The 204,550-nt window shown below is 44.6% G+C and overlaps 1 protein-coding gene across 1 annotated transcript; it reads right to left on the bottom strand.

Annotated features, from left to right (window-relative positions):
• Positions 1–24,061: 24,061 nt before the first annotated feature.
• On the bottom strand, positions 24,062–185,305 carry LOC309556068 (prostatic acid phosphatase-like). The gene is made up of 11 exons (XM_082258380.1): positions 185,160–185,305; positions 146,113–146,208; positions 137,950–138,036; positions 134,414–134,566; positions 121,859–121,954; positions 118,123–118,230; positions 97,045–97,177; positions 74,752–74,834; positions 56,529–56,635; positions 41,827–41,999; positions 24,062–24,301 (listed from the first exon to the last, which is right to left on the bottom strand). Exons 1-11 carry the CDS (start codon positions 185,286–185,288, stop codon positions 24,183–24,185), a joined length of 1,284 nt encoding a protein of 427 aa, XP_082114506.1. The 5' UTR covers positions 185,289–185,305; the 3' UTR covers positions 24,062–24,182.
• Positions 185,306–204,550: the final 19,245 nt, after the last annotated feature.

Raw genomic sequence — 204,550 nt, 5'->3', positions numbered from 1 at the left:
CCACTTAAGCCCCGGAAGATTTTACCCCCTTCCTGACCAGGGGGTATTTTGTGATTCGGCACTGCGTGACTTTAACGGACAATTGCGCGGTCGTGCGACGCTGTATCTAAACAAATTTGGCGTCCTTTTTTTCCCACAAACAGAGCTTTCTTTTGGTGGTATTTGATCACCTGTGCGATTTTTTGATCATGCGTTATAAATAAAAAAAGAGCGTAAATTTTGCAAAAATAGTAATATTTTTCACATTATTTTATATGAAATTCCCCCCCAAAAAAATGTAAAAATCTAAATTTTTTAACATTTTCAGCCAATTTGTTTTATGCTACCTATGTTTGGTAAAAAAAAATCGCAAAAAGCGTATTTTGATTGGTTTGCGCAAAAGTTATCGCGTTTACTAACAAAGGGAAAGATTTTTGTCATTTTTGTTGTTTTTTATTTTAACGCGTAATGGCGGCGATCTGCGATTTTTTTTGCGGTACTGCGACATTGCGGCTGACAGATCGGACCCTTGACTGACATTTTTGACACTTTTGGGGTTACCAGTGACATTTCTACAGTAATCAGTGCTATACATATGCACTGTTACTGTAAAAATACACTGGCAGTGAAGGGGTTAACTTTTTTTTGAAAGGGAGGGGCTATGTGTGTCCCTAGGGGCGTGCTTTCTACTGTGATTGGCTGTGGCTTCAGATGTATGAAGAGTGATCAACGGTTCTACATAGTAGAACCGTATGATCATCCTTCATACACCGGGGAGAATGACAGGTGGCTTGTTTACACAAGCCGCCTGACTTTCTCCCTCTCCCCCGACGATCGCAGAGTGACCGGCGGACATCGGGTCCGCCGGTCACAGGTGCGGGGGGGTCCGTGACCGCGCGGGAGCAGGAGCGCGCCTCCGGCGGCACGCGCTCGCTCCCTAGACCCTCACAGGCTAGCGACGTAGACCTACGTCGCTTTGCCTGTGAGGGGCTGACTGCCGACGTAGATCTACGTTAGGCAGTCGGCAAGTGGTTAAAGTAGATTTTTTAACCCCTTCGCGCCTAAGGGTAAAACAAATCTAAATGCCTAAATGCCTAAGCACAATTTTGCAACTTTGACATGTGTTAATAAAACTGCCATCACAACTACTTTGTGCATCCAGGTAGATTATATTGCACTTTTTTCAGGACAAATTAGGCTTTCCTTTGGTGGTAAATGGTAATGGAAAGCTCCTGATTTTTTTTTTTTGTTTATGATCAAAAGGAAAACTGAACCAAACTAGTAAAAAAAAAAGATTTTTTTTATTTAGCTGTATATTTTCTGCTACCATAACTTTCCACTAAAGAACAACCTAAATTAAATTCTCCTGCTCCTGACGATCGAAGCGATATAACATATGTGTGTGTTGTTTGTATCCATAGTACAGCTCAAAAACAATAGTGCCCATTTTGCTTTTTTTTATTCTACCTAAAACACACTGAAACTAACTGACAAGCATACTAAAAAACAAATCCTGTAAAAAAAAAAAAATCTGACCCAGACCTTGACCCAAACACTAACCCTGGCAATGACCTAGAATCCTAGATCAAACTTTGATATAGGTATTTTTTTTTATTTATTTTTTTATTATTATTATTTATTAATTTATTTTTTACACACTTTTTTTTTCTCTGCAAGGAGATTGAGATACTAGGTATCTCTCTCCTCCATTCACAGAGAAAGATAACACAGGGGCAGGCTTTATAGTGATCACTGTGATAGCCATCAGGAACCGGATTTTCTGGGTCTACATCATTAGTACGGGGCCCGGGGCTCACCGTGAGACTGCGGTCTCTGTTTTGGGAGTGCTCCGTGCTCCCAGCACAAAGAGAGATACACTCAGTGGTTAATTTGGATAGAGTAAGGGCAGATTAAAGCTTCATGCACACTGAGCATTTGCTCAGTTCCCCTGAAGGCATTTTCTCCTGGCAGTAGAAAAGTTGCTTAAAAAATGCACCTAAAGCCATGTTTCGCAGACAAGTTTAGGCGTGTCAAGTGTTTACGTGTTAATGGATTAAATTTGCTGGAATATTTCCTTATTTTAGCCATTTGAATGAATGCTTTAGGGCTATGCCCATCAAGCGTTTTTTCTACCGAAAAGCTCCTCTCTTGAACATGCATTTTTTTTTTTCATGCCTGTATACGCTTTGCTTCTACTGCCCGTAAACATCTATGTGTGCATGGACACTCAGAGATTTATATAAATATATAAATATATAAATATAAGTTGCGCTAAAATGTGAAAAACATATGTGATAATGTAAAAGTGTCCAAAATAAAGTCCATGTATGAGTGAACAGCACGTCTGGCGAAATTTTCTGTACAGGTACCGCTTACCAAAGGCAAATGATAAATAGGCCCAAAGAATCCAAGGGGTCCACAGGAACCAGATGTCAGACGGACTCCGTATTTTGAGTGGATCTCCTCAGTGTTGGGTGATCATGTGAAATATAAATTGAAAAACGCCATAGCGTAAAACCACAAACAATTGAATAAACACCCCAAGTGATGGGAATATCAGAAAAGTGCTATAGTAGTGATGGTAAAGGACATAGACACCTTCAATCCTGTGAAAATACTCCTTACCAGAGTAATAGAAAGTGTTGCAGAAAAGAGAAGAAGGCCTCCCCCGATAGGACTGCAGCTTACCGAAAGGAAAATAAATTGAGCACATAGATCCCAACCGTGTCACCGAAGAGGGCTGACATACATATGCCCTTACCAGCTCCAAATGATGCAAAGCAGAGAGAATCCAATTCACCTAGGCACTTCCACTGAGGGCAAAGCTCCAGATGCTAGTGTCTAAACACTCCAGACCAGACGCTTCCAATGGGAACGCTGAATACAGGCTCAGCATACAGATGGTAACAGTGTCACACACTTGTTGAGAAACGCCGGAGGGAGGTCACACAGCAAGACATCAGGTGGTCATTCTCGTCTGAATGACCACCTGATGTCTTGCTGTGTGACCTCCCTCATCCAATCCATGAATGCTTTGCCTTAAGAAAATGAATTCCCAAGGCATCAGGCTATCCACCCATCACAGGACCCAGATGCAAGTAGAATGGACTGCAGTAGAATTGTCTACTTCAGTGATTTCAAGCTTTCAGGGATATCAACCAGATATGGTATATGCTGTGCTGGATTTAGACCTTGGGGGCCTGGGGCACTTCAAGTTTGGGGGCCCCTCAACGTAGAAATTCAATTGTATGATCAATAAAAAAAGAGAACTGAAATTAATGATAAACCACATTTATTCTGTAGCACCCTCACTGTTGCTAGAGTAGATACATTTAGTTTGGCCTCCCTGTAGACAGAGGAGCAAGAGATAATATTGTTTAGGAGGCTGTGCAGTACTTCAAAGGCTGTGGCTCTGTTATCTCTCCCTGTCTTCTGTAGCTCTCTTGATATTTTCCGAACATAGTGGGAGGAGGAGTGGGATTTCCACCAATCCCTGGGGAGGCAGGACCCAGAAGGTTGTGAGAAAGCTCATAAATACTCAGAAGTCTGGCAGTCTGGGTGCAGAATCCAGGCCATCTAGAGGCAACCCCTGTGCTGGGGACTTTGCCCCTGGGGTAGAAGGAAGAGGAGCAGGAGCCGAGAGAGAAAGAGAAGGAAAGCTCTAGGACATCACTCAACCATTGTCTCAGCTAGACATACTGTAGCTGAAGGCTCCAAGCCAACCCAGGAACAGTCTGCCCAGCAGAGAGGCCAGTGTAGCAGTTTTCTATATTTAAGAAACTGCTTAAAGGGGACTGAATGAGTACAAACCAGCATCATACCCAAAGCCACAGAGAGGACAGCGCAGTGCAATACCGCACATGTCCGGGAACAGGGGGACAGCTTGAGTGCAGTGCAAGACAGCCAGGAGCATTCCAATATCTCTACATTGACCCTAGAGCAGCCAGATACTGTCCAATACAGCCAGATGCTGTCTCTTTAACACTGACTTTTTGGGACTTTTGCCTTACTGATCCCGCTGCATTATTGCTCCCACTGGTATGCAGCGCAGTCCAGTTGGATTGTAGCAGCCAGAGACTTTAGCAGTTCCTTGTTTGTTTGGAGTTTACATGTTTCTGGGCATCCCATGTATCCCAATCCCTATCCAAGTCCAACGTTCCCTAAATAAACAACCTAAACTAAATCCCCTAGACTGTTTTCTTGAGCCAACTGGAGAGTGTGAAAAATTCCTGTTTCCTGGCTGTGGGTACTGTGTGGGGGAAATAGGCCCGAATTCCAGCAGCTCCTTTGAGGATATCGCTACAGTTCTAAAAAATATTAGGTTCAGAAGAACCTCAATTTTAATGACTGTAAGAATACACATAAGACCTCTTGCACATGGTTCTAATGTTTGAACATCTGCATTTTGGACATAATGTCAGGCATTTATGTTGGGACGTATTTGTGCACATTTGTGTGTATTTGTGTGTATTTAGGTGTAAACACATTCTCGCGCTCTACCTCCAGGAATGCTGTATTCATTATGCCAGCATTTGCACGTACCGATGCAAATTATTGACTAAAAACGCATATATCCTTGGGACTTAAAGTTGGTGTTGCCAGTTTTGCAAAAACAGCCTTTTGAACCTCTGGGGCAGGTTCCCCTGGATCTTATGATCAAGAAACTGGTCTTTTGATTGTGATAACTTCGCTAGAAGGGTATCGGAACTAGCAGCTCTATTTTGTAAAGGGTCATTCTTGATATTTTATCAAGATAGGGTAATTTTACATTCTCACCCAGATTTTTTGCCCAAGTGTCCGCCTTTCATTTGAATCAGGACATTATACTACCTTCTTTTTTTCCAGATCCTCATTAAGAGGAGGAAAGGCTATTGCATTCCCTTGATGTATTGCGTGCGCTTAAATTTTATTTACAGGAAACAGCTCAGATTCATAAGACGGAGAGCTTGTTTGTGCTGCCAGAAGGCCCCAGAAAGGGGTTGGCAGCATCTAAATCTACGATTTCCTGTTGGATACACCAGGTTATTACCCAGGCGTTTTGTTTAGTAGGAAAGGTTCCACCTTTTCCTGTAAAGGCACATTCTACCAGAGGAGGAAGTGCCTCTTGGGCACATCGCCATCAAGCCTCTATGGCCCAGATTTGCAAGGCCGTGACCTGGTAGGCAGTGCATGCGTTCACTTGTTTCTAGAGTGGATATATAGAGTGGATGTTGAGACCCAGGAGGAGTCTGCTTTTGGCCACAGTGTACTGCAGGTGGCGGTGTAATCCTTCTGTTAAGGGTCAGATGGTGGTATTTTTTGGTGTCCCCCTCCCCTCAGATGCATTGCTTTGGGACATCCTATATGTTATGATTTATGGCTCTGTGTCCTGTGATGTACGAAAAGAAAATTTGATTTTTAATTCATACTTACATCCCCTCTTCTATGGGGTCTTTTATTACTTGCTTCAAAACTGAGGTACTTTCTGTATGGGAGGGTTATATAGGGGGTCATCAATCCTGATTGGTTGCCAGTGTCCTTCACCTATAGGTGGCTATATAACCCATATGTTATGATTTATGGCTCTGTGTCCCGTGATATGCTGCACTGAGCTTTTTCAAGCTGCAGTGTGCAAGAGGTACAGGTAATTTGAATTGCTGAGTCATATATATCACAGTTATGTATCACACTGCAATATTTACACAACTTCTTTCTTCCTGCACTTAGCATCTGAAAAATCTTTCACCAACTCATTAAACTGTGTCATCTTGAGCGCACTGCTCTCGACAGCCAGTAGGCACAGAGCACTTAGACTTTTATGGGTCATTGTGGTTCCCAGATCATTTTTTATAAAGAAATAAGTGTCAAGGGGAAATAAGTGTCATTTTTTTTATAAAGAAAGCCTGGGGCCCCCTCTGGCAGGGGTGCTCACACTTGCAGGGGGGCCCATGGCAATTGCCCCTTTTGCCCCCTTATAAATCTGACAAGGGTGGCTTTCTATTTCTTCTTTTTTTCCCCTTTATTTTCACCCAGTGATTCAACCAGTATAACACTTCCTGTCTTTCGGAGCTATGGAGACATTCTTGGACAGCAGTACTGTTAGTGTGAACAAAGAGTTTTTGTTAGCAGATTTAAGATGGAAATAAATACACTATATTGTCAAAAGTATTGGGAAGCCTGCCTTTACACACACATGAAATTTAAAGGCATACCAGTTTTAATCCATAGAGTTCAATATTGAGTTGACCCACTCTTTGCAGCTATACCAGCTTCAACTCTTGTGGGAAGCTGACCACAAGGTTTAAGATGTGTCTATGGCAATATTTGACCATTCTTCCAAAAGCGCATTTGTGAGGTCAGGCACTGATGTGGGTGAGATGGCCAGGCTCACAGTCTCCGCTCTTTTTCATCCCAAGGTGTTCTATAGAGTTGAGGTTAGGACTCTCTTCAGGCTAGTCAAGTTTCTCCACCCCAAACTCGCTCATCCATGTCTTTATGGACCTTGCTTTTTGCACTGGTCCAAATCATTTGGTGGAGGTAGGATTATAGTGTCGGTTTGTATTTTAGGGGTTGGGCTTGGCCCCTTAGAGGGGAACTCTTAAGGGGTCAGCATACCAAGACATTTTGGACAATTTTATGCTCCTAACTTTGTGGGAACAGTTTGGGGATGGCCCCTTCCTGTTCCAACATGACTGCACAACAGTCAGGACTGGACTGGGAATAAAATTCAGCCCTGGAAATAATTTCATACCAGCCCCATAGCATTATTATACCAGCCCAACAGCATAACATCATTAAACCATGAGTTTTAAAGCATATTTGAAGAGTATATTATATATAGGTAAGACAGATATGAAAACACATAGGGCTTTATATATATATATATATATATATATATATATATATGAGCAAACTCCTTTCCAGGCTCCCTCTCAGAGACACGATAAAAGACAAGAGATGGTCAGAGGCTGCGGACATGTTACAGGAGCTGGTCAGAGGCTGCGGACATGTTACAAGAGATGGTCAGAGGCTGCGGACAAGTTACAAGAGATGGTCAGAGGGTGCGGACATGTTACAGGAGATGGTCAGAGGCTGTGGACATGTTACAAGAGATGGTCAGAGGCTGCGGACAAATTACAAGAGATGGTCAGAGGCTGCGAACAAGTTACAGGAGATGGTCAGAGGCTGCGGACAAGTTACAGGAGATGGCCAGAGGCTGCGGACATGTTACAGGAGCTGGTCAAAGGCTGCGGACATGTTACAGGAGCTGGTCAGAGACAGCGGACAGGATACAGGAGATGGTCAGAGGTTGCAGACATGGTACAAGAGATGTCATGGGCTGCGGACATGGTACAGGAGCTGGTCAGAGGCTGTGGACATATTACAGGAGCTGGTCAGAGGCTGTGGACATGTTACAGGAGCTGGTCAGAGGCTGCGAACATGTTACAGGAGCTGGTCAGAGACCACGGACAGGATACAGGAGATGGTCAGAGGTTGCAGACATGGTACAGGAGATGTCATGGGCTGCGGACATGGTACAGGAGCTGGTCAGAGGCTGTGGACATAGTACAGGAGAGGTCATGGGCTGTGGACATGGTAGAGGAGATGGTCAGAGGTTGCGGACATTGTACAGGTGTCTAAAGAGGAGATGTGGCAACTAGAACATGTTACACCCTGAATACTGGTGTAACATGTTCTAAAATGTGAATTTATCGTTTAAGCTGGTACACATGCACAGTTTTTTTGTTCAGATTGCTGGCTGATAGGGTCTTGCATCCACACAAGTGATGTGGATACAGGAATATTCAGGGACATTGTATTCTGACAATGGGGACCCCCCACTGTCAGAATACACGGATTAGTACTGCAGCCAATTGGCTGCAACCCGCTGATTGAACAAGGTTTTCCAGCAGTCCTGTTCAACAGAAGCTGATCTAATGATAGGCTTCTAACAGTTGGAGCTACACTCAGATTGAAATTCAGCTGTTCCCTGCTGAACTAGACAAATCTCAATCTATGTGTAGCCAGCTTTACCTTATTCCTTGCTCCTGTAGGCTTCCTGCAGTGCTGTGACTTGTCCCCTTGAGCTTCTATGTAAAGTACTGGCTGTGGTCACACTCCAGCCTCCCCATCATCCTATACAGGGTTAATGTCCCTGTATGGTATGTGATGATGTCAGGACTTTGTGTGGAGAAAGAGAGGACTGTAGCTGGCTGCAACATGGAATAAGGTAAAAAAGGCCATTTCTCCCCCTCCCCCTCCCCACACCCACACTGCAAGGGTGGACTTTTTTTTTTTTTTTTTTTACTTTACTGGAGTTGGCTCTATTATGTAATTCCCTTTCATTGCTGTTTATACTTAGATTTTATAATAGGTTAGGAATATGCCTAGACTCCTGAGGTGATACATATATATATTCCATATACATACTATATCTTATTATAAAAGATGTGTGTTTGGAATACATCTATGTATCACCTTAGATGTCCCAGTATATCCCTAACCTATTCAAGAAAGTTACTCTCTCTCTCAGTAAACCTGCAATGTAAGGTGCAGGTCAGGTTTACATACAGCATAGTACAGGGTGGAAGGTAGAGAAGGTCAGGACTCACCGGGAGAAGATGAAGGCTGCCAGCTGTCCTCTCAGATCTGAGTGTGCTGGGCGGGAAGCAGTAATCGCGGCTGCTGTGTAACCTCTTCTAGCTCCGCCCACCTGTACTGGAGCTCTTACTGTGGAAGCCCGACTCAGCCAGCTGACAAAAAAGAGGCGTGACTGCACTCCAAAGCATATCACTCCGCCAGGCATCCATTCTAATGGGGTGGGCGGCACCCACCCGCTGCTCTTGTGAAAAAAAAAAAAACATCCCAGAGCAGATCATAGCCGACAGCAGCCCCAGGGCAGCCGGCCTGCCGGGAAATTTCCCGCTATCCTGGCAGGCCAGTACGGCCCTGTTTATAATGGTAAAAAATTGTGTTTTTCTGAAAAAATGGTACTGTTCAGGCCCATTCGCACCTTTATGTTCTGGTGAATTAAACACGTTGTGTCCCATGCTATGTTAAAGCAGACCATTCATTTGAATGGTCTCACCAAACCGTGTGCATGCACGCACACACTCATGAATGATTCCTGCACCACCTTAGTGCGTTGCTATTTGTTGCATATGTGTAGGGATGCCATGGGGTGTGTTACTGCTATGCATTGCAATGAAGGACCCTAACTGTATATTTTACATGTTAGGAATTTATTCAGGCACACTTGCGAAGTTACTAAAAGGTCCAATCATTTTGGTTCTATCTTTACGGTTTTTATGTTGCATACTGCTTATCTATAACAGATGGTCTCAAATCATTGTATTCTTCTATGCTTACTTTGTATTGTGTAATGCAACTTTGGATAAATAAAGAAATTACAAAACAAAAAAGTCCAATAATTAACTTTATATATCAAAGTGTATTAAAAATAAAAGAAATGTACAGGTAGCTATGGTGGCTATGATGTGTGAATATGATGCCTTTTTAAAATGAAAAAAGTTCTGAAACTAAACATTTAAATCAATGCATAGATACATCAATGGAATGATAGACGGAACCAATTCACAATAATATTTTTATTATCACATTTTACAAAAAAAGAAAAAAAAACCCTTAACATAAGAAATACCTTGCTTGCCCATAAGTCCCATATTCTTTTAAAATATACTATACATATTATATAATAAAATGATACATTTGTGTTAGCTTTTTAAAAAATGTTTGTTTTTATAATTCATCACACAGTTTAAAGAAGTAATAAACCCAAAGACAAAAAATTTTATATTGCTGTGTACTGATGTAAGACAATGTGGAGGTTGCATTAGTTTTCTTTTTTAGGCTTTTTTTCTTTATATTCATCTGTTGATCCTGACAGCCTATTATTTTTCAACTTCTTTTAATAGACAAAGCTGGCCAGCAAAAGTGGCAATTAGAGGGATGAGACAAACATTTACAGGGGTGCTAACAATGGTCAGATTTTATTCATTTTCTTAAAAACCTGTATCCTAAAGGGGAAAAGAAAAGTGTTGCTAGCTAGAGTTTGGTTTTAATTTGTTAGTCGAGTTGATCTAAATCTGCCAGTGCATCTAACACTACCCCATCCCCAGACTGAGAATGCTGTTGTCCAAAGGTGTTTCCGTTACTCTTACATCAGGAGTGGAGACATCCTAAGGCCCCTTTCACATGGGGGCCTCTGTTTCTTGTGCCAAGTGTATTTCTGCTTGTATTTACATTGTAGCAGGTTTATGCAAAGTATGTTTAAAGCATATTGTTACACTGTTTCTTACCCTGAGCTGATTATCTGAAAAGTATCAGCTGTGACAAACAAGATTCAGCCTAAACTTCTCTCTCCCCCATTTGTTTGTTGTGTTAGCCCTGGAGCATAATCGTTCGCATGTTCGCCTCTGCTGGATCGCGTGTCTATGGCGTACATGGGAAACTTCGCATTTCGGGTGTTCCCGCATCCTTGGTTTGTGAGGTCAAGTATACCAACAGATCCCCTAAAAGAAAGATCTCTCTTTCAGGCATTGGACCAGCTGAAAGCTCAGAGGGGGATAACCGAGGTTCCAGAAAATGAAAGGTTCAAGAGAAGTTTGTGCCATGCCTGACAGCAGTGTTCATTCCAGGAATAGAGAACTGGCAGGCAGATTTCTTGAGCCGTCAACAGATGTTTCTGGGAGAATGGTCATTACATCCCGAGATTTTTCAATTGATCTGCTTACACTGGAGGGTCCCAGACGTAAATCTGTTGGCATCCAGGTTCACTAACAAATTGGAGAGATTTGTGTCCAGGACCAGGGATCCACTCGCAGTCAGAGTGGATGCTTTGGTGACTCCTTGGGAGGAGTATTCCCTTCCACTGCATCCAGACTTGCTCACTCAAGATTCGATATTCCACCCTGCTATACAGTCTCTAAATTTGATGGCTTGGCTATTGAAGCCTTAAAGCGGAGTTCCGGCCACAAAATCAACCTAATCGATTTTGGGGCCATCCGCTTGCTATTTTTTGCCTGAAAAACAAATGGGTAGTTACGATTTTTTTTTTTTTTTTACTAACCTTATTATTGTAGAAAATATACTCACCTTTCCTTCCACTTCCTCCCTCTGCGGCCGCGGCCCGCGCGGTCACTTCCTGTCCCGCAATGCGTCCTGGGAGCTCTTACTCATCACTCCCAGGATGCAATGGGCAGTGACGTAGGCGGCCGGCCGTTCCTCTAATCGCGTTATTTGCAAACAGGAAATAACGCGATGATAGGCATCCCTATACTATGCCGATCGCATAGTACTGGGCATGCGCTAGATTTCGCGCTGCATTCACCGGCCCCTCTCCATCTCGAACCAGGAAGCAGGGCATTTTAACACACAGCGGCTTCAGGGGAACATGGACAAAGATGGCGGCGGTCAGGACACATTTTATAAAGTAAGATTTTCTAATTGCCAATCGATTATTATACTGTAAAAAACAGGATTAGTTAATCTATGAAGGAGCGGGGGGGGGTGACAGTTTGGGAGGTATTGATAAAAAAAAACGATTCTGTGGCCAGAACTCCGCTTTAATCTTGGAAGAGCAGGGTGTGTCTGGCCCCTCAGTTCATACACTGATAAACGCAGGAAGCCAGTCTCTAGAAATATTTATTACAGGGTCTGGAAATCCTACATTGTCTGGTGTGAAGCCAGGAAATGGCATCCCCGCACATATATTATCAGGAGAATTCTATCCTTCCTGCAAGCAGGGGTAGATATGAAATTAGCCCTGAGCACGATTAAAGGGCAGATTTCAGCTTTATCGTTTTTTTTCCAGGAACTGATCGGTTCCGATTTGTTGGTTCAAACCTTCGTCCGGGGAATATTGCATTTGCTTCCACCAGTGAAGCCACTGTTGTGTCCTTGGGACTTAAAGTTGGTGTTGCCAGTTTTGCAAAAACAGCCTTTTGAACCTCTGGGGCAGGTTCCCCTGGTTCTTATGATCAAGAAACTGGTCTTTTGATTGTGATAACTTCGCTAGAAGGGTATCGGAACTAGCAGCTCTATTTTGTAAAGGGTCATTCTTGATATTTTATCAAGATAGGGTAATTTTACATTCTCACCCAGATTTTTTGCCCAAGTGTCCGCCTTTCATTTGAATCAGGACATTATACTACCTTCTTTTTTTCCAGATCCTCATTAAGAGGAGGAAAGGCTATTGCATTCCCTTGATGTATTGCGTGCGCTTAAATTTTATTTACAGGAAACAGCTCAGATTCATAAGACGGAGAGCTTGTTTGTGCTGCCAGAAGGCCCCAGAAAGGGGTTGGCAGCATCTAAATCTACGATTTCCTGTTGGATACACCAGGTTATTACCCAGGCGTTTTGTTTAGTAGGAAAGGTTCCACCTTTTCCTGTAAAGGCACATTCTACCAGAGGAGGAAGTGCCTCTTGGGCACATCGCCATCAAGCCTCTATGGCCCAGATTTGCAAGGCCGTGACCTGGTAGGCAGTGCATGCGTTCACTTGTTTCTAGAGTGGATATATAGAGTGGATGTTGAGACCCAGGAGGAGTCTGCTTTTGGCCACAGTGTACTGCAGGTGGCGGTGTAATCCTTCTGTTAAGGGTCAGATGGTGGTATTTTTTGGTGTCCCCCTCCCCTCAGATGCATTGCTTTGGGACATCCTATATGTTATGATTTATGGCTCTGTGTCCTGTGATGTACGAAAAGAAAATTTGATTTTTAATTCATACTTACCTCCCCTCTTCTATGGGGTCTTTTATTACTTGCTTCAAAACTGAGGTACTTTCTGTATGGGAGGGTTATATAGGGGGTCATCAATCCTGATTGGTTGCCAGTGTCCTTCACCTATAGGTGGCTATATAACCCATATGTTATGATTTATGGCTCTGTGTCCCGTGATGTACTTCAAGAAATGGATTTTACAGGTAAGTATGAATTAAAAATCCATTTATTATTCATGAACACTCACATTATTTTATGTACCTGTTATCATTAACCACTTAAGCCCCGGAAGATTTTACCCCCTTCCTGACCAGGGCCTATTTTGCGATTCGGCACTGCGTGAGTTTAACGGATAATTGCGCGATCGTGCGACGCTGTACCTAAACAAATTTGACGTCCTTTTTTTCCCACAAACAGAGCTTTCTTTTGGTGGTATTTGATCATCTGTGCGATTTTATAAACAAAAAAAGAGCGTAAATTTTGCCAAAATAACAATATTTTTCACATTTTTTTATATGAAATTTCCCAAAAAAATGTAAAAATCTAAATTTTTTAACATTTTAGGCCAATTTGTTTTATGCTACATATGATTGGTAAAAAAAAAAATTGCAAAAAGCGTATTTTGATTAGTTTGCGCAAAAGGTATTGCGTTTACTAACTAAGGGAAAGATTTTTGTCATTTTTGTTGTTTTTTTTTTTAACGAGTAACGGCGGCGATCTGTAATTTTTCTTGCGGGACTGCAACATTGCGGCGGACAGATCGGACCCTTGACTAACATTTTTGACACTTTTGGGGTTACCAGTGACATTACTACAGTAATCAGTGCTATACATATGCACTGTTACTGTAAAAATGACACTGGCAGGGAAGGGGTTAACTTTATTTGAGAGGGAGGGGTTAAGTGTGTCCCTAGGGGCATGCTTTTAACTGTGATTGGATGTGGCTTGAGGTGTTAGAACAGAGATCAATGGTCCTACATAGCAGAACCATATGATCTCAATTCTTACACAGGGGAGAATGACAGGCGGCTGTGTTTAAATTAGCTGCCTGCCTTTCTCCCGCTGTAACGGACAATCACGAGTGCCCGGCGGACATTGGGTCCGCCGGGCACACGCGCGGGGGGGTCCGAGAGCGAGCGGGAGCGTGCCTCATGCGGCGCGTGCTTGCTCCCTAGAGCCTCACAGGCTAGCGACGTAGACTTACGTCGCTTTGTCTGTGAGGGGCTGACTGCCGACGTAAATCGTCGTTAGGCAGTCGCCAAGTGGTTAATATTATTCTTACAATACTGTTTATCCAGAGCTTTTTTTTTTTTTTTTATAGGATTCCCTTTCGTGAATATTTGGGTCTTTTGCCTTGGAGCAGCACCCAGTCCTGCTCTCTTTGATTTGTATGCTCCTGACTAACTGCCAAGTTCTGTTTATTTTCCATCTCCTTTGTTCTTCTTGTCTTAATATTTATTCTGTGTACACTCTTCCTGTCGATAACAGAAATCCTATGCTCCAGTTTAGCTGCTCTGAGTCACTAATCTAAAGCAAGTAATTAGATATGGACTTCTTAAAAACAGTGGTATGTCAGCACCTTAAAATCTAACTAAAGCAGCATGCAAACAGTGTGAATATACAAACACCAGCAATAATAAATTAAAAGGTTGCAGCGCTGAAAAATAAATAATATATGACACAGCAGTGATGGGATGAATACTAATATCAAAACATAATATGATAAACTGTACATATTATTATAAAGTCCATGTTAAAATAGATTGTGACAATTTCAAGTGTAAAATAATAACTCAAGTGTCAGCACAGTAATGTCCTCCACCAATAGTAGGAATGTCAACGCACCAGAACCATATGCTGTCTATATTATAGGACAGTAATTGCGCTTTGGAATAAATATCTTTCTCTGGACAAGATGTTTAGTAATGAGAATGGATACATTCCTGCACTCTCAGAACCGATGTCCTCTAGCAGAATGTTCCGACCAATCAATGTGATAATCACCAAACATGAGAGAAAGAAATCTCATAGTGTATCATTTATTAAAATAAAAATATTTAGCTTCTTCAGGAGCTTAGAGGCTAAGCTCCTGAGTCCCAAAAAAGCGCGTGACACCAAACGGACGTCGAGCAGAGATACATGCCTGAGGTCCATCCGCCATCCTATTTTTAGTATAGCGGCTTTCAATGTAAGTGCATTTCAAGATTGTTATCTGTTTTATTGCACCATATGGACCTTATTTTTGGATTTTCTACCTAGCTGCCGGTTTTTATTCTAATATATGGCAGTGTGTCAATGTTTTTACATGTACTTTTTTTTTAACCACTTTCCGCCCGCCATATAGCAAAATGACGGCGGGGAAGTGGTTGCTCTATCCTGACTGGCCGCAGAGTGGCGATCGGTGGTGTGCCACTCTGACACACCACATCTCCGATCTTGGTAAAGAGCCTAATGATGTAGGCTCTTTGCCATGTGACCAGCTGTGTCCAATCACAGCTTGTCACATAGTGAATAGGAAGTGCCGTTGATCGGTTTTCCTCAGTTCGTGCCAGACAGGCACGAGTAGAGGAGAGCCGATCGGTGGCTCTCCTGACAGGGATGGGTCTGTGCTGGTAATCAGAGCATTGATTACCAGTGCAGACCCTTGTGGGGGTGCCACTAGAGCCACCAGGGATTGCCCACCCATGGCCACCAGGGATGCCCACCCATGGCCACCAGGGATGCCAATCAGGGCATCTATCAGTGCCGCCCACCAGTGCCCATTATTGCCCATCAGTGCCACCTATCAGTGCCATCAGTGCCGCCTATCAGTGCCTACCAATGCTGCATATGAGTGCTACCTATCAGTGCCACATATCAGTGCCGTCTATCAGTGCCCACCAATGCTGCATATCAGTGCCCATCAGTGCTGCATATCAGTGCCGCCTATCAGTGCTGCATATTAGTGCCACCCCATCAGTGCCTCCTCATCAGTGCCTGTCAGTGCGGCCTCATCAGTGCAAGAAAAAACATATCTATTTACAAAATTTTATAACATAAACAAAAAACTTTTTTTTTTTCTTCAAACTTTTTGGTCTTTTTTTATTTGTGTAGCAAAAAAAAAAAATTTTTGCGGTGATCAAATACCACCAAAAGAAAGCTCTATTTGTGGGGAAAAAATTACATAAATTTGGTTTAGGTACAGTGTTGCATGACCGCGCAATTGTCATTCAAAATGCAACATCGCTAAAAGCTGAAAATTGGCCTGGGCAGGAAGGGGGTGAAAGTGCCCTGTATTGAAGTGGTTAATAAATGATACACTATGAGAATTTTTTCTCTCATGTTTGGAGATTATCACATTGATTGGTCAGAACATCCTATTAGAGGACATTGGTTCTGAGAGTACAGGAACGTATCCATTCTCATTACTAAAGATCTTGTCCAGAGAAAGATATTTATTCCAAAGTGCATTTGCTGTCCTATAATATAGACAGCATATGGTTCTGGTGAATTGGCATTGCTACTTTTGGTGGAGGACATCACCGTGGTGACACTTGAATTTTACATTGGAAATCGTCACAATCTATCTTAACATGGACTTTATAATAATTTGTACAGTTTCTCGTATCATGTTTTGATATTAGTATTAATCACATCACTGCTGTGTCATATATTATTTATTTTTCAGCGCTGCAACCTTTTATTTTATTAGACATGGACTTCTGACTAATGTCTCGTACACACGATCAGATAATCGGACGACTTATCGTTCGCATTTTGTTGCATGATACTAGTATCAAATTCAACAATGCGTACTAAACGTATGATTTTTTTTTTTGGTGCGATTCTGGAAAAGCTTCCTGGTTGCATACCTACGGATGCGTGGTCTTTGTATATCAATTTTTAGCAAATGCATACTGTATGTCCTGATCAGCTGTCGAAAAGCTGTGTACTAACCATCAGATTATCGTGCGATCAATTTGAAAAAAAAAATTTCCGTACGATTATCTGATCGTGTGTATGAGGCATTAGCTCTGACATCCTGTTATGTGTACTTGTTTGGGGTCAACAATTTATATTAGGAAACGTTTTTTTTTTTTTTTTTTTTTAACACACAGATTATGAAGACCTACCCCAGACGGAAATCATATACACAAATGCAAGACTTAAGAAGGCCATAGATGGTTAAAATCTCGGCAGGAATCGGTCGAAATTTGATCCATATATGGGCAGGCTGAATGTACCCAGGCTGATTGATCGATCAACTTGGGTACAACCAGCCTATCGGATTTTACATGCAATTATCGCTACTGGCTGTTAAAGTCGCTAGCAATAATCACTGTGTTCTCCCGGTGGGGATGGCTCCGCCCCTGCCGAGGTATCACAATGGCTTGGCGGGAGGGATTCCCCCATCAAAACTGACTGTGTCAATTTTCTTGCAGGAAAGAAAATGGCTCCATCGGTGGCCTGCCTTAGGCTGGGGCTACAGAAGCTATCAATTTATTTTGTCACTGAGAGATCATTTGTTGACAGTCGCTGCATTTGCAGCACACTGAAAGCAATAGGATTCTTAAACACCTGTCAACCAAAAGTTCAGTCTCGGGGGGGCGTGGCCGCAGCGAGACTGCATGGACGTCTGAGTGTGTAGCTCCGCCGGACCAGGGAGAATATCGGCATCCATCGGCGCCCTAAGGCTTTGTTTCTCAGCCAGACCATCCCCGATCGACTGCTACACACCCCAGCCTTCCTGCCTGATGGCCAAAAAGAAGAAGGAGACTGGCCACCCGAGGCAGCTCCAGCACTTTTTCATGCCCCAGGACAGGCCGCGCGGCCAAGATGGCGGCGGTGGCGGATCTCCGGCCTCGACTAGCGGGACGTCCCATTCCTCGCTCAGTCCTCCACAGATCTCGGCACAGAAAGCGGGCCAACCTCGATCGCCAGCAGCATCGACCCCGATGTCCAGGAGCCCCGTCAAGAGCAAGCCCAGACTGTCGGAGGGAGCTCCGGCGGAGGTAAGCCAGGGGGATCTGTCCTCTATGGACTCCACCAGGGAGCTTCCCCCTAACTTCGACTCCTTTCCTGCTAGTGACAGACCGGTTTCTGAGGCTAGGCTTAAGGACATGATGACATCCCTGCGGGCATCCATGCACGCAGATGTCATGGAATGTGTCAGCGCATTTAAAGTGGAGGCCAGAGCCCTGGGGGGTCGCATGGACAGAGTTGAAACTAAGATGGGGGAATTTGCAGCATCCCACAACGAGCTAATAGATGCCCATTACTCCCATGAGGATGAGATCGAAAAGCTCCAGGCCAAAATTGCGGATATGGAGGACCGCTCCAGGCGGAACAATGTTAAAATCAGGGGGGTCCCGGAGTCTGTGCTTCCCGGTGACCTGGATAGCTATGCACGTGCCTTTATCCTGGCGGTCCTCCCGCAAACCCCTATATCTGAGTTGGTTATTGATAGGATCCACCGCCTGCCTAAGCCATCCTTTCTCCCTGATGAGATTCCCCGGGATGTCATTATGAGGGTGCATTTCTACCATGTGAAAGACAATCTCATGTCAGTGTTCCGGAGGAAGACCCCCATCCCGGAGACATACTCCAGGATCCAATTGTTTGCGGATCTATCGCAATATACATTGCAAAAGAGGAGAGCCCTACACCCGCTGACTAAAGTACTCAGAAATCATTCCATAGTTTACAGGTGGGGGTTCCCTGTCAAACTTGCAGTAACCTACAACAATAAGACCCACAATGTCTCCTCCATGCAGGAGGGCCTGGATCTGCTCCGGACATGGGGTATCCTCCCTGATTAAGACCCCACCCCGCGGGAGCCCTCTGATCGCATATCTCCGCTGTCTGAGGAATGGCAAACGATCACACAAGGCAAGAAAGGGAAGAAAAAGGCCAAGGGCCAGCCCACCCAGGCTGCTTCGCATAATTCCTCTCCCTGAGTCTGGCCACAGGGCTCGCATACCTTTCTCCCCCCCATGATTTTGTGCAGTATACCTGCTCACGAGACTTGTTTCAGTTTCTCAACCGTTAACAGAGCTACTCCAATGAGCTCTTTCGTTTTAATATTCTTTGTTTTCACCTTGTTATTTTGTTTTTCTGGTCAGCCGAAACATGCCTGGTTTTGCACACATCAACGTACCCTACCTGCAGCCGGAGCCCGCAACCTTGAATGGGGATCCCTGTCACCGCTCTTTAGAGGTAATGGCCCAGGCAACACTCTATATTCTTCTACTTTTCTACCATGACTGTAACTGTTACATCCCTGAACGTACATGGCCTGAATCACCCTGCCAAGCGGGCGTCAATGTGGCGCGAGGCCTTAACCCTCAAGAGTGATGTCCTCTGTATACAGGAAACCCACTTTCATCGTTCTGCAACCCCTACACTATCTCATAGGAGTTTCCCGCATATATTCATGGCTTCTGCTGATTGCAAACGCAAAGGAGTCCTCATAGCCGTCAAAGACACAGTGGCCTTTTCACTACGTACTGCAGTTTCTGACCCCAACGGTCGCTACCTTTTGCTACAATGTGATATCAATAATGCCCCCTTTACAATTTTGTCTGCCTATGCCCCCAACTCACACCAGCCGCGGTTCTGGAGGAAAATGTTCCGCTTGCTGGACAGACATAGATATGGATCCGCGGTTGTGTGTGGGGACTTCAATATGACAGCTGACCCGTCCTTGGACATCTCTTCCTCGCCTAAACGTCGCCCTCCTGCCCTTCAATCCATGTTGCACGAGGTGGAGATGTTTGATGTCTGGAGATGTCATCACCCGGGGGAACGTGACTACTCTTTTCACTCCTCCAGATACAATATGTACTCCCGTATTGACATGATCCTGGTTGACAAACACTTGCTGCAAATGACTGGGAAGTCTTCCATCCATGACATTGCCTGGTCGGACCATGCCCCTGTGTCCATAACGATACAGGAGGCTCGTTCTCCAGGCATGGCCTACATTTGGAGAGCAAACACTCAGGTCCTGGACACCCCTCAATATGCCTCTCACCTGGAGAGGCACCTTGTGGAATATTTCTCACACAATGCGGGTTCAGTTTCTGACCCAACGGTAGTATGGTGTGCCCATAAGGCCTTTATCCGTGGTATTTTTATTAAATTGTGTGCACGGCTTAAGAGGCAGAGGACGCGGCAGCTGGACCATATCTTGGCTGAGATTCGCAGATTGGAACCTATAAATAAGACCACCCCAAACCCTACTCTGTCCCTTCAATTGACCAAACTCAGATCTGACCTGCGCAGTATGTTGATAGCGCAACAGGACAAATGTTTTAGGGCCCTTAAACTCGCCCACTATTCAGCGGGTAATAAAGCCGGGAAGCTCCTGGCCTCCAAGCTCAGAGCTAGGCGGGTCAAGGATAGGATAGCCTATCTACTAGATCCTGTGACCAAGGCGAAAATTCTAAACCCTCAAGATATAGCAAACGCGTTTGCTAGCTATTACGAATCCTTGTACAATTTAAAAGATGACGCGTCCACCCCCCAACCGACAGAACAGCTTATCTCCGATTTCTTAGCTTCTATTGACCTGCCTGCGCTTTCCCTTCCCCAACTGCAAACTTTGAACGCCCCGATAACACAGGCTGAAGTAGAACGAGCTATACAAACACTCCCTTCTGGTAAGTCCCCTGGACCAGATGGTCTACCCAATCTGTATTATAAGAGATTCGCGCAAATACTCAGCCCCCATTTAGCCTCGATGTATGCGGCTGCGGTGTCCTCTGCCTCTCTACCTAGGGAAATTCTTCAAGCACATGTAGTAACGCTACCCAAACCAGGGAAAGAGCCAGTATCTCCTCCCAACTTTAGACCGATATCCTTGTTAAATACCGATGCAAAGTTGTATGCCAAGGTCCTGGCTCTTAGACTTCATCCCATATTGCCTGCTCTTATTGATCCGGACCAATCCGGATTTGTACGTGGTCGCCAGACTTCTGACGCGACTAGAAGGGTTATAGGGCTTATAGACAGGGCGGGATCTGGTCGGGTGCCTTCTCTGCTGCTCTCGTTGGATGCGGAGAAGGCATTCGACCGGGTACACTGGACCTACATGACGGCAGTGCTGCGGCGGTTTGGCTTTCATGGTCCCATTTTGAACGCAATTCTAGCGTTGTATTCTAACCCTTCAGCGAAGGTTTACACCCCTAACATGTTATCGACAGCATTTGACATAACCAACGGAACGAGGCAGGGCTGCCCACTATCCCCATCCATCTTTAATTTGCTTATTGAGCCACTGGCGGCGGCAGTTAGATCTTCCCCCCACATAAAAGGCCTTGTGACCGCCTCGGGCTCCCATGTAATTAATCTTTTTGCTGATGATGTAATCATCTTCATGACGGACCCAGAGAGGTCACTGGCCGCCACACACTCACTACTGCAGAGATTTAGTCTGATTTCCTATTACAAGGTGAACTTTACAAAGTCCCTGATCCTGCCTTTGGGCCTTCCCCAGCTGCTTTGTCGTAAATTGCAACAGAAATACCCCTATACCTGGAAAAGGGACTATATACCCTATCTGGGTATCCTATTGACCCCTAAAGTGGATCAGTTGGCTATAACTAACTACCCCCCTTTGATTGCCAAGATCTCACAGGAATGCCAACGAATAGCAAAAACCGAGCTTACATGGACGGGACGCCTTGCCTCGTTCAAGATGGTTCTCCTGCCCCAAATTCTCTACATCTTTCGGTCCTTGGTAGTCCCAGTTTCTCGGGGCATTCTCAACTCCTTGCAAGGGGCACTGAGGGGGTTGGTATGGAGGGGGAAGAGACCTAGGAGCGCACACTCGTTCCTTATCAAACACTGGTCCGCGGGGGGGATGGGTATGACCGACATCAGGGATTATCTCCTTGCCTCTCATCTGACCCAACTGCGCCATTGGGTAGATCCCGGATCCCATGCAATTTGGAGCTCCATGGAGGCTGATGTTTGTCCTTCCCATCCTCTGCGGACGATGCTCTTGGCAGATGTATGGAACCCCGTGCCACTGGAGGGACTGCCTATTTCGGTCAGGGCCTCCTTGTTGGCATGGAGGGCGTTCGTAAAACAGGACATTCCGGCCCCCCTGAAGGCGCGGGTTCCCGTGCCGCTGGGGGTGCTGGAAATGGCCATACCTCACTCGTCCTTTGGGGTGTGGAGAAACAAGGGTATTAACAATGTTGACCATATCCTGTCAGGCGACACTCTCAAATCCTTTGAGGATCTGCAGAGGGAGTTTAAACTTCCGGCCTCTGAACACTATCGATACATACAGGTGGCACATCTTTTCCGATCATTGCCGCCCCCGCATATCCACTTGCCTTCGAGAGGTTGGTTGTTCATGTTGGGCAATCTACGCTCGGTCAAGGGCACATCTCTATTCTACAACCTGTTTCAAGCCAAAATGGATTTTAGCACATCCACTCCCTTCACAAAATGGGAGGCGGATCTAGGGGAAGTGTTTACAGCTGCCCAATGGAAAATAGCCTTCCGTTCCATCAAACAGTCCTCCTCCTGCACCAATCACTGGGAATTGTCCCAGAAGATCAATTTGCGTTGGTACCTTACTCCCTATAGATTGTCCAAATTTATTCCTGACCATTCGCCATTATGCTGGAGGGGATGTGGCGAGGTGGCCCACCTCCTACACGTCTTCTGGTCTTGCCGACACCTTACTAATATATGGAATGCACTCTTCTCCATGATATCGGATATCTCTGGGCTCCCTACCCTGCCCTCTCCAGCATTGGCGATCTTGAATGTGGGGGTCGAGAGGTTCCCTTTCGATAGCAGCACCATAGTTACCCACATTCTATTGGCTGCTCGCGGCCTGGTGGCTCAGAAGTGGAAATCTAATATTGTGCCCCAAGTCTCGGACGTTATTGATAGAGTCAAAACTACCTTTGACTATGAACGCCTACTTGCCTATAAGGCCGGTCGCAGTGCCAGATTCGATAGGGAATGGTCTAAATGGTCCTCCTGGCTCAAGGGTAAAATCTAACATTGAGTAACCCCAATATTGAATACTTTGAAATTGATGTGTTGATAATTCAGCTGACCAGCTGTTATTCTGTTGTTATGTTGTTAAGTTGTTAGTTGTTATACCTTCTATTCCAATTTCCATTACTCCTCCGTTTTGGTAATACTGGAGATGGCTATTGACATGCTTCACATCCCCTCCAACACGTACACTATGCCCTATCCTCCCCCCCCCATTCATGCTACCCTAATCAGGTACTCCTTCCTTCCCCTCTTCCCACCCCCCTTACTCCCCTCCTGTCTCCCTCCCCCCCTCCCCCCTCCCTCCTCCTCCTTCCTTCCCCCCCCCTTCCCCTCCTTCACGTCTTCTTCTTCCCCTTCTCCTTCCCCCCTACCCTCCTCCTGTCTCGTCCCTCTTCTATGAGTCCCCCCCCCCTCTCCCATTTCTACCCCCCCTATCTTCCTCCTCCCTCCCCCCCTCCCTTCCCCTCACCTCTTCCTCTCCCCCCCCCTACCCATCTCCTCCCCCCCCCTTCCCCCCCCCTTACCCCTCTTCCTCTTCCTCTTCCTCTACTTCCGCCCACCTCCCCTATCCCCCCCCTTTCTCCCCCTCCCCCCCCCTTCCTTGTAGACTATGACTGTGTCAATTGGCTCCTCTCCTGCTTGCAGAGTATCAGGTCGTGAATGTACATCTGTGCATAATGATGCAATTATTGTCCGTATTACACTACTCTGAAGTTTTGTATTTCCCTTTTAAAAATGCTGGATGTTATTATGCTTGTATTGCCTCAATATTTAATAAAAATCTTTAATGGAAAAAAAAAAAGTTCAGTCTCTAACAGCAAAGTATAGTAGCCGTTGTATGAAAAGTATGCTTCATATACATGTATGCTTAATTTTGCACATTATATATTTGTAAGCAGACACATGATGTGTCACACTACCCACTATTTTTATTGTATTGAATAAAATTTTATTTTTACACAATTGGATGTGTGGTAGCCTACATAGTCCCACCTATAGGGGGTTCCTTTGCCTTTTGTTCTTACCTCATAGGGACGATGGCAACCCACATCCTGGGTTCCGAATAACTGGGGATTCTTTATGTTATTACTATGTAATACATATGTACTGAACACTTTCTTACCAAGAGATGCCATCAGTGCAAATCTGATTCATTCATCTTGTGAATTTCCTACTTTATATTCCAGTACATGAAGTCATTTATGTAATCTGCACACTTAGCAAAACATGGCGGTCACTTTTGCTCTCCAAAGCACCATCCAAAAACTCAAATACAAGCACATTCTCTGATTCCACGTCATACTGTTTTGTTGCAGATTTGTGTGACCCTCTTGATGAGATGGCAGCAGTGATAGTTCTTTTTTATCCGCCTTGGTGCCAAATGTTTAGTAGTCTGTTCTCTTGTTTTTACGCACGGTCATTTAATATAATATCAGTTTTAATGGCATATGACTGAGTGCTTCTCCAATGATTTCCTCATACTGTCTCATAACTGTCCCTCATCAACAGTTTCCGACAGATAAGAAACACGACCAAAAGACCAACTAATACAATGGCCAGGATGATCACAGCAATGGTCAATCCAGTAACCTTGCCTGGAAAAATAAACACATTTTTAAATTAAACACCATAAAAAAATGACCACCAACATACAATATATTTATTGCAGGGAAATTTTTACAGCTAATTCAGATCCCTGTACTCAATAATATCCCTTATCCTGAGCAGACTATTAGCTGTCATCTAAAATATTTTGCTCACAGCACCACCTGTTGGTGAATTTGAGATCAACCATTCTTTTCTCAATCGTTTTGATTGACTTTATCTAAAAAGCAGAAAGAATCCATGTAATCAGGGGAGAAGTTTAATTTATAGATTGCTTTCCGCCAACTGTACACACATCAATGTAATATTTGAAATAGAAGACTGATGCTGAGTACACATTGTCATTCCTAATCAGTGCAATTATTAGCTGTGATTATTTTAATAAATAACGCTGTTCATCTCTGCTGTCAGCCCAGCTGGTTGTAACTGCAATCTATACTAAAAACATTCAACCATGCTTGTGGTCACGATCAATGTCAGAGTAGATCTTATAGGTTGTTTAATATAGAATGGCTATGGTTGCCACCTTATCCCTTTCAACCAGGACACATATTAATTATACAGGTTCTGGGGCTAATATAATGCAGAAAAGGCACTATTGAGTTTATTTACCACCTTAATCAGCCACAGAATCTGTGTAATTAACCACTTCCGGACCGGAAGGATTTGCCCCCTTAATGACCAGGCCCTATTTTGTGATTCGGCACTGCATTAATTTAACGGACAATTGCGCGGTCGTGCGATGCTGTATCACAAAAAAATGTATGTCCTTTTTTTCCCCACAAATAGAGCTTTCTTTTGGTGGTATTTGATCACCTGTGCGATTTTTATTTTTTGCGCTATAAACAAAAAATAGCGGCAATTTTTAAATAATAAACAATATTTTTCACATTCTGCTATATGACATTCTCAAAAAAAATTTTAAAAATCAAACTTTAAAATTTTTGGCCAATTTGTTTTCTGCTACATATTTTTGGTAAAAAAAATTGAAATAAGCGTATTTTGATTGGTTTGCGCAAAAGTTATCGTGTCTACTAACTATGGAATTTATGTCATTTTTATTGTTTTTTTTACTAGTAATGTCGGCGATCTGCAATTTTTTTGCGGGACTACAACATTGGGGCGGACAGATCAGACTCCTAACTGACATTTTTGACACTTTTGGGGGTACCAGTGACATTACTACAGTAATCAGTGCTAAAAATATGCACTGGTACTGTAATAATGACACTGGCAGGGAAAGGGTTAACAGTATATCAAGGGGTTAAATGTGACCCTAGGGGAGTGATTCCAACTGTATGGGGGTTGGACTTGTGAAATGATCACAGAGACATGCGATCCTATATAGCAGGATCACATGAGCTCTGTGTTCATTTTAGGGAGAAGGACGGTCGGCTGTGTTTACAACATATGCAAAAGCATATAATATAATAAAAAAAATTATTGTATTTATAAATGTATTATTTATTGAAATGTGTCAAATTATAAATATTTTCTTTTGTAACGCTGAATTATGCGGTTCCAATGCCGGTTAACAAATCGCGTTGGAACATTTGTTCTGGAAGGAAGGGCGTGGCTACAAGGTCACACGCACACTACATCACTTCCACTTGTACGTCAACGTCAACTTGTACGTCAACGTCAACTTGTACATCAACACTAAACACTACGTATGAAATTGATTGCTCTTTGAAAGATTTTTTCCGATTTGTTAATGACGGCTATGATTTCAACCAACGAACGCGGTTTCCTTGGTCGAGTGATCAGTCAATTTTCTAACCGTGCATTCCTGCTATAAGGCTGTGTTTCTTCAAGTATTTCTATGGACACAAATACTCATATGTATTCATTCTGCTTCAATAGTTACTCAAAGGCAAAAGCAGATGAAACATAGCTCCTGCTCTTGCACCTTAAGATAGCAGGTTAAACGCTACAGAAATGCATATGCTGAGTTTGGAACAAAGGCTTGTGTATGAGTAGCAATCTGTTCACAGTAAAGCCAAACAATAGGTTTACTTTAAAGCGCCTTTCACACTTGTGTGACTTAACCTGCGATTTGGGACTGTATATTCGCATGACAAGTCGTGCTTCATGATTTCCAATGAGTACCATTCATATCTGTACGACTTCAAGTGGCAACAATTTCAAAGTAGCCCTGCACTACTTTGGGACAATTTTAATGCGTTTTGAGGTCCAAAGACATAGACATTGCTTCAAGTCCAGTCAAAATCGCGGCAAAAAATCGTGGTAAAATCACGCGCCTTTTAGATCACACAAGTGTGAAAGGGGCCTTAAGTATAACTGAAGGCTAAACTTTTTTCTTTCTTTTTTTTTTTTTTATAGCTTTCAATAGAGTGGAGAGGGATTAAAAAACTTGTCAGGTTTTTATTCCTGCCTGTACCTCCTTAAGGGACCTTCACCTTTTCTATTTGTCATAGTGACTGATATCACTGACAGTAAGGCCCCTTTCACACTTGTGTAACTTGTCCTGCAATTTGGGATTGCAAAGTCGCATGACAAGTCGTACTCCATGATTTATTATGAGTACCTTTCATATCTGTACGACTTCAAGTTACAATGACGTCAAAGTAGTCCCAGCACTACTTTGGGCTGATTTTAATGCGTTTTGAGGTACTGTATATATCCCCTGAGTAGTTGTAAATACAGCTAGCATAAGTTCCTAAATCTTATAACAATTTATATTGGGCTTCTGTGATTTCCTGCATATTGGACCTAAGGCTGAGAGAAGGTGGGACAGCACTTTGAACCAATCAAAATCTGCTTCTACTACCCTGGAGTGCACATTGCTGTCTAACACAGGAAACCTGCTGACAGGAGGAGATAGCACAGCAAGCAGACCATTCACCTGATCAGCTTAATGATGTTCCTTTGATTATTATTAATTATTACAGAGTAGGCACAGTCAGGTAGCCCTCCTGTATTACTTAACCATGTATTGTACATGGTGGGGGTGAGTGCACAACTGTAAACAGGAGCATCTTACAGTGGGGGCTGTGGCTGACTGGTAGCATTAATTGAGAAGCCCACTGGAGCAGGGAGTCAGATAAGTAATAAATCTTCTTCCAAAACACCCTAAAGTTAATGAGCATTTAACCCTTGCATTCTTGGGGGGGGGGTTGAGTTGAGTTTTAAAGTGCTCGCCCTTATTATTTTTGGTTTATATTGTATTACATTTTATTATTGTAGCACCAATAATATGTGGATTTGAGGCCTTCCAGAAGCAACCAGAAAGGCAGACCTCATCTCTATGCTAAAATATACCTAATCTGAAGAGAGTGTAGTATGCAAACCTGGTGGATTGAGGGGCTTATTCCAATATCTTATATGATGGTTACCCCTGTAGGGGTGCTGCCCTCTGGTGAGTGCGGGAAGTTATAAGAGGGGAGCACTGGTTTCCTCACCTAGCACCTGTGTTTTTTTAGACCACCTCGTGATTCACCTTTTTTTTCTCTCCGGAATTTATTCACTGGAATATGGACTTTCACAAATTTTAAAAGGATGTAGCTTCACATTTAAATTTTATCATGAACTTTTTAATAATTTTTATGAATTATATATATATCACTTGTGTACATTTATTATATAGCTCAATATATATATTTTTTTCACTATTCACTTTTCACCAAGAAATTATCTCCTCCCTTGGGGTCACATTAATATATAATTTATTAGTATTTCAATTGCTATACCTAGCTAACTGGCTAGTGCTTTCACGTCTATTTATTCACATTTTATAATATTCACCTATATATTTATATGGTCACACTTTTTACAGTATAATTTATATGGTCACATTTATATCTATATGGTCACATTCCTTATACCATATTCTATTCATATTTATATGGCACTGTCACTTATTTGCACCTATCCACTATATTTATGCATATTTATGTATTTATTTATTAATAGTTATTAATATTTATTATTGAGTTTTTTTATACATTGTACTACATATGGTTTTTAGATATCAGTTTACTATATTTATTCTTTATATCACATACCATATCTTATTCATCACCTCTCATTGATCGTGACATTACACCTGGCAGCGCCATATTACCTCCCCAATTTACCATATTTTAGAATATAGCTTCACACTATATTTTGAGGTAGGCAGCAGCCATTTTTTATTTAATTTTTCCATTAGCGCGGAATTCTTAACCTTATATACATATATTAGATGAAATGGTCAGCAGGAGCAACCTCTCCCCAACCACGTACAACTCCTGGGGTTTCTGGGGAATCAAAACCATCCCTTGAAGACTGCTGTATGCTATCCTCTACATCCATGCTGCTGAAATCCTCCTCCTCCTCCTCTTCCTCCTAATATATTATGTCAAAGTCAAATTCCAATGTATTTTTAGACCCTTTTATTGCTGAGTACTGTTAATGTTTAAAAAGATAGAGCTCTACTTCTTTCTCTGACTTCCTCCCTTTCTTCTTGCAAGTCTATATAGCTCACTACCTAAGTCTTAAATGGATTATCATAATTCTATGCAATAAACAAATGTAACCTATAATCATTAATACAGGCATGGGCGTCCGCATGACTTTTTTCAGGGGGGGCATCATTTTAAGGTCACCGATACCCCGCCTCTTTTCAACATTGTCATGAAGGAGAGGGGCTTAGTCATTATACTTATTTTGATTATTTTGAGTATTTATTTTTAAAGAGCAAACAGCAGCATTTATTTTTAACCACTTTACCACCGGAGGATTTTGCTGTCTTACATCTGGGCCACTTTTTGGGATTCGGCACTGCGTGAATTTAACTGACAATTGCTTGGTCATGCAACGCTGTACCCAAACGAAATTTACGTCCTTTTTCCCCCCAGAAATAGAGCTTTCTTTTGGTGGTATTTGATCACCTGTGCGATTTTTACTTTTTGCGCTATAAACAAAAAAAGAGTGACTATTTTGAAAAAATAACAATATTTTTCACATTTTTTTATATGAAATTCCCCCCGAAAAAAATGTAAAAATCAACATTTTTTATCATTTTAGGCCAATTTGTTTTCTGCTACATATTTTTGGTAAAAAAAATCGCAATAAGCGTATTTTGATTGGTTTGCGCAAAAGTTATTGCGTTTACTAACTAAGGGAAAGATTTCTGTCATTTTTGGTGTTTTTTGTTTTTTTTAACGAGTAATGGCGGCGATCTACGATTTTTTTTGCGGGACTGCGTCATTGCGGCGGACAGATCGGACCCTTGACTGACATTTTTGACACTTTTGGGGGTACCAGTGACATTACTACAGTAATCAGTGCTATAAATATGCACTGTTACTGTAAAATGACACTGGCAGGGAAGGGGCTAATTTTATTGGAGAGGGAGGGGTTAATGTATGCCTGGTGCTTACTAACTTGTGGGGGGGGAGGTGACTGAGTGAGTCAGGGACAGATCGCATGTTCAACTATGCTGAACCATGCTATCTGTCCCTGCCTGTCACTTAGGAGAACTCCAAACTAGATTCCCAGACGATCGGGGGAAGAGCAGCGGCGATCGCCGCCGCTCCTCCCCTGGCCCGACTCCCACTGTGACTGAACACAGCGGGAGCGAGCCTCCGGCGGCGCGCGCGCCGCCCACAAGGGGCGGAGTCCAGCGACGTAGGTCTACGTCGCTGGACGATAACGAGCCACATTGCTGCAGTAGCAGCAATGTGACTGGAGCTAAAGTGGTTAATGAGGCTTAAAGTGAAACTATAACAATGAAAAATTCAAATATCGTGCCTGGGGGGTCCCCTGAATGTGCCTGTAAAGTAGTGCATCTCTACGATGTAGGTAGCCTGCTGCAGCAATACTGACATTTCAAAAGCAAAAAATGTCATATACAAATATACTTACAAATTTCAAATCAAATGTACTTGTCATACAGGTGCAGAAAAATTGGGCCTTGGTTGTTGGTGGTGCCTGAACACCGTAATCCCTCACAGTTACTCTTGCTGGGTGCAGGAAAGGGCCCTGCTGCTAAAAAATCCATACAAATTTGAAATTGCATGTATTTGTCATACAGGTGCCCAAAATTGGGCCTTTGCTGTAGGTGGTGCCTGAACACCATAACCAAGCCCTCGTAGTTACTATTGCTGGGTGCAGGAATGGGACCTGCTGGTAAGAATTCCATACAAATTTGAAATTGCATGTGCTATACAGGTGCCAAAAATTGGGCCTTTGCTGTAGGTGGTGCCTGAACACCGTAACCAAGCCCTCGCAGTTACTCTTGCTGGGTGCAGGAATGGGACCTGCTGGTAAGAAATCCATAAAAATTTGAAATTGCATGTACTTGTCATACAGGTGTATAAAAATTGGGCCTTTGGTGTTGGTGGTGCCTGAACACCGTAACCCCTTACAGTTAGCAGGGCACAGGGACAGGGCCTGCTGTTAAAAATGACATACAACATTTAAATTGTATGCACCTGTCATACAAGTGCAGAACAATTAGGCCTTGGGGGTTGGTAGTGACCTAAAACAAAAACATTGTTGGAAGCTAGCAGAATCAAGGTAGAGGAATAGGATAGGCAGCATATGCAGTCTTCAAGGGATGGCAGACCCCTAGCAAATTAAATCAGTTACATCAGCATCAGGGGCCTGATAGCTCTTGTTGATCCAGGACTGGTTCATTTTGATAAAAGTCAGCTGGTCAACAGAGTCTGTGGACAGACGCACTTTTTTGTCCATCACAAAACCTCCTGCAGCACTGAACGACCATTCGAAAAGCACGCTGGATGCAGGACAGGCCAGTAGCTCCAATTCATATTGAGCAAGTTCTGGCCAGTGGTCCATCCTCAAGACCCAGTAAGCAAGTGGATGCTCAGCTGGAAAGGTCTCCAAGTCTGCTTTTTGCGCCTAGATAATCATACACCATATGATAGAGATGCTGCCGATGGTTGCTTAAATCTAAAAGCCCTGGGTGCTGTTTAGGACAAAAGAACTGTTTAAGGCATCAGTCAGCCGGCTGCCTTCTCCACCGCTCCTCCTTTGGCTGAAAGATACCTCAGAAACACGTCCAGAGAATGTTGACCTCCCAGTGTCTGAAAAGGTGGTACACAATTTTTTTTTCAAGGCCTCCTCAAGAGGTTTCATCCTGTGCTCCCTCTGCAAAGGCAGGATAAGCTCTGCAACTTTACCCTTGTAACGTGGATCAAGAAGGGTTGCCGACCAGTAATTATTCCTGTCCTTGATGGCACGAATCCTCGGGTCCTTTTGCAGGCTTTGCAGAATCAGGGAGCCCATGCAACATAAATTGGAGGAGGCATGAGCTTCTGAGTCCTCTGGGCTACTAAGGATGACATTGTCCCCAACCACGTACAACTCCTGGGGTTTCTGAGGAATCAAAACCATCTCTTGAAGACTGCTGTATGCTATCCTCTACATTCATGCTGCTCAAATCCTCATCCTCCTCCTCCTCTTCCTCCTGTGTGTTTTGTGGCCCTGCAGGAATGATATCTGCATAAAGGGGGCCTTGTGAGGAAAGGAAGTCCTCTTCCTCCCGCTGTTCTGCCTCAAGTGCCCTGTCCATGATTCCGCTCCAGCAGGTAGACTAGCGGGATAGTGTCACTGATGCATGCATCGTCCCGATTCACCATCCTTGTGGCCTCCTCAAATAGTGACAGGACGATGCATGCATCCTTAATTAAAAGCCACTGGCGTGGTGAAAAAAAGCCAAGCTCCCTGACTCTGTCCTTGTGCCATACTCACATACTCACTGATGGCCCTCTGCTGCGTGTGCAGCCGCTGCAGCATTGCAAATGTTGATTTCCACCTGGTGGGCATGTCACAAATAAGGAGGTTGGTGGGCAGGTTGAATTCCTGTTGAATGTCAGATAAGCGAGCACTGGCATTAAACGAATGGCGGAAATGGCCACAGACATTTCTGGCCTGCCTCAGGAGATCTTGGAAGCCTGGGTATCTGTTCAAGAAACGCTACACCACCAGATTCAGAACATGTGCCAAGCATGGAACATGTGTCAATGTCCCTGTCGGAGGGTGGAGAGAAGGTTGGTGTCATTGTCACATACATCCATTCCTGGCTCAAGCTGTCGTGGCATCAAACATCTCTGAGCCTGCCCCTGCAGAGCTGACAGAACCTCTGCACCGGTGTGACTCATATCCCCTAGACAGACCAACTGAAGCACAGCATGGCATCTCTTAGCCTGACTGTTTGCTTAGCCCCTTAAATACTTAGGGAGTACTGCTGCTTCAGAGGACAATCGAGCAGAAGAGGACATGGAGGAGGAAGTGGTGGAGTAGCCAGATGTGGCAGAAGCAGCACCAGCTTTTTGAAGGCGTGGTGGCAAAACAAGTTGCAACACAGAACCCTATCCTGCATCCTTCCCAGCGGCCAGCAGAGTTACCCAATGTGCCGTGAAAGAAATGTAACGTCCCTGTCCATGCCTGCTGGACCAAGAGTCAGCAGTAATGTGCACCTTCCTGCTGACCACGATGTCCAACGAGGCCAAAACACTACCTTCCACATGACGGTTGAGAGCCGGAATGGCCTTACGTGAAAAGAAATACCTTTTTGGGACCTGCCACTGTGGTGCAGCACATTCCACAAATTTGCGAAAGCGAGCCGAGTCTACCAGATGAAAAGGCAGCAACTGCAATGCTAGCAATTTGGCCAAGCTAGCATTAAGACGCGGAGCATTTGGATGGCTGGGACAGTATTTCTTTCTACGGTTCAAAAACTGGGGTAGTGAAACTTGCCTGCTGCTCAAATCAAGCGGTGGTGTACTGCTAGCAGATTGGGTGCAAGTCTCTGTTCCACTCATTGCTATACCATCATTCCTCTCAATGCTGGTATTTGAGAAGGCATGAGGTATAGTAGGGTTAGAGATCACAGATGAGGAGCAAGGTGATGTATGCTTGTTTTCAGGGCCGGTGCAAGGATTTTTGACACCCTAGGCGAAACCTCATTTTGCCGCCCCCTTGGCTCCTCCCCCCTTGACACCGCCCCCTTGGCTCCACCTCCTTTGCCCTGCACATGTATACCCCACCTTTTTAATGACAGCTACCATTTTAAAAGCCAATTAAAAGCAACTGGCGTGGTGAAAAAAAGCCAAGCTCCCTGACTCTGTCCTTGTGCCATACTCACATACTCACTGATGGCCCTCTGCTGCGTGTGCAGCCGCTGCAGCATTGCAAATGTTGATTTCCACCTGGTGGGCATGTCACAAATAAGGAGGTTGGTGGGCAGGTTGAATTCCTGTTGAATGTCAGATAAGCGAGCACTGGCATTAAACGAATGGCGGAAATGGCCACAGACATTTCTGGCCTGCCTCAGGAGATCTTGGAAGCCTGGGTATCTGTTCAAGAAACGCTACACCACCAGATTCAGAACATGTGCCAAGCATGGAACATGTGTCAATGTCCCTGTCGGAGGGTGGAGAGAAGGTTGGTGTCATTGTCACATACATCCATTCCTGGTTAAAGTTGTCGTGGCATCAAACATCTCTGAGCCTGCCCCTGCAGAGCTGACAGAACCTCTGCACCGGTGTGACTTGTATCCCCTAGACAGACCAACTGAAGCACAGCATGGCATCTCTTAGCCTGACTGTTTGCGTAGCCCCTAAATACTTAGGGAGTACTGCTGCTTCAGAGGACAATCGAGCAGAAGAGGACATGGAGGAGGAAGTGGTGAAAAAGCCAGATGTGGCAGAAGCAGCACCAGCTTTTTGGAGGCGTGGTGGCAAAACAAGTTGCAACACAGAACCCTATCCTGCATCCTTCCCAGCGGCCAGCAGAGTTACCCAATGTGCCGTGAAAGAAATGTAACGTCCCTGTCCATGCCTGCTGGACCAAGAGTCAGCAGTAATGTGCACCTTCCTGCTGACCACGATGTCCAACGAGGCCAAAACACTACCTTCCACATGACGGTTGAGAGCCGGAATGGCCTTACGTGAAAAGAAATACCTTTTTGGGACCTGCCACTGTGGTGCAGCACATTCCACAAATTTGCGAAAGCGAGCCGAGTCTACCAGATGAAAAGGCAGCAACTGCAATGCTAGCAATTTGGCCAAGCTAGCATTAAGACGCGGAGCATTTGGATGGCTGGGACAGTATTTCTTTCTACGGTTCAAAAACTGGGGTAGTGAAACTTGCCTGCTGCTCAAATCAAGCGGTGGTGTACTGCTAGCAGATTGGGTGCAAGTCTCTGTTCCACTCATTGCTATACCATCATCCCTCTCAATGCTGGTATTTGAGAAGGCATGAGGTATAGTAGGGTTAGAGATCACAGATGAGGAGCAAGGTGATGTATGCTTGTTTTCAGGGCCGGTGCAAGGATTTTTGACACCCTAGGCGAAACCTCATTTTGTCGCCCCCTTGGCTCCTCCCCCCTTGACACCGCCCCCTTGGCTCCACCTCCTTTGCCCTGCACATGTATACCCCACCTTTTTAATGACAGCTACCATTTTGAATACAACGCTTTGCTAGACCAGCTAATTTTAAATTTATTTAGTTTATTTTTAATTGTAAACATTTTCTCATATGCAAAACATAACATAGCAGCGTCAGTGATTTGAAGTGGTGATGGTGGGAGAAGTCAGAATCAATGCACATGCTGGGATATTTACAGTTATGTGCGGGGGGATAGTTGCACCCCTAGCACATGTGACTTAGGCGGACAGAAAATGTCATGTCCTTATTCATACATGTATGAAGAAGAACATGACATATTATTATGACAGAACACAGCTAGGTATTAAAAAAGATATTGCAACAATTTACACACACTAATGCACATACCTTTTCCACTTATTTTGCAGACTATGCCGGGCTCTGTGCTACACCCGGGCTCTGTGCTACGCCCGGGCTCTGTGCTATGCCCGGGCTCTGTGCTACGCGGCTACGCCCGGGCTCTGTGCTACGCCGGGCTCTGTGCTACGCCCGGGCTCTGTGCTACGCCCGGGCTCTGTGCTACACGGCTACGCCCGGGCTCTGTGCTACGCCGGGCTATGTGCTACACCCGGGCTCTGTGCTACACCCGGGCTCTGTGCTACACCCGGGCTCTGTGCTACACCCGGGCTCTGTGGTATGCTGTGGATATCCCGGCAGGGCTGAGGGCGGCAGTGTCAAAGCTCAGCTGTCAAGACTGAGAATGGAAACGCTATTTCCTCCGTAATACCGGCTCACAGGCAGAGTGATATCAAGTGCCTGTGAGAGGAGGAGTCATACAGGGGAAGCACACGGCTGCAGTAGAGAGCAGAGCCATGTGCTTTCTCTGTATGGCTCCTTCTCCCACAGGCGGAGTGCACTTGATATCACTTTGCCTGTGAGTGGAACCTAAACAGCGGCTCCATTCTCAGTCCTGACAGCTGAGCTCGCCTCTGACACTGCTGTCCTCAGCCCTGCCGGGATATCGCCCTGCGCTCGCGGGTGTCCATGAGTGCAGGGCGAAATGTGGGAGACTCCCACAACTTGCAGGAGACTTGAGATGTCTGCAATACCTGGGAACACAGTAAATTTGCGTATATCATATTCATTCATTTGTTACTTTATTTGTGATCTGGCGCAGGGTGGAGATTGCTTGTGATTGTCACAAGTGTGTTTCCCTTGGTTTTGGAAATGTTCACTAATTAGTGTCGGTTCACACTTGTGCGGCTGCGGAGATTGCATGTAATATCGGAGCGCACTGCTCCTTCATTACATGCGATCTCATGTGCAGTGCGAATTTCAGCCATACACTTTGTATGGCTGAATTTGCACTGCATCTGCACCAAAGACGCACATGAGGCATTTTTTGAGCCGCATCAGGATCGGATCGCACAGTGGTACACGCTTGTGCGATCCGATTCTGTGCGAACTTTCAGATCGCACTGCGATATGTGATCTGACCTGGGGGTGTCGTTAACTTTGAATTGACACCCCCAGCGTATCGCATATGGCAGTGTGAACTGCCTGTGCTGTGAATGCGATGCGGGAACACGCTGCATATTCGCAGCGTTCCCACATCTCAATAGTGTGAACCAGCACTAAGTGCCGGTTCACACTTGTGTGATGTGGGATAGTGGGAACGATGCGAATATGCAGCGTGTTCCCGCATCGCATCCGCACATCTGGCAGTTCACACTGCCATATGCGAATGCGATACGCAGGGGGTGCCAATTCAAAGTTAACGACACCCCCAGGTCGGATCACATATCGCAGTGCGATCTGAAAGTTCGCACAGAATCGTATCGCACAAGTGTGAACCACTGTGCGATCCGATTCTGATGCGGACCAAAAAAAGGGTCTTGTGTGAGTTTGCTGCGGATGCGCTGTGAATTCATCCTGAACTCGCATCCGCACATGAGATCGCATGTAATTTAGGAGCAGTGCGCTCCGAATTACATGCGATCTGCCAAACCGCACAAGTGTGAACTGGCACTTAGTCTGCAGACTGCAGGCTGAACAAAAACAATCTTTAAGTACTGTATATGGCTAGCTTTACTGAAATCAGATGTCTAACTTAATAGCAGTCAGAAATAACCACTTTAACACCCCCTCTCCCCTGGCCCCCGGATAGCTTCTAAGGGCTCTTTCACACGGGCGATCCGATCCGCCTGTCAGTTTTTCAGGCGGATCTGATCGGACCCTCCATGCAGCTCTATGGGGCAGCGGGTGTCAGTGGAGAAACCTCCGCTGACACCCGCTGCCATCCGTATCCGATCCTGTCCGTAAAATCCAGACGGATGGAAACCCTATTTTTCCATCCCTTCAGGGATCGGATTGGATCGGATGAGAGACGGTCCGCTCTCATCCGATCCCCCATAGAGAGCAGCGGGAACTGTGACACTTCCCTCTCCGCACTGCAAGCGGAGACGGAGCTGTCATCCGCCGGCTCAGCGGGGATCGGCGGATCGATCCCCGCTGAGCAGCACGGATCCGCCTACGGGGGCGGACTGTGTGTGAAAGAGCCCTAATTCTAAACCAGGATCTTTTAGGATAGCTTCTTAAACCAGCATATGTATGTAGAAAACATATTTTAAATTATGATTCTATATGAGTTGAGTCCTCCAGCTCCAGCACGCACCTTCCAATCGTTTCTTGTATTCTTGCTTTGGTTTCTCCTTCTCGGTTCAGTTCCTAGCTGCTGCACTTGGCGCCTCCCTCCACAGCATAGACTCCACACTCCACGCTTCCTCTCTGCCTTCTCCCTCCAGACCCCCACGCTGGCTGCACTGTGTCTGACACGCCCAGTCCCTCTGATACGTGAAGTGAATGATGATATCACTCCACAGCTTAGGCAGGAAAAGAGGACGGACCTACAGGAGCCGTCTGCCGAGGCTGATAATATTTACATCTGGAGTGGAGGGAGGAGGGGGGTGAGACTCCGTGACTGTGAGAGAACTAAGAGAGACTGCAGACATCAGACTGAAAAAACAGCAGCGGCTGCGGACTCACTGCTCACAGCAGGACAGGACACACATGCCGAGTTGCCGATCACAGTGAGCGAGTCTGTCAGACAGTGAATGATAGATTATAGTAGTACAGAGACCAGAGCGGCTCTCGCTGCTGCACAGTACAGGGGAGAGGGAGGGAGAGACTGAGAAGGGGAATAGAAACCAGCGGCAGGGCGAGGGCGCCCCTAGGCGGCAGTGCGCTCTAGGCGGCTGCCTAACTTGCCTAGTGGTAGCGCCGGCCCTGCTTGTTTTGATATGGTGCCTCTTTCAGGTGCTGTTGCCAACGGACTGCATGGCAGGTCATGAAATGCCTTGTCAAGCCTGTGGTGCACAAACGGCTAGTGTTCTGTCCACGCTTGATCCACTTTAGACAGATGTTGCAAACAGCAACGCTGCGGTCTACTGCACAGGTGCTGAAAAAAACCCACACTAATGAATTTTTGTGAGTCAGCTGGGATTTTGCAGCACCCTGCACCTGTGGAGCTCTGTGCTGTGATGCAATAGGTTGGATACTGCTATGGTGGCCCCTGGAGCACATCCTGCCTCGTTGGAGTTGTGCGTCGTCCTCATCCTCCCCCTCCTCCTCTATCCTGTCAGGCACCCAAGTACAGTCAGTGACCTCATCATCCCCTCCCTCCTCATCACTGGTGCAAACTTAGCAATACGCAAGTGAGCAATTATTACCAATACATCACTAATGTGATGTAATCGATAGCCCTATAGGTGACCTGTGTTGCTTATAGATGTGCGCAAGTGAGTGATTATTACCAATACTCTCACTGATGTGATGTAATCGATAGCCCTATAGGTGACCTGTGTTGCTTATAGACGTACACAAGAAACCGATTATTACCAATTCTCTCACTGATGTGATATAATCGATAGCCCTATATGTGAGCTGTGTTGCTTATAGATGTATGCAAGTGAGCGATTGTTACCAATACTTTCACTGATGTGATGTAATTGATAGCCCTATAGGTGACCTGTGTTGCTTATAGATGTACGCAAGTGACCGATTATTACCAATACTCTCACTGATGTGATGTAATCGATAGCCCTATAGGTGACCTGTGTTGCTTATAGATGAACGCAAGTGAGCGATTATTACCAATACTCTCACTGATGTAATGTAATCGATAGCCCTATAAATCAGAAATCTCTCTCCCTCCCTGCTAGGAATGAATCGCTGTCACTGCACTGTCTGACAAACTGCAAATAAACGATTCTCTCCCTGCCTAAAACAAGTACCTGGCCCTCCCTACATTGCTAGGAATGTCTCTCTGGTTGCACAGTCTGACAAACTACAAAAAAAGCTACTCTCACCCTGCCTCACATGCGTTCCTCTTCCTGTCTCTTCGCCCGCACAATCACACTACATGCTGCGGCTGAGCACAGCCTTTATGTATTGTGGGGCGTGTACTTGACCCCTGAGCCGTGATTGGCTAAAGGCAGCCTGCCTTTAGTCCAATCATAGCAGAGATCATTTGATTGGCCAAAGCATGAGGTCAGGGTGCATGCTTTGGCCAATCACATAACGTTCTGCACGCGTGGCGCGTGGTCAATGGGAATCTCAAATTTCCCGCGAAGAAGCACATTTGTTCGTTATTCGATGACCAATGTTCGAGTCAAACTTAGCCTTGACTCGAACTCGAAGCTCACCCCCAGTAGGCAGCAGCATGCAGGTATGTGCTGCTACGGTGCATGTATATGAACATAAGATCCAGAATGCACACTGTCTGCAATCACTGTCTGCAATCACTGATTTAAACAAGTAGCGGTTCATACCTGCATACTGTCACCTACATCCATTTAGGTCTATGGGCTGCTGTATCCAGCAGTGCACCAGGGGGCATCAAAATAGGCAGCATGTTTATGCTGAAAGAAGGAATGTGCACCTGTGTGTGTGCCTTATTTGGAAAGCAGTTCTCTATTTACAGTAGATAGTGTCCTAGGACAGCCCCATCTGCTAAAAGGGATAGCGGAAGCTTGTTATGTTTTCTGCATTGATATGGGGTTCAAAGATTTATAAGGTAAGATAGTCAGTCAGCCCATGTACATAGTCCCTGCTATGAGATGTGATATACTTATAGGTTTGGGTTCCTTTACAATGCAGAAAAGGATTTGCTGAAAACAGACGGATGGCGATACGTTTGCCATCCGTCCAGCGGGTAGGATCGGATCGGATCGGATGACAACAGACAGGCTGTCTGTTTTCATCTGATCTTCCCATAGAGGAGAGCAGGACTCTGACAGGTATGTCTCTGCACAGTGAGTGGAGACAGACCTATCTTCCGCCTACTCAGCGGGGATCAACCAGTCCATCCAAAGGGATCCGCGCCATGTGAAAGGGGCCTAAGTCAAAAAGCAAGCATAAATTATCTATTATTTTGATTAACACAAGGCATGTAGCCAAACAAACAATGCACATGCTATATGTTTATTGTTCTACATGCCAAAAGGTTTGTAATTCTGCACAGCCAGTAGTGTGATTGCCACACTGCACTGTCTGTTGATGAAACACTTTTTTCCAGTGTTAGCAATGCAGCTTCCTATGTTACCTCTTTACCTCCTCATCTGATCACTGTACCATCATCAGTTCTATCCAATGACCCAGCTGACCTAAAACATTAATACTAAGCCAAAATTTAGCTGACAAAGAGAGGTGTCTGTATATCACAAGAACTGCTGGCCAAAATTATGACAAAACTATGACTTCTTTGGTAGGCTTGGTTCACATCTATGCAGTTTGCGATTGGTGCGTTCTATAACGCATTTTGCTGTGCGTTTTTGCACACATGATTTTAGCGTTGTGTTTTGCATGCATTTTCTTTTTTTTTGCCCAGCTTGTTGTTGGGCAGATTAAAAAATGCAGATCAAGGCAAAAATGCACTACATGCTTTTGTGCAGCTTCTCCATTGAAGTCTATTTAACCAAAAAATAAATATTTTGTGCTTAAAAAAGTCCATGACCCTTTCCAAAAACGCAGCGGCTGAAAAAAGCACAGATGTGAACATGTCCCATGTTCAATGGACTGTAGTGGGTTTCTGCAAAAATTACCAAAAAACGCATTGGTTTTGACCCAGGTCTAAAACATATATGTATTTAAAGTAGAACTTCAGACAAAAAAATTGCCCTCAATCTGATGGCTAGTATTATTCAAGCCACTTCTTCTGAGCCTATGTTGTCCTGGACCCTCCACTCTGTGACTGGGCAAAGGAAAGAGAGGCAGCACAGTGACGAGCTTGTCTCTCTGTAACTCTGCTTTATCTTCCTATTAGTATGCTTCTTGTAAGCACATGAGCTGATTAGCTTCTTGAGCTGCTTCTTCTATTCACACTCAAGCAATGCTGTACAAGGACTGTAAAAGGCTGATACCAGGTCAAATTTGTGTACATACGCTGCTAGCATTTAAAAAATAATGTATATATTAATGATTAATTTGTGTCTTATGGATACCTAGATTTGAAATGTGTATTTAACTATTTGCCTAGTGTTCCACATTAAAGTAGAATTCCAGCCTAATGCAACTAGTCTTAAATATGTTCCCTCCCACCTCCTGCTACCTATGCTGACTGACCTGTGTTAAAAAGATGTGTATACATTTTTTTTAATGCATTCTGGTCACGTAATCCACAGCTTTGGCTTTCCTGTGTGAGCCAGCAGAAGCTGCAGGGGAGAGGATGGAGCACTGACAATGGCTGGGACATACCTATGTGCAACAGCACGGCTCCTGGAATGCTCAGCCATTGTTGAGCATACCCTCCACTCCCCTGCAGATGGCGCTCACTGACACAGGGGATCACATGAACAGACTGCAGAGGACTAAAAATAGGCAAGTATATGTGTCTTTTTTTTTTTTTTTTTTACATGTGATAGGCAGTATAGGTAGCAGGAGGAGGAAGGGGACATTTTTAGGACCAGTTGGTGTTAGGCTGGAATTCTACTTTAGGTTGGTCATAGTATGTACAGTATATGTTTGCCAAAAAAGTTTATTTCATGAAAATTTTAAAATGTGAAGGAAAACATAATGTCTTATGGTATAGTAAAGGGTTCAATCCTTTCAGTATAACATTTGACACCTTGGTTATATAAAGATATAACTGTAACCATACCTGAGAGATTTTTCCCATCTTCAAATCCACATTCTTTTCTCCAGTCTTGCACAAAGATTGAGGATGTCAGGTCAGTAAAACGCTTCAAACTACAAGACTGGGAACATTCTGGCAAAGCAATTGGGTACGGCTCAACTGAAGAATCATTCCTATAGTACATCTCAATATAGCTCCTATTATTTGAATATATAATAGTTAATATTTTTTTATCACATTATGCAAAATTACATGTATAAGTTTTGACATGTAGATCAATAAACAGTAAATATTTATTACTTAAAAGAATGTTTTAGGTAGTGTATGTTAGTGTTAAAAAAGACCTAAAGTCACAATGTACACTTTTATTTTATAACAGCAGCATTGGAATAGCCATACAAATGATACTTATTATTGACAAGCTTACTTGAAAAATCTCCTTTCACGTTGTGAGTGCTGCCTGTCTGCTGGCCATCTCTATCCACAACTTTCTGGGTTCCCTGCATGCTTTGCAGCTTCTCCTCAGCTACTTATTTTCAATTTCTAAAGACTACATATCCCAGAGCACCTCCTGTAAGCAGCAATTCCTGCACTGACTCCGCCTTCTGAAACTCCTCTCGGTACCTCTGTAATTCAGAAGGCAGGCTCTGTGGAATGCGTGACACAGCAGTGCCTACTCACAGGGCATAGTAAAAAGTGTGTCATAAAATTCAAGCCATTGTGGAAGGAAAGAAAATCAAATTATCTATAGGCTGCTTGACTTTGCTCGTAGCCTACAAAATAAAAATTCAGTCTATTTTCAAAGGTGGACTCAGCCTCCTAACTGCTTTGTCTCCAAAACAGGAATTAAAGAGAAATATTTCAAAAAGGAAACAGACAGCAAACAAGGCTTTTAATGATTCTCTGCTTGATCCAAAACCAAAAATACAAGTTCGAACTAGAAATACAGTTTAGTGGAAGTTGAACTGTCTTAGACAATGACCTAAACAACTTCAGTGATTTTACTATCAACTTAGAGGATGACTTGTTCCAAAGTGCCTGTAGTTACAGAGGTCAGTGAGAGACTTATTTTAAAACTCATATACTCTTTTCTAAGAATGTGTGAATACCCAAATGTCCATAGCCTTAGCACAAGTTTATTATGAACCATTGACAACCTAACCCCAGGCTATCCTTTCATTTAAGGTAAACAATTTTCAGCCCATATACTCCCTGATCTGGCATATTTTGGTTCGAATCAGGAGATGATCCAATATCTACAAAGCAGCTTAAAGCAGGCCCAAATAGGCATTTATCATGAATGTGATCCAGGAGGTTAAAAAACCCTGCCAGATTATTGTTTTCTTTTGTGCTGCCATTGTCTGCACCCAGGTCATCCTGCCTACTCCTTTGCCCTAAACGTAATTGTTCATGCTAGGGCACTCCTGTTTAGGGGGACAAATAGCCCAGAAGACATTCCCAGACAGTTGGATTGTGCCTGCTAGTCTGACTATTCACTAATGTGTGTGGCCAGTGTTGTAGGCCAAGGACTGAAGGAGGCACTCTTAGCAATCTCAGTGTCTGCAATTGCTTGTGAAAATCACAGAAGAGGGGGGCGCATGCGCGAAGCCATCCAGGCACGTAATGCTTGTTTGAGGCCCTGCATCTACCGGGACTAAACAGCCATGAAGCGCCGTACTGAAAAGCTGCCCGCTTACCTCCGCTAACTCTACAAATAGCTGGGAACCTCTGCAGCCACCCGCAATGGTTTTCAATGGCGGAAAACCCAAATATAAGCCACGATCAATCCGGGATGTCCTGGCCAGGACTACACCTAAAATGGCCACGCCTCTATCTTCCCGACCATCAACCCTGTATTCGCTGCACACTCCAAAGCCAACCCGGTTCCCTGCTACATATATAGACACAGGTAATGATGATGAGTCATATACTGAATATGACCACACTCCCCTGGCTTTTCAGTCAGATAATCCACATACAAATATACTAATACAATTCGAGAAAATGCTCACAAAAGCCCTAAAGAAAACATCTGATGCCATCACTGACAAATTGACACAAGAGATACGTGAGGTAGGCCACCACACCTCTGTGTTAGAACAAAAGATGGATGAACAGGTCCTTTTTACAGGCACCCATGCAGAAGAGCTAGAAATCATCCATGAGGAAAACTTAACATTACAGGCGCGCCTAGAGGACTTTGAGAATAGAGCCAGACAGTCAAACCTCCGCATTCGCGGTATTCCAGAGTCAGTAATAGATCTTCAATCCACAATTACCGCACTCTTTCAGGAACTGACCCCCTCAATCCCCATAGAAAGACTGGAAATGGACATAATCCACAGGTCCCTGAGACCATGACAGGAGATATTGTGGTGAAACCCCACCTTTTTCGTACAAAGGAGCAACTAATGGTGGCTTTCCACAATAGGGATTCACTTGTATTCCAAGGTCATCAATAAGAGATGGTCCAAGATCTCTCCCAGATAACTCTTGCCAAACAGAAAGCTATGAAGCCTTACCTAACAGCATTGCATCACATTCGTTTCTCCTACAAAGGAACCTCCTACCAATCTAATTCTGTAGAAGACCTTGAGGCCATACTCCAAGAACTACGCCTTCTGCCAGCCGAATCTGTTGCTGAGGGCTCTTGGGGCAGAGCAGCCTTCAATTCTCCCAAGAAGACACCAACCACCTCATGTCTTTAAACCACATCCAATGCCAACAAACGAGGACACTACATTTCACCGAGTCCGGCTCCAGAAGAAGATGCCATGGACTGTTAACTAGTTAACTAGGGGTATTCCCCCCGTGCCAACCTCTCTTCCCTCTTCAAGATGTCAACCTGACAAAACCAGAAGGTGACACCTTTAGAACGGTATCCATTCAATGTTCTCTTTCAAAAACGTCTGAACTCTATTCTCCAATACATTCAATTGCTAACGCTAACCTAAGTAAAGTGTAGGCCTACAGCTCCCCTACCCTCTCCCCATTCCCACTACCCCCTACCCTCGACCGTCCCCACCCCCTCAAACCTCCTTCCCCTTACTTGTATTGGTTTTATTTGCTAATAATGTAGTCTGGTATCTTGGGTGTCTCAATGGCTCAGTATGCTTTGGCTTCAACTTCCCCTTCCAAAGAGAAAATAATCGGTACTGCCTGCCCTAAGTAACCAAGGTCGTTCTAACTCCCAATGCATTGTAGCCCTTGTCCCCCCAAAATACCTCTTGGTGACTCCCTGAAACCTGGCACTCCCCCCCCCCCCCCCCCGACCATGTTAGGTGAAGAGATCCAGGCTCACACGTGTCACAACAACTACTTGAAAAGTCCTGCTCAAAGCCTACCACATTGTTTTATATTAATCTCTCATCTTATCATTAGTTTGTGAAGTTATCTTGATTAGAGATGGCCTTGCGGTTCGCCCGGCGGTCAGTTTGCGGCAAACTTTGCTCGTTCGCTGTCCGTCGATCATGCAAACATATGGCGATGTTCGCAGTCGCCATATTCTTTTACATTGTGAAGAACTTTGACTCATGAGTCATCCATCAGGTGGTACAGGACAGCCAATTGAGACATTTCAGCACATGGACATACCCCCTACCTTATAAATAGACCTGACTTGGCTTCCATTTCACATTCTGATTTTTGTCAGTGTAGAGAGAGGTTTGCTGTGTGCAGCAGGAACAGATTTTCAGTGACACAGATCGCTCTGTTATAGGTCCACAAAAGTCCTTTTAAGGACTGGTATTTGGTATAGGTTTACTATCTATATTCTCTCTTTTGACAGTGTAGGGAGAGGTTTGCTGTGGGGAGCAGGGACAGATTGTCAGTGACACAGATCGCTCTGTTATAGGTCCACAAAAGTCCTTTTAAGGACTGGTATTTGGTATAGGTGTACTATCTATATTCTCTCTTTTGTCAGTGTAGGGAGAGGTTTGCTGTGGGGAGCAGGGACAGATTGTCAGTGACACAGATCGCTCTGTTATAGGTCCACAAAAGTCCTTTCAAGGACTGGTATTTGGTATAGGTGTACTATTATTTGGTGTGCAGCAGAGATGTATAGTAACTAAGTAGAACTACTTCACTACTGTACTTAAGTACCGAAAGGTGGTATCTGTACTTTCCTAGAGTAGAATTTTTTTCTCCTACTTCCACTTTTACTTCACTACATTTTTTCAATGATTTCAATACTTCTACTCCGATACTTTTTTTTGTGCTGCATAGTTACTTGTTACAATTATAAAAATTACCACTGCCAGAACAGTAGATGGCAGGTTTCATGAAGCTCAAAACATGTGTATTATCAGCGCATACGAAAATAAATGCTACTGTATGTATAAATAAAAGCTGCATTTGAAAAAAAACAATATGATGTTCAAACTTTTGACTTCTTTCTTTAATAACTACATAACACAGCACTTGTACTTTTACTTTCAGTACTTGAGTAGCAATTTTTTTTTCAAAACTACTGGTACTTTTACTTTCAGTACTTGAGTAGCAAAATTTTTTTAAAAAAACTACTTGCAATACTTAAGTTCAAAAAATGTTGAATTCTTTAGTACTTCTACTCAAGTCACTTTTTGATCGAGCACTTCCACTTCTACTCAAGTCACTTTTTGATCGAGCATTTGTACTTTTACTCAAGTATGGGTTTCGAGTACTTTATACAACTCTGGTGTGCAGTATATAGGGGTTTAATACAATTATAATATACTTTCTAATATAGAAAGCGTATTATAGTGTATTTGGGCACTGCAGAAATGTTGCCTCCTTCGCTGCGTTAACTTTGCTACACACAGTGACAAAAGTTACTAGAAAATATTTTTCATAACTGGTGTGATAGACCAGTGCCCCCCCCCCAAATGACAGATTGAAGCGGGGTGTTATACTTTCATAATAATGTTTTTGGGTACTGCAGACATTTTGCCTCTTTTGCTGCGTTAACTCTGCTACACACAGTGACAAAAGTTACTAGAAAATATTTTTCATAACTGGTGTGATAAACCAGTGGCCCCCCAAAACGACATATTGAAGCGGGTGTTATATACCTTCTTCCACATATACTGCGCAGTGGCGAAGCTAGACTTTTAAAACAGGGGTGGCAAAGGGGTGGCAAGGTATTATTTTGGGGGGTCAATAAACATGCGTGTGTGTGTGTGTGTATATATATATATATATATATATATATATATATATATATATATATATACATATACACATACACATACACACACACACACACACACTTTTATAAATAAATGTAAACAAACATCCTAAGCGGTATTAAAACATTTTTAATTAAATAAACAATTATCAAAGTAAACATTATTCTTTTAAGGCCACACACCGATCACATGGCTCTGCTCTAAAGGGGATCTATGGGGACCCTGCTCTAAAGGGGATCTATGGGGACCCTGCTCTAAAGGGGGATCTATGGCATAGATCCCCTTTAGAGCAGGATCCCCATAGATCCCCCTTTAGGGCAGGTCCCCCATAGATCCTCCTTTACAGCAGGCCAGGGTGAGGTCCCCTATATAGATGCCCTCTTACAGCAGGCCAGGGTCCTCCCCCAGACAGTCCCTCTCAGTCTCCGCACCGACAGGATTGGGTTCGGGAGCTGAGCAGCCAGGGGCAGAGAGCAGCAGACACAGCGGCGGCGGCCATCGCAGAAGCACTGCATGGGGGTGATTAGGGTGTGCCTAGGCACACCCCGTGCGCATGCCTATGAGTAGGGCTGCACAATATTTCCCCCCCATCAATGTAGTGACCAGCATGCCCCCCCATCAATTGACAATGTAGTAACCAGCGTACCGACCCATCAATGTAGTGACCAGCGTACCAACCCATCAATGTAGTGACCGCCAGCGTACCAACCCATCAATGTAGTGACCAGCGTACCAACCCATCAATGTAGTGACCGCCAGCGTACCAACCATCAATGTAGTGACCGCCAGCGTACCAACCATCAATGTAGTGACCACCAGCGTACCAACCCATCAATGTAGTGACCACCAGCGTACCAACCCATCAATGTAGTGACCAGCGTACCAACCCATCAATGTAGTGACCAGCGTACCAACCCATCAATGTAGTGACCACCAGCGTACCAACCCATCAATGTAGTGACCAGCATGATTGCCAACCTATCAATGTAGTGACCAGCATGATTTCCAACCTATCAATGTAGTGACCAGCATGACAACGAGAGGGCCCCTGTGTAGCTAGTTCTCTGTGACTGACTGTGACTGAGCGCGGTGAGCAGCAGCGGCGCCGTGATTCGCTGCACAGCTAACCAATCACGCGTGCCTGCACACCTGATTGGTTCGCTGTGCCGCTACTCACCGTGAGTAACGGCACAGCGAAGCAATCAGGTGTGCAGGCACGCGTGATTGGTTAGCTGTGCAGCGAATCACGGCGCCGCTCCTGCTCAGCTCACCGCGCTCAGTCAGAGTCACAGAGAACTAGCTACACAGGGGCCCTCTCGTTCAGCTATGCTATGTAATGTTATAAGCATAAGCGAGCGTGAGCGGCAGGGGCGTTGCTAGGTGGTAAAAAGACCACTCTCGTGACCAAGCAAACGAGCCAAAAAACAATCACATCCACCTGGACGGATGACACGAGCGATGGATGTGCTACTAAGATGTGAGTGCAATATTATTAAATGTGGATGTGAATAAAGTTGTTTAGATGTTATCACACTAGTGGAGCTCTTTTTTCTTCCACATGATTTGGAGCACTGTGAGATCACCCATCATTTTGGCTACCCAGGATCTGTCCAGGTGGATGTGATTGTTTTTTTGGCTCGTTTGCTTGGTCATGAGAGTGGCTAAGCCAGTAGTGTTGGTGAGTTTGCACTTTTACTCCCCCTCTGAGCATGGTGGTGGCATGCATTGGTGATCCAGTACTACATCTGCACGTTTAGTCATCATCCCAGGACTCTTTAGCAGTTATGGACTTTTAAGCAAATTCTGCTGTTTTGGTGGATTTTATTTATTTTATAATTCATTTTATGATATTTTAATGACAAGCTTTGTTCATATGAGAGACTTATGTGGGCAGATTATGCTATAGACTGTGAGTTTATACATATGTGTATGCATTCCTGGTGGTGAGAGGAGGGGGGTAGTGAGAGAGAGGGGGGGGGGGGTAGTAGTGAGAGAGAGGGGGTGGTAGTGGGGGGGGGTAGTAGTGAGAGAGGGGGGAAGAGCCAGTAACACTTACCAAGTCCAGGAACCGGCGCTGACACCATCCATCCATCCTGCGGCTGAATCCTTCCTGCCCCATCCCGCTTCAGTCAGTTTCTCTCTCTGATTGCAGGGAGGTGGGTGCAGGGCTGGCCCAAGATATTATGCTACCTGGGTCCAAGAATTTGATGCTGCCCCCCCCCCCCCAAAAAAAAAAAAAAACAAGCCCACCAAAAGGCCCCCACATCCATTATTTTATATCATGGAAACTAAAATAAATTTATCAGGAAGCAACCCTACTTCACATCAGGAGTACCCCCTTAACATCAGGAGCTCCAAACTTAGCATGCCTACGTCACCTCCTGTCTCCAGCATCTTCTGTCTCCATCACCTCCTGTCTGCATCCCTCCATCACCTCCTTCACCCATCACCTGTCTCCATCAATCTATCCAATTGTCCATCCTACCATCCCTCTGTTGTAGGTCCCTCCAACCTCTTCACCCTCCATCACTCTCATCCCTCTGTTACTCTATCCCTCCCTCCATAACTCCATCACAACATCCTTTTAGCTCTTACTCCATCCCTCCACCATACCATCCATCCAATAATCCTTGTGCCCCATTTCCCTCCACCCTTTCTATTCTCCATTACTTTCATCCGTATATTATTCTGTCTCCATCACCCCATCCCTCTATCCTTCGCTCCATCACTAACAAATACTATACACCAGCACTTTTCATCTAACAATCAGCCCGATCTGTCATATTGCTGCTGCCTCCCCTCACCTGGCATGCTTGGATTTGTAGTGCCCCAGACACATGAAGCGGTCATACAGGAGAGGAGAATGTGCCTGTGTACTGGACTGGTTAGCAGGTAGTGGGTAGGGACTCTAGGGAGGTGTAATAGAGATTTGGGGAGATCTTAGAAAACCTCTTCTCTTCAGAATTAGAGCAGACACACAAAACAAAAAAACGATCTTAACAGCATCAGTGGAGTCTGCTACAGAAAGGCCCCCCTCCTCCCCCTCCTCTTCCTGCCCACTAAGACAAGCCACCGACATCACAACTACATTCAGCCCAGAGGCAGCTTACCTTCTGCTAGGCTGAACTTCATCCTCCACCTCCAGTGCAGGCTCCACTCCTCCCCCTCCCAGCATCTGCTGTGATGAAATCAAAAGAGGCGCGCTGGGCAAGGGGGAGGGAACAAATAGCAGCAGAAGCACTCAGAATGTTCATTCATTGGAGACTCTCAGCCGGCTCCAGAACTGGGTGGGTGGAGCCAATTTCAGGTGCGGAGGATGAAATGAAAATCCTCCTGGCTCTGAATGCTGGGGGAGGATGGGAAGCTCTGTGTGCCACTGCCCATACAGCAGCTACAATTGGTCCCGCCCCCTGCCACCTTCCTTCCCAGCCAGCTTCTGTTTCTCCACGGAGCAAGGGGGCGGAGCCCCGGCCCCCGCATACGGCCCCGCCCACACCCGACATCAATGCCTAAATTTGACAGCTGCAATCACTCTCCTTGCAGCTGCCCCCGCCGAATCGCCCACTTATCACTGTCTTTAATGCTAAAGTGCTGATATGTAGCCCCGAGTTCCCGGCCAAACCCCCCCTGCCGACGCCACTAGTGAGCGGGGTGGCAACTGGGGTGGCAAGGATTTCATCTGGGGTGGCAATTGCCACCCCAGCTAGCCCTCTGGCTCCACCACTGATACTGCGCTTCTCTAGAGACTTTTGTCACAGGGTCATCTAAAAAATGACAGGCAGAGGAAGAGGCAGGCCCTTCTGCAGGGGTGGTAGGGGTAGGGCAGGGGCACCAGGCCGGAGCGAAAGTGGGAAGTTGCAGAAGGTGCGTTTGATTACGTCAAAGGACGCACTAGACTTGGTTGAGTGGCTCACTCAGCCTTCCTCTTCTGCACCCTCCTCATCCTCTCTATCTGCACCCTATTCACTCTCTGCTGTGTGCACCCGCAAAGACACCACCACCAACACCACTACCACCACCATATACCCTCCGCTTGAGTCACAGCAATTATTTTCCGATCCATCACAAGACACTTACGATGCGCAGCCATTCTTGGCATCGGATCAGGAAGAGGAGGTAGCAACAGCCCCCATTCAGCAGTCTGACGACAGTACCCAGATCAGCCCAAGGAGGTTGGTCCCCGCTGTTGCTGCCTACTCCGAGATCTCAAATGTTAGTGGTGGGGAAGGTGACGTCAATGATAACATGTCTATGGACGTCACGTGGGTGCCCACAAAAGAGGAAGAGGAGGGGAGTTCAGAGGGAGAGATGGACCAGCAGATAGGGAGGAGAAGCAGGCCGAAATTACATTGCACAGGAGGGACAAACCAGACTGTTAATGTTTAAGGAGTGAGCCATCAACCATGTACGGTCACATCTGGCGCTCCCAGGACGCTGGCACATGGCTCCGTAGTGTGGGCTTTTTTTAACCTGTCTGCTGCTCACAATAGTGTTGCCATCTGCAGCCTTTGCAGTCAACGCATAAGTCGCGGTAAGCCCAACACTCACCTAGGGACGACCGCCTTAAGAAGGCACCTGGACTCCCATCACTGGGCCCAGTGGGAGCAACACCGTCAGAACCCACAAAGCCACACTCCAGGCTCTCACCGTCCAGCCTCTTCTCCTTCTCCTCTCTCCTCACAATTGTCCTCCACTCCACCTTCCATTGTGCCGTCCTCAAGTTTTTCTGGAAAAAGGCAGGCTTCCATGGCCCAAATGTTGGAGCATAAAAAAATGATGACGCTGGATAACCTTCTTGCCCAACAGTTGACCGCTGGCTTGTCGAAACTGATAGCCCCCCAACTACTGCCATATAAACTGGTGGACTCGGAGGCCTTTAGAAAATTTGGGGCCATTGGAACACCACAATGGAAGGTCCCAGGAAGGAAATATTTCTTGCAGAAGGACATCCCAGAGCTATATGGAAAGTTCAGCCGCAAGTGAATGTATCTCTGGCACACAGTGTCGGTGCCAAGACACATCTGACCACAGACATGTGGTCTAGCAAACAGGGGCAGGGAAGGTATATAACTTTTACTGCCCACTGGGTGAACCTTCTGATGGCCGTCAAGCATGTAACCCGTGGCACCCGTGTAGATTTGGTTTTACCGCTACGGATTGCATGCAGGCCTGCCTCTTCTTCTTCTCCTCCTCCTCCTCCATCCTCCCTCTCCTCCTCGGCTGACTCTTCCTTTTCCGCTGCAACCGTCTCTTCCGCTGCGCCGCCCAAGATCCCCAGAACCTTTTCGGCATGCCAGGTGAGACGTTGCCATGCTGTGCTGCATCTGTAACACCGCTGAATTTGACAGTTGGTAAAGTGGTGCGCAACAACGGTGCCAATCTGCTGAGCGCACTGAAACAGGGCAAAATTACACATGTGCCATGCATGGCACACGTCCTGAACTTGGTCGTGCAGCGATTCGTTGTCAAATACCCTGGGGTCCAGGATGTCTTGCGGCAGCCCAGGAAAATCTCGGGCCATTTCAGAAGATCTTACACAGCCATGGCTCACCTTGCTGACATTCAGCGGCGACACAACCTGCCCATCAGACGTCTTATTTGTGACTGCCCGACACAATGGAAACGTGCAGTTAACGACTACCTGTATGCACTCTGCGGCAGGACTGGTTCTGGGGAGCTTGGGTTTTTTTCACCGCGCCAGTGGCTGCTCATGTGTGACGCATGCAGACTTCTATGGCCATTTGATGAGATCACCAAACTGGTCAGTAGCAGCCAGGGCACCATCAGTGACATCGTACCTTATGCCTTCTTTCTGGAGCGTGCATTGCGTCGTGTCATTGATCAAGCCATCGAAGAGCAGGAGCAGGAAGATGAGGAAGTCGCAATGCTGGATGAATTCCCAAGGGGGGCTACTCCATATGAGACAAGGAAACAACAGGAGTCTGAAGAGGAGTCAGAGGAGGAGGGTGCCAGGGTGGATGAGGAGGAGCAAGAAGAGCATGCTTTAAACCTTTCTGGGATCCCTGGTGCTGTCCGTCGCCGCTTCCAGTTTAGTGTAAATGGGGGCCTTTATGCTCCAGTGTTTGAAGAGGGACCCCCGTATAAAAAGCATAAAGGGCAAGGACCTGTACTGGGTAGCAACGTACTTAGACCCCCGGTACAAACAAAAAATGGCGGAAATGTTACCACCATCACAGAGGGCTGTCAGAATGCAGCACTTCCAGGCCTTGCTTTAGGAAATGCTGCATTCTGCTTATGCGTGCGCTGTCAAAGGAATTTGCACTCACAGAGAAACAGTTGCGGGTAGCAATTCAACAGCACCTGCAAGAAGAGGGCAGTTTGAAGATGTGTTGGTCACTTCTGATATGAGATCATTTTTTCAGCCGACCCATCAACAGCTGTCCTCCGGATCCAGCATCAGGGAACGCCTAGACCAACAGGTGTCCGACTACGTCGGGTTAACGGCCGATGTGGACGCTCTGAGAAGTGATGAACACCTGGACTACTGGGTGGGCAGGCTTGACCTCTGGCCAGAGCTTGCATAATTTCCAATGGAACTGTTGGCTTGCCCCTCATCCAGTGTCCAGTCCGAAAGGACGTTCAGCGCAGCAGGGGGGATCGTGACCGATAAGCGCACTCGCCTAGCTCACGACAGTGTTGACTACCTAACATTTATAAAAATGAATTAGGCATGGATCTCAGAGGAATTCAGCACATGTGACCACTGACCAGTAGACAATGTTTCATTCAAATTCCTAATGACAGCCCAAAAATATCTGCCACCACCCATAACAATTCATGGTCCCAGTTTTAGGTAAATACAGCGGCATAAAAGGCCTTTTATGTCCGTTTGAAACCTAATTTTTGGGGCCTGTAATGACCGACACTTATTTATCCTGTGAATGCCTAATGTACCCCCAGCCACAGAATACCAAGTTCTTTACTGTGAGGTGAACGCCTGTTGGCTAATTTTTGCGGCCTGTACTGGCCGACACTTACTTCTATATCCTGTAAATGCCTAATGTACCTCCAGCCACAGAATACCAAGTTCTTTGCTGTCAGGTGAACGCCTGTTGGCTAATTTTTGGGGCCTGTACTGGCCGACACTTACTTCTGTATCCTGTAAATCCCTAATGTACCTCCAGCCACAGAATACAAAGTTTTTTGCTGTTAGGTGAATGCCTGTTTGCTAATTTTTGGTGCCTGTACTGCCTGACACTTACTTCTTTATCCTGTGAATGCCTAATTTTTCAGACTGGAATTGAAAAGCAATGGGTCTGTAAACGTTCCGCTAAATTGTGGAACAGGTGCGGACCCATTATTCAGACGTGTGAATGGACCCTATATGTATTTGACATGTATTTACCGGCTGCTGTCAGTTCTGGCTGATTTCGAAAAAAAAAAAATTATGGCAACTTTTCCAATAGCAATACTTCTGGTATGTCAGTGTCCATGTTGTGGGACTATGTGTGCACAGCTAGTAAATATGTTGTGGCTGCAAATATGACCTGGAGGTTTTTAATGTTCGCCTGCCATTAAAGTGAATGGGGGTCCGCCGCAAACTTGCGGTTTGCGAACGTTTGAGAAAGTTTGCGGATGGCCCTCGCGAACCGCCCCGTCCGATGTTCGTCCATCACTAATTCTGATCTCACTTAGTCTCAACTTAGGGACTTTTATGCCTCTATTTATCGAGACATATTGTAGATCTAAGCTCAATGGTTTATTTTGTTACTATAAACTCTAGTTTACTAATGTTACCTGCTCCATTGCTTCCTAGGACAATCGAGTAGTCCACAAAGGCTCCCTGATTGTCGATTTGGAAACCCAATGATACATGTTCAGTTGAACTTTGTCAATGTTACGGTATTGTGTTACCATATTAATGTCTGTTTTTTAAGGCTGCAGTTGTTCCGGAGACAGTTCACTGCTCCCCCACCTAGTTCTCGAGTGCCTCACCTCCAAATCTTTTTGAAGGTTTTCCAAATTTTTTTTTCATAACCAGGTGCTCCTTGGACTACTCCCCCCCCCCCCTTTTTTTTTTTTTTTAGGTCCAGTGGCAAAGGAACAGATTCTACACCCTCGGACCTCCAGTTCTGTCACTTCCTTTCTCTCTGTAGTGCTTATAACTTCTCCATCTACTCCCCCCTCTACTCCCCTTTCTTCCTCCCGCTTGAACCTGTCCTCTCCCCCCCTCCCTAGAGAGGTACCCACCAGCATCCAAGGTTTTTAGTAAATTATGCATAAATTATGCTTATTCGCAGATGATGTCCTCATCAAGATCCTCTCAATCCTATTCGAGACGCCATTGTCACCTGACCCTACCATAGCTCTCCTGAATAACAAACCCTTGACTGTGACCCACCGCCAATTCAAACTCCTTCTTATTATCAATAATGCGGCTACACAGACCATTGCAAAGGCCTGTAAATCACCTACTATAAGTATCTTAGCAATGAAACACAGAATAACTCAGGCAATGGTCCACGCCAAGATCGAGGCAGTCTTCCTAGACAAAGTTTCCACCTACGACTTTGATGGCTTACTCATGCTACCTTAAACATCTGAAATCTCAAGGTACTGACGACATGTTATGGACCTCTCTAGGGACCCCTATTACTTTTAACCCTTCCCCCTCACTCCCACCCCCTTCCCCTCCACATCCTACTTAATTCCTTCGGTCTCCAATCCCACTTCTCCTCCTACCCCCCCCCTTTTTTTTTTTACCTGAAACTAAATTTACAATCTAGTATCCACTCAAATCCAACAATGAGGGGTTTACCCTCTTAACCTGATACACAGCGTAGCATTACTTGTTTGGAATTAGCTTCCCCATTCTGGTCTTTGACTAAAGTAATGTCATGATGTATTGATGCTGTGATATTCGAATGTTCCTGATTGCTAACCTTTTTCTCTATTATATATATATATATTGTTTTGTTCATTGAGAAATGTTAAATAAAAGATTTGAACAAGAAAATCACAGACGATAGGAAATAAATTGTCTCCTGGCTTACCTTATATTGAACAGGAGTAACTAAGAAACTTGTATAAGCTTTTGATGCATAGACTGCAAATTTTTTTTTTTAATAGCCAATCAATAATTTTTGCAACATCAAGGTGACCCATAGGCTATCACTAATAGCTAGTGAAGTGAAAGCTGACCATACACTGGTAGATTTTCCTACAAGCGTTCATTTGAAAAATCTTGTCAGTGAAAATGCCATCAAGAACATGGCAAATTACATTACTTTTAAAATTTTGGTAACTTTTAACAATCCATTTTGAAATTAACTGAATTTCTAAATCATCATAAATTATAAGAAAATCAACAAACATTCTGAAAATTAAAATTTAAAATAAAACAAATCCTACTGGTGTATGGCCAGCTTAAGAGTACTGGCATGGGCATCTGTGTGATATAAGAACTATTATACAGTATACATGTAATATGAAAACCTCCTCTTCATTATTGAATGTTTTTATGTAAAAAAAATATAAACTAAATGAGATCATAAAAGAGAAAACAATAATCCTGCAATAATCAATTGTTTAGCTACTTACTCATTGCCAACCTGGTAAATCTCAAAGAAATGACAAGAGGCATAAGGAGGGAGTTTTCCATTGAAGACATTTAGAGCTGTTTGCAGAGCACCTACAGTTGAATCATGCTGCAAGAAATAAATAGACCATACAAATTGTTATAGGTCAGGTTTAGCCTAAATATAGTATAATAAAGTAATGGTCATCCTCACAATTGCTATACATAAATCTGGTGTTAATTAGATCATTTCCAGGGACATTGAAGGGAATTTACAACGAGAAATCCGTAAGTTTTGTGGTGTAAATATTGGCACATTTTTTTGTGTACCAAATTAACTGTGTTTTGAGACAAATTTTATGTTGTTTTGCACATGCCAACTCGTGTAAAATGCTATCTGACAGTTCCTATAATTGTCCAGTCTCATGCAGAAAATTAATGAAGCACTTGTGCCAATTTTCTAAAATATATACAATTGCCAGAGTGGCAAAAATACTGTAGTGAGGAGGGGTGAAGAGCACTGCAGCAAGGATAGGGGAATGTGTATGGACAACCAGTGATGTAGGAAAGAGGAGAAAATTAAGGATGATCCCAGAAGAAGATTCTCAATTTTATGACAAAATGTTGGCGCATGCCAGAGTAAGCACACCATAACCCCTTATGCCTCATACACACAATCAGATAATCAGAAGAAAAAATGGGTTTAGAAATGATCACACGATATTCTGATCGTTAGTACACAGCTTTCGACAGCTGATCAGGACAGTTCATCCAACAATATCCAAGGGGACAAACACAAAAACTTTTCTCGCACGATAGCCTAGCGAACAACAATCATTAAAACAGTACAGTATGCGTTCCCTAAAAATCGATAGACAAAGACCACGCATGATCGGAAATATGAAAATAACCTGGAAGGAGATGGGAGAACATAAACAATGTTCGAACGGCGAAACATACAGCCAAATCATTTGCAGGCTATCACAATGCCTCTCAATGTTCAGTCGGGACTTTTAAAATACAGCAATCATGATAAAGCCTGGCTGCCATTGTTTTTAATTTGCACTATTTTTGACACATTGCAGTGTAAGCGCCGGTTCACATTACCGCGACGCTACTTGCAGGGGCGACCTCCGAGATCGCGGTGCGAGCAGCGCGCCGCGACCTCGGAGCGGCCGCCACGGACTTCATAACATTGAAGTCTATGGCGGTCACCTCCTGGTCGCCCCAAAGAAGCTCCGGACCCTTTTTCTAGGTCGGAGCGACTTGTGTCGCTCCTATTAGAATGGGTCCACAGCTTCCCTATGGGAGGCGACCTGCGGCGACCTGTGAGGCGACCAGGTCGCCTCACAGGTCGGCCTAGTGTGAACCGGCACTAACTATTCCACTCCCTTTTTTTTTTTTTTTTTTTTTGGAAGGGGACTCCACGCAAACAGGAAGCTTTTCAAGATGTGTACGGAAAAATTCATACATTTAGTACTCATTGTTGAATTCGGTATTAATATCTTGCAACAAAATGTGAATGATAAGTCGTCCAATTATCTGATCGTGTGTACGCGGCCTTACACTATTATCACAATGTGACAAACAAACTGATGTTATAAATTTGTCACAGGAAGCACTAATTAAGCAGGTATATAGATATTGCACAGTTGCCAACATTCTCCAAAAATGTATAGGGACACTTTTTTGTCTGAGTCTTATTTTAAATAGGGGCGGGGCATTAATTTGTAGGTGTGGCCCAGATGGAGAGGAGTGATGCAGTGCGCGCAGTGTGGCGAAAAATGGGCGTGGTTTACATTATGCTAAATAGTGGGTAAATCGAGTCTGAGGTGAAAGAAGGATGGAGGGAGAAGGGAGATAGAAAGATAAGAGAGAGAGAGAAAAAGGAATGGAGGGAGAGAGAAAGAAAAAAAAAGTGCTAGGGAGGGAAGGAGAGAGAAGGCAGGAAAGAAAGAGGGATGGAGGGACAGCAGGTCCAGATCCAATATCCCAATAGCAATATGTGTATGCTATAAAGTTTAACAATCAGCATATAAAGATACTTTAAACACCAGAGTGTGCGGACATGATACAGGAGATGGTCACAGAGTGTGCGGACATTATACAGGAGACGGTCAGAGAGGGTGTGGACATGGTACAAGAGATGGTCAGAGAATGTGAGGACATGGTACAGAAGACGGTCAGAGAGTGTGCAGACGTGGTACAGAAGACGGTCAGAGAGTGTGCGGACATGATACAGGAGATGGTCAGAGAGTGTGCGGACATGGTACAGAAGACAGTCAGAGAGTGTGCAGACATGGTACAGAAGACGGTAAGAGATGCGTGCGGACATGATACAGGAGATGGTCAGAGATTGTGCGAACATGGTACAGGAGATGATCGGAGAGTGTGCGGACATGATACAGGAGATGGACAGAGAGTGTGCGGACATGGTACAGAAGACGGTCAGAGAGGTTGGGGACATGGTACAGAAGACGGTCAGAGAGTGTGCAGACATGACACAGGAGAGGGTCAGAGAGTGTGCGGACATGGTACAGGAGATGGTCAGAGAGTGTGTGGATATGGTACAGAAGACGGTCATTGAGGGTGTGGAGATGCTACAGGAGATGCTCAGAGAGGGTGAAAACATGGTACAGGACTTGATGTGCACCTCCAATCCCAACACAGCTCTGTAGCCCCCCACACACAGAGCATCCAGCAGATCACCCCATGATCACTCACCTGCAACTGTGGTGCCTGCAGCATCTCCCCCTGCACCTCTGGCTGTCAGCTCACTAAGAATTGAGAGGGTGGGGGGCGGCAGCTCTGTGGTGCCCGCAGGATCTCCCTCTGGCTAGCAGGTGTCTTCCTTGTGTACAGTGGAGAGGAGGGGGAATTCCGACCCTGGCAGCTAATCAGCTTCAGTGTACAAGTGAATTGCTTTGCTTGTACACTGAAGAGAGAAGCAGATTAGCTGCTTGGGTTAGAGGCCCCTCCCCTCTCCACTGTACACAGGTAAGACACCTGTTAGCCAGAGGGCTTCGGAAGCTTCGGCCATCCCGATGATCTGACGGGTTGCCCACAGAACACCGGGACAAAGCCAATTTCCTGTGATTTTTCCGGGGACACGGAAGGACTGGGACATGGGTCTGAATATCGTAACTGTCCTGGGAAAATCGGGACTGTTGGCAACTATGATATTGCTGCATTTTTTTAGCATGCACCAGACTTTGGTAATCCCTCCATCATTTTTCTTTATTGTGTAGAAATAGAGAAACCTGGATTTACTACTTCATTTTAACATGGCCTTACAAGCAAAGTTTGAAAACATAATTTTAAAGCATGAAAATACAGCAAGGAGCCTCTAAAATAATGCATATGGAAAAACAGAACAGTAAATTGATTTTCAAGTATAAGTTCACATTTAAAATAAATAAATAAATGGACATTTTTTTTGCAGTTAAAAACATTTCTATAATTTCTCCTACAGACTGACAATGTAGGCTGTCTGCCTGTACATCAAATGGGCATGCAATTTCAGAAAGACAGGAAGACTCAATGAACTAGTCAAGGGTTCAACAGCGCCCTGGTAGTTCACTGAGAACTACAACCCGACAGCCGCAAAGGCTGTTGGTACCTGTAGTTCATTGATTCACAGGAATCTGTAAATCAATGACACGGCCGTGCGGGCGAAGCTCTTTTCAAATAGTGACAGCAGGTACAGGGAGAAGATCCCCAACCTACTGTCACAGGGAGTTAGGGGATCAGGGAGCAGCTGCAGGATCGGGAACAGGTTACTAGTTCCACCCTAAAAATGGGTAATACATGTAACATATTCCCGAAGCTAAACTTATCCTTTAAAACAAGTGGCTTTATTTTACAATCCTTGTAACTTCACACAATGCCCTCCCTGATTATCATCACAGACAGAAATAAACTCCCCATTGAAATGACTGGAAATTGTGGTACCCATGTACAGAAGAAGCTGATAGTAAAGAGGCAGAGTGGCACTGCACAGACCGCACAGGGAGTCCCGAAGGAGGTAGGACAGGTAAGTGTGTGACTTATTGGGATAACTGAGAGGGTATTGAAGCCAACCAATTGTAAATCCACTAAAAGCGGAGTTGAAAGCCTAACAATGTGAACACAGAAAGCAATGAAATCCTGACAGAGATTCTATCTCTTCCAATCCTTTATTTAAAACCCAATGCCAGGAAACCTAAAATATTTGCTCTTGCAGAGTATCCCTTGCAGGGGTAAAATGTTTGTTTAGTCAAGGAACAGAGTATTAAGGACTTAATATTTACATTACTTCTAGCTCAAGCAAGGTCCAGCAGGGTCCTCTAAGAAGAGACTGGTCCCCTGCAGTCTGCTCTGTAAGCTTGGACCATCGCAGGTCACACTCCAGCCTCCTCAGCGTACCATAAAGGAGTAATGTTCCTGTATTGTGTGTGATGATGCCGAGACTCCACAGACCAGAGCTTAAGGCATAGGAGGAGAGTGCTGAAGCTAGGTGTAAGGAAAGTTATAGGGCCCTTTCATTCCTCTCCTAGACATAACAAACATTTAACCCTTGCAGTGTGGGGAAGAGTGGATTTTTTCATCTTCCAAAAGTTGTACTTTAAAGTGGTAGTAAACTCCCATTCGACATTTGCACCTACAGGTAAGGTTATAATAAAGCGTTACCTGTAGGTACAAGAAATATCTCCTCAACATTCACCATTTGGAAGATATTCAGTATCTTTTGCAGCCGGTGATGTCTCTGGCGCATGGCTCTGAAAGAATGGCATTGTAAGATTCTGGTACCTCTGGTACCCTTAATTTCCATTTCCTTTCAATATGCGTCCCACCTTTCTAATTAGGTGGTACGCATACACCTTTAAGACGGATGACGTCATCGCCGAGCGCCGCTCTGAGCGGCTATTTCAACCGCCGGCGTTCTCTCTCACGTTGTTCGTTCAACGTCCCTGTGCCTGTGTGTCTACATGCTTACAAGCTTGTCTTGCTGCTGGAACCTCCAGCTATTTGCTTTTACCTGGAACAGACCGGAACCTCGCTACTGATCCCTGTATCTCGCTACCGGATCACTCCCTCACTACTGGACCCCTCTACTACTAACCTTACTAGTGATAAGTACCCCACAGGGGAATCCTCCATAACCTAACTTACACTACCTACCTCTGCACATTAAGGACTGTTACTATCTATGCATACTAATTCTATCATCTGCACTGTTACATAGATTGCTAGCTCTTGAGTCTACTACCATCTATCCTTGCACTGGGTTAGCCTATCCTGTATTTGTCATCTGTTGTCCTTACCACCTGTTACCATACTCGATTACTAACCTATCTGCATTCTACCTAAATACCATCTAATACTCTCCTGAACATTTCTATCAAGTGCTTACCATCTCTGTCACTGTTCACACCTGTCCCTTCAGCACATCACCTTCATACTATCATATACATCCTATCACTCCAGGAACATCTTATTGAGTGTGTGTATATCTGTATGCTGAAGCTGACGGGCCCACAGTGATGAGTCTGGAGAGTTGGATCTGGTTATTCAACACATCTCTACATGACTACTGAGTGGAGATTCTGCAGCTGCAAATCCAGCCTACTACAAAAACGCAGGAGCGTTACAGATTGAACAAACCACAAAAAATGGATTCAGCAGAATTACCCACTCAAGTGACACAATTAACACAACAAGTAAATGCATTAATACTTGCTCTTACTGAAGTAAAAGAAGAAAATCAAACTCTGACACAGCAGGTAACCCGTCTTTCACGGCTTACTGCTGCTCAGCCCCCTGAACCTAAAATAAACCCTCCTCTAGTGTTTACAGGTGATCGGAAAAAATTTCGTGAATTCAAAAACGCATGTCAATTGCTTTTTTTGTTAAAACCTCGTACATACCCTACTGATCAAATTAAAGTCTGTACCGTTATTTCATACTTAACGGGTGATCCACGGGCCTGGGCAGACTCTCTCTTTGAGAAAAATGATCAGCTTCTCAACTCCTATTCTTTATTCCTAGCGGAACTCGCTAGCTTATATGAAGACCCCAATAGGCAGAGTACTGCTGATATTCAATTGAGGGCTTTAAAACAAGGTAGGAGACCTGTAGAAGACTTTGTAGCAGAGTTCAAAAGATGGACCCTTAATTCAGGGTGGAATGATACATCTCTGCGAACTCAATTCAGACTCGGGTTATCAGAAGCTGTTAAAGACGAGCTCGCCCGAGCGGATTTACCTGGCACCTTGGATGCCTTAATACAACTCAGTATCAACATCGACAGGCGACTGCGAGAAAGAAAGGCTGAGAAAATGGGAATGCCATTGTCTAGTCCTTCTCAGATTTCGGCCGTTGACCCTACTCCCATGGAGGTAGGAACCATACGCCCACCTTTATCAACTACTGAACGAGCCAGAAGAAGATCCAGAAACCTCTGCATGTACTGCGCATCCCCGGATCATTTGATAAGCGTCTGTCCCCTTGTCCGCAAAAAAGAGGGTGAGTGTTCACATGTCTTGCTAGGAGGATTAACGACTTCCTTTTCTAACCCCTATCTCTTTGTTCATCTAACATTACAGTGGGACCAGACTAGGATTACCACCAAGGCTATGATCGACACAGGATCTTGTGGGAACTATATTGATACATGTTTTGTTACCTTAAATAAAATACCTATTATTTCAAAACCTAAACCTGTTTCTGTTAGTTTCATTAACGGTATGCCGCTATCTTCTGGTCCAATCACCAACCAGACACAAGCACTCCTTGTCACTGCTAACGAGTCTCATATGGAGACCACCACTTTTGATATACTACCTTCACCCCATTATCCCATTATTTTGGGACTTCCTTGGTTACACACACATCAACCAATCATAGATCTGTCCGAAGTATTCCTTGAGAAAAATGCTCAAGTGTTGCCTCCCCATAGGGATTATGATTGCACTATCGATCTACTCCCTAACAGCAAATTGCCTTTCGGTCATGTTTATCCTCTTTCACAGGATGAACTTTCTCATCTCAAGGAATACTTAGATGAGAATTTGAAAAAAGGGTTCATTAGACCCTCTACTTCTTCCACAGCTGCAGGACTTTTCTTTGTCCGCAATAAGGATTCAAGTCTTAGGCCTATTATCGATTATAGGCAATTAAATACGATTACGATAAAGGATCGCTATCCTTTACCGCTCATCCCTGAACTCATCGAACAAGTGCGTGGGGCTACTTACTTCTCTAAATTGGACCTAAAAGGGGCATACAGCCTAATCCGAATCCGTGACGGAGATGAGTGGAAAACAGCATTCAGAACCAGATACGGATTATTCGAATATCTTGTGATGCCATTCGGGTTGTGTAATGCTCCCGCAGCTTTCCAGAGGTTCATAAACGACATCTTTAGAGACTTACTTGATGTCTGTGTTGTAGTATATCTGGACGATATACTTATCTATTCTCGATCTCTGTCTGAACATATAAAACATGTAAGACTTGTGTTATCCAGATTACTCGCACACAATCTATACGTGAAATTAAAAAAATGCCTATTTCATAAAGAAGAAATATTATTCCTAGGATACATCATATCCAAAACCGGAATTAAGATGGATATGAGCAAGATATCCTGTATTCTGGACTGGCCTATACCAACAACTCGTAAGGCATTACAGCGATTCCTTGGATTTTCAAACTTCTATAGGAAGTTCATCAAGAACTTTTCTGCTATTGTGAGACCTCTCACACAACTGACAAGTATAAAGAAACCATTCAAATGGTCAGAAGAAGCAAATCGAGCTTTCTGCTTGTTAAAATCAAGCTTTACTTCTGCTCCCATACTACGCCACTCAGACCCATCCCTCCAATATATTCTAGAGGTAGATGCGTCAAATATGGTAGTAGGAGCAGTTCTCTCCCAACGACCAACAAATACTTCACCACTCCACCCAGTTGCTTTCTTCTCAAAATCACTAAGCAGCCCAGAGGTGAATTACCCAGTGGGTGAAAAGGAGTTGCTTGCCATAAAACTGGCACTGGAGAATTGGCGACATCTACTTGAAGGTACCCAGTTACCAATACTCATATATACAGATCACAAAAACCTTCAATACCTCCAGACTAACAAAACTCTCTCCCACCGGCAGGTACGATGGTCATTATTCTTCCTAAGATTCAACTTCCTAGTGACCTACACGCCTGCAGACAAAAATAAAAAAGCGGATGCGATATCACGATTAACCGAAGATAACTACGCCGAAATCCCTTCTATTCCTATAATACCCTATGAACGTATTATTGGGGTTGTTCGTTCCCTGAAGGAAGAGATTTTGCACAGTATAGGATTGGATTCACCTCCACCACAACTAAGTACTGATGCAGAAGGTTTCCTCTATTACAACGACAAACTCTACATACCCCCTACTATGCGCACCAAGATCTTGGAGTTATCACATGATCTGCCCATGGCAGGACATATGGGTATGACGAAAACCCTTAATTTGCTTACCAGGCAGTTTTGGTGGCCTGATATGAAGACGTCTGTACAAAAATTTGTTTCTTCATGTGACATCTGTGCAAGGTCCAAAATTGACACTACAAAACCATCTGGTCTACTCTGCAGTCTACCAATACCCCAGGTTCCATGGGAAGTTGTGTCCTTAGACTTTATAGTAGAACTACCACCATCTAAAGGATTTAATACCATTCTAGTGTCAGTGGACCACCTGACAAAGATGGCACATTTCATTGCTATCCGTAGACTACCTTCATCTAAACAAACAGCGGAACTACTGATGAAACATGTGTTCAAGTTACATGGAATTCCAAAGACTCTTTTATCCGACCGTGGTTCTCAGTTCATCTCCAAATTTTGGCAAGCTCTTTGTCAAATATTACGGATTGAGCGAAAGCTCACTTCACCCTACCACCCTCAGACCAACGGACAGACTGAAAGAGTCAACCAGTGTATAGAACAATATCTGCGTTGCTACACATCATACCTACAGGATGATTGGGTGGACCTTCTCCCTCTGGCGGAATTTGCTTATAACAACGCAACCCACAGTACTACTAAGCAAAGTCCGTTCTACTTGAACTATGGGTTTCATCCCACACTTCTTCCACCACGCATCCTACCATCAAGTAACCCAGTAGCCTCGGACTATCTTACTCAAATAAAAGACTCTCTGGGTTTACTTAATACCACTATCTCACACGCTCATAGTCAACAAAAAAGGTACTACGACCTTCGTAGAAGACCTTCTCCTCAGTATGCTATTGGGGACCTCGTTTGGCTATCAACAAAAAATTTAAGGTTAAAGATCCCTAGCAAAAAGCTTGGACCTTTATTTCTGGGACCCTTCCCAATTAAGAAACTTATTGGGAAAGCTGCAGTACAGCTCACCTTACCGGCAGATCTCAAGATCCATCCCATCTTCCATGTGTCCCTACTGAAACCCCATGTTCCTAACCAAGGAATAAGGCCTACCATCTTGCCTCCACCTCCAGTACAAGTTGAAGGCGGAGAAGAATATGAGATTAAGGAGATTTTGGATTCTCGTATCCACAGAGGAAGACTCCAGTATCTCATAAGATGGAAGAACTATGGACCCCAAGACGACACCTGGTTGGATACCTCTGATGTTCACGCACCTAGGCTTATACGAAGGTGTCACTCGAAATACCCGGAGAAACCAGTGCTATAGGCCTTCCGGAGCCGGCCTTAAGGGGGGGGGGTACTGTAAGATTCTGGTACCTCTGGTACCCTTAATTTCCATTTCCTTTCAATATGCGTCCCACCTTTCTAATTAGGTGGTACGCATACACCTTTAAGACGGATGACGTCATCGCCGAGCGCCGCTCTGAGCGGCTATTTCAACCGCCGGCGTTCTCTCTCACGTTGTTCGTTCAACGTCCCTGTGCCTGTGTGTCTACATGCTTACAAGCTTGTCTTGCTGCCGGAACCTCCAGCTATTTGCTTTTACCTGGAACAGACCGGAACCTCGCTACTGATCCCTGTATCTCGCTACCGGATCACTCCCTCACTACTGGACCCCTCTACTACTAACCTTACTAGTGATAAGTACCCCACAGGGGAATCCTCCATAACCTAACTTACACTACCTACCTCTGCACATTAAGGACTGTTACTATCTATGCATACTAATTCTATCATCTGCACTGTTACATAGATTGCTAGCTCTTGAGTCTACTACCATCTATCCTTGCACTGGGTTAGCCTATCCTGTATTTGTCATCTGCTGTCCTTACCACCTGTTACCATACTCGATTACTAACCTATCTGCATTCTACCTAAATACCATCTAATACTCTCCTGAACATTTCTATCAAGTGCTTACCATCTCTGTCACTGTTCACACCTGTCCCTTCAGCACATCACCTTCATACTATCATATACATCCTATCACTCCAGGAACATCTTATTGAGTGTGTGTATATCTGTATGCTGAAGCTGACGGGCCCACAGTGATGAGTCTGGAGAGTTGGATCTGGTTATTCAACACATCTCTACATGACTACTGAGTGGAGATTCTGCAGCTGCAAATCCAGCCTACTACAAAAACGCAGGAGCGTTACAGGCATACTCCTTCAGAGCTTTGTGCAGCGTCTGAGACTCCCACATGCATGCAGCCAGGAAGACCGTGTGAAGATGGAAGCCCTGTCCGCAGTGACAGTGTGCTGCTGGAGGGCTTTGTTTCAAGGAAAGTCTTTCATAATGTGCTAGAATACACACTAGCACTTTATGACTGTACCTTTCAGGGAGAAGATTTTTATGTACTTAAAGTGGTTGTAACCCTAAAAACAAAAAAGAGAGATCCTGCTCCCTTACAGTAGATTTAACAGCACAGTGCTTGTGCTGTTTAACCTGTCTCTCTGTAAGCTGTAAAACACCTGGTTGACACTGCCAGTTCCTGTGTCCCTATCTGCGTACTGACCACGATAATCATGGCTGCTGAGCCCTGATTACCATGGTCAGTTTACATGCCTCCGTCATCTGCAGCTCTCCTCTCTCTGCCTGTCACCTCCTGTGTGTGGGGTTGTATGAGGCATCTCCGCTCCCAACCCTCCTGCCGCTATTAGTAAAAAGGTTAAATAATGTCACTGCCAGCCCCTCTCTTTTATCCAGCCATAAAACGCTGTTTAAGTGTTTTTGAAAAAAACAATGCCTCTAAACACCTTTTTTCACATATCTTCAGGCCAGTCACATGACTCGTCTGCTCTTCTCCTTTGATCCAGGGCTAAAGCGTGAGGGGCTGAGTGGCCAGCACGACGTTCACATGACCTCTTCGACTGACGTCAGAGGGAGATTTTGGCCCCTCCCGCTGTAGCCCTGGAGCGGAGGCATAGAGCAGCCGGGAGTCACGTGACAGGCTTGAAGATATGTGAAAAAAAAGGTATTTAGAGGCTTAGTTTAAAAAAAAAAACACTTACACTGTGTGTTATGGCTGGATAAAAGAGAGGTTCTTGCAATGAATTACTTCTTTAAGGTTACAACCACTTTACGTTTACTACCACTTTAACAAGTTGCAGACTTTGGGTGTGCTACACATGCCCAATAAAACTTCATCATTGTACAAAGGGTGTGTGTAGCACATCTAGTCTCTCTGCCCTGCTTCTGGGACCCCCATCCTCCAAGTATACCATAATTGTTGGCAGTGATTAATCAGAGCCGGTGTTCCGTGAGAATTACCTACCCGTGAGAAAAACCTACCCTCGTCACTTCCGGTTGCACGGCACTGTATGTAACACGAGCAGTTACATTAAAACAGCTGTGCTGCAATATCACTCATCTCCGCTCCTGTCCCTGTCACTTCCCTGCTCTCGCCTAGTAAATATAAAAGCGGCGGTAGGTTTTTTTCACGGACACCGTGCTCGTTTCATACTAGTGCGCTTGCGCACTAGTCTGATTCTCAGTTGTTCCATTAGGTATCCGGGGCTATGAGCATGCGCACTGCTGCGCTGCTCAGCTGTTCCTCGTCGGAAGTGACAAGGGTAGGTTTTTCTCACAGGGTAGGTAATTCTCACGGAACACCGGCATTACAGTATACAAAGAGAAGAAGTTGGCAGCTCTACCTGTCAAAAAAGCAGTCTGAATCAATGTTTATAAACAACACTTCTCCAGGCTGTGATTATACAAAGATACAAACATATTACATTTGTTACACCTGTATCTTTCTTTTCATTCATCTGCAGATCAAGTTTTTTCTTTTAAATAAAATATTCCTCTGTTTAATCACTATTAATCCTTATCACTAACCAACTCTGATTATCCCTAATTAACTCCTTAAGCTGGGTACACATTAGAAGTTTTATTTCATTCTACCCAGCGGGTGGAATGAAAAAACTGAAAGATCACCATACTAACACAAGTAATGTTAATGCAGCGATTTTCCCTGCTGTGTCTTTGTGCTCGGCTTCCCCCCCCCCCCCTCCTTCTTGCCAGAATACACTGATCAGCGCTCACAGCTATTGGCTGCAAGTGCTGATTGAATGCTTTAGAACAGAAAACTGTACACACTGGTCGAAAGTCAGCCGGTTCCTGCCGAAATGACCGATCATTAGTCGTCTTTTTTGTCCTTAAAAAAACAATATATGTATTACCTTTTTGTGTTTAGTAATGACAAAGGTTTTGCCTAATAAAAAGGTCCATAGCAGAAATGTAAAAATTGCTCTGGTCCATACAGGATAAACTGGTGTGAGAGGCGAAGTGGCTAAATCAAAATAAAAGGTTTTGGATTTAACTAATGAAAGGTTTGATGCTGGTCTCCAGCTTTAGTTGTTAACCATGTTATACAATGCAACTGTATATGGTCATGGCATTCCAGGAAGTTTTACCAAAATAAAAACATAGTATGCTAAGCTACATCGGTAATATTTTGCAGATATTTTGCAGAGGTGTAGAGAAGTGTAGAGATTATTAGGGGCTAGTGATGAGCTCAGGCATATCTGGCTCCTAGTCCAAACTCACCTGACCAGGTCTGCCAGGAAGCTGTCACTGTACTGGGCCACTTAAATAAGATCAGGGCATTTACCGCCCATATCCATTGTATACACTTGACTGCAGAGTGGGGAATGCCTCAGCTGCAGCTGATTGGCCCAGGTACCAGTGACAGCTTCCTGGCTGGCTTGCTCAGTCCGGTTCCCACTAGGATCCAAATATGCCTGAGCCCATCATTAATAAGGGCTACAAACCTCAGCTCCAAAGGTTCCATTGCTCTTACTTTTAGAATATATATATATATATATATATATATATATATATATATATATATATATCCCAACACTTTTGCTAAAATGTAAAGTAGGGAGTGTACAGCTTGTATAACAGTGTACATTTTTGTCCCCTCAAAATAACTCAACACACAGCCATTAACCAGTTCAGGACCAGAAGGATTTGACCCCTTAATGACCAGGCCATTTCTTGCGATTCGGTACTGCGTTATTTAACGGAAAATTGCGCGGTCGTGTGACACTGTACTGAAATAAAATTGATGTTCTTTGTTTCCCCACAAATAGAACATTCTTTTGGTGGTATTTGATCAGCTTTGGGATTTTTATTTTTTGCGCTATATACAAAAAAAGAGCGACAATTCTAAAAAAAAAAAAAAAAACAGTATTTTTCACATTCTGCCATATACCATTCCCCCCCCCCCCCAAAAAAAAAATGTAAAAAAATAAAATTTTCATCCTTTAATGCCAATTTGTATTCTGCTACATATTTTTGGTAAAAAAAAAAATCGCAATAAGCGTATTTTGATTGGTTTGCGCAAAAGTTATCGCGTCTACAAACTAGGGGAAAGATTTATGTAATTTTAATTTATTTTAATTTTTTTACTAGTAATGGTGGTGATCTTCAATTTTTAGCGGCACTTCGGCATTGCCATTGGCAGGGAAGGGGATCAAATGGTTAGGTGTGAGTCTAGGGGAGGGTTTACTAACGGTATGGGGGATGGGCTTGTGACATGACCATAGAGACCTGTGATCCTATATAGAAGATCACAGGTGATCTGATCATTTCCAAGAGAAGAACGGTCAGCTGTGTTTACAACAGCTGACCGTTCCTTCTCTCTCAGCAGGGAGCGATCATAGGTGCCCAGTGGCAATCGTGGCTGCCGGCCCCGTGGATCCACATCCTCACTGCCTAATGGGGGCAGGAGCGCACCGCCGGTGGCGCCCGCTCACCCCCCAGCACCACACACGCGACCGACGTAGGGCTACATTGTGTATTGGGAGGGAATGTGAATTGTGCCTTTCTCATTGTTAAATGTTAATGACCTCACATTGTTCTGTCTGCCTTAAGATAAGCTTATTATTGGATGTATATGTGTATGTGGATTGGCTGCTAAGGGGGAGGGGGGGTTGTCCTACAGTGTATATCTTTGTGTACACTGTATGGGAGTGTAAAACTCTGTTTTCATTGGATTGTGAATGTCAGGGCCTGTTTTCAACAAGGTCCACCTGAGCGGTAACCTTGTGGGGGAAAACTGTATAAAAGTCTGTTTCTTGTTCAATGAAGTTGAGTTATTCTTCACCCTCGATCTAGAGTCCTGTCTCTCATTGGGGGAATATGCTACAAGGGATTGCTATGTCCTTCATACTCCCTTGGATAATCACTAAGCTCTTGTAAGAGCTTGTTCCTGTTCCTGCTACACTTTCTGGGGAAAGAGAGGTTCACCCACGGGAACCTGGAGCCTTGTCGTAGTTCCAGGGTGGGTAGGAGATGGCGAGACCCTAACCAAGCTGTGGCGGTTTGTGGGGTCTGAAGTGGTGTCTGGTGGAGTGCTTGGAGCCCTCGGGAAGCACTAGGAGCATCCGTCAACGGAGGTACCCGGTTGGGGTGCCAGTTGATCCGTTACAGTGTGAATGGGGAGCAGATGTTTTAAATTTGGTGTTATTGCTCTCACTCTCTCATACTGGTCACTGCAAATTCAACATGGCACCCTAGATACACTTTTTAATCAGAGTATAGCATCAAGTCAATTAAACTCCTGGGATATTGATCTTGTTAGTTATGTAGCAGAGGGGGTTGTTAATCAGTTTCAGCTGCTTTGGTGTTAATGAAATTAACAACAGGTGCACTAGATGAACAAAACTAAGATGACCTCCAAAACAGGAATTGTTTTACAGGTGGAGGCCACTGACATTTTTTTCCCCTACTCATCTTTTCTGACTGTTCTTCACTAGTTTTGATTTGGCTAGGGTCATACCTGGACCCTACAGAGCAGGGATATGCAAACTGTGGCCCAGCAGATGTTGCAGAACTACAAGTCCCATGAGGCATAGCAAGTCTCTGACAGCCGCAAGCATGACACCCAGAGGCATAGGCATGATGGTACTTGTAGTTTTGCAACAGCTGGAGGGCCACAGTTTGCTTATCCCTGCTAAAGAGGTTGCACAGGCAGTCCAAATCCTCCAGGATGGCACATCAATACATGCCATTGCCAGAAGGTTTGCTGTGTCTCCCAGCACAGTCTCAAGAGCATGGAGGAGAGTCCAGGAGAGAGGCAGTTACTCTAGGAGAGCTGGACATGGCCAGAGAAAGTCCCTAACCCATCAGCAGGACCGGTATCTGCTCCTTTGTGCAAAGAGGAACAGGATGACCACTGCCAGAGCCCTAGAAAATGACCTCCAGCAGACCGCTGCTGTGAATGTCTCTGACCAAACATTTAGAAACAGACTTCATGATGGTGGCCTGAGAGCCCGACGTCCTCTAGTGGGCCCTGTGCTCACTGAATGGCACCATTGAGCTTGGTTGACATTTGCCATTCAACACCAGAATTGGCAGGTCCACCACTGGCGCCCTGTGCTATTCACAGATGAGAGCAGGTTCACCCTGAGCCCATGTGACAGACGTGAAAGGGTCTGGAGAAGCTGTGGAGAATGCTATGCTGCCTGTAAGATTGTTCAGCATGACCGGTTTGGTGGTGGGTCAGTGATGGTCTGGGGAGGCATATCCATGGAGTCCATGGAGGGACACACAGACCTCTACAGGCTAGACAATGGCACTCTGACTTTACCCCACCTTCGGCTGGAAGAGGCGCCAATTGGCGCTATTCTGGGGGTCATCAGGGCGCAGAGCAATGCGCCCCAACACTCCCCACTTTAATGATGTCCAGTCTGTGATTGGTCTCCAGCCTGGACCAATCACAGGAGGACATGGACCTGGTGACGTGACGTGTGGGGGCGGTGCATCGCCCCGGCGTCACGATCACCTTCCGTTCCCGCCCGGCACAGAGAGAGGACACAGGACAGGAGAGCAAGAGCCGCCGCGGAGGACAAAGCCGGGAGCCGGGAGGACCGAGGAGTCGCCAGTCGCCAGTGCAGAGCGCAGTACAGAGGAGCCTGGAGGTGAAGAAGTGACAGGATGTGATCAGACTCTGATCGCAGATTATCTCTGCATGATCCGATCGAGCCGACCAATCATTCACAACATGAGGCCGCCCGCCCCGCTGCAGCTGCTGGCACTGAATAACTGGAAGTCTGCGCTCTGCAGGAGGATCACATCCTGTCACTACTTCACCTCCAGGGATCGGCAAAAGAGGAGCTGTCCGCAGTGCCCGGAGAAGTCGGGGTGTCCAGTGTCGGCGTGTCGCCCCCTCATGGCCTGAACCTGCGGGGGAGCACCATGTGGGGGAGCTGTCCCTCCGGACCCAGGAGCGACGTGTCTCCCGTCTTCAGCAGCCCACAGCACAGCAGTCGGTCTGGTCGAGTGAGCCAGCCCAAGAGCAGGTAAGTGACATGACCTATGACATGACTGTGACATGACCTGTTACATGACCTGTGACCTGACCTGTGACCTGACCTGTGACATGACCTGTGACATGCCGGTGACATGACTGTGACATGACCTGTGACATGACCTGTGACATGACTGTGACATGACCTGTGACATGACCGTGACATGACTGTGACATAACCTGTGACATGACTGTGACATGACTGTGACATAACCTGTGACATGACTGTGACATGACCTGTGACATGCCCTGTGACATGACCTGTGACATGCCTGTGCCATGCCTGTGACATGACCTGTGAAATGACTGTGACATGACCTGTGACATGACCTGTGACATGCCTGTGCCATGACCTTTGACATGCCTTTACCATCACCTGTGACATGCCTATACCATCACCTGTGAAATGCCTATACCATCATCTGTGCCATGCATGTGCCATGCCTATACCATCACCTGTGCCATGCCTGTACCATGACCTCAAAGTCACGCAAATTTTTACCACGTTTTTTGCCGCAAAGCAATACCTATTACATTTTTCTTTTTGCGCCCCCCCCAAAAATTTTGAGTACCAGCCGCCACTGCTGATGACTCTTCCATGAAGACCATATTTGTACAAGTATTTCTTTACAGTGGAATAGTGTACCACAACTCCAGTGTCTGCCAGATCTTTCTGGAGGGATCGTGCAGTCAAACGTGGGTTTTGAATTGTTTTTCTCACAATCCTGCGAGCTGTTCTGTTTGATATTTTTCTTGGTCTTCAAGATCTTGCTTTAACTTCCACTGTTCCTGATGACTGCCATTTCTTAATTACATTCCGAACAGAGGATATTGACATCTGAAAACACTTTGCTATCTTCTTATAGCCTTCTCCAGCTTTGTGAGCGTCAATAATTTTCAGTTTCAGTTTCTAGGCAACTGCTTAGAAGATCCCCTGGCTGATTGTTGGGGCAAGGTCAGATGAGTCTGGGCATTTAAAACCTTTGAGATTGACATCACCTGGTCTTCCCAGAAGATGACTGAGAACAATCCATGACACTGGCAGGTCTCAGCCTTGCAAAGGGGGCAGTGCATGCTATAAATTCTGCAGGGTGCCCAAACTTTTGCAGACACCATTTTTTTGTTTTCTGTAATTTTGAAAGTGTCAGTGATGGAAATAAAATCTGACTTTTGTTGACATATTATAAGAATGTCTAATCTGTAAGTTGATGCCTTTTGGAGATTTTTCCATCTTTCCTTGGCTTCTTTATGCACATTAATACAAATTTTTACCTGGAGTGCCCAAACTTTCGACCACCACTGTGTGTATATATATATATATATATATATATATATATATATATATATTTATTTTTGCATAAGATTAACTACATCCAGTGTCCACATCCAAGCAAGTTAGAGGTTTATTTCTGTTGTGTTATATTTTCTTACATTTTCTTGAGACCCTTTTAAAAATGAAGAAATATTGCTAAGAATGCCAAATACATACCGCAGAGTACATTATCAGTTTTTGTTTGCTAGATGGAGTGAGAGCTTGTGTGATATTTTCTAAAATGGCTTTCACAAGAACACCTGAAAACAAGATGAAATGCTTTCAATTAATTGCAAAAAGTCAAAGAACACCAGCTGTGCAATTTTTGGCTTAACCACTTCCATACAGAGCAGTTACACCCCCTTCCTGCCCAGACCAATTTTCAGCTTTCAGTGCTCTCACACTTTGAATGATAATTACTCAGTCATGCAACACTGCACCCAATCAAATTTTTTGTCATTTTTTTCACACAAATAGAGCTCTCTTTTGGTAGTATTTAATCACCACTGGGTTTTTTTATTTTTTGCGATATAAGTGAAAAAAGAACGAAAATTTTGAAAAAAAAAAAATTTGTTTTAGTTTTTATCATAAAGTTTTGCAAATAAGTAATTTTTTTTCACAAATGTGGGCCACAATTTATACTACTTCATATCTTTGGTAAAAATAACCCAAATTAGTGGTTATTATGTAGTCTGTGTGAAAGTTATAGAGTCTACAAGCTATGGTGCCAATCATTAAAAATTGATCACACCTAAATACACCTGATGTACCAATGGTCTATCTCAATTCTTGAGGCCCTGAAATGTCAGGACAGTACAAATACCCCCCCCCCCCCAAATGACCCCTTTTTGGAAAGTAGAGAGTCCAGGGTATTTTGTAAGAGGAATGGTGAGTTTTTTGAAGTTGTAATTTTTCCCACAATTCTTGGGAAAATGAAGAAATATATATATATTTTTTTACACAAATTTGTCATAATAACAAGTTATTTCTCACACACAGTATATGCATACTTGCAATTACACCCCAAAATAAATTCTGCTACTCCTCCTGAGAATGGCAATACCACATGTGTGAGACTTTTACACAGCCTGGCCACATACAGAGGCCCAACATGCAAGGAGCACCTTCAGGTGTTCTAGGAGCATAAATTACACATATAATTTCCTAGCGACCTATCACATTTTTAAAGGCCCTGGAGCACCAGGACAATGGAATTACCCACAAAATGACCCCATTTTGGAAAGCAAACACCCCAACGTATAGTCTATGAGGCATAATGAGTCTTTTGAACATGTCATTTTTTACCACAAGTTTTCGGAAAATGTGGAAAGAAAATTAAAACGGGTTTTTTTTTTTTTTACACAAAGTTGTCAATTTATAAGATATTTCTAACACATAGCATGTACATAGCAAAAATGACAGCCCAAAATACATTTTGCTACTCCTCCCGAGTATGTCGATACCACATATGTGAGACTTTGTCACAGCAAAGCCACAGAGACTCAATATGCAAGGAGCACCATCAGGTGTTCTAGGAGCATAAATTACACATATATTTTCATTACAACCAATCACACTTTTGAAGGCCCTGGAACACCAGGACAATGGAAACCCCCACAAAATGACCCCATTTTGGAAAGAAAACACCCCAACACACAATCTAAGAGGCATGAGCTGCAGATAGGTACTCAGATACTCTGATAAGCTGCAGATAGGTACTCTGGTACTCTGATGGGCTTCAGAGAGGTACTCTGGTATTCTGATGGGCTAGAGACAGGTACTCTGGGCTGGAGACAGGTGCTCGGTACTCTGGGCTGGAGACAGGTACTTGGGTACTCTGGGCTGGAGACAGGTACTTGGGTACTCTGATGGGCTACAGAGAGGTACTCGGGTACTATGATGGGCTGCAGAAAGGTGTTAGGGTACTCTAATAGGCTGGAGACAGGTACCCAGATACTTTGATGGGCAGGAGACAGGTATTCAGGTACTCTATTAGGCTGCAGATAGGTACTCAGGTACCCTGATGGGCTGGAGACAGGTACTCGGGTACTCTGATTACAGGTACTCGGGTACTCTGATGGGCTGGTGACAGGTACTTGGGTACGCTGATGACATGTTCTCGGGTACTCTGATGGGCTGCAGAGAGGTACTTGGGTACTCTGATGGGATGCAGAGAGGTACTTGGGTTCTCTGATGGGCTGGTGACAGGTACTCAGGTACTCCAATGACAGGTACTCCGATGACAGGTATTCGGGTACTCCGATGACAGGTACTCGGGTACTCCGATGACAGGTACTCCGAGTACCTGCCATCAGAGTACCCGAGTACCTGTCATCAGAGTACCCGAGTACCTGTCACCAGCCCATCAGAGTACCTGAGTACCTGTCATCAGAGTACCCGAGTAGTTGTCATCAGAGTACCCGAGTACCTGTCACCAGCCCATTAGAGTTCCCCGAGTACCTGTCACCAGCCCATCAGAGTACCTGTCATCAGAGTACCTGATGGGCTGGTGATAGGTACTTGGGTACTCTGATGGGCTGGTGAAGGGTACTTTGAGGGGCTAGTGACAGGTACTTTGATGGGTTTGTGACAGGTACTCTATATTGGGGGGGCGCAATCAGTGTCATTTACTGTGCACTGTGATCGGTAACTAGCTGTTACCACAATCTCCTCCTCACACAGGATCAGTGTGTGAGGAGGAGAACACGGTGACAGCTAGTTACCGTGTTCACTGTTGACCTTCTGTGACTGGCTGTGATTGGACACAGCCAGTCACGTGGTAAAGAGCCAATTTCATTGGCTCTTTACTCTGATCAGGGATGGACTGTGTAAGAGTGACACTCTCCATCCCCGATCGCCGCTCTGCACGCCCGAGGGGCATGAACGAGGAAAGTGCATGTGGCCGGCTGTGATTGGACATAGCCGGTCACATGGTAAAGAGTCATTTTTTTTAATGGCTCTTTATACCGATCGGGGATGGGCTGTGTCCCGATGGACACACCGCATCCCCGATTGCTGCTCTGCGTGCCCCGGGGGCGCGGGAGAGCAGCGGAAACGGGCAGACGTCATATCACGGTCGCCCGGATCGAGGAGATGTTCCTGCCAGCGTCATATTACTATGGCCCGGGTTTGGAACTGGTTAAACACCTTCACCTTATTCACTGATAAATATATAAAAAATATTTAGTTGTTTACTTCATGGCTGCTTGAGTTCTCACACATGTTGTCAATTGTTTAGCAAGCTTGTCTTTTATATGACATTTACAATATATTTACTGCAGGTGAATCTTCGAGTTGCATGTGTTTTAAATGTCAGTGCTTGATTCACCACCAGTGAATACTTAGTGAATGTCACATTCACTGCTTTACAAATATGCACCTGGTGTCTATAGAGTATTCTTATTAATAGTGTAGCACTACTCCCATGGGAGCTGCTGTGTGTGGGTTCCCCTGGGTTACCATTAGCAACAGTAGAGCATTCGGACATATTTCCAAGTGTTTTTACCTCAGACAAGGACCAGTCCAGTTTCTTTGTTTTTTTTTATGGTTTATTAGGAACTTGGATAGGATAAGGGATGAGTGGGATACTCCAAATGAACTGAACTATGCACAATAGGCAGGGACAATACAAAAAAATGCTGGCTAATGCTGACTGATGATGGTTAACGCTGACTGACGCTGGTTAACGCTGATTGAGCTAGTCATGGCTAGGCCGCTTACTATACTTCACCTTTGACTTTGAAATAATCCTTTTAGCTTCCCAAGGTACTTCTTTCCTGAGGTAGCTAACTTGTACTGTATACTGCACTGCTGAGCACTTCAGGGCCCTTCCTGACACCCCCTTTTCTCCCCTAATCTTCAGGGCTTGACAATCTGGCACCCCCTTTACTGTAACACTACTGGGTTAGCTGACTCCTGGATCCCCTTGACCTCTCTGTGGTCCCCTCTCTTAAGCAGACCTCTGGGCAGATACTTGAGTACTCACGATACTGTTTTTCCAGAAGTCTTCTGCCCAGCAGCTCCACTTGGTCAGCACACACTGTATCCTCTGCAGCTCAGCTCAACCCCTGGTCCCTAGGCCGACTGCCTGGACCACCTTCCTCAATTCTGCAGGAGGAGAGACAGCCAAAAGACACCCTGTCACATGCTCCCTCAGGATTTATTTCCAATCCCAGGATGCATTGCAGCAATTCCCACCCACTGGGACAGTCAAACTCTGGTGTGCTATTGGCTAGGTTAACTCCACTGTCCAACAAGGTCCCTCATTGGATACAGTGGGGAGACTCCCCAGACTCAACAGATCACACCTGGAAGCATGTGACAGGTTAACAGATCAGACCCTCCTGATAAGCAGAACAGGGCCATAACTATGCTTTACCTAGCACCTACCTTGGAGGGTGCTACACTAGATATGCTGTTTTAATGTAACAGTGGAACCAGCATCCAAAGTGTACAGTATCTCCCGACTGTCAGCCAGCGGCAGCTTCAGGGTTGAGGAGAGAGCCCTCCGACAAAGACTAGTAAAGCCTGGAGTGGTGACATCACCCGTAAGCTTCAGTGGCCCATCCGATGTCGGTGTTCCCTTTTCCCCCCTGAAACCCCGGTGGCTGACACAGAGGAGCTGAATCATGTGAACAGACCAGAACAGGCTGAATAGGTAAATACTATATGGAAATCTTTCTTAAACAAGTTAGTTAGCATAGCTTTTAAGAGGGGAGAGGGGACAGTTTTAAGAGTAGTTTTAAGCTGGTTGATAGAATTGTTTATACAGAACAGACTGAGAGAAATTATGTTGCATTATGGAAGTGGAGCATATGAGGAGCAAAAAACATCAATTTAAAGACTAAGTTTAACTAAAATCAAATAGATAAAAATTAGCACAAGGTACCCTTAGGGGTAAACCTTATTGACTTCTTCCCACAGTTGACCATTACTGTACTGATGTTTTTTGCCTGATGTTGTTATGTTGTATGATTTTTCCATGCACCCCTCATACGTGACTTCTTGATGTAACCATATCCGGCTGTTCTCAATAAAAGTTATATTTGAAAAAAAACATTAGCACAAGGGATTCAACTTACAGTCAGTATGATATGTCCCGTGTGCTGATTCATCTTCTTTGTCTTCCTCCATCCCTCCCCCTTCACCCCTGCCATAATCTTCTGGCAGACAATAATACAGCTAAAGGGCTGTCAGGGGCTCTTATAAAGAGTGTCAGGTCCAAATTACCTGCTGGCGGTACTGTCGTTCCCTGGGAAGACAGTTGTAGTTGTAGTGTCCATCTGCAGCACAGTGGGTGTTCCCCAGGAGTCAACATTTTGTAGTATTCAGTCTCCACCTTTATGCTGGCTACTGGGAGGGTACTTAAGTACCTCTTGTGCTGGTACACCTTGCTAGTGTTTTGATTTGCTTGATATGTCAGCAAGTTAGATGCTCCTACCATTTATCCTGCTCTCGATCTTCCTCTTGTCCTATAGCCTGCAGTCAGCTGCCTAATATCTGCTCCCCTTGTTCCTGTACCCAGTCCTGGTTCCCCCTTCCTTGCATCTCCGGTATTCCCTGTGACCTGTGCTTCCCATCTTATATATATATTGTACATATTGTATACAAAAAATATAGAAATCAGCGCAACCGATATAAATGTGTACAATACAGCTGCTATACCAAAACTCTTTCACTCAAAAGTATATAGATATTTGCAAATAATAAGGGTACAGCGCAAAAGTGAATAGTGCTAAGAAGGTGCTAATATACATCAAAGTGACATCGTGCTAATAAGTTGCCAACAATATCGCGTAATAATATTGAAAATACCACCTATAAAAATCATCTTTTTTGTAATTTTCAGATTAGGTTTTTAGGAATTTTATAATATTTTATAATACGGTGTAATAAATTGTGCATTCCTTATTTTTATTGTGGTATGTCACTGTATATGGAGGGTATGCTGCTGAGTTGCCGCTCGTTCTATTTGCAAACCCTTTCATTGGCCACGTTGTCAGGAAAGGAATCACCATTCAGCTGCAATAGATCGCCGGATGCAGAGCAGGTGTGTCACCACGCCCATCTCCCCAGCCCTGGCCCTATATACAGGGGCGGACTGGGCCGGGGGGAGGGGGGGCAATTTCCCCCCAGGCCGGTCTGATCCCCCCAGAAAAGGCCACTGCAGCATCGGCTCAGTTTATTTAGTAAGTGTCACTTACATGGTGACTGGCCGGCGCCGGCCCCCGAGACCCATTTGTTCCTCTGCCCGGCCGCTATAGTCTGAGCTAGACTGGTTGCTAGAATAGCCAGCCGCTTGGCGTCTAGCAACCAGTGACGTCACGGTCCCGAGGAGGAAAACGAGGCTGAGAAGGGACCCAGCATGCAGAGCGGAGAAGGATCCCCGTGCCTATTACTGGCTCCACCCACTTCCTCCCTCCGTCTCCCACTGTGCAGGCCACTGCAGAAGAGAAGAGGAACTGTCGAAATTTTTGCCTGCAGGAATCCACAAGTGAAACAGCAGATCCAACATCAAAAGCACTTCTCCAGCATGGCAGGTACAAGGTATGGGCTGAAGGATCACCCGTTCTGGGCGGGGGGCTCTGTGTTGATGCAGGGTCGCACTTGGAGCTGGAGCAGCTCTTCTACACCAGCCGTGTAGCCACAAACAAATGCAGGGAAGTAAAGGATTAAATTGCCTCACATGATAAGCTCACTGCACATTAGGCTCTGTCTTGCTTACTGCCAGGCTGACACAGATATCTCGATCTCCGATGTTACAGGCAGACAATGTTACAGGCAGATGGAGGAGCTCTGCTATCTTGAGCTGTCCCTGCACTGCTTCTTTAACTTATCTCCAGTTGCTGAGTTATATTGTTCCCTGGCAATAAATAAGGCTGAGTCTGAGTGTGCAGTAAAGGTTCTGTTATCAGATGGGGAGCTTAACCCTTTACTTCCCTGCATTTGTTTGGTTGGCTTCTGTTAATGCAAGTTGGAGGAGAAGGATCACCTCCTAAAACCTGGGCTGGTGCTCCATGCTTTTGTTCATAATAAGCACCTACCATTTAATAATTTGGCTTTTACTTAGGTACCTTATTCTTACAATACTTTTTAAATGCTAGTCTGTTTGGTGATCTTTTGATTGGCCTTCTTATGTGGACTTGACTGATGGACTGAAGTAATGCATACACTATGAAGACTTTCAATGAAAAGAGAGAAGGTCCTCTCCTAAACATTCCAGTCCTCACCTAGACACCATGGCATTTTTCAATCATAAAGACCAAATGGGATATTTTACTTTAAAGGGCTCATTCACATGTGTGGAAGTGACTGTTACTCCTCTGAAAAGTGAACCATGCTTCAACTGCTTTTCAGAGCTGTTTAACCCGATAGTTACGTACTACCATGTAACAGTCACACGCAGGGCAGTTATAGGTTGGCCACATTAATCTACATTATTTGCATTCAGTGGCAGCACTGCCCACCAAAAGAAACCTGTTTATACATGAATTCAGGATTTTGTTTCTGTGGGAACATACACTTAGTTCCCACACTGATACCTCACAGATCCCTTATATTAGTGAGGTGATCTATATACAGAATCTCTGTATACATAACAATTTAAGAGTGACTGCAGTGTCACTCCTGTCAACAGGGTTTTGTTTTTTTGTCTGCAGCGGGGTGGTACACAATACCACCACCTCCAGCACTGCCACTGTTCTCACTGCAGTCATTTATTCTAAAAAAAGAATCAGATTTCCTCTGCCGGTTTCTGTGTTTGCAAGTGACAGTGTGCCTCCTATACAGAGGACTGGGTATGGGGAGGGGGGTTTGAGGGGTTAAGTGAAAAGCTTTATACTGGGGGATAGGGGGGTAGAGCTTTGTGGTGGTGTTCACCACTGACATTTTTTCATTCCGGTCACACCACCGACTGGGGTACATTTTTTTAATTTCAGTGACACCGCTAATGCATACAACTTTTTTTCCTTTTAGAGCCCGTTCACACTGGGGCGACCTGTCAGGTCGCCATAGGTCGCCTCCCATAGGGAAGCTGCGGACCCGTTCTAATAGGAGCGACACAAGTCGCTCCGACTTAGAAAAAGGGTCCGGAGCTTCATTGGGGCGACCTGGAGCGACCTGCATTGACTTCAATGTTATGAAGTCCGGCCGGCCGAACCTGTGAGGTCGCCCCGGCAAGTAGCGTCGCCCCAGTGTGAACGGGGTCTTAGTGACCCACCAACCCAGGGACAATTTGTCAATATTAGTCCCATACTGGTGCATCAATTTTAAACGTTTTGGTTTGCAGTAGTGTGCCTCAAATATTGGTACTATTTAGTTGCATGTCACAAACAATACAAACATTTTGGTGCATGGCACCATATCGGCCCCACCCACTTCTCCATCCAACAGGGAGCAGGGGCTGGTGGGGGGTGATAGACGGGGGGTGCAGTTTCCCATTTTTTCCCTGGGCATTGGATGACCTTGTCCTGGCACTGCTCTCCAGAGTCAACCTGCTGCCTGAGGTAAGGTGGTCGGGAGTAGAACAGTGAGTGACAACAAATGTGTCATGTGGAGCATTGCAATATTTCCCTGCACTTAGCTACCCCTTGGCACTATATACCTGTCCCATACCTGTATATTGATGTCTAGCTGCTCCTGGCACTATATACCTGTCCCATACCTGTATATTGATGTCTAGCTGCTCCTGGCTCTATATACCTGTCCCATACCTGTATATTGATGTCTAGCTGCTCTTGGCACTAGACAGGTATATAGTGCCAGGAGCAACTAGACATCAATATACAGAGTGTATACAGTCCAGTTAAAGTTATTGGGTCCCTGAGGTCCTATAGGGCTCCCCCTTGTGTCATGGGATCATGAGCTGGCAGCAGAGGAGGAGGTCACATGATTAGATCTCAGCCAGGGTTCAAGCTAGGACTTGTAGTCCTTTGCTTTTGGGGATGTAACCCCCCCAAAAGTGAAGGACTACAGGTCCCAGCATGAGCCTCTCAGAGAACAGCATGTGTCACACACGCCTGATCTCCCAACTAGTGAAGGACTACAGGTCCCACTCTCCCAAATGAACCACTTTCAGACCACCCACCGCATATATACTGTAGCCGGGGGGCCCAGCTGCGCAAAATCACGTACTGGTAGGTGATTTTGTGCATGGGTTCTTGGGGGCACACGCGTGCCGCTGGGGCGCCGCTCCCCCTATGATTAGACACTGCGGGAGCCAATCAGCAGGTCCGATGGCCGCTGGCCACCTGCGATCATGTAGGAGAATGACAAAACGGCGGTCTGCTTTTCTAAACAAGGCAGACGGCTGTTCTGTCACAAAAGAAGATGGAGATCTTGTGTTTCAGCTAAGCTGAAACATAGATTTCTCTTTTCTTCTAGTACATCCACTCCCCATACAGTTAGAAGGCATTCCCTAGGAGCACACTTAACCCCTTGATCACCCCTGGTGTTAACCCCTTCTCTGCCAGTGCCATTTATACAGTAACAGTACATTTGTTTTAGCACTGATCACTGTGATGGTGTCACTGGTCCCTAAAAAGTGCCACTTAGTGTCAGATTTGTCTGCCGCAATGTCTCAGTCCCGCTAAAAATCACTGATCGCCGCCATTACTAGTAATAACAATTTAAAAAAGTATATAAATAAATGTATCCCAAAGTTTGTAGACGTGATACATTTTGCACAAATCAATCAATATACAATTATTAGGATTTTTTTACCAAAAATATGTAGTAGAATACATATTGGCCAAAATTGATCAACATTTTTTTATTTTTTACATTTTTTTATTGGGAATATTTTATAGCAGAAAGTAAAAAATATTAATTTTTGTTTTCAAAATTGTCGGTCTTTTTTTGTTTATAACGCAAAACATAAAAACCGCAGAGGTAATCAAATGCCACCAAAAGGCTTTTCTATTTTCTGAAAAAGTTAAGTGTGAAGGTTTATCGATTATTCCTAAATGTATCACATATTCTTTAAATGTATTGTGTACATACATTACTTTCATTTGTTAAAACTGTAGATTTTATTTTTTGTAAGAGCCCATTCACACAGGGGCGACACGACTTGCCGGGGCGACCTGCGAAGTCGCGGTGCACAGCGTGCACCGCGACCTCGGCACGACATGCACGGACTTCATATAATTGAAGTCAATGCAAGTCGCCTCCAGGTCGCCCCAAAGTAGTACAGGACCCTTTTTCTAAGTCGGAGCGACTAGTGTCGCTCCTATTAGAACGGGTCCTGTGCTAATCTATGGCAGACGACCCACCGCGACTTGTCAGGTGACCAAGTCGCCTGACAAGTCGCGCTAGTGTGAATGGGGACTTAAACCACCTTTGTTGCTATTAAAATTAAATTATGTTACCACATTGTATCATATTTGTCTTACTATATAAAATCAATATCCATTTTAAAACCAGGCGGGCATGGATGGTGAGCTGATTTGGTGGTTCAATGGGCCACTTGACTGGACTTGCCCCCCAGGCCTAAGGCTGCCAGCCCTCCCCTGCCTATATAAGACGCTCTTCCAGTGTGCTCAGTGCTGGTTTATCATCAGCTCCTGTACCCGTGACCTGTCCGTTTACCTGTGTTCCTGTTTTGACCCGGCTTGCTTCTTCGACCTGTCTGCATCTTCTCCCTTGATCGACCTTGGCTTGCCTGACCACTCTTTGCTCTGACACCCCTGCTGGATCTCCTGTGTACCGACCTTGGCTTGGATCTCACGGACTCTCTCTTGTCTTGCCCCTTTGCTACCTTCCACTTGGCTCATTACTTCCGGACTGATTAACTGTGTATGACCCTCGGCCTGGCATTAACCTTGTGTCTTTTTCCACTGAGCACCTTTAGATCTCCTGGAAGCGGTCCTGGGTGTCCATACCATACCATCCATCCACCTGGATTTCACCAGCATCCAGTGCTCCTTGGGACGTCTCATCTCCTGTCTCAGCTCCAGGGGTGATCCGCACCGAGCTGCAAGGGAAGCCCTCTCAGCACTTCGGCCTCAACCAAGGTACCTGACAGCATAAACCAGCCATGTCAGAGGCCGACAGAGGTGCTTCCCCGCTCGAGGCTTTATGCCAACAGGTTTCAGCCCTAACCCAAGCCGTACAAAGACTGCAAGATGGCTACTTCCAGCTGGAAGGTCGGGTAGTAAACCTAGCCGGCTCATCTCCTCCGAATGACCCTAATCAGCCTGCCACTAGCTCTTTGCCGGCTCCTTCTCAACCGGATCAAGCTAGCTCCGCCCATTCAGCTTCAGCTCCGCCACCAGAGCCACGGGTGCCCACGCCGGAACGCTTCCGTGGGGAGCGAAGGAAATTTAGGGCTTTCAGAAATGCCTGTTTATTATATTTGGCTCTTCAGCTCAGGACCTTCTCCTCGGAATCCATTAAAGTGGGGTTTATAATCTCCTTATTAGCTGAAGAACCCCAGACTTGGGCACACAACCTCCTTGAACAGAAGAGTCCTACCTTGAACTCAGTAAGCTCCTTTTTTGAGGCCATGGCCCAGCTATATGAAGATCCTCAGCGCACGGTCACAGCAGAGTCTGCTTTACATGCCTTACAGCAGAATAAACGCCCGGCCGAGGACTACACTGTAGACTTCCGTAGATGGGCAGCCGACACGGACTGGAATGAGGTGGCATTGAAATACCAGTACCGTCATGGCCTCTCTGAAGCTCTAAAAGACGAGCTTGCTCGGATAGAGACACCTGCATCCCTGGAAGACTTGATCTCTCTAGCCATCCAAATGGACAGGCGTCTGCGAGAACGACGCTCAGAACGCCTCCAGGGGGCCCGAGCTTCTTGGGTGATGCCTAAGGTCCCGTTTGCCGCCTCTCCTCCCCCTGCACCAGCTATGAATGCCTCTGCGGACGGTGAACCCATGCAGATTGGACTAATTCATTCCTCCCTAACACCCGAAGAGAGACAACGTCGCCGCCAGGCCAACCTCTGTCTATACTGTGGAGCCTCCGGCCACTTCCTCCACAACTGCCCCGTGAGGCCCAGTAAGTGCTATTCACGGTCTGTCTTGAACTGTCAGGTCTCTGAGCCATCCCCTGCTCACCTTACCCTTCCTATCTCCTTACAGGTAGCAGAAGAGAAGATCCAGCTCACGGCAATTGTTGACTCCGGAGCTTGCAGTTGTTTTCTGGATTGTACACTAGCAAGGAAACTGGGGGTTCCCCTACAAATTAAGGAGCAACGGCTTCAAGTCTTTCTGGCCGATGGGTCCCTGCCTAGTTCCGGACCTGTGACCAGAGAAACCTATCCGGTACTCACTACCACAAACTCGGGCCATCAAGAGCTCCTCCGCTTTGATGTCCTGTCCTCTCCCTTATTCCCGGTTATCCTAGGCCTTCCATGGCTCCAGGCTCATAACCCACAAATTGACTGGGTGAAGAAGAGGATTTCCTTCTCGTCCAAATATTGCCTGGACCATTGCTTTCCCCCTGGACCCAACGCTCCTGCCACGTGTCTGGCCGTTCAGCCAGCCCTAGACCTTCCTGAAGACATTCCCGCAGCCTATCAGGACTTTAGGGATGTATTCAACAAAAAAAAGGCTGATGCTCTACCCCCTCACAGGCCCTACGACTGCCCCATTGAGCTTCTTCCAGGAGCCAAGATCCCTTTTGGAAGAATATTTCCCTTATCTGAGAAGGAATTAGAAACTCTTCGGACTTATGTCAACGAGAACCTGGAAAAGGGGTTCATCCGGCCCTCGTCCTCCCCAGCTGGCGCTGGAATCTTCTTTGTTGAGAAAAAAGATGGCACGTTAAGACCCTGTGTTGATTACCGGGAACTCAACAAAGTTACCATCAAAAATCGTTATCCTCTCCCCTTGATTCCAGAATTGTTCCAGCACTTCCGGTCTACCCGGGTCTTTACCAAATTAGACCTCCGAGGAGCGTACAACCTTATTCGCATCCGAGAAGGGGATGAGTGGAAAACGGCGTTTAGAACCCGTTTCGGCCACTTTGAATATCTGGTCATGCCCTTCGGGCTGTGTAATGCCCCGGCCACATTTCAACATCTGGTCAATGACATTTTTCGAGAGTTCCTGGACAACTTCTTAATCGTGTACCTGGATGACATCTTGGTCTTCTCCTCCACTCTGGAACTCCACCGGATTCATGTCAAAAAAGTATTAACCACCTTAAGGAAACATGGGCTCTATGTGAAACTGGAAAAATGTGAATTTGAGAGGAAGTCCATCCAGTTCCTAGGGCTTATCATTTCAACTGAGGGTGTCTCTATGGATCCACAAAAAGTAAAAGCCATTTTGGAGTGGCCAGCCCCCACTGATAAGAAGGGAGTTCAGCGATTTGTGGGCTTCGCTAACTTCTACAGAAGATTCATAAAGGGATTCTCAACAATTATCGCACCCATCACCCAACTAACGCGCCAGCAGATTCGCTTCCGCTGGTCACCGGAGGCTCAGTCAGCTTTTGATAAATTAAAAAGCCTGTTTGTGACCGCACCTATTCTTCAACACCCCGACCCGGTCTTACCTTATATTCTCGAAGTGGATGCTTCGGAAGTAGCCACAGGGGCTATTCTGTCCCAGCGACAAGGCCCGAAGACCCTGCTACACCCAGTAGCTTTCTTCTCTCGGAAAATGTCACCCCTAGAGAAGAACTACGATGTGGGGGATCGGGAACTTCTGGCTATTAAATGTGCTCTAGAAGAATGGAGGTACCTGCTTGAAGGCGCGGCACACCCTATCATGATATTCACGGATCACAAGAATCTAGAGTATCTCAGGACTGCTAGACGCCTAAGACCTCGGCAAGCCCGGTGGGCTCTATTCTTTTCACGTTTTAATTTCCATATTACTTACAGACCAGGATCTAAGAATGGAAAGGCGGACGCCCTGTCCCGAATGTTTCCGGATACTCCCAGCACGACGGAGCCCAATACCATCCTATCAGCTCAAAACTTTTTTCTAATTCACACTGACCTACAGTCCACAATTCAGCAAGCCTCTACTCAATGTACTGAACTCGAAGCCAGTTCTCTAAATAAACGGGAAGGATTCCTCTGGCACCAGGAAAAAATTTTTGTTCCTACACAAGTGAGAGTGAGATTGTTGGTCCTTAAAACCTTTCATGACCACAAACTCGCTGGACATTTCGGGGTAAAAAAGACCTACGAACTTATCCAACGCCGCTTCTGGTGGCCTAAGCTACATCAGGACTGCAGAAGCTATGTAAATTCCTGCATCACGTGCCAACGTAACAAAGGGGCTAAAGTCAAATCATGGGGCCTGTTAAGACCATTGCCGATTCCAGAGCAGCCCTGGAAAGGTCTGTCTATGGACTTTATAGTTGAGCTACCACCCTCAGAAGGGTTTTCCACCATCTTGGTAGTCGTGGACTGACTCTCAAAAATGGCTCACTTCTTGCCCATGAGGGGCACTCCCTCCGCCCTGGAAACAGCCAACACATGTATCAAAGAGGTGGTCAGGCTACATGGACTTCCAAATAATATAGTGTCAGACCGAGGTGTTCAATTCACCTCTAGATTTTGGAAGGAGCTCTGCAAGTCCTTGTCGGTTGAAGTGTCCCTGTCATCTGCTTACCATCCACAAAGTAATGGGCAAACAGAGAGAACCAATCAAACCCTGGAACAGTACCTCCGATGTTTTTGCACCAGCTCTCAGGACGACTGGACCTCCCTGCTTCCATGCGCAGAATTCGCCTACAATAATTCCATACACTCTGCAACAAATCAAACCCCGTTTTGGGCTAATTATGGCTTTCATCCTTCTTTTTTGCCTAACTTGGATCAGGAAATAACGGTTCCCGCAGTCCATGATCGGCTAGCAGCCATTAAAACTAATTTCCAGTTGCTACGAGACAATATTCATAAAGCACAACAGGACTATAAGAAATTCTTTGACCTCAAACCGAGGGAGAACCCAGTGTACAAAGTTGGAGATCGAGTTTGGCTCTCTTCAATTAATTTGAAATTATCCTGCCCATCCAAGAAATTGGGGCCAAGATTCATCGGTCCTTTTCAGGTCAAGAGAGTGGTGAATCCTGTGGCCTTTGAATTGGCCTTGCCCGGCTCTTTCAAAATTCATCCAGTATTTTATGCCTCGCTACTTAAGCCAGCGGTACCAAGCCCCTTCCCGGGAAGAGAAGAGGTACCACCTCCTCCAGTTTCAGTAGAAGGGGAGCCTGAATTTGAGGTTGAGAATATCTTGGATTGTCGACAAAGAGGCAACCATACTCAATACTTGATTAAATGGAAAGGATATCCTCCGGAGGACAATTCATGGGAACCATTGAGTAACATCCATGCCCCTAAACTTTTGAGAGAATTTCTCAACAAATTTCCAGAAAAACATGGTCGTTGGGCATCCAGAGGCTGCCCCTCAGGGGGGGGGCACTGTCAGGAAAACCATTCAGCTGCAATAGATCGCCGGATGCAGAGCAGGTGTGTCACCAAGCCCATCTCCCCAGCCCTGGCCCTATATAAGACGCTCTTCCAGTGTGCTCAGTGCTGGTTTATCGTCAGCTCCTGTACCCGTGACCTGTCCGTTTACCTGTGTTCCTGTTTTGACCCGGCTTGCTTCTTCTACCTGTCTGCATCTTCTCCCTTGATCGACCTTGGCTTGCCTGACCACTCTTTGCTCTGACACCCCTGCTGGATCTCCTGTGTACTGACCTTGGCTTGGATCTCACGGACTCTCTCTTGTCTTGCCCCTTTGCTACCTTCCACTTGGCTCATTACTTCCGGACTGATTAACTGTGTATGACCCTCGGCCTGGCATTAACCTTGTGTCTTTTTCCACTGAGCACCTTTAGATCTCCTGGAAGCGGTCCTGGGTGTCCATACCATACCATCCATCCATCCGGATTTCACCAGCATCCAGTGCTCCTTGGGACGTGTCATCTCCTGTCTCAGCTCCAGGGGTGATCCGCACCGAACTGCAAGGGAAGCCCTCTCAGCACTTCGGCCTCAACCAAGGTACCTGACACACGTTTTTGTATACAGAATCCATTATGGAGTGGCGGTGATGTTTATTCTTCCTTCCGGGGACATGTAGTAACCACGCCTTAGGGAGTGGGGATTCCGTCCGTTCAGTCTCCACCCCTACTGATGAAGTTGTGACGTGTGAGGCGTATGACGCAACGCGTATAGGGGCGGAGACCTCGGACGAACGGCGACCCGGCAGCACGGCTTCCCCAGTGGCTTTGTTATGCTTAGTTAGTCTGCACAAGCTACAAATTCTACCTTTATAGAGAGCATTAGATTTTTTGTGGCACTTTTTGTGTATGTCCATCAGTATTTGCAGAGATCATCACTTCGGTATCCCAGCTATCTCTACAAGGAATATTGCCAGAGGAATAACCCCTTTGTGGGAAATGATTGCCTTCTTAGACCTAGTATTCAAGCACAGGTCGTCATTTAAGGTGAGAGGCCATCCTTCTGTGTTGGTGGTGGTTACACGAGCACCCAGTTTTGGGACATCTGTCAAGCACCTTTATTTGCTGATTTTGCACAGTGTATTATTTGGATGGACTTTTGTCTACAGCACCAATTTTATCCACAACACCTGTTTTGCACCTAATTTCGCTTATTTGCACAAGAGTGAAAACTTTTGGATATATTTATATATATTTTGGATTGATTTATTTATACATTGATTTTCACCTGATTTTATAGGTGGTATTTTCAATATTATTACACAATATTGTTGGCACCTTATTAGCACAATGTCACTTTGATGTATATTAACACCTTCTTAGCACTATTCACTTTAGCGCTGTACCCTTTTATTTGCAAGTACATATTGTATATACCATATTTATCGGCGTATAACACACACTGTTTCCCCCTGAACATAGAGGTCAAATCATGTGTGCCTATTATACGCCAATATTTTATCTGGCTGCCTCGGAGGGGAACCGCCCCCAGATTACACAGAGCCGGGATCTCCTGTTTACTCGTCGCTCGCAGTCCCACACAGTCCCGCCTCCTAGACCAGCTCCTAGGATAGACGTCACATGTCCTGGCATTGGACCAGTGCTCTGTCTATCATAGGAGCCGTTCCAGGAGGTGGAAGTGTGTGTGTGACTGCAAGCACCGAGTAAACAGGGGATCCCTCTGTATAATCTGGCACTGATCAGGCATCATTGATGGGCAATCGCGAGGCTGCAGCTGGGCACTGATCAGGCTGCATTAATGGGCAATGGCGAGGCTGCAGATAGGCATTTAACAGGCTGCAATGATGGGCAATGGCGAGGCTGCAAATGGGCACTGATCAGGCTGCAATGATGTGAAATGGTGAAGCTGCAGATGGTGTTAGGAACGCTCCCTGAGCACACTGATTAGCTGTCATGAGTCTGCCATCTAAAGGGTTAACCCAGTGCAGACTAATTGCAGTAATTGGCAACAGGCTGCCTTATTTAAACACCTCAGCAGCACCAGCACTGTGTCTTTGCTGTCTTGTCTACAGCTCTTGCCCTTGTTCCTGAACCTGTGACCTGTTTCCTGCTGATTTCCTGTTGAGCTTTTGGCTTGTCCCTGACTCCGCTAGTCTGCTGCCCGTCCTGACCCCGGCTTGATTGGCCATTCTCTCGGATCTTCCTTGTCTGTTTATCTGCCTTCGGACCTTGACCGGTTCACCCTTGGTGGGGCAACCCTGAGGACCGCGACCTGGTATTCACACGCAGCAAAGTCCAACCTCACCACCAGAGGCTCTGGCGAAAACCGGTGGATACTTAGATTCCGCACCTCAGGCTAGCCTGTGTCACTTACCTTGGGGGTTTCCCGTCTAAGCTCCGCCCTCTAGTGAACATCGGGCCTTCCTCTGCCGTCAGGTTACCACCAGCAACCTAACAGATGGGCACTAATCAGGCTTCATTAATGGGCAATGGTGAGGCTGCAATGGGCACTGATCAGGCTGCAATGGGGAGGCTGCAGATGGGCACTGATTAGGCTGCAATAATGGGCAATGGCGAGGCTGCAGATGGCCACTGATCAGACTGCAATGATGGGCAATGGCTAGGCTGCAGTTAAGCACTGATCAGGCTGCAATGGTGAGGCTGAAGATGGGCACTAATCTGACTGCATTAATGGGCAATAGTGAGGCTGCAGATGGGCACTAGGTATAAGCTTTGAGTTCGACTCGAACATCGGGCATTTGTGCGTTCGCTGAACACACAAACAAATGGGGCGCTCGGCGGCAAGATCTCCCGCCGATGAGCGCCCCATAATGCACAGCGCTGGTGCAGTGAATAATTACTAATGATCTGATCATTGGCCAAAGCATGCACACGACCTGTATGCTTTGGCCAATCACAGAACAATGTCCTGTCAGAACCGTTATTGGCAAAAGGCACGATGCCTTTAGCCAATCATGGTTCAGGGGCACACTATATAAAGCTGCTGCTTACATGGCAGCTGTGTGTAGTGTGCTAGGGGAGATAGGAGTGAGATTAGGCAGGTAGTTACTGGATTGTGCGTTGTATCTCATAATAGATCAGCCAGTGTAGTATATATTTATCAGTTATTGCAGGATATATCAGATAGTTGAGTATATCAGATAGTTGAGTATATATATATTTATATCAGTTATTGCAGGATATATATCAAGCAGTGCAGTGTAGTGTAGGGCTGATTCTTATGTTACACAGTGTACTGCAGTCAGTTTAGTGCTGTGATTGTAGTGAGGCCACTGAAGTGTATTGTATGAAAATTGGTCTAGGCAGGAAGGGGTACAAGTGCCCTGTATTTAAGTGGTTATTGGGAACCCTATGACAGGATAAAAAAAAAAAAAAAACGGCGTGGCCCCCCCCCTCAAAATCCATACCAGACCCTTATCCAAGGGAGCGAGCACCCCCCCCCCTCCTCAACCATACCAGGCCGCTTGCCCTCAACATGGGGAGGGTGCTTTGGGTGCCTCTTCTGGACAACCCTGGGCTATGGTTGTAGGGGTCTGCGGGTGGGGGGCTTATCGGAATCTGGAAGTGTGAATGGATATCGGGTACATCGTACCCCTACCCATTCACCAAAAAAAGTGTACAGAAAAATAAAGATAAAAGCCAGATTTTGCCAAGTCCTTTATTAAAAAATAAAAATAAAAAAATAGTGCCCCCCGATGTAAATCCATCATCAATCACGTCGCCCGTCGCACCCGAAAAAAATATATATAAAAAAAAAAAAGACGTCACGAGCTCCCCAAAATGCACTGGTGCAGTGAATAAACTTCTGACGTCACGTTAGAAGGGGCAGTGCCACCAGGTGATCCCTGCCCCTTTCCTATAAAAAGGAAAATTTTCCCCCTGAACAAACATAGAGGTCAAATCACGTGTGCCTGTTATACGCCAATATTTTATCTGGCTGCCGCGGAGGGGAAGCGCCCCCAGATTACACAGAGCCGGGATCTCCTGTTTACTTGGCGCTCGTTCTTGACCGGCTCCCAGGATAGACGTCATATGTACCAGCATTGGACCAGTGTTCTGTCCACCATAGGAGCCATTCCAGAAGGCGGAACTGTGTGTGTCAATGACTGTGGAAACTTCACACTGGACCTCATGCAACTTGGATTCTGTACCTCTCCACATTTCCTCCAGACTCTGGGACCTTGATTTCCAAATGAAATGCAAAATTTTCCACAGTCCTTGATGATTAGGGGAGCCATGTCATCTGCTGGTGTTGGGCCACTGTGTTTTATCAAGTCCAAAGTCAGTGTAGCCCTCTACCAGGAAATACTAGAACACTTCATGCTTCCCTCTACTGACCAGCTCTTTGGAGGTGCCAATTTAATTTTCCAGCAGGACTTGACACCTGCCCACACTGCCAAAAATACCAATACCTGGTTTATTGATCATAGTATCACTATGCATGATTGGCCAGCAAACACGCCTGATCTAAACCCCATAGAGAATCTGTGGGGTATTGTCAAGAGGAAGATGAGAGACATCAGACCCAACAATGCCAGACATCCCAAGTCTCCAGCGACTTGCGGGAGTCTCCCGCCTTTGGTCGGCGGCTCACGGACACCCGTAAGTGCCGTACAATCTCCCGCCTTCCCCGAGAGATTCGGGATGTCTGCCGGGTTTCTGTGTGATGGATGGATGGAGGAGAGGAGGAGTCCACCTCCGGGGACACACATCGTCTATCACGTCTGGAATCAGCAATGTAATTTGCTACCGGCGCCCTCTAGTGGCCACAGTGCATTAGCGCGGCTTGTCTGTCACATGATCATGCTGCACCTATATGACACAAAGCCTTATTGAGGGGGAGACTTAGTCCAGACTCCAGAAGGAGTCTACTATTACACAAACAGCCAGCTCTGTGCCGGGAGGGGCATGTCTGATCTGAGCATGGCCAGCTGGGAGCCCTATAGAGCCTGGGTACAAGAGCTTTCACTCACTTCCAGCCCTGAGGGGACAGGAGTGGGCACAGGGTAAGGTGGGGAGGGCACAGTAAGGAGGAGAGGGCACAGGGGTAGGGTGGGCCTATGTGCAGTGGGAGAGAGCACAGGTTGGCACAAGGTAAAGTGCAGAGGGCACATGGGGAGGGTGGGTAGCAGTTAAGGAGGGCATGAGGTAAGGTGCTTAGCACACAGGTGGTCACAGGGGCAGGGTGGGTACAAGATAAGGTAGAGAGAGCACAGCGGGTACGTAGAAAGGGTGGGCACAGGGAGCACACAATGGCGCAGGGTGGGCACAGCATAAGCTAAGAGGATACAGGTGGGCAGAGGGTAAGCTAGGCAAAGCACTGGTGGGCACAGAGGTAGGTTGCACAGGGCACAACCCACCAGCAGTAACCGCCATCAGTACCCACCAGCAGTCTGCAAAATAAGTAGAAAAGGTATGTGCATTAGTGTGTGTAAATTGTTGCAAATAGTTTTTTAATAACTAGTTGTGTTCTTTCATAACATGTCATGTCCTTGTTCATACATGTATAAAAAAGGACATGACATTTTCTGGCTGCCTATGTCACATGTGCTAGGGGTGCAACTAGTCCCCAGCACATAACTGTAAATATCCCAGCATGTGCAGTGTTTCTGACTCCTACCACCGTCACTACTTCAAATCACTGAAGTGGTCATGGTGGTTAGAGTGTTCCTTTAATATCTCTCAGTAAGTAAACCTCTGTATACTGATTTCATTTAATTTGATCATCCTCTAGTTGTGTTAAATTAGTGCGGGGGGGGGGCGTGGTTGCGCGGGAAGGGCGTTGTGTGCACGTGCAGGGGGGCGCGTCGATGCGACCTCCCTGAAATGAGTTTTTGCAGGTTGGGATGTCTGCAATGCAAACGTGCTGAAGGCCGCTATCAAAGCAACCTGGGCTTCCATAACACCTCAGCAGTGCCACAGGCTGATCGCCTCCATGCCACGCCACATTGATGCAGTAATTCATGCAAAAGGAGCCCTGACCAAGTATTGAGTGCATACTATACTGTACATGGACACACTTGTTAGTAAGCCGACATTTTTGTATTAAAAACCTTTTTTTTTTTTTTGGTTATAAAGTGTTACTAAACCCAGGACCCTTCATTCACTATATCTGGTCTCCCACAGTACATATAACATGGAAATGCAATGATTTTAGTAAATATAAATGGCTAAATACCTTTTCACATCAGCAGTACATAGCAGTCTTGTGACTTCTATCAGTGTCTAGTTAAATCTTCTAGGAAGACTTTTCATTCTCCCATGATTGTCCTTTGAGCCTGCAGGATCCCTGACCCTCTGTCTGGACAGTGCTGATTGGCCCTGTGCTGATTACATACACCCTCCCAAGAAAAAAAAATCTCTAGCAATACACACCAAAATGAGCATGCGTAGAATGACTCCAAATGCTCTGTCTTATCAGGAAATGGATTGGGGACCGTGGAAGAAGGGGAGTCTCAGAGAAGGCAGGATCAAATCCTCTTTTACACAATGCGGATGATTGAGCCCTTAGGCTCCACAGTGAGTATAACAAGCATGCTTTATTGCACATACAGACTGATATTATTGTTGTGGGTTTAGTAATACTTTACAAAAAATTGTTCATCAGTTCAAATCAACGTTCATTTTGGACCGCAGTGATGAGAAAATTTGAAAGAGCAAAATGGAATATTTTCTATTAAAAGAATACATTTCTAATAGTGTATGTGGTTTTTCGTTTGGGGAATTACATTTATTTCCAAAATGAAATGTTAAAAACAAACTAAATTTTGAAGTACTTTTAAATGACATTCGTCTAGTCATCGAAGGTACAAGGAATTTTCATACGAATATTTGCACAAAATCTACAAGTGTATAGCCAGTGTTTTTGAAACTGCGGAAGCATAGACAGCTGGAAAACTGAAAGACAGAATGACAATATTTCCTAAAATGTTTCCATTAATAAAAAATGGCAGCTTTCACTGTTGTCCTAGTCACCAACCCACACACACATCTCACCACAGTACCTAGTTATAAAATAAATAATAAAAATAAAATTAGCAGGTTCATTTACCTCCCATCAGTTTAGATTTTTCATGTTGTTTGTATATGCGAAATGAAGCATCTATAACTATTTCTGACAGGTTACGAAGCTTTTCCATGGCGGTGTCTGTTGCCCAATTAGGCAAAGTGAAATTATGAACTTTCTGAAATAAATGTTTAAGATGTTTTAAAGCAGAAATATACCCATAAAAGTTTGATAACAATTAATGTTCTTTAACACAAGAACATACACTTCACTATATTACCAAAGGTATTGGGACACTGGCCTTTACACACATGAACTTTAATGGCGTCCCAGTCTTAGTTCGTAGGATTCAATATTGAGTTGGCGCACCCTTTGCAGCTATAACAGCTTCAACTCTTCTGAGAAGGCTGTCCAAAAAGGTTTAGGAGTGTGTCTATGAGAATATTTGACCATTCTTCTAGAAGCGCACTTATGAGGTCAGGCGCTGATGTGGACGAGAAGGCCCGGGTCGCAGTCTCAGCTCTAATTCATCCCAAAGGTGTTCTATCGGGTTGAGGTCAGGACTCTGTGCAGGCCAGTCGAGTTCCTCCACCCTAAACCCGCTCATCCATGTCTTTATGGTCCTTGCTTTGTTCACTGGTCCAAATCATTTGGTGGAGGGGGAATTATGGTGTATGGTTGTTTTTTAGAGGTTGGGCTTGGCCCCTTAGTTCTACTGAAGGGAACTCTTAAGATGTCAGCATACCAAGACATTTTGGACAATTTCATGCTCCCAACTTTGAGGGAATAGTTTGGGGGTGGCCCCTTCCTGTTTCAACATGACTGTGCACCAGTGCACAAAGAAAGGTCCATAAAGACATGGATGAGCAAGCTTGGGGTGGAGAAACTTGATTGGCAGCACAGAGTCCTGAACTCTACCCAATAGAATACCTTTAGGATGAATTCGAGCAGAGACTGTGAGCCAGGCCTTTTCGTCCACATCAGTGCCTGACCTCACAAATGCACTTCTGGAATAATGGTCAAATATTCACATAGACACACTCCTAAACCTTGTTGACAGCCTTCCCAGGAGAGCCGAAGCTGTTAAAGCTGCAAAGGGTGGGCCAAGTCAATATTAAATCCTACGGACTAAGACTGGAATGCAAATAAAGTTCCTGTGCGTGTAAAGGCAGGCGTCTCAATACTTTTAGTAATATAGTGTACATTCCACAATAATAATTATGCTGCCAAAATACTGTGTGCTGTAAATTGCCTCCAATACCTACTTTTAGAGAGGTAGGTTCAACCCTTTAAGCCAAATGAGCTCTCCTGTACTGCACATCATGACAGGAAAAAGAAGCAGAAGGATGACCTCATCGGGTGTGCTGTTGCTCCTTCACTATCCATTCAGCAGACTTGGGATGTGTTCTTGATCAGATATATTTAGTAATGGAATTCCGAACCAGGTCAAACAACTTTTGGATGTGTGATTTAGCCACTTACCTTACCTTAAGACCCCATTCACACTGGGGCGACCTGTCAGGCGACCTGGTCGCCTGACAAGTCGCCGTGGGTCGCCTGCCATAAAGCAGCACAGGACCCATTCTAATAGGAGCGACACAAGTCGCTCCGACTTAGAAAAAGGGTCCTGAGCTTCTTTGGGGCGACCTGCATTGACTTCAATGATATGAAGTCCATGCCGGCCGCTCCGAGGTCGCGGTGCGAGCTGCGCACTGCGACTTCACAGGTCGCCCCGGCAAGTTGGGTCGCCCCAGTGTGAACGGGGTCTAACACAACTGTGTTTTTGGTATTGTTTACCGTGTATCCAAACCCAAAAGAAACAATTGAATAGAATTCAGCTTACAATCCTTAAAGTGGAAATGAAGACCAATAAATTCAATAAGGCTCTTTATTGCAGAAGAGACATGCATTGTTTCTTCTGTGGAAAAAAAAAAAAAAAAACACTTACCTGCCTGTTCATGTTTAATGTGATATATGTAAGGAGATGGAAAAAAATAAGGGGGTACTTCTGCGCTAAAAATTGATATAAATGTGAGGAAATAAGGTGAAAAAATAAAAAAAGCAGCTAGCACAAGATCCACAGACAGTGATCAAAAGGTACAGATATTAACAAAAAGTGCAGCGCTAAGTATAAAAATAATGATAAATACAATGACAAAAAAAGTTCATTCAACAAACATTTTGAAAAAACATAAGGAAGTAAGTATAGAGTGACTAAGAATCCCAAGGAAAAGTCCAAAATACAGCAAATCCAAGAATGTAAATGTGATAACAGTCCTTCCTTCCTGTGACACCCAGGGAATGTGTAGAGTGGGGACACCACAGTGCACTAGTGTGGGAAGCAGCTTACCAAAAAGCTGTGGCTACTCAAATGAATGAGACAGCCTCGCCAAGTAAAGCATATCACATAGATCTCAGGAACTCCAAGAAACCATGGGTAGCGCCGTGGAATAGTAAATTCCTCAAGGTAGCTCCATAGTAGTCAGATGGATGTATGGAAAAAGAATGTACAAAAGACCATAGCGTAATCCCATAAATAACAATGGTGACGTTTATTAAGAGAACTACTCACATAGATGTAGTACAAGCAAGCACATAGAGAATGGTGGCTGGGGATTCAATCATGGCGTCCCGCATGTATCCAGTCAGCATAGACAATAATAGCCGGCTCAGAGAAGGGGCGTGCGGACGTTGCGTCTGGAGTCGCCAAAGTTTCGTCATCAAAAGACGTCTTCTGGGCGCCCTCTGGGAGACAAACAAGTCCCAGAAGACAGTTGGATCATTCAGAAAGCGCAGAAGAAGTGATGGAAGAGAGTCTAGGGGAAAAGCTCAATGTCCTGGGCCTTGTAGAACAAATGGCACCCGTTTATCTCAAATTCTTGTAAAAAAAAGCTTTCCCCATATACAGCTACTTATTTTAAATATTTTTTGTAGAATATATACTTTTTAATATTTTATCTATAGTTTTCTATTCCATATTCTTTAGTCCTTCATGGACTATTTTTATCCAATCCCAATCCGGTTATTCTGACGACATCTTTTGACGACGAAACGTTGGCGACTCCAGACGCAACGTCCACACGCCCCTTCTCTGAGCCGGCTATTAATTGTCTATGCTGACTGGATACATGCGGGACGCCGTGATTGAATCCCCAGGAACCATTCTCTATGAGCTTGCTTGTACTACATCTATGTGAGTAGTTCTCTTAATAAACTTCACCATTGTTATTTATGGGATTACGCTATGGTCTTTTGCACATTCTTTTTCCATACATCCATCTGACTACTATGGAGCTACCTTGAGGAATTTACTATTCCACGGCGCTACCCATGGTTTCTTGGAGTTCCTGAGATCTATGTGATATGCTTTACTTGGCGAGGCTGTCTCATTCATTTGAGTAGCCACGGCTTTTTGGTAAGCTGCTTCCCACACTAGTGCACTGTGGTGTCCCCACATTCCCTGGGTGTCACAGGAAGGAAGGACTGTTATCACATTTACATTCTTGGATTTGCTGTATTTTGGACTTTTCCTTGGGATTCTTAGTCACTCTATACTTACTTCCTTATGTTTTTTCAAAATGTTTTTTGAATGAACTTTTTTTTTCATTGTATTTATCATTATTTTTATACTTAGCGCTGCACTTTTTGTTAATATATGTAAGGAGATAGCACAAGCCAAAGCCATTACTATACAGAAGCCGCGTTTTACTGAAGTGCCCAAAATAGGAAGAGGAGACCCCACACGTGAAGTAGTACAACAGAGAAACAGAGATGCACCATAGAGTTGCCTATCAGTACCCAATCAGAGGCATGGTGAGTATTTTGCAGCTCTCATTTATTTTGGAAAATGAAGGAAAAAAAAGGAAAATGCATTTTTTTTCCTCTTTTTTCAATTTCCAAAACTTTGTGACAAAAAGTGAGGTCTGCAAAACACTCACCATGCCTCTCAGCAAATAGCTTGGGGTGTCTACTTTCCAAAATGGGGTCATTTGGGGGGGGTTTTGTGCTATCTTGAAATTTCAGGGCCTCCGAAACTGTGATAGGTAGTGAGGAGTGAAATCAAAAATTTACGCCATTAGAAAACCTGAAGGTGGTGATTGGTTTTCGGGGTCCCATACAAGGCCGGACTGGGAATAAAATTCACTGTCTTATATTGTGTACACTGCTAAGCAGGCTGCTGGCCTGGCACTATATATTTATTATTATTAATAGTAAATGGCACACAGCGGCCTGGTATGGTTCCCATCATGGTTCTGGTGGCATGATGAGAATATCCAGACCAGGAGAGGAGACTGGCTGGCTGCTGCTGGCTTGGAGAGGAGTCTTGGAGGAAGAGGTGTCCTGGGCTGGCTTGGTCAGACAGACTCTGACTGAGTCTGCAAAGTTCCCTACCCCACCGCCGGACACGAGTCCGCAGTCCCGCACACAGGAGGAGGGAGGCACTGAGTCTGAGGCAGCGGCTGAAGAATCACTTACCTCCTGCTCTTGGGCTGTCTCTCTCTCTCAAGACGACCGGACCGGAACGACTCTGTCACTGCCTGGCGTGCTGCTGGCTGCTCTCTGCTGCTGACCGGACTCGGGAGACTCGGGACTCTAGACATCTTCTTCCTCCTCGACCTAGATCATGCGCGCCGCTGCCCTCCTCTCTAACGGCGGGCGGGAAGGTGACGCCGGGACGGTGCGTGATTGATGTACGCACCGCCCCCACGCGACATCACCCGGGATGTCCTCTATGATTGGTCCAGGCTGGAGTCTGGACCAATCACAGCCAGGACAGCACTACAGGGGGGGAATGTCGGGGCGCATTTCTCTGCACCCCGATGACACCCAGAAGGCCGCCAATTGGCGTCTCTGCGTGGCAGCGCGTGGGGTGCAAACCCCCCCCCCCCATAGCCAGCAGTAGGGTCGGTGCCCCTAGTGGGCTTCAAATGGTAATTCATTTATTTATTTTTCTTTGCACAGATGGGGGGGGCGGCGCCCCTGTGCCCCCTATAAACCGGCCGCCACTGCTCAATTGTGTGCAGCTTCCTTGCTTCCATTTTACTGGAGAGACACACCCTTGCAAAGTGATTTGGTTTACCACAGTACAAATTTTCCCATATGCAGGACACTTTTCTTTCTCTTGTAAATGCACATTGCCGCAATACTTGCATGCTGCAGGCTTCCTCCCAGGTGAGTTGTGTAGGTGACCCTTGTTCTGAAACTTATGCTGCTGGTTTATGAAGCTTTTCTGTTGTTTAGAGGCTGCATTGATGTTGTCAATCAGTTTATCCTGCTCCATAGCTTTCATATGTTTGTCAGTCATTTCTGCAGTGCGACATATCTCAATTGCTGTTTGTAGATCTAAATCATGTTTCCTCAACAGGTGGCAGCATGTGCTTTCACTGGTGATACCCAAAACTATTTTATCACAAATAAATTAATCTCTCAGAGAGCAATACTCACAGCTTTCAGCTTTTTCTCTTAGCCGCGTGACAAACCTGTCTATTGATTCAAAGTCTTCTTGCTCACAGCAGCCAAATATATATCTTTCATATATGACATTTTTAGAGGGTCTGAAGAAAGCTTCCAATGCATCCAGAATGGTTTTGGTGTAAAGCCCCGTACACACGTACCGATCGTCGGCCGACCGATCGGCCGTCTTTTGTCCCCGGGCTGTCCTGTCCGCTGAAAAGTGCAAAAGACTGCACACGAATTTTGTCCACCGACTGCAGAAGTGATGTCATGTGATGGTTAACTTTCCCTGTGTTTTTTCTTTTCTGAGCATGCCCAGTCTTGCAAATCTGCTGTCTGTCGGCCGAAATCTGTACTGACCAGCGAACAATCGGCCATTCTGGTGTCGGCATACAAAAATTTTAATGCTCGCACGACAGATTCTGTTTGGCCGAAAGTGCGCTGTCGGTTGTCGGAAGCATCATACTATCAAGCCGAAAATCGGCCGATCGGTCGACGGCCGAATCTTTTCGGCCGACAATCTGCACGTGTGTACGGGCCTTTACTCTTTTGCTCCTCTGTGAGATTCAGATTATGCTTGTGTAGCAATACTCCCATGGGAGCTGCTGAGTGTGGGTTCCCCTGTATTATCATTAGCAACAGTAGAATATTTAGACATGCTTTCTAGTGTTTCACCTCAGACAATGACCAGTCCGGTTTCTTTTGTTTTTATGGTTTATTGAGAACTTGGATAGGAGAAGGGATGAGTGGGATACTCCAATAAAGCTTAACTATGCACAGAAAGGCAGGGACTGTATAAAAATGCTGGTTAGGGGCTCTTTCACACGGTCCGCGATCCCCGCTGAGCCGGCGGATGACAGCTCCGTCTCCGCTTGCAGTGCGGAGAGGGAGGTGTCACAGCCCCCGCTGCTCTCTATGGGGAATTGGATGAGAGCGGACCGCCTGTCCGCTCTCATCCGATCCCATCCGATCCGATCCCCAGGACGGATGGAAAATAGGATTTCCATCCGTCCGGATTTCACGGACAGGATCGGATGCGGATGGCAGCGGGTGTCAGCGGACATATCACCGCTGACATCCGCTGCTCCATAGGGCTGAATGGGGCAAAAACTGACAGGCGGATCTGATCGGACTGCCCGTGTGAAAGAGCCCTAACGCTGACTGACGCTTACTGACACTGGTTAAAGCTGATTGAGCTAGTTACGGCTAGGCCGCTTACTTGATTTCACCTTTGACTGTGAAATAGTCCTTTTAGCTTCCTAAGGCACTCCTTTCCTGAGGTAGCTGACTTGTAGTATCACTGCACTGCTGAGCAACTTCAGGGCCCTTCCTGGCACCCCCTTTACTCCCTAATCTTCAGGGACTTACAACTTGGCACCCCCTTTCCTGTAACACTCCGGGTTAGCTGGCTCGTTGATCCCCTTAACCTCTCTGGAGTGGTCCCCTTTCTTAGGCAGACCCCTGGGCACATCTTGAGTACTCATGATACTGTTTTTCCATAAGAACTCTGCCTAGCAGCTCCACTCGGTCAGTAAACACTGGATCCTCTGCCGCCCAGCTCAACCCCTGGTCCCTAGGCCGACTGACTGGACCACCTTCCTTACTTCAGCAGAAGGAGAGACAGCCATCACCTCCTCCTGGGACTTGGCTCCACACCAAAAGACACCCTGTCACAGGCTCCCTCAGGATTTATTTCCAATCCCAGGATGCATTGCAGCAATGCCCACCCACTGGGACAGTCATAAACCCTGGTGTGATATTGGCTAGGTTTCCTCCACTGTCCAACAAGGTCCCTCATTGGATACAGTGGGGAGAATCCCCAGACTCAACAGGTCACACCTGGAAGCATGTGACAGGCTAACAGATTAGGCCCTCCTGATAAGCAGACAGGGCCACACATATGCTTTTCCTAGCACCTACCTAGGAGGGTGCTACACTTGTAAACACGGAGGCATTCACTGCCCACCCTCCTCAGTGTGGCTGCTTGCACTGCTGCAGGCCTCTCATTTAACCCTGTGGCTAGGGAGTAGTCCTCAAACTCAGCCCTGAAATTGTCCCAGTTACTGCCGACATCTCCACTTACCCTCATTGCCTCAGGCAGTGGAATGCTGTTAGCGGCCATGATGCTGTTTTCCTTGCTGCAAATTCTCAGTATCCAGGACAGGACTGCAATTGTCAGGAGGCACAATCAGTTCTACAAACCCTCACGTCAAGGCTAGCAGGCTCTCAGCATCGAATGTGTAGAAAGAGTATGGATCCAGAAATCTTCTGACACCATGTCTGATGTGATATATGTAAGGAGACAGCACAAGCCATTACTATACAGAAGCTGTGTTTTAGTGAAGTGCCCAAAACAGGAACAGGAAACACCACACAGGAAGTAGTACAACAGAGATGTAGCACAACAGGGTCTTTGTACAGAAGTCACATCCCGGCCGGCAGGTGGTGCTGTGAGCAGAGGAGCAGAGCGCGGGATCAGAGGCTGACAGGGCGTGCAAGAGAGAGGAGTGTGTGAGGAGTGTGTGCGTGACCGACCGCGTGTGAGTGTGTGAGTAACCCCCCCAGGAGAGTAGCGGCGGGGAGCGGCGCTCGAATCCCCCCCCCCCAGAAGCGAGCGGCGAGCGGGCGGCGAGCGGGTCGGTAACCCCCCCCTCTCTTGTTGCGGGTGGCGAGCGGTGCGGTAAACCCCCCCCCCTTTTGCGGCGGGCGGCGATTGGTGCGGAACCCCCCCCCCCAGACAGAGAGGGAGCAGAGGAGACTAGCGGAGCAAAGGCTGACCGGGAAGTGACAGAGGGAGGCGGGTTCAGAGCGGAGACTGACCGTCTGAGGGAAAAAAAAAAGCCAGGAACTGCTAGTGACAGGCTTAAAGGGACACACACTAGGTAAGTAAGACTGGTGACTGAGATTGTACACTGATTGAGGGTGTAGTGTAGTACCTGAGTGTCTATGAGTACCTATTGCTACCTGAGTGTCTGTGAGTACCTATTACTACCTGAGTATCTGTGAGTACCTATTACTACCTGAGTGTCTGTGAGTACCTATTACTACCTGAGTGTCTGTGAGTACCTATTGCTACCTGAGTGTCTGTGAGTACCTATTACTACCTGAGTATCTGTGAGTACCTATTACTACCTGAGGATCTGTGAGTACCTATTACTACCTGAGTGTCTGTGAGTACCTATTACTACCTGAGTGTCTGGGAGTACCTATTACTACCTGAGTGTCTGGGAGTACCTATTACTACCTGAGTGCGACTGACCGGGCTGTGTGGCGGCGAGTGTTGTGCGACTGACAGTGTTGTGCGACTGACAGTGTTGTGCGACTGACCGGGCTGTGCGACTGACAGTGTTGTGCGACTGACCGGGCTGTGCGACTGACAGTGTTGTGCGACAGACAGTGTTGTGCGACTGACAGTGTTGTGCGACTGACCGGGCTGTGCGACTGACAGTGTTGTGCGACTGACAGTGTTGTGCGACTGAGGGTGGTGCGACTGAATTGGGCTGTGAGACTGTGAGTGTGGTGCGACTGACTGGGCTGTGAGATTGTGAGTGTTGTGCAACTGAGTGTCAAGTGAGTGAAGCGGAGCACCAGAGGGTGAGAAGGTAGAGTTAGGAAGCCAGGAAATAGCCACATAGGATAGACTTAAATTACTGAATCCCCATTAGATTAGATTAGTAGGTACAATGCCCGGCGGGTGTGGAGATGCGACTCGGTGTACATCTTGTAATATGTATGCGTTCCTCAGACATGTGATCGAGGGCGAATACAAATGCGCAAAATGTAAGCACGTTGCTTCCCTGGAAGCTCAGGTCCTGAATCTAGGGAAGCAGCTGGCAACACTGAGACGAATGTCCATACTGGAGGAGAGCCGGGATCGTACCAGTCAGGTGCAGACAGGGGTCTGCACAGAGGTGGGCGGAGTATTGGAGGTGCATGCATCAAAACAGTTTAGAGGGGTGACAGTTAGGAGGGGTAGAAGGGAACAAGGCAAGGAGGCTGATCCTGGGCTGCAGCACCCCAATAAATTTGCCCCGTTGCGTGATGTTGGGGAAACCAGTCAGTGACCAGCATTGCTGTAGCAGAGCGACGCCCCTAGCTGCCAGGGGAAGAACTCCTCCAGTGAGGCTGGGAGAAAGGGAAAGGAAAGACAGGTGCTGGTGGTAGGGGACTCAATTATTAGAAGGACAGATCTGTAATCTGTGACAAAGACCGTGTGTGCCGAACAGTCTGTTGTTTGCCGGGCACTCGGGTTCGGCACATTGCGGATCGGGTGGACAGATTATTGGGTGGGGCTGGGGAAGACCCAGCTGTCATGGTACACGTGGGTACCAATGACATAGGCAGAGGAAGATGGAGAGTACTAAACGATTTCAGGGACTTAGGCGCTAAGTTGAGGAGAAGGACCTCCAAGGTAGTATTTTCCGAAATACTACCTGTACCTCGAGCCACACCAGAGAGGCAGCGGGAGATTAGGGAAGTTAACGAGTGGCTGAGGAGCTGGTGCAGTAAGGAGGGTTTCGGGTTCCTGGAGAACTGGGCCGACTTCTCAGTCGGCCACCGCCTCTATGGTAGGGACGGATTGCACCTAAATGGGGTGGGTGCAGCCGTACTGGGTGCGAGGTTGCCACAAAGTTAGAGGGGCTTTTAAACTAGGGAATGGGGGGGAGGGTACAGATGTAGAATTAGCCAGTGGAAAGCAAGATTCAGAGGGCAGAAATGGGGGCATTAGCGGTAGGGTGTTTGGAGCTCCTATACCCAGGGTGGGTATGGGGAAAAATCACAAGAGCAGCCTAAAAACATAAAATGAGGATATTTGTAACCGGTCAAAATTACGAGGGTTGTATACCAATGCCAGAAGCCTGGCCAACAAGATGGGAGAGCTGGAGCTGCTGATGTTTGAGGAGGACTTAGATTTTGTGGGGATAACTGAGACTTGGTTTGACAGCTCTCATGACTGGATGGCGACCATTCAGGGGTATTCCCTTTATCGCAGAGATAGAGAAGGTAAAAAAGGGGGAGGGGTATGTCTGTATATTAAGAACAGTATACAGGTAAATATGAGGGATGATATTAATAATGGAGCTAAGGACGAGGCAGAATCCATATGTGTAGAGCTTCAAAGGGAAGGCACGGTGGGGAAGGTAATATTGGGCGTATGCTATAGGCCCCCCCCACCAGAGGGAGGAGGGGGAGGTGGGCCTCATTTTACAGATAGGATTGGCAGCAATGATGGGAAATGTCATTATAATGGGGGACTTTAATTATCCTGATATAGACTGGGCAGAAGGAACCGCACACTGAGCCAAGGCTCGGCAGTTCCTAAATGTTCTGCAGGAGAATTTCATGGGTCAGATGGTGAATGCACCGACAAGAAACAATGCGGTACTTGACCTACTGATTACTAACAATGCAGACCTGATCACGGATATAGAAATACAGGAGAACTTAGGAAACAGTGACCATAGGTCAATAAGTTTCAGTATTAATTACAGTAATAGGAAGCACAAGGGTAATATTAAGACGCTGAATTTCAAAAGAGCCAATTTCCCAAAACTGCGCTCACTGCTAGAAAATATCAATTGGGATAGAACCCTGGGAACAAAGAACACGGAGGAAAAATGGGAGTGCTTCAAGAGCATACTTAACAAGGGGATTGGCCAGTGCATTCCAAAGGGAAACAAATTTAAAAGAGCAAAGCTAAACCCTGGGTGGCTAAACTCCAACATAAAAAGGTATATTAGTGCTAAAGATAAGGCCTTCAAAAAATACAAGACTGAGGGGTCATTGGTAGCATTTAAGCATTACAAAGAGTGTAATAAGAAATGTAAAAACGAAATCAGGGCGGCTAAAATAGAACATGAGAGACATATAGCGGAGGAGAGTAAAAAGAACCCCAAGAAGTTCTTTAAGTATATAAACAGTAAGAAAGCAAGGCCAGAACACATTGGCCCCATAAAAGATGACAAAGGAAATATGGCCACTGAGGACAGAGAAAAGGCGGAAGTGTTAAATAATTTCTTCTCTTCAGTCTTCACAAAAGAATCGGGGGGCTACACAAACCTAGCTTGTAAGACCGAACTAAACAACACACCTCAGGAAATACCGCCATGGCTAACAGAAGATAGACTTAAAACGAAACTAGAGAAACTTAACATAAATAAATCACCGGGACCGGATGGCTTGCACCCGAGGGTTCTTAAAGAGCTCAGCCAGGTGATTGCCAGACCATTATTCTTGATCTTTAAGGATAGTTTACAGATGGGTATGGTGCCAGCTGATTGGAAAAAAGCCAACGTGGTACCAATATTTAAAAAGGGGCCGAGATGTATCCCGGGTAACTATAGGCCGGTCAGCCTAACATCTGTAGTCTGCAAGATTTTGGAGGGGATGTTAAGGGACCACATACAAGACTTTAGTAATGAAAACTGTATTATTAGTAGTAATCAGCATGGATTCATGAAAAATCGTTCTTGCCAAACCAATCTATTAACCTTCTACGATGAAGTGAGCTGCCACCTAGATAAAGGTAAGCCGGTGGATGTGGTGTATCTGGACTTTGCAAAGGCCTTTGACACCGTTCCCCACAAACGCTTACTGTACAAACTAAGGAAGGTAGGTATGGACCATAGGGTGAGTACCTGGATAGAGAACTGGCTCCAGGGGAGAGTCCAGAGGGTGGTGATTAATGGGGAGTACTCGGATTGGGCGGGTGTGGAAAGTGGGGTCCCCCAGGGTTCTGTCCTGGGACCAATCCTGTTTAATTTATTCATAAATGATCTAGAGGAGGGGATATCTAGTACAATCTCAGTATTTGCGGATGATACTAAACTAAGCATGCCAATATCTTCTATGCAGGATGTGGAAACCTTACAAGCGGACCTGAACAAAATAACGGGGTGGGCAACTGCATGGCAGATGAGGTTTAATGTTGAAAAATGTAAAGTAATGCACTTGGGGGCCAGAAACCAGAAAGCAAGCTACTCACTAGGGGGGGAACCTCTGGGTGAGTCTAGGATGGAAAGGGACCTGGGGGTACTGGTAGACAACAGGCTTGGCAGTGGCATGCAATGCCAAGCCGCTGCAAGCAAAGCCAACAGAATACTGGGATGTATAAAAAAGGGGATTCACTCCAGAAATAAAGAGATTATTCTCCCGCTCTACAAGACTCTGGTCCGGCCACATTTGGAGTATGCTGTCCAGTTCTGGGCACCGGTCCTCAGGAAGGATGTGCTGGAATTGGAAAGAGTCCAGAGAAGGACAACAAAAATAATTAGGGGAATGGAGGACATCAGCTATGAGGAAAGACTACAAGCACTGAACTTATTCTCTCTGGAGAAGAGACGATTGAGGGGGGATATGATATCAATGTACAAATACTGTACTGGCGACCCTAGCATAAGGAACAAACTATTCAGAGAGAGGAGATACAATAAGACACGTGGCCATTCACTAAAACTAGAGGAAAGGCGGTTTCTTTTTCTCTTTGTTCGCATGAATACTGCCGAACGCTGCTTTGCTGTGTGGATAAAGATCCCGTCGCTTGCCACCAATTGTAGCGGAGTAGCAGTATGATCCACGATATCTCAACTGGTATTCAGGCACAGCATACAATAATCCTGGTAGCGTATAATATTCCCAACCCTCCAATAACCAGACGACACATGGCTTGGAGGTCAAAACTAGACTGCCTTGTTTATTGAAAAACACAGGGATCTACACTCAGTCAAAGCCCCTCCCTCTTCGAGACATTCCACACACAAAGCTGAACATCCCATAATACCTTACTCTGCCAGACAGAAACAATAGGACAATAGAAGGCAGGTATTTAACAATAACAAACCCCCACCCATCTCCTGAGGGACACTGCTCAGACATATGATAGTCCCAAGTGAAAGAGTTCTCACTCGCTCCACATAAACCACACTCCAAACACTTGGTTCTTAAAGGTATACACATGCAATAAACATAATGCATATACGAAGGACAATATACAGTGGCTGTTTTTGCCACAGCATCACCACTCTCCTAGTGGCTAATCCCACGTTTGCTATGGGATACAGGAAACAATCTCCTTCCCTAATCATCGTGCTTGCTGTTATTCTCCTGAGGTACCTCATATATTTCTCCCGTGACTCCAGGCTGGGTCCCTAGGCACTCTGTGCCACAGGTCCAGTCCCAAAGAGGGAAAAACTGGCTTCTTGAGTGACCTCCACCTTCCCCACGTCACCCATCACCTGGCTTATTGGCTGCCTTGCAAGTGACACAAACACTGTAATCCTTAGCAACGCACTCTGTGTGTTAAACTCATGTATTTTATCTTCCTCTAACTCAGTCCCCTTGTGTTGAAGGCCCTGTCTTTTGATACGCACCTGGCAAAGTAAGTAAACAAACAAGGTCCTTTAGGCTCCATTCATACCTTAGCGTATTGTTTTCAGGTATTTTTTCAGGCATTTTTTCAGGCGTTTTTCCTGGCGTTTTTCCAGGAGTTTTTTGCAGGTGTTTGGAGGCAGGCATGGACATCTGACCAAAAACACTTGTAATCGGCCAAAAAAGAAGCTCATGTACTTTTTTGAGCTTCAGGCATTTTGCTTCAGGAGACAAAACGCTCATATGTAAACAGGGGCCATGGAAATGAATGGGAGTTTGCTTATTGGGTGTTTTGGAACTTCAGGGATGAGAGTTTTACAAGCTGAAAATTGCTCATGTGTGAACAGGGCCTTATTGAGGCAACTGCTGATTACATTACAGTTCTTAAGAAACATTCTCAGGACAGTTACTGTACAGAGCTTTTCTAATATCCCATAAAGTGTGCATACCTTATGCAGAAGGCACATTCATAAAACTATCCTTTTTGAATGCAAGAGTCAAATTCCCCAAGCTTGGGACCCCCCACCAGGAGCCCCACTTAGGCCTCCATCACCCCCCCCCCCCCCTCCAAAAGGGGTGATCACTTCAGCTGAGGAGTAACCAGCTATATTTTGGCAGTATTTTCCCGGGAACCTCTTTAGGGGCTTGGAGCCAACCCCTTTTATCTGGGCTGACCTGTCAGGAGCAGTGACCTGGCTGAAAATGGCAGTAAAAGCATTAGTAAACCTTAGCCTGGTTACTTCCAGCACACAGGTTGTAATGAGCCTGACGTGCAGAGGTAGCCTAGCAGGATCCGGTGAAACAGGAACACGGACAGATCAGACTGGTGATAGACATGGGCTAGCCCAAGGTGTGGAGTCTAAGTGACAGCAGGTCTTCACCAGAGCCTCTGCTGGGGAGGAATGGATTTTGCTGCGTACTGAACACCATGTCGCGGCCCCCAGGGTCGCCCCACCAGGAGTTGAACAAGTCCAGAACCGGAAGCAGATAAGCCAACAAGGATAAGGCAGGAGAGTAGTCACAAGAACAAGCCGAGGTCAGGACGGGCAGCAAGCGGACAAAGTAATGGACAAGCCGGGAGGTCAATCAGGAAGACAACAGGAAACAGTAGGTTCAGGATAAGGAATACAGGTAAAGCTGCAGACAAAACAGCAAGAAACAAGTGTGTCGGTCACCTTTATATAGGCCACGTATGGCGCCAAAACGTGACGCTATTGCGTGCGCACATGCATGTGCATTGGCGAACGCAAGTTTGCGGTTAAACAGGAACCAGTGAATTTGCGCATGCGCATTCTTATACGCCCCCAGGATGTTACCGTGCGTTCCTTACACAGGTCAACCTAAGGACACAAGAAAACATCAAGACATTGTAACATTTGGTTCCTGTCTGGCTCAATTAACAAGAGGAAATGAGCACAGCCAGGAAAAGCAAGTGCTTATGCAGAACAGCCTGTTAATCCCTTGTTGGCGCTTGTCTACAGGTCAAACAAAATGGCTGAAGACTGGCTCCGAAAATAAATAGGGCAGAAGATGCAGGAGCTGGTGATGTCCAGCAAAAGCGGCAGTTAGAGGGTTGAAACAAACCATTTACAAGTGATAGGGGTGCTTACAATGGTTATCTTTTATTTATGTAAACCTTTATTCTAAAGGGAAAAAAAAAAGTTGCAGTAACTGCTTTAACCACTTCCATACAGAGCAGTTACACCCCCTTCCTGCCCAGACCAATTTTCAGCTTTCGGCGCTCTCACATTTTGAATGATAATTACTCAGTCATACAACGCTGTACCCAATCAAATTTTTAATCATTTTTTCACACAAATAGAGCTTTTTTTTGGTATTATTTAATCACCACTAGGTTTTTTATTTTTTGCGATATAAGTGAAAAAAGAGCGAACATTTTGAAACAAAACACATTTTGTTTTAGTTTCTATTATAAAATTTTGCAAATAAGTAATTTTTTTTTCATAAATTTGGGCCAAAATGTATACTTCTACATATCTTTGGTAAAAATAACCCAAATTAGTGGTTATTATTTAGTCTGTGTGAAAGTTATAGAGTCTACAAGCTATGGTGCCAATCATTGAAAATTGATCACACCTAATCACACCTGATGTACCGATGGCCTATCTCATTTCTTGAGGTCCTGAAATGTCAGGACAGTACAAATACCCCCCAAATGACCCCTTTTTGGAAAGCAGACATTCCAGGGTATTTAAGAAGAGGCATGGTGAGTTTTTTGAAGTTGTAATGTTTTCCCACAATTCTTGGGAAAATTAAGAAATATGTCATATGACGGCCGCCCGGATCGACAAAGACTTCCTGCCGGCGTCATTTTATAATGGCCCGGTATGGAAGTGGTTAAAAGTGTTAGCTGATGCTCAGATTTAATTTGTTAGTCAAGTCCAACTAAATCTGCTTGTGCATCTAACACTACCTTCTCCACAGGTTGACAATGCCGCTGTCAATGGGTGACACTGTTGCTCCTCTATAGCGTGGAGGGACCCTAAGACAGGAAGTATGTAGCTACCTGAATCACCAAAATAAAGGGGAAAAAAACAAAGGCATTTCAAGTGGCTCTAAAGCAGGGATCTCAAAACTATGGCCCTCCAGCTTTTGCGGAACTACACATCCCATGAGGCATTGTAAAAGTCTGACATTCACAGACATGATTAGGCATGATGGAAATTGTAGTTCCTGAACAAATGGAGGGCCATAGTTTGGAGACCCCTACTCTAAGGGGAAAGATTTTTTTTTGTTACCTTAATGCATTCTCTGCATTAGGGTAAAAATTATTTCAAAATTTGTTCCCCCCAGCCCTCCACCTTACATGTAAAACAATAACTTATTTTCCGCGCTGTGATGTATATTTTGGTGAAAAAATAAAATATAAACAATGTATAAAACCTGAAGCTGCTGCTCACTAGGTAAAATACCAGAAAAAACTAAAAGCATAAATAGACAGCGCTAACAGGTGACAAAATGTAAATAAATTATAAATATATATAAATGTGCTACAATAATTAATTGGTGCCCTAAAACATTGATGCTCTAAAAAATTGATTGGTACAACCAAAAAGTGTATTTATAAACAATACATATATAATAAATACTAAAGTGCTAAGATTAAGTGTCCATATTATAACCATTAAGGTGCAAAGTGATTTGTTAAGGTGCAGTCCAATAAATGCTTCTTCAACAGAAAACTAAAGTGCCAAACAGGTGCTCGAATCCAAAAAAGTGCCCAAGTGCTCTTCAGGAAAAAGGCCCCCAATGGGGATGCACTCACCAGATTTTGGGTAAAAATGAGCCTTGAACATGTATAATGTTCCTTGATCGGATCACAGGATCAATGCAGCTACCCTAGCATATGAGATATCCCTCAAACGGATGGATGGATGACATGCACCTCATAGACTGGCTCCTTAATAATTCGTCTCCTCTCTCTCTCCCATGTGTGTTTCAAATATAAAGAGAGAAGCCATACATAGTGAAGCCCGTAATATTTATTTAAAACAGAATGGTAAGAATAATACTCACAAAGTATCTTTAAAAAATCGGCAATAAACAGCATTAAGCAGCCTAGCACAGTCAATCCTCCAATTTCCGTGTCGCTGCCGGCGTGCGTTCCACGGTGGTTAACAGGAAAAAAAAAAAAAAAAAAAAAAAAACCACCGTGGAACGCACGCCGGCAGCGACACGGAAATTGGAGGATTGACTGTGCTAGGCTGCTTAATGCTGTTTATTGCCGATTTTTTAAAGATACTTTGTGAGTATTATTCTTACCATTCTGTTTTAAATAAATATTACGGGCTTCACTATGTATGGCTTCTCTCTTTATATTTGAAACACACATGGGAGAGAGAGAGGAGACGAATTATTAAGGAGCCAGTCTATGAGGTGCATGTCATCCATCCATCCGTTTGAGGGATATCTCATATGCTAGGGTAGCTGCATTGATCCTGTGATCCGATCAAGGAACATTATACATGTTCAAGGCTCATTTTTACCCAAAATCTGGTGAGTGCATCCCCATTGGGGGCCTTTTTCCTGAAGAGCACTTGGGCACTTTTTTGGATTCGAGCACCTGTTTGGCACTTTAGTTTTCTGTTGAAGAAGCATTTATTGGACTGCTCTCCACCTTACATACCTCCAGCAGTGTGTCCCTCTGCAGCAGCTTTTCTCCCTTCTCCCTCTCTTCTCATAAGAGGCTTTGAAAGCAGTGGGAGCCATTGGCCCCTTCTGCTGTCAATCAAATTCTGTGAGTAGGGAGCAGGGCCGAGCTCCATTGTGTGTGTCTATGGATGCACATAGCCCTGCTCGAGAGCGAGCCTGCACAAGTGCACCCATGGCAAGTGGCTTCCCATGGGGGTATTTGGAGAAGAGGAGGTGCATACAGCGCATACATGCAATACTGTTGCACAGAGCATGTAAAGTATATACAACGTTTATTATTTTAAGAAAAAAAATATTTTGGTATTAGGATTGGTAAGCTGCAATATCATACATTTTTGTTTTTGGGTTGATATTTCAGTCTTTTTTTTTTTTTTCAAGCTCCATATACGGCCCTCACAAACAGGAGTAAAAAGTGAGTAATTCCGCAGCATTGTGTACAAAAATACAACAATAAACATCACTAGTATTATACTGTGTACAAAAATAGTCAACATCAGTGATATTATACGTACCATAGCATAAGAATAAGAGCTTTGTATCTATTTGTTTTTGGGTTTAGATACACTTTAAGCTTTGGGAGCATTAAAAGAGGATTCCATTTTTTGTTTTTTTGAGAATCATATCTACCTAGGTGGATGCAGCATCGTTTCAAAGCTGCAGCCGTCACCTGCCGGCTCTAACACTGAGAACAGAGCGATCAAACACCGCTGATCACTCAGTTCTCAGAGCTCCGTGTGCAGAGGTGATGACTGCCAGTCACCAGCTCTCTGCTCTGCCCCTCCCACGCTCACTGGATCACTGGGCTGTGGAGGGGGCAGGAGCCACCGGTTTAGGCTCTCAGTGGCCCATTGAGAGGCTGAGCCGGATGCCGGTCAGGTTCTGGGCGATCCCGACCATATGGTTGCAATCCTTTCTGAGCCTGGGCTGGCTCTGTGATGTCAGCCGACAGCAGGCTTAAGCCTGTTGTCTTCTGAAAATGGGTCACAGGAGTGAACTGCACCACTGTGATCCTCAGGAGAAGTACAACCAAATGAGCTTTGGCTGTACTTCTCCTTTAATATGGCACTTTTTACTTCTCATTGATTTGTAGGGGGAACACAGGCAGCTCTGATGTGAACAAAAGCTCATTGACACATGACCATACCAGAACCACAAGGTGGCTGTGTTTGTCCCCACCATTTGAAAAGCAGCCTTTATACTCACACCTTGTGTTTCTGGTATGATCATGTGTCAATGAGCTTTTGTTCCCATCAGAGCTGTCTGTGTTCCCTTAAAAAATCAATGGGAAGTAAAAAGTAGCTTGAAGCAAGTCAATGCAGCTTAGAAGGAGGTCAGCTGCAAATCAACTGCATCTATCGTTGAACCGTGAATGATCTCAGAAATGTCTTAATCTAGGTTCACACTGTTTAAGATGAACTCGCATGATTTTAAACTGCACAGATGTCTATTGACATGCCCCCCCCCCCCCCCCGAAGTCGCCAAAAGTAGTACAGAAACTACTTTTGGGAATCGGTGTGGCACCACAAAGTCGGCATCGCACCAATTCGGACAGTGCCATTGCCAGCAATTAGCTCCGATTAGACATACGATTTGACATGTCAAATAGCATGTCAAATCAGACCAATGTGAATGTGGGCTTGAACTGATATCGAATGCAAACACAAGCACCTGAAAGCAATCTGCATTTGCTCACAAGTCCAAAGCCCATTGGCATAATTCCTAAGACGGATGAGCTTGGGTTTGGTCTGAACTGGATGTGGTCCAAACCCAAAAGTTAGTTGCCATTGCTGGCCCAGTGAACTGTGGGCTGGAGATTCCCCATTTCCCAGCTGCCCAAATAGGGGCATTGACCTAATATGATTTTGACTTAATATGGCCATAAGCCTATATTTGGTCAATGCTGTTATGAGCATCTGTGTATGTTAGCTGCGGAGTGGGAAATCTTCTGCTTGCAGCTCATTGGACCAACAATGACCACTGATCTCCAGGTTTGGACAAACTTGGGTTCAAGCGAACCCAAGCTCATTTGTAGTCCCTAATACAGGCAATTGAGAAAATGTATAGGTTGTGTGGATGAAAATCTGTGCCAGTCCAGAACAAATGTCTACTGGTATATTCATTACTAATTTTTACTTCATATTTAAAATACCAAACAATATTTCACAAAGACAGCAACAAGGCAAAATCAGCAAATGGAAGCTTCTAAGGCTCCATGTACACGGGACGCTGGAAATGGCCGTTTAGGAGCAGTTGGGCGTTTTTTTCAGAAGCCCCTGAACCCATCTACACTTTATCTTATCTGTCCATGTACACCAGGTCGTTTACAGTCATTTGCAGGCAGTTGCGTTCAGGGACTGTTTTTAGAACGCAATTATTTGCGTTCGAACGTGTGTTTCCCGGCGTTTCAAACGCACAAACGCGTCCGAACGCGTCTGAACGCGTCCGAACGCGTCTGAACGCGTCCGAACGTATCCGAACGCGATGACCCGCGTTTATCGTTCGCGTTTTTCCATTTTAAAGGGGAATAATTTTTTTGACCTCTAGGAACGCTTCTAAACGCAAACGCCGCTAAACGCGGGTACAAACGCGACCGAACGGACATTTCAAACGTCCTAAAAATTCCAGCATTCAAAGGGACTTTTAACAACGTCCCGTGTACATGGAGCCTAAAAGTGTTCAGCCCATTATTACATTATTCTTAACCAGGACCATAACTGTGTTTAGTACAATACGGTTAGGGCAGCCTCCAGGCATTCATTGCTAAAGCATTGTAGGGCCTCTTTTTTCATACAGTGTTTGCTTTATAATGACTTGAGCTAACAGGCGCTCTTTATAGTCCTTACATCCATTATCTTTTCATTTAAGCTGGCCATACACTGCTAGTTCTCTTTCGTTCATCCCCTTGGCTGAACAGATTCCTTCATCTACACAAACGAGGTAGCCAGGATTGTGATCAAGAAACATTTTCCAACTAGTTCATTAGACAGAAGTTGCTCAAATAATCAACTTCTGTCAAGAGGGGACTGTCACTCACTAATCAAATTTGGAAGGTTTCTTGCTAAACCGGCTGAATTTCAAACAATGTATGGCCAGCTTTAGTGTGTTATAGAACAGTATACTTTTATTTACCTCACAAAATAGTGCATCGTAGATTATCCCCCAGTGATTGATTCCTTTCGCTCCATTTAATTGTTCAGATGAGTAGCCAGTTTCGTTTTGTAAAGAGTTCAGAAATTCCTGTATTCAAAATAACAGCAGTACACATACATTTTAGAATTAACAGAATTGAGTCTGTTATGCAGTTGCTCAACTAATCCACCTTACTTATGTAGTTTTGAATAGACATGTGTGGTTTGTTTTGTTCCAAATCGAAACTCAGACACAATTTTTGTTATTTAGAGATTCGGATGTATCCAAAATTTCAGAATTACAAGAGTAGCAAATTTAAATAGGTCCAAAACAAAATTTCATACAAAATTCGATCAAATTTGATTTGAATTCAAATCAAATTTGAATTGAATTCATATCAAATTAAAACTGAATTTGAATCATATTTAAAGACCAAACAAAATTTGAAAACAAATTTGAAATACAAACCTAATGCTGATTTCCTACAAAGAATGTGTATTGGTGTTAGAATATAAAGCCTTCATCCCAGTTGATGCCTTCTTAAAGGAAATTGGATTGGAGCTAGCAAAGTGACGTCAACTAGCGCGGACCGCACTGCAGACGGCTGTACAAGATTTCATCCTATATCACTCAAATTCATTGTCCTTGATGTAAGTGCAATTTGTATTTAATAAACCAGCTTTATATGCATTATTGCACTATGAGTGTCTTCCATTATCTTTTATAACAACATGATGTGATTAACGAGATTAACCACTTAAGGACTGCCCCACGTACATCTACTGCGGCAGGGTGGCCCTTAAGTGCAAAACCACGTACCTATACGTGCCTTCATTTTAGGGCTCTAGGGGCACGCATGCGCCACCGGAGCCGTGGTCCCACTGTGATTAGACACAGTGGGAGCCAGTCAGCGGGTCCGGCAGCTGCGATAGCCGCCGGCCACCTGCGATCATGTAGGAGAATGACAGAACAGCGGTCTGCCTATGTAAACAAGGCAGACTGCTGTTCTGTCAGACTACTAATCAGGAACACAGAGCTCTCTCTTCCTGCAGTCAGTCCTGTCCCCCTACAGTTGGAAAGCATTCCCTAGGAGCACACGTAACCTCTTGATAGGCCCTGATGTCAACCCCTTCCCTAATAAATAAATATAAGTATAGTTCGTGCTATGGATAAACAACAGAAAATGTTATAATATTCTAAAAGTGCTTTGAGTTGCTGCCCCCCAATTAGACTGCTATCGAGGTAGTACCTGTTGTAAATCTTTGTATAAAAAATGGGTTTTGGCACTGCTCTAGGTGCAATAAAATACTAATATACCCGTATGCATATAATTCTCCTAAAACACAAATTAAATAAATATAAGTTAAAGTGCAATTTATGCAAACAAATTATGTGCAAAAATTACTAAAGTGCCAGTGCTAAAATAAGAGTGCCAAAATGGAGTGAAATTCCAACTACACTCAAATCATAAACACTCTATGTAGTCACATTATAAACCATAAATTGATCTGTGCTTAGTGAACAGTCCTTGGATAATGTGCAGTGTCCTTTTAATTAGTCCGTCATTCCAGCTATCCTTGCTTGTTCTTATGGTAGCATCAATAAAGGAACGCTACTTGAGGTTGTTACAGCCAGGGGGTTGTGCAACAGCATGGAGTGTGCCTGGTGTCTCCACTCGTGCCCCGCCTCCTGTGAGACACTGGGCACACTGAATGCTGTTGTACAACTTATTTATTTTACAAGGTGTTAGAATATAGCCTTCATCCAAGATTCAAATTTTGAAAAGACTAGAATAGCATAAAACAGAATAGCATAGAAAGAATAAAGCCGTCTTCTGAAAATTGAATTTCGAAAATAGAATAAAACAGAATAGAATAAAAAAGAATAGAGTAAAACAGAACAGAATAGAATACAAAAGAATAGAATAAAATAGAACATAATTTAAAGGAATAGATAAAAATACAAAGTATATAGCTGTCTTTTGAAATTCAATTTTAGAAAAGAATAGAATAAAATAGAATAGAGTAAAATAGAATAGAAAATAAAAGACTAGAATAGAAAATAAAGGAATAGAATAAAACAGAATAGAACTTTTGAGTAGAATAGAACCAGCTATTCTTCACAATAAATTTGATTTGATTCGATATTTGCGATTCAGATCCATTGGAAATTTTACATTTTTGTTTGTAAAAACAAAAAGGAAGAGCTTTCAAAATGTTAAGGAATATAAAAAATTTTCAGGTAAATGCTGGAATAAAAACCCCAAATGTGTGCTCATTGAAAATACACTATACTTTCCCCTATGGCTGAATTCTCATGGTTAGTTTAGGGGTTTCAGGATCAAGGGGTTAAGGGTTCATTTTTGCAGGTAGATTAAAAGGAGAAGTACAGCCAAAGCTTGTTCGGCTGTACCTCTCCTGTGGATCACAGGAGTGCAGTTCATTCTGCACTTCTGTGACCCGTTTTCAGCAGACAGCGGGGTGAAGTCTGCTGTCTGCTAGCATTACAGACTTGGTCTAGGCTCGGACAAGATCGCGACAATGAAGTCGGGATCCGCCCACATGCCTAGACCGGCACAGCCCTGGACTCCAGTGAGCGTGGGGGGCAGAGCAGAGAGCTGCTGACTGACACCTTCCTGCTCAGGGAACTATGAGAAAAGCTATTGGCGGTTCTCATTGTTAGAGGCGTTGGGGGACAGATGCAGCATTGACATAGGTAAGTATGATCCTTAAAAAAAAAAAATGAAATACTTCTCTTTTAAGTAAAAAAGTTTAGGAACAGGGAGAGGTTTTTGAACTGGGTAAAAAACAGGAGATTACATCAAAGAAACAAACTGAGAGCCTAAGAATTGTAAAAACTTACCTGAAACTTTATCTGCAGGCTCAAAATCATGAAGTGAAATATTAAACAAATGGAAAAAAAACAACAAAAACAAATATAGAAAAAAGCATGTATAAATCCATTACACAATTCTCTTAAAGTGTTACTAAACCCACAACAGTAAAACCAGTCTGTATATGCAGTAAAGCATGCTTATTATATACTGTGGAACCTAAGGGGTTAATCCTCCGCATTGTGTTGAAAGCCTGTTTGATCCTGTCTTCTCTGGTCCTCCCCTCGTTCCACAGTCCCCAATCTATCTCCTGATAGCACAGAGCCTTGGGGGCACTCTGCACATGCTCAGTTTGGTGTGTATTGCTAGAGATTTTTTTTTTTCTTGCGAGGCTGCATGCAATCGATACAGGGCCAATCAACACTGTCCAGACAGAGGATCGGGGGTCCTGCAGCTTCATAGGACAGTCAGAGTAGAATGAAAACTCCTCCCACAAGCTTTAACCAGACACTGATAGAAGTCATAAGACTGCTTTATACTGCTGATGAGAAAAGGTATTTAGCAGTTTATATTTACCAAAATAATTGCATTTCCATGTTCTGTGTACAGTGGGAGAGACAAGATATAGTGAATGCAGGCTCCTGGGTTTAGTAACACTTTAGGAATGTAGATAAACATAACATTAATGGATGCTTTAGACATACGTTTTTTTTAAAAGGCGTAATTTTTATTCTTGCCAGTGTTCTTTAGGTTTATGGGAAATAAAAATTGTGTAAAATAGGACAAGGGAATGACAACTTTCACGGCTATTTGAAGGAAACACAAACTTGGATGAAAATTACTACTAGTTTAGTAAAGCAGTCACATAATGTTCAATGTCTTACTAATGAAATATAACCTTACCACATAGGGCTTTTTACGTTCATTCACTGCTTCTGACGTGCTAGTTTCCTTTACAAGTTTGGCAAATAGGGGGCAGTTTGTAGGTATAAAAAGCATCTGAAATCAAGATAATAAAATCAAATTCTCTGCAACATTCAAGGAAAATATTATTTTTAAGTAGGAGTTCAGGAAATCTCAGGAAAATCAGTTCCCACCAGCTTTTAAAGCCCCTTTCCCACATACAGACCATTCGTCCATTTTTCATCCATCCGTTGATGGATGAAAAATGGACATCAATACATCTCTATGGAAAAACATAGAGAATGTAAATGGATGATCATCCATTTACATTCATTTTCATCCGCTTCCGTCAACATCTTTTTTTTTTTGAACGGATGAAAGCCCTATTTTTCAAGCGTTAGAAAAACAGATCGGACGAAAAACGGTTAAAAACGGATGAAAAACGGATGACAACAGAAGAAAAACGGATGACAACGGATGAAAAACAGATGACAACGGATGAAAAACTGATGTGAAACTGATGTTGACTGAAAAAAAAAACTGATGACAAAAAAAGTGAATAAACTGATGAAATGAACGATCGTCTGTTTTTCATCCATCCATTGACGGATGAAAAATGGACATCAATGCATTCTTATGGAAAACCGGATGTAAATGGATGATCATCCATTTACACCATTTTACATCCGCATCCGTCAACATCTGTTTTTTGAACATATGAAAGCCCTATTTTTAATCCATGAAAAAAAAAAACGGATCGGATGAAAAAGGATGAAAAACGGATGATAAACCGATGACATTGGATAAAAAACGGACGACAACGGGTGAAATTGGATGACAATGGATGACAACGGAAGAAAACTGATGACAATGGATGAAAAAAGGGATGTGAAACTGATGTTGACTGAAAAAAGCTGATGACAAAAAAAGCGACTGAACTGATGAAATGAACACACGCGCACTGCCGGCGACCCGCTCTGGCTGTGACTGGACACAGCGGGAGCAAATCAGCAGGTCAGGCGGACTCAAAGTCTGCTGGCATCCGGCGATCGTTCCGGACACAGGCAGAACGGCGATCTGCCTTGTTTACATAGACAACATTACTGTGACAAGGGAAGGCTATGATCCTGTGTTCCTACAAAGCAGTAACACAGATCTCTGCCTTCCCACGGTAAAAGAACCCCCACACAGTTAGGAAGCACTCCCTGCACCCCCTATTACACTCCCACAGTTAGGAAGCACTCCCTACTCCCTATTTAAGGAACACATTTAACCCTTTGATTGCCCCTGATGTTAACCCCTTCACTGCCAGTGTCATTAGTAGAGTGACAGTGCATATTTTTAGTACTGATTACTTTAATAATGTCATTGGTCCTCAAAAAGTGTCACTTAGTGATCGGTTTGTCCGTCGCAATCCCGATATAAGTCAATGATAGCCTCCATTACTAGTAAAAAAAAAATATAAAAAAATGTAAAATTCCATAAATCTATCCCATAGTTTGTAGACGCTATAACTTTTTCGCAATAACTATAACACGCTTATATGCTATATTATGTTATATGCTATAATGTTTGTTCAAACCCCTCAATATACGCTTATTGGGATTTTTTTTACCAAAAATATGTAGCAGAATGCATATTAGATTAGATTTTTACATTTTTTATTGAATATGTTTTACAGCAGAAAGTAAGAAATATTGTTTTTTTTTTTAATCAAAATTGTAATTTTTTTTTTGTTTATAGCGCAAAAAATCAAAACCGCAGGGGTGATAAAACACGACCAAAACAATAAACTCTATTTGTGGGAAAAAAAGGACATACATTTACAAAGTATTTGGGTACAGCGTCGCATGACCGCCCAATTGTCAGTCAAAGTAACGCAGTGCCATATCACAAAAAATGGACTGGTCATGTAGAGGGGGTAAACCTTCCGGAGCTGAAGTGGTTGGAGTTGAGGTGCCTGTAGCTAGGTAGAAGAAGCTGAGCCATAGTGGTCTAGTGCCCTGGCTTGTCATCTGTCCATTAGCAGAGTGAATAGGAGGGGGAGAAATGTACTGATCCTACATCTTTAGGCCTCATGCACACTGGACGTTTGTACAGCTGCTCTTAGGGGCGTCAGGCATTTTTTTTACAGCTTAAATACGTCTCCATGTTATTCAGTGGGTCCATAAACATATAGGCTTTTAGGAGCTGTAAGTGGCAAAGGCGTTTTCAAGCTGCAAAAAAAACCAGGGCCAGTGCGTTCTAGAGCAGCAGCGTTACAGCTGTAAAAATGCTGTATACGGCACTAAGCCGCGTCAATCGGTTTTAAGCTGTGGAAATTGGATTTGGGAGTGGAAAATAGAAGAGGGCAGAGAAGCGCTGCTAAACGCTAATGCGGCTAAACACTAATGTGGTTAAACACTCATTAACGCCAATACAAAATGCTTCTAAACCCATTTTTTACAGACAATTTTTTCTGCCGTCGCTACTGGCTTTGCAGCTCGTTTTTTAAAACAACCTGTGTGCACGAGGCCTTAAAGTTAAGAATCTCTGGACCATGGGCATAGGAGTAAGTTTAATGTACAACACTACATTTAATTTGCTTTGGTACAGGAAATAGATTTTTATATAGAGGTGGTCATAAAGTACACATAAATACATTTTAGATAAGAAAGAAAGGTATATTGCACTGTATGATTATATTTATTTATATCTCAATATATAGAAAATAATCCATGCAAATTTTCCAAAAAAATGCATAAAGCAAAGCTCCCACCATAAAAATGGACAGATCTGTCCTCAGAAACACAGATGACTTGAAATCACCCACACATCATACACACATGAAAGGGCATAACCCCCTGTTTCTTTGAATCTTAAAGCGGAGTTCCGGGCACAAAAACGATATTTTTTTTTTGTGCCCGTCCGCTAGTTCAGCCTAACCTGAAAAGGAATTAGATAGTTAGATTTTTTTTTTTTTAAAACTCACCTTGTAATTGATGATCGTAAATACTCACCTCAGGGTACTTCCTCCCTCGGAGCCGCGGCTCACCCCGTCACTTCCTGCGCTGCGATGATTCCTGGGAGCTAAACGTCATCGCTCCCAGGAATCAATGCGCCGGCCCCGGCCCCGCTCATCACTTCCGGGCGACGCCGCATTCCCCTGCTAAACAGCTTCTGGGCATGCCCAGAAGCTGTTTAGGAATGCGGCGCCACACCGGAAGTGACGAGAGGGGCCGGTGCGGCGCATTCTGGGAGAAGAAGACGCGGAAGAAGACGCAGAAGACGACCGCGCCGGCTTCAGCTGCCCACAAGAGAGATGGAAACACTGTGGAAGAAATTTTATAAGTAAGTATTTCTTCTAAAAGGTAAGTGCGAACCGGGACAGATCAGAGGCTAGGCATTGTGGAATGTGCTAGCCCTGACTGTCCCGGGGGTATGTTCATTAAAAAATGACATCTGTGCCAGGAACTCCGCTTTAAGGCCCTTTTTACGTAACCGTTCTGATCAGATCTGAATCCGAATTTTGGAAAGACCTGAACAGAAGCTCCATGTTCGTTTATGAGCAAGTGGGTGTAAATGGGGAGCACCGCACTGAAAAAAATGGCGCAGGTACATTTGTTTGTTTTGACATGAAGAAAGGCAAGCATTCTATGTAATATATAGCTCTTTTACTGCAAACAGCAATCGTCAATGCACATTTCAATGGCACACAAGTCCTCTTTGTCAAGACAGGCCTTGACAAAGAGGATATGAATGCCCTCAAAACTTGAACTGTACTGTTTTCGGTAAAAGAGCTTCAGGTTTCATGCAGTACTCACCTTTCTTTGTATTTAGCAGCACTACCATTGGATAAGAACCCGTAAATTTGAAAGTGAAAAGTTTGTTTGTTTTGTTTGTTTTTAGTTGCAATGTCAGCCAGTCCTAAAAGATGTGCACCTCAATGCACGTGCATGAACTTGCATGTGATAATGTAATCATAGTGCGGTTGAGCCCTTTATTAGTATTTCTGCTTTCTGTTTCAATATGTTTACTGGTTTAAAAAATAAACAAAAATAAAAAACAACAAAAGCAAGCTTGTAAATTGCCACCACAGGGGCTAAAAAAAATGGGTAAACATCACAAATGAGCAATAAAGATCATAGTCCTGCAAACCAAAGTGATATACAGTAAGTCTGAAATTATGAGATGATACTGAGACATAAAAACTGCAAAAATACCATGTCCCCAAAATCTACGTGCCGTAATGGGGGGGGGGGGGGGAGAGGAAGGGGGTAACTCAATCTTGGGAGCCTCAAAGGGAAAAATCAAACAAGGCCCTCGAACAGGTCAATTGAAGCGAGGGGAACCTATAAGAGATCAGTATATTTGTTTTCTAAGGCCCCTTTCGCACAGGCTTTCCGATCTGGTCCACCTATCAGTTTTGTCAGGCGGACCTGATTGGATGCTCCATGCATCTCTATGGATGTCAACGGTGACATTTTCGCTGAATCCTGCTGCTATCCGATTCGATGTGGTCTGTGAAACCCTATTTTCCATATGTCTGGAGGATCGGATGAAAATGGACAGGTGCTCCGTTTTCATCTGATCTCACATAGAGGGGAGCAGGGATCTGACAGGTCTGTCTCTGCACACAGAGCAGAGACGGACCTGTCACCCGCCTACTAAGCGGGGATCTGCGGATCGATCCCCGCTGAGCAAAACAGAGTCCGCCAGGCGGAAAGCCTGTGTGAAAGGAACCGAAGTGTGATTTTTTTTATTTATGCCCATGTACAGTATTTGTGGGGTTGTAAATATTGTATATATGATGTGGTATTTATTAATACACTGATGTTTGTTATGTTTAATCAAGGCACTTTATGTAAAACTCCAGCCAATAAATGTCAAATGCCGAGCTTCAAGTTGGTGTTTGCTTAAGGTTTATGTTTTTCCCTCTTGGAAATAAATCTGCTTTGCTGACTTACACCTTCTTTCCATTCAAAGAGCCATGTCATATAGATTAATCATTCTGTATTAAAAGGAAAAAAGGCTGATTCCAAGGTCCTCATACAGTAGTCCTACCTTCCAACAGCAATACGCTGTTTACATATGTTTGTGTTTTATTATAAAGGAGAACTCATCCTTTCAAGTTATACCTGAGCCATTTCTAACTTAGTTCTAAGGATCAGCAGCTGACTATTTTACCTGGACTAGATCAGCCAGAATATGATGCAGCTGTTCATGGCAACCAATCAGCTTCTAGATTTCATTTTCAATGCTTCACAGATCAAGCTGAGACTAGAAGCTGACTGGTCACTATGCAGAGCTGCTCCAGATTCTGCCTGCTCCATTGTTATACTCCTTAGTACTTCAATTTAGGGCAGTATTCACCCTGGGACAAATGCCCAAAAGACATGACTAGGGTAGTTCAGATCCCACCTGTTTAACCATATTACCTGGATCGGTACCCAACACCACCCCACTTTACCTTTAAATTACAACACTAACTCAGCATTGGGATTAAATGGCCGATTTAGCCTTTTATTAAACAAAACCATAAATAACAGAAAAACATAAAATAGTCAACCAATCCAGATCAAAGAATGGTTGCAGATCCTTGAGGATACCATCTCCCACAACTTTGGAGTCTGTGGTACCATTAAGTTAGGTTCTGTCCCCAGCTGCCAAACCACTGCCTCGAGGACTATCCTAACTGGCCACAGACCCCTACACTACCCGGTCGGTCTAGACTGAACCAAACCAGCCATAGGACTCCATACCTGAGATGGGTCCCACCATTTTATCGTTGGACACCATGTTTTGGACCCTCGTCAAGGACCCCAACCGCCACAGCAGCACAAGTGTGAAACCTTACACTTGTGCCCGCCGCCACACCCGGAAAGCCCTCTGGATACCATCATGTAATCCCAAGGCCCACAGATCAATACCCACCGCATTGAGATGCACTCCATCCCCTCTCAGGTACAACCATGTGTCCATCTCCAGCTCCAAATGTCTAACCACTAATCCACCATTCCTAGCAATGAATCTGCCCACCTCCTTATTCACCTTTATCTGGGCATTGGCCAACCTGGCCCCTCTCTATGCAGTGTGGGCCACCATATCTGACCATCCTTTGATCATGTCAGGAAAGGAAGACCTAAGTTGCAGGAAGTCCAGTTTCCCATCCCTAATCAGTTCCCTCATAAAACCTAGAATTAAGTCATTCCCACCAGCATGTAAGACCAAAACCTCCGGCGGTCTGTCCAGCCGGGCAAATCGGTGAACCTCAGGTAAGACCCTCTGCCAGAGTATCCCTGGCACCCCAATCCATCTAACAATGCCCTCCTCTCTTAAAAGCAACCTCCCAACTGCCGTCCACTGGGCGTAACCTCCCCCCTCTTTGTTCCCCAGAACACATAAGAGTGCCCCAGAATCCAGATGAGACACCGGAGAAATTCTGTAAAGACATAAAGATGACCATGCACCTACTGTACCGGAAGTTCCGGCAACAAACAACATAAATAATACAAAGAACGACAGGAAAAACAGACAGGAGGAAACACACCACCCATCACTGATAGACTACAGCAGGTGAGGCCGCACATATATTTTGTATCTCTTGGACTCCCACCTTTCTATTAGTTTCACCATTCCTTATTAAGACCCCACCGTGATGCCTCGGTGGCTGCCCTTATGTGGAAAGAATGGGAGGAACAATCTCCAGCAACCAACCACTCCTACGATAGACACTTACAGAAAACCGCAAGGAATTGAAACTTGAACAGAAATGAACCATCAGAGTGGATGAACAAGGCACCCTCCTCTCTGGGCCGCACATTCAGAAAATGTTCCATTGCTAAGACTGGACAAATCTGAGTGCTATTGCCCCTAAAAAAGTCAACCTGCACTCCCTTGCTTCTCTGGTCAGTCTTGGATCGCTTAATCAAGAGCTTTACCAATGATGCAGAACACATAGCATCCCCCACCAACATTCCCCCCAGAACTCTCCTAGATGGGCTAACCAGCTTGCTAATCCAGAAAGCACCAAAAAAAAAAAAAAAAAGGCCACTAAAAAAGCGGCCTGAAACAAAGTCACCTCAAAAGATGATGAACAAATTATAGGCAAACGGTCCAGCACTGAACTCAGGACTGAAAAGGAAACTGGTTGCCTAAAATCACAACTACACCGGTCTTAAGCTCCTGATGCAACACAAAAGACTTGGTAAAATGTGTGATACCCGCCAACTTAAATAAAAACTAAAATCCCGGCAATTGTTGATCTACCATGGATACTGATGTACCCTGCGTAAGATTATAGCAAACAAAATATAGCACCAAAGATGACAGGTCCACCCCAAAATCCTCCCCACCTACCTCCCCTAATAAAGAGAACCATTCCTTCCACTCTTTGAAATAGGATACCCCCTGTTGCCGCGCTGAGCGAATCCTGTATCGGTCCAGCGGTGACTCCAATGCAATCCTCCATAGATTCCGGGGACAAGGCCCCCCATGTTGCTCCGCCTCCGGTGCTAACACACGAAACTTGTCCCACTGAAAACGAGAAAAAATGTCTGCTAATTTGTTCGTAGCTCCCGGGATGTGAACAGCATAAATAAACCTATTCAATCGCAAACAACTCAAAACCAAGTAACGCAAGAGCCTAACCACTGGTGGGGAAGAAGCTGGGATGTTCTTAATTGCTAAAACCACGCCCATATGGGCACAATTGAATCACACTTTTTTGTTCTGAAAAGCCTCCTCACAAAGTTCTACTTTCCTCAAAAATCCAGAGCGTGCCACTCCTCAGCCCATGGCTCAGCACTCCAACGCACCTGAAAATAAGCCCCATATCCCGCTGAACAAGCCGCATCTGTGAACAGGATCAGATCCACATTGCTGACCGGACCCCACATTGCTGACCGGACCCTCCAGGCATAAAGAATGGCTGTTAAAAGATTCAAGAAAAATATCCCAAATATGCAGGTCAGCCTTGAGCCCCATGGAAAAGCCGCACATAATGGCCCGGGGGCCTTGATGCCAGATGAAGCTGCCAACAAACGCCTGCAGAAAATCCTGCCCATGGGAATAATTCTGCAAACAAAATTTAGATTACATAGCAGGTATTGTAGCTCCCGCAACTTAATCCTCCGTCTTCCGCATGCTTGTCCACTTCCGTTCACAGAACCAACAATTTATCCTTAGGCAATCTGCATTCCATGGCCACTGAATCGATGGTTATTCTGAGAAAAAACGAATTCTGTGGCCGGGCCCTCTGTCTTGTCTGGTGCAAAAGGCATGCCGAAACATTCCACAAGATGTTGCAATGTCCGCAGCAGGATCTCACAAGTCCTTGACTCCAGCAGTCCAATGCACAAAAAATCATCCAGATAGTGGATGACTGAGTCCACCCCCGAGACCCCCTTAACCGTCCACTCAAGGAACAAACTAAACTTTTCAAACAGGGCACACTAGATAGAACAACCCATTGACAAGCAACGACCTTCAAAGTCAGAACCTTGCCAACAGCATCCTAGCAAATGGAAACTCTGAGGATGGACTGGGAGCAGCCAGAATACCGATTCAAAATCAGATTTAGCCATGAGCGAGTTATGGCCATATCTATGTACCCAGGAAACAGCTACTTTGAATGATGTGTAGGTAATTGCACATTCCAGCAAGTTGATACCATCATTCACTGAGCCTCCTTTCGGATACGAGAGATCCAAAATTTTCCTGGCTCCTTCTTCGGAACTACGCCCAATGGGGAAACTACAAGCCGCGAAAGAGGCAGGAAAGGAAATGGGCCATTCATGCGACCCAAGGTCACTTTTTTCAGCAGCTTCTTTGACACAACCGATGGATTAAGGAGCGCCGAACATTTATTGGAAACGGGGGGCGGGGGGGACTCCCGCAACGTCATTCCAGATGCCCCCGCTGCCTCCAGGGTATCCATCTCCAGCTCCACATCCTCAAAGCTGCTGACTTCCACCTAAGAGCAGACCTCTGCCTGTCCGTGGGGCTGCTGTCCCCTGCCAGCCGACTGACTTCTTGTCCTTGACACTGCATGTGCTGCTCCTGTGCTGGGGCACCCTGAGGGTTTAAGAACCCGATGCAGCAACTCTGTCTCCCTCTGATGATGTCATCAGCCAGCGATGCCGACCTCTCCCCCCTTTTGGTCGCTTCTCTGGCAGCCCACACAGGCCCCGACTTGGACCTGTAGGCATTCCCCCTCGACTGGTGGGCTGCCCCAGCAGAGAAGCCGGATATCCCATGCCGCTGTTCTCCCGCAGAACGAGGGCCGCCAGCCGCACCCAGAGACAAGCCGGTGCCCGCTGTGCAGACTCTCCCTCGCTGAGCTGACATGCTAACCGGGTCATCGCCAGCAGTGCCAGCTGCCCACACCTGGGACTGGACTACAGATGAGGGGACCATGTCTGCAGCATGGTGAGCTTCTCTCTCTTGTGGGCTCTGCCTTCGATGGTTATTCCTCCCAGGACCACCACCCGCAGTAGCAGGCAATTGCTTAGCAGGTGGGCCTGGAGGGTCCTCTTGAATAAGGCGCACCAGAGGACAAGACATCCGAGCCCGCGTGGTGGCAGGCCCTGGCTGAGGGGGGTCCTGTCTGAACCCCTGGCAATGAAGCTGCTACCTGGCTCTGTATCTATTCAGGGCCATGTACAGCAGCAGCAGCTCTGAGCTGATTTAATAGAAGCTCCAACTCACTCATTCTTCACTCTCAACAGGCCCAAAATGCAGGAGATAGCCAGACAGATGTTTCTCCTATGATCTCCAGTCTGCAATTGAAGCCCCTTCACTCCTTCCCTCCAACTACTCTCCCCATCACCTTGTCTGCTCTGCCAATAAGGTAAGAGTCCTGACCTCTCATATCCCAGCAACTAATTTAACCCCCCTACTGCCTTCTTTTTCTTCCACCCTGTCATGTATGCCCTATGCTTATCATTTCCTTCAAGCTCCGGGCATGTCTGGCTGCTTGCGGTCCAGGAATTTGTTGCTGGATGCATACTATCTTTAGGCTCCATTCACACTGGAGCGTATCAATTTACTGGCATTTTTTGCAGCTTTTAACAAGATTTTTTTAAGCAGTTTAGAAGTGTATTAGAAGCATTTTATAGCTTCAGGCATTTTTGTTTAGCCAATAGAAAGCACTAGGGGAAGGAGAGGGAGAGGAAATTAGTGGTGGAGAGCTGCTATTTCAGCAGAAAAATGCTCGTGAAACTCACATCAGGCATTTCTATTGAAATCTATGGGGCCAAAAATGCTCGTAATCTGCCAAAAAGAAGCTTATGTACTTTTTTTTGAGCTTCAGGCATTTAGCTTCAGGTGACAGAACACTCAGATGTGAACAGGGGCCATTGAATTGAATCAGATTTGGTTTGTTGATTGTTTTAGAGCTACCAGCTTCAAGCAGAAAATAACTCAGGTGTTCAATCAATTTAAAAGAACCATATTTGAGCATGGGCAGGTATGGGGAAAGAATTATAGTCTTAGGCTTCTTTCACACGGCCGCTCCGGATTTCTTCTCCGCTCTGGTGCTTTTTTTTTTTTTTTTTTCACGGAGCATATGACATTTGTGTCATCCGCTCCGTGTGTCCTCATATCATCCCATCCGTTTGCGGATGATATGCGGACCTAATGTAAGTCTATGGCATTGCGGATGTCAGCGGATGACACCGCTGACATCCGATTTTCCTTCCTTTCCGTTTTTTGAACGGATGAAAAAATAGGGTTCTGTTCCGTTCCAAAAAACAGAACAGAACTGAAAGGAGGCAAATCGGATGTCAGCGGATGGTATTCCGCTGACATCCGCAATGCCATTGACTTACATTATGTCCGCAAATCATCCGCAAAAAAATAGGATGATTTGCGGACAAGCGGAGCGGGCGTGTGAAAGAGACCTTAAGGTGTCCATAGACTTTATTTGGTAGTCAGATGGGCAACCAAAGAGCAACACACTGCCAATTATTACTCCATTTATTTGAAAGCTCAGATTTGTTAATCATACGTGCTTATGCTAACAGAGTTGAGGGGATGCCCTGAGTACTGGCTTATCATGGTGAACTGTAGGATTTTTTTTTTAAACCTGATCTCATGTTCCCCCAAAATAGTTGTCAGACACTGGTGTCAATGTCAATCGAAAGACATGAGATTGTTGCCTGATAAAAATGTCAATATTCAAGCGGCCATTTAACCACAGGGTTCCTTTTATTCAATGTGACATCACCGAAAGAAGCGTAAATATACTTAAAGTGTTTGTTACCCCAACATTTCATATTCCTGATATGTGCCTGCTTGTATGTAAAAGTATCCTGTTCTCATTGTATTGCTTACTTTGTGTGAAATCCCTAGTGTTCCTGCCAGTCCCACTGCCTTCCTATTAAAAACGGACCACACTAAACTGGGGAACACACCGTGGGACTCAGCTTGCTATCCTCCAATGATCAGACTTGTCCAAACATGCCCCCCCCTACACAGCCATTCACTGGGAAGATCAGTGTGCTGTTGTTTCTCTTCCCCCAGACCTTATGCAGCTGAGAACAGAGCGAATGTGATCACTTACAAAAAAGGGGAAAAAAAGGTATTTATTATATTTTTATATCTACAAACAAGTCTTTTGCCTTTCATTTATATTTAAAACAGAATGGGTTGTTTTACAAGGTGATCGTTTACAATCACTTTCCAGGGGACCTGTGTATCAAAAATCTGCCACATCCCCGCACCCCAGCTGCTGAAAGTATTCAGATGAGTTACTCTCCTGCTGCTGTGGTCTTCACACCGACACATATGTCCTGTAATGGTGTACAAACCAGTGGGAGGAGTGGCAGCTGTTGGCAGGGGAGCAAATATTTGGCACACATGGAAGTGTAAAACCCTTGCAGTATCTGGAGATAGGAGAGTCAGGGATTTTTCAAAACATAGACCACTGTAAAGATAGGTATATTGACTTTTTTATTTTATTTTATATTAAGAGATGATTTAATGGATAAACCCTGTGGAACTCTATAACAACAGAAAGTCAAGTTGAGAATGACTACTTAAGTAAAACATTAGAGAGTTCAGCTATCTGCATTTGTGCTCATAGACAGCTTCCCTCACAGCGAAGTCCAGGGTAGCTTTGGTAACACAGGCAAACAGCTGAAGGGATCCAAAGGATGAGAAAGAAACACCCTCCAATGGAACTGGAGTACTCTGGTAGCAATCAGGGAGGTACTCCCCACTATGGTTGAATGTTTTCTGGAGAAGCTATGTGCTATTAGGCTCCGGCCTGGCTGACTGCACAACTGTTTGACAGTGAAGGGCATCTCACCTGACTGCAAGTGACTGCAGATTACTTGCCCAGCTCCCTCTTCCTCATCAGTTGTTGACTAAGAGAGGGAACAGAGAAATGTACCTTCCCTGAGTGTGCCCAGGAATTACGAGATTTGTAGAAGAAGTTAGAGGGTCATCTGAGCTTGGTGAGTAAATGGGAACTCCTTTACACTAGTTAAATCCTCTGCCAATGGCTCACTAGCAAAAGCAGTAAAGTGGGTGTAGGTAAAAACTATATTAAAGTTGATGTAAATCATTACTCACATTATCCTGTGCAGTAGGCATTGTATGAACAGGTATTGGTTGCCAGGTAATGTTAGATCTCCAGACTTGCCTGCCAGTGGGTGGGAACAAACCAGCAAGATTAGCCTGGGCACTCATTAATGTACGGTCCATATCTGTGCTTCTCACAAAAACCTATGGTACAAATATTTTATAATAATATTGTTATTATAATCATCATCTGTCTTAATAGTACACAAATATTCTACAGGAATATACAGACTATACAGTCTATACAATAAGCTACCAGAGTCATACTGACCTACATACACAACAGAGTCAGCTATAAGTAGAAGCCACTAAAAGGGAAACTTCAGGCAAAAAAAAGCAAACTAGATTAATAAATAAGGTGAATTCCCCCATTTTTTTAGATGCATTTATTGGCAGAAAAGCTTATGATCGACATCAGTTTTCAAAAATATCCTAAGGACCTGTATGGTCATAGCATGTTCAGGACAACACCCTTCTCCTTATTTATGTAGCATTAAATAGCATTATTGCAGTTGCAATATATAGGGCTCTGGCCAGAAGTGGGACCCATACAATGTATACAAAAGTGAAGTCTAATGTTCATACAGTTATTTGTGGGAGAGGAAAAACATGGGTGTGTTTTTAAAAGGGTGCTGTTAAATAGTAATAAACCTTATAGCCTCTACATTCCAGTCCAGGACCTAAACCCCCCAAAGCAACAGTAGAACACTCAGTCAGCTATATAACATTAGCTATCAGCAGCATACGGTGCATCTCATAAAATAAGAATATCATCAAAAAGTAAATAATTTCAGTAATTCATTTCAAAAAGTGAAACTCGTATTTTATATAGATGCATTACACGCAGAGGGATATATTTCAAGCATTTCTTTCTTTAATTTTGATGATTATGGCTTACAGCTTGTGAAAACCTAAAATTCAGTATCTCAGAAAATTAGAATATTACTGTACATAGAGTAAGACCAATTAAAAAAAAAAATAATTTACTACAAAAATGTTGGCTTACAGAAAAGTATGTCCTTATACAGTATAGTATGAACTCAACACTTGGTTGGGACTCTTTTTGCATGAATTACTGCATCAATACGGCGTGGCATGGAGGCGATCAGCCTGTGGCACTGCTGAGGTGTTATGGAAGCCCAGGTTGCTTTGATAGTGGCCTTCAGCTTGTGTGCATTGATGGGTCTGGTGTCTCTCATCTTCCTCTGGAAAATTCCCCACAGATTCTCTATGGGGTTTAGATCAGGCAAGTTTGCTGTCCAATCAAGCATAGTGATACCATGATCATTAAATCAGATATTGGTACTTTTGGCACTGTGGGCAAGTGCCAAGTCCTGCTGGAAAATGAAATCACAACCTGGGCTTCCATAACACCTCAGCAATGCAACAGGCTGAACGCCTCCATGCCATGTCGTATTGATGCAGTAATTCATGCAAAAGGAGTTCCACCCAAGTGTTGAGTTCATACTATACTGTATAAGGACATACTTATCTGTAAGCCAGCATTTTTCTAGTAAAAATTATTATTTGTTTATTTTTTTTTCTATTGGTCTTACTCTATGTGGAATGTGGAAACTTCACACTAGACCTCATGCAACTTGGATTCTGTGCCTCTTCACTCTTCCTCCAGACTCTAGGACCTTGATTTCCAAATGAAATGCAAAATGTTCCACAGTCCGCAATGATTTGGGGAGCTATAACATCTGCTGGTGTTGGTCCACTGTGTCTTATCAAGCCCAAAGTCAATGCAGCCCTCTAGCAGAAAATTCTAGAGCACTTCATGTATCTATATAAAATATATGAGTTTCAGTTTTTGAATTTAATTACTGAAATAAATTAACCTTTTGATGATATTCTAATTTTATGTATTGCACTATATGTGCTCCCATTAAAAAGCATAACAGCCCCTGATTGTACAACATCACTGGTTTAACATGTGGTAGGTTTTTATCCTTTTGGCCTGTAATAGAATGTGTGTCTTTCAGGCAAGTTGTGAATTTAGTTTGATCAGGCAGGGTAAGAACCAGAGAGCACATCCTACCCTCCACAATATCAAAATAAATACAAAAAAACAATCCCCACCATGCACCTTATTAGACTCAGCGCACCACATCAATTACTACAATAAACTCTACATTTCATAAAATGTACCCACTTAGACAGCGCACTGCAACATGCACCCAAATGCACTTATTTTATATCATGCCCACTGTTATAGTAAGCAATCTGGACCATACCCCCTATTATGCACACGGCAACCATTCAATAACCTTGTTACACCCAACACTTGGCCAAATTATATTTGTGCTATTATCTTTTTTTGTGTGAAAAACATTAAAACAGTTGTTTTTCTTTGAAAGTGGTATTAAAATACGTTTTATGCTCAGTAAAAATGCTGCTTCCTGGCTTCACACTGCAGTGCCCTGTGCTTGCAGAGCTGAATAACAGCCACACCCCTCAGCACAAGTGTCCTTGGTGTTTTTGCAGATAGGGGGGTGGTATTAGACCAAATTACTGAGAGCAATGGGCCTTTTCTAGGACTTTTTGTACTGTAGTCATATTTAGATACAGTAAAACCTTAGATTGCGAGCATAATTTGTTCCGGAAACATGCTTGTAATCCAAAGCACTCCTATATCAAAGCAAATTTCCCCATAAGAAATAAAGGAAACTCAGATGATTTGTTCCAGAACCATTTATTCATAAATCCTTCAGTTTATAGTCCATATAAAAAGATTATAGCAATGTGATAGATTGTGTAACCATAAAATGTCCATCCACAAATGGCAGCCTCCACAAGGGGATTAGAAGCAAAATCCAGCAGGAGCTACAGAGTATAAAAGAGAAGAGGGGCGCTGCTAAGTGTAGCAATATGGTTACATTTAATGAAGGTTCAACATTTAGCAACTCACATAGCTGATGATTAAAGTCCAAGTATGCAGGCATCCGGGGTAAAGCTGTCCACATAGACCATCCTCCTCACCGTCGGCTCTCACCGCTGTCAGTCTGCAGTGATGACCGGAAAGACTTCCCTGCATTAGAGCAATTTGAACGCGAGGCTTGAAGCGCTCGTGGAGCACAGCGTGGAAGATATGACGCTGATGGCAGTGCGGAGGATGATCTATGTGGACAGCTTTACCCCGGATGCCTGCATACTTAGATGTGCCTGATCATCAACCATGTGAGTTGCTAAATGTTGTACCTTCATTAAATGTAACCATATTGCCAAACTGAGAGGCATTTCTCTTCTCTTTTATACCCAGTTGTGAGATGACGCTACTTGTATATCAAAACATCTCTTGTTTATCAAGTCAAAATTTGTAAAAAAAATTTGGTTGTCTTACAAAATGCTCTCAAACCAACTTACTCTCAATCCAAGGTTTTACTGTATTTGTTAGACACTGCTGTTAAAATAAAATGGAGATTGTTTTTACAATGTATATCTGACTATATGTCTATGACTGTGATTTCCATTTGGCTTCAACTCTAGTTACCTGTAAAGAGAAAAGTAAGCTACCACGTTTTTACCTCATCTTTGTTGTAGGTTTCACTTAGAAACCCAGAATATCTCTTTCTCAGGTATTGTCCCAGTTCAAAATGTTGCTCCATTCCTAGCTGTTGAGATACAGAAAACATTTTCATGATAAAAATTCAGTATGAGTGCTATTTTATTTTTATTCTGTTTAAATCTGTTAACCTATTGCTATCATTTTGGTAAAGATCACACTTTGACATTTTAATACTGTCCATAAAGCCAGATTGTAGTGTTTATTTAAAGCGGAGTTCCGGGCACAGAAATCATTTTTCAACAAACATACCCCCGGGGCAGTCAGGGCTAGTACATTCCACAATGGCTAGCCTCTGATCTGTCCCGGTTCGCACTTACCTTTTAGAAGAAATACTCAAAATTTCTTCCACAGCGTTTCCATCTCTCTTGTGGGCAGCTGAAGCCGGCGCGGTCCTCTTCGGCGTCTTCTTCCACGTCTTCTTCTCCCAGAATGTGCCTGCATCGGCCCCTCTCGTCACTTCCGGTGCGGCGCCGCATTCCTCCACAGCTTCTGGGCATGCCCAGAAGCTGTTTAGCAGGGGAATGCGGCGTCACCCGGAAGTGACGAGCGGGGCCGGTGCCGTCGCATTGATTCCTGGGAGCGATGACGTTCAGCTCCCAGGAATCAGTGCAAGCCCGAAAGTGACGGCGGAGCCGCGGCACAGAGGGAGGAAGTGAAGACTAGGTGATTATATTCGATCTTCAATTACAAGGTGAGTAAATAAAAAAAAAAAACCTAACTATCCAATTCCTTTTCAGGTGAAGGGGAACAAGCAGACGGGCACAAAAAAAAAATATTGATTTTGTGCCCGGAACTCCGCTTTAAGAAAAAAAAAACTATTAAAGGAGAAGTACAGCCAACACTCTTTTAGCTGTACATCTCCTGTGGATCACAAGAATGTAGTTCGTTCTGCACTCCTGTGACACATTTTCAGCTGACAGTGGGCTGAAGCCTGCTGTCAGCTGACGTCACAGAACTGGTCCAGGCTGGGGAAAGATTGTGACCTCATGGTGGGGATCCACCCAGGAGCCTGAACTGGCACCTTGGTCAGCCTCTCAGCGAGCCGCTGAGACCCTGAGCCAGCTGCTCCAGCACCCTCCACAGCCTAGAGTTCCAGTGAGCGTGGGGGAGGGGCAGAGCAGACAGCAGTGACTAACAGTCACCAGCTCTCTGCTCATGGAGCACTGAGAACTAACTGAGTGATCAATGGTGTTTAATAGCTTGGTTCTCATTGGGCGGACCAATGTTGCATCCACCTACAGGTAAGTGTTATTTAAAAAAACAAACAAACTTTTCTCTTTTAAATAAAATCAATACTATTATAATCTTACCTTGGTGTGTAAACGTTGTGGATTACGCCTATTCCACATCTGTAGATGATGTAATGAAGGAACCTGTGCTGTGAGAAATATGTAAACTGCCATTGCTGGTCATCTTGGTCCAATGACTTCAATATTTTATTAGTCACTGTCCTTGAACAAAAGTTAGGACTCCCGATCTACTTGCTTGTTACAGGACATGCGGGTGTAGGAGTAGGAGATCTGTGAGCAGATCCCCAATAAATCAGAGTAAAACAGCATGGATGTCACTTTTGTGACATCTGTGCCCATTCAGTGTTAGTCCACATTTTGACAGTGGATTGTGGTGGACTTGTGATGGCTTTGTGAGTGACCAGATGTACATGGACTTGTGTCTGTTAACCTCAGGCTACCTCTGTCATGTTTAGGTAAAAAAGGATGCAGTGTGAAATAGAGATTGACTGATTATTTATTTTATTTATTTAAGGTACTTATATAGCACCATCAATTTACGCAGCGCTTTTACATATACATTGTACATTCACATCAGTCCCTGCCCTCAAGGAGCTTACAATCTAAGGTCCCTAACTCACATACATACACAGTAGGGACAATTTTTTTTATACAGGATCCAATTAACCTACCAGCATGTCTTTGGAGTGTGGGAGGAAACCGGAGTACCCGGAGGAAGCCCACGCAGGCACAGGGAGAACATGCAAACTCCAGGCAGGTAGTGTCGTGGTTGGGATTCGAACCAGTGACCCTCTTGCTGCTAGGTGAAAGTGCTAACCACTACACCACTGTGCCGCCCCTGAACATTATCAGCAACACCGATATATCGGGGTGAATATGCACATTCCCCGATAAATCAAAATCGGCCTTTTGATTTACCGATATTGCCGATATTTTCGTGATGTCATCGCGTATGTTGCGCCATGCGCCTCCGCGCACTGGACAGCTTGTAGGTCGACTTCCTCTGCCTCGTTACAGTGTCTTTTACCCGCCGCGGCCACACTGGAGTCTGCATGCAGCACAGATGGTCGGTTGGGACATAGTTCTTCTACTTCTAGTGAGTGAACAGTGACCAACAGTCTGACACACTTTCTGTATCTGTTCTGTGATAAGTGATAATAGTGACCAACACTCTGACACACGTTCTGTATCTGTTCTGTTCTGTAACACAGCCGCCGCGGCCACTCACCCACCACCCACAGCTGCCCGGTGCAGCCAGTAACCCAGTCCCACACAGTCCACTGTGTAGTGTGTACCAGCCAGCCAGCCACAGGCCCTGCCTGAGTCCTGACTGTACCAGATAGCCAGCCACAGGCCCTGGGCCTGTACGTGCCAGGCCAGCCACCACACAGGCCAGCCAGCCAGCCACAAAAGGGTGCCTGCCAGACAGCCACCCACTACAGGGTGCCAGCCAGACAGCCACCACAGGGTGTCAGCCAGACAGCCACCCACCACAGGGTGTCAGCCAGACAGCCACCCACCACAGGGTGTCAGCCAGACAGCCACCCACCACAGGGTGCCAGTCAGCCACCCACCACAGGGTGCCAGTAGCAAGCCAGACAACCACCACAGGGTGCCAGCCAGACAGCCACCACAAGGTGCCAGCCAGACAGCCATCCACCACAGGGTGCCAGCCAGGCAGCCACTGACCACAGGGTGCCAGCAGCAAGCCAGCCACCCACCACAGGGTGCCAGCCAGCCACCCACCACAGGGTGCAACCCAGCCAGCCACCTCACCACAGGGTGCCAGCCAGCCAGACAGCCACCCACTACAGAGTGCCAGCCAGCCACCACAGAGTGCCAGCCAGCCATTTTGTGTAAGCCTATATTAAAGTCTGCCTCTTTCTTGTTTCAATGGAGATAGAAAAATTAAAAGTGTGGTCTGGGACTATTTCTCTTCTCAATCTCCTGAAAAATCAGCAGCACTGTGCAACACTTGCAAAAACAATGTGAGCATGGGATCAATAACTGCAAAAACCAAAAATATGTCTAATCTTTGGGCCCATCTAAGAGTTCATCATCTTGAATTGTGTAATGCAGCACAGAAAAAACAAAATGAATCACAAGGTGAATCGTCCCTATCCCAGGCAACAATAACAGATATGTTTCAGAAAAAAACAGGTGGCTAAAATCTGTTGGAAGATCACAACTGCTGGACAGAGTAATCACAGAGATGATGGGGACTGATAACCAGCCATTTACAATAGTGTCTGACTCTGGATTTAAGCGGTTGATTTCCATAGTTGAGCCAAGGTACACACTGAAGAGTGACAAGTTTTATCGAACTGAAATGCTGGAAAAGATTCACCAAAAGGTTGTTGACAAAGTAAAGACTATGCTGCAACCAGAGAATGCTGGCAACTCACTCTCATTCACGATGGACTGCTGGTCAGGGCAAACAGAATCACGAATGAGTCTTACATGCCACTTCATTGACAGTGAATGGACAAGAAGGCATTTGGTGTTGAATACAAAAGTGATGCAAGGATCCCACACTGAGGAGTACATTACAAAAAGTTTCTAGGCATGCTAGAAGAATGGGGAATTAGCAAAGACAGAGTGATGCTTGTGCTGCGAGACAGTGGAGCAAACATGGTTAAAGGTATGAGATTTGCTGAAGCGTCAGACCTCAGTTGCATGGCACACACCCTCCAACTGGTGGTAAATGATGGTCTCTCAAACCAGAAAGCTTTGCTAGACATTATTACCATGCTGAAGAAGTGCACAGACAATTTCCACCATTCTGTTCTTGCCAAGCAGCAACTGAGGTGCATTCAGGAAGACCTTGGCCTACCCAAAAACAACCTGATACAGGCTGTTCCAACACAATGGAACTCAACGCACCACATGTTACAAAGAATGCTGGAGCAGAAGTGAGCTCTCACTATATATTCTGGTGAATATGGACTTGGAGGACATTCTTGCCCTACTGCAGATCAGTGGGACATAGTAGCCAACATTATAGAGACGCTCATACACATTGAGGAAGTGACATTGGAGGTGAGTCATTACGACAATCTGTTTTCTCTGATCGTATGTGTGAGATTCCCGAAGATGCTTCTTCAACAGAATGAAGGACCCAACACACATGGCATCAAAACATGTAGGCAGGCCATGAGGGACAGCCTCGCCAAAAGGTTTGGGAAGCATAAGGAGAACAAAACTGCTGTGCTTGCATGTCTTTTGGATCCTTGATACAAGAACCATCCTTTCTCTTCTGATTATGTATTGGCCAAGGCAAAGCAATGGCTGACAGAAGATATTCAACAGAAGGTGCAGGAGGTTCCTCCTGAGGAAAAGAAAAGTCAAGGACAAGAAGAGAAGGTTTCTGATGTGGAAGATGCAGGAGAAAAATGTCCCAAAAGACAACGGACAGAAGAGAAAATAGGTCAAATAGATGCAATGTTCAGCGTTTCATTGGGGCCTCATGCAGAGGATTCATCAGAATCGGCAATAATGAGCCTGGACAGAATCGGCAATAATGAGCCTGGATGATGAACTTCATCTCTATTTGAAGGAACCAGTAATTGACAGAAGAAGTGATCCTCTTCAGTGGTGGAAAGAAAATGAGGCACGCTACAAATACTTGCTTCCCATGCTAGAAGATACCTTTCTGCTCCTCCTTCCTCAGTACCAAGTGAGCGTGTTTCTAGTGAAGTGGCAGCAATTTGTGAAAAGAGAAGAAGCCGTTTAACTGGTGAACATGCTGAAATGTTGTGCTTTCTGCACTATAATATTGTTCTACTTAACTGAGAGCATTGATTTGAAAGTGTAGTAGTAGTGTCTGTCCACCAGTCCACTGAGTCTGTCCAATCCCCTGTCTAGCTTGTGTCTATCTATTTATTTCTAGCAGTTTTGCACTGACTGCGACTGCGCTGCAGTCAGTGCAAAAGTGCTAGAAAAAAAATAGACATAGTAGACAGTGGATTGGAGTCAGTGCCAGTGGACTACTGCTGCAGTAGAACACCACTCACTGCTGCAATCATTTTAAATCACTACTCCAGTGAGTGAGTGCCCTACTGCAGCGGTAGGCACTAGGTACAGTCCAATCCACTGTGTAGCTATTGCCACCCTGCAGAGAGGTAGTCCTCCAGTGACTCCAGTCCAATCCACTGTGACATGTGTAGCTGTTGCCTTGCTTTTTTTCTACCAGTATTGCACTGCCACTGACTGCAATAGTTGCAGTGAGTGCCATACTGCAGATGGTCCTCCAGTGACTCCATTCCAATCCACTGTGACATGTGTAGCTGTTGCATTGCTTTTTTATAGCAGTAGTTGCAGTGAGTGCCATACTGCAGATAGTCCTCCACTGACTCCAGTCCAATCCACTGTGACATGTGTAGCTGTTGCCTTGCTTTTTTTAATAGCAGTATTGCACTGACTGCAGTAGTTGCAGTGAGTGCCATACTGCAGATAGTCCTCCACTGACTCCAGCCCAATCCACTGCGACATGTGTAGCTGCTGCCTTGCTTTTTTTCTACCAGTATTGCACTGACTGCAGTAGTTGCAGTGAGTGCCATACTGCATGCAAATAGTCCTCCACTGACTCCAGTCCAATCCACTGTGACAGGTGTAGCTGTTGCCTTGCTTTTTTCTAGCTGTATTGCACTGGCTGCACTGGTTGCAGTGAGTGCCATACTGCAGGGGTAGTCCTCCACTGACTCCAGTCCATTCCACTATGACATGTGTAGCTGTTGCCTTGCTTTTTTTATAGCAGTATTGCACTGAGTGCAGTAGTTGCAATGAGTGCCATACTGCAGATAGTCCTCCACTGACTCCAGTCCAATCCACTGTGACATTTGTAGCTGTTGCCTTGCTTTTTTTCTACCAGTATTGCACTGACTTCAGTAGTTGCAGTGAGTGCCATACTGCATGAAGATAGTCCTCCACTGACTCCAGTCCAATCCACTGTGATCCACTGTGACATGTGTAGCTGTTGCCTTGCTTTTTTTCTACCAGTATTGCACTGCCACTGACTGCAATAGTTGCAGTGAGTGCCATACTGCAGATAGTCCTCCAGTGACTCCAGTCCAATCCACTGTGACATGTGTAGCTGTTGCCTTGCTTTTTTTCTACCAGTATTGCACTGACTGCAGTAGTTGCAGTGAGTCCCATACTGCAGAGGTAGTCCTCCACTGACTTCAGTCCAATCTACTATGACATGTGTAGCTGCTGCCCTACTTTTTTTTCTAGCAATATTGCACTGACTGCAGTAGTTGCAGTGAGTGCCATACTGCACACAGAGGTAGTCCTCCACTGACTCCAGTCCAATCCACTGTGACATGTGTAGCTGTTGCCTTGCTCTTTTTATAGCAGTTTTGCACTGACTGCACTGCAGTAGTGAATTAAAAATATTGCAGTGAGTGAGTCCACTACTGCAGCACTTAATCTGCTCATTGCTAATGCACAATCATATGATGTGAAATGCAAATGTCCTTGCAATTAAAGTTTTCCTATCAGTTTTTATGCAGTTAAGGTGAGAAGAACGAGTGCTTAATGTTGAAAATGTTCATTTGGAGATATTTTATGTCTGTGCTGGTATTATTATACCCCCTCTTCTTTTGAAAAATTGCTGTTGATAATATTTGCAATAGGGAATATGACTTGCAAGATATAAATCTTTTGCTCTGATTTCCTACTGTCATTTTGAAGTCTTCCTCTCTAAAGGTAAATGCTAAGGTCAGTTTTATGGTGGTCAGCATATACAGTTTATGTTAAAGGAAATCAGAATACATACCCAATTGCTCCTAACTGTTCCTCATTTAAATAATTTATTTTCATAATATGCATTGCCAAGGGCGGGGCTGCTGTTAGAAACCACGGGGCCCCATACAGCCAACCTAACAGGGCACCCCACAAATAAACACAGTTTACTTTGCTTTGGTTATGAATGAACACATTGAGTGATCAGTACCAATCACTCATTGCGTTAATTCAGGAAAGGAAGAGACTGGCGAATGTGACCTTTACCTGTTGTGTGCTTGCAGCTGCCGATGGGAAGGAGAGGAGGGAAACCGGCAGCACTGCAGGGGTAGGGGGGCTGGGTAACAGGGGGGAAAGGTATGGTGCACAGGGAGGGTGAATAGCGCGGTGGGAGGGGCAATTACTGGAATCGATTTCCTGTATGGTTCTTCCTGCAGCAGCTGAAAGGGAGAGGAGAAGAAGCCAGCTTTGAACTGCCGGTCACCCTCCCTGCCCAAATATCCCTGCCCAAATATGATTTACCCTGCTGCCTAGGCCCCGTGCAGGAGGACTGGTGGTACCCCCTTATTCATGGCCCTGGCGAAGGGTATGTAAGTCATTTGCTTACATATATTGTACTAAAAGATTTCCCTTTTCTCTATGTTTAAAAGCTGAGAGGTATGCAGCTGGCAATATTCTGACTTCAGAAACCATCTACTACAACCACTAGGTGACATGTTAATTGTGGGCAGACATCTGGGATCAGGTGCTTTACCTTCCTAGACTTTTCCCAGGAAAGTCATTTTTATTAGGTACTCTACATAGGATATAATTCCTGAAAGAATTGCAGTTATGCTAGCCATACTCATAATTTTGCAAGCAGTTTCAACTAGCTTTTTACAAAAAATGATTAAACAGATTATGGCAACATGCCACCATATATGTTGTATAGTTACATATTTTTTTAAATTGCAGGTATGATAGTAGGTTTTCATGATTCATTTGATTGCTTTTATTGTTTCAAAGAGGTTAAATTGTTAGACAATAGGCAATTGTTTAGACTTTACATTTTTAGTACATTACTCCAATACATAGTGTAGGTAAAGTATTGCATATAAAACAAATGACAAAATAACGTGTTTGGGTCAAACCTGCGTAAGTTGTCCAAACCCATCAGGCCAAGAATCTTCCTTATACTTGTCATTAGGATAAGTGTCAATTGGACTTCTATCACCATGTCGAAACACCTAACAAAAGAGACAATGTAAAATGTAAAAAAAAAATCTCAGCCCTAAGGTGGATAGACATTATCAAGGGCTGGTAAATATTTGTCAGGGGAATTCAATAAAACACCTAAGAAACTTTTCTGGCAGTATGGCTCCTTTAAAATAGCCTGTGCTAATCTCAAAAAAGCCCTGCTGTCAGTTTTGTTAGCTGTACTGATATAAATAAAGGACTGAATACTTCTCTGGGTAAACCCGGTATAAATCTAATAGGTTTCTCTTATCAACATAAAGCATTGGGTGCTGTATCTGAGCTAAGACAGGTGAAACAGAGCTGCTACCTTCTTAATCATCCTCAGCTTGCAGGTATGGGCTTCCAGCTAAAAAGGTCTCTGATAACCTTCAATCTTCAAAATATGTAGAAAAAGCTGGCACTACAGTAAATCAGCTGTAATCAATTTTCATTGAAGTTCGGATAATACAGCCATGTACATATCCAACGCGTTTCAGCCATCAGGCCTTAATTAATGGCTCAGGTGCTCGACCCCCAGACATACCAGACATAATAGGAAGAATTAAGGGGTTATGGAGCAAATGTTGCCTCCAATTTTAAAAAGGGGCACAGCCACAAAAGGGGAGCATGCAGCTCTAGCTCTTCATTCCTAGAGAATGGAAATATGGGGCTGCATGCTCCGATTTCTCTGCCTGTCCTGGCTCTGCTCAGAGCAGAGGAAGGAGATAGGTATTAACCCTGCTGTCTCTGCTGTCACTACACAGGAAGAGAGAGGAATAAATTAGTAAAAAGCTGAGGACTGTAAGCACCCCCATTAGTTTTAAATGTTTTGTCTCAACCCTCTAACTGCTACTTTGTCTTGGTCTGTTAAAGGAAGTTGAAAACAGAATTACTAGTGGGATCACCAGGTGAAAATAAAGCCATCAAAAATAAAACTAAAATAGCCACCACATCTAAGATCTGATTAGCTGAAATGTATTCATTTTTTGTTTTGGGGTTTATTACTGCTTTAAATCTCCACTGAGATGTTAGTGTGTTCATTCAATAGGTTTCCAGTTATTTTTCTATCTTATTATATAACAGATTTTTGCTACCTTATATTGTTTATACTGTACATTGCGTCTATGCAGTTGGTAAAATATATTTTGTATTATTTGGCCAGCTATTGCATTTGTTACCATGCATTTCAAACCCAAAACCAAAAATGTAATATATCACAGCTTACCAGGCTTGGATGAGTTGGCTCCATTCGTTTTCTTTTTTCCCAGGGTTTTTTTTACCTTATAACTTATTTTCTCCTTTTAATAGGATATATTTTATGTTTGATTTTTTTTTACTTGTTTCACATCTAACAAAAGGTGCTTTAAAGTGGAACTTCACTCACAAACATTTATAATTTTAATCCTCGTGCTGCTAGCATTAGTAATTAGATAGGAAAATATATCATATTTACTTGTTTTAAACTTGTTTTTTATATTTCTTCAGTTACTTCATGATTTCTTGCCTAGATAAATTATGACATACATTCCAGGAATCTTCAGGAAGGGAGGAGGGGTTTTCTCAGCTAAGCACACAGCTCCTGCATGCATGCTTGAGCTAAGGGAAGATGGATTCCAGGAAGTAAATGCTACATGAATAATTTGCCCTTACACAAGATGGCCACAGCGAGAAATGCTAGGGGGTTGTTTTTCTTTCATTCAAATTTTATTATATAGAAATAACAAGTAAAAATAGACTGTTTCATGTCAAAAATTATGTGCAAAAATCCAGGAGTTTCTCTCCTTAAATTTGTAACATTCAACAGTAACATAGGTGTAAAGGACCCTTGGTCCTAAGCATTGTCCTATCAGTATGTAATTGATTAACAACACCTTGTTGGAAGATGCGATGCGCTTTGTTTTGTGAAAAAATACTTTCAACTAGGAGCCCTAAAGCTATAGAGAGCAGTGTAGTTGTCCTCAGGATCAAAAAGAGGTAATACTCTTGCTCGAGGGCATAAAAAGAAAATGGGAGGAGGGCGATGTTCTAGCGGAGAGAGTGAGTAGAAGAAAAAGGGAGAAAAAGAGATAAAGAAAGATAAAAAAAAAGAGGGGGGGGGGGGGTATCAGGGGCAGGCCATCTCTGTCCCAGAGGTTCACTTTAGGCATGTTGGTTCATAATCTTTAGTTATAATGACAAAAATAACATGCACCCGGCTTTTCACGAAATTGAGGTTCGTGGCGGAAATATATGTGTCGCTAGTGTACGCTATCGTTTGGTAACGCCTTCTATCGGTTTGTGTAGGAGCGCCTCCCAAGGATCTTTGCACAGATTTATACATACTGTAACACCAAATTGACCATGTTATAGACTCTAATCCACAGGCTCCTAATCCTAGGGCATGACCAGCATATATGCTTCATATCTCCTTGGTCTGAGCATCCCCTGAAACATGAGGAGGGTTAGGAGGGGAGGAACTCGCAATTCTAGCTGGGGTAAAGTACCATTGGGACAGAACTTTGAAAGAGTTTTCTAAGGTTATGAAATGACAGGAAGAGTGGAATAATGCCTCCCAAATTTTCTTCCATGTCTCTGGGGTTTGCGTGGTTCCAAAGTCCCCCTCCCAGCTGGACTAGTAAAGCGAGGCTCATGAGTTGGAGTTGTTTAGTATGGAACAATATAATAGGAAGATAAGACCTCGAGTTGTGGGAGACGTTTGGCATCTCGTTTCAAATACCATTGCAGTCGTAGACCAGTTCCTTCAGATGGCGAATTTGGAGATTGTGAAATCTCTCAGAGTCTGGAATGTCGTATGTATCCTTGAGAAATTGAAAAGAGACAATGTTTCGGAAGACCAAAGAAACCGAACCATCGTTAGGCCCTTACTACGCCACCAGAGATTGCTTTGAGGACTTTCCAGATCCAGGGGAAATAAAGGGCAATTAAATATTTCTAGAAGAGGGAGGTGTGGTGAGATCAGTTGGGCCCAGTATTTATTAGAATCCCATACCACAAGGGTGTGGGATAATACAGTGTTTAAGGGCTTAGGGCGTAATTGCGGGGGGACCCAGGGCAAAGAAGAAAGTGGGCTCGGATCAGTGTCTACTACGTCAATAAAAGTCCAAAAAGGTGCAGCCTGTCCTGCAAACATTTGAGCTAGAGGAGCACTCTGAGATGCCTTATAATAATGCACAATGTTCGACATCCCCAGCCCTTCCTGGGTTTTGGGCCTATAGAGTAGATGTCTGCTTAGCTTTGATCTAGGCCCTATACAAACCTAAAGTGAAGGTTTTGCAGGGAACGCAGGATACGCAAGGTAAGGGACCAGGACAGGCAAAATTCTAAATGGATATAGTAGTTTCGACAGGAGAGTCACTGTTATAGCATGTATCCAACCCAACTAGTAATATGCACTTTGCCCCATAACTCCAGTAGCCTAGTCAAAGCTTTGATAAGAGGGGGGTTGTTAGCGCTGTACAGAGCTGAGTAAGTCGGAGTGAGTGTAATCCTCAGGGAGGGGATAACGTCAGTTCATTTGAAGGCAAAAATGGTCCTGTGCCGTTTAGAGTGTGTTGTCCATCAGAGAGACGTTCAGCGCGTGGAATTTGGCCTGGTTGACGTAGAGACCCGATAGAGAGTAGAACTTAACAGTACATTGACACCCCCAGCGTATCGCATATGGCAGTGTGAACTGCCGGGGGTGCGTGTGCGATGCGGGAACAGGCTGCGGATTCGCAGCCTTCCCGCATCGCATAAATGTGAACCGAGGCTCAATGAATTCCTGCAGATATTGTGGTGTCTTTCGTAAGTTCCCTTGGTTCGCTGTAGGTCAAGACCATCTCCAGCTTGCTTGTCTACCATTTGGGCTTTCAACATCACCCTGTGTGTTTTAGGGATCTTATTGGTTGTTAAGGTCTTTATCAAAGCAAGGAGCTTATGCCTGCATGGTTACTTGGATGTTATTCTACTATGCCAAAACAGAGGGCAGCTGTTCCTCAAAATTCAGCTGGTGGCTGATTCTGGAAAAGAGACACCTGGAACCCATTCTGTCTCTTGTGTGCCTCGGGGCTCAGTTCGATATAAGCTAGAGGACCATTGCTTTGTCTCTGGATCCCGATGTTCTGGAACAGAATACTCCTGGCCCTGTCTTCTTCCCACCTGCGCGTCTTTCAGATTCTAAAATGATGGACACTATGGTGTCTACACATCCAATGGTCAAGTGGACGCTCTGGAGAACGCGACCCTTCCGGAGGATGTTTCTCCAGCAGTGGGAGCCAGGAAGCAGAATTCAGGTCATCTACATAACCTCAGTCATGAGTGAGTCCCCTAGTGGCTGCAATGGAGAAACTGGCTCATTTTGCCATTCCATTGCCCCATTTCCTGGTTCACAATCACATTCAATACCACCAATATGGGTTGGGGGCTTGCTGCCTGTCAGTGATAGCTCAAGGCAGGTGGAGCTATCACTTTCACAAGATTGTGTTGAACATTCTGAAACTATGGGCAGCCTTCTGCACCCTACAGGCTTTTCACGATATAGCGAAGGGAGTATCAGTGCTCTTAGGCTAGTAAACACTACGGTGGTCTCCTACGTTAAAAGACAAGGGGGGGGGGGACTCACAGCCTGCTCTCTATTACAGGAAGCAAATCCAATTATGTCATGGGCTCAGAAGAATCAAGCCTACATCTTTGAGGCTTATTTCCCCAAAATATTCTAACTTCTATATTCTAATTCTGGCTTATTGGCCAATTAGGCCATGGTTCCCCTTGCTAGCACTGTTCAGCTACTGGAACCCAGTGCTCCTTCTCATAAGCCCAGACCTTCTGTCACTGGGTGCATTTCTACATCCATGTCCAGCACGGTTATGTCTGACAGTCTGGTTCTTGAGATTGGAGGTCCTCGGCTGCTCCCCCAGAGTCAACTCTCTCTTTCTATTGAATAGGAAAGTGAACACAAACAAAGTTTACGGGAGAATCTGGTCAAAGTCTGTGCAATACATGTCTGCTGCTGACAGATCATGTACTGATATAGAAGTTCTAAATATTCTGGGCTTCCTAGAGTTGGATTTAGATCTGGCTCTATCTATCAGATCTTTCAGAGTACAAGTGTCAGCTTTATCAGCCTTCACAGGTGTTTCCAGGTCTAGGCATCTTTCCTATCCAATAATTCTTCAAGGGAGCAACTAGGTTCAGACCTCAGAGTAAGCAGAGTTTTTCCAAATGAAATCTCCCTCTTGGTCTCAACTCCCTCTCAGGAATTGGAGTGGAGTGTTCTAGGACTGTCTCCGTTAAAGGCCTCTCTGTCATGTTTGCCTTTCTCCTGGCTATCACGTCGGCATTAAAAAAAAGAAGAAAAAAAAAACTTAGATGGATTCACTGGTCATGGAGAACTTTTCTTAATGTTCTTCCAGGTTGAGTGGTGCTTTTACCTATGTTTGACTCAATTCCCATGGGTATATCAGTTTTTCATGGGAACCAGGAAATTGTTCTGCCACCCTTTGGGGCACTAACTTGCGTCCTTTAGACATGGGAGAGGTCGCCTTGTGGCTTAGTTGGTTAAGTGCATGTCTAATAAACAGGAATACTGAGTTTGACTCTCAGCAGTGCCTTCCTTTTGGTTCTAGGAATTTCTCAGATATTGTGAAGTTACATCTAAAACCTAAAGCTTCCTTCAGGCTTCAGAAGGCATGTTCATCCTTTTTTCTGGAAAAGACAAAGGAAAACGTGCCTCATCTAGGACGATTGTGGCATGGATTGTCTGGGCCATCTGACAGGCTCATAGAGCCGAGGGCTTGGCTCCTTTGGGGATGATGACCGCTCACTCGACCAGGAGTGTGCCCACATCCTGAGTGGCTTTGCAGCATGTGGTTCTCAATGTAATCAGTAGGGCGACCTTGTGGTCCCTGATCAATACATTTATGGCTCATTATTGTGTAGAGCCGGCCTCTATATCTTCTGTTAATTTTTGGTTTACAAATCCTGTCGGTCGACAGTGTCAATTAAACCCTTATCTTTTGGTTCTGCAATTGCCCACCTGGGTGTGTATGGCTAGTTATTTCCCATATGTATGCTGCCATGGAGTTGGTCAGGAAAATGGAAAATTTCCTATCAAATACTTACAGTAATTTTCATTTTCTGAAGGACTCCATGGCAGCAGGAGTTCCCACCCAGAGTCATGAGTAGGCTATTTGCGGAACGTGGCCTCTGGCTCAGAGCAAAGATTCATGGGAGTGGGGTTCTATAGGGGAGGAGTGGAGGCGGGGTTAACCCATACGAATGCTGCCATGGAGTCCATCAGAAAAGGAAAATTACTATAAGTATTTGATAGGAAATTTTCCATGTCATTCTGTTTGTGAGTTCAGCACTGGTTGGGTAATGTTGGCAGAAGAGACTTTCACTTCCGGGTTTAACTCTAAATATTTCCTCAGTGTCCTAGACAATATGGGAATAAATATGGCCATTGCATTTTTATGAGGTTGATCACAGCAAGTACTGATCTTCTTTGTCTGTTGGTGGTCAGAGATAATAGCTGATACCTAGATCATGCAAACGTAACCTAAAGCAGGCCATAAAATACGCAAATTTCTTTCCTGCAACCACTATTTTCCCATCAACACAGGCAGTTCTGACAGGGGAATCCCTCCTGCTGAAACATTTGTCTTCTCCTGCGAGCCTACCAGGTTTACTTGTGATTATCGCTAGCAACTGCTATAGCCGCTAGCAATAATCACTGTCTTCTCCCGCCGATCCCCTGTTGAGAAAATACAGTGATTATTGCAAGCGCCTATAACAGCTGCTAGCGATAATCGCAAGTAAACCTGGCAGGCTTTACAAAGTTGATCAATCAATCAGGTACATTCAGTCTGCTGAACTGACCGATATTGGAGCCATCTATGGCCAGCCTTAGACAAGGGGAGTTGTGTGTGTAGACTTGAATTATACACTTACAGTATATACTAAAAAGAAGGTAGATTTTTACTCTAACCCGTGCTCATTAAAAAATGTAATCAGGTTTGGGGAAAAAAATGGAAAATTGAGAGAAATTTACCCTGAATCAACTGCTTGAAGTGAGTAAATTTTTGGGCAAAATTATGGCTTTTACACTGGCGGCCGGATAGTGCCCCCCCAGTCATCTACCGGAATACTAATATTACAACCTGGCAAGGCTGTACACATGCAATTTTAACTTGGGCTGCAGAGTTTGACAGGCAGCAAAGCAACTTACCGATTGAGATCAATGGAGCTGCACCACAACTGCAAGCTCGTAGCCCTGCCGCAATGTGAAAAGCACCTTCTGAACAACTGCCAGCTGCTACTCTGCTGCTCTTTGAAAAGCAGTTCACCACAGATCACCTTTCAGAGGGCAGACTGTCTAAAAGAGTTCTTATTCATTTTCCCTCCCCCCCCCCCCCCCCACCCCACAGTCTTTCAATAGAGGTAAAACCGGTAAAACAAATCTGTATTGTTCAGCAATAAACTGAGACTGTGCATGATTGTTTTGTTAATTTTTTAAAAAGAAATTAGCTCAGCAAACAACTTGAAACTAATCCGACCAGTTTGCTATGTGACAAGCAGCAGAGATGCAGTAAAATACAATTTAAATGACAGATTACTATCTAACTATTTGCATTAGAGGGAAGACAAAAATAATAAATAAAAATATTAAGAAAAAAAATAATTCTTAACCAAGCAATACCCCCTTACAAAAATCAAACAAACTACAATGTCAGCAGAAACACCAACATTTAGTATTGTACTTATAAAAGAGAAGTTATATTTGTCAAGAGAAATTCCAATAAAGGTTGAATGATCTATCTATAAAGTTGGGGCAAAACTGGGAACATTTGCTTCCTGGATCAGAATATACTACCAATAGCCGGTTGACATACCGTGTATTTATAACTTGCAGGTGGGCTGCACCCAGTTCCAGGTCATTCTAAACCCAGAGCAACGATGCCAAACTGCTACCCCCCTTCCCTTAGGGTCACACTGTATTTATAACTTAGGTGAATGATGTGTGCATTTTGCAGTGAATGAACAGCAAACATGATCTGGTGGATCCTCTTTGGAAATAGGGTTTACCATGTCGAAATCAATAAAAGCAAAGTAGCATGAACATTTTGTTTAATTCTCAGCTATGTAAATTAGAAAATACACAGATATCTGTAATTTCACAAAAGTTGTTATATGCCCACGGTCACATAATCCATCTACAAGGCAACCTGAGCAGACGCCTAGGATATTCCAAAGGCCCAGCTTAAGTCCCGTCTCTGAAAATTCTGCCCGCTCCCTGACAGTTGGCACTCCCCCAGATAGGCGGTGGAGTGTCCAAGGCTTGGTTCACGTTACTGTATGTCGCCGAAAAAGCCCATAATCGCGCTCGTTCCTGACACACAGACAAATGCATTTCTGGGGGTAGGGAAGCCCATTGAAATGAATAGACTGCCCTACATGAAGCACATGTCACGTTGGAGGGGCGGTAAAACCACAAGGTTGAGCTGTTTTTTTACCACCTCCAACTTCTCACTCTTTAGCTGCAGAGGCAACAGCTGGGGTGTACACATGCTGTGGCTGTAGCTGGAGGTATAGCCAGGGTGAATGGGGCTGCACTGCAACTACCCACTACACACACACATACACATACATACACAGACATACATATATGCACACACACACATATATATATATATATATATATATATATACATACAGTATATATATATATATATATATATATATATATATACAGTATATATATGTATATATACACAGTATATATATATATATATATATATATATATATATGTGTGTGTGTGTGCATATATGTATGTGTGTGTACGTTTGGGCACCCAGGTAAAAATTTGTATTAATGTGCATAAGGAAGCCAAGGAAAGATGGAAAAATCTCCAAAAGGCGTCAAATTACAGATTAGACATTCTTATAATATGTCAACAAAAGTTAGCTTTTATTTCCATCATTTACACTTTCAAAATAACAGAAAACAAAAAAATGGCATCTGCAAAAGTTTGGGCACCCTGCAGAGTTAATATCTTGTACTGCCCCCTTTGGCAAGTATCACAGCTTGTAAACACTTTTTGTAGCCAACCAAGAGTCTTTCAATTCTTGTTTGAGGTATCTTTGCCCATTCTTCCTTACAAAAGTCTTCCAGTTCTTTGAGATTTCTGGACTGTCTGTCATGCACTTCTCTTTTAAGGTCTATCCATAGATTTTCAATTATGTTGAGGTCAGGAGATTGTGAAGGCCATGGCAAAACCTTTAGTTTACGCCTCTTGATGTAATCCCCCGTGGACTTCGAGGTGTGTTTAGGATCATTATCCATTTGTAGAAGCCATCCTCTCTTTAACTTCAGCTTTTTCACAGATGGCATCAAGTTACCATCCAAAATCTGCTGAAATTTTATTGAATCCATTTTTCCTTCTACTCGTGAGATGTTCCCTGTGCCACTGGCTGCAATACAACCCCAAAGCATGATTGATCCACCCCCATGCTTAATAGTTGGACAGAGGTTCTTTTCATTAAATTCTGTGCCACTTCTTCTCCAAACGTACCTTTGCTCATTCCGGCCAAAAAGTTCAATTTTAACCTCATCGGTCCACAGAACTTGTTTCCAAAATGCATCAGGGTTGTCTATATGTTCATTTGCAAAGTTCAAACGCTGATTTATGTGGTGAGGACGTAGAAGAGGTATTCTTCTGATAACTCTTCCATGAAGACCATATTTGTACAAGTATCTCTTTATAGTGGAATAGTGTACCACAACTCCAGTGTCTGCCAGATCTTTCTGGAGGGATCGTGCAGTCAAACGTGGGTTTTGAATTGTTTTTCTCACAATTCTGCGAGCTGCTCTGTCTGATATTTTTCTTGGTCTTCCAGATCTTGCTTTAACTTCCACTGTTCCTGATGACTGCCATTTCTTAATTACATTCCGAACAGAGGATATTGACATCTGAAAACGCTTTGCTATCTTCTTATAGCCTTCTCCAGCTTTGTGAGCGTCAACTCTTTTCAGTTTCAGTTTTCTAGACAACTGCTTAGAAGATCCCATGGTGCTGATTGTTGGGGCAAGGTCCGATGAGTCGGGGCATTTAAAACCTTTGAGATTGCCATCACCTGGTATTGCCAGACAATGATTGAGAACAATCCATGACACTGGCAGGTCTCAGCCTTTTGCAGACGACATTTTTTTGTTTTCTGTAATTTTGAAAGTGTCAATGATGGAAATAAAATCTAACTTTTGTTGACATATTATAAGAATGTCTAATCTGTAATTTGAGATTTTTCCATCTTTCCTTGCCTTCTTTGTGCACATTAATACAAATTTTTACCTGGGGTGCCCAAACTTTCGATCACCACTGTATATATATTTGCTGGGGGAGCACATTGCTGGGCTTCTTTCTCTAAGTGATTTTTTTCTACAAGTGATATGCACTTCAAGCTCTGCTTCATCTGAACATCTCTTCTCTGTCCCTCCACAGGTATGTGTAAGCTGCTAAAAGACATCCACCCATAACTGCAACTGGAACCTGTTTACTCTCTCTGTGTATTTGTGCTTTTTGGTATGTGGCCTTTTTTCATCTGTTGCCCTGTGTGCGTTACCATGATGTTTGTGTTGTTCTGAAGTGTCTAATAATGCTCAACGAGTAGCCCTTATCTTTATAGTCATTCTTGCTCCTTACCAGTCTGACTTTAGAAGTGAAAGATCCATTCTGGTAGACATCCTTATATCCATTTATGATTAATTAATCATTTTCCACCCCACCCTTATACCAGTATAAATGTAATGCACCCTTAAGGGGTCAGCACTTTGGGGAGGGGGGGGGGGGAGCACATTGCTGGGCATCTTTCCTTAAGGCTTCTTTCTCTAAGTAATTTTTTCTACAAGTGATATGCACTTCAAGCTCTGCTTCATCTGAACATCTCTTCTCTGTCCCTCCACAGGTATGGTACTCTCTCTCTGTGTATTTGTGCTTTTTGGTATGTGGCCTTTTTTCATCTGTTGCCCTGTGTGCGTTACCATGATGTTTTTGTTGTTCTAAAGTGTCTAATAATGCTTAACGAGTAGGCCTTATCTTTATAGTCATTCTTGCCCCTTACCAGTCTGACTTTAGAAGTGAAAGATCCACTCTTAGACATCCTTATATCCAGGGCCGGATTAAAAGCATCATGGGCTTGGTGCTGAGGATTTTGAAGGGCCTTAAGGGCCGTGCCTTGGCATGCACCCAGAGGAGGAAGGGTGCAGCCATGCATGCCTAATTCAACATGGGATGATGTCTCTGAAGCCCATAAACACATCCATGCATCGTGTCCCTCCTTGTCCGGTCTTCGTGCTGTGTGGGGAGGTTCTGAGGGAGCTGCCTGGGGAAGCGAGCATAGAAGCCAGACTTCTGTGTTTACAAGTGACAGAAGAGCGGTAACAGTGAATATGGCCAACCCGGGGCCTATATTAAGGTAGGGGCCTGGAGCTGCAGCTCCAATAGCCCCTATGTTAACGGACACGGATGACAATTGTGTCATCCGGTCCGTATGTCCGTTTTTCATCCCATCCGTTTGCCGATGAAAAACTGACATAATGCATGTCTATGTAAAAACGGATGTCTGCGGATGACACCACTGACATCCGTTTTTGCTTCAGTTTCGTTTTTTGAAAGGAAGAAAAAATAGGGTTCTCCTCCGTTCAAAAAAACTGAACTGAACTGAACTGACAAAAAACGGATGTCAGAGGATGATCATCCTCTGACATCCGTATTTACATAGAGATACATTATGTCCGTTTTTCATCCGCAAACGGATGGGATGAAAAACGGCCTAAGGGCTCTTTCACACGGGCGGTCCGATCAGATCCGCCTGTCAGTTTTTTAGGCGGATCTGATCGGATCCTCCATGCAGCTCTATGGGGCAGCGGGTGTCAGCGGAGGTGACCTCCGCTGACACTCGCTGCCATCCGCATCCGATCCTGTGCTGAAATCTGGACGGATGGAAACCCTATTTTTCCATCCGTTCAGTAATCGGAGCGGAGCGGATCTGATGAGAGCGGACAAGCGGTCCGCTCTCCTCCGATCCCCCATAGAGGGCAGCGGGTGCTGAGACACCTCCCTCTCTGCTCTGCAAGCGGAGACGGAGCTGTCATCCGCCCGGCTCAGCGGGGATCGCGGATCGATCCCCGCTGAGCAACACGGATCCGCCTGCGGAGGCGGACCGTGTGAAAGAAGCCTTAGGCTTCTTTCTCCAAGTGATTTTTTCTACAAGTTATATGCACTTCAAGCTCTGCACTTCAGCGAACATACACAGCAAACTACACCAACAAGCACCAAACAGGCTGCAGGTGACTTTGTCTCTCTATTCAGCTCTTTGCACACTCTGTAACATGCACTCTCTACAAAATCCTGCTTACAGTTGTGTCCTCTCTTCTCTAACTCACTCACCTTCACCCCTCTTCTCCACCTCACAGCTTATATATATATCACCCAGTCTTCTGTCCTCTCCGTATTACTGCTCCTACCAACTCTTGCTAATTTTACATCCACATACTGAGAGAATTTCCAGGACTCTGGGGCATGTCCCTTCATATAAATCGCACTCCCACATTATCTCCCTCACCCTTCTCCTTGCCTCTGGTGACATATCCCCAAACCCAGGGCCTCCATTTGGCTTTTCAGTACGCTACCACCACCCTACACCCTGTGCTAGCAGCCGCAACCCACAGAACCTAGTCTCCATTTCTCTTCTTCCCAATACCATTCTTCCCTTTTCCTGTGCCCTCTGGAATGCCCGCTCCGTCTGTAAGAAACTCACCTCCCTCCATGGCCTCTTCATCACAAATTCCTTTAATCTACTCGCTATCACCGAATACTACCTCCCTCTCTCACATTCTCCTCTTTTGAGGCGCATTGTATTCGTTTATTTTCTCCTGTTTCTTTAAGAATCGCTGTCATCTACCGCCCCCTTCCTTGATGACTTTTCTGCCTGGCTACCCTACTTTCTTTCTTCTGAAATCCGCACAATCATTCTTGGTGACTTCAACATTCCTGTTAAAGCTACTACTGCTTCTAAACTTCTCTCTTGACCTGAAGCAATGGATACAGGCTCCTACACTCTCCACTGGCAACATCCTTGACTTTGTCTTCTCCCATCTATGCACTCCATGCAACCTCTCCAACAAACCTCTCCCACTCTCTGATCACCACCTTATTAGTTTCACACTCTCCCTGTCTTCCACCTCCTCTCTCTCCAACCGCCTAACAGTTACCCGTATAAACCTTCGCCACCTCAACCCCTCTGTGCTCTACTTTGCTACTGACCATCTATATGACAAAATCTCACCCGCTACAACTCTGGCAAACAGGCAACACCAGAAGTCTCCGAAAATGTAGCCGCGCTCTTGAGCGCCTGTGGCGTAAGACTAAGTCCTTGGAAGACTTCAACCAATATAAATCTGCCCTTCTAAAATACTATTCCTGCCTCCTCACTGCCAAGCAAACCTATTTTATCACGCTATTTTATCTCTTCTAGTCCCCGTCATCTCTTCTCTACCTTTAACTCTCTACTCTGTCCTCCACCAACTCCACCCTCTACTCACTTCCTGCCCAGGAGATCGCCAATCACTTCAAAAAATAAGGTCAATACAATTCGTGAGGAGATCTCCAATGTGCAGAAACCTCCCCCTACTTAACAACCCATATACACAGGTACAATCATTACTTCCCTCGTTCCACTCTGCTAGTATTAATGAGGTTGCTGGACTTTTATCTAACACCCATTAACCACCTGCCCCCTGGATCCTGCTCCCTTGCACATGCTACAATCACCCTCTGACTCTATTCTATACTCTTTAACTCACATCTTCAACCTCTCCCTCTCTTCTGGCATCTTCCCTAATTCTCTAAAACACGCGCTAGTCACTCCCATCCTTAAAAAGCTTTCACTGGACCCCACCAATCTTCACAATCTACGCCCCATCTCCTTACTCCCCTTCTCCTCCAAACTCCTTGAACGATTGGTCTACAACCGACTGAGCGACCATCTGACTAAGAACAATCTTCTTGATCCCCTTCAGTCCGGATTTCGCCCTCAACATTCCGCTGAAACTGCTCTTCCTAAATTCACAAACGACCTACTAACAGCAAACACCAATGGACACTATTCTGTACTACTCCTCCTTGACCTCTCTGCTGCCTTTGACACAGTAGACCACCCCCTCCTCCTCAAAAAACTCTACTCCTTTGGCCTCTGTGACCAAACTTGTCACTGGTTCTCATCCTACCTATCCCAACGCACCTTCGGTGCTACTTATAACTCTACTACCTCCTCTCCTCTTCCTTTTTCTGTCGGGGTCCCCCAAGGTTCTGTTCTTGGACCGCTTCTTTCCTCAATCTACACCTCCTCCCTGGGTCAGCTGGTTGCCTCCCATGGCTTTCAATATCATCTTTACACTGATGACGCCCAAATCTATCTCTCCACCCCTCAGCCCACTCATCACCAGCTTACTAACAGACATATCAGCCTGGATGTCACATCACTTCCTCAAACTCAACCTATCCAAAACCGAGCTCATGATATTTCCTCCCCAACGTTCCTCTTCCCCTGATTACTCTGTCAACATCAACGGCACAACTATCAACCCATCCACTCATGCCTCTTAACTATCCATTCGGCCACACATCTAGTCACTGTCCAAAGCTTGCCTCAACCTCTGCAACATCTCCAAGATATGTCCCTTCCTAACCAATGATACCACAAAGCTTCTAATCCATTCCCTGATTATCTCTCGTCTCGACTACTGTAACTTCTTTCTCATTGGCTTACCTTTAAAAAGGCTATCCCCCCTTCAGTCCATCATGAACGCTGCTACCAGGCTCATCCACCTTGCAAACTGCTCTTTGTCTGCTATCTCTCTTTGCCAATCCCTCCATTGGCTGCCACTCAACCAACAAATTAAATTCAAGTTACTAACCATAACTTACAAAGCCATCCATAACTTGGCGCCCAGCTACATCACTGATCTGGTCTCAAAATACCAATCAACTCGTTCTCTTCGTTCCTCCCAGGACCTCCTGCTCTCTAGCTCCCTTGTAACCACTTCCCATGCTCGCCTCCAGGACTTCTCCCAAGCTTCTCCCATCCTCTGGAATGCTCTACCCCAATCTGTCTGACTAGCTCCTACTTTGTCTACTTTCAGATGATCCCTGAAAACACATCTCTTCAGAGAAACCTATCTGGCATCCACCTAACAACTGTACTTTTATTTTCTCCATCAGCCCATCCCCCACAGTTATTACCGCTTGTATCTCTTGACCCTCCCTCTTAGATTGTAATCTCTAATGAGCAGGGCCCTCTGATTCCTACTATATTAAAGTGTATTGTATTTGTACTGTCTACCCTCAAGTTGTAAAGCGCTGCGTAAACTGTCGGCGCTATATAAATCCTATATAATAATATTAATAATAATAAATATATGCGCATATTCACACACACACACGCACACACACACACATATACATGCATACATACATACATACAAAGTATATATAGACAAAATGGTTTTCTGCAGCTAGCACATTTCTCCCATGTAAGCAGTAAGTATCCCCTATGCTTAAGAGAGGTGGGTTTTATCCTTCATTTAATGGATAGTGTAGGACTCAGTAGCCTTGTAATATTTGAAAGTTACTCTTTTTGTATGTGTGTGCTTTCCTCTGTAGTTATATATGCATATTGGTCTTTATAGCAGCACCAGCTTTAGCAATTCATGTTTAGAGTGTGCCCACTCCCCCCCCCCCCAACCCTTTCTCTATTTGTTACACATTGAGTCCTGACCAGACTCCTGGGGTGGAGCACTCCACTCTCTCACACCAGTACTTTGTTATCAGTGTCCACTAGTAAGCAGATATAGGAGGAGTCCCTGTATAGTGTCGTTTAACCTTCCTAGCAGTAGTCCAGAGTGTGGCTGGGGGTTAATTTTCAGTACCAAAAGCGGTAACCCCGAGCCACACTCGGGATTACCCCAGAATGATACTCCCCTTCCCCTGCGATCCCCTGCCATCCTCCCCAGCCTTCCTCCAGCCATCCTCCCTCTGTCCTCGCGCTGTGTGTTCGGCCGATGGGGGGTGGAACTGGCGGGAGATTAAAAAAGAAAAAAAAATGACATGATACAGTGTAATCTGTTAGGATTACAACTTTGTATCATGCCATTTCACCTAGTGGCTTTTCCAGTGCCCTACCTGTACTTTTTGCGGTACTTTGTGCCTGGAAAATTGATAACGTCCATGGCGTCCAAAAAGCGTTCTTTTAGCGCAAAAACGCTTTTGGATGAACAGGAAAACAGTGACGGTGTATCGGAATTATTTGAAGTGCTGAGCGACAGCGATTCATGGGAAAATTCGTCATCAGGTACTAAAAGTGACAACAGCGACGATTCTGCGACTGAGCTCAGCGATGTGCGGACTTGGTGCTCTATTGACTGCGATATGGATCAGGCAGCGCCCACAAGATTCCCATTTACTGGAGCTCCTAGTATGATAGTTGACGTTGACCATGGCAATATCTACAATTATTTATGACCGATGAGGTTATTGAAAAAATAGTTACAGAGACAAACCGGTACAAAGAGCAACAATTCGCTATGCATTGGAAGTTTGCAAGATGCAGAAAGTGGGACCCACTGACCAAAGATGACATTTGGAAATTTCTGGGCCTAATAATTCTTCAGGAAGTGGTGAGGAAACCCCTGTAGAAGTGGTATTGGACAACCAATACATTACTTGCCACTCCATTCTTTGGCACGGTCATGTCAGAGTACAGATTCTCCCTCATAATGAAATATCTCCACTTCGAAAACAATGAAGAATTTGATTAAATTTATTATTAATACATTATAATTTATGATTTCGTGTTTCAAACTTTATCATACCCGAGATGTCTACTAGACTCTTGTTTGGACAGATTTAAGTGAGTTATTCCTAAGAATTACAGGCCAAAAATATAAAACAACATATTTCCATGCAAAACAATGTACCGCTTTTGATGAAAAAACAAAATTAAAGCTGCGCTATGGTGATATAGGTGTATCAAAAAAATGCTGCTGTGTGAAAAATCAAAAGGATCTTTAAACGTGATAGTGCAAAAATACAGCGCAAATTTGATGTGGTGAAATTACTAAAAATAAAATATAAAATATAAAATATTCCACCGTGCCAAATGAATATAAATGTGTCAATTGCATATAAATAATTCCATATAAATATAGATGCACCTAATGAAAATACAGTCACTTAAAATACATCACTTTAAAAAACAATCACTTAATAAAACACCCCGTGAAGTGAAAATTCATAAGTAATACAGTTCATGAATATAAAAGAACAAAACAGTCCAATGCTACTCCAGCAAGTAGCCAGTGAAAGACGGGCTGTGAAACAAAAATAAAGTGCTTAGGTGCTCAGGTTCTTGTGCAAATTCATGCTGCAATGGTGAGGTGGTAAGTGACTAGTCCTCTCCCCCAAGGTTTTGAACTTACCGGACCAAGTGGACCCTAGAAACTTTACAGTGTCAGGGTCACACAGGCAGAGTCCGGCTAGGGATCCGGAATACACTCTTTAGTTTTAGCTGGGACCACCAGGATTCTCATTTAGCGATTAAAAAACAGGCGTTGTAAAATAGTGACCCGGTATTGTGATCAGCAATCGCGGTGTGCAGCAGGCCCCTCTGGCTCCAGCGTGCGTTCCACCGCTACCGGAAGTGACGTATCAGAAGGCGTCTGTGATAACGCCCAGTGGGAGGGTGAAATGCGTCGACGCAATTTCCGGCTCCACGCCTTCTGATACGTCACTTCCGGTAGCGGTGGAACGCACGCCGGAGTAAAACACACATTCCCTCCCTACTGATGGTGTGTTGGTCTGTTTGTGTCTAAATAGTATGCAGCCCCTATGGGCCCTTATTCCACACGCCCTAAGACAGACCTAGGACCTCGTAAACAGACCCACAATGGGGTAGGCCAGTCTACACCACATCCGAAGAACCGGTCGGATGACTCCCCCAGATATACTTTTAAACCTGGAGCACACCCAGGGGCCACTGACCCCGGGATACTAGAACACGGGAAATGGAAGCCCTATCACAGGACCCCTTATTTGGGGACAGAGCAACACAGGCCCTACAACTACTACAGACAACTCACATGGTGTCACCTGTCACTAAAACACACACTGTGGGGGCTACCACCCCCTCTAGCTCTACACCCAATACACTATCACACCTGTCCCAACCTTCAACACTTGTCACGCATCATCACAACCCTTGCCCACGAGACAGACCACACTGGATTCACACTTCACCCAGTCTCAAGCACAATCAGTAAATGTACTGCAAAACCTAGCCTCAGATTCCTCTGACGTAGCATTGTCGGTGGTAAATTTAACTCCATACCATTTCACTTCTGAAGAGTACGAGGTGCTTAGATTAGGTCTTAGTTTTTGCCCCACCACGTCCCTAGATAAATACCAAACAATTAAGGATCTTAACCTTTTTGCCAGAAACCTGACATATAAATTTTTGTTTGACGAGGAGAGATTATGGGCTAAAAAGGAAAGGAAACTCTCTGAAAACATGAAACAATTTACGATGAATGATTTTAAGGCCCTACGAGACCTTATCCTCCTGTTGGAGGAGAATAATTTGTCATTTTCTCAAAAAACTCGGGACGATCGATCGGTAGCCGTTACCCGTGGTAGGGATAGACGATTTAAACTTAAATATACCAAGTTTTCCGACTTGATGACGAACCCAAATATTTGGGCCTTTCTAACAGCAGCTGTTAGTGAGATTAAACAACTTCGTACCGACCCTATTCCACATAACTTATCTCTAAAACAACAACGCATTATACACTGTCTAGGAAACCATCCTGACCTAGTCATTAAACCATCAGACAAAGGAGGAAACATTGTCCTTATGACCAGACTACAATATGAGAAAATGTGTACAAACATTCTAAAAAACCCCCTCTGGTATCGCCGCATCCCCTCCACACAAACATTTCAAATGGAATATAAGATTCATATTGGAGGAGCTTTTCAAACTGGCCTCATTGACCAGGACACCTATGAATATCTAAATAATCGCTTCCCTAGGCAAGCAACATTTTACTCGCTCCCTAAAACTCAAAAAGAACCTCCAGGCACCACCAGGGAGACCAGTTGTGTCCAGTATAGGAAACCTGACCGAAAACACTAGTCAATTTATAGACTTTTTTTCTGATGCCACAAGTTACTAGACTTCCATCATATGTGAGGGATATATTGGATTTCCTTAAAATTATTAAGGATATGGTAGTCCCTCACGACACCCTGCTCGTGACCTTGGATGTTGAGGCCTTATACTCGAGTATCCCTCACGAGCTGGGCGTCGGACGATTCGTACCTTCCTCATGGAACAAGATTTGGCCCTTTAACGAGTTCCGTATTAAACTATTGATGATCATTCTTCCACACAACTAGTTTATGTTTAATAATTCCCACTACCTCCAGGTACAAGGCGTGGCCATGGGCACTTGTTGTGTACTGGCCTATGCCAACTTGTACCTGGGGGAGTAGGAACGGGTCATTTTTTCAGATGAGAGGTTTGGACAGTATCTTACCCATCTAGACATCTGGCTCAGATATATAGACAATGTATTTGTGGTATGGATAGGTCCTGAGGCATTGCTGAAGAAATTCATTACACAGTTGAACATCAATAGGTTTAATCTAAAACTCACCCTGAATTTCAGTCAGGAACAAGTTAGCTTCCTGGATCTTTCTATTCCTAAAGACCAGATCAGAAAATTGGGATTGGGTCGGGAGAAATAGCTCGATCTCCATACCAGATACATTTACTACACTACTGCAATATAGCTGATTAAATTTATTTTCACTCATCAGTTCTATATACTAGTTCACAATTCAATCAACGATCACGGTGTGGACATAAACATCACATTGTAACTAACATTGACATTCATCTTATTGATTGGAGACATACATATATTCACCAAGGAGGTTTCATTAGAACATAAATAGGAGGAAAGCTCATAGATTAGCACTCCCAGGTGATTTAATATCAACTTAATTGCTGCGTACTACAGTATTTAGACACAAACAGACCAACACACCATCAGTAGGGAAGGAATGTGTGTTTGACTTAGTGGTTTTAGGGAGGATTACTGAACAGGGTGGAACGACCCATATATATCGGAGTGAGGTGGTGGGGGGGGGCGGGGATTCGAAGAGGCAGACTCGGAGTCTCTAGGAAAAAAATGTGGGAAGGGGTTCCCATCCTTGCCTGTTATCTTTTATAAATATACATTTTTAATATTGGTAGCCTTTTTTAGGTGTTTTTTCCTTTGGTGGTTAGCTGTGTATGTGTTCATTGTTGGAAGCATCTCCCCTTAATAGATAGGGTACAAGCACCATTTCAACACACTCCCAGGTTTCTAATTTGTTTTTTTTCCAAAGACTGTATACACATCTGCAGTAGCCAAGTCAGTGGGTACTTGGAGAGGGGAAGACGCCAGGATAACAACGTGCACCAATATTTGTCCCTGCTGGACAACAGACAAAGTCCTGGCTACCAACCATTCACCTTCTATTTCTAGATTGCCTTGTGGTTCTACCATCACAGTGGCTCCTTCTACATGCCTTATAGCCACTACAGGAAAGGGGGCTCACCAGCTCTTGATGGGGTCATATAGTAACCCACTGGCGTGCAGAAAGGTGGATGACCCCAACTTTCTTTGTATATTTCTGACGCGATGTCTTAACAGCCCAACAAGAATTAATCAAATTCTGTAGCTGGGTTTCTGGTAGTTTAGACACCTTCGTAGAAGCCTCGTGAACAAGATGGGTTAAGACCATTTCCTTCAGGGCAGGTAATTTGCAGCTTTCAGATTTAGCCAGGATCTTGAATTGGGTGTTGCCAAAATGGTGCTGGCAGAAGTGAGATGCCATGGTATTGACCTCTGATCCAGTGTCCACCAAACAGCTGGCTGACTGGCCATTGAAAGTCAGTTACTACTGGGCATGTGGATATAATCTTAAACTGGCCATACACTAGCCGAAAAATCAGGCGTGTGCATTTTTGAAAACCGAACAATGTTTCGGAAGGGCAAAAGATACTACCATCATGTAGCGATCAAATTTAGAAAGATAAACGTTCAATGGACATAAATTAACCGGTTTATCATTCGATTTTGTGAAATTAGAAGGGAAATTACGACATAAAGGTGACCTCTAGACGTCCCTTCTGGGTTATCCTCGCTCGGAATTCCGTACGTTTGTTGTGTTTTCAGATTCTCCTTTCTTGATTCGTTCGCTTATTTATTCAGTATGGATCATGTGGATGAGAGTACCATTGCCATAGCAATGCTTGGTCTTTATGACAATACAACAGGCAAATGAGAAGAAAAGAAGAAGTCAATGAACCAAGCAATGGCTGAGGAATTGTGAAAAATATTCACACATGACATTGTTGAGAGTCCTGAAGGAGAATAATCCGGATGACTTTTGGAATTATCTCCGAATAATAATTCATAAGAAATCAGGGTACTGTGCTCAGACAAAGTATAACAGCAACGTTTAATAGCAACACTGCATTTCCTAGCAACTGGAAGGACATATGAGGATCTGAAGTTTAGCACAGGCTAAACTAAACTATCAGCCCAGTCTCTCGGTTGCATCATCCCAGAAACATGTGCAGCTACATTGATGGTCCTGCAAAGTGAATATTTAAAGGTAACCACATCCTGTCTATCAAGGTGTTGTTCACCCCCTATCTGAAATATTACCCACCCCTACCTGTACCATACTCCATCCAGTGTATGACCCCCAGACCACAAACACAGTCTATTAATGCCCGTCAGTGTTGACTCATTACTGCCCATCAGCGCATTGATCACATCATCTCAATTGATTGAAATAAAGTACTAAAAACAAAATTGAAGCGATTTATAAATACATTTTATTTTAAAAGTAACTTGTCATCAACAAATTTTGAATTTAACTGTAAAGCCGACATAACTTGTGTAAAACAACCAAAATATATAAAAAACAGACAACTTTTCATAGTGATGTGTAATGATAATAATTTCCCCAGTTGTGTGGATCCTGGGGGGGGGGCAAGGTGCATGCCATTGGTGTTGATGTGTTTCTTGCGACTGTGTTGTAGCACGTTCACCTAAATATGTATTTGTGGTGAGCTCCCCTCTGATGCCCTTAGTCATGAGCTGGAGCAATGGGCGGTTCCATAAGCTGCTTCTGGTCCTCCGTCATCCGACTAATCTTTTTCGCCATAAGTGCTCCCAGATCGTCACACTCATCCCTCTGTTTGTTGAGGGCTGCTGATGCCTGCGCAAGAAACGAAGCAGGTGGGATCTTGAACCATCCGTCTCTTCATCCCTCTAATAGGCGTGCCCCCCGCAGACGCAGAAGTGGATGGTTCACTTGGAGTGGTGAATAGATCCTGTGTTGTATAAATAAGGAATTTGTTATAACAGTACATTAAAACGCTTAAAACCTTGTAAACAATTATTCATTTTTGTTACAGTTACCAACATCAGTGGAGGAATAGCTGGCAACAGCTAAGCAATTCCAAGACTATTGGAATTTCCCGAATTGTGGTGGTGCCATTGATGGGAATTATGTGCCCCTTGCGAACTCTGGCTCATACTATTACAACTACAAGGTATATTTCAGTATTGTGTTAATGGCCATAGTGAACGCAATGTTCTTTTATGGTATATTTTATTTTATTTTTTATGGTTATAATATTTGTTTCCTTCTTATTATTTTAGAAAAAAAAGATAAGGGAAAATGGCTATTTCAGAAGGCCCAAAAGAACAATCTGATAATGTACATAAAGAGGAGGAAATGATTATTACAGAAGATGACGACATAGAAGAACCTGCAGAAAATGTTCATCGTGCAAAAGACTGCGAAAAAAGTTTCGCATTGGGGAAGAGTATACCGTAGCTGACCATTCAAAATGTCCAGATAGAGCTGAGGAGGAATTGATGAATGAGATTTCAAGCAGCACAGGTATGTACATCAAACATATTAGGCATAGGCAATCTTTCACAAGCCTATATACAGTGTGTATGTATGTATGTATATATATATATATATATATATTTATATATTAGAGATCGACCGATTATCGGCAACACCAATATATTGGGGGCTGATATGCACTTTCCCTGATATATCTGTATTGGCCTTTGAATTTACCGATAGTGCGATATTTTCGTGACGTCATTGCGTATATTGCGCACACACGTTCTGCCTTCTAACACCGCCTCCCACGCCTGCGCGGCCCATATGTGACGCCATTTTAACACGCGCTGCACTTCAGACCGCCTCCCACAGCCTCCTTCTCAATGTAATCCCCTGAAGAAGTCACGTGACTCCATGACGTAACGCGTAGGGCGTAAACCAGAAGTGATGCTCCAGGACACAGCAATCGAGTTCATATGCTGAAATACTGAACCGTAAGTGTTACTATATTTTTTTTAAATAAAATGCTTTTAAATACTGGACCATGATGGCCCTATGTTTTAACGGAGCCATAATGAGCAGTCAGTGAAAGGAAGTGGTACCCCCGCTGAGAGGAACTCACTGAGGAGCCAGTTCCCCCCCAGAGAGCTAGAAGCTATAAGAGGAGTGGATGAAAGGAAGCAACCCAAGCTCATTGATTAAAGGCGTATATACAAAGGTCTGAAGGTGAGCATTTAGCACACCTATACGTGTGACAACGGAAGAGCATGAATAGTCACGACCCTAAAGGTGGAGGAGGCTATTTAAGGAATAAGGATACAAAGAAAAATTGGAAATCATCACAAAAAATTGGACACTTGAGCACTCTAAACCCCATAATTTATAAAGGTGCACTAAGTGTATTGATTACACAAGTTTGTTTGCACTTTGTATGATAAATGATTTTTTTGCACTGACAAAGGGACACACATAGCAAATTATTCTAAATAGCATCTACGCGAATATACTAATGCACCACTGGTAACCTTATAAGCACCTTATTTATATTGTATTAATTTTTAAACTTTCACATCAATTAGTATATGTTTAAGCACTTTATTTTGCACAATATGAGTTTTTGAATTAAGGAATAATTTATAAAGCACGCAAGCACTTTTTATTAATAATTTACTGGAACACTATTTATATATATACACATTTCATATTTTTATAAAGCTACAACATACTTGATGATTTGTTGATATTGTCATGATCTGGATTGATGTTTGATTGCCAGCTTGAAGCGCAGTACAACACCCCCTGTTCTTTAACAGCCTCATGTTACTGCCAGCTGCATTCCGGTCCGGTCATGGTGCCAGCCATCCATCCACCCACAGGCCCTGGCCTCAGCCACCCACCACAGGGTGCCAGCCGCCAGCCATCTGACCTACAGTAACAGAACCGGACAAGCCAACCAGCCACCACAGACTGTTCCTGAAAGCCAGCCACCAATAACAAGGTGACACCAGTCACCAAGCCAGCCACCCATAACAGGGTGACATTGAGCCAGCCAGCCACCACAGTGTTACAGTGTTCCTGCAAGCCAGCCACCCATAACAGGGTGACTCCAAGCCAGCCAGCCACCACAGTGTTCCTGCAAGACAGCCACCCATAACAGGGTGACACCAAGCCAGCCAGCCACCACAGTGTTCCTGCAAGTCATCCACCCATAACAGGGTGACACCAAGCCAGCCAGCCAGCCACCACAGTGTTCCTCCAAGCCAGCCACCCAGAATAGGGTGACGCCAGCCAGCCACCACAGTGTTCTAGCAAGCAAGCCACCCACAACAGGGTGACACCAAGCCAGCCACACTGCCAGGCATCAGCCACCAACCCACAACAGGGTGCCAGTGCCAGCAGCAGCAACTTCAGCAAGCCATTTCTTTAATCTTTTTTGTGTCTTTCAAGTTGAAATGGAGATGGATGAGGAGAGAGAGTAAAAGTGTGGTCTGGGACTATTTCTCGTCTCAACCTTCTCCAGGAAAAGCAGCAACACATGTACAAACAACATAAGCATGTGATCAGTAACTGCAAAAAACAAAAATACGTCAAATCTTTGGGCCCATCTAAGAGTTAATCATATTTAATTGTATCATGCAGCACAGAAAGAACAAAATGAATATCAATGTGATTTTGATTCAATACCTCCTCCACTATCCCAGGCAACAATAACAGATATGTTTGAAAGAACAAAATGAATATCAATGTGATTTTGATTCAATACCTCCTCCACTATCCCAGGCAACAATAACAGATATGTTTGTGAAAAAAAACAGATGTCACTGTTTAGATTCAGATGGAATATATCAACTGCTGAACTGAGAAATCACAGAGATGGTTGTCACTGATAACCAGCCATTTACAATGGTGTCTGACTCAGGATTTTAGCGGTTGATGTCCATACTTGAGCCAAGCTACACACTGAAGAATGAGAAGTATTATTGAACCAAAATGCTGGCAAAGCTACACCAAAAGGTAGTTCACAAAGTAAAGGCTATGCTGCAACCAGAGAATGCTGGCAACTCACTCTCATTCACGACGGACTGCTGGTCACAAACAGAGTCTGAGTCACTACTCATTCTTACATGCAACTTCATTGACAGCGGATGGACAAAATAGCAATTGGTGTTGAATACAAAAGTGATGCAAGGATCCCACACTGGGGAGTACAGCAGAGAAATGTTTCTAGGCATGCTTGAAGAATGGGGAATCAACAAAGACCGAGTGATGCTTGCGCAACCTGAGACAGTGGAGCAAACATGCCTAAAGGAATGAGGCTTGCTGATACATCAGACCTCTGTGTCATCATGGCACATTAAACACCTCTCTAACTTTCAAATGATGGTCTGTCAAGCCAAAGAGCTTTGATTGATATATCTTTTGAGAAGCATGAAGAGATTAAAAATGTTGTGCTTGCAAGTCTTTTGAATCCTCGATACAAGAACCATGCTTTCTCTTCTGATGATGTATTGGCTAAGGTGAAACAATGGCTGACAGAAGATATTCAACAGGAGTTGCAGTAGGTTCCTGCCTAAAAGACAAGTCCAGAACACTATTTTTATGGAGAGCAGCATGCTGAAAAAACAGACAAATGTCCAAAAATACGTCAACGAACAGAAGAGAATCCTCTTCATCATGGTCGAATTTATCAGTGTTTTATTGGGGCCTCATGTGGAGGATTCAATTTCTTCTGAATCTGCAACGATGAGCCTTGATGATGAACTTCATCTCTATTTGAAAGAAGCCGTAATTGACAGAAGAAGTCATCCTCTTCAGTGGTGGAGAGAAAATGAGGCACGCTACAAAAGACTTGCTTCCCATGCTAGAAGATACCTCTCTCTCTGCTCCTCTGTACTCTACTCCTCTTGAGCATGTTTATGAAGTGGCAGCATCATATGAACAAAACAGAAGACCTTTAACAGGTGACCATGGACATGCTGAAATGTTCTGCTTTCAGCATTTTAATATTATTCTACTTAACTGGGAGTATTGAAAAGAGTAGTGTCCACTCCAGTGACTCCACTCCAATCCACTGTCTAGTTGTTGCCAAACTTTTTTTTATAGCAGTTTTGCACTGACTGATGTAGTTGCAGTGAGTGCCCTACTGCTAAGAGTCCAATCCAATCCAATGTGTAGCTGTTGCCTAGCTTTTTTTTCTAGCAGTTTTGCACTGACTGCTGTAGTTGCTGTGAGTGCCCTAATGCAGAGGTAGTCCACTGACTCCAATCCAATCCACTGTCTAGATGTTGACTTGATTTTGTCCAGCAGTATTGCACTGACTGCAGTAGTTGCAGTGAGCGCCATGCTGCAGACAGAGGTAGTCCTCCACTAACTCCAGTCCAATCCACTGTGACATATGTAGCTGTTGCCTTGCTCTTTTTCTAGCAGTTTTGCACTGACTGCACTGCATTAGTTGCAGTCAGAGCCTTACTGCAGAGGTAGTCTTCCACTGACTCCAGTCCATCCAATCCACTGTGTATGTGTATTTTGTGTAGCGGTTGTTGTTGCCTAGCTTTTTTTCTAGCAGTTTTGCACTGACTGCACTGCAGTAACATATTGCAGTGAGTGAGTCCACTACTGCAGCACTTTATTATGCATTAATGCACAATCAGATGATGTGAAATGCAAAGCAAATATCCCTGCAATTGAAGTTTTCCTATCAGTTTTTATGCAGTTAAGGTGTGAAGAACGAGAATTTAATGTTAAAAATGTTAATAAATAAGGATTAACATGTTTATTAAGAGATTGGTGTCGAATTTTGTGTTTTTTTGGCAAAACTTTACATGTGTGAAAATATCGGCCAATATCGGCCTATAGCGATATGCGATCGGCAACATAACGGTATCAGCAACGAAAAACCAATATCGGTCGATCACTAATATATATATACAGTATATATATATATATATATATATATATATATATATATATTTTTTTTTTTGCTTTATTTGCAGCACGTAAGGAGAAAAACTATATTAACAGCTTTACTGCCCATAAAATGGTTGGAGACATATTGTTGTGTTTCAAAAATGCAAGAGCTGTTGGCAGCAATACAACACAGTTTGCTTAACCTGGTGGATAATTTAAACAAAATCATTTGAAGTATGCTTTTTTTTTTTTCAGGTTTTAAATGATTTTATATTTTTTTCAGAATTATGGGTTATGAAAAATATTGCACTTTAAAATATGACTGGCAAAAGGCCAAAACAAAACAAAAAATCTTGTGATGTTTTTACAATATACCGTATATATGCTGGCGTATAAGGTAACATTATTACCTTTAACCACTTAAGCCCCGGAGGATTTGGCTGCTAAACGACCAGGGGGTATTTTGCGATTCGGCACTGCGTGACTTTAACGGACAATTGCGCGGTCGTGCGACGCTGTACCTAAACGAATTTGGCGTCCTTTTTTTCCCACAAACAGAGCTTTCTTTTGGCGGTATTTGATCACCTGTGCGATTTTTTGATCACGCGCTATAAGCAAAAAAAGAGCGTAAATTTTGCAAAAATAGCAATATTTTTCCCTTTTTTTTATATGAAATTCCCCCCCAAAAAAATGTAAAAATCAAAATTTTTTAACATTTTCGGCCAATTTGTTTTATGCTACCTATGTTTGGTAAAAAAAATCGCAAAAAGCGTATTTTGATTGGTTTGTGCAAAAGTTATTGCGTTTACTAACTAAGGGAAAGATTTTTGTCATTTTTGTTGTTTTTTTTTAACGCGTAATGGCGGCGATCTGCGATTTTTTTGCGGTACTGCGACATTGCGGCGGACAGATCGGACCCTTGACTGACATTTTTGACACTTTTGGGGTTACCAGTGACATTTCTACAGTAATCAGTGCTATACATATGCACTGTTACTGTAAAAATACACTGGTAGTGAAGGGGTTAACTTTATTTGAGAGGGAGGGGCTGTGTGTGTCCCTAGGGGCGTGATTCTAACTGTGATTGGCTGTGGCTTCAGCTGTATGCAGAGTGATCAACGGATCTACATAGTAGATCCATATGATCATCTCTCATACAGAGGGGAGAATGACAGGCAGCTTGTTTACACAAGCTGCCTGACTTTCTCCCTCTCCCCCGCCGATCACACGCGCGGGGGGGTCCGTGACCACGCGGGAGCGCGCCTCCGGCGGCGCGCGCTCGCTCCCTAGACCCTCACAAGCTAGTGACGTAGCCCTACGTCACTTTGCCTGTGAGGGGCTGACCGCCGACGTAGATAGTCGTGCGGCGGTCGGCAAGTGGTTAAACATCACCCATAAAAATGGGGGGGGGGGGGTGGTTGGTCATATACACCGAGTATAAACTGTAAACGTTACAGGACTGTAGGACTACCAAGCTGGCCCAAATCGAAAGTTCCAAATATGTCAGCCCGCATGGATGTGTGGTAATACTATATGTGCTTTATCATCGGCTACATACATGGTACTGTGCTGAGCCAACCAAGGCAAGCGATATATTCTATTAATAATTACAAAGCCAGCTCAGATTGGTTGAGTGAGAGGTTTAAACATTGCCATCCCACCTCTTTCACTCCGCCAATCTGAGCAGGCTTTGTATTCATTCCTGTAATACATCACTTACAGTGATTGGCTCAGCACAATACACTGTATGTAGCTGGAGGTACATACGGTATTACCGCACATCAGGAGGGATGACAGATTCATGTTTATTTTGGCATAGCTTGGTATTCCTACACCTGGAGTCCTCTTCCTCGTAAGGTTCACATTTTATAACCATGTCTGATTATTGGTTTAATAATGTTTGATAGAAAATAATTAATCAAGGGGTAAGGAGTGATCTTATACGCAGGCATATATAGTATTTTTGAATCACTGTATTTTTTTCAATTCCTATTTCATGTGCGGTAAAGGAGGGGATTCAATATAATGTGTCTGTCAGCAATTATATCACACAATTATGTTAAAAAATATTTGCACTAAAATTATGCACACTTTGTTATGTCTATTCTTGTAATGGTTATTATTTATCATGCCTGTTACAATATTCAATTTTCTAGTACAATTTTTTCTTTGTGGTTTTCACTAAACATATAAATTGGGGTCAAAGGGTAAACACTTTCAATTTGTATGCAACCAGGCAGACCCTTGTACTAAATAGTTCAGGATAAATCTAAAGCAAATTGTAAAGGAAAATTGTATAATGTATGGCCAGCGAAAACATGCATATTGCATAATCTTGCTCAGTGGGCACGTCATTCCTGAGCATTGTGATTAACAAAAAGGGTGCCTTTGTCTTGTTGTTTTACCTAGTTTATGGATATCCTAACTGTGGCCCTCCAGATGGTGCAGAACTACATGTCCCATGTGACTCTGACAGCCACAAGCAGAGCAGAGAGTCGGTGACTGAGCAGGTGAATGTCAGTCACCGACTCTCTGCTCTGCCCCCCACCCCACCCAATGCTCACTGGATTGCTGGGCTGTTGGGGGGGGGGCGGGAGCAGCCAGCTCAGGCTCTCTGCGGCTCGCTGAGAGGGTGAGTCGGGTGCCAATCCAGGCATGTGGGCAGATCTGGACTTCATTGTCCCGATCTTGAACTAGCTCTATGACTTCAGCTGACAGTGCGCTTCATCCCGCTGTCTGCTGAAAGCGGGTCACAGGAGTGCAGAATGTTAAGCACTCCTGGGAAACACAGGAGAAGGACAGCCAAACAAGCTTTAATTGTACTTCTCCTTTAAGTTGAACAGTAGGTGGATGTTTTGTCAGCCATGTCAGTCACTGGCTTCTTAAATGTGTTCAATAATAAAACCTCCCTGATGTAATTCTCCGTTCTGGGCTGCTTACCTGACAGGTTTGGGTGCTTGTGCTCAGCTTTGCATGTTCCAGCTCCTCCTGCTGCATTCTTTATGATATAAAATAAATAATAGATCTGATAAGGAGAATGGGACTCCTTCTTAATGACTACAGGAAGTATGCAGCAAACACAGGAACTCACAACTCTCCAACTCTCCAACAGGATGCTAGAGCTTTAGCAAGCTGCCAATTCCTTTCAAGCAGAAGTTTTGTTACATTTTCTTTCTGGGATACAGAGTCAGTAACATTACCTGTCTCTAATGAACCAAACCCCACATCCTGCTGATTACTCCTTAGTGTATAAATGGGAATGGCAGGCAGGATGTGATTACTTAGATCTAAATAACATGTAACCTTTATACTAGACCTACTAAATAATAAATAAATAGACCACACGATATTTGCTGGACATAAAAGGCAGCGGCTGCTTTAATTATTGGCTTAAGACCCCGTTCACCCTGAGGCGACTTGTCAGGCGACCTGGTCGCCTGACAAGTCGCGGTGGGTCGCCTGCCATAGATTAGCACAGGACCCGTTCTAATAGGAGCGACACAAGTCGCTCTGACTTAGAAAAATGGTCCTGTACTACTTTGGGGCGACCTGGAGCGACCTGCATTGACTTCAATGATATGAAGTCCGTGCATGTCGCTCCGAGGTCGCGGTGCGGGCTGTGCACCGCGACTTCACAGGTCGCCCCGGCAAGTCGGGTCGCCCCTATGTGAACCGGCACTAATACATACATAAATAAATACTTCAAACTTTATTTACACTTACATCTTCAAAATCACATAAACACAACCTAGCCACTACGGCTCAGGTTGACAAATGTAACGTAAACTTTCAGAACCATTATCCAGCTAAAAACCCAGCTGAAATTGCGTCCACCGAAGCACCAATGCTAAGGCGACCGTATGAGCCAATAACTAATAACTGGCCGCGACGACCAAAGAAAAGGGGTGGGAGAGTGGGGGAACGCAGTAGACGAAGTTCTTGAGGTGAAGTGGCCACTACTTAAATAGCTCCTATAGAACCAGTTAGGGCTAGTTTTCTTGGAAAAGAGCGGGATATTTGAGCGGGAGCGGAGCTCCACGTGCAAAACTGCCTAGAAACAGCTGCTAAAAGAGCGGGAAAGCCGCAGTTTCATACAGAAACTGCCTGGATACCCGCAGATTTAGGCGGGAAGCTCAAAACTGCTTGACCAGGGTCAAAAGTTCAAGTGCTGACAGATAAATTTACCTGATAGACTAACTACCTAAACCCCTATTGTCCAATAGCCCCCTACCACCATCCCATAAAGAAATGAGGGCTATTACAGCACCCCTTTCTTTTCATTCTACCTGCAATGATGACAGGTCCTCTTCACAATGCTGAACCTGGATTAACTTCTTCTGCCTTTGTAGTACATTTAAAAAGTCCAGATGGCCATCCGTCTTTACTGAAGGACTTTTCTGACTGGAGGGGAGAAAACAAAGGTGCAGGTGGCCATCTGAACTTTTAAAATGTACTGAAAAGGCAAAAGAAGTTAACCCCTGCAGCACCTGAGGTTCAGCAGTGTAAAGAGGACCTGTCATCATTGCAGGTAACATTTCTACACTAAGGAGCAATCAGCAGGATGTGAAATATGGTTCATTAGAGGTAGGTAATGTTACTAAATCTATACTCCCCCCCCCCCTTTCACAGAACATGTTGCATTATAAAAAACAATATAAGGACTTTTCTGAATGGAGGAGAGGACAGAAAGAGGCAAGTGGCCACGAGGATGTCTTTAATATCCTGCAATGTTATAGCTGAGAAAGTCAAAGTGACACTAAACTCTGGTTTAAAAAAAAATGATTCAAGTATGTATTCTTAAGGCTCCTTTCACACACAGAGTCCGTCAGGCCGACTTCGTTTTTCTCAGCGGGGGATCGATCCGCCGTCCCCATGCAGGTCCCCATGTATCTCTATGGGGGAATCGGATGGGAACAGACCGTCTGTCCGTTCTCATCCGATCCGATCCGCCAGACAGATGGAAAATAGGGTTTTGACAGATCGGATGTCAGCGGACATGTCTCCGCTGACATCCGATGCCCCATAGAAATGCATGGGGCATCCTTTTAGATCCGCCAAAAAAACTGACAGGTGGATCTGAACGGACTCCCTGTGTGAAAGGGGCCTTAATCGAAAAGTACCTTCTATTGTTCTCCAATCTCCAAATTCCTTTTTTTTTATTTTTCTTTGCTGCTGTGATCTCACTTCTCTGTAAGGTGGTTACGTTTGTTCGCCACAGTCCCACAGTATGTGATGTCAATAATTATACCTAATTGAAGGTATATCCCTTCCGCCACTGGGTGTGGTTAAACGAAATATGTTATCTATTTTAGTTATGGGAATTGCAGCAGCTGAAGAGTGAGTCAGTGGTATTGTATATTAGAAGCTAGCCTCAGCGCTTGCCTCAATACTCAAACTAAAAACGTGAAAAGGTGCTAGCAGTGCATTATTAAATCAATTACCATAACAGACATAAATATCAGCAATATACGTAGAAAATCATGTGCAATTGTGAATATAAATTGTGCTAAAGTGCTTTAGTGCTTATAAGATAAATAAAGAAATGATCAATATGCAAGAGGGGCTATAACATCAAAAGAAGTCCAATAACATTATGAAAAATCTTGTGCAAGTGAAGAAACAGTCTTATTTGCATTAAAGTGCAAGTGCTGAAAAAGTGCTCTTCCCCTTCAGTTTGAGAGTGAGCTGACTTCCATCAGTGAGCGTGATCTGAGAGTGAAAATGACTAGGTCACTCACCAGATAAGGTGGGTCCTAACTGCTGTATAGCAGCACGACCATATAACGCTTGTGTGGTCACCCCCACCGGGATCAATTGTAGTTTATCCGGTACAGTCACTCCGGCTTGGACCTGCAGTCTTTCCAAATCTCCTTGTCACCAATAGGGATGATCGAACGGTTCGGGTCCACCATCGGTTCGGCCCGAACATTGGGTGTTCGAGGTTCGGCCGAATTTAGAACTTTTTGCCCAAAAAGTTCGGAATTTGGCAACCAGAACCGCCCAAAATGCAATGCTTCAGGAAATGGGCTTTAAAAGCCCGTGATTGGACCAGAACCATTAGCAAAAGCCAATTGAGGGGGCAGGAGAATGCTAGGAATGTGATTGGAGTGACTAGGGGGTCCCTAGACCAATCATTAGTGAATACGCCCCCCAGTATATAAGATCGCCCCCGCCATATTCCCAGCATTGTTATACTGGACATGGAAGAGAGTGGAAGCAGTTCTGTTAATTTTACTTTAAAAGTGTCATTCAGCTATTTTTAGTGTGAGGAAAGGGATATCTAGTGTAGTTAGAGTGCTCCTTTACACTTAAGTTAGCTTCAAAAATGTAGTTTCTGTAGGGAAAGTGTAGTGTAGGGTTAACTGGCAGTGACTGCTATGGCAGGGTGACAAAACCCTTCCATAGCAGGGTGACCGCTATAGAGAAATGATCATTTCTCTGAGTTGCTTCGGGACAGGATTATGGCTTCTCACCAGCAAGCATTTTTTATGCTGCAGGGGCTGCCACTGCCAGTGCTTTTTTGAGGACATGTTTGATGTCAGACATGACATCTGAACATGTGTATAGGGGGTATATATAGACATATATGTCTGAATATATACCCCTAGACATATATAGGTGTGATAGTAGCAGAAATAAATGCTTGCGCTAATGAAATCATTTACAGTAATATATTTCTGCTACTATCACACCTATATATGTCTAGGGGTATATATTCAGACATATATGCCTATATATACCCCCTATACACATGTTCAGATGTTTTGCCTGCCTCAAAAGAGCCCCAAAAAATGCCAAAAAAACGCTAGCGTCAAAAAAAAAAAAAAAATGCCCAGGTGTGTTTTTGCTGGCATTTTTTGGGGGGTTTTGGAGGCAGGCAAAACATCTGAACTTGTGCACAGTACCACTATACACAAGTTCAGATGTTTTTTCTGACTGCAAAGAACCCAAAAAAATGCCTGCTTTGAAACCGGCAAGGTGTTACAGCAGCGAAGCCATATTCCTGTGCTCAAAGTTTTCTAATACAAACAATCCTTTTTTTTTCTGGTTCTGGACATGCTACAGAGCTGAAACTTCACAGGTACACCTTTTAGACGCTAGCGTTTTTTTTTGGCATTTTTTGGGGTTCTTTTGAGGCAGGCAAAACATCTGAACTAATAATTGGCTTTTTTATCAAAAATGACAATTTTTAAGAACTTTTTTTTGTGTGATTTTGTGTCTGGGGGGGGGGGGGGTCTAAAAGGTGTACCTGTGAAGTTTCAGCTCTGTAGCATGTCCAGAACCAGAAAAAAAGATCATATAGGTGTTAAAGTTAAAGGGGGCTCCCGAACCACATCCCTGTTCTACTGAAAAATTATCTTTTTTTTTTCATGGTTCTGGACATGCTACAGAGCTGAAACTTCACATGCACACCTTTTAGACCCCCCCAGATACTAAATCAAAAATCTCTTTTTTTTTTTTTAATTTTTTCAATAATTGGCTTTTTTTATCAAAAATGACAATTTTTAAGAACTTTTTTTGTGTGATTAATAGTTAATGGGGCATGACCCAGAACCCTAGGCACTTTTTAGGGGCATTTATTGGGTTTTGGGGCTTCAAAATGGTGTTTTTTGATTACCGAAGTTCGGGTCCCATTGATTTCAATGGGGTTCTGAAATCCGGGCCGAACTTTCGGGAAGTTCGGATGTTCTGGCCGAACCGAACTTTTCAAAAGTTCGATCATCCTTAGTCACCAATACAGGCATGTAATGGAAAGAGACGGACTCTAAATGGTGTAGTATGTCCAGAAAAATGTATTTCCCATCCATGGGTAACCACAAATTAAAACAGCATTTGAGCATTGAAACTCATTAAATTTAATTAAAAACCATTTAAAACAAACAGTGTGCTGACGAAACGTGTTGGATGGAACGCACGTGGTGACATCAGGAGGGGGTGAGTGGAACGCAAATCAGAAGTAATACGCTACACCGGTAACCACTACAACTCCCCGTATTCGTGGCGTTCACAAATTTGCTTTAGATGTTTTTTTATAACGCAAAAAATAAAAATTGCACAGGTGATCAAATACCACCAGGACAAAGAATTCCTAATAGAAAAGTTTATCACATGGGGGACAAGGTTTGTCACGTAGATGTGTGTCTGCCCATGTGGCCTTAGATATATAGGGCACACCACCCGCACCTTGGCCATACGGATGGGTGAACATATGGACAACACCCGAAAAGAGTTCCGACAGCATAGCTTATCGAACTATTTTAGGTTATTCCATAATAAAGACCCTTCCTTATTATGGTTTTGTGGTATAGATCGAATTTTTAAACATTGGAGGGAAACTGACACGAGAAAACAAATGTCACAAAATGAAACCCAATGGATTCATCGTTTGAGGACGCTAAGCCCTGAGGGGCTTAATCTGGACATTGACCTCAATTCTTACCTGAATGACTTTTAGGCTATTGCATGAGGGTAAATATTTTGGTTGTGGTGGAAAATGGCTATATTTGGGAACAACATTTTTTAATGTGCACCATGTTCAATTTAGGTTACCACTAGTTGTGAAGAAATATATAATATAGTTGAATAATCTAAAATAAAGGATGGTCATCAGTACAATTTATAGTACAACACTAGGAATCAGTTGATATATAAAACACAGTACCTACATCAACACTAGTGAAGGGATCCCTCCTATATCATAGGGTTCCATCTTTATTTAAGTGACTAGTAGGTCCTAGAAGGTTGTGATATTCTTAATTCTTTTAATTTTATTAATATGCTTTTTATTTATATTTTAAAATATTTTGTTTTTAATATACTGTATGTTTCAAATCTATATTTCTATTAATATTTTTAATTTGTATATTTTTTTGGTTGATACTTTGCATATTTATTTAATTTTAATATGATTGTGTATATATTATATATGTACACAACTGATGTGCGATATGCCACAATTGTTGAAGGGATTATGGTGACTTTTTGTTCAAAGGATGGTGGAAGTTGTAATGTTGCAACCCATAATATATTTTATATAGTGGGCAATAGAGGATCTTACCATAAGTGAAAATCTGTTTCAAAACTATAATATGTGTCTATTTTATTTTTATTTCAGGTACTTATATAGCGCTGTCAATTTACGCAGCGCTTTACATATACATTGTACATTCACATCAGTCCCTGCCCTCAAGGAGCTTACAATCTACGGTCCCTAACTCACATACATACACAGTAGGGCCAATTTTTTTATAGAGGATCCAATTAACCTACCAGCATTTCTTTGGAGTGTGGGAGGAAACCGGAGTACCCGGAGGAAACCCACGCAGGCACAGGGAGAACATGCAAACTCCAGGCAGGTAGTGTCATGGTTGGGATTTGAACCAGCGACCCTCTTGCTGCTAGGTGAAAGTGCTAACCACTACACCACTGTGCCGCCCATCTTATTACATTTTATATTCGTGTCAATGTGAACCACAGAAGTTCCCAAAATATTGATATACGATATGCCTTTTAAATATTAAACCAGCTGCGACCACTAGATATATCATGCAAAAGACTCTCAACCAATCAGCAGGGCTGTAGGCATATATCAAGCCCCCGGGTGGGACGATGTTCAGACTTCCTGATAAAGCGATAAGCAAAATGCATTGTGGTTTGAACATGGCCCGTAAATCCTGCTAACCACTGACGTCACTTCCCCTAAGTTGTGGAACGCACACTGGCCACGACCACGCTACTAGGCTGTTAAAAGTGAGCAGTAACATCTTTTACTGAACGGATACAATATTATAACTTTGGCGATCCTTTCCTGTGCCAGGAGGGCACTTTCTATGTAAGCGCACATCTTCTATATTTTACTATATGTTTAAATAAACGGGATTACACTATTGGGCTTCTTGTTTCCCATTTGTTATATACAGGGCTTTTTTTTCTCAGAGAATAGGTGCAGGAACTCCTCCCCTCCTTTCCGAGTCACCCCCTCTTCTCTGCCCCCACCCACCTCTGAGCACCATTCCTTGGGTCCAATCCCCCTACCCACCTCCCAGTACTGCCCTTTCAGAGAATACAGAACTACGTATCATTTTGTGGTGCTGAATAATCTGTATAGAATTTGGTAAGGATAACAAGAAAAGTAGTAAAATAGATCCCCTGCAGCCAGTAACAATAAGGCCCCCGCCAGCACCAATAGATCCCCCTAACAACAACAGACCACCCACAACAATATTTTCCCCTCAAGCATCAATAGACTCTCTGTTAGCCAGCAACAATTGACTCTCTCAAAAGTACATCTTCTCCAGCAACAACTGATCTGCAATATAAGACCCACCCCCAGCAACAGTAGGTCCCCCACCAGCAATAATAGACCTCCTCAGCAACAAAAGACCCCCTGAAAAATAGATCCCCTCCAGCTAGAATGGATCCCTCAATCAATAGACCCTGCAGCACACCACAGCACCCCTTGCGACCACAAATAGTCAGTGCTGGAGGTGCCGGAACTGCGTTCCCCCACGTTCCCGCTGAAAAAAAGCCCTGGTTATATATTGGGAGAGCTGTTCAGGGGACATCTTCTGGAGGATAGGTATAAGTGGCATCAGCATTTACTAAACGAAGGAGGAGGAGGAGAGTGCTTATCCACATTGTGCCTGGATTGTGTGCAGAGCGTTATAGGTCCCTGGGACCTGCCAGCTTCTGGTGAGCATTCTACAGCTCATGAGGTGGAGTGTTTTCTTATCCTTTGTTATCACACGGTGTTGGATACACTATACAGATGTTTTCTTGGACTCACTATTCTGCACTATAATTTTTGTAGTACACTAATATTTATTTATTTCTATTAAATCCCAGCTATTGGTTGAGGCCCCGTTCACATTGCCGCGATCCGACTTGGGGGGGCGACCTCCGAGGTCGCAGTGCGAGCAGCGCGCCGCGACCTCGGACTGGCCGCCACGGACTTCATAACATTGAAGTCTATGGCGGTCGCCTCCGGGTCGCCCCAAAGAAGCTCCGGACCCTTTTTCTAAGTCGGAGCGACTTGTGTCGCTCCTATTAGAACGGGTCCGCAGCTTCCCTATGGAAGGCGACCTACGGCGACCTGTGAGGCGACCAGGTCGCCTCACAGGTCGCCTTAGTGTGAACGGGGACTTATTCTTTGATATGGCACAATATTATGTTTAGTTCATCCTAACAAGGACTGTCTTAGCACTAAATATTAGTGATTGATTTGGCTCACTGTCACGCCTTATTGACTAATGTTTTGCACAATATTTTGTTTTTTGGGCAATAGAACCAGCGCCTACTTTTTTTGCTTTATAGGAAACCGCTAATGTATGTATATCTCAAACATCAAGACATCTTAGATTACTCGAAACTGAAAATTCTGAAACATTCACAAGAGTAATTAGGCATCTATGAACAGACTTTGTAGAAACTTGAACAATAAGAACTGCAGTATGCTATGTACTGAAAGTTACCTACAAGTAGTAAATGTAGAATAACACAGGAAACATCCTCTAAAAACATCTGTAATGCAGATCACTCACCACAATCACAAGTTTAAGTTTCTTTTCTGCAGCAGACTGCACCAGTAGAGGAAAGCATACATTCAGGAAAATAAAACAACTTAATAAAAAATACGATGAGCGTATTGCAGCTGCAAGGGTGGAAGGCATTGTTATCAGTCTCGTAGAGCAAGTTCATCTGGCAACCTTTAGACTATTCACTGGCACTGCATATGAAAAAATGGCAGGGTGGAGCAAAGCGTTTTATTGCCACATGAAAGTAAATGCAAATCACCATAATGTTTAAACACGTCACCTCTTGTAGAATGCGCGGCTGAAAGGATATAGAAAAATATCTAAGGCTGCTTAATAATGTCTAAATTTATAACATTTATATTTTTTCTTTGTGGAGAAATAAACAATATTACAGTGCAGGGGATACAACAAACTACTTTATAACAGAAACTTAAAGTAGAACTGAAGGCAAAACAGTTTTTTGTAACCCCTTCGTGCCTAAAGCCCCGTACACACGTACCGATCGTCGGCCGACAGAACGTCCTACAAATGTTCGCGGCTGGTGTGTTTGTTGTTTGTCTGTTGAAAAGTGCTCAAAACTTGCCCAGGACATTTGTCTTCCGACAGAAAATGACGTCACTACGTTCCACGCACGTTCGCCGCTACAAAAGAGGAAGTGAGTGTTTGGCCGTGACCCTTCTGGGCATCTCGCGCTGATTTCGGTAGCATTTGTTTGGTTGACGACATTTCGCTATTTTCCGAGACATCGTTCGAGAATTTATTATGGCGACCGTGAATTCGTCCGTTGCTGTCGTTAGTGTTGGAGTTTTGGCTCTGAGACGACGTACGAGCAATAGGAAGAAGAAGCGGACCTCCTGGACGAAAAATTGGTTGCTTAACCGTGATCAATTTTCTCATATGTCCTTGCTGAGGGAGCTCCAGGAAAATAATCCTGATGACTTCAGGAATTATTTGAGGATGACGGATCCCATCTTTTACCGTCTTCTTGCCCTGGTGTCCCCCTATATTCTGAAGCAGGATACTTGTATGCGGCTTGCAATTACTCCTGAGCAAAGGTTAATTGCGACGTTGAGGTATCTTGCAACAGGGAGAAGCCTGCAGGATCTGAAGTTCACCACAGGCATCTCCCCCCAAGCTCTTGGTATCATCATCCCTGAGACCTGCTCTGCCATCATCAAGGTCTTGCAGAAGGACTATATCAAGGTATGTTTGATTTTTTACATTACATTACATGTATTACTAGTTTCACCCGAATTATGATGTTTTTGGATGTACAGCAATTGACACAGGCCATTATTTGTAAACTACCCTCTGTCCGCATGCACATAGTAGTAAAGATGTAGATTATCTTTAACCATTTGTAAAATTACCCACTAACCACCCCACCATTCTCTCCTATGTGTCCCTAAACGTATTGCCTGTTAACAGTATTTTGAATTTGGGTCATTTTATTGCTTTCCCTCAAACAATTATTCCTTGGCCAATGTTTTAGTACCTAGTTAATGATTTATCTAAAATACATCAGTCCATCCATTCCCACCTATGATTCTGTATGTTTATGTAATGATGTTAAAACCTTCACTGACCACAAGCCCTTATTGATGTATAAATGCCCAGTTTTACTTACCCATCCCCCACCCACATGCTAAATCTCAAAGTCAGCATATACCAAAGCTCAAGTTCAGAGGTCTTCAAACTATGGCCCACCAGTTGTTCACGAACTTCAATTTCCATCATGCCTAGTCATGTCTGTGAATGTCAGAGAATTACAAGGCCTCATGGGATGTGTAGTTCTGCAACAGCTGGAGGGCCGTAGTTTGTAAATCTCAGCTCTAGCTGGTGAGTATAATGGGCCATACACACTAGAAGATTGTCAGAACAATTTATCCTTCCGATTTACCAAAACCAAATAATATGAGGTCCAACAAACACTTTCAAATCCTATGCAATCTGGTAGGCCCTTGCACTACATAGAAAAGGTAAATCTGCACGAAAAAGTCTTCAGAGAATCTTCTAGTGTGTATGGCCCTTTACAATATAAGAACAATAGGAGTTTGAAAATAAATGTATGTAGATGTTACATCCCCATATCCAAACCTTTGCCTTCCTGTTGTATATTTTTTTAGCAAGTTGCATAAGCATTTAACAGACAACTGTGTGTGTAATTAATAATGTGATGTGCTCAAGCACTAATTTTATTTTTTTTATTTTTTCCCCACAGTTTCCTTCAAACGCAGAGCAATGGCTGGAGATTTCTGATCAATTTCTGGAGAAGTGGAATTTTCCCAATTGTGGGGGTGCTATTGATGGGAAGCACGTCCGCATTGTCCCCCCTCCGAATTCCGGCACATTTTATTATAATTATAAAGGTTTTTTTAGTATAGTCATGCTAGCCATAGTTAATGCAAACTATGAGTTTATTTTTTTGGATATTGGCAAAAATGGCCGCAATTCGGATGGGGGAGTTATTGATCAGACGGAGTTCGCTCGTCGTCTAAAGAACGGCACTCTGAACCTGCCATCCAGGGAGCAAACTGTTGAGGGTATGAGCTTTGTGTTTATCGCAGATGAGGCTTTTGCGCTTGGGGAGCATCTCATGAAGCCCTACCCTCAGAGGAATCTCACCCCAGACCAAAGGATTTACAACTACCGGTTGTCCAGAGCTCGCAGAGTTGTGGAGAATGCCTTCGGGATAATGGCCAACCGGTTCCGGATATTCCTGACGTCCATAAACCTGGCACTGTACAAAGTGGATAATGTGGTCTTGTGTTGCTGCATTTTGCACAACTTCCTACGCAGGAATGCACAAAATTATGTATTGCAGCAACTGGATACTGACCCTGCTATGCCAGGTACAAGTGGAGAGGCCCAACCTTCTAACCAAGTGGAGTCCATGCCGTCAATGGAAGTTGGACGGTCAGCATTGGCATCACACAGGGCCCGTCAGATCCGCCAGGAATATCTGGACTATTTCGTGGGGAGAGGAGCTGTGTCCTGGCAGCAATCACTGTCACACACCCATTAATCTTGTTAAAGATTGGACACACAAGATAAATGTCAGAGATATATTATTTTTCAACACATTAAACAAAAATTGCAATGATTCTGTATTGTGGATTATAATCATTTGGGCACATATGCCAAACACAATTATTTGGGTTAATCATGTGTTATATATGTGTGACTTTGGAAGGGTTAATACATTCATCAGTGTGTTTCTTGACTGTAGTCTCTCACCAGCTGATCCAAAGTGATGATGGCCATGTGTTATTTTTTAGCCAGTGGTGTAAATACAAGGGCCTTCTGCACCCCACAAAATGTACACAAACCCTGTCACATTGAGAACTAGGTCACACCCAAGGTTCATCTAATGTCACCTTACATTGGTGTTCATTGTCCAGAAGTTGCCCATACTATATATTTCATATAATACATTAGGGTATTAACAAAGTACCTACACCTGTTATGTTGTGTTCATTTATGACATCCTTCTCACTGCCCACCAATGTTAGGATATGTCAGTGTTATGTGAAACTTGATCATTGTTCATCTCAAAGTGTTATATATATAGGTAATGGAAAGTGAACTAGAGCAACGAACAAGCAATACACTATAGATTACACTGATCTCCCTACACTGATTGCTACTGGCAATATCAATGCCATATTGAATCCTAGGACTGCTAGTACCTTGAGTGTTGAGTCACACTTATGCGATGCGGGAAGTCTGCGACTTTGCAGCCTTCCAGCATTGCATAAGGGTGACCCGCCACTTACTTTTTGCACAGGATTGTATTCCACAAGTGTTAAGCACTGTGCGATCCAATCCAGATACATCAGAAATAAAGGGTCATGTGCGACTTGTATGCGTGTTCAGTGCGAATGTAGCCATACAAAGTGTATGTCTCAATTCACACTGCACATCTGATGGCATGTAATATCGTAGCGCACTGCTCCTTTATTACATGCGATCAGATGTTCATGCGAAAATCAGCTATACAGTTTGTATGGCTCAATTCGCACTGCACTCGCACAAAAGTCGCACATGATGCATTTATTCAGCCGCATCAGGATAGGATCGCACAGTCGTTCAAACTTGTGTGATCCGATCCTGTGTGAAATGTCAGATCGCACTGTGATATGCGTTAAAACTGGGGGTATCTTTAACATTTCATTGACACCTCCAGCAACTCGCATATGGCAGTGTCCAAAATGCTTTCATTAACATGTAAATATGTGAATAGGACAGCCATCATACATTTAGTGCTTCTTTACACAGCTTTAGACCTCGACCCCCCAACGAAAGTCTAATAAAGAATTGAACACACATTGTTGAATGTAAAAATGTTTTAGTATCAAACATTCACAGGGTTAGGGTTAGGGTTAGGGTTAGGGTTAGGGTTAGGGTGTTGTAAAGTGCTTTTCCCAAACTTGGGTACACTCTTTAACATCTGAGTGTAATTAAAATGCCATAAAACATTATAAAAAATTTGTAACATCAGGAACATCCCAATACAAACATTAAAAACGTAGGAAAATTGTGGCTTAAAATTTGCCAATCATGTCCACAAAATTGCGCATTTTGATTTGTAATGCCGTTGCAGTCTCCTTTATTTGTTCCAGGTCTGCGCAGCATTGGAGAGCCTCACGGGTCAATTTGGCTAATGTGCAACTATGTAAAACATGGTCTGTAAAAAAAAAAAAAAAAAGAGTCAATGTGAATCACCTACATGAGGTCATAATAATAGAGAAACATTTGGTGTCCAGGTAATCTTAAATTCCTCTCGAGTTAATACCTACCCTGTTCTTATGCTCTTTTGCCCTAGGCTCTTCTTCTTCCTCCTGTCCTCCTCCGATGCTGTTGCTGATGATTCTGCCGGTCTCCTGAGCTTACTATAGATTTATTAGGGGTGTGAACGCATGATGACGTCATTGTGAGGGCATGGTCGTAATGTATATATATTAAGATGCAGAGACCAGAGACGGGCAGAATGCACGGCAACAGCATCAGAGGAGGACAGGAGGAAGAAGAAGAGCCTAGGGCAAAAGAGCAGACAACATAAGAGCAGAAGATTGGACAGCAGAAGAGTGGAGAGGAGAAGATCCAAAGAGCAGAGTGGAGAAGACCGGATGAAGATATTTAAGAACATTTCATAAACGTCTCCTGTCGTTATTCACATACACTTCCATTTATGTGGTTAATGTGTAGGGGTACTATGTACCCCATACCCATTCACATAGGGATTGGGGTCTGGGATCTGGGGGCCACCCTTTGTTAAAGGTTGCTTCCAAAGTCCTAGGAACCCCCTGGCCGCATGACCCCCCAAAACCACCAGACAGGGTTGTGGGGATGAGGCCCTTGTCCTCCTCTACATGGGAGCAAGGTGCTTTTGTGTGTGCGGTGCAGAGGCCCCCTGGCCCAAAGCAACAAAACCCCCCCATGTTGAGGGCATGTGTCCTGCTGTGGTCCAGGGGGTGTTTGGTCCGCTTGCTCGTTCTCTTTCCTGGCCTGACAAGCTGCATGCTTGGATAAGGGTCTGGTAGGGGTTTTGGGGGTAACCCACGCTGTCTTTTTGTTGTGGGCATACCCTCAAACTCAATAACACACACAAAAGGCCTGGTTGTAAACTTGGGGTAGACACCCACGGTGGGTTCTTCAATTTTTTGGTGTAGTTCCCCCTCAAAAATCTTCACAACGCAAGTGGCCCCGCAAGTCAGAGCATCCTGATCCGACTTACGGTGCGACTTCCATTCAAATAAAGAGGCTCCCATAGGGAACTAGTGTTGTAAATTGGAGGCTAAAAATAACACTGATAAAAATCATTCTGAAAAAACCTACGTGGGCACACAATTGGCTCTTGGACACTTGGTCCTGGTTCCTCCACAGTTTCGGAAGTGGCTTCCACGCTGCTTGCCAAGTTGCCAGGAGATCGGGGTTCTGACATGGCTGGGGATGCCACATCCTGGCATGATGCAACATCTGCAATGTAAATTTGTAAGGGAATACAAGAATATAAGGTTAAACAATCATTGCAAATACACATATTTCTATGATCCCACTACACAAAAATCTGTGACTACCAACCTTCTTGTTGCTCTGGTGTCTGGTCACTTGTTGGCTCCACCAGAATCACCTCAGGCATAATGTCTTCATCTACATAATACAAAACATTGGCCATATCATAAAAGTCACAAGAGGTACATTTGTTAGGACATGGTGCCCTGCTTGATAGCTCTTTTAGTAACAAATATGAAGACATGTACATGGTTATCTACGAAAAATATGGTACATTAATGTTTGACAGTGCATAGGAACCAATTACCTTTAGTGGAATCTGTGCCACCATCTGGGCCCATGTCCTCCTCTTCTTCCACAACTGCCGATGGAGCTGCCAAACCTCTCCTCCTCCTTTCCCATTGTTTGGCACGGAGTTTACGTTTTTCTCCTATTTAAAGGTTTGAATAATAATCTGTGATTAATAGGAATGTTTGCTGAGAAGATTCGTGCAGGAAAGAACGTTCGTTGCAACACAATACATATATTTTTAACTATGGCTTCCTGACTTTTAATGTCATATACTAAAACATCAACAATAGATCGATCAAATCACGACATGACAACTAAAATGAGTAATCTAACTTTTTACATAGACATTATAATCTAGACATGTTAATACAACATACACCAAATTATAAAAAACATATTGCATGATTAAAAAAATAAATAAAAAATAAAACTTACTTTTTTTCAAAATCCGATGGATTTGGGAAAGCTGATCCTGCTCACGGTGTTTGAGGTCAGACCACCGTTTCCGAATCTGATCTTTCGATCGCTCCACACCGAATTTTTTTAACAAACAGGCCACCACCTTGTCCATGATGCCATCTTTCCTGGCATTGGGCCGATCGTAATTTGCCAACTTGCCATCATAATCCATTTTTTCTAAAATGGAGACCATCTCCACCATTTCTGGCTTTGACATGGGTGTAGCCCTTGATTTTCGGGTGGCCCAATCACTTCGGCCCACACTAATTGAGCTCCCAGATTGTTGAGACATTATTCTTGATTACAAGATTTTTCCACTGCTTCAGGTGTGAGTGTCGCATGTAGGCCTGATCTTCGGCACGTACACACCCCTGCACAAGCCCGCCACTGGAGGAGGAGTTGACGCCTGCGCTGTATTTAAAGGACGCCAGATCGTTCGGCCGACAATTCGCTAGCGGACATATCGAGAGTTGGAGCACGATCGAGCGGCGAATCACGACTTTTCCCCACAAACAAAGGTACGACTCTTTTAATAGAAAGTGTGTGTTTTGGGCCCTATACAGCTTTTATTAGGAATATCTTTATTATGTGCCAAAATACATGCTATTTTAATATGTTTTGTGTTGTTTTGTGTCTTGCAGGCATATACTGTCCTGCAATATGGTGGACAATTTCACCAGCCATAATTTCCTCATCAGCTTCATTGATGAATTCAGGCAACTGCCGTGTTTGTGGCAAGTCAAGTCCGCAGATTATAAAAATAGAAAACTCAGAAAACAGGCCATGGAACATTTGGTGGCCTTCTACAAGCCCGTCTGTCCTGGGGCAAATTTTGAGTATATCCGCAAAAAAATAAACAGCATTCGCACTGCCTACAGGCGGGAGTTAAAAAAAATAGAGGAGTCCACCCAGTCTGGAGCAGGTGCACGGAATGTATATGTACCACGGCTGTGGTACTATGATAACATGCGATTCCTGGCAGACACCATGGAATCCAGGCCGTCAATTTCAACACTGCCTTCTACTTCGGCAGAGGGCTCAGTGTCGGTTGATCCAAGCCAGGATGAGGATTTCCTGGAGGAGAGTTTTACTCAGGTATGGCATTTCACAATATATTGTCTGCTAAAATGTAATCATGTAACAAAATTATAAGCTAAACCATAATTGACCCTTTATGTAAACGGGCATAGCAAGGGGTTGGCATGACAGGCAACCGCCAGGGGCGCAGGCCAAGGGGGGTGGGTCACAAAAACATTGGCATTGTTTTATTGTTTATTTTAACAATCCACTCAGCCTGCACACCCCAGAACCCCCAGTTTGCAGGCGGATTCATGCAGGTGTAAAACATTGAGAGCTGCTTCATGCAGGTGTAAAACATTGAGAGCAGCTGAGCCAAAAGACCAGGAGACTGAGACTGCCTCTCACTGCATCCCCAGCACACCTCCGGTCTTACAAACACTGCTGCATCCCCAGCACACCTCTGGTCCTAACAAACACTGCTGTAGCCTCAGCATTCCTCTGGCTCAACCTTTTTTAATACAAAACTAACAGCTCCTGCAAATGATCCATCCATCCTTGCTTCCATGTCTCTGGTCTCTCACTCTGGGTCAGCAAGGCAGGTGGCTTCCTTATTCCTGTTTCCCTGCACTGCTTCACCCTCAATGCCCTACATCAAGCCCTCTGCAAGTTCAGGCCCCTCTCTCTCTCTGCAACCCCCCTCCTCTCTCTCTCACACCCCCTCTTTCTCTCCCTCTCTCTATCTCTCAACCCTCTCTTTCTTTTTCACACCTGAGACAATGATTGCCCACTAGAGAGCTCTACACTGGGCAAACAAGGGGCAAATTAGAAACTTTTAATGCCCTTTAATTTTTTTTTGGGGGGGTGGGTTACAGTTTTACATTGATCTTGGGGGGGGGGGGGGTTGTTGCCAAATACAGCTCCTCAACAAGGGCACTGGAGACCCTAGATACGCCACTGTATGTAAAGTCTGCTATTTGTTCACAATAATATAACAAACATGCATTTTTATATACACTATAACATTCTAATCAATTGTTCATTTCATCAACAGGGAAGTGTCACTGAGGAGGAGCCAGGTTGCAGCCAGGAGCCTGGGGAGCCTGAGGAGCCTGTGGAACTCTTTCCACCACCACCTCCTCCTGCCAAACGGAGGCAAAAGAGGAAGCACGTGGATGACATAACCGATGAATTTATCCAGGAGGCCACCATAGCCCTACGTCGGAAACCGGAGGCCAATGAGTCCTTCGGCAACATGACGGCAAAAATTTTGGATAAGGTGGACCTCAGGCAGTGTCAGTATGCCAGAAAAATTATTCTTGATGTGCTGCAAAAGGCTGAAAACGGCATACTTACTGAGCACAGCCATGCATGCCAGGAGCACCCGTGCCCTCCACCTCCACCTCCACCTCCACCTCCACAACACCCACCACCTCGCCAAATGCCACATGGCCAGTGGCAATATGGCCAGCAGGATCCAAACCTGCCCTCATGGCAACCTGATTACAGTTACCAGCAACTTTAATTTTTGTAACCCCCTATTATTTATTTTACCCCTGTTTGCCAGTTTCTAGTTTAATTTTGTCCAAATGGACCTTTTTTATGTTTAGTTTATTATACGGAAAGTATTGATGTTTGCTTTGTTTTTTTTTTGCTGAGATCCAAAAAATAAAGAAAATGAAAATAAAAAATGGCCTATCAGAATTTGTTAACATGTTTAATATTGTGCATAACCTGAAAAATATGTTTTAGACATTAATTCAGACAAGAATAAAGGGTCATATCAATAGTTAGATCTTTGGTGTGAAAATACAAAAATAATGGTGAAGAGTTCAAATTATTTAATTATAAAATTTGATAGAACAGATAGAATAGACAAACATTATCTTCATCATAACAGAACACATGCCTTTTTATTAGAAAAGTATGGCATTATGAGCAGCATCTTCCTTCTTCTCACATTTATCAAGATGAGCATGTGCTCCGCATTTCACCTATTTCTTGGACTTCCGCGAGCCGAAAGTTCTTTCTGAATAAAATGTTGAGTTTACTAGAGAAAATTCTTCCGGGAACTCATTTGGTTTGATCATGCGTGTTGGGATTTGTAGCTGTGTGTCGGCCGAATTGTGTACTGACAGGCGAACAATCGTCCGTTCTGGTGTCGGCATACAAAAATTTTCATGTTTGCAAGAAAGACTTTTGTCCGCGGATTGTGCGCAGACATCTGTCGGAGGCACCATACTAACACGCGTACAATCGGCAGATCCTTCGTCCACCGACGTTTGTATGCCGACGATCGGTACGTGTGTACGGGCCTTTAGGGTAAAACAAATCTAAATGCCTAAGCACAATTTTGCAACTTGGACATATGTTAGTAAAACTGTACAAATGTACAGTGTAGTGTGTCAAGTGTTTATGTGTTAATGGATTCAATTGGGCGGAATATTTTGTTATTTTGGCTATTTGAATGAATGCTCTAGGGCTATACATGTTGAGTGTTTTTTTCTGCCCAAAAGCTCCTCTCTTGAACATGCATTTTATTTTTCATGCCTGAACACGCTCTGCTTCTACTGCCCATAAACACCTATGTGTGCATGGACTCTCAGAGATAAAATAATGACAGAATAAAAAAATGGAAAATGCCTGTAAAAGTTGCATTTTTGAAGCCTTGTGTGCATGTTACACTAGGGTCTACATGGTCCAGCCAATGTAACTCTGTACATACCATACCTGGCTGATACCCCTGGAAGCTGGAAGTTACCGTGGGGTAGTGATGTCATGTTCTCATCCTTATCCAATCGATGAATGCTTTGCTTTATTTAAGAAAATAAATCAGGCTATCCACCCAGCACAGGACCCAGAAGCAAGTAGAATGGAGTGCAGGAGAAATGTCTACTTCAGAGATTTCCAGCTTTCAGGGATATTCAGGGACAGTGGCGGCCCGTGCATAGGGGGCGCCAGGGCGCCGCCCCCCTACCCCTAAAAAAAAGAAAAAAAAAAAAACAAAACGAACATATAAAGTTGTACAAAAAAAAAAAATTGGGTTCGCCGGCCTCGCCTGAAGGAACTGGTGGCTAGGGGTGGGGGGTGGGGTTACCACCCAGAAGAGGCGCCGATTGGCTGCCTTCTGGGGGGTAACCTGGGCGCAAGTCTTTGCGATTGGACACCCCCGCTTTCTGATATCCTGGCTGTGATTGGTCCAGTCATCATCCAGGATATCGCTGACGTCGCAATGGGGGCGGTGCCGGTGCGTGCGTCAGTCACTCACCGTCACCGCCGCTCAGAGAAGAGGAGAGGCCGCCCGCCGGTTCCCGCCGCCGAGACGAGGGAGAAGGACCCGCCGCAGAAGAGGAGGAAGAAGCTGAGCCGCGCCGCCGCCAGGTAAGTTTGAAGGGAGAACGCACGCTGGTCTCTGCATCGATTGGGGTACAATGCTGTGGGCACTCTGCAATAATTGGGGTACAATGCTGGCACTCTGCAATCATTAGGGGACAATGCTGGCACTCTGCAATCATTGGGGGACAATGCTGGCACTCTGCAATAATTGGGGGACAAAGCTGTGGCGCTCTGCAATCATTGGGGGACAATGCTGGCACTCTGCAATCATTGGGGGACAATGCTGGCGCTCTGCAATCATTGGGGGACAATGCTGGCACTCTGCAATAATTGGGGGACAAAGCTGTGGCGCTCTGCAATCATTGGGGGACAATGCTGGCACTCTGCAATAATTGGGGGACAATGCTGTGGCGCTCTGCAATCATTGGGGGACAATGCTGTGGCGCTCTGCAATCATTGGGGGACAATGCTGTGGGCACTCTGCAATCATTGGGGGACAATGCTGTGGCGCTCTGCAATCATTGGGGGACAATGCTGTGGCGCTCTGCAATCATTGGGGGACAATGCTTTGGGCACTCTGCAATCATTGGGGTACAATGCTGTGGCGCTCTGCAATCATTGGGGGACAATGCTGTGGCGCTCTGCAATCATTGGGGGACAATGCTGTGGCGCTCTGCAATAATTTGGGGACAATGCTGTGGCACTCTGCAATAATTGGGGTACAATTCTGGCACTCTGCAATAATTGGGGGACAATGCTGTGGTGCTCTGCAATCATTGGGGGACAATGCTGTGGCGCTCTGCAATCATTGGGGGACAATGCTGTGGTGCTCTGCAATCATTGGGGGACAATGCTGTGGCGCTCTGCAATAATTTGGGGACAATGCTGTGGCACTCTGCAATAATTGGGGTACAATGCTGGCACTCTGCAATCATTGGGGGACAATGCTGTGGCACTCTGCAATCATTGGGGGACAATGCTGTGGTGCTCTGCAATAATTGGGGGACAATGCTGTGGCGCTCTGCAATCATTGGGGGACAATGCTGTGGCACTCTGCAATCATTGGGGGACAATGCTGTGGTGCTCTGCAATAATTGGGGGACAATGCTGTGGCGCTCTGCAATCATTGGGGGACAATGCTGTGGCGCTCTGCAATCATTGGGGACAATGCTGCGGCGCTCTGCAATCATTGGGGGACAATGCTGTGGCGCTCTGCAATCATTGGGGGACAATGCTGTGGCCACTCTGCAATCATTGGGGTACAATGCTGTGGCACTCTGCAATCATTGCGGTACAATGCTGTGGGCACTCTGCAATCATTGGGGTATAATACTGTGGCACTCTGCAATCATTGGGGTACAATGCTGTGGGCAGTCTGCAATCATTGGGGTACAATGCTGTGGGCACTCTGCAATCATTGGGGGACAATGCTGTGGCGCTCTGCAATCATTGGGGGACAATGCTGTGGTGCTCTGCAATCATTGGGGGACAATGCTGTGGCGCTCTGCAACCATTGGGGTACAATGCTGTGGGCACTCTGCAACCATTGGGGGACAATGCTGTGGCGCTCTGCAATCATTGGGGGACAATGCTGTGGCGCTCTGCAATCATTGGGGGACAATGCTGTGGCGCTCTGCAATCATTGGGGGACAATGCTGTGGCGCTCTGCAATCATTGGGGTACAATGCTGTGGCACTCTGCAGTGATTGGGGTACAATGCTGTGGCGTTCTGCAATCATTGGGGTACAATGCTGTGGCACTCTGCAATCATTGGGGTACAATGCTGTGGCGCACTCTGCAATCATTGGGGGACAATGCTGTGGCGCTCTGCAATCATTGGGGGACAATGCTTTGGGCACTCTGCAATCATTGGGGTACAATGCTGTGGCGCTCTGCAATCATTGGGGGACAATGCTGTGGCGCTCTGCAATCATTGGGGGACAATGCTGTGGCGCTCTGCAATAATTTGGGGACAATGCTGTGGCACTCTGCAATAATTGGGGTACAATTCTGGCACTCTGCAATAATTGGGGGACAATGCTGTGGCGCTCTGCAATCATTGGGGGACAATGCTGTGGCGCTCTGCAATCATTGGGGGACAATGCTGTGGTGCTCTGCAATCATTGGGGGACAATGCTGTGGCGCTCTGCAATAATTTGGGGACAATGCTGTGGCACTCTGCAATAATTGGGGTACAATGCTGGCACTCTGCAATCATTGGGGGACAATGCTGTGGCACTCTGCAATCATTGGGGGACAATGCTGTGGTGCTCTGCAATAATTGGGGGACAATGCTGTGGCGCTCTGCAATCATTGGGGGACAATGCTGTGGCACTCTGCAATCATTGGGGGACAATGCTGTGGTGCTCTGCAATAATTGGGGGACAATGCTGTGGCGCTCTGCAATCATTGGGGGACAATGCTGTGGCGCTCTGCAATCATTGGGGGACAATGCTGTGGCGCTCTGCAATCATTGGGGGACAATGCTGTGGCGCTCTGCAATCATTGGGGGACAATGCTGTGGCCACTCTGCAATCATTGGGGTACAATGCTGTGGCACTCTGCAATCATTGCGGTACAATGCTGTGGGCACTCTGCAATCATTGGGGTACAATACTGTGGCACTCTGCAATCATTGGGGTACAATGCTGTGGGCAGTCTGCAATCATTGGGGTACAATGCTGTGGGCACTCTGCAATCATTGGGGGACAATGCTGTGGCGCTCTGCAATCATTGGGGGACAATGCTGTGGTGCTCTGCAATCATTGGGGGACAATGCTGTGGCGCTCTGCAACCATTGGGGTACAATGCTGTGGGCACTCTGCAACCATTGGGGGACAATGCTGTGGCGCTCTGCAATCATTGGGGGACAATGCTGTGGCGCTCTGCAATCATTGGGGGACAATGCTGTGGCGCTCTGTAATCATTGGGGTACAATGCTGTGGCACTCTGCAGTGATTGGGGTACAATGCTGTGGCGTTCTGCAATCATTGGGGTACAATGCTGTGGCACTCTGCAATCATTGGGGTACAATGCTGTGGCGCACTCTGCAATCATTGGGGACAATGCTGTGGCGCTCTGCAGTGATTGGGGACAATGCTGTGGCGCTCTGCAGTGATTGGGGACAATGCTGTGGCGCTCTGCAGTGATTGGGGACAATGCTGTGGTGCTCTGCATTGAAAGGGGCTCGCACGCTGAACTCTGCATTGATGGGGGCACGGAACAGTAGCATTGAAGGGGGCACGCACGCTGAACTCTGCACAGTGTTTATTGCATTGAAGGGGGCACAGCAAAGTTGCATTGAAGGGGGCATGCACGCTGAACTCTGCATTGTGGGGGCACAGCACAGTGTTCATTGCATTGAAGGGGGCACAGCACAGTTGCATTGAAGGGGGCATGCACGCTGAACTCTGCATTGTTGGGGCACAGCACAGAGTTCATTGCATTGAAGGGGGCACAGTACAGTGTTTATTGCATTGAAGGGGGCACAGCACAGTGTTTATTGCATTGAAGGGGGCACAGCACAGTGTTCATTGCATTGTGGGGGCACAGCACAGTGTTCATTGCATCGAAGGGGGCACAGCACAGTGTTTATTGCATTGAAGTGGGCACAGCACAGTGTTTATTGCATTGAAGGGGGCATAGCACAGTGTTCATTGCATTGAAGGGGGCACAGCACAGTGTTTATTGCATTGAAGGGGGCACAGCACAGTGTTTATTGCATTGAAGGGGGCACAGCACAGTGTTTATTGCATTGAAGGGGGCATAGCACAGTGTTCATTGCATTGAAGGGGGCACAGAACAGTGTTTATTGCATTGAAAGGGGCATAGCACAGTGTTCATTGCATTGAAGGGGGCACAGCACAGTGTTTATTGCATTGAAGGGGGCACATCACAGTGTTTATTGCATCGAAGGGGGCACAGCACAGTGTTTATTGCATTGAAGGGGGCACAGCACAGTGTTTATTGCATTGAAGGGGGCACAGAACAGTGTTTATTGCATTGAAGGGGGCACAGCACAGTGTTTATTGCATTGAAGGGGGCACAGCACAGTGTTTATTGCATTGAAGGGGGCATGCACGCTGAACTCTGCATTGTTGGGGCACAGCACAGTGTTCATTGCATTGAAGGGGGCATAGCACAGTGTTCATTGCATTGAAGGGGGCACAGAACAGTGTTTATTGCATTGAAGGGGTCACAGCACAGTGTTTATTGCATTGAAGGGGGCACAGCACAGTGTTTATTGCATTGAAGGGGGCATAGCACAGTGTTCATTGCATTGAAGGGGGCACAGCACATTGTTCATTGCATTGAAGGGGGCACAGCACAGTTGCATTGAAGGGGGCATGCACGCTGAACTCTGCATTGTGGGGGCACAGCACAGTGTTTATTGCATTGAAGGGGGCATAGCACAGTGTTCATTGCATTGAAGGGGGCACAGCACAATGTTCATTGCATTGAAGGGGGCACGCACCCTGAACTCTGCATTGAAGAGGGCATGTACACTGGTCTCTGCATTGAAAGGGGGCATGTACGCTGGTCACTGCATTGAAAGGGGGCATATACCATCTCCTGTACCATGACCTGTGACATGCCTATACCATATCTGTGCCATGCCTATACCATCTCCTGTACCATCACCTGTGCCATGCCTGTACCATCACCTATGCCATGCCTATACCATCACCTATGCCAGTGGTTCCCAACTCTGGTCCTCGGGACCCACCAACAGGCCAGGTTTGCAAGATAACTAAATTACATCACAGGTGATCTAATTTGCTGCTCAGTGATTGCAGTATTCTAGTCTGCATCCCCCAAGGTAATACTTAAAATCTGGCCTGTTAGTGGGTCCCGAGGACCGGAATTGAGAACCACTGACCTATGCCATGCCTATACCATCACCTGTGCCATGCCTGTACCATGACTTCAAAGTCACGCAATTTTTTACTGCGTTTTTTGACGCGAAGCAATACCTATTACATTTTTCTTTTTGCACCCCCCCCCCAAAAATTTTGAGCACCAGCCGCCACTGTTCAGGGATATCAACCAGATATGGTATATGCTGTGCCGGATTTAGACCTTGGGGGCCTGGGGCACTTAAAGTTTGGGGGCCCCTCAATGTAGAAATTAAATTGTATGATCAATAAAAAAGTGGACTGAAATGAATGATAAACCACATTTATTCTGTAGCACCCTCACTGTTGCTCGAGTAAGTACATTTAGTTTGGCTTCCCTGCAGGTAGAGGAGCAAGAGTTAATTTTGTTTAGGAAGCTGTACTTCAAAGGCTGTGATTCTGTTATCTCTCCCTGTCTTCTGTAGCTCTCTGGATATTTCCAGAACATAGTGGGAGGAGGAGTGGGATTTCCACCAATCCCTGAGGAGGCAGGACCCAGAAGGTGGGGAGACAACTCATAAATACTCAGAAGTCTGGCAGTCTGGGTGCAGAGTCCAGGCCATCTGGAGGCAACCCCTGTGATGGGAACTTTGCCCCTGTGGTAGAAGGAAGAGGAGCAGGAGCAGAGGAAAGCTCAAGGACAGGGGTGTCAAACTGGTGGCCCTCCAGCTGTTGCAGAACTAAGTCCTATCATGACTCTGCCTGTGGGAGTCATGCTTGTAACTGTCAGCCTTGCAATGCCTCAAGGGACTTGTAGTTCCACAACAGCTTGATGGCTGTCAGTTTGACACCTATGCTCTAGGACATCACTCAACCATTGTCTCAGCTAGACATGCTGTAGCTGCAAGCCAACCCAGGAACAGTCTGCGCAGCAGAGAGGCCAGTGTAGCAGTTTTCTATATTTAAGAAACTACTTAAAGGGGACTGAATGAGTACAAACCAGCATCACACCCAAAGTGACAGAGAGGACAGCGCAGTGCAGTGCAGTGCACTCAAGCTGTCCCCCTGTCCCCAGTGGGACAGCTTGAGTGCAGTGCAAGACAGCCAGGAGTATCCAAATATATTTACATTGACCCTGGAGCAGTCAGATGCTGTGCAATACAGCCAGGTGTTGTCTCTTTAACACTGACTTTTTGGGACTTTTTCCTTACTGTTCCCGCTGCATTATTACCCCTACTAGCAGGGCCAGACTGGGAATAAAATTCAGCCCTGGAAATTATTTCATACTAGCCCCATAGCATTATTATATATGTAAGAGCAAACTACTTTCCAGGCTCCCTCTCAGAGACTGCAGACACGATAAAAGACAAGAGATGGTCAGAGGCTGTGGACATGTTACAGGAGATGGTCTGAGGCTGTGGACATGTTACAGGTGATGGTCAGAGGCTGTGGACATGTTACAAGAGATGGTCAGAGGCTGTGGACAAGTTACAGGAGATGGTCAGAGGCTGCAGACAGGATACAGGAGAGATTTAGAGGCTGCGGATATGTTACAGGTGCTGGTCAGAGGCTGCGGATATGTTACAGGAGCTGGTCAGAGGCTGCGGATATGTTACAGGAGCTGGTCAGAGGCTGCGGATATGTTACAGGAGCTGGTCAGAGGCTGCGGACATGTTACAGGAGCTGGTCAGAGGCTGCGGACATGTTACAGGAGCTTGTCAGAGGCTGCGGACATGTTACAGGAGCTGGTCAGAGGCTGCAGACATGTTACAGGAGCTGGTCAGAGGCTGCGGACATCATACAGGAGCTGGTCAGAGGCTGCGGACATGTAGCAGGAGCTGGTCAGAGACCGCGGACAGGATATAGGCGATGATTAGAGGTTGCAGACATGGTACAGGAGATGTCATGGGCTGCAGACATGGTACAGGAGATGGTCAGAGGTTGCAGACATTGTACAAGCACCTGAGGAGGAGATGGGGGCAACTAGAACATGTTACACCCTGAATACTGGTGTAACATGTTCTAAAATGTGAATTTATCATTTAAGCTGGTACACATGCACAGTTTTTTTGTTCAGATTGCTGGCTGATAGGTTCTTGCATCCACACAAGTGATGTGGATACAGGAATATTCAGGGGCATTGTATTCTGACAATGGGGACCCCCCGCTGTCAGAATACACAGATTAGTGCTGCAGCCAATTGGCTGCAACCCGCTGATTGAACAAGGTTTTCCAGCAGTCCTGTTCAACAGAAGCTGATCTAATGATAGGCTTCTAACAGTTGGAGCTACATTCAGATTAAAATTCAGCTGTTCCCTGCTGATCTAGACAAATCTCAATCTATATGTAGCCAGCTTTACCTTATTCCTTGCTCCTGTAGGCTTCCTGCAGTGCTGTGACTTGTCCCCTTCAGCTTCTATGTAAAGTACTGGCTGTGGTTACACTCCAGCCTCCCAATCATCCTAAACAGGGTTAATGTCCCTGTATGGTATGTGATGATGTCAGGACTTTGTGTGGAGGAAGAAAGCACTGGAGCTGGCTGCAACATGGAATAAGGTAAAAGAGGCCAGGAATTGTTTTTCTGCATAGCATCAATGTACTGATCCTGCAATTTGCTTGCTTAGAACATAAAAACACTCACTTCAGTCCCTCCTTTCACCTGAAGGAACATGCACACTCACGAATACCAATATAATGAGAAGCTAATAAAATGGAAGTACTACACTAAATTGATATTCCAGTTGCAAGATCTAGAACCTATATACAGTACATTAAAGTTTAATGCATGAAAATGCATTTTAAAGTGGAGCTTTAACTCTCCTATACCATGCAATTATTTTTCTCTCCACCCTCCCAGTAACACAAATGGATACTAAAACTGTTTTTGTGGGGGGCTAAATGCCTTTTCTGAGGGTCTTGGTCCACGATTCTGCACATACACTGCCATGTCCAGTAGAGGTCTGGTTTAAAGAGTCTGCAATACCCAGCCAACCTCCTGATCACATCACGAAAGAAGATGGTGGTGCGTTACCTAGAGTGCTGAAACAGAGAGAGCAGCAGCTTACACCACACAACACTGGAATCTCTAGGTGGCAGGGCCATCTTACCGAATGGTCACACTGGGCAGTTGCCTGGGGGGCCCCATCTGCCCAGCGACCCAGCCAAGCATTAGTCCTGATTCCTGTGTGCATCTCGCTGCCAAACTTAGCAAGTGGCAAGCTCCTGTCGGCCCTGCGCTGCTGTCAGGCCACTTGGACCGTGGAGGGGGAGCCCACAACTGCAGGAATGCCTGTCCGCCTCCACGGGAATAGGCACACGCAGAACAGTCAAGTCTGCCTCCCATCCATGTGTGTGTTCACTGGACCCAGCTGCCCAACTTGGAAGCTGTCATTAGCCCTGCACTGCTGTAGCAATAAATATCGCCTTAGTAATAATTAGCATTTT

The sequence above is a fragment of the Pelophylax lessonae genome (assembly GCF_965119305.1).
Source record: "Pelophylax lessonae genome assembly, chromosome: 5".
Taxonomy (NCBI): domain Eukaryota; kingdom Metazoa; phylum Chordata; class Amphibia; order Anura; family Ranidae; genus Pelophylax; species Pelophylax lessonae.
This window is presented reverse-complemented; position numbering and strand designations above follow the sequence as displayed.

Coding starts and splice junctions, on each gene's coding strand:
- LOC309556068 (XM_082258380.1), bottom strand. CDS start 185,288: ATGCCTTCCACCCTTGCAGCTGCAATACGCTCATCGTATTTTTTATTA. Junction 146,209..185,159: donor AACTTAAACTTGTGATTGTG/GTGAGTGATCTG, acceptor CTCTTTTGTTAG/GTGTTTCGACATGGTGATAG. Junction 121,955..134,413: donor TGCCTACTGCACAGGATAAT/GTGAGTAATGAT, acceptor TCTTGATTTCAG/ATGCTTTTTATACCTACAAA.